At 46.1% G+C, this 272,694-nt stretch overlaps 4 protein-coding genes and 4 long non-coding RNA genes across 9 annotated transcripts; 3 read left to right on the forward strand and 5 right to left on the reverse strand.

The window, feature by feature from the left end:
- Window positions 1–27,091: 27,091 nt before the first annotated feature.
- LOC135395365 (uncharacterized) lies at window positions 27,092–27,380 on the reverse strand. Its single transcript, XR_010423040.1, has 3 exons — window positions 27,333–27,380; window positions 27,206–27,265; window positions 27,092–27,135 (listed from the first exon to the last, which is right to left on the reverse strand). It is a non-coding gene; the product is annotated as an uncharacterized LOC135395365 (long non-coding RNA).
- Window positions 27,381–40,837: 13,457 nt separating this feature from the next.
- Window positions 40,838–43,924, forward strand: LOC135395627 (uncharacterized). The gene has a single exon (XM_064626725.1). It carries the CDS (start codon window positions 40,838–40,840, stop codon window positions 43,922–43,924), a length of 3,087 nt encoding a protein of 1,028 aa, XP_064482795.1.
- Window positions 43,925–50,625: 6,701 nt separating this feature from the next.
- On the reverse strand, window positions 50,626–53,067 carry LOC135395628 (uncharacterized). Its single transcript, XM_064626726.1, has 2 exons — window positions 52,394–53,067; window positions 50,626–50,629 (listed from the first exon to the last, which is right to left on the reverse strand). The coding sequence occupies exons 1-2, from the start codon at window positions 53,065–53,067 to the stop codon at window positions 50,626–50,628; spliced, it is 678 nt and encodes a 225-aa protein (XP_064482796.1).
- Window positions 53,068–55,043: 1,976 nt separating this feature from the next.
- LOC135395367 (helicostatins-like) lies at window positions 55,044–184,467 on the forward strand. 2 transcript variants are annotated; one of them, XM_064626607.1, is made up of 2 exons: window positions 55,044–55,205; window positions 183,562–184,467. In XM_064626607.1, exons 1-2 carry the CDS (start codon window positions 55,201–55,203, stop codon window positions 184,001–184,003), a joined length of 447 nt encoding a protein of 148 aa, XP_064482677.1. In that variant the 5' UTR covers window positions 55,044–55,200; the 3' UTR covers window positions 184,004–184,467. The 2 variants fall into 2 exon arrangements, with proteins under 2 accessions (XP_064482677.1, XP_064482676.1); XM_064626606.1 differs by lacking the exon at window positions 55,044–55,205 and adding an exon at window positions 165,867–166,001.
- On the reverse strand, window positions 56,550–170,355 carry LOC135395368 (uncharacterized). Its single transcript, XR_010423042.1, has 4 exons — window positions 170,292–170,355; window positions 146,899–147,021; window positions 58,246–58,362; window positions 56,550–56,691 (listed from the first exon to the last, which is right to left on the reverse strand). It is a non-coding gene; the product is annotated as an uncharacterized LOC135395368 (long non-coding RNA).
- LOC135395366 (uncharacterized) lies at window positions 77,980–79,096 on the reverse strand. The gene is made up of 4 exons (XR_010423041.1): window positions 79,055–79,096; window positions 78,297–78,433; window positions 78,157–78,230; window positions 77,980–78,096 (listed from the first exon to the last, which is right to left on the reverse strand). It is a non-coding gene; the product is annotated as an uncharacterized LOC135395366 (long non-coding RNA).
- A 47,772-nt stretch (window positions 184,468–232,239) lies between the features above and the next one.
- Window positions 232,240–234,703, forward strand: LOC135395369 (uncharacterized). Its single transcript, XR_010423043.1, has 4 exons — window positions 232,240–232,675; window positions 232,813–232,907; window positions 233,031–233,148; window positions 234,146–234,703. It is a non-coding gene; the product is annotated as an uncharacterized LOC135395369 (long non-coding RNA).
- A 6,687-nt stretch (window positions 234,704–241,390) lies between these two features.
- Window positions 241,391–243,767, reverse strand: LOC135395370 (phosphate-regulating neutral endopeptidase PHEX-like). Its single transcript, XM_064626608.1, has 2 exons — window positions 243,175–243,767; window positions 241,391–242,898 (listed from the first exon to the last, which is right to left on the reverse strand). The coding sequence occupies exons 1-2, from the start codon at window positions 243,717–243,719 to the stop codon at window positions 241,500–241,502; spliced, it is 1,944 nt and encodes a 647-aa protein (XP_064482678.1). The 5' UTR covers window positions 243,720–243,767; the 3' UTR covers window positions 241,391–241,499.
- Between the last annotated feature and the right edge of the window lie 28,927 nt (window positions 243,768–272,694).

The following is a 272,694-nucleotide window of genomic DNA, read 5'->3' on the forward strand; positions in this document are numbered from 1 at the left end:
AGAGACATGTCCTGTGTCTCAAGGAGGTGTTACCACTCTCTAAGTAACTTAATTAATTAAGCTTACATCACTACCTGATTAACTGTCCTAACGAGTGTGATCTAATTGCGTGAAGTAATTATTTGGGATGCTTCGGTGTGTCCATATTTGCGAGGCGAAGCACCGCTGTCGTTTACTAAAGGACTCTGTCTAAGGCGATGCTTGATATAAATCATACTAAACGCATACACGGCTAAAACAACGGCTGTGATTCTACAGAACGATCTCTTTCTGCCATGCGAGTATATCTTTTCCCGGACCGTTCTTTATGGAACAAATTTTGTCCAGAACGCAGTACGCGATATTATATACATGGTTGTTGTTAACCTCAAGTCGTTTCTTACTGAAATATTGGCTGGGAAACGTGCTGCAGTACAATCCCCAGCGCTGCACTGTAGTGACGGTCTAGTTTCGGAATGCAAAACATAACGTAATTCAGAATCGAACGGCAGGATACCTGTGAAACACTGTTAGGATACATCAGTATACTGGCACCTTACAATATTGTGTGACCACGAACAACGATCAATGCTAGCACCGCAATAAATACTCACGATCTCTGTTGCCTCCCATTGTTTTCTATGGGCACACACAGCACTTTAGGGCCCACCAACATGGCGTCCCGAAGGCACGCCTCTCCCCCACGAGCCCCTCTCCCATGCGCGATCCAGCCTTTATACATAGAGATCAGTGGTCTCAACACTCGCTGCCAATTTCCAAATCGTCTTATAAAAAAAACTTATTCTACCTGTAATGGTGTACATAGTGATGCCACAATTAAGAGATGCCACCATTAAATTTCTAAAGTAATAATATGATCCACTGAAGATTTCAGAACACACAGGTTTCATTCACAATGTAGCCAAACCAGGATTACGTAGCCGATATAATGAAGCTGCCACGACCGAGCACTGTGGGTAACCTCGAAACTTCGTCTCAAATCCTTCGTGTATTTGCGACAACCGCAAATCGGAAGTATTTATACGAGGAGCGTGCTGTTTAAACCACACTTTAGACGGGTCCCGCCTCACCCGCGGCTAATCCGTGATAATTCCGCTCGAACCGCGAGTCTAATAAAGCAGGGATCTGATTTTGGAACCATGGATCAATATCCCTTCCGTACCCGCGTTCACAGCTGTCAGAATCATTCTCGGTCCGAGTAGAGTACGTAAGCTAGTTGCACGCGCAGTGCTGCGAGCTAATATTTCGCTGGAAGAAGCTTTCGTTATAATGCCAGCCCGCATCTCGTGTTTCTCGCACGTTGGAAGTTGTTAAGTGGCAAGTTATTCGACCCGCGTGTCCTTTAAACACTTTTCTCCGTGTTCATGTTGTCAGAAAGCGGCGTTTAACCGACTGTTGTACATTTTTCGTTTCATGCGCAGGAATCCTTCCTCAAAGCACATAATATAATATACACATACACATAATATAGTTTCATCGTCTTCCGCAAGATAGTAGTGATACATCCACCTTTGACGGTGGCAATTCCAAACGGCAGGCCCAAGTGGCAAGTTCAAGCGGTGGTTTCCAAGTCACTTGTGGCATAAGAATAAAATTGCAGAGTCATTTATGATTTATATTTATAGATTAAGAAGAGTTTCTTTGAACTACTTGTAGGGTACGTAGGCTACGTGGTCTAAGCTATACCAACCGGTGGAAATGGAAAAGCAGCCCCTCTGATCAGAGTTCATTGTAGAACTGAGTTGCCTCACAAAAAAAAAAAATGAAAAAAAAGGAAGCAAGAAAGAACCAGAAACTTTACCGCTGAACACGGCTGCGACATCAACACTCACAAACGCTTAAAATATACATTAGCCAACTGCACTATACCACGTACAAGCATTGCGATCGAGCAGTCGTCGGGCAAGACTTATGAGTCAAGCTCTACACACTGCCGCCCACACGGACAGAAAGCGCCGATGGCGAGACGATCTCAAGTAAACGTTACGACCTACCGGGTACTGGGTGGTATTCGAGCACTATGACGACGATGGACAATATATCAGGTGGCTGGGTTGGATATCTTATTCGGTACTTGGTGCTAGGCCGAAGGTCAGCAAGCTCAAGACAGCCATAATTCACCGGTTTTCCCTGATGGACTTTCTGTCAGTTCCCCCTGAAGTCAGCCCAAGACGCACACTGCCACTGCTTTTAGACACTTATCACCCGCTCGTAGTGACAGTTGCGGTGATAACGCGAAATAAAGCAACTAAGCTAATATAAACTCGAACGAGAGAAAGATGCGAATGAACGCCTCCACGAACTGTGTCATTCGCTACTGCTCATTAATAACGGTCTCTTTAGTCGGAGAATATTCCAAATGCATTTTCTCTCGCGACTCTGAAATATGTTCCTAGAATAAAGGGACATTTTTCAACTTCGCATATAGGGAGCATGAACAGAGCCCAATCGTAAGTAATAATAATAGCAAAATCAACTCGAAACTGCTTGAAAAGAAGCGACGAGCTCGACGAGACTCCCATCCCGTACAACGGAAAAATGAACATTAACGAAGGGGAAAAAATATAAGTGTGAAGAAATGTCTGGATGATGCACCGACGCAAAAAGTGATGACTATGAGTCAAATTAAGTCACAGATGGGTGGCCTTCCGAAATGTCGCGCCAAACAGATGGGCCTGCGCTGAATTTCACACAATGGAACAGAGTAGAATGGTTCCGTAAGAATGCATTTCATGGCCTCGCTCGGCACTGCGCCTCTGAAGTGCGACAGCATCCAAACGAATATGGTAGGACAAACGAATATGGTATAGTGGTCAATATGGAGGAAAATGGGACCACGTTAGAACGATAATAGGCCTCTACCCGAGAAACGTCATCATAACGTTGGTAGACATAGTGAAACCAAAACAAATCGGAAGAGGAGGACTGGATTCCACGAATGGGCATTTGTTCGCTGCCTCCTATTGAAAGAAAAGTAGGACCGAAGGTCGCATCCCTTTCAGGGACCATAGTAATCCCCTCAAGACCGTGGCTTTCGGGCGCAACCTTGTTCGCCCCCTAGCTTCGAGTGTAGTTCAACTCTACCAAATTGGTGGCGCTGTCGAACACTATGACGTCATTTGTTTACAAACAGGGAGAGGTCTATAGAGGAGATGTTTTTCACGCTAAATGCATTGTGCAAAATCAACTGTCCCAAGTTATAGACGGTTAATTACGTCTATGTGGACCATGTTTTACGTCTGTGGGCAGTACGGTGGGCTTACGAGAACCAATGCGTCTCTGACGTCATACTATGAGAATGATCTTCTGCTGCTGGAGAAACTGCATAGCGAGAATCCTCAGCGTGACATAGACAGGAAGGATATTAGTGAGTTTTAGTGCATCACACGCTATCGCCTTTGCGTACGTAAGAAATAGCGTTGGTGGTGTTGCACACGTCCATAAGAGAAAGAGAGCTTCGCGCACTGCGCAGAACCGCCAACGCTATGCCTTACGTACGTAAACGCGACAGCGTACGATGTACTAAAACTCTGTATTGTCGTTTGTTTGCGAATCAACGTTCTTTGTCATTCCTCCATGTGTCCCAAATAACAAAACGCCAGAAAACGCAATCTTACGTACCCGAGCGCTACGCGTTTCTGCCTGGTACTTCTTATCGCTGTGAGCACTTCGTAGAGTTTTACTTCTTCGAAGGGAAACCACCCTGACTGCGACGCGGGTGTGCTCATAGTTAAGACGTCAGTATACCCATTTCTTTTCTCTCTTTTTTTTTTACACTGGCTTACAAAACAATTTCATGCTGATGAGGACGCCTGTATAGTCGTTGAAACGTCCTATTGTTTTTGTTATGTTTCTCTGTTTTGTGATATACTGAAGACTTTTGGTCTGTTTTCAATATAGTTAAGACGTGCGTGCACTGTATGTGTTTCCATCCTCGCTCATGCTCGTATACATTAGGTAACCATGTAGACTGCATTTTGTGCGCACTCTCTTCCGCAGATTGATTGTCAGCGCAAGAAACCCGCAATCTAAATGAGCGTCTGCCGTCAGGTAATAGTAATATCTAACGCGGCCCCTGCTGCAATAGAGGGTGTTAGGTGGACATGGAAGAACGAACGAAGTGTTCAAATTACCCTCTATACTTCGGATACAGGGGCATCCCCAGGATTTGCATCTCCGGGGGAACAGGTGGTCTCCCGTACGGGAGGTGACGAGATCCCCATACTTGCTGTCTTTTTTCCCCTTTCTGACAGGAAGTTTTTTCTTTGGAAAGGGGGTGGGGGGGGGGCGTTGCCACATCTGTGAGGACATTACGGTAGTGTGCGGGGGTACCGGGAAAATCCCTGGCGGACGCCACTCACTGATAACTGTCACCGCAATCGCGTGTCCCACACGATGATACCGTGACGGATAGGCCGGGGGGGTATATATTTAGTACGAAAAAAAAGAAAGGAAAGTTTAGCCAGGCAAAGAGCCGGCTTGCAATTCCGAAAAAAAAGGGGGGCGAAACGAAAAAGAAAAGGGAGAAAAAAGAAAAAAGGGGGAATCGAAAAAAAATGAAGGCAAGAAAAAAGAAAAAACGGGAAAAACAAAAAGAACGAAAAATGAAAAAGGAAAAAGAAGAAAAAATAAGGAAAGAAAGAAAGGAGAAAATAAACGCTAGTACAACGTTACATGCGGTTCACGAGTGCTGAGACTCGGAGAAAACCGAGGAGAGCGGCCGAGGAGATAGGCCGGATGTCGCTATATAGTACACCACGTGGTTCTGTAGTGCACGCTAGTTTCCAGAGACTATAAAGGGAGGTCCAGCCATGGACCTCATTCTACATATACTACCTAGAGTCAGTTGAAGCCCTATGTCATGATAGAGATTCAGAGGGGGGCAGGACATCCAGACCTTCTCCCCACTCTAGATCCACGCCTGATCTACACGCAGATAGGGAGTTAGCTAAAGATGTTGCTATAGGGCCTACAAGGGCACTTTGACCTACCACTGTAGAGCGTGGTTAGCGAAACGGTGACACGCCACTTCAGTTTCCGTCTCACTCTTGTTTCAGAAGCGTTGCGTGAATCTAGCTGCCGTTATCAGGAGAAACACAGAAAAGGAAATTGAAGGGTACTGATTGATTTGCAACACAAAAAAATAAAAAAATGGAGATGTTGGTCTCGAGCCACTGGGAACTGGCTACTCCAGGCCGCGTTATTCAGAAAAGAAAGGGAAACTACACAAATCTATACACTTTGAAACGGAATGGTATAATTTCGTGTCCTTCCTCCGTTGCGTGTTGCATTAACTTGACGGAGAACTTACAGCGGCGTCTCGGAACGACGGCTTTCGCACTTTCCCAGCTGTTACCGTGGTACAACGGGATAGAGTAAAGCCGACGTGCGCACTCTCCCTCTGGCAATAAATAAATAAATAAATAAATGGAATTTACATTCACTTTGCGAATTTCGGAGTTAAGTTCGGAGACTTCCAGTTGTTGCGATAGAAAATTGATCCAAGTGGCCGTAAGTCGTGACAAAACTTCGCCGAAGATAAAGCGAAGGTAAATATACCGTTTATGATAGTGAGAGTCTGGGCTTGTTCGTGACGGCTCATGATTAAAAGCGTCAAATATATTTACCGCTTTTAATCACCGTTGACCTCATAATTGCTGGACAAGTAGATTGCTCACATAATTTTTAGCGCGTTAGGTGGAACACCCTTTAAGTATACGCATAGCCGCAGTTGGCTCGCGGTGACAGCACGGTAGAAATCTATCTATCTATCTATCTGTCTATCTATCTATCTATCTATCTCTCTCTCTCTCTCTCTCTCTCTCTCTCTATTATCTCTATATCTGTGTAGCTTTGCAGATGTAACCAGAGACCCCACTCTGAGCCGAGACTTTCCTTTTTAGCTGGAACTTCCCATACAAGGTGTCCGACTGAGTTTATATACAACCTTGGGTCGTTCACGATTGACCGAGACTTCTGCTCGAGACTTCTTGGGTCAGCGAGACGTGCAGCAGCGTCAGCTATCATTGCGGCGAACAATGCGTCTGTAGCTGTGGACAGCGATGCATAATCAAGTTCCTCGTGAAGGAGAACGTCAAACCAGCCGGGGGTTTTGCAAACGTTACAGGCACAAGTGGGGTGCGGAACAAGCGATGTCAAGGGGAAGCGAAGGACGGGACATGATGGCGTTCGTCCGCTGCAGTCACGGCAGTGAACATCCTAGGCGTTGAGCGAGCCATGCTCGAGAACCGGCGAGTAACACTTCGGGACATTGCCGCCCAGCGTAATATTAGTGTCGGCAGTGTAGAGACAATCATTCACGAGCACTTACTGTTCCGCGAAACCTGCGCAAGGTGGGTTCCCCGACACCTCACTTGTGACAAGAAGGGAGCGCGCATGGCAGTGTGTGAGCAGCTGCTGAACCGGTTTCAATCCGAGCGGGACGAATTTGTACAATCAATCATCACAAGCGATGAAACCTGGATGCATCATTTCACCCCAGAGACAAAAAGCAGCAGCATGGAATAGCGACGTACGGCTTCACCGCCGCCAATGAAACGCAAGATGCAGCCAACTGCTGTGGAGTTCATGGGAACCGTTTTCTGGGACATGCGGGGCGTCAACGATGTAAACCTCTCGGCGCAAGGGGTCCCGATTAATGCCCAGTACTACTCCAAGTCGACAAAGGACGCCGTGTAAAACGTAAATGGCAAGAAAAGGTTTGGAATGTTGTCCCGAACGGTCATTCTTCTCCATGACAATGCCCGGCCCCACCCGGCCAATTTGTCGGTAGCGGGCCCTGGCCGAATTGCGCTGGGATGTGTTGCCACATGCCCTTTACAGCCCAGATTTAGCCAAGGCGGATGGAAAACTGCAATAGTTGTTCCTCTTCTGAAACCAGGCAGGTCGCCACATAATATTGATTCCTTTCGCCCGATTGCCCTCACAAGCTGCGTTGCGAAGACAATGGAGCGCATGGTTTTCCGCCGCTTGAACTGGTACCTGGAAAGCAAGAGTTCAAGAGTTTTACTTGCACATAACTTCATTTTCATATTTCACATCTCATGCTTCTCGTGTAATGGGGTAGTGTACTGCTCTCAAGCGGTGAATCACCCCAGGCCATAGTCATGATTTAGTTGTTGTTGTTGTTGTTGGAAAGCACGCGCTTTTTTCGTGAGGTGATGGCAGGCTTTCGTCAGGAACGTTCAGCAATTCACAACGTACTCGATCGCGTCGCTGAAGTTCAACAAGCAAAGGCTGAAGGCAACCTCACCGGTGCAGTTTTTGTCGACGTAGAGAAAGCTTATGACAACGTGTTGCACAGCGCCGTCGTCGCGACGCTACAAGAGGCGGAAATAGGAGGTTGCGCCGTCTCATGGATCCAGGACTTTCTAGCTGACCGACGCATCTTCGTGCGCACAACGGAAGGTGACACCGCTTTCCATCCCGTCCGTCGTGGTGTCCCACAGGGAAGTGTATTGAGCCCTCTCCTCTTTAATGTTATAATGGCTTCGCTTCCCGCCCAGCTTCGTGATCATACCCGCATCACTTTGTACGCAGACGACATCTGCATATGGACCTCTGCCACCCGTCGAGACACCGTCCAACGCCGGTTACAATGCGCCTTGGATTCTATTGTAGAATACCTTGCCGACCGAGGCTTATCGGTCTTTCCTGCTAAGACCGTTGCCATGGCTTTCACCCGACGCTCATTCCAAAGGTATCCATTGTTCGTCAGTGGGACACCGCTGGACTTTGTGCCTCATTGCAAGTACCTTGGCGTGACATTAGACAGAGGCATGACGTGGTCCCGGCATGCGAAAACAATAGCCACCAAGACCAGAGGTTTTGTAAATGCTCTATGTTGCATTGCTGGATCGTCATGGGGCCCTTCATGCGCTGACCTCCGTCACGTGCACACAGCGTTGATTCTGGGCACATTGCGGTACAGCCTGCCTATTCTACACGCCCTCAGCATATCCGGAGAGCGTGAGCTTCTCAATATTCAGGCCCGAAGCCTCCGCGTCTGTTTGCGAGTTCCTAGAACGACAGAGACCTATTCTGTCCTGGCAGAGGCACGCGAGACACCAGCAGGCGTACTACGAGACGTGGAAACACTCCGGATATATGCGCGGTACCTCACACAGCATCCTTACCATCATCTTCCGCTCATTGATATTTACTGTCCGGACTCTAGCATTGGTATTGCTGTTGACCACCTGAGTGAACCTCCCCACCACACCATCAGTGCTTTCCTATGCCCCGCCAATGTGGACTCTTCGCAGGCCTCCTGTATGTGACCACATTCCTGGTCTTCTGAAGAAAAGCTCTGTACCTCCCGTTGTTGCTCACCAACTTACACTGGCGCACCTTAACTCTGCGTACTCTCAACCACTCCCTGTGTACACTGATGGATCAGTGTCTCAAGGCGGATCCACTGCAGCCTTTTATATGCCACATGAAAACCTTGAAGTGGCGCACAAGCTCCCCTACGAAACGTCACCTACTGAGTCCGAGCTCTTCGTCATACTGACCGCGTTGAACCACATAGCGGTATCACCGCCAGGCGCTTGGGTTGTGTCCACGGACAGTAAGGTGGCGCTAGAAGGTCTAGCAAATTATTGTTCCAGAACAATCGGCGGCCTAGACACCATGATAGTCGCAATATACAACAGACTTCTATCCTTTGGCCATAGGCTGTGTTTCCAATGGGTACCCAGTCTCACCGGCCTGCACGAAAACACCCGCGCAGACGCCTGAGCACGTCGGGCACATGGGGACGGCACCTCCAATAACTGTCTCCTACCACTTTCAGCCCCATCGTGTCGGTTACAGACACAGCGACTCCGTCGTAACGGCACTCGACAGTTTCAAGAGGACGCCGTCCGACTGAACGACCATCTCCGGTTTATCGACCCGTCGATGGATTTCGTTGCCACACACCACTGCTCGCGTCAAGAAGCGTCCATTCTACACCGACTACGCCTTAATGCCGCCAGGACACCTCTACTTCTCTGTAAAATGGGTCTTCTCCAGTTGCCCAAATGCCCCACTTGCGCTGTTGAAGCTGATGTTCCACACCTTCTCCTCGACTGTCACAGATTCGACACCCCTCGAGCCATGCTGAGACGACGCCTACTCGAGCTGCGGTGCACGGACTTTTCTCTGGCCACTCTGCTCGGCCCAGTACGAGATCACACACAACGGTCTGTGACCAAAGCAGTCCTGAGTTTCTTGAAAGATTCAGATCTTATGAACAGCTTGTGAACTCAGTCGTGCAGTCTCCATTCTTCTGTGCCCCACTCTCACCCTCAATGCATTAACCTCCCCACATGCTTTCCTTTTAAAGTCATCTTCTGTGATTCATCTCATCATTCTTTCACCGTTTGTTTGTCATCTTTGTCTTTAATCTACCTCATCCTTCTTCCATCATTTGTTAGTTTATCCTTTATTTCCTAATTCCTTTTCTTTTTATTTATTTCTTATTCCTTAGTTTTCTTAATTTATTTATTTCTTATTCCTTCCTATTTCTTTCTTTCTGTAATTCTTTTCTTTTCTTTTTATTTATTTCTTATTTCTTAATTTTCTTTATTTATTTATTTATTTCTGGAATAGCAAGCCGACGTCCCGTTTGGCTGACCTTTCCTCCCTTTTTTATTTCTTTTTTGTCTAATAAATATATCCCCCCCCCCCCCCAGATTTAGCCCCAAGCGATTATCATTTGCTTGAGCCCTTGAAGGAGCACCTTGGTAGAAAGACGTTCCACACAGGTGAAGCCCTCCAGAAAGATATCCTGCAGTGGCTACGACAGCAGCCCACTCCCTTTTACGCCAAAGGCGTCAAAGAGTTACCACAGCGATAGCAGAGGCTTCTAGGTGCGCACGGTGAATACTGTGAAAAACTGACGCAGTTTCGTACCTTCCGAATTTTCCACTGTATTCCTCGGTACCGGTACCTGTGCACCGTACGCCTGCAACGAGTCAAATATACCAGGTAAGTACCTAATATCCTTCCCTATCAAATACTGTGTTCGTAACTCAGGTTATCGTCGATCTATAATATATCATTTTTAATATTTTATAGGGTCGTGTATAATGTAATTACTTGCTGAGTGAAACCGGCATAATTTTCCTCTCACGAAATAAAACACAATTTTGAACACCATATTCTCCGTTAAAATTGGGTATAAAAAGTTGTATTGGACACCTCATCTCTTTCACACCTCTTTCAACGCCTCACTTTACACCCTTAATGATCGACATTCAGTAAAATGTGGTGCATGCCGAAAAAACACCTTTAGTAATGCTTTTGCACCATTGGCTTCAATCTACGGGATAGAAAAGGGTGCCAAGAATACATCTGTTTCGAACGAATAAAGGCGTAAAATGATTTACTGTGTAGCTATGGGGTAGCGTTCCACTCCTAGAGTGGAAGACCTCCCTACTTCATCGTCAAAATATAATTGTTGTTGTTGTTAAACCACGCCTTAAAAACAAATATGTGAAAAACAATGTAATTTTGGCATCTTACACACACACACACACATACACACATAAATGGGATGATGATGGTGGACATCTTACAGTCATCGCTGCCCGAATTCCATGCATGATTCCTGCGTAACATATGAGCCTGTACATTGCCCACATTGCTTGCTCCAAAACCCACATAGACAACACACAGAAAACCTCCGTCTGAGTACCTTCCTTCGGTTAAATATTTCTCATAGCCAGACACGCGTTCGATTAAGTCCGTTGAAACCCATGTCGCCGGCCCATTAAAATGAGCCACTTCACGTAAAGCGCGCTATAAAAATCGCCAGCCGTCAAGGAAGCCATCTAGCACAAATATACTGAATAAAAAAGGAAATGCATGGTATTCGAGAAGCGGGCCATTGAGTCCGAAATGTCCTTATCGTGGCATTACAGGGCCATGACGTCACGGAGCCTCTTCAATTGCTCATCGTATGAGCCTTTAGGTGATGCTACTTGGGCTCAGCATTTTCATGTACTCCAAAGATGAGGGATAATATTTATCTTTCGCCTCCCACTATCTTACACATATTATTATGAAATGGGCTCTTGGCACGTTGCTTTCCCTAGTAACAGGACGAGAAAGCTACACAGGTGGCGAACTGATTTTTGTTCTAACTGTATTAGGGATAACGGAGGGCAAGAAAACATTTGTTATAGACTATGGACAGAACAACATGAACAACAACAATGAATGGAGAGGTGATGATGACATGGACAGAACACACACACATACATTGGATGATGATGGGGTGGGCGATTAACTGCGGCTGAGGCTGAGGAGGTGAGGCAGTGACATGGACATAAGATGACTGGCATAGTACGGCATTTCCGCGTGTTCTGCTTTTTGTTTTAACTCCACGCAAAAAGGGAAACAAATTGACAATACCAAAGATGTGGCACTGAGCGGTACACGGACACATGTAGTCCGTATTCACCAACTTACTTAAACCATTGTTTTAGTGACGTCGCGTTTAAATCGATCACGGGAGACTTTCGTTCGCCAATCCTTTTTTTTTTTTCGCTAAGAACCTCATAATCAAAAAACAAACGGGAGAGTTTCCTCTTCGCAGTTCTGTCGTCTGCTACTTTCTCCCTCCCCTCAACCATCTCATGACAATGTCAGTAGTGCACATGCGTTGTCGTCAACCCTTTGGTCAACCGCTCTTCATAGCCGGAGAGATCACGTGATCGATTTAAACCCGACGTCACTAAACCAATGGTTCAAGTCGGCTGGTGAATACGGACTATGTAGGTTGCCTGGTGGCGTTGCTCGTATGATATCATGGGTAACTGGTCTTTCGGAAAACCGGGGAAACCTCACACAGCACAGCCGATGGCAGCATTACACCTTCCATCGACGGGGCCGGCAACGGAGTGTATGCCGTACCAATGGCACGTCACAAAACATTTGACATGGCTTTAAAGCTAGACTATAAGATATTCAAATTATCAATCTGGCAGGGATAAGATAAATACGCTTTGGAAGGTATCCTCCAACTTTATAATGCTCCTATGCTCCTAATTCTTCCCAGTCTCAGCGCAGAAGCAAACTCTTCTTCCAAAGGTAGTCGCTCATTGCCCCCAGTGGATTGGCTCACTGATGTCGGCATAGTACTCTCTAAAGTCAGCCCATTCGCCCTGGCCCTCTTCTTAGATGTGAGAGAAAGCGGAGAATTCTGTAAAGCGCTCAGCCCGTTTATCAGCGCCCACTGAAGCCAGGATCATTGGGTGTCTCCTGAGATTCACTGTAGACTTTTTGTCAGACGGAGAGTTCGACGTGTCGGTTAGCGGCCGCATGAGTTCCACACAATCTTTCCAGCGAGGGGTCCCGCAAGGAAGTGTAGTGTCCCCCACGCTTTTTTTTTTCAATAAACATATCCCCCCCACGCAGTTCAACTTAAAGGGCAGCTCCGGAGAAAATTCATTGTCACAGATCACAACGAAAACGAGCAGGCACAAAGGTTTGCGCCTACTGAGCGTACTTCTAAAATAGTTTATCCGAATACCCTGTATTTGCGGAGAAATCTGTTTTTTGTGTGTGTATTTTTTTGTGTTTTTTTGCCGTCCGATTGTCCGCTTAAACAGCTGACGTAACGGTCAGCTTTCGCTTTGGCTCTTTTGGCTTGTTTACTTGCTCGCAGTTTCACAATCGCCAGCAATTGTCACTCGTCAGGTTGAAAGCGAAAACCAGTCGCCTGTATGTTCGGGCACCATTCTCTTCGTCTTAATTTGATCTTTTTTCTCGGGCTGGTCAGTACACACAACTCAGTGATTTATTCAGACCCCTCTACACCCCCCGAACGCCCCCTAAATGTTCAGTGACACCCCCCTAACTTTTTCGCCTGTGTACCCTCTACAAAGGGTGCCCTTGTGATTTCAGCTTTAGACACATGTCGGTAACGATATGTTAAGCTGTAATGACGTAACTATAATGATGACCCCCCCCCTTCCCAATTTTTTCCAATTCTGGATAAGCCATTGACACAACTTGTCTAAGTTATCACTTTGTGAGGGATACAGTATGAGAGAATTGTGTGAATGCCATTCTTCTCGCCGTACGAGCAGGTGCGCTATTAACAAAGATGTATCGTACCAAGTTGCCAGTTGATTTCGTGCGTCATTGAATGGTACGAAACCACTGGTTCTGTGCTGTGAACTTACCAATGCAAGATGCGTGTATGCTCGACGCATTTTGCGTCAGAAGGTCATGAGGTCGTTCACCAGACGGCCGATTAGGACTTGAAAAGTCGCTGAAAAGGGATGCGGCATCTGCCTGTTCGACTACGACAGCACTGAAGGGAGAGCACAGAGGATAGCACTGAAGTTGCACGTAAGTGTCCACACGAACTTGCACACAATATGAACATGTGAACGACAAATGCGGAGATGCCGAGCCCTATACCTTTCTTATTTATTTTATTCTTCTCTCTTCATCTCCATTCTTGTTCTTTTATTCCTTCTTCATTCTTTTCTTTTCTTTATTTTCTTCTTCTTTTTTTATTTATTTTATTCTTCATCTTCATTCTTCTTCTTTTCATTTTTGTTTATTTCATTCTTCTTTCTTCATCTTCATTAATTTTCTTTTTGTTGCGGAATAGCAAGCCAACGTCCCGTTTGGCTGACCTTTTCCCCGTTTTTCTTTTCCTTTTGTGTAATAAATATATTCCCCTTTTATCCTTCCTTTCGCTTTTTTTTTTTTCTGCCAATAAATTCCCACCCCCCTCCCAAGCCCTATAGGCCGCAGTTGCATGTGACACTACTAACACTACGCAGTTTCTCAGAGAAGTAGGTTGCGAAATTACATGAGTTTGGAGAAGCCTGAGCTTGGGCACAGAAAGACAAAACAGTCACAGCAGCTGAAATCAACAACAACTTGGGGGTTCCTGTTTTGAGATACTCTGTGTCTGTCCGGACTTCTGTGTGATCACACTCAGCCCGTTCCCAACCATGGAACTATCCCATATCCCACATACATGGCAGCATATTGTTGTTATTCTTTAAAAGCCGGGCTGTGTCTGTGAGTGCTATGTATTCAAGTTGTAATGTAAGGTTATTACGTGCCACAAATTCCATTGTGTTCTTCTATAGTACTGAAGTTGACTCCAGCAACCACAGGCGTGCAAAAGCTGCTCGAGTACCTTGACCAGCAAGGGATGACGGTCAGCATGCTCATCACCGACTGATTTATCTGTGGATCATCGTTTTGACATATGGCATATTGCAAGAGGGCTACATTTCCTTTGTAGCGCACACCGTCATAACACATGTATGCAGTTCAGCCTGTATATGTTGGTTCGCAACATACTTCCTAATAGAAGGGGCACAGTTGGGGGCAAGCTATGCTGTAAGCATTGTTGATCACATTTGTAGCCTAAATATGTAGATGTTTTTTGCGCATTTCCTAGCATGTTAGCCTTACTAGGTATAATTATATTATAGGTATTAGGTATAGGTATATTAGGTATTTTTCTTTTCAAATCAATCAATCAATCAATCACGTATAATTATAACCTCTGCTTCTCCTTGTTCAGGCCCTAGGAAAAGGTGCGTGCAGCAGCACTGGTGAAGCAACATCCCATGCTACAATAATGGTGCCACAGCATCGTAAACATGCACATGTGTGTGCTCATGGACAAGCAATGTTAATGAGAATTTGGTTCTGGTAAAATGGCTCACGATACTATGACGCATCATGGATATTTGAATCAGGGCGTTGCTACACATATTCATGAGCATCAAGGTCTCCATGCAAGATGTGCGCATCAAGACACTGGGCACACACCTTTGGCACCACGAAGGTGATTTACAGTATTTCAAGCTAGCAGCGATTGCTAAGCAATTGTCCTGCATTCCTCACTTACAGGGACTGGAACATTCGAATTGTTGTAGGGGATAGTGGATGTACCTCCCCTTCTAAAAGACATCCCGCCGTTGTGTGCACTGAACAACAACAACAACAATAAATGATGGGATGGGGTGTTTCCTTACCTCAATGCTGTTTCTCGGTCATGTCTCTAAGATATCAGAGCACCATCTCTACCTTATCTGTGTGCCACATATTGTATCTACACATGAGGAATGAATGCGAGAAAACTACTGAAACATAGAATTGCATTGTTACTTTACTGCACAAGCCGGTTCTGTCTCTTTCAGGCTAATTTTCATGTCAGGGTATGTCCAGGAGGTTACTGGCGCTCTACTCGATCTCCGTGGACGGTGGCTGTTCATGAGACCCTGAACAGAAGGAAGAGACTACACAAGCTCACCGTAACAGATACAGTGAATGAGTCACTACAACCCTTACAACTCTGCAAGACATTAAATGCAAGTAGACAACAGAGGGGCTTCAGTGAATGTGTACAAGCAGTCTCATACCTAATGAAAAAATGGCTAGGAAGCAAGCGAGCTGGTGAAGATGAGGCATCGTTCTTGTATGGGAAGTAAAATTTTCAGCTGTGTTTGAGACTTCGTGTTGTGTCTGTCCTTTCACGTTCCCTAGTCTCGGGGTTTTGCATCATGCCTAATATTTTTGGTTTTTGGCATTTCATTCGCCATTAATCGGTGGCTTGTGTAGTAGCGTAGGGATGGCGAAACAAACGCAAGTTTTCTGTGCACACGGTAAATGGTACTCCAGGTTCCTTATCCACTTGAACTACATGAAGTGACAGGGAAAAATTAAAGGGGTTCGGACGCTTTCACAGATGTGGTTCCTGACATCATGCGTGCATCATGCATTCCGCACGATAATATCGATATTACAAAGAAACCAAATCTCCTAGACCAAGTCCCCCGACCCTCTTTCGTTCTTTCTGCCGTCTCTCTGTTATCATTTCAGGTTTATCAGACGACCAAGGAGAACTCTCCTGGAAGACAGCCAACGCTCCTGCAAGTGCTCAATGGACCATTAGCAACAATGCTCCTGCAACATCACCAACTCCGCTCCACGTGCACTGTTCCCCTCTCATTTTCCCCTTTCCCTTGTATATAAGCCCTTGTCACCTATTTCCAAGTTTAGTTCTGTTGAAGGCAGCGCTGACTGCCGAAACGTCGACCCCTAACTGTAAATCTATTCCTAGCGCCCCCTTAATTATTAATGTAATAAAAGTAGCAAGTGTTTTTAACCCTTATACGGCCTGCCAAGTCTCTTCATTACTTGTAGTCCATTTGTTTTCGCGTCCATCTGTACTCAGTTATACATTCATATATATATATATATTTAGTGGTTGGTTAATGTGTTGCCACATGGCTGCATTGAACTAGTGAAGTAAGGTGCGAAGATATCCCTGATAACTACACTTGCAAGGTGTACTCGTACTGTGCAATGTATTTTTTATCCTTTATTTTTTCCTTTTCTTTCTTTTTGTACTACTCTCGAGCTCTCACAAGCCACGTAAGCCCTCATGTAAGTACCTTGCTTGTTCTTGCATCTGGTGCTTGCTGATAAAAACCGGTTAAAAGCGCTGAAGGAACAAGGACAAAGAGTGAGACGAACAAGACGCTACTTCTTTTAACCCTTTAACCCGCTTTTAACCCGTTTTTATCATGCTCAACCAACACGGCCAAAGATTCGCTCTTCTGGTGCTTGCTTTCTCGACAGTGTAAAATTTCGGCAAATACGTTCATCGCGAATCAGCACTGAAGCTGTCATTCATGGTCGCACGCCAATTGCCCCCCTACAGTACGCCGAATATAACCCACGACCTGCTGCTCCATAGCGTGAGATAATGGCCAATATCTCGTTGCACATTCCAGGGCTAAGAAAGAAGGGCGAATCCAGCTCACTCTGGTGTGCGCAGACGTCTCCGTTGACACCGAGTGTAGGAGCACATACGATCATTAAATGTGGCATGGCAAGGAAAGTCAGTTCGGCTCCCAATATGCTCTACGACGGCTGAGCTTCTGGCACGCAGCAGGTGCGGCGCAGGTCAAGGAAATCACCAAGGCTGTCATCCTCCAGACTCGCGTATAGCGCTCTCCAAACGGTGATCAACTCCACATGCAAAAGCATTCTGGCCCGGCGCATCAGAACATCATGTGCCCAACACAAGTCAATCGGTGGAGACATCTCCGTGCAATGGGTCCCCTCCAGCGTCGGCATTAGTGGCAACGAGAAAACGGACCAACTAGCATCTGCTGCACATCACAGCACTTGCCCCAGTTTGCCAACCGCGGGAGACAGCGACAGGAAATTGGTTATCAATGAGATACTTCTAGCACAGCACCCTGGGATCAGCATCCTGGGATCGAACTGGCTACCCCAGTATTGGCTCTCTGGACAACGCAAATTGCACACATTGTCAGAAAAATCGAAGCTATCGAACACATCCTGCTTCATTGTTGTGCATAGGGTGCGGTGCGGGAGAAATACCTTGGCAATTGCAGGAATTGTACGGTGGATCATGTCTTACATCCTAGAGGTTCTTTCACGAAAAGACACTCCAAAATACGCAGCCTCATCTGCTTTCTCCAGGAATCTAGCCTCGCTCAAAGGCTATGAGTACTGCTCGGACTTCCACCAATTCTGGCAGTAACTGCTTAACTTAACGTTCTTTAATTTGACTTATCTTAACTTTCGGCAATCATCATTCCTTCATCTGTTATAACATCATCTTACCTCATCCTGGCTACAGTCGTGACGTTGTCCACATAAGTGAGGCCAACAACGGTAAGCTGGTTTTCGTCACCACCACCATCGCCTCAAGCAGGGATGGGCATAAATACATTGTCTGAGTATTTAAATATAAATACAAAATACTTTGTTGAAAGGGGTGTTTAAATACTTTTCCTAAATACTTTTCAATATGAGTATTTAAATACAAAAATATAAGTAGAGTATTTAGATACCGTAGCTATTACCATAAATACTGCGAGAAGGATGTCATCTAGAATTACAGAAATAACGATGACCATAACAACAAATCAGCAAGGGACAATAGCATTTAGTTATTAGACTATCACGGCAGCTTTAATATTAGAAGTTTCTCGAAGACTGCATGTTTCAGGCGTCTTGTGTTCTGCTGTATCAGATTTGCAAAGGAGAACAGCATCTCCACAGGTGCCGACGAACAAAGGCTTGTATTAAATTTGAAGACTACGCTTCGTACAACAAGGTAATCAGCTGCGACCATTGTCCGCAACAACAGCGAAAAACTCGCCGTCTAAAATGGTTTGTCGCATGCATGCTAGCTCAAACACTGCGCCCCAAACTCTTCTTCCCGAAAGGTCTAACGCACGGCAACTTTAAAAGATGAGTCAGTATATTCGGTATTTAGAAGTATTTATAAAGTATTTACAAGAATAAATACACAAAAATTGGTATTTAAATATAGTTATAAATATATTTTTCGTGCCCGTATTTAAATACAAAATATAAATGCATGTATTCATATTTTAAATAGTATTTTAAGTACAATGTGTTTAAATACAGCCCATCCCTGACCTCAAGTCAGCCCGGGACGCACACTAACTCCCTTGAAATGAAACCTTCCTATGAGCGTGTTCAACAGTGAACGAAACCGATGAGACACGCGAGACAGTCATCATTTACTGTAATGTCTGTGAAATGGAAGCTGACATCCCGCACCAACTCCTGTATTGCCAGCAGCACCTTCAACATAGGAACACCCTTCGCTGCCGTCTGCTCCAGATTGGCTGTAACGACTATTCGTTGGCCGCTCTTCTTGGCCCCGTCTTGCACCCCAACCAGTGGGCTGTCACTGCCGCTCCCCTCGGTTTTCTCCGAGTCTCAGGACTCGTGAACTGCATGTAACGTTGTGCTAGTGTTTATTCTCTTCTTTCTTTCTTTCCTTTTCCTTTCGTTTTGTTTCTTTTTGTTTCTCTTTCCTTTTCCTTTCCATCCTTTTTTTTTTATTCCCCCGTGTTTCTTTTTCTTTCCTTCCTTTGTTTCGATTCCCCTTTTTTTCTTTATTCTTCCTTTTCTTTTTGATTCCTCTTTTTGTTTTTTTCTTTCTCCATCCTTTTCTTTTTCGTGTTCCCCTTCCCCCTTTTTTCCCTTTCTTTCGGAATAGCAAGCCGGCTCTTTGCCTGGCTAACCTTTCCTTTCTTTTTTTCTTAATAAACATATCCTCCCCCCCCCCCTCATCATTTACCCGGAATTTCCTGTACGGAGTTCAAATACCAGGTACTACTTCTTACGCATCACCCGAGACGGCAAGAAAGAAATTTATTATTTGCTTTATTTAATAACGCATATAGATATCTTACACAAATAGCGTATGCTAATCAACACTGTTGGAGCCCGTATAATTGACGACTTCACGGCTTTAATTTATCATCTCAAATGCAAGTAAACGTTTGACATTTCGGTTCCACTATATGTATCTTCTAACCCTCTGCAGTAGTAATCAACACAACAGACGCCCCAATTCATCACTTGAAAGCCCTGGACCAATTGAGAACGAAATTCTCCCTGACGTGACGAAACTATTAATTAAGACGCTCGCAGCTTGTTTCTCAAACCCATTTCATCTTCTACAGAACTGCTAAGAAGCCCGTACCGGAAGAAATACCTCTTTCTAGGTTAATATCCTTCTTTACTGGCTTACACGACAGGGGATGAATATTTCTATTCTAAAAATAGGACCGGCTCCTTCAGACTTGTCTTCATAATTGCGGAGCTCTTCCAAAATTTTCTGTTGCGAATATGGACTGATTGATTAACTGAATATAAAAAATATCGAGATGTGAGACCCGACAAAGTCGGATCAGGCTACTCGACGAATATATTTTATGCGATACACATAGAAGGTCACGTTCTTGACCTTCGTGTCCTGTCTGCAACATGATGATGGTGCGAATATACCGGATAGGGTTTTGCACCGTGCCAGTTGCAACAGGTAAGAACGGAACTTGCAGTGTGTATCTACGTATACGGGGTGTTTATTATTATTATTATTATTATTATTATTATTCGACAGAGATCTTTAATAAAACGCTGGGAGAGCTCGCTGATGTCATCCGTAATTGGCAGGCGGCTAATTAATTCGAGTTGCAGAATTGGCGCCAGCCATTACTCAAATCCATTGTCCTTATTAAACACCCTGGGAAGAGAACGTACACTGAGATGTAAATAGACGACTTCAGAAAATCCCAGTGCTCTTTGCGCACGCATTGCATCCTGGGCGCTTGCTCAGCGGGGGAACGAAGAATAATCCTTCACCTTTCGCTTTCGTTGACCTTGACACGTCGTGGACAATGGACCAGCAAGGGAGAAATCGGAACAGTTTGGAGGCCCCACCCGTTTCTTTCGTCTTAGTAAACTCCCACAGTTCAAAGCTGCGCTAAGCACTCTGGGATTTTCTGAATTCGTCAATTCCCGAATCTCGCTATGCAAATAAGCCGAAACCAGAACTACGCACTACTCGAGAGCAGAAAAAGCGACAGCCAATGCACGTGAGAGGACCACGTGCTTTGCAGTGACGCTGATTGGAGTAGCCGCTAATCTGTTGGCCAGATAGACCGCTCTCCGACCTAGACGGCAAGCCCTTCCACCACCGACCTAGATAAGGTGGAGGTCGCGTCGTTTCTGCGCTGGAAAAGTGCGTACTTCTAGTTTCGGCACACTTTGCATAGAGAAATTTGGCCATGTATATCTCAAGGTATGTTTTTGTGTGTGTTAACGCCGCGAAGCAACTGCGGCTATGAGCGACGTACACACGTGGACTGATGGAGAGAGTACAGCAGGAAGGAGTGGGGGACAGCGGGATTAGTATGCGTCCTGGGCCGAATTCAGGGGGAACTGTGCCGACATTCGCCTGGAGGGTCTTCGGAAAAGCCAGGGAAAACCTCAGACAGTACAGCCGGAGACAGGATTCGAACCCGTGTCATGTCCCGGTCTCGGCGTGGAAAGCGATCATTCTAACCACTATGCCACGGGAGCTGGTGTCTCAAGGTATGTACGTTCTCTTCTCAGGGTGTTTATTTTCTTTTTTTTTAATGTCGTGTTAGCGCCGCGAGGCAACTGTGGCTACGAGTGGCTGATGGACGTGGACAGATGGAGAAAGGACATCAGGAAGGAGTGGGGGACGGGAGGGGGGTTACTATGCGTCTTGGGCCGACTTCAGTGGAAAGCCTGCCGAAAACCCCAGGGAAAACCCCAGACAGCACAGAGCCGGTGCGGTGATTCGAACCCGCGCTTCACCTCCTAGTCTCGGCGTGGAACGCAGTAATGCTAACCACTATGCTACGGGAGCTGATGGGTGTTTAATAAGGACGGTGGACTTGAACAATGACTGGCTTCAATCCTGCTATGTCGCATTTCCCAGAAAACATTTAATTAATGAGTTAATTAATTAATGTTAGCTAATTAGTCATTCAGTAGTTGCATATGCTGTCCTGCAGGACTTCCGCCTGGTCGCATAACCCACCTGCGGACACGAAATTTATGCAGCCTTAATAGCTTTTTACTAATAAAAAGTTTGTGTCGAATAAAAAAAAACACCCTGTATAACTGCACCGTATCTGTGATAACGGATCGATCACACGACGTTTCTTTTTTTTTTTTTCGTCCGTAAATTAGGACACTCCGCGGCTTCGCTCCTGGGTCCATGTTAGATGTTGGCGTGAAAGAGATGGCGTCGCAGTTCCTGGGAAAATCTACGACAGCTCTATGAATCGATTTCGATTCATTTCGTGTGATTCAAGAATTGAAGAGCGTGCCTCAACGATGGTGATGGTGATAGAGAGAAAAAAATGGGGGGGGGGGGAGGTGAGTCATGACTAAATGGGACTGGCTACCCCAATACACCTAAACGTAGAGCAAAAAAGAAAACGGCCACGAGCAACATTTACTGCGTTTTTGCTTTCTAGCATGAGCTGCTCATCTGCTATAGAAAGACAAAAATAATAAGACGATGCTCAGTTTTATTTTACATTTGAAATACCAAAATCAATCTTGTGCGAATTGAACTGTCCAACTTTTGTTCCTCATCTTTAAATATTGTTCAAGATGGAGCGATTCTTGGACAGGTTCCGGAAAAGCTAAAGTATGACGTGACATCTTCGGGACATTGTTCATGTATCGCCGTGAGCAATGTGAGTCAACCATGTACAGTCAACCCCGCTGACAGTGTTTTTTTTTTTATTCCGTTCTGTGAGCGCATGCACATTACGTAACAGGACGTTCAACGCGTCCCTCAAGGGTCATTTCACAGAGCACTGTGTGCACAGAAGGTCATTTATCCTAATTAGTCGCGGTTAATGATCTACAAACAGCGTTCCGGGCTCGGAATAGGCTCTCATTGCCTTCTCATCTAAGAGGCAATTGTCGCACATAGGATAATGTACAGGTTGTCGGTGATACGTTATGGCAGGGGTATCTCGATTACAAATTAGTTCCATAAGAACTAATGTTTTCTTCTTCTTTTGGACAAACCGGAATTATCGGACACGGAACTCTAGACAAAATTCTGGAGAATATATCCGAAGCAATTTCCTGTACATTAAAGTACAACCACAAGACAAATTATTTTTCCAACTAACAGAGGGCCATATCACTTTCTCTCCTTTCAGGGTTTTATGGGCTTCACATTTTCGCTTTCACCTACATCTACGTAATTTCCTTTTATCCCTCTCGAGTGTACAGGAGATAGAATTATGCCTGTTCGTCTCAACTGTCTCATCCCGATATCATCGTCATCATGTATTTCTCTCGCTCTCGCTCTCTTGTGGGACCCGCAGCCCTCAAGTATGGCTTCTATCACCCTCTGTGGCTTTCCCACTGCTGCCGATGTGTAACCTTAATTGTGAGAGCGCATGATCTTTTAAGTTACGAAGAAATCCCGCGCCTACGCTTGTACGTTGTTGTTCTTTCCACGCCGAGGCTGGGAGGTGACACGGGTTCGAATCCTGTCACCGGCTGTGCTGTCAGAGGTTTTCCCTGGGTTTTCCGAAGACCTTCCGGACGAATGTCGGAACAGCTCCCCCTCAGGTCGGTCCAGAACGCATGCTAATCCCCCCACTCCTTCTTGCTGTCCTCTCTCCATCTGTCCACGTCTTTACGCCGCTCATAGCCACAGTTGCTTCGCGGCGCTAAAACTGAATTAACTCTACTGCCGAAGTAGAGGTGGGACTGGATGTCAAACGGAAAGAACATGGCGGCTCCAACTCGCCCTTTTGCCTCAGTGTCGATACTCTGACGTGACATCCCGTAACGCGCGTTAAATGCTTCACTTCCGCCCGTGATTCGCCACGCGCTCTTCCGCGAGCCTGCCAAAGCGGCTTTTGAGCGCGCGAACTTTAAATACAGTTTACAGAAGCCCCCAAGTCGGCCCTATGCGAACTTTCCTTCCCACTGTCCATCTGTGCACATATACACTACTCATGGGCACAGTTGCTTCGCAGTGCTAAAGGCCGGCCCGCATGGTGCGTGTTTCTGTGAATATTGCGCTGCGTAAAGCTCTGCATGGCCACGCACCATGAAAAAATACGCCTGTCAAACCGCATGGGGCGCAAATCCCGCTGCTGCGTGCACAGCGGATTCAAATCCGCGTACTAATCTTTCGCGGTGGAGGGAGGCGAAACTGAGCCGATCCTTCATATTTGGAGAAGGGCCCCTTGATAACGCCGTCCGCCCCTGGGTGGGCCGTGTCTTTTAATGGTACGGCCGATAACAAAGTCCTCGGGGCAGTATCCCTTGCGGTAGTGTTTCCGGGAAAGAATTTTTCTTTCGCTTCTCCTTTCCTGTTCCGTCCTGAAATAGTTGTTTCTGTGTGCATTCCTTTGTAATTGATTTGCATTTGGTAAAATGGACCCTCACGAGCGAAAGTAGTTGTACTAGTTGTACTTGGAGATGTTGCTCTTGCAGCTTTTTCGTAAGAGCTGCCATTGCTAAAAAGGAAGTAGGATGAGGGACCGGAACCAGAAGTGACCTGGTGCGCCGTGATTGGTTGCTATGGACGCCTGTGAACTGACTGCTGCGTGAAATATCAAACCTGCTTTGACGCAGTGAATCACGCGCTATGAGCAGCTCCGTCGTACAAAATTTTGCGCTGGACGTGAAAACTCACCTTTTACGCAAGAAAAAAGCGCCATGCGGGCCGGCCTTAAGGCGCAATAAAAATTATACAAGTTGCTGTGAATGGCACTAGCTTTTATTTTGGCCCACTACCGTCCAACTTTGTCTCCACCTCGTACTGTACGCTGCGAAATGCAAAAAGACTATTTTTAATAAACCTTCTTCGTCATGAGGGACAGAGATGTTGTCATCCCCTCCGGCTACTCGCAATTCGGTGCAAACTAAAAAATAAACGTAACTCCCCCACCTATGAATATAACGATAACGATCGCAACGTGAAAGTTGAGGATTAGGGCCAAGGGACCATAGTACAATCCCGCTAACTGCGCTGTCGAACTATAAGATGTCATGCCTAGCCCCAGGCGTCTAGATCAGCTTGCGCTTCATGCGCATTACACGTGCGCTTCATGTGCATTACAGAGCCTGCGGACACGTGCTAATATGCAACACACTTTGTCTGCGGTAGAGCAGAACATTATCAGCATACGCTAAAACCATGACTGTAACAGCCACGGAGATGAAGGCTCAAGGTACACAGAAGGAGAATGCTTCACTGAACACACAACTTTCACTGGGTTCGAGCTCACTCGGTTGACGAGTAGCCGAGCGCTCAAATTCTTACAGCACATATTTGTCCGCTTATGTATGGTCTCCTCTACTGTGTCAACATGGACCAAGATTCGAAACAAAAAGTTAGGATTGATTCGATGCATGGAACGCCCTTTCGAGGTTCATTTCAATCAATCAATCAATCAATCAATCATTTCAATCAATCCGGACAGTACGAATATTTCTGAATATCGCATGCCCTTTCGTGCCATACGTTTGGTGCTCACACACAATATCTGTAATAACGGTCTGTACGCGCTCTTTATTAGTTATTATTATTACTTATTAAATAATCCATGGCTGAGTACACTCTAAATCCGGTGGCGGATAAATAACCGCTTTTTTTTTTCTAAATAGCGTTTACTCTGAGGCCGGATATATCCGCCACAGGGTTGTCCACCACGGCTTCTATGCGCCTCCACGTTACACGCCACGTGCTCTATGCGCCGCGGCTCCTATACGCCCCCTTTGTTATGCGTTGCGCGCTTTATTCGCTTCAACCGGTATGCACTACTTGAACTATATGTTTCCAATCACCACAATTCACACCTCTGTGTGGAAAGCAAATTCTGTACATCTTTATTGGCATACATCACACAAAGATCATGTACAGAACCAATACTTCAGGTATCTATAAGGCATGCGGGTGTATTTCTGACAAGACAGTTGTTTTAAGTTACTGGATTTCTACAACATAACTATATTAGAGCAATGCGAGTGCGGTTCTTGCAGGTGATCTTGTTGACCACATGTGCAATGCAGAAGATCATTATTCCTTTTTTTTCTATGCTTGAAGCAAAATGCATTGCCCTGACGGCAAATTAGATACAACAGCAACAGACATTAAGATGAACAATTTCGTGCCTCAACATGCTGTTCCCTTGCTAATACAACAAATCAGTCTTAGATCAGGTAAGGGTACTGTACCAGGAGCACCAATGTCTGATGAACTTGAAGGGCACTGTAGTGGATGAGGCACTTCAACACACAAGGACGTCTTCAATTGAGCTTGAGGGACCAGGGTCACTATGATAAAAGTAATCTGAGTACGATGCCTGTCCATTTTCACTTTGGTAGGATGCAGTGAATATGATATCTCTCAGTACATTATAATCAAAAGAATTAAAATAAGAGCGGAGGTTATGTACGCTGCTACACACTTGGGATGGCAAGGGATTAAAGGGACCATGAAATGATTTTCGCTAATTCCGAGTACTCTGAAGAAACCGGTTCTTATGAACCCTCACTATCATACACACATCGACTTTTAATCACCGGGAGCGCAGTTACCACGCAAAAATAGCGGGCCGTGACCTGCGGGTACATCCCTTCGAAGCGGGCTTACGTCTTCAACGTCCAGTCCAGTCAGACAATATTGTGGACGACCGGCAGCACACACCCCGCAGGAACACGTGGGTGCATGGTTTCGGTTTGGACAACAACGACATCGCATAGCTGCCGTCGAAATCAGTAGAAATATGGTGTAACGCAAATTATCAACGATAGAGGAAGATATTATGATAAGCAACACAGCGTCTAGGAATCGTTCCTTACGCAACAGCTCCCAAAAGGCCACCGACAGAGACATTTTCTGACGAAGAAGCTCAGAGAGGAAAACGTGGTCCGGTAACCATGCTGACGATCAACGGCTACACACTTTTGGTAGGATTCTGTGTCAACGATTGGATACGATCTTAGCTCAAGGTCAAATTAAAACATATTTCGCGGCGAAGTTTGCAAGCTTGCTTGCAAATTTTGCAGTTCGCTCGCGAAAGACCGTTCGCGAATCGCCAACATCCCCTGTGTATGATGTCACGACAAGTTCGCATGGCAGGCGGGTCGTAGCAGCCGCCGTTCACGACCGTGGTTAATATAGAATATTTTCGCTATTTGAACAATTTTCAACTTCATATTTCACGGGGTGAATGCTTTAGTACAGAGGAACAAATTGAAAATGACCGTAGGCTTGTCAAATATCCTTTTAATGGTAGGCGTCCGTGAAGTCGCCAGAATATGAAGGCAAGACAAAACTGTTTGTCCTGCATTACAATGCAAGTTCGCCGGTGAATCCACATCGATCGCGATCCCAATAAGAGGCATGTATGTTCTGCGTAGGAGCCTCTCTGCACACAGGTTTGTGAAAAAAATCAGCGCAGACATTTCTACAATTAACAGAATAATTTGTGACAGACATTCACATGCTCACACTCTTCTACATTCAAGTGTCGTGTTTTTATGGTGTTTATGTGCCTCTCTTTCTAATTTATTATTGAGAATTAAATAGTGCGTCATATAGGCACAAGCTGATAAGATTTTACCTTCAAGCGGTAACAATAAACCAACTCCAGCTGCTACGAATAATTCGAAATTTCCTTACCCGAAATATTCAGGTCACAGTGTTCCCTCAGTGTGGGTGGAGGAGGGAGTGTCACCTGTTAAGTCTGCAAGAAAGAAGAGCTTCACACGGAAGAAAACTAATCGCAAGTGCAACATGACGTAGAAACGCAATCAAGGAAAGGTGAATTACCGGTATGGACGCGCAGAAGATCATTTTCTTCGTCTGAGGCATCTACGAGAGCTGGTTGTGCTGGAAGCATAGTCAATATTTCGTAAACGTGCTTGGAAAGGTATACAATGTGCAGCCTGTTGCTTACCATTTACATGACTGATCGGCAGATGCAAACTGTGCACGGATGTCCCGACTGACAAGTTTTGCGAGAGTTCTACGACGTCAACGGTGCGTTCACACTGCCCATCAGTCTATAGACACCGGCCTATACGGCCATCGATGTCACAATGTGTCACGGCCAAGGAGACAAACCGACAAACTTCATCGAAAATAAGCGGCGTCCGCCTAACTAACCACCACCAAGACGCCGACCGTTGCACGACGTGATGCAGCCTGCAGCAATGACACAGCTGCGAACTTGGGAACGCTGGTAAGCGCCACACTTCTACACGCCACACCATTTCGCGAGGCACTCAACAAACAAAACAAAGAAATACGTCCACTTCTCTTTCAGTGCACACGTGCGGGGAGCTTGTTTTCTTTGTCTTGTCATTGCGTTCTTTCTGATGTTGTTAACGTGTCGGTGGTGTGGCGGATAAACCTTCCAAACAATTAACAACAGCAGCAAAATATGCACCTTTTATCCGCCCATTATCCGCCACCGGTCTTAGAGTGTACCTGGACGCCCCGCGTCCTCCCACGACATACCTCCAAGTTAGAGAAGAAACAGTACTTGACCCACGTGAAAGAAAACGAAGAGAACTCTACTCTGTCAATACTTTTGTCCGATGCAGGCGTAAGGATAACAATAAAAATCGCAAAGTTGACAAAATCTCCAGTGACTCGAATCCATAGAAAAGCTGGGATCCATCTAGGGAATTGGCTAGACCCGGTGTGGACGAAAAATAAGATTTACGAAGAGTGGATAAGATCCCACGAGAGCTGAAACACAATGGTCGCACCGAATTGCGAGTAGCCGGAGGGGATGACAATATCTCTGTCCCTCATGAGGAAGAATGCTTATTAAAAAAAGTCTTTTCGCATTTCACAGCGTATAGTACGAGGCGGAGACGAAGTTCGACGGAAGTGGGCCAAAATAAAAACTAAGGCCATTCATAGCAACTTGTATAATTTTTATTACGCCTTAAGGCCGGCCCGCATGGCGTCTTTTTCTTGCCTAAAAGCTGAGTTTTCACGCCCAGCGCGAAATTGTGCACGTCGGAGCTGCTCGTAGCGCGTGATTCACTGCATAAGAGCAGGTTTGATATTTCACGCAGCAGTCAGTTCACAGGCGTCCATAGCAACCAATCACAGCGCAGCAGGTCACTTCTGATTCCGGTCCAGCACCCTACTTCCTTTGTAGCAATGGCCACTCTTACGAAGCTGCGACAGCAACATCTCCTAGTACAACTACTTTCGCTCGTGAGGGTCCCTTTTACCAAATGCAAATCAATTAAGAGGGAACGCACACACACACACACACACACACACACACAAACATTTCAGGACGGAACAGGAAGCAGAGGAGAATGTTACCAACACTTCGTATTTTTTCAAGTACATGCGTATTTCGTCACGGCGCGTGGCCATGCACAGCTATACGCAGCGCGAGATTCACAGAAAAACACGCACCATGCGGGCCGGCCACTGCTCATGTGCATAGCTAATCTCGCGGGCGGGCCGCGAGATTAGCTATGCCCATGAACAGTGTATGCGCACAGATGGACAGTGGGAAGGAAAGTTCGTATACATGACATTCTCGGGTAAACATAAACAAGCCCCCGTCACAGTTTCCGTTGCCACGAAGACTTCCGGTCCTTCCGCGACTAAAGACCGTCGGAACTATAGTCACCATGCAGAACGATACCTTTCACTTTCCTGAGTTGTTAAAACTGGGAGGCGTACGCCTCTTTGTGGCAATTTGAATTGCCACAAAAAGGCGTATACGGCCCTCTCTCTCTTCAAATCAGAAGCGATAACTGCATCAATCGGCATAGTGGTTGGCGCAGAGCGTGTTCGCTGCCAAACCGGATGTCGTTTTGGTAACAAACCGCAAGAGGTGCAGAAGGGCATGTACACGGCCGACTTGGGAGCATCTGTAAAGCCTACCGGAAAAACGAGGGAAAAACTCTAGATAGCCGGTGCACCGTAGTCGTCTTCAGCATGACCTTTGAAGCACTTCAAAGGAACGGCACCCAGCAAAGTCGCTTGTTATAGAAACATCTACAAAAAATCTCTTTTTCTTCTTCTTCCCCGTAGACGCATTTCGCATGCAACCCATTTGGATACGGGTTCTCTCAAACGAAAGCAGAAACATAACATCAAAGTGAAAAAACCGGGCGTGTTGGTGTTGATCTTGCATGACGAACTAGCACCTGTCCTGTCGTCTCTTCTCTCTGTCCCGTTCCCAGTGCTAGTTCGTCATGCAGAAACATAACGAACGTAGTGACGGAATCGTTGCGTACAGGCAACACAAAGTCAACAGTAAAACCTGTAAAATGTGTTCCAAGCGTTTCTTACGCTCGAAGATCGCTTTCTGCAAAATGATATTTTAGAATTCCATATACAGTCGACCCCCGTTTATCCGGACTTCATTTATCCGGATCCCGCGGTATCCGGACAAAAGGCACGGGAACAGATTTTCCTCCATGTGTTTTGTTCTCGTTTATCCGGACTTCAGCTTCCGGACTCGGACAAGAATTCCAGGGAACGAAAGTCGAAAATTCTTGTAATCCAGCTTCAGTTATCCGGACTCGGTGAGTAAGAGGAGACGCTGACCCCGCTTCGTCACCCTTTTCGCTGTGTTGGGGTTATTCCCGTCACACGTCAGGGATCTACATTCTTCCCTAGGGGAGACAACCGTGCACGATGACCCCCTTTTCTATTTGTGTGCGTTAGGTCACGTTGACCAGTCCAGGCATCTGGAAATATCTCGAGCAACTGTCCGGTTCTAGAGGGAAAAACTCCAACCCGAGGGCCTGCTGCTTACAGCCCGTTGGCCGATGAAGACATTCCCCTAGCTGAGCTGCGATCCCTGATGCAGAGGCTCACTGCGACTGCCGTAGTTGATGCTGCGGTTTCTGACCACGTTGACGTTGATAAGGATGATGTGTGTGCAGCTATGACTGATGACGGTGTGATTCCTGCTGTTGCCTGCGATGATTAGCAGCAAGACGGTGCCGATGACGTCAGTGAGAAACAAGGTTCCGACATTGACACTTTGCGTGAGCACTGACATTCTTCGAGCAGCGCAACAGCGTGGCTCAACTCTATGCAATTAGCAAAAGTTTGCAGGAATCGAGTGCCTACACTACTATATAACTGCTGTCATTGACGAGATTTCTGTGTTTTAATTAAACCTTGCTCTGTGGGATGTTTCTATTCGGTCGTTTCATTTATCCGGATGCCCCGGTATCCGGATGATTTCGCCGGGAACGGCACCGTCCGGATAAACGGGGGTCGACTGTACTATAGTCAGAAATTCCGAGCAAAGTGTTTCTGCACACGCTCAGTCTTTCTCGCTATCTATATTTTAGAATGACCGCTACGTCATACATATTGGTAACAAACATGCTGAAAGTGACCAGGTCCAATTGAGAAGTATTCTTCCCAAGCAGCACAATATATTGGCCCAATATTGGACCAGTATTTGGCGATATTGGCCAAATCTTGGACCAATATTGGACCGGCATTGCCAATATTGGTGCAATATTGGGCCAAGATGTTGTGCCGCTTGGGCTTCATCAGCCCGGTTCTTATGTTTTACTTTATGTGTACACTCTTAAAAATGAACTTCACCGCATAGCACGCTCCTAGCCAACCATCATCTCGAATGATATCGTTATCTGCCCTGATTTGTTGAAAACGGGAGGCGTACGCCTTTTTTGTGACACTTATATCATATGTGGGGAAGCCGTAAGCGCGATGGCAAGGGGTCTCTGTGGTGCGACGTCATTGAAGATCTTGACCTCTGTGTCTTGAATGATGGGTCTCCAACATTCTTGCGTCGAGACTTCTCGACGGACGCACTAGACGTTTCGCTCTGTTCCAGGGATCTTTTTCCACATGTCACTTGGAGTACGGATTTGGACGGCAGAGGCAGCGATCATCTCCCCATATTCCTCTCGTATTCCAAGTACGCGCCCGGAGCAGGCCACAGGATTGCTCGGTTGACCAATTGGCAGTCCTTTCGCAACCTGAGCAAGAAAGATGTGCAGGCGGGAATGACAGCAGAGGAAATTACCGATCTCATTGTGCGGTGCATAACGTCGTCCACTACGACTGCTAAGGTCGCTGCTGGTCATGCAGGTACAGATCCAGTAGTGGAGCGTTTGCGTGCTTATAGGAGACGGGCGGAGCGAAAGGCTCGGCGATCTGGCCAACTCACGGATGTTCAGGATGCCCGTCGTGCAAACGTAATGGTACAAAAGGCCCTGAAGGCCGTGGACATACGAAGATGGCGGCAGTTCTGTGCGTCTCTGACCCCTTTTACCAGTACTGCGAAGGTATGGCGCGTTGCTCGAAGTCTCCGGGAAGCTCCTCCGGCGAAGAACCCTCTGCGATCTCTGTCTCTCTCGATTTCCAAGCCCGAGAAGGAAGTTGCATACGAATTTTGCAAGACCATAGCAGCGAGCTCCGAGGCGGCGAAATGTTCAGGCTTTCAGGAACATGTTGTGCAGCTACAGCGCGCTATTAGCCAAGCTCCTCTATCATCGGACCCCGACATGGATGCAGACTTCACGGTTGCAGAACTCAAGGCGGCCCTGGCGTTTTCTCGGAAAAAGTCGTCACCTGGTCCGGACTTGGTCACCTATGCTGCGCTCCGTAACCTGAATGACACCTGCCTTCTGGTCCTCTTAGAGATCTACAATAAATCATGGAGGGATGGACAAGTCCCTGCTCAGTGGAAGGAGGCCCTAGTGGTTCCCATACTGAAACCTGGAAAACACCCCTTGGACCTGGCGTCTTTTCGGCCTGTCAGCCTTACCAGCTGCCTGGGGAAAGTTCTGGAGCGCATGGTGCTGCACAGGCTCGAGTGGTGGCTTGAGAGGAGATGTGTTTTCCCCCAGGAAATGTCAGGCTTCCGTAGGCATCGTAGTTCAATGGATTCGGTGATGGATTTGGTCTCTACTGTTGAGGAAGCGAAAGCCCGGAGGCAAATCGTGATGGCTGTCTTCCTGGACGTCAAGCGGGCGTATGACACCGTAAGTCACCCCGGTGTTCTGCATGCGTTACTTCGGTCGCAAGTGCCTGGGAAAGCGCTTGCATGGCTTTCCGACTTCCTGAGCCAAAGGCAAATTTTTGTCAGAACAGGCGAGGGTGACACAGAAAAGACTGCTGTTCCGCAGGGTGTCCCGCAAGGAAGTCTCCTAAGCCCGTTGCTATTCAATATCGTCATGGTTGATCTCAAAGAATGTCTACCGAGGAGAGTAAATCTCTCCCTATATGCGGACGATGTGTGTATCTGGACTGTTGGAAAATCCCGGCCGGCAATTCAACATCGGTTGCAAAGAGCACTGGATGCCATCAACAACTTCTTCTTGAACGCGGGGATGGATATCTCCACCGAAAAAAGCGCTGTCCTTCCGTTTACTCGAAGAGAGATGCGGAGGTTCCAACTGCGGATTGGGGATTGCCCCCTCATACAAGTCAAGTTTCACAGGTTCCTGGGTGTTATCCTGGACCGCAACCTGTCGTGGCGAAGGCACATTGACTTCATCATCTCAAAGGCTCAGCGCTGGGGGAACGTGATTCGCCACTTTGCCGGCGTGCGCTGGGGCTGCACTGAGCGGGATCTTCTTGTGCTCCACAAAACTCTGGTTCGCGGCTCCCTGCTATACAGCTTGCCCGTATTGCACGGTATATCAGCCACGTCTGAGCACAAGCTTCGGTGTACACTGGCACGCAGCCTGCGGACGTGCCTTGGTGTCCCGCGCAGCGCTGAGACACGGATGGTGATCGCCGACGCCGGGGAAATACCCATCGATGTCCTCCGCCGAAGAGAAACCATCCGACACTACCTACGGTTGCTCGCTCACCACCGGCGTCATCCTCTGGTTCAAAAGCTACGTAGGCGGAAGAACAGTAAACTCTCGCTATGTGTTACAGCAACATCTGGAAACATCCCTGACTTCACTGTTGCCCCGACCGCCCCTTCAGTGGCACCATGGACACTGCCGAGCCCATCCCTCTCGACACACATCCCTGGCCTCCTGGGGCCGAAGAGCCAGATCCCCGTTTCGGTTCTCAAGCAGTCTACTTTGGAAATGATGGATACAAACTACAGAGGCCGCACGGCTGTGTTCACAGATGGTTCGTCTACGTCGGATGGCTCCTCCGCTGCCTTTGTCATACCGGAGGAGTCACTATCATGTGGGTTCCGCCTGTCACATCGCACTTCGTCGACCTCTGCGGAGCTGTATGCCATCTTGTTATCTCTAAAGTCTGTCTCAAAGTACCCTCCCCGTTCCTGGGTGATATACACCGACTCAAAATCAGCCCTGCAATGTGTAGGAACCATGGGCATCCGCGGCTCGTTGGCCCCGGTGGTTGTTAGTATCCTGACGGCGCTCAGGATTCTCGGCGAACAGGGACACCGGGTGACCCTACAGTGGGTCCCCGGCCCCACCGGCATTCAGGGCAACGAAGAGGCAGATTTGGCGGTTGCTGCGGCCCACCGTATCTCCAGAGCCCTGCCCATTATCCTCTCCAACGGGGATAGGCGCTCCTACTTGTCTGCGTTGGTGTCACCCTTGGCCCGCCAGCAATGGCTGCATGACATCACTCAATGGTCGCTCCTCCATGCAGTGGACCCGTCATTATCATTTAGGATGCCAGGTGGCTTCCCTCGCATCTTTACGACACTCCTGCGGCGTCTACGACTCAACGTCGCCTTCACCCCTGCGTTCCGTGCTAAGCTGGGTTACAGTAACACGGCGCTGTGCCTAGCTTGCCGCACCCCAGCTACGATCCCCCATATCATCGAGGACTGTGAGCGGTACACGTGTGAACGCCGGGTACTTCGACGCCAACTTGAACTCCTCGACCATAGACCACTCAGCTTGTCCAAAGTACTTGCCCCATGGAGCTCCCCTGAACATCAGTGCCGGGCTCTTCGCTCCCTTTTCGTTTTCATGCAGACCACTGGACTCCTTGAAGAGCTCTAAACAGAACTCCGACCTGTCGTTGCTTCATTCTCACCATAATTCATCCTCTCATATTAACCACTGTGAAATGGGATAGTGTCCTGTGGCTACCACGGGGAAACATCCCATGTCATCATCACTTCTTCATTTATTGTTGTTGTTGTTGTGACACTTATGTTGTTCATAATTGCCACAAAAATGGCGTACTCCTCCCGTTTTCAACAAATCAGGGGATATTACGATATCATTCGCGATTATGGTTGGCTAGGAGCGTGCTATGCGGTGAAGTTCATTTCTAAGAGTGTATCTACACGCATATCTTTAAAAATTCACCGGTTTCCCGCTAAGTAAATATAATAATAGTAAACAAGTGTGAGCGGTCTAAAAGCAGGACACCCCGGACACAGTCGGGCATTCGTGTTGTAGGCTCTACAAAGTCAACAGGCTCTAATAGTTGCTTACGCACGGGTAATTGCTCATGTTGTACAACCACTGCGCAGTTACGCCGGCGGAGCTACAACCGAGAAATGATAATGAAGGCGGGGAACGATGGCTGAATGAAGATGCCACGACACCGAAGAGGTGGAGCTCAGATGCGTAGAATGAAAAGGAACAACTGTGTCCTCTGGTTGCTCCTTTAACATAGATTCTGAAACAGAGAGATTGTGTCGCCCACAAATAGATTATATCGGACGCATAGGCGCTCACCCACCTGCAACGGGGTAATAGACGCCTAGAAAGCGAACTCCATCGGCGCTAGCTTTCTTATATTCCGTGTTAGTACGGCGAAGCAACCGTGGTGGTACAGAAGTCGGCTGGGTTGATGAAGGAAGGAGTACTCGTGTCCGTCTCCAGGGACTTAGACGAGCATTTGTGACGAACGCATAAAGATTTATGTCAGAAAATTTTAGGAGGACCCTAAGATGGGCGGGACTCCTAGGTAGTCCACCGCCAACAAATGGATCATCTCGCTGCTGCTTCTTATCCCTACACTCTTAAAAATGAACTTCACCACATAGCACGCTCCTAGCCAACCATCATCCCGAATGACAACGTTCTCGCCCTAGATTTGTTGAAAACGGGAGGAGGAGCCTATTTTGTGCCGTGCATAATGGGCACAAAATAGGCTCCTCCCACCGTTTTCAACAAATCTACGATGCCCACTTGAGTGCGGCCAACAACGGCAAGCTACCTCGACACCCCCCCCCCCCCTCATTTTTAAGAGTGTAGTTCTTCAATGACGTATGCTACTTGAAAAGATACTCCAGGTTGTGCAACACATTCGTACCTATGCCAATAATGATGCCAAATAACACCAGCGCCGAAGAAAGGCATGTTACGAGGACCAAATTCTTGTTACTTTCCATATGAAAAGAACCACAATGTTGCGAGCCACCAGTCATGAAGCTCCAAATGAGAAATGGCTTTCATCATGATCGTTGTGCAACCAATAGATAATACAATATAACGACACTTGAAACCTCTGATATGCAGCGGATCTGGCGGGTGAGGCTCAGATTATTATGGCGACATCTGAGTATAAATCATGACAGCCTGCGTGTGAAGATGGAAATTTCCACAAGTGACCTTGGAGCTCCGTGGGAGGGAGGGGGGTCAACAGACCCTCTGCCCCCTCCCCCTCTGGGTACGCCCATGAATTTTGTTTATGGACGCGATTTGATGGACATGGTTTGTGGAATGAAGGTGTCGCGGTGCCATCTGAGGCCTTAGCTAGACGGTGAACTTAGCTAGACGGTGAATCCTTGAACCCTAGGCAGGGATTCGAGATTCGCGAATCCAAATCCCTGTGCCCAAAACGGCGAATCGAATCTTTCGAATCCACCAACCACGTTCGTTTGTTTCTTTTTAAAACTGGAGCCTCCGGAGTCTGCCGAAAGCCTGATTGGCATGATCCGCATCCCAGTGCCAAAACGGCGAATTGAATCTTTTGAATCCATGAACCACGTTTGTCTGTTTCTTTTTAAAATTGGCGCCTCCGGAGTCCGCAGCAAGCCGGACTAGCATGATCCTGGCTGCGCAAGAAGCACAGCATAAAGCTCCGACATTACAGGTTTAAAAGTAACATGGTTTTGCTTTTGATTGTTTCTTAGTTCTACACTCTTAGAAATGAACTTCACCGCATAGCACGCTCCTAGCCAACCATAGCCTCGAATGATATCGTTATCTGGCCTGATTTGTTGAAAACGGGAGGCGTGCGCCTTTTTTTGTGACAATTATGAACCGCATAAGTGTCACAGAAAAGGCGTACGCTTCCCGTTTTCAACAAATCAGGGCCGATCACGATATCATTCGAGACTACGGTTGGCTAGGAGCGTGCTATGCGGTGAAGTTCATTTTTAAGAGTGTGTGGCTAGAATTCAGACACGAGAGTTTATGTATTCCCTGTAGTCGACGAACAAGTTAAATAAATTAAATTTAAGAAGTAGTATAGGGTGCGTTTTCTCATGAAAGTGAACTGCTATTGAATTTGTATTTCACTAAACAGATATATCAAATTCTCTTTCAAAACACTTTTCAGTAGAAGTGTTTTTGGCCCCTGGCTCATTAAACTTTCTTTAACGAAAGGACTCGAAAGATTCGAGATTCGTAAGATACGAGGATTCTCAGAACCTTCCTTGGATTCGGGTTCGGATTCGGGAAATTCTGGATTCGTCCCATCTCTACTATAAATCTGTCTATTTACGTTCTGCCTCATCGAGGCGCCCTATGGGTGTCCTCCAATTTTCTGTGAATATGGAACAGAAGTGCCGGTCGAGAGGTAATTTCTTTTAAGAAATTCCCATTCACGCACAAAACGCAACTCTTCCGAAATCATTACTATTATTATACCTTTATGTGGTTAATTATAGGAAACGCGTAGCCCGACGAGTCCCAGACCCAGCTCACGAAATGAAAAAAAAAAGAAAAAAAAAGAATGAGGTACGCATGTTACAAAGTCATCTCGCTATATATATCTCAATAAAACTAGTACGTGTTTTACGGAGCCCTTCCGGCAAGCGTGGCATATATATACCGCTTCAAGCGCCAACACGAAGTACAAAAAACAATGAGCCTCAAAACGATCCACATAAAAACGAGTCTCTAGACCAAATCGCGCTCTTTTTTTTTTCGATTAGTTAATTTTATTAGCGTCTGCGGCTAGATCAATTTCGCCGTTTAATTAACTCAACGGCGCAAGGTACACCGCTTTATAAATGAAGAGTGTTAGACGAACGGACGATTAAATGAAAAAGAACTTTAGGTTCATTCTGTTTGTTATTCCAAGATCATCTCGCTCCTTCTGGCTCTAGAGTGGGGCCATAAAAAGGATATATCGAGGCATCCCTGATCGTGGTGTTGTAGACATCGTAAATTCTGGGAAGGTCCCATTTTGCATCATCGTATTTTTCTTTCTTTTTTTTTTGTAATCTGTGCGTGCACCGAGAGTCTACTTTAGTTATTAGCGGATATAAGCGTGAAAATATAGATCCAGTACGGTATCTTATTTTTATCAGAATTTCGTCTTTTCTCTTTTGTGGGCACTGAACCGACGTCCTAACTCATGCGACTCCGCAGGATTTAAACTGGGACTCCGCAACAAATGCACCACAAAGATCGTGGTATATCCGTAATCTTTGGGATGTCGGGAACATGTGTACGAAATATCTCCGTCCAAAACTGCGCAGATTTTGCTCAAACGCATTATTACGAATGCGAGCGCTTCGCCTCTGTGAAGCGAGAGGGCGCGGGAAGCAACACACTGCTGACATCATTCAGCACCCGGCAAGGGAGAAAGAATGCAGGCTTGGAAGCAGACGACAATGCTGGGTGACGTCACAGAATCCTCCTCCGGACGAACCGCCGTAGTATGGAGCTCTGTTTTCTGCTCTTCGCATTTCGGTTTGCTAATTATTTCGGTTACGAATTTGCGTTACGGATTAATTACTCGCGCAAAATGAATGCGAATGTTGTATTCGGTATCGAGGGGGTGGTTCATGTTCGGTATGATGCTCACCTAATTCTTTCGAACCCTTGCGAAGTCTCCCTTTAAAGGGCATCCGTCCAGGTCTACACCTCGTTTATCACCGACAAGAGAATTAGTGGAGTAGTTTCTGCGCAGTTTGATGTAATGCATGGCAAAACAGACGCCGAATATTGAGAGTATGCCGGAATTCCCTCTCTGCAAATCGCCGAAAGCGCCATGCGGACAAGTCCAATCAGAGAGCGCCCTTTGGGGCTTCCTTAGGCACTGCGAATTTGAAGGTGTAAGCTGTTTTCGGAAGAGAATAGAATTTGTCCAAATAGACTGTGAAGCGGACATAGACGTTGCCACATTGGTCTCACACACATGATTACCTTTAATGACCAGAAAGCAGTATTGTGCCCTTTCAGCAACGGCGTTCCACTAGAAAATAGCGCAATACTATAGCGTTCGCTGCAAATGTAAAAAAAGTAAGGCGATGCTTTGTCGCTATTTTTACGCCTCTATATGTCGTTCAGGCACGTCGTTGCCGACCGCCCGGGAAGCGCCCTGTTTTCCATGGCGCACGAAATGTGCGAAATTTATTTTGACAATTTGTCTTCGCAATTTTATTTAGTCAAAACTGGCACAATAAAATGCTGGGTAGTAAATAAAGTGCGTAGCGTGCAAGGCACACATTGAGTAATCAATGAAAACTATAATGTAAATATTATTAGTGAATGTTGCGGTAGTAATTACGGTGTTGATCCGATGATAACTCGAGGATCGCAAGGTGATGACAAACAAACCCCCCTACAATGAGATCCACTAAGGTCTCCTTGCATCCGCATTAACGAGAACTTGGGTGTTAGAGTATCACCACAGACCGTACTCTCTCTCTCTCTCTGGCCCACGGATCTGCATTAATGGCATCTCTCAGTCACTAGAAAACAACACATCGTGGAAACTAGTGATAGGATTCATTTCCTCGAAAATGAGAACAATCACATGAGACTATGTAATCGCCCTCATTCTCATGAATTCTATGTTCAGGTTACACCAGCTGGCTTGCCTTATTCTTGTGTACCATAACTATACGACGTCTCAGATTTCCCATTTCTCACACTCCCATTTCATGCCTCATTCCTAATTAAATGTCGTTTATCAAAATATAATTAAAATAAACTGAACTGCTCGAATAGAACTGAGAAATGTGCCAAGGTAAGGCTATATTTTCTTGCCTGAATGAGGAAGCGCACGGTGGATTTACCTAAACCTACCACAAAATGCGCTACTTATTTGGTAGCAGCCGGAAATTGCACTCAATTCAACGTTCAAGTAAGGATATGAGCTCGTTTGCACGAACGAAATTCATCAGCGCCGTCCTTAGTGGATTTGCCAGAGCTCTAAGAACGAGCAGCCTTGAGAACAGCACCGTGTACTGTGGAATTTCGTCAGCGTTTCGACGGCGGTTGCTTTTTCGATGCAGCAGTCATCCCAGCCTTCAAAGGTTATTGAAACTAATAGCCACTGAATATGCGCTCCACAGCTCCGTCAAGCGTGTGTTAAACCCCTGACACGATTGACCAGGGATCGGAACCGGAACTGAACCCGAACCGAAAACCGGAAAAAAACGTTATTTTCTGACGAACCCGAACCGAACCGAACCCGAACAATTTTTTTGCTTGTCCTGAACCGAACCGGAACTGAACCGAAAAAAATGCATACGGTTACCGGTTCGGGAATCGGTTCAGGGGTGAAATAATTGTACTACTGATCGACCTTTTTTTGACTCACCTGAAACGGTTATCTCACACCTTTCTCTTACAGCTGTGTACGGTGAGCGTAAGCTCGCTTTCATGTAGCAAAATAGCAAAATTACTGCCCATGAACCGGTTAAACCGGGACCGAAAAAGTAAGGGTTCCAATCCCTGTAATGTCCCGACCCGACCCCTGACAGATTTTTTTTTGTCTGCGTGCGTGCGGGAGGGGGGTGTTCTCCCTGAGCTGAGTCCGAACCGAACCGATATACCTGAACCGGTTCAAGCTGATAATTTCGGTTCAGCGGAGCTAAACCCGAACCGAACCAATATGCCTGAACCTGAACCCGAACCGGACCGAAAACAATACCGGTTCCGATCCCTGCGATTGACGGGACGGAAAGGTGTTGCGTGAATCTTCTTTTATACGAAGCGAAACCTTCTCACTGTTCTGACACCATTGCAGACGGTGAGAGAAGACTGGCTTCAGGATACAGCTGCCATGTCTCTTCCTAGGAGTGGACACGCTTGGTGTTCAATGGCCATTATTTTCAATTATCATTGAAGACTGTCCTCCCCCCCTGTTGCGGATTAAAGGAGGTCGAGGCGGGTCTCGTGGTCACGGGCCTAGGTTCGCCATTGTGCTTTTCGGTTTTTGGTTCATTAAACCTTTTTCCTCTCGGAAGCAGAGCGGGCGCCTCGTTCTTCCCTCACACATTTCTGGTGCCGAAACCCGGGACCTTTAGATAGGAAACCCGGGACCGAAGGTCATGCTGAGAAGGTAATGGGGATCACCAGCCGCCAAGAAAACGTTTATTACATGCCCCATCACGCGGTTGTGCGACAAGAGGCGATCACCACGAAACTCCGCGTTGTATTTGATGCGTCGTCCCACTTGCCAGGTCAGCAATCGTTGAACACTCTCCTGATGAAAGGGCCGAAGCTAAACGCAGATCTGCTCCATCTTCTGTTGCAGTTCCGCTGCAGCTCCACGGTTTTAACCGCCGACATCAGGAAGGCATACCTGCAAATCATCATTCGCCCCGAAGACAGAGATTTTCTTCGCTTTCTGTGGGTAAAGGATGTACGGCAGGCATCCAACGACAGCAATCTCGAACTTGTCGAGTGGCGGATGACTAGAGTCCCTTTCGGAGCTACTTCGAGTCCATTTCTGCTAGCAGCAACGCTACAACACCACTTTGAGGTAGTTTGCTCGGATTATTCCAACACCGTATCCCGCATCCGGACGGGGTTTTATGTCGACGATCTGGTCGTCGGCTGCACGTCAGACGGTGATGCGTTGCAGGTATACCAAGAAACGGTAGAAATACTGAAATCCGCTGGAATGGATATTCGCAAGTGGACCTCAAACTCTCCGGTTCTGCGGGAGAGATTTCTCATGGACGGCACGTCCTATGACAATGCCTCCGACGGCGACCCCATCGTCAAGGTTCTCGGCCTATATTGGGATCGCAGCACGGACGGTCTTCTTCTCAACACGACTCGAGCAGCAGACTTCGCCGTCGCACACCCTGCCACGAAGCGCACCGTCTTGAAAGCATTTTCACTTGTGTATGACCCCTTGGGGTACATCGCACCTGTCATTATATCTGCGAGAATTCTGTTTCAAGACCTGTGGCGCAATGGCCTATCGTGGGACCAACCAGTTAGCGAATCAGACAACGCAATCTGGGAGAAGTGGAAGGTCAGCCTGGGAGAATTGAACCTGCTCAGACTCCCGCGCTGCGCTCTCCCTGAAGATAACTCACCCGTCGATGTGCACTGTTTCGCAGATGCCAGTCCGAAAGCCTATGGCACTGCCATACACTTGCGGAGTCTTTCTCCCAACGGCTCTCTTCTGGTCCATTTGCTCATAGCACGGGCTCGTCTGGCACCATTAAAACAGGTGTCGTTGCCTCGTCTCGAGCTCCTCGCCTGCCTCTTGGCTACACGTCTCTACCGTCACGTTTCCGCGCTGAAGACTCTCAGTCAAGTGCCAGTACATTTTTGGACAGATTCCACCATCGCTCTTCAGTGGATTCATGGATCTGGCAGCAAAACCCAGCAATTTGTTCAGTCTCGAACAACCGAAATCTTGTCTTCATCGCGCGCTGATCAATGGTTCCACTGCAGCGCTAGTGACAACCCCGCGGATTTGCTCACTCGGGGCGTATCCGCTACCACTCTGAAGTGCTGCAGGTTGTGGTGGACAGGTCCCGGCTGGCTCTCATCGTCGTTTGGCACCTTCGTGAGTACAGAAAACCAGCTTTGCCAACCAGGGATTCGATTAACCGATGACAGAGCCTCTCCAGCAAGTGAATGTCCAGCTGTGGTCAAACATGCCTCCGTTTTGGCAGTCGTCGCAATTGAAGAATGGATGGAGATCACGGACTACGGGACGTTATCCAGGCTCCTTCGGGTCACCGCATGGATGCTGAGATTTGCGAACAACGCTAGATCTGCGAGACCATCCGTGTCTGGTCCACTCACACTTGAGGAAATCACGCATGTTGAGAACCTTTGGATCCGTCGCGTGCAGGCTGAGGCTTTCCCCCATGAGGTTGCCGCTCTCAGCAAAGGAAACGTCGTCAAACCATCATCGTCCCTACATGCGTTCCAACCGTTTTTGGACGCCAACGGCATCATGCGCGTCGGCGGCCGTCTTCATCAACTGAACGTGGTCGACGCCATAAAGCACCCCATTCTTCTGCCATCGAAGCATCACTTTACGCATCTCGTAATACTCGACGCTCACCGACAAGCCCTGCACGCCGGAGTACAAGATACTGTCACCCAAATCAGGAACCGATTTTGGGTCCTCCGGGCACGCCAGACGGTTCGTCGCGTCCTACACTCCTGCCTCAGCTGCCGCCGGCAGCGCGCCGAACTCGCTAGCGTTCCAACGGCCCCCCTCCCCCGCGAGAGAATCACAGAGGCCAACCCCTTCTCGGTAGTTGGTCTGGATTTCGCAGGACCGCTGTTCATCACGAACGCCGCATCAGGAGAAGCATACATCGTCCTTTTCTCGTGTGGCGTCACCCGAGCCATCCACCTAGAGCTCGCATCTTCTATGAACGCTGTAGACTTTCTACTGGCCTTCCGTCGCTTCGTTTCAAGACGTGGTGTGCCCACCCTGGTCTATTCAGACAACGCCCGAACGTTTCACAAGTGCGCAGCCATCTTGTCTGCGCCCACCACAGCTGAAGTACAAGATTTTGCAACTCAGCACCGTATACAGTGGCGGTTCATCGTCGAGCGAGCACCTTGGTGGGGCGGATGGTGGGAACGCCTCATCGGCACCGTGAAGGCTGCTCTAAGGCGATGTCTCGGTAGAAGCCGCCTTACTTTCGAGCAACTAACTACAGCCCTATGCGAGGTGGAAGCTCTCGTAAATTCCCGCCCATTAACCCACGTCGCATCTGATGTCGAGGAACTCGTACCCCTTACGCCAAGCCACTTTCTGATAGGCAAACGAGCCATCTCTCTACCGGGCGAACACGCTGCCATCTCACAGCCTGACGCGGAGGACCTCCGGCACAACTTCAGAGAAATGCTGAAGGCGAAGGAACTCTTCTGGAAGCGCTGGAGATACGAGTACCTTCTGCAGCTGAGGTCTGCCCACGTGACTGCGTCTCCTACCCAAAGTCGTTTCAAGAAAGGGGATGTGGTGGTGCTTCAGGAAGATAATGTTCGTCCCCCTTTTTGGAAGCTCGGACGCATAGCGAAGTTGATACGAGGGAGAGATGGGTTAGTGCGGGCATGCTCAGTACGTCTCGCAAGCGGCACTACCATAACCCGTCCAGTTCAAAGGCTTTGCCGTTTGGAAGCAGACGTCTCGTCACCCGCGGCCGGGGATGATGTTGCGGATTAAAGGAGGTCGAGGCGGGTCTCGTGGTCACGGGCCTAGGTTCGCCATTGTGCTTTTCGGTTTTTGGTTCATTAAACCTTTTTCCTCTCGGAAGCAGAGCGGGCGCCTCGTTCTTCCCTCACACCCCCCTCTCCCAATGTAACATTCTGGGCATCTAACGACACAATTTTCTTGATATGAATACGTTTACCCCGGACGTTTACGACACCTCGGCACAGCAAAAATTTTTTTTTACTGTTCATAGAGGGCGCTTTGATTCAAAACAAAAAGCCGCTTATAAGAGAGGAGGGGTGGGAGAGAGTATTTGAGGGAGGTACGGTATGCTCTAGCTGGCAAAACCCCACTCTGCACGTTAAAGTAAAATTTTGCTCCCGAGGTGTCACGGCTAGGAATGTAACGGACATAATGGGTTAAAATCCCGGCTCACAGCGCTCATGCGAGGAGGAGGAGGAGGAGAGTCGTTGGGAGGGACCCGAGAGGTCTGCCTGCCTGATTAGGCGGCATGTTTCTCGGGAAGGGAAAGGTGGTGGAGAGGAGGAGAGGAAAGGGTGAAGTGGAAGACCGAGCGGAATCCGCTCGGGGGGAGGATAGCTGCGTCCATGGGCCGACTTCAGGGGAACTGTGCCGGCATACTCCTATTACACATCTGAGGGAAGCCCAGGAAAAACCCCAGACGGCACAGCCGGCCCGCGGATTCGAACCGCGGACCTCCCAGTCTCCAAGCGCATGCGTTACCGCTGCGCCACCGGAGCTGGTAGCTCTCATGCGCCCCACCGGAGAACAAGCATTCTAGCGACTTCTGCCCCGGCGCTGCGAAGCGTCTGTGGCTATGTGTGCGACCTGTTATTCCGCTTTGCTCAGTTCAGTCTTACAGTACCTCGGTCGGCGCATTCTCTGTTCCCCTTGTGGGCGATTTCATTCAGATCCATGCGGGGCCCTAACCTTTGGGTCTCCGATTTTTTTCGTTACTTTTTTAGGAGGTAGCCCCACCTGTGGCATGAACACTGGCGTTGATCCCAGGTTCCGAGACGACGTGGTAGGCGAGATATAAAATCAAGAGCGTATAGGGGGTGAAAACAGCGGCTTCGCTCTGAAACGATTTCTGCCCAGTTTGAAGCGCTTTATTCCGGCGTCTGTAACGACCACAACCTCCAGTCTTCCGCTACGTATTCACCATGCAATAGGCTCTGAGGCTGATTAAGAATTCTTGTCTCCGACGAGCGAAACATTTTATAAAAAATCCGCGAAAAGCCATCCCTACTGAATTTTATGCACTTTTTGTACCCATATGTGTGCCGTCGTGATTTTAGCAAAACAATGAGCTACAAGTTGAACGAAAACCTAATTTTCGCTCTGTTCAACGATGTGCAACACAATTCTCTATCCTGTTTCGTTTCGATAACATTTGCGCCGCAGCTGTCACAGGTACGAACATTTTGTCAAAGTTCGCGAGGCGCGTGCATAAAAAGGCCATGATGGATTTGTAAAAAAAAAAACAAAAAACATTAGGTTCACGACAAATGCCATAGCTTTCTTTGACATACAATTCAAGGTTGCTAAAAGCTTCGTGACTGTGTTACAGCGCTCACAAACTGCCATATTTCGCCACGCCCGACGGACCGGCGTACTTCGCCGTCACTTGCTGTTTTCAAGCATGTGTATTCACCACAAGTTTATAAAAGCTGGTGCATGAGCCACAATACAGGTACGAGTTCATAACGAACATATAATCACTTAAGAAGCATTCCACTTTGCAGAAAACTGAAAGAAAAGCGGTAAAGAGAGGATCAAGGGATGACAATGAAATCAACAGCGCTTAATTTCCCACCTTTTATTCAAAGAGAACAGTGCCTAAAGAAGATGCATTAGCGCGTGGTCGTCACTTCATGCATAGTTCTCGCAAGGAAAACACCCTCGTGTGAACTTCTGTCAGCTTTGTACCAAACATGACATGAACGAAGGCCAGATACTGGCCGCACCGACGACCATTCGGTCTGTTTCGATTTCCTGAATGCTGCCACTTCATCTGTAGGGAAGTGCAAGGTATGCGTTGCGTGTCCTCGTTCTGTCAGCACAGAAACGAAGTCCTGAGCCCGACCGAATTACGTCTGTTGTTTGAGACCGCATGTTGTATAAACTTGCTGCGTAAGCGAGCCCCCTACTTCATCAGAGGCGTTTTTCCCATGTCCACTCTTGGCCCATACTGTCCATGTCCACTATTGGCAGAGAAGTCAAGTATCTCTCTTCACGCGCGTTGCAACGGCAAAATCTGACACCTAAGCCTGGCAACGGCAAGCGACGACCTGCGCCATGATAGAGCGCACGCGCTTTTTGCATTGAAGAGAATATTGGACACTCTTGATGACATACTGCCGGTATGTCGTCGCACGTGCGCATGTCGTCTATGTGTCGGAACAGGCAGGGTGTCGGTGCGAGCCGAAAACCAGAACCGAAAACCGAAAAAAAAACGTTATTTTGGAGCGAACCGGAACGGAATCGAATACGGAATACGTTCTTTTCGCTCAGGAGGGAAACCGAAAAATTTATTTAACGGTTTTCGGTCCAAGCAAAAACTCCGCCGGTTGGACTACGAGTAGGCGAATTAAACTGACGTCATGCGCTCTGAAGTCATGTCATGGATACTTTTCGAGGGTTACGGTTACGGTGCAATGTATGTCGATATACTATGGCCCTTGGGCTCCCTTTGTAACGTTTTATCGTTCGCGCACATATACTTACAGGTACATGTGACCGGTTGTGGCTCTCTACCAAAGTGCCGTAGTGTTCGTTTTAATTTCATTCGCCCAAACTCTCCTCAACTAAACAGCGACCCCAGGGGGGTGCATAACGGCTTCTCTATCGGTAATGTTGCGCAACGCGTCAATTGTCTGAGAGCAGCGAAGTTGAATACATTTACGTATCCGCGAGGCAAGCGCGTGCGAAGTGGTGCCTCTTTTGTGGACAGGACACCAAGAAAAGAAAACGGAGCCGTCGAGCGCGTTTGTGAGTGAAGATGTTCCTCGATTTGCGTCGTACTAGTGCGGTAGTGCTTGCTGGCTAGGAAGCACCAACAGACATTGGGATGGGATGCGATCGCACCAATCCAGCAAGAGTAATTTACGTATGACATCACAACAAACAAGTCCGTCTGTATCATGCGCTTCAAGAAAGGAGAAAGCCTATTTGAAGAGACAGTCACCTACAGGAACCAGGAGCTACCAATTTCACAGCTGCCTATTAATATCAAATATCACGTATGCGGAATAAACGGGTTTACATTTTGCAACATCGATTTTTTTTCTGAGAATCAATATGCCCACCAGAAGCGGAACCGGTTAAAACCGGTATGAACCGTTATTTTTGCGCTCCGGAGCAGAATCGGTACCGAACAGTTTATGGTAGAACCGGAACGAAAACCGGAACGAAAAACGTTTCGGTTCGACACCCTGGGAACAGGTATCAGTTACACAAGATCCGGCGTAACACTCTGCTGATACTCTGGATATTTTCAACGAGTGGACATGGGAAGAATGCCTGTGATGAAGTACGGGGCTCGCTTAAACGAGCAGCAAGTTTGTAAGACATGCGGTCTCAAACAACGGACGCAATTCGGTCGGGCTCAGAACTTCGTTTCGGTGCTGACAGAACGAGGACACGCAACGCATATCTTGCACTTCCCTTCAGATGAAGTGGCAGCATTCAGGGAATCGAAACAGACCGAATGGTCGTCGGTGTGGCCAGTACCCCGCCTTCGTTCATGTTACGTTTGGTACAAAGCTGACAGAAGTGCATACGAGGATGTTTTCCTTGCGAGAACAATGCGTGAAGTGACGATCACGCGTTAATGCATTTTTTAAAGGCACTGTTCTCTTTGAATAAAAGGTGGGAAATTACGCGCTGTTGATTTCATTGCCATTCCTTGTTCCTTTCATTACCGCTTTTCCTTCATTTTTCTGCAAAGTGCAATCCTTCTTAAGTGAATATATATTCGTTATGAACTGGTACCTGTATTGTGGCTTATGCACCGGCTTTTATAATCTTGTGGTGAATGCACATGCTTGAAAACAGCAAGTGACGGCGAAGTACGCCGGTCCGTCGGGCGTGGCGAAATATGGCAGTTTGTGAGCGCGCTGTAACACGGTCACGAAGTTTTTAGCAACTATGAATTGTTTGTCAAAAGAAAGTTAAGGCATCCGTCGTGAACCTAAATTTTTTTTTTTTACAAATCCATCATGGTCTTTTTATGCACGCGCCTCGCGAACTTTGACAAAATTTTCGTACCTGTGACAGCTGCGGCGCACATTTTATCGAAACGAAACAGGGTAGGGAATTGTGCTGCACATCGTTGAATAGAGCGAAAATTAGGCTTTCGTTCAACTTGTAGCTCATTGTTTTGCTAAAATCACGACGGCAGACATATGTATACAAAAAGTGCGTAAAAGCCAGTAGGGATGTCTTTTCGCGGATTTTTTATAAAAGGTTTCGTTCGTCGGAGACAAGAATTATTAATCAGACCCAGAGCATATGGCATGGTGAATAGGTAGCGGAAGACTGGAGGTTGTGGTCGTTACAGACGCCGGAATAGAGCCTTTCAAAGTGGGCAGAAATGGCTTCGGAGCGCAGCCGTTGTTTTCAACCCTGACGCTGTTGATTTTATATCTCGCCTAGCACGTCGTCTCGGAATCAGGGATCAACGCCAGTGTTCATCTAGGGGCTATCTCATAAAAAAATAACTGAAAAAATCGGAGATACAAAGGTTAGGGCCCTGCCTGAAACTGAATGTAATCGCCCATGTTCAACTATTGTTCGCGTTTTTCGTGTTCTCCAACCACCAGCTCCCGTGTCTTAATATTTTTTTTTACCAGTTACCATGCAATGTGTTGCCTATTACTTGTTCGGATGTAGCACACACAAGATGTTCCTCTCCAAACCTGAAGCTAGTTGGCTACGATGATGGGATGCATTCCATGCCGAGGCTGAGAGGTGACCCGGGTGCCGGCAGTGCTGTGTGAGTGTTTTTACCGGGTTTTCGTCAGACGCTTTCAGACAAATGTCGGCACAGTTACCTGTGAAGTCGGCCCAGGAACAACGTTCCAGCAGGCGGATCGCTCGGAAATAACCCGCCGCCCCCACCAACGCACTTTAGCTTACCGCGTCCATTCATTTGGCACGATCTCAATCTCTAGTGTGTTCAATATCTCTTTTTACAGAAGCGGAATTATTACTGCATTACTCAAAAAACACCCAGCTAAACTCGAAGCTCCACATGGCTTCCACGGCAGTTCCCATAAATACGAGGCTGAACAATAGTTCCATTATTAAAGCAACGATTCCGTCTGCTTTTACTCGTCTCTTTGAAAAGCAGCCGTAATATTAGAGGGAAAAAGAAAACAACGCCCAATAATGATGTGTCTGGCTAGAGTTGCTCAACGCATTTCGGTCGCTAATCTCATGTTTGCGGAGGATTCTTTCCTTTGGAGGCTTTTCTTTGTTTTTAGAAAGCAAGAAAGAAAAAAGAAAATAAAAGTTAATGGATTCAATCGGAAAGCAAAGCAAGCGCTTTCATGTTTGTCGTCTAGAAAGGACCGTTAGGCGATCGACAACAACAACTGAAACACGGTGGTGACTTTTAAGGCCACCTTGCTCCCGGCTTAGTAAGTCAATTACATTTTGCGCTCTCCTAGGAAAGATCCAATGCCTGTCGTTCTTAGATGGAATTAGAGACGCACCATTAAGGGAAACAAAATGAAGGACGATACGAGAAGCTCGGATGCTTGTTTGTTGTTTCAACGTTTTACTCAGACTCCTCGGAAAGCAAGAAACGGAACTCTGACCTGTCATCGCTTCGCGTTCACCGTCATACATCCTCTCACATTAACCGCTGTGAAGTGGGGGAGGGTCCCGTGGCTACCACGGGGAAACATCCCACGTCATCATCACTTCTCCTTCATTTATTGTTGTTGTTGTTGTCGTTGTCAACGTTTTACGTTGCTTATTGCTTACTCCAGCAAATACCTCACTTTTATACATAATAATACCTTCTTTTTTTTTTATGGAATGTACTCCCACCCGATATGTGTCCACCCGCATGACAGAGTACTTGTAGCCGTCTGGCGACACGCAGTGTAGTTTTGAAAGCTTTGTTTCGGATTGTGTCTAACTTGAAGTATATTTATGGTTTGTAGCGACTGTTTTACAGGGTACGCCCGCATAGTCCAGCTCTGAACTTTGCTTTGTACATGGACGAAAATAAAAATCCTTGGAATCCTTTCACTACAGTGCATCGCACTGAATCTCCGCCAGTTTGCCTGGCAAGGGAAAAGCTGTACTACACGTACAGGATGTAAAATGGACATCTCCGTGTTTCTCTTCCTACACCGACCCAAACCATGCTCTGAGCGGCAAGGCTGCCTGCCGTATATACTTATTACTAATCTGATCTATCCCTATAACTCGTAAGTACACCAAAGGAATAAAAACCACTTTATCTGAGAGTCTGAGGATGAACCTTTGCAGCCTAATGACCTCCGCGCAGGGCGCATCTCACTGGGAGGTTTTCCACGAAATACACGGATCGACAAACCACTTGGAGTAACACTTTTTCACTGCAGGGGCAGCTGGTCTATACTAAATCTCCCAAAAGTTAAAACTAATTCATGGAAAACTCATATATGGTTCCCAACGTGTCAGAATGGAACCAATTGCTACCTGAAATAAGTAACAGTAAACTTTTCAAGTCATTTCAGAGGCAAATGAAATATTGTTTTTGATTCAGCGTAAGGGTTATTGGCTCTGCATATTTCGTTGTTAAACGGCATGAAGTTTTCCTTATTTTTTGCCTGTATGACCTGTACTCATTTTGCATATGCACGACTTTTACGATTACGTATTTCTCGCTTTAGTAAGCATATATCGTGGCATTTTTCACTGTGATGATGATCAAGAAAATAAAAAGATGGTTGGCGTAAGTCATAAGTCGGACTGGCTACCCCCAGCACAGATTTGGATAAAAAAGAAAAGACACGCACACGAGGAGGAAAAGGGGAGAGAAAAATACAGAGGAGGAGTTGGAGTTGCACGGACTAAAAATAATACGGAGAGGTTGAACACAAATAAAGAGGGTTAGGGTAGGTAGAGGTTAGTAGTGGGGTAAGGCACAGCTCAGCCGATGGGATCACTTGTCGCGTGTCGAGAAAGTCATAAAAGTTACAAAATATCTCCTAGCCGGGGGGGGGGGGGATATAGGTTTATTGCAAAACAAAACAAACAAAAAACAGGAAAGAGGGGAAAGGTTAGCCTGGCTCCAGAAGCCGACTTGCTATTCCCGCTTACAAAAAAAGAAAAATAAAAAGAAGAAAAAGAAAGACAAAACGAAAAGAGCGAAAGAAGAGGCGCAGCCACAGGCTCAGCGCGAGCCTTGTAAGGAAGCGTACGAGTTCCCTTCCGACGCGCCACTGTATGGGGCGTTGCAGAGGGCCCAGTAGCGTTGCCAGCGAGACCTCCCTCAGCCCTAGGGCAGCTAGCCGCTCCATCAGAGTGGCACGGGGAGCAGCGAACAGGCGACAGTGGAGGAGTAGGTGGGAAGTGTAGCCCTCGGTAGAGCAGCCTGCACATGGGGTGTCAAGCGTGCTGAGTTGGAAGAGCCGTGCTGGCGTTCGAGCCACGCATAACCGCAGACGGTGGATAACGGACGCCTCCCTCCTTGTGATGTTTGGGGGAGGGACGTATTGCATTTTTGGGTCGATGGAGTGCAGAAATGTGTTGGGCGAGATGGCACGTTCTATGAAATCTTGGAGACAGCGAGAGCGCAAGCGACGTATTTGGAGCAGGCAGGCAAACATTGAAAGCGGGATGCTGAGACTCAAGGCAGCCGTGGTATGGGCACGTTTCGCAGCAATGTCGGCACGGGTATTTCCTGGCAACCCGACGTGACTGGGTACCCACTGGAGCCGTACGCTGTGGCCGGAAGCCAGGAGTTCGTTGTATCTGGCGATTACAAGCGTGCGGAGATCGCAAATAGCACTGCACCGGTACGACGCCAAGGTCTCCAATGCTGACTTGCTGTCCGTGAAGATGGACCACGAGTCGGCCTGTGAACCGGATATGGCGTTGAGCGCTTCATAGGTGGCTGTCAGTTCTGCTTCGGTGGATGAAGTTTCATGCGGCAGCTTGAAAGTCTGCGTAGTGTTGCTGTGAGGTATGTAGAAAGCTGCAGACGACGCGCCGTACACAACCGAGCCATCTGTGAAAATTGCTTTACGCTGACCGTGGACCGAGTTCAAATGGTCAAGAGCAAACTGGCGCGCAGCGAGGACAGGAGTGTCGTTTTTGCGGGACATGTCGGGAATATGCAGGTCCGTCGGAGGCAGCTCGAGGGTCCACAAAGGTGGAGCGTATAGCAGGCGCGACGGAGGGGGCGGAAGAGACTGTGCCAGTCTGCAAACAGCAGCCCCGAAAGCTGAGCTTTCATACAGTAGGTGAATGTCCCGTAGGTAGTGGGCAGCATGTCGTGTGCGGTACCGCGCACAAGAGCACAGGGTCTCCATGTCGCGTAGGACGTGGGCTGGCGTCTCCTTCGCCTCAGCCAAGAGGAAGGTGTCGGTCGCTTTGGGGACACCAAGGCAAACTCGAAGGCTTCGCGCCTGGATGTTCAAAAGTTCGCGCTCTGTTGTTGAACTTAGACCGTGCAATACCGGTAAGCTGTAACGCAGGAGCCCTAGGACGAGTGAGGCATGTACCTGGCGAAGGTCAGGGTATGATGGGCCCCAGGACGAACCAGAGATGCGGCGGAGGACGTTCACGATGGTAGTCGCCGCGGTAGACAGGGCCTTGACCTGCTTGGACCAAGTCAGCTCCCTGTCAATGGTTATGCCCAGGTACTTGTGATGACGCACGAAGGCGAGCTGTTGGCCGTCAACGCGGAGGGGGAATTTGCGGAAGGATCGGCGGGTGAATGCCATGGCAACAGTCTTGCTAGGTGAGATAGAAAGACCACGGTCGGAGAGGTAGGACACGATAGTGTCTAAAGCACCTTGCAAGCGACGCTGGATTACATCCCGACGGGTGGAGGAGGCCCAGATGCAGAGGTCGTCGGCGTATATTGTGATTTTGACATGTTCACTTAATTGAGCAGGTAAAGCGGCCATGTTGCAGTTCGTAGCCGGGTTCCTTCAAGGAACCGTCGCGGTTTTGAAAGCGCTCCAACATTTTTCACTGTGTGATGGGATGTGATAGAAAAAGAAAAAAAAAAGAGGGGGATTTAAGTCGCGACAAAGTAAGACTGGCTACCCCTAGACCACTTAGCCGCAGTTATTTTTCACTGTAGTCAATACTAATTCTATCGCTCACTAATATCCTTGTGTATTCATTATGGGCGAGCCTTCGACTGCCACTTATTCCCACCGGCTCCTTCACCTGTATTTATGTCCATGTTTTGTTTACGCTTGCGTTTGTGAAGTCACAGTGACCACAACTTTCTCGAGGTCTTTGTTCTTGAGATATCATATCCTCTTCATATTTCCAATAGTTCAGAACCATATTTAAAGGGGCTAAGAGCTCTACCAAGCTAGCCCGCCGACTGTGTCGGCCCCAAACGGCAATTTTAACTTGTTGGCTGTGATACCTTTTATATAGATGAATCTGATATGTCCGTATATTCACCACATATAGCACGCTGCTAGCCAACCATCACCTCCAATGACAACGTTCTCGCTCCTGATTTGGTGATAACGGGAGGCGGAGCCTATTATGTAATCATTATGTACAGCGTTATGGCTACAAAAAAGGCTCCGCCTCCCGTTTTCAACAAATCAGAGTCGAGGACGTTGTCATTCGGGATGATGGTTGTCTAGGAGCGTGCTATGTTGTGAAGTTCATTTTTAAGAGTGGACACACTCTAAAAACAGAACTTCACCGCATGGCATGCTGAGCGCCAACCATTACCCCGAACGATAGGGTTATCGCTTTTGATTCGAGCACAGAGGGAGGTGCGCGCCTTTTTGTGGCAATTACCATATATCCAAATTGTCACAACAAGGCGTGCGCACCCTCTCTCTTCGAATCAGAAGCGATTACCCTATCATTCGTGGCAATGGTTGGCGCACAGCATGCCATGCGGTGAAGCTCTGTTTTTAGAGTGCACTCTTAGAAATGAACTTCACCGTATAGCACGCTCCTAGCCAACCATTATCTCGAGCGATATTGTTGTCTGCCCTGATTTGTTTAAAACGGGAGGCGTACGCCTTTTTGTGACAATTATGGACAGCATAATTGTCGCAAAAACGGTTTACGCCTCCCGTTTTCACCAAATCAGGGCAGATAACGATATCATTCGAGAGGGTGGTTGGCTAGGAGCGTGCTATGCGGTGAAGTTCATTTTTAAGAGTGTAGAACGTTATGTGTACCTCCGCATTGGCGTCTGATTGGGTGCTACAATTCTTCAAATGCCGTAACAATGGATAGAGGTATCTGGATGGCGGAACGTCTACTCGCCCGTATCCGAAAAAACAAGTGCGTTTTGTATTAACGCTGCACACGTTATGAAGGAGAAGTATTGAACAATAAATTGCAAATAGAATTATGAAGCGTAGAAGAACAATATTACACCTATTGCACCCGTAACTAAATACCTCCAGATAGGAGTTCTTACCCCCTTTAACGCCCTTTGAACGAAGACGCTGCTTTTCCTCTATTTGCTTTTCACTTTGTCGATATATTTTAACTAGGTGCCGCTATTTAACGAAATCTTTCTTCTTCCCGGTTATTTTCCAGTTCCTTCTGAGCTAGTCCTCCCACATGCATGACGCAGTCACTACTCTCTAAACTCCTTCTGCGCCCATCGTAGGCGCCATCCCATCAGAAGTGCGTCGCCACAATCCTTCATTTTTTCCCCAATTGATATTGGCGCTCCCTAGACAGGACGACAACGATCCCTCGAGTACCCTTTCGAGGAAAGCAAAAACTCTACTCCAAAAAACAAATAAAAAAAAACATCACAAGCTCCGTCCGTTCCACAGAGGGCGCGAAGACGCCACGTGACTCTCCCTCAGAAGCGAATTGGTCCGGTCAGCGCGTGACGTCACAAAGCGCGCGCTCATAAAGCCCTGAGTTGTGGGCCGAACTTGGCGAATACTGTTGCACGCGAGCCACGAAAACAGTGAGGCCGCTTCGAGAGTGTTGAGCGCCTCCGAGCCGGACGTTGTAGGACTTGACTGGTGCAAAAGTTGGCTCAAGGAAGATTCTGATTTTCGGACCGTTTTCGGCGATACAGCTTTGCGGAAATGAGGTGCGTGCCTTCCCACGTTTTTTTCGTTAACAAAGTTCCATTTACAGTGACAGTCGAGATTATAGACAGTACTACTACAAGCTTCGAAATCATGTTTTAAACTTGACTAGTTCTTCGTCGGCAAGAGCTAAACGGCAAAGGATACCAAGAGTCTTTCTTTCGGGATTCAACTGCGGCCACAGCTCAGAATGCAAATTATGGGACTACAAATTTTAAACTGCGAAGACATCGAGTCTTTAATATTGCAAAGTATTAAGTGCTCTAAGTAGTGAGACGTGACTGGAATTACACATTCTGCTCGCATTTTAGTACAAGCCGAGTAATCGAGGAATGTAGAAGCTTTGTCAAGTGCGGTCAACGCAAGTGGTAAAAAGATAAAAACACTCAAGTTACTGTAAGAGAGCTTGTACGTTAATAAACGGTAGTTTCAGTCTTTTTATCGTTTATCACTTAAGCCGAGTAACTAGAACTTACAAAGAAAATTCTTACTCAGAAAAAGGTGACAAAGACATTCGACATTTGGTTGCTAAACATTGGCCGGGTGTCATAGTATTTAGAACTCGGAAGGGAGTCGGTTATTGAGAATAAATCGCGCCAAATAATGTTAGAAATCTTATTTCTACTAAGACATAGCTCGTTTAATATTTGCGGAGCTACCGCTATCATTGCAACAACCATGTGTGTCGAAGCAAAAGAGCGCCGTCCGTCTACCCGGGTACTAATACGCGTGTGACTATTCGCAGACTCTTGACTATTGGAGCTCTTTCACTTTTCAAACGAAAGTATCTGATGTAGTTCTGCGATATATTGAATTATGTAGTCCGACAGCGTGCTGGGACAGACTGCAATCCGGAATGTTCATATAGAATTTACCCTACAGCCGTGCTGCCTCGAATGGGAGCTCAATATTTCATTTGTATTATTTAGGAGTCTGAATAGCGCGGAATGAACGGATCCTTCGCGAGCTTGCTTCACATGTGCTACCTTGAGAACTATCGTTACAACGCTTCTCCCAGCTCCCCAATGCTTTTGAAATGATAGGAAATTATTTAATGAACACGGTCCCGTAGCCACGGTCAATGAACAGTGTAAAATGCTGCGTGAATATTGCACATAGAAGCTATCTCACCAAGTCAATGAGAATGAAAGCTACGCAAGCTATGGTATTTTTCTTGCTCATTTTTGTCCGATACAGTACAGAAGATTGAGCTACGTCACGTCTCGGTTGAGGGACTTTCCCTCGCTGAAGGTCACCAAGTATGAAAGCTTCGCCATCAACAAAAACACACACACACAAAAAAAAAAAACAAGAAAAAGAACATAAATATAGGAGGTGCGGAGAATTGGAACCGAATTTATCGTTTTATTTACGCTACTGTAGAAGCCTTCGAGGTAGATAAGCTTGGATGACAGAAAGTCTTAGTCCTGTAGCGGACATGCCGAATAGGGAAAATAAGGCGTTGCTCTCCCCAGTCAACTCATCGATCTAGAAAAGAAATTGGTGTGAAAAAGAAATGTCACTTCTATCGGTTGTATTTTATTTATTCCTGCGATATGTACCAAGTAGCAGATATAGAGCAGGACGACTATGAGCTAAGCTAATAAACGTTATCGCGGACGTTCGTTGCACAGATCGTAATTCTGTATCCTTCTTTAAAACGTTATCAGAACACGAAATGACAAAGCCCCAAATTACAGGCAATGACGTGTGCTTTCATGCGTTTTCTACTGCATTACTGTCGTTTCAAGTAATTCTGCGTGTAGGAACCGCATAGTTTTCGAATCTGTTTGAAACTTGCATGTCAGACTGCTGATAGCTGATAAAATATCACTACAAAATATCGTTACAGTATGTCAGCCTACGCTCTGAGACGTCTTCTAGGATGTGAAACTATCGAAGACAGCGAAATCGATGAGACCCACAGAACGAAGCTTAACGGATCGAAACATACGGGCCCACTGCATTTTAAGTTTCGTGAACGTTTCGAGGAAATACGAGTGAGTGACACCAACCACAGGATGACGTTTGAAAGCGGCGTATTCCTCACGCACGGGAACTCATTCTACCGAGCCTTTCACGCACCGTTACTATAGTTCCACCTACTGATTCCAAAGTTGCCAGTAATTTGGTGGTAGAGCACACGTCGCCTTTTGTGTTAAATTAATTCGTTCGCGGATCGAAAGAGATCGCTGCCGATCCACCGAGACCGGAAATTACAGTTTTCAGGCTTTCCTAGGCCTCTAAGTAGTAGCTCTGACATTAAATGAAACGGCTATTTCACAGAAATGACTCTTGGAAATGACTCTTCAACTTCCCCTTGTTATTTAACCAACCAACAACCAACTCTTGGAAATGAACTTCACCGCATAGCACGCTCCTAGCCCGCCATCATATAGAATGATATCGTTATCTGCCCTGATTTGTTGAAAACAGTAGGTGTACGCCTTTCTTGTAACAATTATGAACAGCATAAGTGTCACAGAAAAGGCGTACACCGCCCGTTTTGAACAAATCAGGGCAGATAACGATATCATTCGAGATAATGGTTGGCTAGGAGCGTGCTATGCGGTGAAGTTCATTTTTAAGAGTGTGGATGAGCTCAGAAAACAAAAAGAAAAAGACATCCGAGAGCAGGCTGATAATACAATATGATGTAATCCTCCCACGAGGCATTGGTTATTGTATATTGCACTTCAGAGGCGCGCTTTGACATTCAGCGTGATCAGAGTAGTATTTCCCAATGATGAGCCGATATGCGAGCTCGTCCCTCTTCGCTCAACAACCAAGAGCAGAGTTTACAACAGCTGAGCCTGAAGGTTGAGAGAATGACGTTTGCACTTATTAGCAGTGAGACTCTAACATCAAAGCTGTGTTATAAACTCCTCTCTCCATTAATGATCCATTGGTGTTGGAGATTTCCGGCGCACGTCAAAAGAACCCCAGGTGGTCCAAATTATCCGCAGTCCTACCTTGCGGCACGTGCAACATGTCGCCACACTGGCAAGACAAACCTTACGTGTCCAATCACAGAACCATTACCATTATTCCATTGGTGACCGAAAGGCGATGTGGTCGAGGATCTTCCAGTCTTCAATAACATCCAACCCCACTAATAGAAGGCACATCGTTGCTGACGTCATAGGGTCCCGAGAATTGCTGAAACGCAACGAATATCTTATTACTAGAATATGTGGCTCCGAAGCTGCACGAAGCAAAGAAAAAAAAAACGGAAGCCACAAATGGTGTCAGCACAGAAACTCCGCCGGCAACAAAATAGAGAACCGAAACGAAATTCCTAACAAATAAGCGACATTCGCTGGAAGGGACGACTCCATTTTTATTTCATTTCGTTTTTATTTTCAGTGCATCTACAAAAGGTAGAAAAAGACTTCCTATTTTTTTAGGATAGGTCTTCTATTGAAGATAAGGGGGAAACTAAAAACAGAAGTTGACCACGTAACACGCTCAACGCCAAGCATTGCACAGAATGCCACTCCTGACTTGCGCTGGCCTTTCTGTGACCATCTATGTAGCTGTCACAAAAAGACCTCCCGTTCTCAACAAATCAGGCTGACAGCGATGGCATTCGGGGCGGTGGTTGGCGAGGAGTGTGCATTGCGGTCAAGGAGTGTTGCAACATTACGTAGTACAACTGGCTACAGAGTTTGTAACCCCGTCTGCGCCTTTGTGCTGGTCCGGCATTCTTTCGAGTTATGACATAAAAGGAGTTACGCGTCTGGGAGCCCCTGAGATGTTTGTACTTGGCCGGCTTGGGAGAACAGTTATGTCGTATAAAAGAGTTTCCAAGAAAGAGTAAATCAACACAAAAAGTGCACTTTCCAACTCGTGCGAACATCGAGGATCAAGTATGCGCGATTACAAGATGTCTTGCCATAATCTGTTCAGGACACCTACTTGAAAAGGCATTTGTCTCTTAATATGGTCGACGGAATTTTGCTCCTGAAAAGTTGCGGTGCGTATGACGAACACCGTGGTATTTTCAATAAAAGCAGCATGTAAGAATCTGATGGAAGGTAACTGTCGCGAGGACGAAATGCACAAAGAGACGAACAAGCCTCAAGGTGTATGGGATCGTTCGCGTAAGGATTGACGCTGACAACATAAATTTCTTACGAGCGTCGGCGCGCTCGACTTGTGATGTCTTGCGAGATGTCCTAAATCATGAGATCAGTACAGATGTCTAGGTTCTTCGAGAGCGGTTGGGTCTTACTTTTTAGGATGGTCGACCTTCCAATGTTCGTCGCGCCTTGCTAGACGCTTTACGCTAGCTTTACATCGGAAGGTGTTTCACGCATGTTTGGCAGAGCGTTTTCTATTTCCTTTTTTTTTTCTCTTTTTAGAAAGCGAGCTCGAACTATATATGCCGTTTTCACCGCTTCCGGTTAGGTGCCAAAACGGCATCCGGTTTCACAGCAAACACGATATGCACCAACCACTGTGCCGACTGATACAGTTGTCGCTTCTGATGTGAAGAGATAGGGTCGTATACGCTTTCATGTGGCAGTTCAAATTGTCACAAACAGGCCTACGCCTCCCGTTTTCAACAAATCAAGAAAGCGTCCGAGCGTCCTAAGTCCCGAGAACGTCATGTATAGTAAACTGTGAATAATGAAAGTGTCTTTTCCGCCGACCACAAACCGCGTGAGACATCTCACAGAGTGTGTGCGTTTTCTTTTTCTTGTATGTTCCCTTCTAATACAGCACCTTTAATTCATGCCCATGATATCTATTGTTATCTTTTTCAGTATAGTGTAAGAAATAACAGCCAACTCCTCTAAAATCCGTATGTCCCTACCCATCCTCACTCACACTCGTAACTCACACACTCTTAAAATTGAACACAGTCTTAAAAATACACTCTTAAAAATGAGGGGGAGGGGGTGATGCCGAAATAGCTTGCTGTTGTTGGCCGCATGGCTCTAGTAAGAGAAAAAAAAAAGAGAAAGGAAGAAGGAATGTGAAGGGTTCAAGGTGGAGGTATGGGCAGGATGAAAGACTCTGACGAGACTGAAGTGCTCTTAAAAATGAACTTCACCACATTGCACGGCCCTAGCCAACCATCATCCCGAGTGATACAGTTCTTCCCCCATTTGCTGAAACCGAGAGGCGTACGCCATTTTTGTGGCATTATACAGTCCATAATTGCCACAAAAATGGCGTACGCCCCCGTTTACATGAAATCGATGGAGAGACCGCTGTCATACACTCTTAAAAATGAACTTCACCACATAGCACGCTCCTAGCCAACCACCATCCCGAATGACAACGTTCTCGCCCCTGATTTGTTGAAAACGGGAGGAGGAGCCTATTTTGTGCCATTATGCACGGCACAAAATAGGCTCCTCCTCCCGTTTTCAACAAATCTAGGGCGAGAACGTTGTCATTCGGGGTGATGGTTGGCTAGGAGCGTGCTATGTGGTGAAGTTCATTTTTAAGAGTGTACGGGATGGCGGTTGGCTAGGAGCGTGCTATGCGGTGAAGCTCTGTTTTTAGAGGGCACTCTAGGAACTGAACTTCGCCGCATGGCACGCTCCTAGAGTGGGGGGCGTACGCGTTTTTGTTTCAATTGTCATATACCCGAATTAACACAAAATGGCGTACGCCCGTTCTCTCGTGGAGTCAGAAGCGATTACCCTATAATTCGTGGCAAAGCGTGCTATGCAGTGGGTAAAGGTCATTGGGGACAAACGGGTCCGAACACTTGGTAAGCAAACATGACCTAAAATTGGGACGAGCTGTTGATCTCTACACGTGCCAAGGCGTGGGTGCCTCCATTAAGGGAGAAAATGGCTGCGTCTGTTCTGTTCTCAGGGTGTGCTCTTCTGACAAGACGACGAAATATATGTCAGCTCATTACCATTGTGCAGTTCAGTAGGTGATAAGTACTCCACGAAAACGATGCGAGCAACGCGATGTCAGTCACTTGAAAGGAATAAGGGCTTATCACGTTTATTATCGACACCTTTTCATTTGTTGTATCATATCTGGTGTTTTTAGCGCTCTTATTTATAATTGAGTAGAAACTGAATTTGCTGAGCTTTGAACCTTAAAGCAGTTCTTCTTTTGCAATCGTGCGTTGGCGACTGCTCGAATCTGCCACAAAATACGCAACGATGATCATCGGAAAAACTTTACTTGCGACTGTTAGAAGAGGCAACACTTGTTATAGGTGCATCGCGAGAGTATTTGAGAACCAGTTCTAATTGTGCCGATACATCTCGGAGGAACCTGTGTTTGAACGTCCCTCGTACCAATGTCAATAAGCGGTCTCTCTTGCCTTCCAAATGGTCTTACTCCAACTTATGTGTACTCCTACACTCTTAAAAATGAACTTCACCGCATAGCACGCTCCTAGCCAACCATTATCTCGAATGATATCGTTATCTGCCCTGATTTGTTGACATCACAGGGCGTACGCCTTTTCTGTGACAATTATGAACAGCATAAGTGTCACAGAAATGGCGTACGCCCCCCGTTTTCAACAAATCAGGGCAGATAACGATATCATTCGAGATAATGGTTGGCTAGGAGCGTGCTATGAGGTGAAGTTCGTTTTTAAGAGTGTATGTGATGCTGCAACGAAGATAATGCACGAATAATGACGATTTCTTCATCTGTCACATGACATCACATCTGACGAATACACAAGCCTGCATGACTGGAAGCCGACGCATCATTTTCGTTTTCCGGTCTCTGCGAATTCAATTTCTCGTAAACGCAACCCAGAAATAAGGACAGTTGTAAACTCAATAAGATCTTTGCCTCAGTTTTTTTTTTTTTTTTTTTTTTTTTTGCCATATTTCGAAGTACACTCGCCTTACTCGAGAGCTTCTGGAGGGTGATGCTGCTGCGCGTTCTTGTGTAGAGGGAGCCGGCGCTGTCGTCGAGCTGTCCCCTCGACGCGGATCCCTGAATTTGGAGCGAGATTAGGGCAGTTATTGCTTCATCTCTCTCTGTCGGTTGTACAGTATTGACTGTCTTCTGTTAGCCTATAGTCACGCGCCTCCCACAAACACAGTCGTGCGCTCTGTTATAAGCTCACTCGGTATACACTCGAGTTATTCTGGAAAGTGGCGTCCTTGAGTGGAGGGAACGTCAAGGAAAGGCGATGCGGTAGAAAATCAAAGAGAGCACTCCCTCGAAGGTGCTGCTCGAGGGTGGAGCCAGAATATGGCCAAAAGAGAGAAAGGGCGGCTGCCCTGAGAATTGGAACGGCAGTACTCTCTTAGAAATGAACTTCACCACATAGCACTCTCCTAGCAAACCGTCATCCCGAATGACAACGTTCTCGCCCCTGATTTGTTGAAAACGGGAGGAGGAGCCTATTTTGTGCCGTGCATAATGGCACAAAATAGGCTCCTCCTCCCGTTTTCAGCGAATCAGGGGCGAGAACGTTGTCATTCGGGATGACGGTTTGCTAGGAGAGTGCTATGTGGTGAAGTTCATTTCTAAGAGTGTAAGAGCACTTCATAGGACGCACGTGTGCTTAGTTATCGACGCATCTGTGCCATACGATGTGTTTTTACCGTCGCCCAGTATTTTCCAACGTACGTATACGATTTGCATTTCTCCTGGGAAATGACGTCCATGGTTCTTCGACGGTGCAACCAAAGCTTTCGTCTTCCACATTCTCATCATTATCCTATACCCTCACTTTTGTAAGGAAATACAGTCGCATTTGTCCATTCTACGAGTCCCTGCGTCTTGAAACCTGGCATTCGAAATGTTCTTACTCTGGCCCACTGGTACGTGCATCGACATGTCGCGGAATTGTGAATTTTGTCAGAATGTTTAATGTGATGGCGAGACGGCTCGAGTGCTCTCGTAAAGCGAATCCGCCAGCTCTGACGGATGCGCGCATATTTTTTCCCCTTCTATGGCATCATTTCGGTGTTTCTTACGCATACTGCAGGGTGTTTTCTGAAATGCGATTATACAGAGCACTACCGGTATATCAACTTGGAAATGATAGTATGCATGCAGTAAAGATGATATTGATGCATAGTCTGATAGAGCTCTCGATGAACTAGAATAGAATAGAAATAGAAAGAAAAAAAAATGGAAACGTAGGTCGGCGCTGGTGCGACCAGCTGTTCCAGGACGCTTGACGTGTGGAAGCACTGAATGAATTAAAAGATTATATCAGCACGTATGTCCTTGAGGTAGGTCGTGAGTGCACACAGCGCAGGTTACTGGTGCTGCCTTGGCCAGCTCCCCATTACATTTTCAACACTACATGGTCGATTGTCAAGTTTCACGATGGCGTTCTTCAGTATTCGCCGACTAGAGTCGAAGCGTCGGCAGGTGACCAACACGTACTCGATGAACTATTCCAGTCAATCCCACTGTGACAATGTAAAACAGGAAGAGATGCGGCTCAACTCACGACTATACTATCCATAACATCTCTAACGGCGTCTTAAAAATGGATCCCAGCTAAGCATCCGGGGGCATAATATCCGGGATCAGCTCCCTTTACACAATTCCATTGTCACTTAGAGATGGGCACAACATCCGGCAGTGAGCCTTAATATCCGCACTATTCGATTCGCTCGTCAGCCAATTTCTAAATGAATTCGGATCATAACCTTCACTCGGAAACTGAGAAGACAGCATTGCGACGTCACGGGAAAACGTAGTCACATATTTCGAGGGAAGGGAGGAGAAGTGTCTCCAATGAAATATTTAAGCCGCCGACAATTTTTTTATTAAGTTACCTGCTGACACCACGAAGCATCTGTGACCATTCGAGGACACAGGGAACTCTGTCGGCATCTGAGTGGAAGGACAGCCAGTGGTCAGGATTCGTCGTGTTAGAAGCGTGTACTCTGTGTGTGAATCGACTCAATGGTGAGTGCAGCGCGTAGCACGAACCTACGAACCTATAGCCAACCGTCATCCCGAATGACATCGTGGGCTTAATCGCTTCCACCGCTCGCGAGCTAACGAGGGGCGGGGCCCTCGTTAACACGGACACGTGACACGTTTCACGTGACGAGCTTCATTCGATGAAAGATGAAAGTCACTGAAAAGGCTGTTTGTCCCTTCTATGTTGTCCCAGCCTCAGAACAACAGTTCTCTCATGAGCTTTATTCGTTAACGGGGCAAAAGCGCAATCTCTCGCTCGCGTAACGACAAGCGGTCTCGTCTGCCTAACGAGTGTGTTCACGTGCACACAGGCTTCATCGCCTACATGGCTCATGACCTAACGAAGCGCGAGGCACTCGTGAACTCGAGCTTGTGCTGTGTGGCGCGCTCTTTTCGTTAACGAGGCGTAACCTCTAGGTCCAGTAACGATCGAACGAGATCGTTTGCCTTACGAGTGGGTCTACCCACTCGTTAGAACGTTAAATATCTTCGTCTGGAGACTTGCAGAATCGGAATTTCTGCAGAAGCGAACACGTATTGCTCCACGACTGTGTACAAAATGACATCCTTTCCCTTTCATCATATTTACACCAGTGGATACATGAGGGCTGCGAGATATTCTCGAGAATGTGCAGATAAAGAGGAGAAAGGAGAAGAAGTGACAACGACAAGCCATATAGACAAGCCATGCCAGCTATCCTTTCTTAATAAACATTTCCCCCGTATCCAGGCCAAATTAAACAACCCCATTGGTCGAAAACATTGCGGCCTCGTTGGTAGCTGTAGTTCGTTCAGGGCCGTGACATCGCAACATGTAAGGGCTCGTAACGAGCACGATAGCTTCAACGAGGAAGCTAAACGTGGCGCAGAGATTGTGACCACAGCAAAGCGTCGATCCCCGTTTCGTTATTCGTAACGAGTCACTGACGTTAAAGCTGCCAAAGAAAGATGACGGAAGGATTATTCGATTGGGCGACCACACAAGCTTCTAACCGTGCCCTATGGACTCAATAGCGTCAGGATCACTTTCAACTGGACGAGACAGATTTTGTAAAGTTGTTCCGTCCGCCAAAAAAACGCTGTCCGCACCGTTTATCAAGACTCGCGACCGTAACTCACACCGTCTTGATAACTCATAGGTGTTGTGATAACAACTAAGGCGAATTGGATGTCTATATTAGTTTTCTAATTCTTCTCTATTAGAGTACATTGCGGACATAGTGTCGATGTTGTAATGAAGGTGAAGAGCAAGGCATTCTGTACATTTCCTGAGGTAGATTCTCTTGAATAGTTCCATAACATTGTCTTGCCTCGCGGTGCTAACACGGAATTAAAGAAAAAAAAAGTTCACTAATGTTCTGTACAAGCTCACTAGAAAAACGTTTAAGTCTGCTGTTTATGGAGCCTGAGAGTATCGCTGCGTGTTGTACTTGCATGCTCGAAGGAAAAATTTACGTAGAGGTAATCAAATAAGTGTTTACGCTGAGGAGAGAGGGCAGCCTCTCCTCTTTTTTTTTTTTTTTTCCGATACTAGTGATACCACTACGTCTTCCCTTTCTGGCCTCGGACTCAGCACGCACCATCATCAGGGCAGGAATATGATTTACACTTTTTGCGTATTGCTCGACGATTATACTTACAGTAACATACTTTTTTGTTCATCATTTTTACATGACTAGCGAGCCATATAATGGGACGGGAAGAAGAATAAGATGATGAACGAGCATGGAAACGAACATTGGAATGGAACTAGCATGTATGAGAGCACGAGAATGCGAGCCATCGGAACAGTTAAAACAGTCCTGTTAATCGGAGAAAATGCAGCCTAGCTGGCAGCCTGCTGTTCGCACAGGCTGATGACATCACAACGCGTGAGCGCTCGTAACGTGCACAGTAGCCACAAAGAAGAAGTTTCACGAGAAGCACAGATCGTGACCACAGCAAATCATCGATAAAGTTGCTCGTTTCGTTAGCCTGAACGACGCGTTCAGCTGAAACGAGAGGTATTTTTCTGGCACTTACGCAGTTATGCATTATCACAAAAAGGCGTACGCCTCGCGCTTTCCACAAATGAGGAGTGACTCATAATGGTATCATTCTGCGCAATGCGAGTTGGCCTTCAGCGTGCCATGTGGTCAGGAGTAAGGGTCGATTCACACGATGCAACTCTAGTTGCGCGCAACTAGGTTGCGCCACCAAGTTGCACCGTATGAACGCGAAGCTTTGGTTGCGCAACTCGAGTTGCAGGAGTTGGACAGCCGATCGCTTCATGAGCGATTTCTCCTGGAACTCTAGCTGCAACCTGTCAATCATACGGCTCCGCCTTGCAAGCGCGACCAATCAGGAAGACTTTCATGTGTCAGTTATTGCAGCGGCAGTACGCGAGACGATGAAATTATCACTGACCAGTGGAAATTATGCAAGATTATCAAACCCGCAACGGATGAAGTCGTAACGAGCGGAAGTCGCAGTGGGATTGGACGAAAATAATGACAATGACGTTTTTTCGCGCCATCTGGCGAGCTCAGTGACAACTACGGCATTCAGAGTTGCTCGCCGTATGAAAGGGACCTTTTTGGTGCAACTTCGGTTGCGCGCAACTGTAGTGGGAACAGAGTTGCAGCAAAAAGTTGCATCGTATGAATCGACCCTAAGAGTACACCGGATAAGACCAGTCGCACTCGATTCTCGTTGCATCAGCAAAATCATCTCTGACACACAAAAAACTCGCCGAAAACCTGCATTTTTACGCACACTCATCAACGCGGCATGAAATGAACGCGAAAACAACGCTCACCTGCCAACCCTGTACTTATACCGGGTGTTTCAGTTAAATCTCCAGGCTAAATAATTCGTGAACGGGTGCACCAATCGAAGAACTTTCTTTTTTACAAGTATCTATCTGATACCGCCTACAAGCTGCGCATCGTGTGAATGAGTGGGAGGCGCTCATTATTTAAATAAAAATTCAAATAAGTTTCGTAAAAAAAAATTTAAAGCAGGGCACTGTCGGCATTAAAATGGGTACTATACCCCTTTTGGGACCTTCAATAGACACCTTTTAGAGAAAAACCTGCCACCGAAGCGGTCGTTTGTTGCAGTAATTAGTTGGTTTCGGTTTACATATTTTGTCGCGGTTGGTCGCGGTGAAGCGCAAAAGGACGCTCTTTCACTCCCTTATCCACCAATGAATTACGTCCTTACACCAATGAATTGCGTCCTTTTGCGCTTCGCCGCGACCAGCCGCGACAAAAATATGTAAACCGAAACCAACTAATTACTGCAACAAATGACCCGCTTCGGTGGCAGATTTTTCTCTGAAAGGTGTCCACTGAAGGTCCCAAAAGGGGTAGTCGTAGTACCCATTTTAATGTCGATAGCGCCCTGCTTTAGAAGTTACGTTTTTAGGGGAGCTTATATTCCTCGCCAAGTTCAACCCTTTGCTCTACATCATCGAGAGAAAGACAACAACAACAAACAAACAAAAACAGGATTTATATGAAAATCCGGACCTCGTTTCTAAAACAGATTAGACACTGTCGAGAGACTGAATCTCAGATAGAAAGAATAGGCATCTCAAAGTATGACCGAGGCACGTGAATCCTCTGGAATCCAATTTAAAAAGCAAATAAAAGTAGATGAGGTTGATCTGTTTCCCAAAATCGGTCGGTCCGGCAGTATTGGTGAACGATCGTCATTCTTTGTTGGCCGTGAAGCCTATTACGTGTCGCACGGGCATATGACCTTCGCGGATGTCAAAATCGTCTCATATTTGGATGTCACGTCAACACCGCCATACTCTTCATACGTCAAGTGGTATAAACAGCCTCGAAACAGACTTTTCACATTTTTATTTAAAAATACAACCGGACAAACAAGAACGCCTGAGCAGCTTTTTGTTTGTTCCCAAAAACTTAACGGCTGATGTGCAGCAGGAAGTGGCGTTCCCCCTCCCATGTCATAGTGACGATATATTTGTTGTTGTTGCCTTTCTCCACGGAGCATCTACATGTATTAAGATTTATGAGCAAATTAGATGTACGAACGACGCAGTTTTATTTCTCGAATACAAGACGTCATAAACAGCCATTCGAATATTTGAAGAACACTTTGTAACGTTGTACTGTACAGTTGTAACCTGCGATGTTTTCCGTATGGCAATATTTGCCGCGAATCAGTATATTACCATGGCCGTTTCATAGAAAGGCCGCAATGGAATGACCCACCACATCATCATCCCATTTATATATATATGTGTGTGTGTGTGTAATAGAAAGGCATTTATTTCCTAGTATGTACCTCTGCTAGTAAAAATAAAAACGCTAGTAGTTAGCAAATTACTAAAAGCTCGTGAAATCGTGATTTGTTTAGCACGTACATTCGTTAAAATTTCTCGTTAGCGAACACGTTACTGACTTAATTAATCTCTGTTGGAATCAATCTACTTCCGCTCCATCTTGAACTTTTCGACATAGTATGTTAGCTGCTGGACACTTATCCTGAGATACAAATAGATACCCATACTTTCCGAACAACAACAATAAATGAAGGAGAAGTGATGCTGAGATGGGATGTTTCCCAGTGGTAGCCACAGGACCCTATCCCACTTCACAGAGGTTAATATGAGATTATGAATAATGGTGAACGCGAAGCGACGACAGGTCGGAGTTCTGTTTAGAGCTGTTCGAGGTGGCCGTGGCTTGCATGAAAGCAAGAAGGGAGCAAAGAGTCCGGCACTGATGCGTAAGGGAGCTCCATGGGCCAAGTACTTGGACAAGCTGAATGGTCTATGGTCAAGGAGGTCAACTTGGCGTCGAAACACCCGGAATTCACACCTAGCTCAATTCTCGTTATGTCTCCACGAACACGTAACTCCTGTTGGACATTTTCTCTGACACTGTTACCACAACCATAACATGAGACTTCGTCTCGGCGTGCGTGTCTTCACCACCAGCGTTATTCTTTAGAAAAAATCTTCCCGGAAACAACACCGCAAGCGATGTTGCCCCGACGACCGTTTTACGGGCCGCGCATTTCACCAGCGTTATTTCACACACGTTAGACATATTGGACCAACCAGTCCGAATTGTCACCGTCATGCAATCCACCCTACTATTCTCACTCGTTTCGTTTTCTTTTTTTTTTTTATAAAAGTAAATTATCCTTGATCCCATTTATGTAATCATGGTACTACAAACGCATATCATTCTACCGCTCTAAAACACTCCGTCAGCGTCAAGAAGCCTCTTGGTCAGACAGAGCAAAAAGTATATAAAGCACAGGGGCAGAACGATGTGATTCGTGATGACGGTTGGCTGAGAGCGTGTTCTGCGGTGAATTTCTGCTTTAGGAGACGTAGGTCTCCTAAAGCAGAAATTCCACCTTGAATACAGAGTGCTCCTCGGTATCATCTAGGGAGTGGACAGAACAGGCATAAAACTGACGTTTTTCAAAATACAGGGAGGTGGGAGTTCATTTTTATCTGATACAGGTGGTATATAAAAAAACTATAAAAGCGACACAGACGCCATTTCTTCAGGTGGTTTCTACGGCTATGTGGCCATCCTTTCGAACAGAGTATGCAACTACAAGATTACTAATTACTCAAACTGATTACTTAACGCTTTAACTATGGAATTTCTGGCAAGAGTGAGATAGCTAACTGGAAGGCAATCCTTGTAGAATGCCATTCTATCTTTTAAAAATCCTGAAACCTGAGTGTACCGTGAAATATCCATCGCTGAATATCGTTATGCAAATGAGCCGAAACCAAAACAGCGCGCCTCAGATGCGATTGACCTTCGCTAACAGAGGCTTAACTGAGCTTCCCAAAAGGCAGTTGATCTGGACAGCGGATCAGCTCCTAATCCCATTATCTCCATCACTCCAAAGCACGTGACATGGAATGTCCTCCCTACGCTCCCGATCGGCACGGTTTCGGCTCATTTACATATCAGAATTCGGAGATTAGAGTGGGGGTATGTTTATTCAAAAAAGAAAGGGAGGAAAGGCTTGTCAGGCGTAAGCAGACTTACTGTTCCTTGCGACGGATATTTCAATGCACGTGTGCTTTTCAGGATTTTGAAACAAAAACGATGGAGTGGCTTTTAACAGGGACTGTCTTTCACTCTAGCATCGCGCTTTTGCTCAAAATCCCCTAAGTAAAGAGCGAGTTAATGAATTTTAGGTAATTAGTAATCTATAGTAATAGTTACATACTCTCTTCGAGAGGATGTCCGGTTGGCCGTATAACTCAACTGCAAAAACGATGGATGGACGAATTAGACTCACTTCAGTGCGTGACGTCATAGCGACGCGGCGGCGCTGCTGTCCTGTTAGTTGGGCAAAAATTGCGCGATCATCGAGTGTTTTCGGTCGTTATTAAAGACATGCCGCAAAGTGGTGCCCTATTACATGTGCTACGCGAAAAAAAAAAAAAGGGCTAATACGCCGTACAGACCATGTGGTTTCCTACTCCCTTTTGCCCACCAGCGACGTCTGCTACATGCGCATGCGCAGGTGCACCCTCTTGTTTACAAACTGAAGTGGGTCATGCACTCAATTCCCAAAGATAGGTTTTACTTCAAAAAATTATGAAACTACCGTACTTGGAATACACTCACACAAATGTTTCCAATAACTGGGGCCGTTTGCATTCGCGTCACGCATTAATTAAGCTAATTTGCGTAATTGAACCAAGAAAAATTTCTGAACAAAGGCAGCGTTTTTCTTCCTGAATTTGGAAGCCTATGGCCATAACATATCATTGCAATCAAAATCTTTTTTCAAAGCATTTCTCTGCATTCAAAGGCTTTTCACGAGATTTCGACAAACATTTGACAGCCGAAAATACGCAAGTTATCCTACACTCTTAAAAATTAGTTTCACCACATAGCACGCTTCTAGACAACCAACACTCCGAATGACAACGTTCTCGTCCCTGATTTGTTGAAAACGTGGGGAGGAGCCCATTTTGTGACATTTATGCTGTTCATAATTGTCACACAAAAAAAAAGGCGTGCGCCTCCAGTTTTCAGCAAATCATGGAAGATAACGCTATCATTCGAGATGGTGGTTGGCTAGGAGCGTGCTATGCGGTGAAGTTCATTCTTAAAAGTGTGTAGTTGAGAGAGGCCACAGTCAGTTTCAGCCGGCAAGAACGTGGTTGAGCGACTCTGGGCAGCGATCGATGTCCTTCGTGTCATGACCTCAAGTCTCTTCAGTGACTAATCACGTGTTTATTGTATCCCTGCTTTGCGGAGTCATAAGAGGAACGAGAGTGAAGCACGAATGTATCTGCGGCATCTCCTGTCAAGCGTGTTTTCTCCGCACTGCTCCAGAGTAAGCAGGAGAAGCAATCAAGTGTCACTCCCCCGATCTCTCCGCGAACAGACGCAATGTTATTGGGATGATAGTGGCCCTTCGCGGGTGTGGATTTCGATTTTAAATGAAGGAGGTCAAAGCGGAGTGGATGAAGTGATCAAGCGTACTTTAAGACGTACATTCTCTTTTTGACCTGTTCACCGCAAAACACGTTACTCAGTACAATACGTTACCAGTACAATATACAGACAGTCCTGCTGTATGGGGAACAGTCAGTGCCAGATGTTTATATTAACGTGTACGATACCACAAGATCGTGGCGAAGCCATCATTTTCATTTTTCTTTTTGTCCTTGCGCAAGCATCTGTACAGTGCCTAGTACAATATCGCCCCGACTGGAGTACTTCGTAATAAAGAATAATGTTTAATTTATCGAAATATATTCATAGATCAATAATGTCCCAGACTCAGGCAATTCATATTATGGAGTTTGTCCACCAGCTTCCCTACATCTATGGCGCATGTTCTCAGTTGCCCCAGAGCGTAACCAACAAAAGCGGCAAAAGAAGCGAATGGGCTCAACCGGCGGCGAGCACATCGCTGGCAGAGAGGAGCCAAAATGAATGTTGTGGCCCGTTAGCACGTAATAGTCGAGGGAAAATGTCGTTACACAAAATGACCAACTCATTAACATAGCGCGTTGGGGTAACGGTGGTTGTCCAATGTGCAGAGCCGGGACGACCTCAGACGGTGTCTTTTTAAAGAAAGCGCTCTTCCAAGGGTGAACTATGTGCCATTTCTACTGCCCTCACACCACATTTGCTTCGGAGTGCTAACACAGAGTCGGAGGACAGATGTGTCGATAAATCACTCACGCTTCACTATACTAAGAGTCGAAGATGGCTTCATCGGTGCCTAATACGGCGTTTACTATGTACAGCTTAATATAGACATTGAAAAAAATTCGGTCTCATTTCCGAGCGCGATAACAGCCACCCTGGGGGCACTGCGGGATGTTAAGTGAACAAAATCCTCGCGTTAAACAAACGGAATAATTTTGTTCAATTAAGATTTCCTAATGACCCCAATGGTTGCTGTAATCGCGCTCGGGCACGAGATCATATTTTTATTTTATTTTATTTTTTCAGTGTTGCTATTAAGGTTGACGGGAGCTGTAGTACCTTCATTATACAGACACTGTACGTGATTTGGCGCCGCAAGAACCAGCAGTAACAGCTAGCTTGTGAAATAGTAACTGAGTTACAATTACTTTCTTTTTTTTAAATGCCAACTACAGTCACCTAGTTAAAGTAACCTGGATAATTTACAGTTACCTTTTACCTAAAAGAAATCAAAGTGAATGCAACTTAAAAGCTTTATCTTAGCATAGTGCAAGAAAACGTTGAGCTTGAGGAAAGTAAAAGACGACACATACACGAAGGTCTTCGTGTGTGCATCGTCTTTTACGTTCCTCAAGCTCAATGTTTTCTTGCACTATGCATCTTCACCAACTAGCCGGCATCACGCTCAGTTATCACAAATTTAGTTTAGCACTTGTACCGCAATTCCACACTTAAAGGAGCACATAGGACCATCCAAAAAATTTTCAGATTAAGATGTCTGATGAAAGTGTGTGTGTCAATTTACCGAATAGCTGGAAAGGTTTTGATGTATGCAATTTGTTTCCCAGAAAAAAGAAAACAAAAATAAACACACAAACATAGCTCCGGATATAACGAGGAGGAGAAGCATGATGCCTCGTCACCGATGACGTTACAGGGTCCACGGGTTCTAGTTCGCTGGTCAGTGGGGGTTATCGCCCTGTCCCTTTGCCGCCGTAAACACGTTTTGCCAGTTCCCCGGGAGAATTGGGGATAGAAGGAGGGGCCGCATCATGACCGAGCCAGGAGCAATGCTTCTTCAGAACGAACAGCCGAGTAGCTGACGACAGCTAAGTAGCAGACAACATTTCTCTGAACTGATCAGAGAGCGCGCACACTGTATAGCGTCAGCGCGAGGTCACAGGCAGATCTCAGGCTGGTACTGCTCTCCACCACCGTTGCGCACGGTCGCTTTTCGCGGAGTACTTTAAATTCAATTTCTGCGGTAATCATTACTTTGTGGTGTGAACTACTTCTCGTGGTGTGTCTTACTGGTCTACTTAACAGTTTTACAGGAAGAAAACAGGGTGTTAAAAATGACTTCTGGGCTACTTTAAAGCATCCGGGAACGTATCTATGAGGCCGATACGGCAATGTACCTCACCGCTTTACCAGTCAACTTGGCAAAGTTTCTCTTCCGAAAACAGCTTACATATTAAATAAACGAGTTTTAAAGATTCGCACGCTCTCTGCAGCTAACACCATGATGACGTAAGCCAGATACACCAATGGGAGCGCAGCGTAGGCGATTGTCTCCGAGGTCGTCTGCTTTGCGTTCGCATCGCAATATACTAAGTGAAAAGTCCTCCGTAAATACGGCCAACTTTCGCTTACCAGTGTGAGTTCTTACGTGACCATGTTGCGTGGAACACGGTATTACGCCCAGAAACAATATTCTGCAAGCCGATCGCAGAGCAGATACCGTGCCCCAGTACTCCGGATCGTCCTCCCGGCTGTCGGTCGGTCGCCAAGGCTACCGAGGTCCCTCCAGCCGCTCCCTGATTGGTGTCGTCAACGTAAAAGAGCGCTCGCTGATTGGACTTATCCGGGTGACGTTTCCAGAAAAGGAATCTCGGGGTACTCTCACTATGCGTCGTTTGCTCTTGCTATACGTGTTACATCAAACTGCACAGGAACAACGCCGCCAGTTCGCGTCGGATTTTCGGCGTTATTATCAGTGATGAACGCGGAGTAAAGCGGCACAATAGTATCGGAATCGACTGGGACAGATGATTGTCCCTTTAACTGAAGCGCGAGGTCGTTACCCTTACACGTTATTTTCCCACACGCCAACCAGTTACAATTACCATACCTCAGTTACTACACGGAACAGAACGAGACACGTCTCAAGTCCACGACATAACAGACATCAGTTGGCCACTGCTTGGATCCCCACCAAGCAGCCACCGCTCAGTAACTTCCTTTCTATATCGAACTGAATTAACCGCGCGTTAATTCGGGCGCGAAGAAACCTTTTTGTATCGACGTTTAGATGTGTTCAGTTTACAAACGTTGCTTTTGGTGGAGCGCCTCGGAGTACATGCTATGCTGCGCGAGATAAGCGTAAGCGTGCTGGTAGTCGCTGTATAGCGACTTTCTCTCGATGTCGCCTTTCGGAGATAAATAGATGGACGAAAAGACGATCAACGCAACGGGAGAAGTATGGGAGTGCAAGAATATGTAGAATGCATTGGTTAAGATTTACCATGATGACAACGCACCTGCCTTGAACATTCCATTCCTCTACAGGATGTACGCGTTAAAAACGACGCCCACTGTAAACTATTACATTGCCGCACCTTCACCATTGCTCCAACACAGCCGTCACTTTTTTTCGTTTTTGTTCGCAATCCAACAAACCTGATGTCTCCGGTTCAGACGTCCCGCTCCTCGTCTTTGTACGAGCAATGAACATCCAAATGAATAGATGAAAACCGACACGAAACGCGTAAACGTACACTCCTAGCGGTCGTTAGAAAAATACTCATCATCAGGACACATCTCATCCCGTTCATTGTGCCTTGGGGAAGTGCGCCGCACCTAATGTGGCAAATTTCCCCATTCATTATTACTAATTTATCTGTTGTTGTTGTTGTTGTGAGAAAAATACTGGTACGGCACGCTAGAACGTTACCCTGTATCCGTGCTACATCACAAACTATGCGTACGATAGAAATGAGAATAATAATTGGGCCCATCTGGAGAACCTGAGAGAACGCCTGTTCAGTGAACGCATTTTAACGCTTCGAATGTTTCCATTCGTGCCTTTGTCAACACAGGGCACCATCTGACACAACGAGCCAATATTCTGAATATTCTGTAACCATAGGCATGGTTTTTCTGAAGGAGGGGGCATAACCTTGGACAGCATGCTACATACAATACAGAAGGTCAGTTCAAGTGCTGTGTGACGACAGATATTGAGGATTAGGGCATCCGGACCCCGCTAAGGTCCGTACATCATCATAGATAAGAGGTGTCATACGTGAAGCAGAAGAGGCACGTTGAACGGCAAAAGGGAATGCTACTATTATGGAACAAAAGGAGCCCGATTTCCAATGAAGGATTGCCTAAATGGTGTAAGAGGTGTAGACTTGTTGGAAGTGGCTCTTCGCCTGTCCATAGTCACCGTTGCTCATATTAAGTCCCTTCTACTTCACCCACCCCTCATAGCCACAATTGATTCAGGGTGCTCAGAAAATAAGAAGAAAACTTCATCCACCTTAGATATTGTCCATGACTGTGTGCGAACTATCCTCTTTAGGGAATAAGGTTAGATTAGACAGAAATACAAGACTTTTCATTTTTCTCTCTCTGGTTGTCTAGTTGAGCAACATGAACGAAAGCGGTGTTGTGAATAGAGAAACGATGAGGGAGCGGGTTTTGGGACTTTAGCGCGTATAAGGCTTGCTCAGGTGAATTCTTTCGCTCGGATTAAAGGCAATTGATCGGTTGCTCTGGCTCTTTTCTTTTTCAAGCGATATCCATAGTGGAGTCACAATGCCCGTAAAGAACGAGGCTCAAGAGCTGTTCTATGACGTTCAACGCAAACGGGATGAATCAACAAGATCAGGTTGAAGAAAGATAATTTAACTTGACAACCTTCTGGCAGCCTTCAAGAGAGACCACTTTTGCAATCGTACGTTCAACAGCCAATGTAATTAACTGTCAAGCAATAAATCTATCGTTTGAAGACGTTGGTGTATCGCGTTCAATATAGGAATGACGATGGTATCTTTTCCTTGAGCTGGAGGAGCAACATCGTTACACCAGCTTGCTTGCGTTTTAATGCTTTGTTTATATGAATGACGTCTCAACGTTAATGCATTAGCATTAGAAGGCTCACGTTAAAGGAGAAACGGCGGTGTCCATCTGCGGACACGAGAACGAAACGAGAAGAAAGGATGGAGTAGCTTGAACGAAAACAGACAGCGGGAAACGATACGCGAGTTTTAATGCGTTAGCACTAGAAGCGTCATGAAGAAGAAGAAGTGTACAAGGTGGTGGTGGTGGTGGTGGTGATAGGGCTTGCCGTTGTCGGCCTCACGTATGTGGGCAACGTCACGTGCGTACAAGGTGGTGGTGGTGGTGGTGATAGGGCTTGCCGTTGCCGGCCTCACGTATGTGGGCAACGTCACGACTCACGCCCTGGGGGAATGTGCGTCCTGGGCCGACTTCTAAGGGAACTGTGCCGACATATGTCTGAAAGCGTCTGAGGAAAACCCAGGAAAAACCCCAGACACACGTGCGTACAATGAAGTGCGAACGAAGTACGAGTGCCGGGCCAATAGGCGACAAAGGAAAACGGAATGCGATCGACGGCGACGGGCTGCCGAGACTGTACAGCAACGTAAGCAACGCCTGTCTGCGGACGTCACGGCTCAATGCCGGAAGCGCGCAAAGGAGATCGAGGAAAAAGGAAAGCAGCGGCTTGCACCATAAGAGAGAAAACCAGGACCGCTGCCTCTCAGACGAGTTCCACCGCTTCCAGTCACACAAGCTCGACACGGTCAGGGCAGAAGCAAACCAAATCATGTGACGACAAGACTCGTTTGTGATAGCCGCAATAAACGTACTTTCCCTTAAGGCGCACTGCGCTGACGTAGCTAAGGGCCCCTACCTTCGAAACACCTCCCTCCTCTGCCTCTCAGAGACTGCGATGTATCCTGATGTGCCCATCCAAATCAAGGGCTTCTCCTATATCACTGTCAGCCAAATTTATACCTTTAAAGGTATAAATGGCTTGTCCTGTGGCGCATCCCACAAAAGGGATAAAAATTATACCACCAGGTGAGGTATAATAATTCATCCCTCCAGCAAGGTATGACAATTCAGACCTTGGGGTGCAAAGTATACACCATACATGCGGTATAACTTCAATACTGCAGGGTATAAATTTAATCCCAGTAACAGGGTATAGCAAAGGTATCAAAATGTAGACCTGTGGGTGCAAAAAGAATACCATTCACAAGGCATAACTTAAATACCTCAAGGTATAAACTGAATCCCAGGAACAGGGTATAGCAAAGGTATAACAAAGTAACCCTTGGGGAGTAAAATATGTACCATTGAGAGGTTCAAATTATATACCCCGAGGTATCTATTTAGTCAGTAGAACAGGGTATAGTAACGGTATAGAAATCCACGCCTTTGGGTGCAGAATAAATACCGTTTAGAAGGTTTCTATCAGGTAATTTGAAGGTATAAATTTAATATAAGCAGCAAGGTACTACAAAGGTACAAAAATCTAGACCACTGGGTGCAGAACAGTATCTTTCTTTGCACCAAAAGCACGCAAGGAATAAAGTGCGTCATGTCTGTACCTAAAATAACTTCAAAGACAATGCGAAGTTTTGTGAACCAAACGCAAAAATATTTATTTACAGTACTACATAAATAAATTTACAAAATCAATGCACTTCTCCCGAGCCTTTGTCTCTTCGAGCTTTAAAATTGCCCTTTGGATGATGTTTATATCGATGAGCTTGATTATGGGGCAGAGAGGCAGCTCTTGTTCCTGAAAAGACTTTTTTTTAAAATAATGCCTACATGCAAAGCAAGCGTATTTTGTTCTCACCTCTATGATAAGTGACGAAGACTACTCATTTTATCTCCGTGAAATTAATTTCAGGGCAAGGACGCACAGGTCACCTGAAATAGCACATATTGAATATTTAGTGTCCCCAAAATGGGAAAAAGCAAAAAAGAAAAACTTACCGTCGCTATCTGCAATGAGGAGTAGTTCAGCCTCCGTGCCGTTTTCCTGTACGATCATCAAAAGATCTTCAAATCCCTGCTGCGCTTGTGCGACGAGTTCTCGTTGGACGGAACAATATTCTGAACTCAAGCAGCAGCTATACACAAAAAGATGAGAAGCTGTCAGTTTCGTTAAACGGCAAAAAGAACGACAAGAAATAAGTAATGATGTAGTTAAAGGGCAGCTTATGATACACTACATCAAAATACGTGCATACACAGTCATATTTATCAAAACGAACACAACTATCTATCTTTTACTTGGAATTTGGCGGTTTCAAATTGTATTCTGCATTTTCCCGCACAGAACGTCGCTGCCAATATTCCGCCAACGAAATCCGATATTATATCGATATATCATCTTCTAATCCATCCACATACACGCTAAATGCAAACAGTAAACGCAAAACGGGCTCGTATGTCATATAATAACAAACGTAAAAGCAAAAAATTACATACGCACGAAGGAAGAAGGTACAGGCGACAGGATTATGTTCGCTTGTCTTCTCGCAAGGCGCAATCTTGTCGTCTGTTCCTTTGTGCGTATGAGTCACTTGCTGCGTTTATGTTTGAAATTACTCTAACACACTCTAAAACACTCTTACATGCGGGTCGATTGAACGATAATTGGGGCGAAAGAAATAGAAGGTCGATGAGAACGGCAAAAGAACTTATGTCAGGTTCGTCTAGTACTGCACAAACACATGAGCACATCATACCTTTGTGAGAACAGACTCCGGCCTCTACATTATGAAGTTTATCCACCAGCAAACCTGCACCTACGCCATTTTGTCAGGTCACAGCTGTTACACAAACTATCAATACTATTAATCTAGAGGCGTTCAGCTCTCCTTAACCAAAAATAAATAAGGCAAGTTCTCTTACCAAGATGTTGCAAGCATTGCAGTCTAAAAAAGTCAACAAACTTTCGATGAGGTTTCCATGCGTTGGCCCTTGGAGGCGAAGAATCACCATGCAAAACATCCGCATAACTTGGTTGTATGCTTGACCTGCACAGTCTGCACTGGCGCTCGCTCGTGGAAGGCCAGCTCTGGCAGACTCTGGCACGAATACCCCATTGATAACAAGAAGACCCATGAGAAGCGAGGCCCATTCTCCTCTCTTACTTTTCTGGGTCGGTATTCAAGAACTCTAAAACGGCACAACAGTTAAGATAGCCGTTATTGTGTGTGGGCAGAGGGAGATCTCGTATCCGACTTCGAGTCGTGTTTGTGACGTTGTGTGCCCCGTGTGTGCCCTTCATCGCTCCCTGTCTCGGGGTTTTGCCATTATGATCCTCCCAGAAAATGTTTCAATGTTGCAAGGTTGACGTTAATAGAGGCCATCACGTTGTTCACCTTTAAAACGCGACGCTTGTTTGCCCTTCTGACATTTATATAAATTAAATAATACGCCAAGACTCAAAACCCCGTGTAGCATGCTTTTCATACATCCGCCCTTCTTTCTCCAACATGCATAGAACAGAGGAAAGGGTAATAAAACCACATGACCACAACAGTAATAGTACCCGCAATCTCTTTCGATACGATTGATACCAACACGCGTATAGCTCTGAAGCTGGAAGTATAATGTCGAGGACAGCGAAAAAAAAAAAAAAGGCACACACACGAATGGAGTGCTACTGGAAATTCAAAATCAGCCCCACTAAGGTTCATTTTCAAATTACCTTCCTTTATTTCATTTTTTCATTTGTTACCATTGTCCCCTTAATTGACAACAACTACATGAATGACGATGGGATGAGGTGATTCACGGCAACAAGTGCGGTAATTAAAAAAATTACTCCCCATTATTTATTCCATAGACACCTCTGGGGTTGCTGTCATTTCGGGTATCCAAAAATGAGAAGAAAAAAAAGTCATAGATAGGTCAGTATTTCTTGCAGCCGACCACAGCAAACAATTCCATCATCACCACCCTCATAGTTCATAACAACAAATGCCACACGGTAACGAGTAGGGAGATTGCCCATAAGAGAAATATACCAAAGCCGAGGATAATTCAGGTTGATTTTATAAGTTTGATTTTAAATTAAGATGATGTGTACAAGTACATAGAAGGCTGTGCTACTGCAACAATAATATTTTACGTTAACGGAAAGGTAATATGGATAGTAATAAACGAAAGCAGAATCATATGAAATAGTGTTGCACATAAAACCGAAAGGAGAAATGTAACATGAAATTCACGAGTGCTTTCCTACACGCGAACTGCAAATTCCTGGATACGTAAATGCGCATTTTTTCTCTTTCTTACTTTTATTTTGCGTGCTAATTTCGTATTAATTTTACGTGCCATAAAGTTTGCCACCCACGCTGTTTATCCTTCAGATGGACAAACGCGTTTAACGATATGTTTGTAACGTTAACGTACTCGTGACCAGTGACTTTGCTCAGAATCGTGCACCCTTTGTTATCTCAACGTCAAGTTAGGTTAGGCCAGGTAACTTTTTGCTAGGTTAGGTTACGGTAGGTCAGTGTAGATTGCGAGTAATTATCCGCCTTTGGCATTTCTGTGGTGAACAATTGTACGAGTGGCCGGAAGGGACAGCACCACAACAAGTATGACGCGAAAGTAAACTACTGTAAATAAATGTTATCCGACTATAAAATGCACAGTTGCGTGTGTCAAACTAATACCCCTGTCACACGACAAATCGAATGACATTCCCATCGAATGACAATCGCACCGAATCTCATTCGTTTGTCTTACATCGAGCTAAACGAAGAAACAATGTCATTCGCAAATGATGTCACGATAGCGGTTCCGAAGGCGCTTGCCAATAATGATAAGCCTTTGGGCCAGTTTCTTCGAAGCGAAGGGGAATCACATTACTAGGCTTGAATTTGATAACTTCCTTTGTCGTGTCATTTTCGTAGAGTTCATCCAATGTACTTAAACTCGCTATTTTTATGTGTCGGGTACCGTGTATCGTATCGTGCAGCATCTCGCATATGACTGACACTCAATGGGAACAGAGTATAGCTTCGAAATGTTAAAAACAGGAAGAGATGAAACGTCTAGTATTTATTATTTCCTATGATACAAGCTTTCGCCCAGAGCCCTTCTTGAGAATAAAGACTAGTGGGACGGGGAAAAGGGGGAACAAAAAGGTAAATGGTCGAAGAATGTTCCAAGCGCTCACCGTATTTGGGTCAGGTAGCTATGGAGGTTGAGTTCGAAAACCGGTTAAGTGTATATGCCTGTCTGTCTTGCATGGGAAGACCTTGAATTTTGGGAAACAATGCTGACCAGTGGTTGTTAGTGGAATTTTGCGATTTGGAATGGTTCCTGATTTTCGTCTTTTGTTGCTATCCGTAAAGTTTGACTGCCTGATGACAATTTTATGTGTGTCGTAAAATCATGTTCCAGCAGTAGAAATTTGCAGTACGAACATGTGTGGAAGCCTGAAGTTTTTTTGAAGGCTGTAAATTACTTATAGTATTATTTTCTCTATCATTCTACACATCCCATGCATACTGTGCAAAGTCAACAAATGCCAGTGCATTTGTTGATGATGATCTTTCTTTCAATCGATCATCATCAACAAATGCACTTAGAACATTTATTCTGTGTCTGTGAAACTGCGAAGGGGTTTACGCCGAAACATTCAAAAATGCACTCTTAAAAAAACACCCGTGAAAAATCCGCGCCGCAAATAAACACTGCGAAAATAAATCGTAGTTAGGCTTAAAGAGGGAATGTCCCGAATGCTAATTCGAAGCGATACATATGTTTGCCATGCAACGCACAATTCGAACGTTTCTTAATGACATTTCTAGCGTTATTAATGCTGTGTCATCTAAGAGGAGCTGGAAAAATTGAACTATCCAGCTTCACATTGCAGGAGACGACGCTCATATGAATACAGGAATAACAATGAATTCGAACACCAACATGCTGTTCCGACACGTCCACCCTGCTAAGCATAACGGCCGCTAAAATGTGAATTGCATTCGCTAAAAGGACATACATTTTATAGTGCACTAGAAATAAATATCTCGTTTTATGTAGGAAAATTCCAACAACAACTCATGGTGTTTGGACATCGTAGTTCACAGCAACACTTCTACGACAACACTGCCGCATTTTGTATTAAAACGGCGCAGATGGCAAACCAACTCCAACTTGTGAATATAGCCGCTAATGCACGAAGACGCATGATATATTCCACTTATAACTTGCATCCGCCACATGGCATCACTGAAGCACATCACTAAATCACAGTATTCTTGTGTTTTATCGACGCAAAGCTACAGCAAAACAGCGCAAGCGGCCATCTTAGGCAACCACAAACAAGTTATACCATTATAATGTAGTATACCTTCCCTGGCGGAGCAGGTTGCCAACGAGGTCGAGCGGAATGCAGAGGTATAAAAAATAACCCTGAAGGTATAAACGTGGAACATAATACTGCTTTTATACCTACTGACAGCGCGCAAGGTATATCGTTGCAACATGACACTTATTTATACCATTTGAAAGGTATACATATAGCCCTTATGGTCTAAACGACGTGACAAGATTCTCCTTTGCACCCCGTTTATCCCTTTTTAGCACCATTTTGGCTGACAGTGACATGACTGGAGGCAAACGCCCTGGAAACCGAAAGGCCGGTTTCCAGTTCGCAGATTCGCAGTAACGTTCACGAATACGGTGAGTCCTGTGCCGTACCCCTTTCCACAGATCTCAACGTCGTTACGGTGTACCTCCAGCCAGGGATTACACACAAGCAAGCGGCAACCGCTGTAAACGACATGATGGACTGCGTTATGCTTACTCAGGAATGGGTCGTCATGGTGGGAGATTTCAACCAAGACGATCTGAAAGACTTCCAGTTCGCCTAGATACGCGTTCTCTGTGCTTTGTCGGTCCTGCCGTCCCCAAAGGTTCCATCTCCACTGACCGAGGAACGTGTGCGGACCATGTCTACCTCTCTCAACACTTAAAAACAACAACAACATGTCTACCAAACTCTACCAACTGTCTACGCGCTGCTGTACATGGCGCGCCAGTTCACCGATCACAAGGTCCTTCTGGTGCCTCTCCATCAGGACCTTCCCCCAAAAGAAGTTGTAGACAGCATTTGGACTCCAGAAATGCAAGAAATGCTCCAGTAAACCGAAAAGAGGAAGCAGAAGGAATCGAAGGCTTATGCTAACGTATTTCCAAAGAATCCATCAATGGATCTCCCTAATTTTTTTAAACGCTATAATCCCACATTATCAGCACGATGCAACTGCGATTAGGAACAGTTTGGAGGCATGTACAGGTGGAGTTCGCGTAGAAATTGCGTCTGTCTGAAAACAGCCACCATTCGACTCTGCACTCTAGAAACAGAGCTTGACCACATAGCACGCACTTAGCCAATCACCACCCCGAATGACATCGCTCTGCCCCCTAATTGGTTAAAAATGGCAGGCGTATGCCTTTTTGGAAACTGGCCTTTGTGCAAAGACTCCTCTAGTGCACCTCTCATCCACAGTTCACGTCAGTCTCATCAGTGTCGTTCATCCTGCCCATACCTCACGTTGAACCCTTCAACTCTCTTCTTCCTCTGGCTATAGTTGTGACGGTATCCGCTCGTGTGCGGTCAACAACGGCGCACTCTTAAAAATGAACTTCACCGCATAGCACGCTCCTAGCCAACCATCATCTCAAATGATATCGTTATCTACCCTGATTTGTTGAAAACGGGAGGCGTACGCCTTTTTGTGACACTTATGCTGTTCATAATTGTCACAAAAAAGGCGTGCGCCTCCCGTTTTCAACAAATCAGGACAGATAACGAAATCATTTGAGATGATGGTTGACTAGGAGCGTGCTATGTGGTGAAGTTCATTTTTAAGAGTGCAGGCTATTTCGGCGTCACCCAGCCCCCTTTTTATGCAGTCCCAAAAAAGGCGTACGCATCGCGCTTTCCACGAATCGGAAGGGATAAAGGTATGCAATGCTTGGCCTTCACCGCGCTATGTGGTAAAGTTCTGTTTTTAGAGTGTGCCTGATTTTTTTTACCTGAAATTCAGTAGAGAAATCATACGACATTTCGTTTCTGTTCTCACCACCGCGAAGCAACTGTGTCCATATGAGCGGACATCCTGCCTTCTTAAAACAGAACTATGACCGCAAAGCACGCTCCTACACTCCTAGAAATGAACTTCACCACATAGCGCGCTCCTAGCCAACCATCATCCCGAATGACAACGTTCTCGCCCTAGATTCGTTGAAAACGGGAGGCGGAGCCTACTTTGTGTCATTATGCACGGCACAGGATAGGCTCCGCCTCCCGTTTTCAACAAATCAGGGGCGAGAACGTTATCATTCGGGATGATGGTTGGCTAGGAGCGTGCTATGTGGTGTAGTTCATTTTTGAGAGTGTTGCCAACCATCGTCCCGAATGACAACGTTCTCTCCCTTGGTCTTGTGAAAACGGGGGGCGTACGCCATTTTTATGGCAATTATAAACTGCATAATACCACAAAAATGACGTAAGCCTCCCTTTTTTAGTAAATCAGTGGGAAGAACAATGTCACGATGTCACATCACCATCACTATCACTCGGGATGACGGTTCTCTACACAGAGGAGCGTGCTATGCGGTCAAGTTGTGTTTTAAGAGTGTAAAAGGAACGATATCTGAAACAAACACATTCCTTCAACAGCTTCCAGAAGCATTGCTCTTCGAAAATCCGTGCACAATTAACCCGAAACTTCGGAGCTTAAACTTTTCGATAGATCTTTATCGGAGCTTTGAAAGGAGCGTTAAAAGGGCGTGCGGTATATCAACTCCCCACGGATTATTTCATCAAACAACCTGCTGAACTTAGTCACGGGACAATGTTCCGGTGCATTAACTCTGCTGACATTCTATCTTTATTAATCACCAACCGAGCGTCGGCGACTTTCATGGACCCCAGAGATAGCGACCTATATTTGCTAGATTAGTGGTTAGAATACGGCCACACCCGACGGACGAGATTGAATGGCCGGATAATCGTTTAGGATTAAAGAGCTTACGGAGCGCGACAAAGGTAGCTTCATGTAGTGGCCGTGCAAGACTAACATGATCATAGATAGAGACGGAGAGAAGTCGTGTTTCAACCGGTAATGACCTGAAAAGTGTCCAAAAAGAGTTCTCGTTTGCAGCCGTATTTTCCGAGAACTATTGAGGGGGAGTATGTTTGTTAAAAAAAGAAAAAGTGAAAAAGGAAAAGTTAGCCAGGTAAAGGTGTTCCTTAGGAACGTAAAAGTAAACAGATTGAAGCATGTGGCTGAATCGCAAATTACATATCTATATTTGCAATCATTCCATTCTTCCATGTCATGCAATGTCGCACAAGGAAATGTAGAGTGTGTACAGTTCTCTATCGGTGCTGAAATGCATCTAACAAAAAACAGAAAAGTTGCAGCAGACGACGTTGCCCCAGGAAAGCTTGCACCGCTCTATAAAGCAACACCGTAGTATAGAAGGTGTGGTTAACGTTCCCGTACAAAGAGGCTTAAACGCGCTTTTTCTAACCCCCCCCCCCAAATAAGTTTTACATTTTCCCGTTGTTTCCCCTATGTATACAGCCAGTGGGAAATGAATATGATGCGCCTCACACAAAGGCATACATACCAGTGTAGCTGAAAAGAGTCTTTCTGGAAAGTATTTACTTGGCATTCTGAATACACGCTTACTAGAACGTAGCTTGCCATTATGTACGTAGCACGTGTTGCAAGTTGGAAATTAAGTTTAGCGATGCCTGATTGGGCACTTGTTGGTTGAGGTACAGTACGAGGACAGATTCGTTAAGTCAACATGCACACGACAGGTAAAATAAAGAAAATCAAGACCGCGAAAGTTGAATGGAAGGTACCGCACAATTCCATACTTCCGAGCGGACGCTCCAAAAGAAAGTTATTGATCCGAGTTTTCTGTAAAGGGTGCTTCACTGCAACGTACGAATCACTGTGGCAAAGCCTGCGTTACAAATGATTCCCATCTCGCATGGTGTTCATCTGAGACCATCATCGCCAGTTCCACTGATACGTTTTATTATTCGACGACACCGTTACTCGATCTTTCATTAGGATGCGCGTAAGGCAGAAGATGGCTTCCGCGAGATGCAATGCTTGGTGTTGCTGTACGACGGTGTACGTGCTGTACGTCGGACGAAAACCTTTGAGTGTTATAACTTGAAAGGACCACATTCGAAACACTCTCGATTTCCTCTGCAAATTGGCAACAGTGATACACATGATTCGAACAGTGGCGCATACCTGGTGGCCGAAACGTAAATATGGTTTCTTCCCAGCATGCAATACGCAGAAAAGAGCAAAACAGAGGTCGGGCATTCCAATTATTGACGAAATGTATGGAAACTTTAGCACGGTGATGCGTGTCTGTCACTACACTGTTAAAAGAGAACTTCACCACATAGCACGCTCCTAGCCAACTGTCATTCCGAATGATATCATTCTGTGTCCTTATTTGCTGAAAATGGGAGGAAGCGGCTATCTGGGACACATTATGCTTGTCCCAGATAGGCTCCTCCGCCTGTTTTGAACAAATCATGACACAGAATGATATCATTCGGTATGGTGGTCGGCTAAGAACGTGCTATGTGGTGAAGTTTTGTTTTAACAGTGTACAGTAAGCAAGCGTACGAAGCGATCAGATTCGTTTCGACTACGTATATACGTTTTCAACAAATGAGCGACGAGAACGTCGTCATTAGTGATGATCGTTGGCTAGGAGCCTGGGATATGGTGAAACTCATTTGGCCACATTGGCCTCGGCGGGAACGATCGAGCAGATGCTGCGGCCAGGCGCGCACACGAACAACCCGACGCCGCGGCGCGCATACCGCTCACCCCTTCGGCTTGCCGCATCCAGATCCGCCGCTGGGCCGCCCAAGAGGCGCAGAGATTCATTCGAGAATCCGCCCGTTCCAATGACTTCCTTCGCTCCATCGACCCGGCGGTGGAGTTCTCCCCACCACGACGTCTCCAAAGACCACAAGAGACACTCCTCCACCGACTGCGCCTCAACTTGGCATACACGCCACCGGTCCAGCGCATGATGGGGAGGCAGATCTCGGCCCTCTGCGATGCTTGCGAAGTGGTTGCGGACACATCACACCTCCTGCTGACCTGCCCCAAGTACACCAACCATCGCGATACCCTTTTCCGCTGCCTCGAACGTTTCGGGCACAACCAGCTCACGCTGGCCGCACTTCTTGGCCCTGTGCCTCAGCACCAACAGTGGGCCGTCACAACTGCCTTACTGCACTTTCTGAAGTGCACTGGCCTGGCCTCTAAGCTCTGAGCTGCGCGCTCCAGGAGCCTCACCTTCGTTTTCTTTCTTCTTCTTTTTTTTTCTTCTCTTTCTTCTTTCTTCGTTGCTATTTTTTTTCCTTCCCTTCTTTCTTTTCGTTTTTGTTTTTCCTCCTTTTTACGGAGACTCACCTTTTCCTCTTCGTCCTTTCCTTTCTATTTATTCTTCGTTTTCTTTTTCTTTTTTTTAACGGAATAGCATGCCGACCTTGGTCTGGCAGACCTTTCCTTTCAATAAATATATATTCCCCCCCCCCTCATTTTTAAGAGTGCACAAGAGCCTTTTCGATGTACGCTGCAAGCGATCTTTGCAGGACTGAGCAATGCTCTTCAGTATCGCCGTTGCCAAGTTACTCTAGAATGGAGCATTTTAGTTGCAGTTTTAAGTATTTTTATTCGACTCATTAAAGCGATTCATTCAGGAGAGAAACACCGACGAGGATTCCTATTGGTTACAGTAAGCACGTAACCGCTCTCTTTTCTGTCAACACCTACACAATGCTTCCTTCCACGACGCGCAGTCCACAACGAAACGTTTAAGGACCTTTCTGTCGGGCACCTGGAATGCCAAACAACAGTTACGAGAATGGGTAGCACACGAAACATCCTCGTCAAGTGCTTTCGATATGAATTCCAGGCTCAAGTTATGTGGGCGACACTCTATGTGTTGGCGGGATTTGTGCAAAGTTATTCCGAGTCACGCTGGCTTCTGGAATGTTCTCCCTTTCTATGTTGTGCTTTTAAAGGGAGCGCTGATGGTCGTTCGCGGGGATGGCCGTTTAGCCTTCTTTGCGGACAGCACCAGGAAAAAAGTCGTTAGTATAGTCGATACGTACATTACAGGTAAACACAGGGACAATCTACAGCGCACATGGCGAAGGGAGTTTACTAGATCTACTCGAGCTATACTTTCAAGCGCCATACGCAGGACAGCTCGGCACCGATACATTTTTTTTTTTTTTTTTTTTGAAGCGCGCTTCATTGCTATGCGGCCGTTAGCTCATAATGAACTGCAGCTCTTTTATTATTCTACATTTATTTATCATTTATCCCGGTTTTGTCCTAGTCGTGCAATCTCATTCTTTATAGTGCCCCACTCTCACCGTCAACGCATTAACCCCCTCATGCTTTTCTTTTAAAGTCATCTTCTGTAATCTATCTCATTCTCCATTCATCGTTTGTTAGTCATCTCCTTTGTCACCTTTATCTTTAATCTATCTCATCCTTCTTTCACCGTTTGTTAGTTTATCCTTTATTTCCTAATTATTTTCTTTGCTTTTTATTTATTTTATTCTACTTTCATTTCTTTATCTTTGCGGGATGGTAACCCCCCCCCCCCCGGTTTTGTACGCGTGGCCTTCAACCAACGATATTTGCCGTATTATTTATTTATTTATTTTTGGTTCCTGCATATTCTCCAAGAAGACGAGTATTGGAGTAACCAGAGCTGATCATGTCGCGTCTTCGTGGCTATCTTTTTAAATTGAATCTGACAGTGTAGAGACCCCTTTCTTTCTAAAGAGCCATGTTACTTCCTTTAAAGTATAAGCAGAAGCTAGAGACCTATGCAAGACATAACCCCGATATTGCAAAGAGACTTCGTTTCTATGCGCCGCAAGGCTTCCTTAAACTTAGATCAAGAACTGTCAGATGAGGAACACAGATGATGTTTACACGTGGGATCCAATGCTGTCACCCTTCATATGTTTCTTCTTCTTCTTTTTTTTTTTTTTTGCCGTCTCCAGTCCGATATTTCCCCCAGAATTATTATCCGACTTGACCACCTTTCGTAGAGTACGCCTAGTTGAGCTGGAAGTTGTGCCATCGATGTAGAACGTCCCTGTTTTCAATTTCAAGTTGTGCCATCGCTGTAGAACATCGCTGTTTTATGTGTTGACGAAACGCTTTAATTGAACACGGCAAGTGCAGTCTTGTTTGACTGCGGAACAAATTTCCCCGTTAGGAGGGTGCGAAGGGACTAGAAGAACGGCAAAGTGTTGGCAAAGTTTCATCAAGAGTTGGAGGGTATCTCTGAATGGTACAAACAGCTCGCTCATTTTCTTGTTATTATCCTTTCGTCACTGGCCCTTCCCGTACTGCCTAATGCATTTTTATTCCCACCAAAGAAGGACATCTTTAATTATTCGACCAAGTAAATATCGTTCCACAACATATCGTGACGTGACACTGATTTCCCACACAGAATGCCGCGTTTTCCAGGCCCAACATGTTTAATGACGAATGCAAGCGCAGCATTCACTTCTTAAGCGACTCTTCCTAGCCGGAGTGACCATCCAGGACATAAATATTGAACGGCAGAGTGCGCGGCTGAATTTTGGACGTCCAAGAGCATAATATGTGTATAAACCTCGACGCGCGGGCTCTATAGACTTCCCAGCAATGCTGAAATCATGCATGATATATTCGACAACCGTCGGCTGAGAGCACTAAATATTGAGGATCATTTTGTAGGGTCGAAAAATGTTGCACCGTTAAGTATGTGCTGGAAAGTATGAACTTTTGTGACGTTGCGTTGAGTTACTTGTTGGTGGCGGCACCGTACGATAGGCACTATTTCTTTTTGCGAAGACAATCAGCAATTCGGCGGTGAAGGATTTCCTGGAATGGCGGAAATATAATGTCATACATTATACGGGTGTTTCCTGCAGGTATACAGCTAGTGTTGGGGACCCTCCGTTTTTTTTTTCTCAGTCCTGGGACTCCGGGATTGATATAAAACCAAGACACCCAGCGTCTGCTCTTTCCTGTGTGCGTCTCCTCGGCGCTCTGTCTCAATCAAAAACGTTCGTCACCGAATGCTTCTTTATGCTGTCCTCAAATAAGAGTTTCGTTCGCGGCTGTCACGTATTTGTGTCCCATCGATTTATTTGCCCAAGGTCGAAGCTATAAGCTACGACTTACAAACCTGATCACTCAAGTATCAAAACCTGGCAAGCAACACGGAGGGGTGCGTGCTGAAATAAACACTTAAAAATAAAACGTTAAAAAACCCACGCTAAAAATTCCACCCGTCGAAATTAATCTACTGAAATAAACGATTTAAGAATCCACGCTCTTAAAATTCACACTGTCAGAATAAATCATAGTTGGCCCTAGCGGGGAACTCTGCCGTACGTACGTCTATGGGCGACACGATGTTCTATTCGACGAAATTCACAATATTGGCGTTCTCTACTCACATCTGTTCCATAATTAACTACGTGTCTACCAATGAGTTGAGGAAATCCAAATATTCATTGCAGAGTGAGACGACGACGCGTATGAATACATCAATAATACACACATTCCTGAGTTGAGCTGGTGGAACAATGCCATTCTTATATACGAAGCACGTAGTCACGCAGAATGTGCACACAACCCGTTCCCGGTAGAGCGAAATTGTCATTCTCAGATGAATGCTCGTTACAAGAGTGCGTACCAAGAGTACCATTTTCCAACGTGGACGTCGAAAGCTTCGGCTGTCCACCAATTAGAGAGGATGAATTTTGAAAGATTTATTTGGATGCGTTGATTTTGCGAAGTTCAGAGTTTATATTGATCACGTTGTCTTTACAGAGTTCATTTTTAAAAGTTTATTTTGGAAGTTGAGGTTTTAAGAGATTTATTTTTCAACGACTTATTTCTAAATGGTTTATATCAGCGTCACCCCACACGGGGTGAATACCCCGGGCTGCTTAATGTTGAAGAAAAGGCTTGCATTCTAAACTCCAGATGGTTTATTTGCCAAGCGAGAGGTTCACTTTGTTTTCGGAGACCTTTCGTATTTTTCCACACCCACTACGCTTAGCGTCCTGTTCCATCTTTTGCACGTAAGAAGTAAAGCCACACGCTGGTTAAATATTCTACGGGAAGTCGCTCTACTTCATTCGTCACCGCCTTAATATAAATTTAACAAACACGTCCGATCACCAGTCATTTTCTTTCGTTTTTGCTGTTCTTCTCGGGGCTACACAGTTGATAGGACGCCGCCAACACCCATCGAGAGCAACGATTGGCTCCGGCGCGTGTGCCACAGGCGTCAACAACAGGAGCCGGACAACCGGCACCACGCAAGGATTGCAATATGTGTGCGCTATGGGGGAGCTCGAGAGGACAAAGGACAGAGAATTGCAGGACAAAAAATTGTAGATAATTCACACAAGTGCCAGAAACCGAAAAAAAGAAAAAACGTAATTATTCCACAGTTCTGCGGCGCCACTGCACCTACAAACAGTTTGCAATACGCCCCCCTACCCCCACCCCAAGTCCCGAAATCCGGGGATTTCGGGACCTGAAAAACAACCGGCAGTTCTGGATTCGGGATATCCCGGATTCCAACACTAGGCGCAGCACGTACGCCGCAGTTCAAAAGTCTGGGACAGTGTTGTACATAGCGGCGCTACTAGTTAGCGCCGCTACCGTATTCGCTACTTTTTTTCAGTAGCGGAGTAGCGATAGCGCTATATTTTAAACTGCTAACGAAAAAGGTATTTCCGCTACAAATACGAGTAGCGGCGGACTCCTCCTTCGCTACCGCTACCACTACTTTTCATCATATGGAAGACGCGGAACACTCAGAGAAAAAGTCAGATAACGATGAAGCAGAATTTCGCCTTCCTATTCCTTTTAGTTACTTGTTAATCAGGCAGACTGATGTGGCGATCTTCCTCAATTTCACTAACTTTTAAAAGTGATAAAAACACTGAAACAACTCTGTATTAACGTACGAGCTCTCTTGCGTTGCAGTAGTCTGTATTTCGCCAGGTACAAAAGTGATAAAGAGCTCATATTTCTATATAACATACGAAGTGGTCACGTGAAAACAGAGAGGCGGCAACAATAAAAAGAAAGAAAGAAAGAGAGAGAGAGAGAAAAGTTTCGATTGCTAACTTTTATAAGCAAAGCGCAAATGAATAGTAAGCAATATAAGTTGTGTTATTCTTTGCATTTTCTAACTTTTTAGCTCGCATTTGCGAAACACACAGACACAGGTACATGCTGCATAATATTGGCTACGCAGCAGCTAGTTTCCGTCATACAATCAGTTGCAAAACTAGCGTAAGCGTGTTGATATCACATTTCAAACTGTGCTTTGCAGCTTTATTGTTCGGAGCAGATACTAATCAAAGCGCCGTGTCTTTTGGAACAGGAATACGAAAATATATAATGTGGTGGTGGTGGTGATGGCGAGAGGGCTTGCCGTTGTCGGCCTCAGAGAGGTGGGCAACGTCACGACTGACGCCCTGGGGAATGTGCGTCCTGGGCCGACTTCTTAAGGAACTGTGCCTACGAAAATATATAAGAAACACAATAAGATATCGCTATAGCCAGTCATTGCACTCCAAACGTACAGCCGACTTTGCTTTAAGATGTTGTGCCTTAGGTGAATAATTTCTGTCGAGATCGAATTACCCAAGCTTACACAGGTTGCCGGACGCGGTCTAGTTATTTTTCTCACATTACATACGTTACGCTGTGGGCATGCGAGCTACACAAAATGAATAAATATTAATATTATCCGGGAGCCAGTGTACGCAAACCTGCTTATTAATGCTCTTTGCTCACCTGCTTTGTGGGGGTACAGTTGATTACCCTTAAAACAATTGATTGTTGACAGCGTTTGACATGTTCAGGGAAACGCTACATGATGTGATGTGATGTGATAAAGCAAAAATGGGGATGTGAGTTCCGAAGAAGTCGAACTGGCTACCCCAGTACGCTTACACACAGAAGGTAGAAACAGATGATGAGATGATGACCAGAGAAGAACAGAGATGATAATGGAGTTCAACATGTACACTCTTAAAAATGAACTTCACCGCATAGCACGCCACGGCGTTAGCCCTGGCGAGAGCAAACATTATGCAATTCGTTCGATGTTTTCACCTCATGGTAGCCATTGATGACTCGATGTGTGGTCGCTTATCATGGCAGTGGCGCCGCTTGATCACGCTGATCAATCCGTCGACAGGAAGCAGACGGAAGAGTTTGAGGTTGCGATCGGCGGATATCTCGAACAAAATACTATCACTGCAGAGAAATCATCTTGTGCTTCTAACATTCTGACGGCAACATTATTAAATGCGCACATGCGCTATGTGCATTAAATTACGTGCGCATCATCTCAAGGTCAATGTGAAATAATATATATTGGCTGTAGGTAGTGATATACTGGATGTCATCTATGTGAAGGAACTTACATATTGCACCGTCGTTAGATACATACGACAACGAGATGCCTACGGTAAGGTGTTGCACAGAGAAGGGTACGGAAGCTGATAAGTAGCGGCATAGTATTTACGTTACTTTTATTTTGTACCGGTATTTCGTTACTTTGTCTAATTTGTAGCGACGCTAGTATTGCGCTACTTTTCTGAGGAGTAGCAGGTACCGGTATTTCGTTACTTAGTTTTGGTAGCGGGTACAACACTGGTCTGGGCAATTGTCAGCACGTAGGATAGACAGAATAAGATAGGCAGCGTGATAGACAATTAAAAACAAAAACGAAAATAGAAAAAATTCCCGTTGCCACAGTTCTGTTGCATTCGGTTGACCTTGTCAATTTTAAATCACGGCACCCGTGACCTCAACGACTTTCTTGTGGTCCTCTATGAACCTTATTGTGAACCTTATGATGATAGGGGTGTTAAAGATTGAGAACGAAGAGGAGAATGGGGGCGCGGGGGTCTCGAGCTTTGGTCTTTCGCTTCTATGCTGAGCTACGGTTCAGTTCACTTCGAGTAAAGTCAGCTGCTGGTATCGGGTCTGGTCTCCTTTGTCAACTTAAGGAAGATTAAATGCTCACGAGGAAAGATAATCTTCGCAGCAGCATTACAGCTGTATCTTCCGGTGAAAATTTTCAGGCGGACACACAGGCTTTTTCTTTCCTCGATCAACGCCGTTGTTAACACCTTCGCTGCGTCTCTAAGACAGAACCCAAACCAAATGACATGAAGCTGCAGGCGCCTGCAGTGGCAGCCACCCTGCTCAGACTATTTTCTTTCCTTTTTTTTTCTTCAGATAATACTTACTTTCCGCAAGGAAAGTGAATTCAACTGGTCGTAGTAGACCACAGCTCAAGGCAATTTACACTGATCCGGCCAGCGTAACATGCGAGATGGTGCAGACCAAAACGTGGAAACCGAACAAGTCCATCAGGCAGGTAATGACAACACAAAAATTATTCACTCAGACTAGGATAGCTCTACACTGCTTGGGTAACACGAATCCTACGATGAAATTTTCGCCTGCCTTGCATAAGGTCAACCGAAGAGAATAGCGAGAATTAAAGGATCTTCCATGTAGCGATCCAATAAAAATCCCCTCTCCAAGAGCCCCATTTATCCCGCTGTCAGTTTATTCCGAGGAGCGATGCCGCACTGATTAAAAGGCCCTCTGTTCACCCCAGCGCGTTTCCTTTAGTTCTTTTCTGCAGGTATTGTGTGGAGGATGAAGCCTTCGAGGGATTTTATTCAGACATGTAGGGATCCGTAATTCACACGTAAAAAAAGAAAAAGAAAAAAGAAAACGATTTAAGAGAAAATCAGTTGCGGTTTCAATTGTTCTTCTTCTTTATCCTGTTATCTGTCTTGTTTGTTTCACCTTCATTACGTCCTGTACACAGTACATATTTATTGCTGAGAAATAAACTCCCAGAGAACGTCAGCTGTCAAAAATCCCTCAAAATAAATAAACAGGTATCTTGCCTCGCGTATGTTTTACTTCTTTTTCATTATCCACACTTTCAGGTCAGTTCCGTCGTATTCAATGTGCGTCACTCTCTTTAATGCGGGTCCCATTTTTATGTCTGTATCATTTCCCTTTTTTTTTCATACGTCATTGTAGCAAACGCTCTCGTAATACCACTTAATACCTCCCATGTGCTACAAAACTACAAATTCCAGGTAATTCTGCCTCACATTGTGCCAATAACTGATGCACACTATTCTGTGTCGCTCAATCATGAACGTGAACAGAGCTCGAACTAACGCGTCATATCGGCCCCTGAAATAAACTATTGGTCTCTTGACCCTGCTCGATACAATTTTCATCTTTGCGCAAATCTCGACAAGGCCCATTACATGGTATGCAGTGCACTTACTTTTCCTAAAGCGAAGACAAATGATTGTCTCACACATTGAGGCCCTTGACCTCGGAGTTGACTCCCGGGTGAATTACCATTTATGTAGGCACATAGTTCTTTTTTTATTTCATTTATTTTTAGTTTTTTTTTTAAATTCCGTTTTAGCGCCGCGAAGCAACTGTGGCTGTGAGCCGCGTACAGGCGTGGACAGATGGAGAGAGGACAGGACGGAGGAGTGGGGGGTTAGTATGCGTCTTGGGCCGACTTCAGGGGGAACTGTGCCGACATTACTCTGGAAGGTTTGCCGGAAAACCCAGGGAAAACCCCAGACAGCACAGTCGGTGCGGGGATTCGAACCCGCGTCACCCCCTGTCTCGGCATAGAAGGCGGTCATCCTAACCACTATACCACGGGAGCTGGCACATATTTCTCGAGACAATGTGATGGCTGTGGCGCCACTGTGATTACAGGAAGCACCATACAGGGTGTCCCACCGAAAAAGGGCCAGGGTCTAAAGAAAAAACGGAGTGCTCTACACAAATGAAACCAACTGTACGTGCTTGGCAGTTGTGTGGTCAATCCATATTTTTTCGTCGCCCCTTGTCAATTAATTAGCGATAATTAATTTTCGAACTTTTTAATTATCGGGTTTAGCTCTCAGTTGTGAATGAGGAAGTTGTAGTACTGAGCAATGAAGCAATGAAGTGGTTCGAGGTCGGTATGGCTTGTGGGTTCGTTTTTTTCCCGGGTTTAAAAGTTGGTTTCAGATGCCGGGCCGACCGCAGATCGCTGCCCACAATCCGGCACCCGCGCACGACGATTCCAGTGCCCTCCGGCGTACACTGACCTTGAGATTAGCGTTTGGAGACCATCCTTGGGCCACGTCACACAAGAGGAAGATATTTCACCTGTTTCACGGCACACCTATCAGAGTGCACTGCAATCGTCGCGCGGGCGCCGAATTATGGGGAGCGCTCTGTGGTGAGCGCGGCTTCTGGAACCAATTTTTAAACCCGGGAAAAAACGAAACCATAAGCCATAACAACCTCGAACCACTTCAGTAGCGTCTTTTTCGACGTGTACTACAACTTCCTCGTTGACATCTGAGAGCTAAAACCGATCATTAAAAAGTTAGAAAATTAATTACCGCTAATTAATTGACAAGGGGGCGATAAAAAATATTTTTGGATAGACCACACAAGTGCCAAACACGTACAGTTGGTTCCATTTGTGTAGAGCACCCTGTATAAGTGTATCGCACACATAAAACAAAGGTTGTGGGTTCGAACCTGACGGATGTAGCCAACCACTTGGGTAGAAGATCAGCGTGGGCAAAACTAAACTATGGACGGTCGGTCCCATAGTTTCTCGCCAAGCAGAGTTACCTTGTACGACGAACGCGGCGCTCGACTAAAGAACTGTCTTTAATACGAAACACATTTTGTCAGGGCAGGAGGCAGTGTATGAGCGGCGTTGCTTCATTCCTGAACGTGGCACAACTCGCCACATGCGTTTGGTACGCAACAATGATTTTGTAACGCAAATCTAGGAAGGCGTAAATAAGGGAGATAAGAGGCACGACTACGTTATCTATGAAAGAACTGATGTTCTGTTCATCTTTCACCGTTAATTTCTTAGGTTATCTACGTTGAAAGAGATGTGTGTTGGCGTTCGTCGTGGTAGGACCGCTAATAATTGATATTTAACGGTGTTGTAGGAAGGCGGTGAATATTACAGTACGGCGGTTGATGGAGGAGGCAACGTGCACACCGGAAAGCAGCTCCGACGGAGACGTAAAGGCGATGAATTCGGTTTGCGGGCTGTAGGATTCCAATAATTTCCTTCTTAAGCATGTCTGTCCATTTGTCTAGTATGGTTCATCAACTCGACGAAAAGAAGCACAACTAGCATTCTTTGCCGTTCGATTCATGCTTATCGATGCGGTATTTGGGGGGGGGGTATATTTATTAGAACAAATAAGAAAAAAAAGGGAGGAAATGTATTGGTGTTTGCGCGAAATGATATGTATTAGCAAACACAATGTTTGGAACCAGACGGTTTTACTCAAACGAGTGGGTTGCTTCTGTCTCCTCACTCTCGTAAAGTAGGTTCCTTCCGTAAAACTCGTGCGATGGGTCAACGCATGATACTTCCGTTCCGTTCTCCTTGATTAGGAAGTTATTAAATGGAACCGTGGGGGTATTGCCAACAGATAAGGGAATGTAGTGCATACTGTGTTTCATCCTCGTCATAATAAAGCTTGTTTACCGAACCCAACAATGCTCTATTCAAAAGCAAGGGAATGCAGTGTGTACGTCCTCCAATTAAAAAAGGACACTCCACTCCTACGCCGATGCAGTACCCCTCGATGTACTCTCAGGTTGTCAAGTCTTGCTGTGTCATCTCATTCATGAGTGCCCCCCCCTCATGCCTCTCACATATTATTCTCTTCTTGTTTTATATCTTACTTTTCCTTTCCTTTTTTTCCTTTGGCCTCTCTCTCTCGTCCTACTCTTCTCTTTCGTTAATTTGTTAGTTTCTTTCCAGTTTATTTTATGTAGTTAGTTTTGGTTGCTTTTCTACTTATATTCTTGCGGAATAGCAACTCGTCACAACACCGTCTGGCTGACCTTTCCGTTTTTTTTTTCTTCACTTCTTTTTTTTTTTTTGTTCTAGTCAATATATTCCCCTTCTCCTATGTCCTCGCGCAGATTCTTCCCACCCTCCCTATTTACTATTATATCCCATCGTAAAATGACAAAATTTAAACTTACGTCTCTCTCTCTCAGATGGCCAGCGTTTGCGAGGCACACATTCTTTACGCCAGCACAGCACTAAACAACCCGAAGGAAGGGTACTGTAAAGCTAACTAACTGAGAACTTGAAACCTTGGACATAAAAAGTGTGTACTGTGCAAGAGGAATGTAAAATAATGCGCATCGTACTACGGTTTTGGCATGAAATTGGCGACAACACGAAGAAAAAGGACGCTTGCGTCACAAAGTCTTTGTTGTGACCCAAGGCTATTGCGTGGTAAATATAGAGCACGGTTTTACAGCAAATTGCCTTTAGGGTAAATAAATTAAATGGAAATGGGCTCCGCAAATAACCCGCCATGACATCACGGCAACAGATCACAAGAACTCATCTGACGTAGAAAAAAAAAAACATCATTTCTTGCGCGATACTCTACCGTGTGCAAGTACGTAGAATATGTAATCAAGTTCCACACAATTCCCGTGTTCGCCGATAATACGGTCAGTGTGACTCACAGTGTGTGCGAGTTACTGACTGAGTGCTGTCTTTGTCACTCACTGTTTCATTGTTTTTATTGTAGTTAGCCACACAGCTCGGCATTTCGGGCCTTTGAAACTCACAATGACAATCGATTGTACCTCATTACGGCCGAAGTCTCATTACGGCCGAAGTCTCATTACGGCCGAAAGTCTCAATACGGCCGATAATCCTTTAATCCCCAAGTGTCTCATTACGGGCAAAGTCTCAATACGGCCGAAGGCAGTCTCATTACGGCCGAAGATGTCTCATAACGGCCAAAAGTCAAAATGTGTATTGTAACGTGCATTGACATGCAATGTTGCAGCCACGTATGGATATACATTCCAGAGGGTATAAGTCATGCAGTGTGCCCTTAGGGCCCTTATCATATATATAAACATATTGTGAGACAATCAGTATGTTATCATACCACAGCACAATGCAGCATATTGTGTAATGTGTACATAATGATGGCATAATGGCGTAATGTGGCATAAGCTCTAATGTAGTGCCCCACGAAAATGAACGAGGGGCAGTGGTTTATCTAGAATCCCAAGCACGAGGGGGGTGTTGGAAAAAATTGTGGGGGGAGGTCATCATTATAGTTACGTCATTACAGCTTAACATATCATTACAGACGTGTCTGAAGCTGAAATCGCAAGGGCACCCCATGTAGGTGGTGCACAGGCAAAAAAGTTAGGGGGGTGTAGGGGGATCTGGACAAAGCACTGACGAGGGGGACTCCTCCACCCCATGTAAAGCCTCATCGAACACCTCCTGAAATATCTTCCTGGCTATGCAGCTGCATCATTATGACGTAATTGTCATTGTTGTCCATAATTCTTGAATATGTTTAGAATATATGAAAAATAAAGTCTGCTTGACAGCATATGTCTTATGGTCATCGCCAAACAAGAGCATATGTCATTTTGTTCAGCGCCTTATGTACTTTTTTTAAATTTCAGGTGGACGTAAATTGTAGAAGGCAGCTAGTGGGGGAGAAGAGCATGTGTGATGTGTCCTGTGTGTGCCCCCGGTGATTCCGCCACTTTACTCTAACTTGGGCGCAGCTCTTGAACTTTTGACCTACATGTTGAACTCAATTATCATCTCTGTTCGTCTCTGGACATCATCCTTTTGCGTTTTCATCATCTCATCATCAGATTGAACTTTCTGTATTAAGTGTACTGGGGTAGCCAGTTTGACTTCGTCGAAACTTACATCCCCACTTTTTTCTTTATTCACATCACATCACATCACATCGCATGGTCATAGGTCATGTAGCTCCTGGAGCTCCCAGTGGGCTCCCTTGTGTAGTAACTTTTCAGAACACACACACACAGTTTGCTCACAGAATGAATGAGTAGGATGTTGCTTGAATACTGAGAGAAAGTGGCGTAACACATACAAATATCGTGTGACACATATGACAATAAAAACATTTTTCGCGAGGGATGCATGACGCACTGTTGCAATATTGTGTGCATGACCCATTGTGTGTGACACAAGCCGTGACAATTATCTTTCTTTATTTTGTTGTTATTCCTTCCTATTTCTTTCTTTCTTTAATTCTTATCTTTTCTTTTTATTTATTTATTATTATTTCTTATTTCTAGAATAGCAAGCCGACGTCCCGTTTGGCTGACCTTTCCCCGTTTTTTGTTTTTTTCTTTTCGTCTAATAAATATATCCCCCCCCCCCCCCCGTGGGGGCACACCGCCTCGGACACACTTTGGGAAGCATAAAACACAGCGATTGCTAATATGGTGGATGCTTCTTTTTTCTTTTTGGCCGTGATGAAACATCTTCGGCCGAAATGAGATTTGGCCGTAACGAGACACTTGGGGATTAAAGGATTTTCGATCGTAATGAGATGTTACATCACAATCATCTGATAAGGGGTGAGTTACATTCCTTACCACATTCCTTACACAACCGATAAATTCTCAGTTTTACAGTAAAATGGGAAGAATAATAACGGATTGGCACACGAACCTGTGCTCCCCCTCAACGTTGTATTTGGTTTATAGATAATGCTATTTATCTATATCACCTTATCGACCTTTATCTCCTTACCGCGTGTTGTCGTCAAAATTCAAGGATCAGTGCAACGTCAACGGTAGCGGGGTAAGGACAAGGGATAGCTGGTACATGGTGAATTAGAAAATAAAAACCCGAGACGGGGGAACTAAAGACGAAACACAGACGTCTTTCGTTCCCTTCCTTCGCCATCACTGAGTCCGCTAACTGTCTGCCACTCACTTCAGCGTCGTTCATCGTGTCATCATCACGTCACATCTCGTTCGGTCAATTGTGCCTTGGGGTAGCGGTACGCACCTCATGTTTTATCACCGCATCATCATCAATTTATCTGTTGTTGTTGTTGTTGTTCGCCATCGGTGCAACGTGTCTCATTTCGTTTCATGTGAGGTGTGAAAGGCGCTTGCTTACAATTGACCACCGATGCAGATTGCCTGCCATGCAACAGTTCACACAGCGACAATTTTCAACTGCACAACATAACAGGTGCACTTGAACATCATCGAGGACACGCTATGGCACGCAAAATCTTTTAACGATGAGTTGCAACACAAATTTATCTTTGAGAATTCACATTCATTTGGCGTACGTACAGCTGCCAACTATCGCATGGATCTTCCATATTCCTTACACTGAATTTTACCGAGTCATCTACGTCATGCGAAGATATTCAAAGGCAATACCCATCCACATCCGCTATCGTCGACCGCCTGCGTATAGCAACACGCCGTCACTGTTCAGTGCGCAACGCATTCGCTGTTGAGTCACAAGCAACACTTGGTCTGGCGATTTTCATGCGTGTCATTATGCAAACACCGATACGGTAATCGACCTTCCGTTGAAATGACACAAAGGTACGACAAGGACGTCGCTCCTCGAATGTGTAAGGAATGTAAGTGATGTAAGGAAAGTAAGGTGATGAATGTGAGTTAGGGCCCTGCTACGCACTCACGTGAAAGCCGACATGGCGTATCAACACAAAAGTTGTCGACACGCGACACTGTCGACATTGCGACACAAAAGTTTTCGCAAGTGGCGTTGGAGGATGAGTCTTTGTGAGACGTACCGGTTGCAGGATAATAGGATAATAGGTTAAGAAAGGGTTAGCAACAGTGTTGTACCTGTTACCGAAATATGGTATCGTAATACCAATATTCATTACGCGAGTAAAAAGTATCGATATACCGATATCGATACTTCTTTTTTTAAAGTAACGGAGAATCGCTATCGTTACTAAAAAATGTAATGCGATCCTTTGCAAGATACCTCTGTTGGAAATACGAAGATGATGCAACATAGAAATCCTCCTTAATTGAACACTAGCAAATTTGGAGGAGACAGCTTTGCAGTAAAAAGACAGCATATTTATTGTGTAGCCCGGACACTTTGCTTGACTTTTATCAATAGCTGGTTCTCAAAGTTTTCGTCTGCCATCCTAGCAGGCGGTGGTCTCTCCGGCAGCTGAAAGAGGCCAATATGACAATTACGTTAGTGTCAGCCCCACATATATCGTGGAGTTGAATGTGCAAGAAAACCTATTCGAAGTTAACAATACTACACTATACGTGTGACCGTGACTAAGTGTGACACGGCAGTGGAATTCAGAGTGCACTGTTGGTTGGCCTCAAACTTTTGTTGAGCCCAGCGTGGTTATTTCCTCCAGGTTCTAAGAAAAAGTGAACATTCGTTCGGTATAATCCCCGTTACGGAGCACGTAGGCGTGTCCACAGGCTTGTAGTGGAACGCTAGGCGGACAATGAACAAGAGTAAGAAATATGGTCGTGAATAAAGGGTGGGGCACTAAAAAAGTATCGGTATCGGTAAAGATACGGAGGATCGCGTTACCACAAATTTGTAACGGAAATGCTTTTCCGATACCGATTTAAAAAAGCATCGCCATCCACGCTTCGATACCGAAAAAATGTATTGATTTCGGTATCAGCGGTACAACACTGGTTCCACTGGAATCCACGGCGTTGTAGCATCACATGTGGTCGTTCACGACTATAATTGTCCCGCGATATAAAGCCTCGGTCGGTATACCAATTAGCGGTAAATTATCGGTATACCATCTCTTCTAGTTTCACTTCGGAAAGGAAAACACGGAAATGCCTCGAAAAGTGGGTGCTAGCTACGGCGCCGTTTTCGGACCATGGGACAAACGAAAGCAGATGTCCGTCTTGCGATCCTTTATCAAATTCCTTGAAACTACCGGCCTGATCGACTCCCTCTAAGACCCCGTCAGCGTCGTCAGCATCATCCTCATCACCATCCTATCATTTTCCCCCAATAGCAATGGGGTAGCATTCTGCTCAAGGAGCTGAAGTCATCCCAATATCATCGTCATCATGTATCTCTCTCTCTCTCTTTAGGAGCTGCCGACTCAGGTAGAGAAGCTCTTTGTTTCAGCTGTTTGACTTCACTCTCACGCGTACTTTAACATACTTTTCGGTCTCCCCCGCACTGTTGCCTTGGAGATCGAGTTGATCCGGTATCGCAAAGCATCCTCTATTGTGCACACCTCTGGAGACCTACGCAAAACACGACAATGCACCTGCCAGATTGAATAGAACTCGGAGTAAGCATATTTCCTGCTGGCGCCTCGGGCGAGTCAAGCTATATTCGACTTTGCAAAGAGGCCTTTGTGTGGCATCTTCCTTTGTGTTAACGCATCTTCCTCTCGGATTCACTTTCCTGTACGGTAAAACTTTCATATTTATTTATTTTTATTTTTTTATTTAAATACCCTCAGGGCCTTGGCGTTACAGAGGGGAGTGGGGGTTAAAATAAACGGGTTACACAAGGTAAAAAAAAAAAAGCTGAATACAAAGTATAAGAATAGCAATGTTGATTACAATATTACATCATCACTAATGACACTTTTGAACTGAGCGATGAGCGAAATTGATGTCAGTGAACCGGGGAGGTGGTTCCAGTCGATGGCGGCGCGGTAGAAAAAAGAGTCGGCATGGGATTTGGTTGAACAAGATGGAATGTGTACTTTTTGACGATGGTCAGCGCGATTTGATTTTGATATGTATGTAGGTGGAAATATAACGCGAGATCGCAAGCTATCGTTATGAGAATATAATTTGTGGATCAGGCACAGGCGGAAAATTTTTCGTCGCAAAGCTAGGTTAGCAAGTTGCAAGTTATGTTTCATAGAGGTTACACTGGCTGTGCGTTGGTAGTTGCCGAAGATGAAGCGGGCAGTCCTGTTCTGAATGGTTTCAATGGCATGAACAAGAACTGCTGAACTCGGGTCCCAGACCGAAACTGCATACTGAAGCTTCGGGCGAACAATGGACGTGTACAGAATTAATTTAAGATGCTGAGGTGCCTGGTGAAAGGTGCGTCTAATATATCCCAGGGCACGGTTAGCGTTGGCGGTAATATGCTCAATACGAGTTTTCCCAAGACAACCCTGATGAGATAAAAACTCCTTGGTATTTATAAAAAAAGAACCGAATTTAGCGTCGTATTATCAAGAGTGTATGGCTGGCAGTATCCACGGGTTCGTGTTATTCTCATGTGTTTACATTTGTCAATATTGAGCTCCATGCCCCGGGTGTGGCACCATGTTAGTACGTTATTAAGATCAGACTGAAGAAGCTGGGCATCAGATTCCTGTAAGATTTCTTTGTATACAACACAATCATCAGCAAATAAGCAAATAGACGATGAAGAAATACATTGCGGCAAGTCGCTAATGTAGATTAAGAAAAGGAGAGGACCAAGCACGGAGCCCTGAGGCACACCTGATAAAACCGGGGCAAGACCAGAATCAATGTCATTAACAGTTACGTACTGACTACGATCAGAAAGGAAACAATGCAGCCATAATAGTACGTTAGTATCAATATTAAGTGCACTGAGTTTATGGAGGAGGAGACGATGAGATATCTTATCAAATGCCTTCGAGAAGTCAAGAAATATGCAGTCGGTCTGGGACCTCTTGTCAAGAGCAAGGCTCAAGTCATGTATGAAAGATACCAGTTGAGTTTCGCAGGAGAATGATTTCCGAAATCCGTGCTGACTGTAATGAAAAAAAGAATTAGATTCAAGGAACAGCACCAAGTGGGAATATATGACGTGCTCAAAAACCTTGCATGAGATGCTGGTGAGAGATATTGGACGATAGTTAGCTGGAGAATGTTTGTCGCCGGATTTGTGAAGAGGAACCACCTTTCCGGTTTTCCAATCACTCGGTAGACAACCCTCTTCTAATGACTGTTTGAAGATCATAGACAAAATTAATGAAGAGTAACAAGAAGTATTTTTAGAAACTTTGAATTGATACCGTCTGCACCGGAACTTGATAATAGTTTTATTAACGACTCTATGACTTTTTTAACCCCGAAGGGGTCAATGGTAATGGGATCCATAACAACGTAATTCGATGCAGGAACGTCGGGTATGTTGGCTATTGCAGTGCGAGAAAATACCTCGGAAAACACATTATTAAACACCTCGGCACATTCATGAGGAGGAATATTCTCCTCAGATGAGTCGGTTAGTGCTATGTAGGAGTTCTGATGGCTACTCACTGTATTCCAGAACTGTTTCTGATTATTTTTAAGCATGTCTGGAAGTGAAACGTCAAAAAAATGGGTCTTAGCTTCCTTGATGGCATCTTTGTACTGGGAGGCAGCTTCATGGTATTTACTCCATTTGATTGCATATTGGGACGATTTAGCCGCTCTGAAAAGTCGCTTCTTCTTGTTACATAGTCGTTGAATATGTCTGCTGCACCACGGAAGCTTTGAATTAGAATGTATGTATACCAGGGGAATGTATTTGTCGATCAGTTCCAGCACTTTGGCTTTGAATCGGGTGAGACGGATGCATCACCAATGAAGGTGGAGACGGATGTGTCACCAACGGATGTATCACGGATGTGAGACGGAATATCGGGTGAGACGGAACAGAGCGTGTTACCATGTGATCTTATACGGTTGAGCTTGGGAACTCTTGGGAGCTCCTTTTTTAGAACACAGCAAACTGTTGCTATGGGTATGCTTCTCAAAACTATGTTCTCACATACAGCGCTTTGCTCCACAGCGCTGAAAAACAGCGCTACTTTTTCCTCGTCGCCGTGCTATGAACCCTGGAAAATAGCGCTTGTCATAGTTGAGCTCCAGGCAACTTTTTCAGCGCTCGTTTCAAGCGCTGGTTTGTGATGGCCAATCAAGAGACTGTTTTACCCATGACGTTGCGGAAGCTGTGGGATTGTCTTGTGTCCTGGTTTTTCCATGAAGTCCAATCAAGCTGTTCGGACATGTTTTTTCGAGGCTCTTAGTATAAAGCACGTACCCAAGTGTTTATTAAGCTTCAGGTATCCACATTACGGTACCCTTTAGAAGAGATGCGGATCAACTTGGAGAAATAGAGCAGTTCTGTTGGCAACGAACAACAATAAATGATGACGATGAGATGGGGTGTTTCACCGCGGTGCTGCGGTACCCTACCTCATTGCACGGGAACATTATGTGAAGATGATGAAGGAAGGATCAAAACACAAGAAAGAACTAAAGCGTCTGAAGCAATCCAGTGGACGACAGGAGGTCCATGAACAGGTGAAGAACCCGACGATGGAGCAGGATCTTCATAGGGGCCAATGAGTGCAGCTAAGGTGAGCGGCCTCTTGCTGATGCGGGCAAAGCTCCCCACACAATGTCCGCCTTTGCGGGCAGTAGAGTGAACATTCCATAAGAATGTGCTGGGCGGTCGCCACGACACCGCAGGTGGAACAGAGGCCCGTGTCACAGCATCGGATCGTACACTTGAATTGCGGGGTGAAAGCAACACTGAGCCGGAGTCTACGCAGGAGGGAGGTAAAACGGCGTAGGAGACGGGCAGGGAAAGAAAACGACAGATTGGGGTCTACCGAATGCATTAGAGATCGAGCCGTGATGTCCCGGCGCCATTGCTGCAGAGCCAGGTGTTGAAACCATGCAGTTAGTAAGGCCCTTCTGTCGCCTCTCGAAAGCACAATGGGCACGGCTGTCGGGGACTCGTGGGCAGCCGTTGCTGCTCTGTCAGCCTCCTCAATGCCTTTTAGACTGCAGTGACGTGGAATTCACTGCAGGGATATATGATGACCTTCATCATGTAGACGCCGAACTTGGTGGAGAATAACAACGATGAAAGTCACTGAAAAGGTTAGCCAGCTGTAGGGATCGAACCCACATCTTCTGGATTACCGATCCAGGGCTCTACCAATTGAGCTAAACTAACACGCCTCTCCAGCGACTTTCGGGGTGCGTCATCTGAAGGGACGACAAACCAGCCACTCACTCTCACTCACCCTCCTTTCACTCTTACATTTTTGCTCACTCATACGCACATTCATACGACGGAAATCGACGCAAGCGGCACCTGTTGAACAAGAGAGAAACTGGTAATCCAGAAGATGTGGGTTCGATCCCTACAGCTCGCTAACCTTTTCAGTGACTTTCATCGTGGTTTTCTTAGGCAATTTGAGGCTTTGTTTGTATCTGTCCCTTCTATGTGTTCCAGCCTCAGAACATCAGTTTCTCTCTTGGTGGAGAATGTCTACCACGATGGAGGCTAGAGACCCACGAAGGCCCATGGTTGTCACTGTTGGCAACGAAGCCAACTTTGTATCGTTACATGTTTACTTATCTGAAACAAGTTTCAACGCGCCATTTTTCATTTTTGCAACGAAACATTTCTCAGAGAGTGCTGTCAGTACAAAGACATATCGTGGTGCTATCCATTACCTCAGAAACAGACAGGGCGCCTGAGATGTCATTTGTCGTTCGTTTCGTATATATATGGTGCTCCCTTTATGGCTCCTATGTAGAAAACACTTGTTGAGAAATTTCGGAGAACAACCGGGGCGTTTGAGAATTTTCTTCATATACAGGCAGCGTGGCCAATAATAACTCACTAGTGAATACTAACCTGCGTAATAATAGTTTCTCCGCGATACTTCGGAATATTTATACACCCCAGTTTTATTATTACGCATTATATTATCCATTTTCGTCTCGTAATACCAATTTGTATTAGAAATCAAAAAAGGAGTTTTATTGCCTGCCCAATGGTCACGCGAACGCAAGGTTTGGTCCAGTTGTGACATTTTTGTCCGAGCAAATACAAATGTGTATGACACCTCGACAGAAAAAGACGAAAATGATTTTCTTTTTCATCTGCCTTGTAGAGAAACCTAACCTGTAATAAACAGAAACTTGAAAGTCACTGTGACACCTCGGCCTAAGCCAGTTGAGCGCGGTTGGCATCCGAAAGGCCTTCTTCAATATCTTGATAAGTAACTTTCCCCACTTTCCTACAGGTACCCTAACAGTGACGTTCATTAATGCCCAGGTTGTTACTCTTCAATGGTCGTTGAAACCAATAGCCATTGAAGGATGATCCCCTTGACACGTTTTGTGGCGCTAAGTGCATTTTAATTGACCATTCAGGTTTTACCTCAATGGTCAATGAAACCTCAATGGAAAACCTCAATGGAAAGCCTCAATGGAAAGCCGTGAAAACGGGAGGCGTACGCCTTTTGTGTGACAATTATGAACAGCATAAGTGTCACAAAAAGGCGTACGCCTCCCGTTTTCAACAAATCAGGACAGATAACGATATCATTCGAGATGATGGTTGGCTAGGAGCGTGCTATGAGGTGAAGTTCATTTTTAAGAGTGTACACCGTCGCTAACCTTTCCCTTCCCTTTTTTGTTACTTTGCATTAAACATATCCCTCCCCCCTCCCCCCTCCCGTTCAGCAGAGGCTCCGGAGCGAGCTCTGCAGAGCGGCTACCCAATGAAGAAAGAAGGGCCCGACATCTCTATGCTCTTAGGAATGAACGTCGACGCATAGCACGCTCCCAGCCAACCATCATCTCGAATGATATCGTTATCTGCCTCGATTTGTTGAAAACGGGAGGCGTACGCCTTTTTTGGTGACACTTATGCCGTTCATAACCGTCACCACCAAAGGCGTACTCCTCCCGTCTTCAACAAATAACGACAGCAGATAACGACATATTTCGAAATGATGGTTGGCTAGGAGCGTGGTATGCGGTGCAGTTCATTTTTAAGAACTTTGAACTACACTTTTTCTCCCCCCCTTTTTTTTCGCTTCTTCTTCTTCTTTTCTTTTTCCTTTTTTTTTTCGTGCTATAGTCGTGACGATGCCCACTTGTGCGCGGCCAACAGCGGAAAGCTACTTCGACCCCCCCCCCTTTAAGAATGTACTGCAAAGAGGATTGGTTAGAGATACGATACACACCCTCCAACGCCATGTTGTCTTGGGAAATCAAGTCCCTCTGTATACACTGTTAAAACTGAACTTCACCACATAGCACGGTCATAGCCAACCATCATGATATCATTCTGTGTATTGATTTGTTGAAAATGGGAGGAGGCGCCTATCTGGGACACATTATCTTGTCCCAGATAGGCGCCTCCCCCCTGTTTTGAACAAATCAGGACGCAGAATGATATTATTCGGAATGATGGTTGGCTAGGAGCGTGCTCTGTGGTGAAGTTCTGTTTTAACAGTGTAGGGACAGAAAATTAGGGACAGTGGATTATTTTAGTGGGAAGGCGATATGGGTGGGATGAAGGAAGATGTGTGCCTCCTGTCCTCTGTACCACCCGAAGATGTGGGGGACCTCGATTCCGCTCAACCATGTTCTTCCAAATATCGTTTGATCTATTTAGACGCTTCATTAGCATACTTCCGAACCGGGGATGATTTTTTTTTCTTTTTCATTTATCGTAAAAATAGAAAGGAATTTTGTTTTCCTCACCGGTGGGCGGGGGAAGAAAGACGTTTTTCACCCTTAATCGTCGCAGCTCAAATCGCTATTTCCTAGCAAAGCGTTTCCCTGTGCCGCCGTGGTTAATACACAGAAAATTAATGGTACCCTGAGCTCATGAGGCTCCATTATGAAGTACCGGTGAGTGAGAAATATAATACGAGAAATGCCTAGCAAGCGGGGGGTGTTTTTGCGATGAGAGATTTAGGAACAGCTCGTGCATTACCTCCATCAGTGTTACTCCGACTTTAGATTAAAATGTAATTTGCGCTACGAACAGACAACGCGAGCCTGTTTACAAGGGCAGGGGGCAGTAATAGCAAGCGGCAAACACGTACTTTAAATACAGCCGCAGAGCTCCGGCTTAAGGCTTCTGATATTAACTTTCTATTAACGAAAATCTGACCCAATTACTTTTATTAGGTGGCAAAAATTCCCTAGAGGTAAACATCATTGAGCCCAAATAATTTTCAGACAAGTGGATTGAGGGAAACTAGAGAAATGCCCCTTTTATCAATTACAATCAATAGAGAGTCAAGCGGGACACGACATGGTGCTTCTCGTGATTTTTTTTTTTTTTTTTTAGGAAAAGGAAATGGCCCCCGCAGATTTGGATGCCGGATTTTCGTCTCTCCGCGAGAATGCGCTTCTTCCTTGAGCTGAAATGCGAGGGAAAACAGGAAGTGCACTACTTTCGTCTACACTATTGCCAAATGAAACGCCAAAACAAAACAGACAAAACTTCCTGGGCGTACGAGGTGGTGGTGCTGGCGATGGAACTGCTTACCATAGTTCGGGCGGGCAGTGTCGCGAATGTCGGAGGGGTGGGGGAGCGTCCTGAGCCGTCTTCACAAGGAACTGTCTTCAAGCATCGCAGGAAAGTCCAGGGAAAACACCAGGACAGCCCAGCTGGCGCACGGATTCGAACCCGAGTCACCTCCCAGTCTGGGCGACAAGTGCCACCATCGTATAGCCACGCGAGCTCGTCTGACCGTACAAAGCCTCATAGGTCACGCCCTCAGGGAAGACCAATGACTATCCCGTGCATCCATAGGGTTTCACACAACATAAAAACAAGTGGCGGCTCCAGGCAAGCTTCCTTCACTCTACACCAGGGTCAACAAGCCGGAGACGACGTAGAAAGCAGTTTTGTTGAGCGTGAAAATGCAGTTGTATTGTATATGCCATCCCCCTTACGTGTGGTGGTCGGTTGTATATCGGTCAAACAGGTTAGGAAAACATGCCCTAGCCGTGAGAAACACAACCTTATTAGGACCCCTTGAGGTGTACACCGCTATTTGTGGTTGCTCCCCAGAATTTGAGCACGCACATGTTAAAGGCTCACATAAAACTCAACTGATAAGGGGAAGTCTATGAGGCGTTCCTTATTGCGGAATGTAGGGCACACGTTTCCATTAGCAAGCCTCGAGTTACCCCCGGTCCAGATAGGATATCTGCGCTAGGATCCAGGGCATCCATTCTCACAAACCCTTTTCCTGTCCTTTTCCCTTTTCTAGATATAAACCCGGTGATAAAGATAAACTGCATTTCGTTGAGAGTTAGCAGTGCGTCGGGGGGTACTTGTTCTCGTCCGCGTCTCTGGTTGCTTCTACGTTCAGATAGGCATCGATATGCGTGGTTTTCGTCTGAGGATCGATTCAAGGCTTTTTACCCAACCAGACACACTTGTGTGGAAGACGTTCACGTTGAAAACGTTACGGTTGCACGCCATTGCAGTTGCAGAGAGTAGGATCTTTTCACACAGTGAGCAACTCGCCGCATCGTAGTGTTGAACGAACTCGTGCGATAGCGCGAGAACATGTCATCATCATCACCTTTGTCCAATCGCACGAGAATGTCAACTGAAAATACGGTTTACAGCTTGCAAGAACGTATTAAAGGAGACATTCTCGCGAAATATTTTACATGAACCGCCGGTGGGAGCTTCCACGCTGCTAGCGCCGCCGTCGCATCCCGAGCCGGCTGGGCTGCGGAATTTACGCCACGGAAGTGACGCCACGACAGACAATCATTGCGATTGGATGTCTTCGGAGGAGGAGCCAAGTGATGGACAGATTGCGAGAAGAATCGCTCGCCGGGCGATCCGTGCTGCAACCTACCTTCAACTACACTCTAAGAAAAAAGGGTGCGAAAAGGTGCTAACTTCTATAGTTACTATCTAGGTCAACATAGCGTCTGATAAAGGGTCCACCCTTTTTTTAAGAGTGTAGTCGCATCCGAGCGCTCTAGAGGGCTCTAGCAAGACGCTCCGTGTTCGTCTGCCAGAAACGGAGAGCTCTGATTACATTCATTTCGAGCGCTTGAAGCACAGCGCTTGAGTTTCACGGTCCGATACCGGTCGTGGTACGCTGCTGTCGACCGCACCACAATCATCGCCTACGCTAGCGGTCCACAAACACAGTGCACTATGTCTTCGTACTTAGCCTTCCCCATTGCCCTCATCCTCGGCAAGCCAACTGCCAACCTCCCACTGTCAGACAAGGGGCACCGGGACTGTATTGCTCCGCCGGATACTCGTAGGGAGATCACAGTGAGCTCCGTTTCCTGCGTCCACCTGCTTCGCGATGGACCTCCCTGGCGACAACTCTTAGAGCACACCGCCCACGTACCAGTTGCGGTACTGTTGCCCTCTCTCCCTGGAGCACACACCACTCCAGCTCCTCACTTGTCCACCCCATACCGTTGCTGCTGCATCCGCTGCGATACCAAGCAGTGTGCCGCACCTCGCTCTCATTCTCCAGCTCGCGGCATCGCCGCGGACCTCAACCGCACCGCTCCGCGTCTGAGGAGGGGTGTGATGTTGCGTCCCGTGGACGACGACGCTCTGCTATCACCGCGCGCGGCACAAGACAGTCAGTTCTATCGGCAACATCCTGGATTGAATCCATGTGAAGCACATCCGGACATTCCTTCATCGTCGATTAGGTCTCATGGAGAGGAACAAGCTCTTCAGAGCAAACTGTTGGGATGGTAGACACATTCGAAAGCATAAAACTAAACAAAATTACATGGCAAAAGCCCATTCCACTTACAACTATCTTGAGTGTCATATCAATTTTGTCATCGTTTTATTTATTCTTTTCACATTACCACCAGCATTTGGGTAGTGTATCGCCCCCTGACGGTGAAACTCTCCAATCATAATCATAAAACAAAGTTGTTGTTTTTTTTCTTTTCATTGTTTGATTTCATCATTGTTCTTGTTTCATCTTTTAACAAATGTCTAACTGGCAAGGAGGAGACTCTTGACAATGTGATGTTGACCATTAGAGAAGAGACTTAAAATGGAATTCGTAATGACGTCACCAGTGAATGACTTAAACAAATTACCAATAGCCGCTACCTTTTTGCGTTCAAAAACTAATTTCGATTCAACTGCAACCTGCCGTGCTTACCATGTACCTTCAAATTGGCTGATATATTTTCCTGTCTGTTCTAATTTCACAGATCTTGCAATGGCAAGATAGTTGTTGTGGCCAGCAGCGACTCCGTGCCGGAGAATGTGAGATACACACTGTTCGATGAATGATGATTTTTTAGAAGGGTCGGTTATAATATCGGTAATCTTGTGCACGCCTGTTCCAACATCCAAATTAGGAAGACTTGACTTGCAGCAAGAACTTCGGAGCATGTAAGAATAGCGACAATGTCGTTTGCGTAATATCGACACTCTTCTTCTTCGTACACTCCTTCTTCGTACACAACCCCAACGCTGCAGTATAGCCAGCACACGTTCAGAAAGAGGAAACACTCAACAGCAGACCAAGCGGCACCGATCCCCAAACTCTGTTTCTGTTAGCCGCTAGGGCGGCGCCTATCTTCGTGCTCGGCGCACGAAATCTTCGGCTTCGTGCAGTGGCAGTCGCAAATGCAGACGAAGCCCGCACTACAAATATGCAGGGAGAGGAAGAAAAATATTGCGAAAGAGGGACTTTTCGATAATTCACGAAGGGAGCGCGGTGCTTTTCGAGGCGAGAACATATATGCTGCGGACAATAGGAGTCATTATGCAGAATTTCAGCAAGGCTTTAACACAGAATGCAACTGGTGTCAGGGGGAAGAGGAGACATGTGATACTGGAATGCTAAACACTCCGAAACGAAAAGAGGGCGCTGGGAGTTAAAAGTGGAGGGGGAGAGACAGGTGACGAAGTAGTTGGGAAAACGAAGCCGAAACTTAGTGGTCAGTGGAATAAGAAGGCACAAAATTAGTGAGGAGGGGGAGGGGGGGGGGCTAATTCTAAATACGACTACAATCTAAGAGCTAAATTCTCTCTCGAAAGCTAGGTGGCGCTATACCACTGCCCGATACAAAGGGAAAGCCACTAGCCATCCACCCATCCGCCGTCAATAGGGCTGTAGCGAATAGTAAATTTACAATTGAATCTAATGCGAAGCGTATAGTTAGGTACGCGAAGCCAAAGGTTATTTAACGGAACCGAACGCAGAGATACGAGATATACGTGATACGTATATGCATGGGGGTCTCGAATGAAACAGAACTCACTTTGATTTATATCCTTTCTTCTGGAGCTTTGGGGGTTCCAAATATACAGAGTGTTCTTCTTTCTCTTCTTTTTTTAATCAGATATCTTTTTTAAAAGCTGTGAGAGCGGTACTGATGCCATTTTTGCAGGCGGGATACGCAGTTAAGCTTGCGTGCTGTGGGAAAGCGCATGTAACTACTGAACGACTAATTACCTAAAACCTTTTAAAATAAATTACCTAAATTAAGAATTAGCGCATGTATCTATTGAACGACTAATTACCTAAAACATTATAAAGAAATTACCTAAAAAAGAAATTACCTGTCAATTAAATGTTTTCGGGAAAATGCGAAACAGCAGGAGTAGAGACAATCATTGTTTGAACCCAGCCTCCGTTATTTATTTCTTAATTTTTTTTTTCTAAGAAGGTCCTGAACCGAACATGTTCTTCGATGTACAAATCGGCTAATATTGATATGCAAATGAGCCGACACCAGAACTACGAAACGACGAGCGCAGAAACGACGTGACCTCCGGCTTACCTGGGCCGAAAAATGGTCCATCTGGCCATGAGATCAGCTTCATCTGAATAACGCGTCCTGGAGTAGCCAGCCCCGAGTGGCTCGGGACTAACATCTCTATTTTTCTTTTACAAATCAATCAATCAATCAGCTTCATTGCCACAAAACGCGAACACCCGTCGCTCCTTTTGCGCTCGAGAAGAGCGTGGTTTCGGTTCATTCGCATAGCAAAGGTGTTCGTTTCAGCATACTTAAAGGAGCTATGAACTGCACCAAGCGAGCCCGCCGACTGTGTCGGCTCCAAACGGCGATTTCAACGTGTTGTCTGTGACACCTTTTGTATAGGTGAATTTGATAGGTGCGTATCTTCAGCGCATAGCACGCTCCTATAGCCAACCATCTTCCCGCATGAGAACGTTCTCGCCCATGATTTGTTGATAAGGAGAGGCGGAGTCTATTCTGTATCTATTATGCACGGCTACAAAATGGGCTACGCCTCCCGTTTTCAACAAATCAGAGACGAGAACGTTGTCATTTGGGATGATGGTTTGCTAGGAGCGTGCCATGTAGTGAAGTTCATCTTCACTGCTGGGACTTCTCGGCAATTCTGCAGTGACAGCCCTAAATCTTAAATTTAGGGCGTCATCATTCCTTCATCTGTTATCACACCATATCATCTCATCCTGGCTACAGTCGTGACGCAGTCCACATACGTGAGGCCAACAACGGCAAGCCGGTTCGTCACCACCACCACCACAACCTCATCTTGAAAAGGGTACGACCAGCTGTTCCAGGACGCTTGACGTGTGGAAGCACTGAATGGATTAAAAGATTATATCAGCACGTATTTCCTTGGGGTAGGTCGTGAGTGCACGCAGCGCAGGTGCGACCAGTGCGACCTACGTTTCCATTTTTTTCTTTCTATTTCTATTCTATCTTGGAGAGGGTAAAGCAGAACGTTATGTGTACCTCCGCGTTGGCATCTGATTGGGTGCTACAATTCTTCAGATGACGTAACGATGGAGAGAGGTATCTGGACGGCGGTGCGTCTACTCGCACGAATACGAAAGAGAGTGCGTTTTTGTATTAACGCTGCACAAGTTATGAAGGAGAAGAATTGAACAATAAATGTTAATAGAATTACGAAGCGTAGAAGAACAATATTACATGTATTAAACTCGTAACTAAATACATGCAGATAGGAGTTCTTACCTCCCTTAAAAAAGAGGATGGATTTAAATAATGTCTGGCTCCATTCTGCTATTCGCATTTCCCAGAAAGCATCTAATTAAAAGTTCATTAATGAATTTTAGGTAATTAATCGTCCCGTTGTTATATACGCTTTCCGAAAGGATGTCTGCCTGGACCGTGAAAATCGCATCTGGATCGCTCTCACAGGTTTATTATATAGATTCTTTAAAGGATAAAGAAAAAAAAAAGCCCGGTATATTGGGTTTGGAAGAGACGTCGCCTCGATTCGGAATCCGGATCGAATATTCTAGTAGTGCACCCACAGTATTCCCAGTATTCGCACAGCCCTGCTTTGCTAAAGTCACAAATACAGGCGAACCGAATGCAAAGTTTCGGATTTGACTCGTTCCTTGCCTTGTACAGTAAACTGGCATTTCTCACGTCAATACAAGTAGGAAACAAGGATTGCTCGAAATATGAGCGGAGTTCCCCTGTAAACTGGACACTAATTATTTAAGAGCCCTAATAAATACGCGAGAAAAAGAAAAAGTATCGGCTCAAATTCAATAAAGAGCGCAGCTTTACTTCCTTCCCCGTCACGCTTCAAATACGCTGCTTGTTTACCGTCATCGGATGTTCTTAGAGCAACTCCGCTGAACTCGTCGCAGAAAGCAATGTTCCAACACAGACATCATTGTTCTCTGATATAGAGGCGTGAAGGCATCCATCGAAAAGGCTGTTTGCAGACGAACGACCCGAGAACAACATCCATTCAGACTCGTCAATGGGGGCGCCACATGTAAGTGAAAAAGGCGATCATCGCCGAGTTTTATCTCCCCACGACAGTTCGGTATTGCTCTTGAGCCAATCGCCGAGCAGGTCGCAACTGTATTTCGTACGTTGCAAAAAGATAGTGATGGCAGCACTTCGACCGCATCCATCCCGCATTAAAGTATCCGCGTCAAATAAAGTGTGCATTGCGTATTGTCGTACTTGTGGAGCAGTCAATTATGTGTTGCAGAAAGGTAGATGTTCGTAGAAACGCGTACAGTGAGTGATACAGATACTCATAAAATCTACAATGAAGTTACTAACGGAGGAGCGTCATTCGATGCTTCCTCTCGGACGTACACGTAAGAAACACTAATTTCCTTAAAATTCATCAGGTCCTTATAGGGGAACCTCGAGGTGCATTCAAAAACCGTTAAAACCCCCAGCGCTGAGACGATCAAAGTAGGCACGCAAACGGATACTCCACTGACAGCACTCTTTTGGGAGTATGTCGTAAGCAGTAAGAATAAGCAGTTGACGAACACTTTAACGTTTTGACAACATTAAACTATACGCACAGGAAACGGGGTTCAGAGAAACGTTCGCCTAGGATTTGGCCGGGTGACAGCAGCGCCGCATTTCTCCCTGGTGGTACGCAAAGGAAAAGTTTCCAAGTATAGATTCTTCAGGCGAAGAACCCGATTCCATGTGATCTGTCGTAGTTCTGTGCTGTGCACGACCTTCCGCGGTTCCGGTGCAATGTCTGAGTATGTGCGGTCCCCACTCTTAGAAATTAACTTCACCGCATAGCACGCTCCTATAGCCAACCATAATCTCGAATGATGTCGGTATCTTCCCTGAATTGTTGAAAACGGGAGGCGTACACCTTTTTTGTGGCACTTATGCTGTTAATAATTGTCACAAAAAAGGCGTACGCCTCCCGTTTTCAACAAATCAGGGCAGATAACGATATCGTTCGAGATTATGGTTGGCTAGGAGCGTGCTATGCGATGAAGTTCATTTTTAAGAGTGCGGGGAATGAATAAAACGAAAGCCAGAGCAGCTTTAATGTTAGCACACAAAAAAAGAAAAACCGGAGCATAGCTGTGTACTTCTGCAAGCTTTTAGACGTACACGCTTAGAAATGAACTTCACCGCACAGCACGCTCCTGATCAACCATCATCTCGAATGATATCGTTGTCTGCCCTGCTTTATTGAAAACGGGAGGCGTACGCCTTTTTTGTGACACTTATGCTGTTAATAATTGTCACAAAAAAGGCGTACGCCTCCCGTTTTCATCAAATCACGGCAGATAACGATATCATTCGAGATGACAGTTGGCCACGAGCGTGCTATGCGGTGAAGTTCATTTTTAAGAGTGTAGAACACTGTTAAAAATGAACTTCACCGCATAGCACGCTCCTAGCCAACCATCATCTCGAATGGTATCGTTATCTGCCCTGATTTGTTGAAAACGGGAGGCGTACGCCTTTTTTGTGACACTTATGCTGTTCATAATTGTCACAGAAAAGGCGTACGCCTCCCATTTTCAACAAATCAGGGCAGATAACGATATCATTCGCGATGATGGTTGGCTAGGAGCTTGCTATGCGGTGAAGTTCATTTTTAAGAGTGAACCATCTGGTTCTGCATAGTAAACGAAAGCAATGAGTATTGCAGCTTATACATTTATTTTGTTTCGTTATTTCGAGTTACTGAATACAGATATGGATGGAATGAGAGTAATGTAATGGGCAGTGAGAGGAGAAGTATGAGATGTGCATCTGAATCCTTCCAAATGTCTCACAAACATGTATGTATGCATAATTCGCCCTGGATGGTTTGTTCCTCGGATGAATGATGCGAGTTGTAACCCTACACTCTTACAAATAAACTTCACCTCATAGCACGCTCCTAGCCAACCATAATCTCGAATGATATCGTAATCTGACCTGATTTGTTGAAAACGGGAGGCGTACGCCTTTTCTGTGACAATTATGAGCAGCATAAGTGTCACAAAAAAGGGCGTACGACTCCCGCTTCCATCAAATCAGAGCAGATAACAATATCATTCGAGATGATGGTAGGCTAAGAGCGTGCTATGCGGTGAAGTTCAGTTTTAAGAGTGTAGTACATCTCTTACGAAGTTTAGAAATTGAAAGTTCCCACAAATCGTCAAGTCCAAGTTGAAATCGTCCATGAGTATATGATAGGCATGTCGTGTTATCTCTCATCGGCTAGGTTGGGATTAAACTGGCCTATGTGCGGACCATGCAGGGTGTTTCACGAAAATCACCCGGCTGAATAATTCGAAAACGGCGCCACCTATCGGGAAACTTTTTTTTTTTTTCGGTTCGCATCCTTGATGCGCCGGCCATAAACTGGTCGCTCAGTTTCTCATTTGCATGCGCTCGTTAATTAAATAAACATCCTGACTTTTTTGCTTTACTTCGCCGGGCTTTGGTTCCTGTGCCGTAGCAATGGTCACTCCGAGACAGTGCCAAGCCAGTAAAAAGATAGGTTCGACTTTTAGTGATTTTTTCGAGTAGTTAACTGGTTTCGGTTTACAAATTTCTTGCGCGGAGCACTGCAGGAATGCGCTGTGTCACTCAACTATCCTGCGCTCAAATTCATGTTCATCCGCTTGCATTGATGGCGGGGGAGCCGCAAGATAAGGAACAGCCGCGAGCGAAGGTTCGATATGGCTTCTGGTTTTCCTCGAAACTCGTAAACAGGATTGCGGTCGTGTCATTGGATGGGCCAGACAGTGCGCCTTTATCGCCATAATGACAATAGAGAGTTTTAGTCCACCGTACCCTATCGCCTTTGCGTACGTAAGGGATAGCGTTGATGGTTCTGCGCACGCCCATAACAGAAAGAGAGCTTGGCGCAGTGCGCAGAAACCCCAACGCTATCTGTGATGTACGCTATCGCCTTTGCGTACACTCTTAAAAGTGAACTTCACCGCTTATCACGCTCCTAGCAAATCATTATCTTGAATGATATCGTTACCTGCCTTGATTTGTTCAAAAGGCGTACACCTTTCTTGCGACAATTATGAACAGCATAAGTGTCACAAAAAAGGCGTTTACGCCCCCATTTTCCACAAATCAGGGGGCTTAATCATTTCACACGTTCAACTTAACGGCACGAGACAGCTGAACGAGTCGTTCAGGCTAACGAAACGAACAACTTCATCGACGCTTTGCGTGGTCGCAATCTGTGCTCCTCGTGAAGCTTCTTCTTTGTGGTTATTTTGCACGTTGCGAGCGCTCAGGTGTTGTGATGTTCGCCATAGTGATGTCACCGCCCTGCGCGAAGAGTAGGTGGTGGTGGTGGTGATGTTGAAAGGGCTTGCCGTTGTCGGCCTCACGTATGTGGGCAACGTCACGACTGACGCCCTGGGGAAATGTGCGTCCTGGGCCGACTTCTAGGGGGACTGAAAGCGTCTGGCGCGAAGAGTAGGCTGGCAGCGAGGCTGCATCTTCTCTGACCAATAGGACTGTTTCATTTGTTCCGATAGCTCGCATTCTCGTGCTCTCATACATGCTCATTGCGTTCCAATGTTCGTTCCCAGGCTCGTTCGTCATCTTTTTTCTTCCCGTCTCAATATATGGCTCGCTAGTCGTGTGAAAATAAGTAACAATCATGTACATCACTGTAAGGATAATCGTCGAGCTATACGCAAAAAATTGTAAATCATTTTCCTACCCTGACGACGGTGTCGGGTGAGAATTGTTTTAAGTATGATACGAGAACTAGTGTGTGCTGAGTTCTAGTTCACGTGGGAGTCCGAGACCAGAAAGGAAAGACGTAGTGGTATCAGAAGTATCAAAAGAAGTGTAGCAGACGACACAGATGGCGTGCGCCGTGCGCAGGCCAGCGCCCGGCGGCCGGGCGTCGGGTCTGACTCAACAGAAGAAAGACGAGGAGGCTGCCCGTTCTCCTTAGAGTCACTAAATAAGCTACAAGCTATAAGCTTATTTAGTGACTCTAGTTCTCCTCAACGTATACACTTATTTCATTAACTTTATGTAACTTTTTCTTCACGCATGCAAGTACAACGCGCAGCCTTACAGTCAGGCTTCATAAACAGTGCGAACAGCATTTCTTCCCGGACGGAACAACTTTACAAAATCTATCTGGTCCAGTCGAAAGGCATCCTGACGTCTAAAATAAAATAAATTCGCAGTGCAACAGTTTTCTAGTGAGCTTGAACAGAACGTCAGTGAACTGTTTTAATTCCATGTTAGCAGCGCGAAGCAAGAGTGCATCCATTTCGCCTTTGTTGTTCATCACAACACTCGTAGCTATTAAGACGGAGTGATGTACACGGTCACAAGTCCTCACAAACGGTGCGGAGAGCGTTTCTTGGTGGACGGAAGAACTTTACAGAATCTGTCTCGTCCAGTTGAAAGGCATCCTGACGCCATCACGTCCATGGGGCACAGTTAGCTGCTTGTGTGATCGCCCAACCGAATAATCACTCCGCCATCTTTCTTGGGCAGCTTCAACGTCAGCGTGTCGTTACGAATAACGAAACGAAGAAACTTATCGACGCCGGCACAATCCCTGCTCCTCGTTTAGCTTCTTCGTTGAGGCTATCGTGCTCGTAACGAGCCGTTACGTGTTGTGATGTCACCGCCCTGAACGAACTACAGCTGCCAACGAGGCTGTAATCTTGTCGACCAATGAGGTTGTTTATTTTGTTTGGATAGCTCGCATGGTTTGTCTGTGGTTTGTCTATGGCTTGTCGTTGTCACTTCTTCGTCTTCCTTCTCGTCTTCATCTGCATCTTCTCGAGAATATCTCACAGCCCTCATGTAACCACTGGTGTAAATACGATGAAAGGGGGAGCATGTCATTTTGTACACAGTCGTGGAGGAATACATGTTCGTTTCTGCAGAAATTTCGTTTCTGCAAATCTCCAAATGAAGATGTTTCACATTCTAACGAGTGGGTAGACCCACACGAAAGGCAAACGATCTAATTTGATCGTAACTGGATCGAGAGATTACGCCCCTGTCACTTTAACGAAAAGAGCGCGTCATACACCACGTGCTCGAGCTCCCGAGTGCCTCGCGCCTCGTTAGATCATGAGCCATGTAGGCGATGAAGCCTGTGAGCACGTGAACACATTCGTTAGGCAGACGACACCGTCGGTCGTTACGCGAGCAAGAGATTACGCCTTTGTCCCGTTAAGGAAAAAAGCGCGTCACGTGAAACGCGTCACGTGTTCGTGTTAACGAGAGCTCCGCCCCTCGTTGGCTCGCGAACGATGGAAGTGATTAAGCCCCCAGGACAGATAAAGCTATCATTCGAGATGATGGTTGGCTACCCAAGCAGCACAATGCACTGAAAGTCGGGTGCAATAGGGGTGGTCGGTATGTGTCTTATCAGCGCTGTTTAGCTTCACGAGTCTGTTCAAGGCCTTCCACCTACCCATCCACCCCTATTGCACTCGACTTTCAGTACATTGTGCTGCTTGGGTAAGAGCGTGCTATGCGGTGAGCACCCCCCCCCCCTCATTTTTAAGAGTGTACGATGTACAAAAACTCTTTAATCACTTGCCAATGGCGATAAAGCTATTTCACGTGAGACGAAAGTGGGCGGCTGTTAACGTGTACCATTGCCAATGGATGAGGCATTTGTAGCGAAATGCGCGATCCGTAATCGTTGCATTGCAGTGTGCTATCTCCAGAAGGATGACTAGGTAGAAATAATTCATTTTTATAAAACCACGAATAGCTTTATCGCCATTGGCAAGTGATTGTCACTATGGCGATAAAGGCGCACTGTATGACCCATCCAATGCCACGACCGCAATCCTGTTTACCAGTTTAGCAGAAAACGAGAAGTCATATCAAAGCCTCGCTCGCGGCAGTTCCTTATCTTGCGGCTCCCCCGCCACCAATGCACGCGGACGAACACGAATTTGAGCGCAGGATAGTTGAGCGAAATAGCCCATTCCTGCACTGCTCCGCGCAAGAAATTTGTAAACCGAGACCAGTTAATTACTAAAAAAAATCACTAACAGTCGAATCTATTTTTTTTTACTGGTTTGGCAGTGTCTTACAGTAAGCCCTGCGAAGTAAAACAAAAAGGCCAGTGAAGAAATCTAGGCTTGTTGGTACACGAACATGACGAAAAGGCGCTGCGAGACGAAACACGTTAGAGGCACACCGATGCGCTAACTTCCAACACTTCATTTTGAAAAAGGTAGCCCTCTCCCTTAAATATACGACACCTTACCGGTTGTTTCCTTCACTAGTACACATGTTGAGGTACTACGGACAGTGGAGTCTACACAGGGTGTTCAAAATTAAGCTTTCACTAGCACTTTATAAATAGGCGAACAAAACAAAAACTGGTGCTATTTTTCTGTTCCTTGAGTAAGAAACAGGTGCTACATAACTTTAGCAGCACCTGTTTCTTACACAAGTAGCGTAAAGTTATCATCCGGTTTCCTGTCATCGTTGTGTTTGCGTAGCGCTTGTGAAAGCTTAATTTTGAATACCTTGTATTATCAACCGTACGGAACGTCCTGGAACCACTCGAGATCACGCATGAAATGCCGGCGGAGAGAACTATCAGGTTTGCTGGATCTGCAGCTGGTTTTCGGAGACGGTCACACCTGTTGGATGTACCAATCTAGAGGCAAAAAGCCTCTCTTACCGTATCAGTCAGCCCATTCAAAATTAGTGAAGAGAGCTATAGTCAATACGTGCTTTCGCAACGCTGTGAGTAAGTCGTGCTCCCACTCTATGAGGCACAGTATCCAACAACAGGCAGTTCGGCTGAGCGAGTCAGGCTACCCGATTATACTACAAGCCGCGGTTGCTGAGAGTCTGCTCAGGAGGATCGTTGGTCGGAAACAGCCGGGCCTACAGCCAGAAGGTGAAAGAGGGGCGGCTAGAACGGCTGTAACTCCGTATCTTCATGAAGTGTCTCACCGGCTGAAAAAGATGGCTGGTCGCGCTCAGGTCCGTGTTGCTTTCTCAGCCTCTGAGAAGCGCATAAAGCTTTGTAGAACGGTGAATGGCACAGACCAAGAGTAGAATCAGTGCATGAAACAGCACAGGCCCCCGTATGTAGAATGCAACTTGTGACTTACAGGATTCCCCTATCATGCGGGAAAGCTTATGTCGGTCAGACCGGACGCTGCATAAATGACTGACTGCGTGAACATCGCTTAAACGTTAAGGACAACCGAGGTGGCTGGCTAGCAGTCCACTGCAGGGAATGTGGCTGTCAGCCAATGTTGGATCAGTGTCCGTGTATCGGGGGAAATCGTGATAGAACGGCTAGAGAGATTATAGAGACCCATGAGATAAGAGAAATTAGGAGAAGAATGTGTTAGTGTTCCTTCCATAGCACTGTCAGATAAGGAGCTGGCGTACCTCGACATGTGTAGTAGTGAAGGAAACAACTGGTAGGGTGTCGTGTATTTAAGGGGGAGGGTTACCTTTTTCAAAAAAAGTATTGGAAGGTAGCGCATCGGTGTGTCTCTAACGTCTCTTGTGTTTCGTCTGGCAGCGCTCGTTTCATCACGTTCAAAGAGGCCAGGATGTTTATTTAATTAACGAGCGCATGTAAATGAGAAACTGAGCGGCCAGTTTGTGGCCGGCGCATCAAGGATGCTAATCGAAAAAAAAAAGTTTCCCGATAGGTGGCACCGTTTTTTAATTATTCAGCAGGGGGATTTTCGTGAAACACCTTGTATAATACAGTGAATAATATGAGAGAAAGTACTGTATCTTTCAGAGTGCTGTAGACAGCAATAAGACACCTCTTGAAGCCAATGGTGCCACACAGATATCCCCAAATTTCTGTTCTGACGCATTAACATCTTTTGGGAGTATGTTTGCCCGTAGGGTGAGCAGCCTGTACTTGTATGGCGACGCCTGGGTAGACCAAGTCGGATCGTAAAGATAAACAAAATCGATAAAACCTCGTTTGGAGTTTGGAGTTTTCTGGCGCAAGGATATCGAAGATCGAGCTGCGCCGTATAATGGTATGTAGGTGTATCGTAGTCACTGTGATGTCTTGTGGTTTTACTAAAATATGATATTGTTGGGTTTTCCTGCAATATTTAATAATGTATACACGTACTAATGTCAGATAACAAGTCACGTCACACGTCATTGTCCGTAACATTGAACCACAGGGATGTGATCCCTTATAGGTATATATGGTGGCCAATGTATAGACAAGTAGTTCTACGTGATGCATTCAAGGCAGATAGTCAAACTTAGTATATTAAGGGTACTGAGCTGCGGAACTTTGGAGAAACACCAGGCAAGGGAGTTGCCAATATTCCTCTGCTTCGCGTACGAAACTTCGGCGGTTCTCCTGGCGAGGGGATCACCCAGCCCTCTACCCCGAAGGGATTCCAAGGGTGCTCCAGGCGAGGGAGTCACCAATATTCCTCTGTTCTGATGAACTTCGGAGCACACTCAGGCGAGGGCCTACGTCCCTGTTCCTGCGGGTGATAAAACCCCGTGCCGAGGAGACAAAAAAGGACTGGACGAGACAGAGCACTGACTGACAAACAAGTTTTATTCCAGAATAAATTAAGGATTTATAAATATTTTATTCCAGTTATGAAGAAGCAAACAGTCCAGTTTTTAACCCTTTTATTGTAAATATACATTGAGACGCCTCACATACGTATTATCTTATGGCACTTTCCTTCCGGATTTCGCAACCGCTCTAATCGAACACAATTATATACCGTCAAATTGAGGAACTTGTAAACAGTGCGAAAATCTGACATATACAGGGTGTTTCAAAAAACGTGTCATTCGGACTCGATAAAACAACGGGGCGACGAAAAAATACGGGGTAAACGGCATTTGTGGGGCAACTGAATTTGCCACCTTGCAAAAATATTTTCACTTGATTTTAATTAAAAGAAATTGAATTTCTTTAATTGAACCCCAAAATTTCCCAAGTCAACCTAACGTTTTTTTTTTTTACAGAATTAGAGAGCCCGTAGCGAACTTAGTCAGATCCGCCAAGAAATCCGCTCGATATCGCTAATGGAACTGCTAAACAAAATGTCCCGAAATTGAGGCTTCAAAGTTTCGGGTATTCAACGGCGCACCAAATCAGTCACAAAGATGCGTGGAGAGGAGGACATGGTCCTGCCCCCATGAAAGATAGAAGGTCGAAAAAAAAAAGAGGGCGGGGAAAAAGAGGCGGAATCCTTTTTTTTTTTGCCGCTTATCAACGTATGGTGGAATGCCACTCGTCTTGTTATCGGCGCGTCTCGTGCTGCACGCCGGTCCGGCGATAAATTGTTCTAGCTTCATGGGGGCAGGAGCATGTCCTCCTCTACGCGCATTCTTCGGGCTGGTTTGGTGCGCCGTTGAACACCCGAAACTTTGAAGCCTCAATTTCGGGACTTTTTTGGGGCAGTTCGATTTGCAATATGGAGCGGATTTCTTGGTGGATCTGACTAAGTTCGCCACGGGCTCTCTAATTCTGTAAAAAGAAACGTTAGGTTGACTTGGTAAATTTTTGAGTTCAATTAAAGAAATTCAATTTCTTTTAATTAAAAACAAATGAAAATACTTTTGCAAGATGGTAAATTCAGTTCACAGATGCCGTTTACCCCGTATTTTTCTGTCACCCCGTCTTTTTATAAAGTACGAATGACACGTTTTTTGAAACACCCTGTATACAGGGTGTCTCAGTTAAATCCCCGGGCAAAATAATTCGCGAACGGGTGCACCAATCGAAGAACTTTCTTTTTTACAAGTATCTGTCCGATACCGCCTACAGGCTACGCACCGTGTGAATGACTGGGAGGCGCGCATTATTTAAATAAAAATTCAAATGAGTTTCGTGAAAAACAAATTCTAAAGCAGGGTGCCGTCGGCATTAAAATGGGTACTACCCATTTTGGGACCTTTAGTGGACACCTTTTCGATAAAAATCTGCCACCGAAGCGGGTCATTTGTTGCAGCAGTTAATTGGTTTCGGTTTACATATTTTCGTCGCGGCTGGTCGGGGTGAAGAGCAAAAGGACGCTCTTCCACTGCCTTATCCACCAATGAATTACGTGTTCTTGAGCTCACTTCCCAACGGGGAGTGCAGAAGAAAAAGTACAGCGTCATAAAGGCTTCGCCAGTCCACCATCCCGCGTATCTGAGTGATATGCGCCCTTTCTCTGTTATGATCGCACGGACGAAACACACTGTAAAATTTTTCACACCTTTAAAGGTGTGCGCTATGAACATTCAACCTGGTTGCGCAACATTGCCTCTCCAGGATGATATTTTACAAAATTTGGAAAGCATTACTAAAGATCAAGTGTCAGTGCAAATCTTGCTTTCATTATGTCTTGGATATCGTAGGTACGAGCTAATGCATATATGCATCGCTATCGATAATCGAGCACGCGCAAGTGTCTACAATACTGTTGAACAATGTTGAGATGTTGCAAGACTGAATTTTTGGAGGACAGACAACACTCGAGTAAAGAAAATTTGTGCGAAACCGTGCTCCATTATGATGTTACCAAAATTACACCTAAAAAGGCGTGCGCCATGCACGTTGTTACACCTTTAAAGGTGTGAAAAGATTTAGAGTGCACAGGTTATCGCATAGTACCTTGATATCACATGCTTTCCACTAACACAGCACTGGCCCAAACTTTTTCTTCAGCACTCCCCGTTGCGAAGTAAGCTCAAGAACACGGAATTCATTGGTGGATAAGGGAGTGATGTGATGTGATGTGATGCGAATAAAGAAAAAATGGGGATGTAAGTTTCGACGAAGTCAAACTGGCGCGCTTCACCGCTACCAGCCACGACAAAAATATGTAAACCGAAACCAATTAATTACTGCAACAAATGACCAGCTTGGGTGGCACATTTTTATCGAAAAGGTGTCCACTGAAGGTCCCAAAAAGGGGTAGTACCTATTTTAATGCCGACGGCGCCCTGATTTAGAAGTTATGTTTTTCACGAAACACATTTGAATTTTTATTTGAATAATGAGCGCCTGCCACTCATTCACACGGTGCGCAGCTTGTAGGTAGTATCGGACAGATACTTGTAAAAAAGAAAGTTCTTCGATTGGTGCACCTGTTCGCGAATTATTTAGCCCGGGGATTTAGCTGAGACACCCTGTATACAGGGTGTCCCAGAAAACGTGTAATTGAATTATAATTAAAAAAACTACGCCACCTAGAATCATGCGGTCAACAGCATTTGTTCTTATTAGGTTTTTGCCACCTCATAATGTAAATGCCATGTACTCCAAGTTTAATTATGTAAATATTTGCGAACTGAACTCGGAAATTTGCGAAGTAAAGGTAACTTTTTTACCCCACCAATATGAAGTGCGTGCCGAATTACTCAAATTCATGATAATTCACAGTGATACTCACGAGCTATTCCATCGTAAAAATAGCCGAATATCTTGCTTTTCGGAGCACCGGACCATAGCGCGCGATGACTTTATCAGCGCAATCGCTGTCAGTGCGACGAAAGGAGGTTCCGAAGCCAGCCCACAGAGTGATAGTAGAAAAAGTAACAGTTCCTAAAATTGGGAGAGGGAACGCATTATCCCAGCGAAAGTCGGACGTGATAAGCCGTGCCTGTTTGATCTCTTTCTGCGATGTCGGGGAGGGCTGGGTTTTCAACCTCCTTTCGTCGGACTGACAAAGATTGCGCTGAAAAATTCATCGTGCGCTATTCTGTGCGACCTCCGTAGAGCATGATGTTCGGCTATTTTTTCCGATGGGATAGCTTCTGAATATCCCTGTCAATTAACATTAATTTGACTAAATTAGACACGCTCTTCGCATTGGTGGGGTAAAAAAGTGACCTTTACTAGGCAAATTTCCGACTTAAGCTCGCAAAAATTTACATCATTAAACTTACGTTACACGACATTCACACGAGGAGGTGGCAAAAACCCAGTAAGAACAAATGCCATTGACCGCATGACTCTAGGCGGTGTAATTTTTTTTATTATAATTCAATGACACGTTTTCTGGGACACCCTGTAGACCAGACTTGGACGTATCTTGAGTACGTACTCAAAATACAGTATTTTAAATACTTTTTCCAGTATTTTAGTACTCTACTCAATACTTTTTTTACTCAATACAAGTATTTTTAATGTATTTAAAATACTTTTTTCGGTATTTGCTACTCAGTACTCAAAATACTTTCCTTCCTCGTCAAGCCATATCCAGTTCCATATCGAATTTGACCCCCTTTTTCTTCTTTTTCCTTTTTCGGGAATTCGCGAATCTGTCATTTATCCTCTTGCACAATAGGCTGGTCCCAAGCCTGGCCTTGCTTGCCAGCTTAGTCAGAAAACCGTTCCTATTCATATTGCCAGGTGAATCACCAGGGGATTAGGTACAAGATAATCCCGGCATTTATTTCCTTGGTCATCAAAGCAATGAACATGTGCCAGAGGTTGAAAGACCCGAACCGACATACAGGAGGGATTACGAAGTTTTGGGTCAGAACATATCAACAAAGTTTACTTGGGTTCACCAAAGTTCACCAAAACATTACTGGACACCAAGACGTTGCAAATGAAAGATATGCATGGCTGATGAAGTTTATTCCCTTCATTTGTAAGGCCACGTTCAGAATACGCGTTTCACTTACTGCTAATACTAAAGTACTTTAAAGAGTATCTTAAATACTTCTTAGAGTATTTAGTACTCTACTCAAATTACTTTCAGTTTTGGGTATTTTGTACTCTATTTTAAATACTTTTTCCGTAGAGTATTTAGTATCTTATTTTAAATACTTTTGCGCAGTATTTTGTACAAGTCTGCTGTAGACATAGCCTCAAAATTCACTCCTCACAATAGCCTACATTAGAGCCCCAAACGGGGACTAGATATGCCCCACATAATTAGTGCACGAATCATCACAACAAGAGATATGTAGCAGACTACACTTATAAAGTGTCAACCTCCATGTAGCAGAATACACTTATAAAGTGTCAACCTCCTGTCTAACAGCGTACTCTTCAGCACATCAGAAGCGCTCGGCGATTAACCACGAGCTTCGTCTGCATTACATACTACGACCGCCCACATGTTTCCCGAGAGAGCTCGGCGCTGTTTGCCGGAGACGAGATAAAACTGCTCCCCCGCCTTCTCCTATCTGTTCCTCGGCTTTGCGCTCTCACCTACGCGGGGCAACACCTATAATAAACACGCACGCGTTATCCTTCTTCTTAACACGATCAAGTTTAAGGCGTCTTTCTCGAGTTCAAGTCGTAATTTAGCGCAACTCCATTTCATGGACATTGCCCAATTTCCGGCGGATCTGCTTCCAATCCAACTTAATTTGAATGGAAGAACTGTAATCCCCCAAGTACAGTAATCCTGGAAGGTTGCGGACACAGATTACTGGTTGAAGCTCGTGTCACGGCGGTATATACTTTAGAGAGACTTTACTAAAATTCCTTACTTGGACAGCGCTTCGTTGGAAAGGAAGTCTCTCTTCTTCCACTTTCTTTCAGTGGAACGGACCAAATCCAAGGCCCGTATAAAGTGCAAGCTGGATTTGCTGTCTCATAACGCAACAAGAAAAGCTGGAGAAAAGCCTTATTGAGATTTTCATGCAAATTGAACTTAATTTTCAAGAGTTGATCAAAGCGATCCGTAATCGTACCCTATATAATGGAGGTTTTTCTTTTCCCATTCCTTTCTTTTCACGTGTGGTGCACCTATAGGGCCTGTCGACACAGCCGGGTTGTGCGCCACTGTCATTCACCAGCTATGAACTGCAATCATTTAACTCTAAAACAGACCTGTTCTAGGAATCATTTTTCGCGCAACGCTTACTTTTGAGTCTAAATAATTGTAGCACGCAGACTTGGTCTTTGTGACTGTGACTTGCTGTAAAATTTGTATTTGTATTCGCTCACTGCTTGGGATGAGAACGTGCAGTATCAATCAATAACAACAACAATAAATGATGACGATGAGACAAACAAATAAAATAAATAAATAAAATATTCCCCCGTCAAAATATTTTACACTGTGGTGACAGTGAGCATAATAAAAACCGTTTGGTTCCGCACTGAGCCTTTAAACGTGCTAGGTTTGCAAGCAAATGCAAATTATATTTTGCGAATGTCGTCAGCGTATTGCGAGGCGAAAAACATTAGGACGAGGTGGTGGTGGTGGTGGTGGTGATAGGGCTTGCCGTTGTCGACCTCACGTACGGCAACGTCACGACTGACGTTGGGGGAATGGGCAACGTCACGACTCACGCCCTGGGGGAATGTGCGTCCTGGGCCGACTTCTAAGGGAACTGTGCCGACATATGTCTGAAAGCGTCTGGACACATTAGGACGAGACAGTGCAGGACAATGTCACCACGCGATTGACTCTCATCGAACCCATGTAGTATTGCATCGGTTCTTTAAACCGACAACACCTGTGAACTTTCAAACAGCGAGGTCTAAGCAGCTCATTTCAGTGTTGGAGAAGAGCCGTTCAATATACTGTATTTGCATTTCGATAACGCGATACCCGGCGTAGTAACGGAGGAACGAATAGTAAAATGTGATTTTGTGTCGAGCATTCGCTGTCAAATGATGCTGTTAAGATGCATCATAGCTGTACTCCCAATGCATCCGTACCATAAAGGCACCCACATGCGAAATGAAGGTTGACGTACCATCAATGCATACTCCTTCATACATCCTGACGGACTGACCTGTTCTTGTAAAAGATAATTTAAGCGGCGGAACATCCCCGTTTTCCAGCTGGTTCGACAGCTGCGCATTCTCGTGACTAATAGCTTGCAACAACAACTCTTTGCTCTCGGCGGCGACGAGTTTCTGCAGCGGTGGCGGTTCCACCCTTCGCTTTTGGTGCAGGGGGGCTCCGTATCTGTCCAAGGTGTCCCTCCGTGAACAGTACCCCTCCCATCACTCATCACTCCCAACACTCGTCTCATGCTCCATCGAGTGTAAATAGTGCATATCCCTCTTGTATCATGAAGCGTAGCAATGTATATATCACTCCTCATAGCCTCATAGCTCATAGGTTGTAAATATTGTTCTCGAGGCGCTGTCCATGTACTGACCGTTCCACGTCGTATTAAATCTTCCTACAACAAACAATTTAAGCCGACAATGACGATGATAAAGAAGAACAAGTAGGCACGTGGACTTGCTACTCTAGTACACATATTCTGGATTTAGGAAAAGAAGAAATACATGAAAGAAAGATTCCAGTTTGCGGAGCATCTGATGTCATCCAAGAACTGAGTCCTACAATTTCCGTGAATCGAGGTCACTCGTTGCATCGAGTATCCTCAGATATGCCTTGTCCTTTAACTTGATAACACCATGCGCAGAACAAATATTATCGATTTGTATGGATAGTCCTCGGATGACGCACAAAGTTTCCTCGGGCTATTTCCAGTAAATCTTTCTTTTTTGAGGACATACTGTTCAATATTTGTTCAACAAATTACTTGTAAACGGCCGTAGGTCCAAATAGCACAGACTGTACGTGAGTTCAGTGCAATTAATAGAACCGGACTCGTAAGTTTATTGTGCATGCGAATATGAAATGGACAATGAAGTCAGAACTCAGGAGACGTATGTATACGGGGGAAAGCAAATGATTTGGAAGCAATCTCACATCACCAATTTAGGAAGTCGCGATTATTGACACAGTCAGCTGACTTCCGTAAAAGAACAGTAACATTTGACATTCGTAAACAAGCCGTGTTGTCAATGTACGAGGTCGGGTTTGATTCCTTTTTTTAAATGGCCTGCGTTACTATTACATTCTTCACTTTGAAGGAAAATGATTTGCACGGTGCAAGCCTTTCACATTTTGGAGACTGCGTGAGACGTTCACTGAGAGAAGCATACACCGCGAAAAAAAAAAAATAATATAATAATACGGTGGCGTCACAACTCCTTTAGGGGGGGGGGGATTTATTGGCAGAAAAAAATAAGAAAAAAAAAGAAAGGGGAAAGGTCAGCCATGCAGCACGTCGGCTTGCTATTCCCTAAAAAAAGAAAAAGAAAGGAAAAATATAAACAAGAGAAAAGGAAATAACAAAAAGGTAAATAAACGAAAACAAGAAAAATTGAAAAAGACACTCGGCCCACAGGAAGCCCAGGAGTCCCGTGTCACGCAGAAAGCGGAGCACCGCTTTTGTGACTCTCCACTGGTTAGCTCGCTGCACAGGGCCAAGGAGTGTTGCGAGAGAAACGTGTGTCCGTCCGTCCGTGCACCCAAGCTCTGGGAGGTGTTGCCAGAGCACGGCTCGCTGATGGTGGTGACGCTGACAGTGCAGGAGCTGATGAGAGATATCGTTTTCTACGGCGACGCAGGGGCGAGTGGGAGATGAGACGCGGCCCATTTTCAACAGGAGTGAACGGGTGAGGGCAACGTTCATCCGAAGACGATGTAGTAAGGGACTCCTCCTCGCGGGTACAGCGGGAATATGGAGCTTGTCCCTTAGAACGGTCTCTTGGGGTGAAAAATGTATACCCTCCAAATGGAGTTCCTCTTTACTCCGTTCTGAAGGAGTAACTATAACACCAGTTGCAGGTGTTACGCTGACACCATGCCAAACTGGTTCATGCCGAAACTTCTTCACATGCTCTCCATGGTATTTCTTCAGTTTTTCGTTTTGCTTTTTTGCGTGCGTGTATACGCACAAATAGCAGCGCTATCCGTTGGCTCCACTGTATTCGCTCGATGCGACGTGAAAGGGAAAGGGAAGCGTCATGGTGGTACAAGTGGGGGGGGGGGGGGGGGGGTAGTCATGCACTGCCACTTGGAGGATGGAAATTTGGGTAGTCCCAAAGAACTACTTACGAAAGGAAATATGCGAGCTGCCCGCAGTGGCCTTCTTCGTTGGGCAGTTCCCTCGAACGCGGTAAACGGGGGAATAAATAATTAAACAAATTACCTTGTCAGAAGGTCAAATGCCACGCAATGTCCTCCCGTAAGTGTGAAGCAACTGAGAACTTAGCTCAAAAGTAATAATTAAATAACCAAGTCCGGACTGTGGTACACGGGTTTATAAGTCGAAAATCTCTACACGAGAAGCAGGCCGCTGTCACTCGCAACTTGTTGACTAAAATTTGGACAGGAATGGGGAGTAACTATTTACAGTGAGGGAGTTCATGAGAGAAAAGGAAGTAACGAGGGAGTAACTTTCCACATTAGTCCATTTTCACTCCTTTGCCAGTGAGTTACTCCCTCTTGCTCTCTACAAATGCAGAGAGCAAGAGGGAGTAACTCACTGACAGGGGAGTGAAAATGGGAAGTCACTCCCTCGTTACTCTCTTTTTTCTCAGAATGCAGGAGCCATATGTAGGAGACATAACCACGCATAACGGGTCCGTCTTTTTGGCATCGCTTAAGTAGCACCCGATTTCACCCAGTACATGTGATTTTTTTCACCCGGGTGCACTGGGAAAACTCGCGGCTATATATGCGTCCGGATAACACAGCGCTAAAGTGGAAAGCAGCTTTCCTTCAACATTGCACAAGGTCAAAACGATGAGTGTTCAGTGTTGCAGAGCGGTAACACGGTTTGTTTTGGCTCACGTGCTGCCTAGTAAATTGTTTCTTCGTGTCACCCTGGCCAACACAAACAAAATATCGGGGATCGGGTGATATTCGATAGACTCCATTCTGAGGGTACTGGAACATATAGGATTCCACCATGGAATAAGAAATATCGTGCTCTAGGAGGTGTCGAAACGACAACAAAGAAATGAGCACCTTAAAACAATCTATAGTCACTGACCGGAGCAAATGATGATCGATGAGCAAGTTCATTAAATACTATGTCTAAACCCCAAGAGGTTTTTATCCCGTGCTTGCATCACGAAGCAACTGACAGCAGTGAAACCCCAGGGAAAGTGTGAAACTCTGTGCGTCCCCAGCCAGAGGTGATAAGACGCTAAATATTGACGCCCACACAAAGGAGGAAGAGAGACAAGTGGAGCATGCACTTTGATTTATGATAGCTTAAGCTCGGATATCGTAGACTGTAGAGGTCACTGCACTGCACTTACGTCCAATCCACGGAGAATTATGAATACGGGGTCGTCGTCTTGTAAGTTCCTGTCGTTGGCCATTAGACTGGATATAGAAAGACACTGAACCGGCGTTCCATGGACATAGTTGATCGGTTTCTACGTCCGTGAAAGCCGCACAGGAAAAAAGTCTCAACTCGTGCATGTATCTCACAGAGTTCTCGATTAGTTTGATCTTGTTCGAAATGATCCCGAGAAAGTCAATGAGGGGGGCCTTAAACTGTGAACCCACGACCATCTATGTACATCTTCCCTCTGGCGGTCATCATGAAACTAAAGTTGTTGACCGGAGAACTTGTGGTGATTTCACTGTTCTCATTCGTTAAGAAGATCCTGTGCTCCATCGTCGGGTTCTTCACCTGTTCATGGACTTGCCCTCGTCCACTGGATTGCTCCAGACGGTTTAGTTCTTTCTTGTGTTTTCATCCTTCCTTCATCATCTTCACATAATGTTCCAATTGCAATGGGGTAGGGTACCGCACCATCACGGTGAAACACCCCATCTCATCGTCATCATTTATTGTTGTTGTTGTTGTCATTCGTTAACTATCAGCGAAAACAGTTATGCGCAACGGAAAACACGTTTAAAGGATACAGTGGAGGCACAATGTCGGAAAATGTACATATTTTTATTTTAAATTTATCTAAGATTTATTTAAAATTATATGTTCGATAGCCCGGAGCCTTCTGTACTCTTACATTCCAATTTCCGTCACAATCACATTTCAAGTTTTCAGAAAATTTAAATTGAAAATTAGGGGCGACGCTGCGCCCAAGTAGTCACCAACTGCGCAGTGCTGGTCAAGCACGCGCGGCGGCAAAACTACATTGCATGCTGGCGACACTGTGTTCTAAACGAAATAAGTTAGCTATGTAGCCATCAAGAGCGACAAATCAGTCGCGGATCACTGTTGCTTCACGAACTGGGTATTATTTTCCACCACAGTTTTCTTAGGAAATTAAAAATATTGCTGTCCACATAAACTTCGCGGTACCTTTAACGTGGCCACACGCAAAAATTATACTTGCCAATACCGCAGACAACGAAGGCCCGCGTCCCGAGAAAGTTCTTTGCGTTATTGAATTTCCGACCACTCGTGCGACATACAATTCCATTGCGTCCACGTATAGGCATCATAACGAAAGCCACGTACGTATGGTACGTGAACACGTTAGGTGAAATGGTCACTTTCCGTCGTTAATATTTTCTTGTCATCGATTTACATTATATGCGATAATATTACTACGAACGAGTAAAAATAAAAATGTTTATTCTTCTCCTATGAATCGCCTGCAGAAGATTTTCCTGCGTTCTTGTTTGGTCCCCGCCAAACGCATAAAGGGTAGTCCAAATACGCCCATAAAGAATCGCTGAAACTCCCTCTGTTCATAACATGTCCAGTTTGTCGGTTTTTTGTCCCCTAGTCTCGGGTTTTTAAGTTATGGATCTATACCACCAGCTCGCTTGCTACCTCTCTATCCTCTCGATGTCCATATAGGATTGAAAAGCAGCAGGACGTGTCGATTATTTTTTTTATTATTTCGTGTTAGCGCCGCGAAGCAACTGTGGCCATGAGCGGCGTACAGATGTGGACAGATGGAGAGAGGACAGCAAGAAGGAGTGGGGGACAGGGGGTTTAGTATGCGTCCTGGGCCGACTTCAGGGGGAACTGTGCGGACATTCGTCTGGAAAGTCTTCGGAAAAGCCAGGGAAAACCTCAGACAACACAGCCGGTGATAGGATTCGAACCCGACTCACCTTTCTTTCTTTCTTCTCTTTTTATTTCACCATATTACAATTGCCAAAAACTGTGTGGAATCGCCGTGGAAAGCGATCATCCTAACCACTATGCCACGGGAGCAGGTGGTCCCCATTTGGTGTTTGGGAGTGCCAAAGACAACCGAAACCTTCTCTGTTTTGGCGGAGGCACGCGAGCCATCGGTGCTTATTATTCGCGATAGTGTCGCCTTACACGCGTACACACGTTATCTTGTCCGCCATCCAGCCCATTACCTCTGTGACATTGCGCAACGTTATCCCGCATCTGCATTCGGTCAAGCTATTTGCCGTTTACGAAGCAACATCCCCTCAACTCCCGCCCGGACTTCCTTTGCGCCACCCATGTGGACACTTCACTACCCCACTGTACAAACGTCAATTCCGGGCCTTAGGAAAAAGAAGGTTGTGCCAACAGTTGTGGCCTGCCAACTGACCTTGTTCCACATCTACAGTCACCACCGGCATCGCACCCAGATATACACCGATGCTTCAGTCTCTCTAGTTGGGTCGTCTGCTGCCTTCTGCATCCCAGAGGATGGAGCTGAGCACGGCTTCAAGCTCCCTCTTATGTCATCTGCTGAGGCCGAGGCATTCGCACTACTGGCCGCTTTGAGACATGTCTCCTCGTGTGCGCCCAGGGCCTGGTCGGTCCTCACTGACAGTAAAGTGGCTCTGGAGGCGCTGGCCTCTTACTCTGCCGCAGTCATCAGTGACACATATACCACGATCATCGCCCTGCACTCTGAACTTGTATCACTGGGACACGAAGTGGTGTTCCAATGGATCCCGAGCCATGTCGGAATTTCAGGCAATGATCGTGCTGACGCTCTTGCTCGGCAAGCCCACGACGCTGAGCAACCAACTGTCTTTCCCCCTGCGCACTCTATGTGCCAGCTGAAAATCCGCCGCTTCACTGCCAACCGCACACAGCTCTTTCAGCAAGAAGCTATACGCACCAATGCCTTCCTCAAATCCATTGACCCTTTGATGACATATGCTGTGCCTGGACGCATCCCGCGCATCGAAGAATCGCTGATTCATCGGCTGCGGCTGAATGTGGCCCGAACTCCTCTCCTCCTATTTAAGATGAATCAGCACCCATCACCTCTTTGCCCAACGTGCAACGTAGAAGCCGATGTGCCACACATTCTCATTGCCTGCCAGCGGTACGAAGTCCACCGATCGAGTCTCCGGCGCCGCCTTGCTCATCTAGGCTACCGAGAGCTTTCCCTCGCGGTGCTACTTGGCCCTACCCAGCACGCTGAAGTCACGTCTGCGCTGACACGATTCCTTCGGGAATCTAAACTCCTGGGCATTCTCTGATGCGCAACGATTAGTGAAGGAGCTGTTACTTCTGTATTTTTTGATAATTTTCTGTACCCCAGCTGTTTTCTTCTGTTTGCTTGAAAGCATTAGGGAATAGCAAGCCCACACCGTGGCTAACCTTTCCCTTTCCTTCTTACTTTGCATTAAACATATTCCCCCCCATTTAGTGACTCTACTCTTCTCCGTCAAGTGAGTGCAAGAAAGTGTTGTCATTGTAACCTTGCTGCTATTATCAGCAGAATCACCTAAGAGGACAAGTGACCGGGCAGGTCCATGTCTTCGCGCGCTTCTTGACGGAGACCTGAGCGCGATCGACAAATTGCGCGCCTCGAAACAACGGTTTTCGCAAGCTATATTTCAGCAAATGTTTTTAGCTGTGACCATTGTAGTACCGAATGTATTTTGTAACGGAATGGGGGAAATCCGACATATGTTTTCTGAATTTCAAAATAAATCCGGAAAGAGGCTTATGTGTTTGTGTCGTCCACGTTTGTAGCCGGCCTCGATTAATTCTCGATGTTTCTGACGAAAAAGCGACAGAGTTTTCTACGCGCTGACTGGGCAAATTTCGCGGTTCAACTGAGAAAATTCAGTTTAAAATTGATAGAAGTGCTCGGGAGCCATGGCAAATCGTCATCCGAGATGAGTGTATACAATTAACCATAATTTCCAGGACCTTTTCAGCGTAATTTTTTAACGCGTAAAGTGAAACACCCTGAATGTATCTGTTCCGTATCTTGCTTTAACTGTTGAGTGTTAGTTCGGGATATTTCAACCCACCAAACCACATTGAGCTCTGTCTGCTCTTTTCGACCTCTTATAATAACGCATGAGCAAATTACAGCGAGAGACAACGGCAAGTGAAGGACTCCACTTTGAAATGAACGGAGGAAGAACACAAGGAATTTGGAACGGATGGCCATTCGGTCAATTGGACAGCGATTTTGAAGTCAAATTACTGAGGCTCGCAGATTGGGAAGATATGTACACTGGAGTGGCATGAATCTCTTTGTCGTTTTTGTTGTTGTTGTTGTTTGGCTAATCTAATGTAACTTGCTTCGATAGAGATGGCTTCTACGTGGGGATTGCGAGTAAACTTTACTGCACCCTTTAAATTGGGGAAATATAAGCTCTGGGATGACACTCACATTTTTGCCCTTGCGTACACTCTTAAAAATGAACTTCACCGCATAGCACGCTCCTAGCCAACTATCATCCCGAATGACAACGTTCTCCCCATTGATTTGATAAAAACGGGGGCGTACGCCATTTTGTGGCAATTATGAACGGCATAGTGGCACAAGGGAGGGGGGGGGGTAATAGCAGTATAGGCTCACCGTTGTTGGCCACACAGAAGTGGGCGATGTGGCATAATGCCACAAAAATGGCGTACGCCCCCGTTTTCACCAAATCAGGGGAAGGGACGATGTCACACGAGATTATGGTTGGCTACACTCTTAGAAATGGAGGGGTGGGGTGGGGTGGGGTGGGGTGGGGTGGGGGTGGGGGTAATGGCAGGATAGGCTCGCCGTTGTTCGCCACACAGAAGTGGGCGTCGTCACGACTATAGAAAAAAAGAAAAAGAACGCAAAGCAAAACAAAACACAAAGGAAGGACGGACGGATGGAGGATAGAAGAGGTTGAAGGATGGGGATGCGGGGAGGTGCACGAGTGCATCGGGGAGAGTATAGAGTATTAGATGGGTCGATGAGCAAGGCCTGTCTTCAGCAGGAATGAATTTCACCGCATAGCATGCTCCGAGCCAACTATAATCTCGAATGATATCGTTATCTTCCATGATTTGCGGGAAACGGGAGGCGTATGCCTTTTTTGTGACAATTATGAACAGCATAAGTGTCACAAAATGGCTCCGCCCCATTTTTCCAACAAATCAGGGACGATAACGTTGTCATCCGGTACGCACTTCGTCTGATAGGCAGGGATGGGCAGTATTTAAATACACTGTATATAAAATAGTATTCAAAATATAAATACATGTATTTAAAATACGTATTTAAATACAGGCAAGAAAAATGTATTGATATTTATATTTAAATACCATTTTAGGCGTATTTATATTTTTCGCTTAAATACACATATCTCATCCTTCCGTATTTGTGGGCTTCTCTGGAGTTCCACATTGTTAGCCTCCAGCAATGAAGGGTATCTTGGTTAGAGGCTACAGGTCACTCATCCCGTGTGTTCGGGGATTTCCGTCCTTCTACAAAATAGCAGAATGTGCGAATGAGGGCATCGCCACCCCAGTTGCTTCAGTCTTGGAAGCGGGGAGAGAAAGGAGAACACCAATTTGGGAAAGATGTGATTCGTAACCCTCTTGCGTCACTTGGTAAAGCCTGGTGTCTAAACCGTTAGCGGTAATTCTACTCAGCCATTTACTTGGAACTCAGGACAATGGCTGCAGCGCACCAGACAGTTTTTGACAGGCAGTTTTTCACTGTCGTTGCTGAAGATGGAAAGCCGAAGGAGGCAGGCAAGCTGGTGTATACGATTGAACGGAAACATCTGCTTGAGCCCTTGGAGCAGTCGGGGGGGGGGGGGGGGGGACTGGACAGGACAGACTGGGGACACGAACCGACGACGACTCAAAACCAGCAAATGAACAAATTAACACTTCATTCAACATAGAGAAAGTGGAAGAAGCGATAACGAGTTCATTAGCTGGTTTTGAGTCGTCGTCGGTTCTTGTCCCATTACCGTCTTGTCTAGTACCCCCCTCGCTGCTCCTGAGACTCAAGGAGACGTTTCCGTTCAATTTAAAGTCGTTCGCGCGCAAGATGCTGAAATCATCACACTGCATAACGGAAAAATAAATAAATATGTGGGCATTGTGTGCAGCAGAGATGCTTCCACAGGCGGCTTCATTTATTATATAAGTTAAAAGAATAATGTGCCTGAACGGCTCAAAGTATTTACAGCAGTAGTTACAGTATTTAAATACTGTCTTAATGTATTTATATTTTGTATTTAATTAATTTCACCGTAAAGTATTTATAGGCAGTATTTAAATACATGAAAACATGCAGTATTTTGTGTTTATATTTAAATACCCGAAAAGTGTATTTATGCCCATGCCTGCTGATAGGTACGTACTTCACCACATATAGCACGCTGCCAGCCAACCATCATCCCCAATGACGACGTTCTAGCTCCTGATTTGTTGATAACGGGAGGCGGAGCCTATTATGTAGCCATTATATGTACGGCATTATGGCTACAAGATAGGCTCCGTCTCCCGTTTTCAACAAATCAGGGACGATAGCGTTGTCATTCGGTATGATGTGGTTGGCTAGGGGCGTGTTATGTGGTGAAGTTTATTTTTAAGACAACGTCATGCTACCTCGACCCTCCCCCCCCCCCTTACTTTTAAGAGTGCAGAGCAGAACTTTATGTGTACCTCGGCGTTGGCGTCTGATTGGGTGCTACAATTCTTCAGGTGACGTAACAATGGATAGAGGTATCTGGATGGCGCAACGTCTACTCGCCCGTATCCGAAAAAAAAGTGCGTTTTTGTATTAACGCTGCTCACGTTATGAAGGAGAAGTCATGAACAATAAATTGTAAATATAATTACGAAGCGTAGGCGAACAATATTACACCTATTACACCCGTAACTAAATACCTGCAGATAGGAGTTCTTACCTCATTTAAAAGCAGCTACGCTTTATACTAAAGTGAAAATATTTCTTGGAGCCCAAAGCGCGGCTCGAAGAGTCAGCTGCCAGCCAACACTATCATACACTTTTTTACTTTTTATTTGTTTAAGTTAATATACTAGAATGCATTTCCTTCAATGTGCCTTCAGTGTTTTACATACGAAATTATCTTGCCAGCTCTTAACCGAACTTGCACTTACACTTCGGCGTTATCATCAATGGCGCGGATAATTAAAGATATCAGAGTTTTATTCAATTGCGAGTTACCCGTACACTCTCAAAAATGAACTTCACCGCATAGCACGCTCCTAGCCAACCATCATATCGAATGATATCGTTTTATGCCCTGATATGTTGAAAACGGCAGGCGTACGCCTTTTTTGTGACAATTACTACGGGGAAACATTACCACATGTCATCATCACCTCTTCATTTATTGTTGTTGTTGTTGTTGTGACAATTATGAACAGCATAAGTGTCCCAAAAAAGGCGTACGCCTCCCGTTTTCAACAAATCAGTGCAGATAACGATATCATTTTAGACGATTTTTTTTGTTGATTGCATGTTAGCGCCGCGAAGCAACTGTGGCTATGAGCGGCGTACAGATGTGGATGGTGCGCTAGGAGCGTGGTATGCGGTGAAGTTCATTTTTTATACTGTAGACGCCACACGCAAAATTCTTTTGTTTCGCAAGGACGAAAAACGTCCAGTTACGGACTACATGAGGGCGTACACCGAGATAAAACCGCATGAGGGCTGCTATGGCATGATCTAGTCACCAGCTCTTGTCCAGTGTTGGTGACTTCGAAACCCTTAAAATAGAGCTACAGGGTGTCCCAGAAAACGTGTCATCAATATGAAGAGCGATAATTCATGATAATTGACAGTGATATTCACGAGCTATCCAATCGGAAAAAACAGCCGAATATCATGCTTTTCGGAGCACCAGACCATAACGCGCGATGACTGTTTGAGTACAATCGCTCTCAGTCCGACGAAAGGAGGTTCCGAAGCCAGCCCACAGAGTCATAGGCGCCGACTGCAGGGGGGCACGGGGGCCCTTGCCCCCCCCCCCCAGAATATGAACTAGGGGGGGGGAGCCGCCTTCCCCGGGAAGTCCCGCTAAGAGGCTGACACCAACCGTTTGGGGCTCGGCGCGCCCGGGTCAAAAGAGCGAAGAGGCACAAACCCAAAAATGCATCTTGCAATTTGTAAAATATGTATCCGCCCACCATACTCATTATCACAGTAGAAGGTGAGGCGAAGAAACACAGAGGATGACACAACACATAGCCTGAATTTTACCCAAAGCAATCAGATCAATGAAACGAAGCAGTCGAAAAGGTACCAGCAGCTGCCAGTGAGGTGTAACGGTATAGGATCTTTGGAACGCATATACGTTGGGAGCGGGTTCAACTCCCGCTGCTCCATTTCATTGACCATATTCATTATATTGCGCGCATTTCGGGTCAAACACCGAGGATTCAATACATTTTGTTCCTTTTGCACTCAGTTTTCAAAGGCGTAATGCCTTCATGATGAAGGAACGAATAACCGAGAGACATGGGACACGAAGACAAGCACAAGATTATTCGTTTATTCTCGGTTATTTACACTCGGTTATTCGTTCCTTCATCATCACGCACCAGTTAGTCTGCGCCCTATCTCTTTTATCGGTAATGCCTTCAGTTGTGCACATGTTCACTGTTTACGTTCTCTGTTTTTTCTTTTGTTTGTTTTTTCTGTTCTTCCTTCCTCTTATTTCTATACCAGTTCTGCATACATCATAGGATCCCACCAGAGTGTGTGATTCTTCAGCTTTAGTTTTGCGTTCTTCATTTTTCTTTTCCTTTACTTTCCTTCTTTCGTTTCCTTATTTTCTTTGCCTCTTTTGACTTCCCATCCTCCCCGCCAGGATACTTACTTCGCGGTGCGCCCTTGCCCCCTCCGGGAAAATGAAAACTCTCCGCCTCTGCACAGAGTGGTGATGGTAGAAAAAGTAATAGTTCCTAAAATATGGAGAGGGAAAGCATTATCCCAGCGAAAGTCGGACGTGATAAGCCGTGCCTGTGTTATCTCTGTCTGCGATGCCGGGGTGGACCGGGTTTCCAACCTCCTTTCGTCGGACTGACAAAGATTGCGCTGAAAAATTAATCGTGCGCTATTCCGTGCGACCTCTGTAGAGCATGATGTTCGGCTATTTTTTCCGATGGGATAGCTCCTGAATATCCCTCTCAATTATAATTGATTTGAGTAAATTAGACACGCTCTTCACATTGGTGGGGTAAAAAAGTGACCTTTACTAGCAAATTTCCGACTTAAGCTCGCAAAAATTTACATAATTAAACTTACGTTGCACGACATTGACATCAGAAGGCGGCAAAAACCCAGTAAGAACAAATGTCATTGACCGCATGACTCAAGGTGGTGTAGTTTTTGTATTATAATTCAATTACACGTTTTCTGGGACACCCTGTACAGGGTGTTTCAAAAAACGTGTCATTCGGACTTTATAAAAAAAAACGGGGCGACGGAAAAAATACGGGGTAAACGGCACTTGTGTGGCAACTGAATTTGCCATCTTGCAAAAATATTTTCATTTGGTTTTAATTAAAATAAATTGAATTTCTTTAATTGAACTCCAAAATTTCCCAAGTCAACCTAACTTTTTTTTACAGAATTTGAGAGCCCGTAGTAAACTTAGTCAGATCCACCAAGAAATCCGCTCGATATTGCAAATGGAACTGCCCAAAAAAAAAATTCCGAAATTGACGCTTCAAAGTTTCGGGTATTCAACGGCGCACCAAATCAGTCGCAAAGACGCGCAGAGAGCAGCACATACTCCGGCCCCCTTAAAGAGAGAAGGTCGAAAAAAAAGAGGGCGGGAAAAAGAGGCGGAATCATTTTTGTTTGCCGTTTATCAACGTATTGTGCTATGTCAACCGCCTTGTTATCGGCACGTCTTGTGCTGCACGCCGGTTCGGCGATAAATTCTACTAGCTTCGTGGGGGCAGGAGCATGTCAGGCTCTCCGCGCGTCTTTGCGACTGATTTTGTGCGCCATTGAATACCCGAAACTCTGAAGCCTGAATTTCGGGAATTTTTTGGGCCAGTTCTATTTGCAATATCGAGCGAATTTCTTGGTGGATCTGACTAAGTTCGCTACGGGCTCTCTAATTCAGTAAAAAAAAAATGTTAGGTTGACTTAGGAAATTTTAGAGTTCAATTAAAGAAATCCAATCATTTCTTGTAATTAAAATCAAATGAAAATATTTTTGAAAGATGGCAAATTCAGTTGCCACACAAACGCCGTTTAACCCGTATTTCTTCGTCGCCCCGTTTTTTTATAAAGTCCGAATGATACGTTTTTTGAAACACCCTGTATATGTGCTGCAGGAATTCAACGATTGCACAGAATTATACTGTTATCACTCCTGATTTGTGGTAGACGTACGCCTTTTTGTGACAGTTATCAGAACTGCACTGGTATCACAAAAAGACATCCTGACTTGTGCCAGTCGTGCCTGTGCTGCACTAACTGTTCTTTCTTTTTTTCCTTAGTTGTTCTTTTCTTTTTTCTTTTTGTGTATTTTGAGTTTCTTTCTTTTTTTTTTGAATAACAAGCCGGCATTAGCCTGGCTGACATTACTATTTTTTACTTTCTTTTCATCCTATATTAAACATATCCCCCCTCCCGTTTTGAACAAATCATCATTCATTGCAACAAATCATCAACAAATAAGGAGAGATCATCCAGGATGATGGTTGGCTAGGATTGTGCTATGCGGTCAAGTTCTGTTTTGAGAGTGCGTGCCCCGCAGTAACAAGAACCGGAAGAGAGTGACGTCACCACAGCCAAAGCTGTAAAATTCAATCGTAAATAATCGGATGCGAATTTAGTTGGCACATTTCGCGCGCTGTCTGCAACATCGCCAGAGAGCGCGTGGCTGTGTTTCCCTCTGAGGCAGCTTCATGAATACAACGTTTCGTTTCGACGTATTGTTTCGACATAGTCACAACACGGGGATGATTCGTTCGGCAACAATTCGAGTAGGAAATGTTCTAGCCTGGAGAAGGAACTTTGTTGCATCTTTTTACCATTCGGGGGAAGAGGTGGAAGGGGGGACGTAGGGGCTGCAGGAGTGTACCGCTTAAGTCGGGACAAGGGGAGCGCGTTGGATGAGAGAGCTGATCATTATGGATGAACGCAGAGACACAGAAAAGGACGAGGTACACACACGAGTGTAAGTAAGTAAGTGTAATCTAACGCTTGTGCCTGTGCGCTCATCCATAGTAAATCGGGGACGTCTGGTCAGTTTACTCTAGACTGGAAGCAAATTCCTACATTTTTTTTAATCCTTTGTTGTTGTTGTTGTTTTTTGTTGTTTGTTTTTGTGTTGTTGTTTTTTTTTTTTTTTCAATAGAATTCTGGAGACAGGTAAATGTACGTGGGTGTCATTCTTCAATCTATACGCAGCTATCCTCGCACACGGAAACTTGGCTTGAAGCGGACTTGAGAGATATGTCGTTCGCTTTCTCTCTTTCTTCTTCATTCCGTGTTGGCGCCGCGAAGCAACTGTGGCTATATGAGCGGCGTACAGACGTGAACAGAAGGAGTGGGAGGTTAGTTTGCGTCCTGGGCCCACTGCGGAGGAAACTGTGCCGACATTTGGTCTGCCGGAAAACACAGGGAAAAGCTCAAATAGCACAGGACTCGAACCCACTACCTTGGGGTTACTACCAACGAGAGGATGAGTTTATCCCCTCGATCTCTACACGTAAAAAAAGTATATGACTGGTTTTCACATACACTGATTAAAAAAAAGGCTTCAATTATAGGTGAACTGAGAAGGTGCACAAAGAAACATCTTCGGAAGTTGCTTTTTTTTTCGTTCACAAACAACGCTTGGTACGTCACGGTTGCAGTCCCGCAGTCCCGACGCAAATTGCTGCCATGTGCGCTAAACATCCTCGTCTTCCTGTTTGCGTTCATTTGGATCTGCGTTAATTCTTTATCCACGGAGCGTCCACGGTGTCTTGTTGCATATTAAAAACCATAATGCAGCACAAATACGGCACTTACCATGGCACCTTGTTACGCATAACAGTCCATTGTCTTCTGCCTGGTAGTCCCACGAGACCCTCTCTGAACAACCGCTTTTGTAGCCAACACAATGGAAGCTTACCTTAAGGCACTTCGAGGCTTTTGTTGTTGCGTCCTACGTTTCAAAGCGCCCTTTCGGTTACTTGCAGGGCTCTTGAACGACTCCAAAATGCGACTATGGTCGTCTTCAACGGCATCTCGGGCGCTGAAAGAGAACGTTCATGTATTCCCGTTACACTCAACTATGAAAATAATTTGCCAGGAAATACAGCATTTCAAACACTCTGTTGCCTTCTGGTAATGAAATACAGGAAGAAAACGTCTTAGGTTTACTATGGGAAGAAATTGCATTATAATAACTCAAAATGTTTCCTTTTAGTTTTTCTAAAACAACATTATTTGACAGCGATTAAACTCTAGTTCTTTTCCTCCCTCTCGAAACCACCAATTTTTACTGCAGCATTTCTGCAACAATATTATAGCGTTATACGTGTTACGTACAATGTAATTCAAGCGCTCGAATGTTCAAAGCCGTCGTTTGAAACCCACTTCGTTTATTCATCCAACTGAACCTTCTGCACCGTGATGCCCTCTGTCGTCGTCTATCCCAACTTGGCTACGGCACTATGACACTGGCTACCTTACTGGGTCCCGTTCGTCAGTCGACCAAGTGGGCAGTCACCACTGCGCTTCTCTGCTTCCTCCACGCTTCGAACCTTGTCAACGCCTTGTGATTGTGTGACCGTGTGTGTGGCTTCTCAGTTTTAGTTTTCTGTTCTTCCTTTCCTTTTCTTTTCTTCTTTGTCTTCCCCTTTTCTTCTCTTCTTTGTCTTCCCTTTTCTTTTCTTCTCCCATTTTCCGTCCTTTTTTCTTTTTTTTAATAGCAAGCCGACCTCCGTTTCGCTGATCTTTCCTTTCTTCTTGCTTAATAAACATATTCCCCCGTCATCCAACTGAAATTCATTTGTCCCGCGATGTCGCAAAAAATAAGTCACATCTACCGCACTAAGTAACAGGAACAGACTCGCCTAATATTCTTTGAATGCTTTTCAGGAAACAATTTTAGAACGTGGATAGGACACCGACTTCCATATCACATTCGGAGCATGTCTTAGAAAGATCGCAAGAAAGATGCGTTTCTATTGCAAGCGGGATCCTTTGTGAAACTCCCATCTGCGGCGGAACACAAAGATTTAGTGCCACTCTGTAGGTATTGTAAACGGCGGATAGAGAGTCGTAACTAGGGTTGTCAATCCCGAGCGATTTTTGCTGTCCCGGGATTTCGGGATATTTTGCTGTCAATTCCGGGATCCCGGGACGGGATTTCGGGATTTGACGAGTTTAGATGGTGCTTCTAAGTATAGTCATGCGCGGGTCGGGATTATCTGACCCGCATCCGAGCCGTGAGCGCAGGTTCAAATCCGCACCCGATACGCAACCCGAGTCCCGTTACAAACTGAGACCCGCATCCGCCCGCAGCCCGCATATTTTTTCAAAAAGCTCACTCGCACCCGACCCGCTACCCGCAGCGCGATGAACGCGCAGTAAACTGAGAGTACTCCCTGGTCTATGCCTGATGACTACATGTGTCTGTGCGCATGATTTCTTGTACGACATCAGCGCTGGGGGCAAAAAGGTGCGTGTTGGTTTGTGACTCGAGGCATGATGATACGAAGCGTGACGTGGACAAAGAAGAACACACGGGCGCTGTTGCACCCAAACGGTGTGAGCGTTTGTTCCGCCCTTGTAAGCGACGTTTTACGTCATAATTCGAGCGATTGGAGCGCAGACGCGTAAAATATTGAGCAACTCCGTGTACTTTCTAATAGTGTTTTGGTAAAATGCATCGACCGCACCGGACCCGCTACCCCGCAGGTCCCGCGTGCCGTGCAGGACTCTACTTCCAAGTCCATTCACCTCAAGTGACCCTATCGCAGTACATGTGCGCTTTGTCAATTCTACCTTTCCCCGAAGGAAAGCACTCAAACATTCGCAGTGTAATTACATTGGTAAAATAGTGACGGCGAAATGGTCACATTTTATTAATTTATTTATTTTTGCTATGACAATGATATATGATAAGCAGTGACTCTGTGCCTGATGGTTTTTTGCCTCCAAGTTGATTTTGCAGCATTTTGAACGTTCTATAGTGACACTTTCCTTGAGCGGCTTGTTACAGTTCATGAAACATGGTTGTATCACTATGATCGTGACACAAAGCAACAGGACCATTTGCGTGAGATGTGGCGCCCTCTCGAATGTCGTCTGCTACTGGCTGAGAACAAATGCACGTGAGGAGGCGCCGCGGTTTCGTTTTCGTGTCTTTCATTCCAGCGTACTGCGTGCGTTCACTGTTTGAGTATCCATCTTAGGTTTCGAACCCTGTTCCTGCTCCTTCTCTCTGTACGAAGTTTGAGTGTCCGCCTGATGTATGCAACATGACCATGGAGCCCGCCGTGTCATTCCATGCCAGACCAATAAGCTGTGCACAACTGCTTTGAAGAAGATGAAGCTGAAGATTTTTGCACTTGTAATGCTGTTCGTTATCGTTACTGTGTCCTTTCCCTACATCTTTGGTGCCGAAACCCAGGAATCGTAGCCTCACTCATTTCCGGAAGGATTCCAGACACGGGGAAATGCGTTATAATGGTTCCGGCTGTTTTCAGCCAGAACGGGAGCCGGACTTGCGTTGTGCATTCTCGTGCAAATGGTGACCACTCGGCACTCGTGTTCTCTCAGGGAAAGGGGGGGGGGGGAGAGAGAGTTTCATTTACACAAAGAAAAGGGCGCTCTGCTTGAGACTCGATTCGAGGCACCACGATCAGCGGGAAAGGCGGTCGCCTTGGTTTTCTGGGGCGAAGAAGGTGTTTCGATGGCTGACTAGCTCCAGAACGGTAGAACGTGCCGGTTGAAGGTGCACAGAGGTGAATCTTCGCTGCAGCGTGTTCTGCAACGAATAAAATGCGAAGGTACGACGAGTGCAGGTGACCTACAGAGCGAGGCCCCTATTCCACACACCTTCAAAAAAATCCTCCACTCGGAATAATGGTAATGGTACGGTGATGTTACACGTAAGGTCTGTCTGCGCAGTGTTGCTCGTGCCGCAGGGTAGGACTGCGGATAATTTGGAGCACCTAGGCTTCTTTTGACGTGCGCCGGAAACCTCAGACACACGGTGCTGGATGCGATGTTTACCTCCCCCCCCCCCCCCCCATTGCTACCGCCCTCTGCCGGGATCGAACCCGCGATCTTTACCTCAGCAAGCTACCGACCGTTACCGACCGAGCTACCGAGGACGGAACTGTGAACACACTCGCGAAAACAGCATATTAGAGAATGCGGGAACGTCGTGACGTAACGTGGCCGCCGGGCACGTGACTCGTGAGCTCAGTAGAAAGACATAAAGGAAGGGACACGGAGACTTCCCTATACATATATGTGAGGATCGTGTTGGCCGTCCGCGGTTGTTTTCTCCGACTGTTTTTTTTTTTTTTTTGTAAATTTGATTGGGCAGTTATAATGCACCGTAGAACGAAAATAGTTTGCACGGGGGCCGCTGATGGACAGCTTGACCAATGAGACAGGCTTTGGAGCCACGCTAAATGTCACCTCATTGATCCTTTAAAGGAGGATTTGAAAGAACAACGGCGCGCGAAGCTAGGAAGAGGCGTTCTTCTTTTGCGGGACAATGCACCAGCTCACAAAAGCAGGCGAGACAATGCAGCTTCTGAAGGACTTGAATGCGATTGAATGCATTTGAATGCACTGGAACATCCGCCGTACTCTCCGGCTCTTGCCCGATCGGACTATTTTTTTGTTTCGAAACCTGGGGAAACAAAAAATACTGGGGAACTCCTACGTGGAAGGGACAGCCGAAGCATATTTCGGACAGCAGACGTCGGATTTCTTTTTCTATGATTATAAAGAAGCCTCAGGCACCAAGTGCCTTGATCGTAGAGACGAATAAGTGGGATTGTAATAAATGTTTATGGCTCTAGGCCGCGTTCTTTCTTGTCGGGCAGATAACATTTCAACACCCTCTCATAAGTATGTTTGTTCCAATAACATCAGAGGAAGTTAACCGACCGGAGTTAAAATATCCAGTTTGAAAGTGCTCAGGACGACGCGTATGAATAACGGAATAACGGGCACGCTCCTGCGCTGATATGTGAACAAGGCTGTTCCTATAAGCCGGAAATACTTTCTCAGAACGTAGAGATGGCAATGGCGATGGCTACTGCGTAGCAGAAGTAGAAGTGGTGGATGCGTAGACCACTACGTGGAGTCAAGATAGCTGGCCCATTGAATCCGTATCCGTCCACTTCTTCACTTTCCTTTCTGATTTCTGTTTAGAGTAGAAATATAAGCATACAAAGAACGCAGTCACAGGGAATGTACGGACAACCTACTTCCTGTATTGCGAAATCCTCGTTCTCAGATGAATGAGAAGAGCGTACTATTTTCTGACGCTGGACGTAGAAAGCTTCAGCTGTCCACAAACCAAAGAGGATGGATTTTGAAAGATTTATTTCGAATCATTGATTTTGCCAAGGTAATTTTTCCCAGCTTATTTTGAAAGTTGTATTTTTAAGAGTTGCATTTTCAACGTTTTATTTTAACACTTTTTATATCAGCATCACCACACTTCAAGTCCTGCTGCTCCTGTCAGTGTGGACTATCCTCTCCAAATCCTATCCTACCCGCATCCAAAGCGGAGCGTGGCTTGGAACTCCTTGCACCTGTAGTCGCCATTTTGTGACCTGACTGACACTATAGCAGATGATGCAACTAACCCGCCTTCCCATAATCATCTATTCTTCCCTCGATGCGCATCTTCTGTTTACATTCACTATCTTAATGTGCGTCAACCGTCTCGAGCCACCTTTGTCTAACGGACTGAATAGGATAGGCTCTCCCAGCAAATCGACCCGTTTTCGTACGCATGTAAACCCCAGTATGGGCATGCGATGCGTAACAGAGAATCAGCTGAACATGCGCATACGTTAAGGTTAGCCGATTTGATTCCAGTACATAGCATACGTGAATCGGGTCAGCTTTTCCTCCCCTACGGTTCAAGGTACATTACACCGGGATCGTGACAGATCCCTGTACGTTCACTTTCAGGGGCACCAGCCCGGTTTATCGCCATTTTATGTCAGTTTTCCATCACCGGGACAATAACCAAGCTATGCCCTCCCTTATTGGGGCTTCTAAAACGCATCGCTGCACAACACAAACTCAATTGTGAGTGTTTTATTGCATGTTCTAAAGCATGTCATACACAATTGCATCACTAGCCAATTTTTCTCCATTTACGTAACACAATTCAATTCTAAAGTGCATATACGGAGCGGGAAAGAATGTCTGTGATTTCTATTGTTTTATGTTGAGCGCAACAAGACAGCTGATTTGCTAACAAATTATTTAATAATGTTATCTGGCTCCAGGTACCTCCATCGTTGCCAATTTGTCATCGAAGTAACGAATCAATCACTTGAGCAGTCGTGGTGCTGGCGGAACTGCTTGCCGTAAGCCCGGTTCACACTATTGCATTCCAATGCGTGCGTGCATTTGCGTTGCAATGCGTTGGGCTGTTCACATAGTCGCGGGCACCGCAAGCAGCCGCAAGCCCTGACCAATGAAGTCTTCCGTCACATCGCGAGGAAGAAGAGGAAGCAGCAGCAAAAATGGCGGGCATCTTCGAGACAGTGTTCTTCCAATGCAATGTTGAAGAAATTTTCTGAAAAAGTTGCCGTATCAAGTGAACTACGCACCTCTCATTCCCCACTGTCCACGGCAGCCATGTTGAGAACAGAGAAGGGCAGCAAACATTCTTCTTCTTCTTCTTCTACCTGGAGAACGGCCTACGATTGGATCTCCTTGGGTTCTGTTCACGTGGTTCTGTTCCGCGAGGCGACACACGACGAGCCGATCCTGCCATTACTCCCTGCGACGCACAAGTTGGTTAAGCCTGGCCCGCACTATGGTACCCGCACTATACGTTTCAACGCGTCCTTCAGCTTTGCGACCGTCTGCGAACCGACGCAAGCCCCTTCGAAAGGGACGGACGAATAAGTTCGCAGAGTTAAATTTTTAGACGGAGCGACGCAGGAAACGCCGGTCGTTGCCCCGGTAACCGTGTCGACGCACGCCCTTATCTTGGATTGGATTGGATTGGAAAAAGAAAACTTCTTTTACTTCACTTCGTGTATTCTACTGTAAGCCGTTTCTCCTAAATCTGCGTTGCAAAAGTGCGGACGTGACCTTGAAACCCATGTGTCCGTCACACAGAGACGCTGACGGACGGACGTACTGAAACGCAACAGTGCGAACCAGGCTTTACAACGGCAACCCGCACGAATTCGCGCGCATTGGAACGCAATAGGGTGAACCGGGCTGTAGCCGGCCACGCTCAGGCAGTCAACGTCACGACTATAGTGCGGGGATCGTGCGCCCTGGGTCGACTACTAGCAACATTCAGCCACGAACATCCTACATAATTACACGTAGATGCATCACAGAAAGCATTTGGAGCTGTTTTACTTCAGAGAAAGGATAGCAACACGAGGATAGTCGAATATAGATGCACCAAAGAAAGCATTTGGAGCTGTTTTACTTCAGGGAAAGGGTAGCGACGTAGGGTTCGGATCCCGAAGTTCCGGGATTTCGGGACAATGAATTTCGACTTTCTGGACCACGAATATGCTGTCGTACGAGTGAAAAGGAAAGAACGATGTCTTACCGACTTTTGGTTTCCAGCTGCCCTCCCCTAAAAATATTACTGTAAAAGTGTTTTTGTTTTCCTCTTTTTTTTTTTTTTTTCGCGCGGAACGATTTTTCGCGTTTTCCGCGAGCGCCAAACATTCGCGAATTTAAGTACTCGTGAAGTAGATACACTGACGTCACCGAGAAACATGAACTTGCATTTTTCGAGAATTTAAGTTCCCGCGTCAACAATGGCCTCCACCAAAACGCAAAAATATGTTCCACGCGAAATCAACGACTTTTACAGTATTTGTAATTCGAAACCGAACCAACCTCATCGTCCACGACATATGAGAAATACGTTACCTACTGACTTATGTGAACAACGCAAGCTATAGCCAAGAACAGCCCTCAACTTGCATTAGAACTCCTACGAAATCGTGAGCCTTCCGATTCATGCCACACAAGATACTGCAGAATCTCTCTCTCTCTCTCTCTCTCCGCAGAATTTCTTTTGTTTGTTCTCTTAAACTTCGCGAACACGTATGTTCGAAAGTGAGAAGAAAAACTGACAGAGCCTTTTGAGAAAACTATAGATTGGAATGTTCCAGACCAGAACACAACAATTACTGTGGATGAGTAAAAAGGGAGAAGAGCGAAACGCACCACTCCTCAGAATACTCCAGCGGAATATGCGAAAAAAGTTATTGCTTTTAGCAGCCGCTTTAGTATATGTAAGTGCTGAACGTCATGTCTTCTCGTGCACTGCTAACCGCGGGAAATATGCTGCAGCGCAGCCACGAGATATTCCGTAGCGGACGAGAACAGACGCAGTCCAACGCGAAGTCGACATTTCTTCACTGTGCGAAAGCTCAAAATAATACGCGGCGAAATTTGTGCCCGGTGAGCAGTGTTCGTGTTTGTGTGTGCGCGCGCGTTTTCTTCCACTAGAATATTCCGCGGGAATGACAGGAAACGCGTACTGTATCGCATCGATGTGCGGCTGGATACATTTCTATACGGCATCCTGAGCATAGCTGAAAAGACAAAAAATATCCCGATCTTGTCCCGGGATTCACATTTAGAAATCTCGAAATCCCAGGACTGTAAAATAGGCCCGGGATTCCGAACCCTATCTAAGCGACGCAAGGATAGTCGAGTACGCGAGCAAAAAGGTCCCTGTCTTGGACGAAAGCAAGCACTTCATGGAGCTGGAGGCAATCTGAGGAATAGTCCGAATAGGCGGGAGGATTAGTTGTGAGGTAGTAGTAGTAGTAGTAGTTGTGAGTAGTGCGGTGGATGATGCTGTAAATGACCATCAAGTAGTTGGCCGCACAACAGTCAATGATGTTATGAAAACCCTGTGAACGATAATCGCGTAGACTGCTTCTTTTTTTCATTCATTCATTTGTTTCAATCGTTCATTTGCTTCCTTCGGAAATGACAGGTTTCAGAACTTAGGTGCTATTACCAATGGATGCCCAAATAGAAGGAACTCGGGCCAACGGTGATCTAACGGTTTTCTCAACATACACAGTCATGTTCTCCATGCTATTTCATATGGCCATCCCAAGCTTCCATAACTCAACAGCTGGAGTAGCGCAGGCAGGCGTCCTTGCTTTGTTACTCCGAGGTGTGTACATCAGTCGTTGTGCAGACGACATATGCATATGGTCCTCAGGGATCAGTGGAATGCTGCGAAACAGCGTCGCTTTCAGAGTACCCAGGAGTCTGTTGGATCCTTCCCGGAGAAGCATGGACGTGTCTTCCGGAAAACATGTGATGCTGCCGCTGTGGAATCGAACGAAATTCCAACTACCGCACCGATGCTTCCTCGGGGTTACCCTGAATCGAAGCTTGTCGTGGGGGTGCGCTAGCAAGAGGAGAAGGTCGACTCAGCGTACTGCGATATTTATGTGGCTCTCGGTGAAGTATCTATCAACGAAAGCAATGCTCAGTGTGCACCGCTTACTAATAATCCAGGTGCTATAGCGTACCAGATACCAGTGCTTCACAGTCTCACATTCACAACAGAACAAGTCCTGGAGACCATACTGACAAAAAAAAAAAGTTAGCATCTGTCCTAGCGTTCCTCGAGTCAAATGTAATGGCAGAGGCTAAGAGAACCACGTGTACCAGTTCTTAGGATGCAAGAATTGTTAAGTCCCTGTGGGCGACTGGCAACTCGTCACCGTCGCCATCCCCCACTTAGAGTCCGACGCTGCAGGGACTTCATGCGATCCAAGCACTGCGATCCAAGTGTTGCCTTATTCCCATACGCAGCACGCATACCCAGCTGTTCCAAGTGGGCCCTGCAGCCTCCTCAAGTCCCAGGACGACGGGGAAGGAAGGATAGCCGTCCAAATGCTCAGTCTAGATTTATCAGAGAGGTAACTGAGCAGGGTAGTACTCTCCACCGATTCATCAACAACAACATCTGGCACGCCAAGTGCGTTCGTGATTCCCGAGATGGATATCGAAAGATCGGCACATCTGTCACAAATCATCTCGACTTCAGCAGCTCAGCTTCGCGGGATAATCATCGACCTACGAGCTCACAATAGTCTGTCTACAGTGACTCAAGATGTGGCACTGGACTCTATTTTTATAACGGGGTCCCTGGCATTGTCGGTGTAAGATGTGCCGCATACGTGATGCTGCAATCTCAAACGGACATATCAGGTATTGATGAGTCCCTTGTCGCTGCAGCATTGCTGGAAACGAGGCTGCGGATGGTGTTGTACGCCGGGCACCCCAACATAGGCAGTCCAACTAAGTTCCATTTACTTCCGGAAAAGCGACGGAAAGAGGACGATTATCGAACTCCGTCAAAAGAACGTGCCACGCTGCTCTGCTAACAGGGTCTGCTTGGTTTCGCTGCTGTAAAGGGTTCACCTGAGTTACGGTTCCGAGTACCTTCGTGCTTCCGCCGACATACTGCGTTTCTCCTGCATTTCTTTCTCCGTTTCTTTCTGCGTTTCTTCTGCATGGGCTCCGACTGAATGTACCGTACAGCGGTCGATCGCTGTACAAACTGGCCGAGTCTCTATGGTAGTGACAAAAGACGATGACCGCCGGTACTTGGACTGTGACTGGGAGCCGTCGAGACTGGGAGGTACGCGGTTTCGAATCCCTGTGCCGGCTGTGCTGTCTGGGGTTTCTCCTGGGTTTTTCTCAGACGCATTCAGACATATGTCGGCCCTGGACGTACATTCCCCCAGAGCGTCAGTCGTGACGTTGCCCACCTCTGTGAGGCCGACAACGGCGAGCCTTTTGACAACCACCACCACCACCACCCAATGACCGCCGGACCATGACAAAGACAATGAAGTTCCTGACTGTGTTTTGTTTTTGCTCGTTCGACGGCTGCTACGAACGATGTCTGATGAAGCCTGTTTTCCATGTGTTTTACAAGTCCTTGCAATCTCACCACGGAGAAACATCCCATGTCATCATCACTTCTCCATCATTTATTGTTGTTGTTGCTATCTCAGTCTCCTCCCACTAAAGCGAGTGTGAAGTCATAGAGAACACAGAACACCTACTCCTCAGGTGCTCCAAGTACACCAACAGTTTGGCTTTTTTTCTGGTTGAATTCACTCGATGATATATGGGAACCCAATCAAAACAAACGTACAACTGTTGTAATAGACGACCTGCACCCCTACGTCATCGATTACGTTTCGCCGCCGCGTAAAGCATGCTGGTGAGCACTTATCAACCTTCTCAGTAGGGCTTGGATTTTTCAGCATTTGCCTATAAATGCCTATAAACGCCTTAATGCGGCATTTTCGGGGTTGCCTGCCTTTTTTATTGACTCTGTTGGAGTGAGGCCTTCTTTAACGTTTTTAGATGTCATAACAGCCCTTTTTAGATGTGCAAGTGTGAGTGACCTTTGAGGCTAATGCTGAGCGCATCGATTTGCTCTCCGTTTTCTGCGTGTTTGCGTCTTTCCTTTCCCCCTTTTTGCGTTTCGTTTCCTTCAGCGCCTTGGTTTGCTAGAAGCAGTTCGTACATATTGCATCAAAAGATTTGGCCTAGGTCAGATAACTCATAATATTACTCAATATAGAGTGATTCTTGACCGAGTCAGCATTCTTGTTCCAGAAGTCAAGGCTTGTACAGTATCGTAGCCATTAGACAAGCAAAGAGACCGGAAGAAGCATTATGAAACACTCACAGAACAAAAGAGCATCCCAAATTAACGTGCCTATTTTGTGTTTTATTGTCTATTTGAGTGCTTTTGAGGGCTTAAATGCTTGCCTATTTCCGTCGGTTTTCGTGTCTAAATTTCCTGACCCTACACTCTTAAAAATGAACTTCACCGCATAGCACACTCCTAGCCAACCATCATTTCGACTGATATCGTTATCTGCCCTGATTTATTGAAAACGGGAGGCCGTACACCTTTTTTGTGACAATTATGAACAGCATAAGTGTCACAAAAAAGACGTACGCCTCCCGTTTCCAACAAATCAGGGCAGATAACGATATCAGTCGAGATGATGGTTGGCTAGGATCGTGCTATGCGGTGAAGTTCATTTTTAAGAGTGTACTTATCAGTCTTTTCGGCCTACCAGCCGACGCGTTTTTCCCGCTTCTTGCGCACCACAGCAAAATATAACCTCGAACCTGTCTTCTAGTGACGTCACATGTTTGTAAACAGAGGGTCGTCTATAGACCACCCGCCGCGGCAAGTCACATCAAGATATCATGAGATTGGGAAAAAATGGATCGCTGGCAAAACACGCAGCGCGCGTGGTTGTTGCCGACGTGTAACTTCGTGGTTTTCGCGTTTTGTGAGCTGAGGTCAGGGTAGTATCTGCCTCGCACATGAAGTTTTCCTTCGCATCTGCTTTGCGCAATGGCATCCACCATCGGAAACAACCATCAAAACAACGCATTTGATCGGTGGCTGCCAACGCACGTACACTCTTAAAAATGAACTTCACCTCATAGCACGCTCCTAGCCAACCATTATCTCGAATGATATCGTTATCTGCCCTTATTTGTTGAAAACGGGGGGCGTACGCCATTTCTGTGACACTTATGCTGTTCATAATTGTCACAGAAAAGGCGTACGCCCCGTGTTTTCAACAAATCAGGGCAGATAACGATATCATTCGAGATAATGGTTGGCTAGGAGCGTGCTATGCGGTGAAGTTCATTTTTAAGAGTGTAGCTTTGTTTGCCAACGACGGGTCGCGACAACTGGCGTTGTGACGGAAATTGTTTGCAAAGAGGCATTGTTTGCATCTTAAAGAGGCACACTAACTTGTCTTGTTGCACGTTGCAAACGACTCTATTCTGATTACCTGTTATTTTTTGTTTACATTTTCCCAGTTCAAATATTGCGCGGTTCTCAGTTTCGAATATAAAAACGCGTCGAAATGCGACGTTGTACATACGAACGTGAAATAGGTATCGCAAGTTGTCTCAGCCACTGTCGTAATTTTCACAGATTGCGGCCGTTATTGTATAGATATTTCTTCACATTCATGAGATATTTGTCGTAAGTTTAATATTCCGTCTTGGAACTGCAAATCAACTGTGCTACCACATTAGCCTCTAAACTGCCAGCGAGAAAACATCCCAGTGGTGTTAGAAATGGCGGTATCCTATGAGGCGTGGCATTTTCCGAACAGTCACATCCCAGTGATTTATCCAGGACCCCCCCCCCCCGCCCCTGCACCCCCTAACCCCCCACCCTCCTCAAAGTCTGGGAGACACCCCCTAAAGCTTTGTGAGGCAGGAAGAACTCGCAATATTTCGTCAAAGAGAAATACATGGGAGTAGCCTCCATGTTGCGACTTCACTTCCTCATGACGCACACTCCATCGACGAAGTTCTGCCACATCCTATTAGAATATGCGTCCGCTAATCCAGCTGTAGGCCGACGCTCAATGCAAATAACCAATGAGAGCGTCGTTAACCTTTCTTCCATAGAAAGAGAGGCGGAAATCATTAGAAAATTACGGCCGGAGTTCCTCATACAATTTGTACTTTGGGAGCATGTTTTTCAAACCTTAATATCGAAGATTGTAAGATATTTTACTTTACTTTACTTTACTTTCGCTTTATTATCCCAGTAGGCAGTACAATTAGGAAGGGGGGCCCTGTAGCATCGGTAATGGCCTTTCAATGTCCGTATGATCAGGTGAAACATCATCGTCCCATTATATTATGTATGCGTGTGTGTAAAACACGTGCAATGCGAATAAGGACAGCCTTAATAGGATATGTTTCTATTGAATTTCGTCCTTGTTGAACGGCGTAACGTAAGCGTTGCTTTAATATGGGTTCACGTATAGAACATTTTTTGAAAGTTCAAAGGCGGGCAAAAAAAAAAAGCTTAAATGTACGCTAATGGCAACACATTTTCAGCACATTTTTCTATTATAAACTTCAAAATTTTGCTTGCCGCATTCACACTATACTCGTGTTCAACTTAAAAAGGAAAACAAATGTAGTCCGTCAGCTCTCAAAATATTACTGCGCCGAAGGTACGATGGCTGGGATCAAAGACGTCACTCTCCCTCATCCGCCAGAATGTAATCCATCACACTCACTCGGCTTCCGTATTGGCTCTTAAGACTGGCCGCATGACACTACGCGAGCCCTCCCCCATGGCGGGGCTGCACTATCTTTCCCGGCGGGCTATTGTGTCTCGTTATTTCAAACGGCGTATGTAGATGACGGACTAGATTTTTTACCTTCTTAAGCTGGACACGAGTACAGTTGTGATTATTTCATAACTGAGACCCCTAGGTCACGAACTATCTTTCTTCCCCATAAGGAGAGAGGCTCGAAGGAAGGGCGGGGAAGAGGATCGGAGGAGAGCAAAGGACTTGAGCGGGGTTCTTCCCTCTCTCAATGTATGCGCCCGGAGGCAGCCATATTGAATCAGCCGAGCCAGCCGAGCGAACGTCGCGTATTTTGAACCCGTGAAAACAGGCGCAATTCCGAAAACTGTTGGCAACGCTTGCACCGCCGCTTCTGTTGGCTACGGATTTTGTCATAGTCCGCTCCTGCCCCACGACCTACGTAGAGAGCTGGACATCCGCAAAGTTCCCAGCACCGGGGTAGTAGTTCAGGCTATCGCCGCTTCGCTATGTGATTTGGCGCTAGCTAGCACTATTCGTTACCACGTGGTTTGCCGAAACCGCGTCACGGTATGGTGGGCTGTGTTGACAACGATGAAGAGGTACTGAAGAGGGTAGCGCTTGCTTAGCAACAGCCTGTTAACAAAAATTACTATTACGAGCAGTTGTCCGTTAAAACTGACGGACGCTCGACGGCTTCGTACAAGCGGTGCATAACGTCCGTCTCCACTGGAACAGTGTGAAAAGCAGTTTTTGACGGTGTAATTATCTGTATCTTTATAGCACGTTCGTCCGTATGCTTCAGACACGGGTAGAACGTTCGTATTCGCCCAACGCTCTTTGCGTGACAGAGAGGGTATTATCTTCGAAATCCTCCCACTAGAGGACACCACGGCTGTGCCGTTGACCGTTGACCTGTTTTCCTTTTCAAATTTCCAATGGCGGTGACAGCGACAGACGCGTATCGGTCTTTTGTTTTTCTTTTTTCTGCCAGGGCCTGGTACTTGGGCCCTTGAACTTCTTCAGTGCTTGCACCACCGAAGGTAAGTAACTGACCCTGTACTCATTGTTACCTAAATAGCACAATGCTCATGAATGTGTATCGCAAAAACATATGCCGGCTAAAATCAACATAAGCACAGACTTCTTATTCCCCAGGCTGTGGTTCGTCGCATGCGCGTTCTTATATCCTGCACTCACAACCCGCTGCAGTGTAGGTATATTCAAAAGTTTGTGTATTTTCCTAATTGACAAAAAACGAAAGACCGATTGTAATAACAATTACGCCATACACAACTCGGCAGCATTAGTCAGCGCCTGATTTGCATGTCATTCATGTAGTGCAGCAAAGTTTTATCTTTGCCTAAATGATTGTTACCGTCTGATTGACGTGATTTTTTCTTCTTTTTGCAGACTTGGATAGAGGTTCCAGATTTTAAGTAGAACTCCTTTTCTATTTCATATTACTTGAGTCCTGGGAATGTGCTGCCGCAGCCATTAAGCTCAGGTTCATACATTGTCGTTTCAGGTGGAGACATTCTCAGTCAGAGCACTTTTTCCTTGACGTGAAACGAGCGATACCCTTTGAAGCTGTTCTGATGTTCCTTGATGCTACGATGCTTATGTTCTCTGCATACTTTGTCCTGAACATGGAACACCCATGATGCGTGCGAGCTTTACTGGAATTCATGATTGAAAGGTACGTTCAAGGACAAATGAATGTAATACTTGTCCACTGATTCTTCACCAACTAAGCGGCATGGTTTGTGACAATGTCCTACAAAGCCAGCGTGTGTATTCCACTACTTATACGCATGATACACTATTTCATTAACGATAACGAAAAGCAACATGTGCAGGCCATGACTAGCTGATACCTGTCAACAGAATTCTGCACTGCGAGTGTAGTGAGAGTTTAAATCCTGCCACGATTTAAATCTGAATGAAATGGAATCCCACTTTAAACCACATCTATCATATCCATCGCCAAATCCAGAAGGCTGGCAACATTTAAAAAAAAAAAAACAATTCCTGGAAGAACAAGTTCAGCTAGCCAATCTAAATCCTGATACTTGCACAGAAGTATAATCCAATCAAATTTCGAATCCTTTATTAGATGCACTATCCGTTCTGAAGTTAAATTTGCTTGCAAAATGAAGTTTATATCTAAATTAATTGGAATTTTTCCCATAATTTATTTTGATTTGGTTTGCTGCATCCTTTCAAATAACCTCCGATTTATTTGGTCAAATTCACATCCCTCATGAAGACTGGTATACATATTATACTGTGAAGCCAATGTACATCTCATTGCTTAGTCGGCCACTGAAACTGCAATTCACTAACGGACGAACGCTTATCAGCCTTACATACGACATTTGTATTTTACTTAAATGCTTCGTGTTTCTTCCTTTAGACCTATCATGAACCAGCCAGAGGAGCGGGGCACAAAACAAGACAGGAAGACACATTCAGGAAAGGCACTTAAGGTGATGGAGCTGTTGCGTCAAACGAAGTGAACCTTCCAACAATACCAAGTTGTTAAATAAACATTTTTATAAAGCACAGTTCCTGCACCTGTTGTGTTGGTGACAAGTAATCTGAACAGCAAATGTTACATTGTGGATGTATTCAAGTAGGTTTTCCAGCTTAGAAGAGACGTATCACCACTCCAGAGCACAAGTACATCGTACCGCATATCGGTCAAAGGCTGCAATTCCCTTGTTCTATTTGTCTACACATCTTTGTTCCTGTGAAGCATTTCTGTGCGGTCTCCGTTAGTACAATTGGGTATGGGTTGAATAGCAGTATCTCGTCATAAGTACCACTCGTGTATAATGAATGTGCGTCGTACAGGAGCTAGTGCAAACGCGTGGAGTTGTAGAAAAAAGCTGGTACACTTCATTGTAAAGGAACAATCACGGCGTAAAAAGCGCATAGTAAAAGCGCATAGTAAAAAAACGGCGCACCTTAACATTTTATAACGGAACATGTGCGGTAAAGAAACAGTTCGCCGTACACCGTAGAACGGACAATTCTCTGCAAATACGGCATCGGTAAAAAATGTCCGTTTTTCTACTGCGCTTTCGTAACGTCTTGCAACGGAGCATTTGTCTGTAAAGGAACTATGCTCCGTTGATCAGAAAACGGACAAATGTATGGCAATGTCATATCGAACAAAATTCCCGTTTTTCTACGGATTTATTTTTAACAGTGTGTGTAGCCCTGTGTAGCAGACGAACGACGGTGGCAATGATGATAGTAGTGCACATGTCATTTCCTCTCTCCAATAATGCTATGTGGCGCTTGCAGCGGCCACTATAGCGTAAATAACCCATGACTCGGCTCTCCCATAGGCGATTGCCATTTGTCCAGGTCTCTAGTACAGAGTAGGCCGCGTCCTACCCAGGCTCGTAGTGTCCTACCGAGGCAGCGGCGGTGGCAGTGTGGGGTGGACGCTTGGTGTGTGTACCGTTTACGTCTTTCGTCTTTGAGCACAGGCCTTGTTTTCTAACTAGCGTGCTGTGTATATACGCTATGCTCTCCGCTAAGCTTAGAAGCGGAGCAGAGCGCTGCTGGGGGGAGCTTGCTGACTCAATATGCCACTCCCCTCGCCCGTACGTCCCAGTTTCGGAGGTTTCCTTCTAGCATACTCCATAAGCTTTCTAGGCTTCTTCCAAAGCAACGTCATGAACCGCCAAACTCTGAAATATTGTCCTTCCGTATCAAAACGCGTTGATTGCGAGCAATTCCCAGACACCATACGCATAAATTACACGGTACATGATGAGCCAAACTCTACAACATCCTTTGCGAACAAAAGATATGTGAAACAAGAACAGCTACATGCATGACGATGGGATGAGGTGTTTCACCGCAGGGATTCCCAAGCAGCACAACGTACTGAAAGTCGAGTGCAATAGGGGTGGACGGTATGTGTCTTATCAACGTTCCTTAGTTTCAAGAGTCTGTTCAAGGTCTTCCACCTACCCGTCCACCCCTATTGCACTCGACTTTCAGTACATTGTGCTGCTTGGGTTGCGATACCCTACCTCACTACGTGTGCAGAAATGGGAGATTTGTACCCTTCGAAGAACACGTTCATTAACTCCAAAGAACAGCGAGGCGGTTGGACGACTCAAGTTGCACACGTATACAGGGCTCTTCGAGGAATCACCGGGAATATTTTCAGTAACGAGCCCACTTGTAACCATAATTGGAATGTCACGTCCTACCTCAAACCCGTTCCACCAAGTTAACCTCAAACTCACTGGTCATTGTTTTTTGCAATTTTTAATGACCCGTTCCGTCTGACACATTAGCCGCCCTGATGTAAAAAGAAACCTTTCCGGGGTGCGAGATAGCTTACATGGTTCCGGGGTTTAAACCGAAGACAGCCGATCGGCATACACGGATAAATTCCTCCACTGTTCGGTTCTGAGGGAAAAACGTCGAGTGAACGTGCGCAATATACAGGGTGTCCCAGCTAAATGCGAACATATTTAAAATATATATATATATATCACTTTTTTCCGAGATGAAATCAATTGCAATATAGCATATGCTGAAGGGCACTCCTTAGGAGGGCATTAGCAAACTCCTAAGGCAATGTCTTAATTAACTTTCAATAATTAAAATAACTTCAATAATTCAATAAATAACATAATTCAATAACTTTTTAATTATAAAAGCTACGAAGTTGTCCCAATGAGAACATCTGCTCCCTTGGGTCAACTGAAACCGGAGCCGTTTTCAGAACAAAAATCCGTGCAATAGGTCGTCCGCAAAAAATTCGTGAAGGAACACCTTTTTTTTCTTTGTTTTATTCATTGCGCATCTCTAGAGACACGTCTTTCCTTCACCCCTAATGTGAGAGGGGGAAAGAGCACACTATCGCGTCTTGCGTCGTGGAAAAAGACTAAAATAATAATTGGGTGTTTACATCGCGAGACAACTGAGATCGGAAAAAGATTAAAAGAAAACAGAAAAGGCAACCCAAATTACCGGATACATTTATTTTTGTTTCGTTTCCGAAAGTTAAAGCTCATCTTCGACGCATGAGGCGGCACTGTGCTCCTTCACCCTCTCTCATTGGGGGTGAAGGAAAGACGCGTAGAGATGCGCAATGAACAAAATAAAGAAAAAATCATCGTGTTCCTTCACGAATTTTTTGCGGACGATCTATCAAAAGGCTTTTTGTTCTGTAAACAGCTCCGGTATCAGGTGACCGAAGAGATCAGATGTTCTCATTGGAACAACTTCGTAGCTTTTATAATTAAAAAGCTAATTATTGAAATTTATTTAAGACATTGCCTTAGGAGTCTGCTAATGCCCTCCTAGGGAGTGCCCTTCAGCATATGCTATACTGCAAATGATTTCATCTCGGAAAAAGTGAAATATATATATATATATATATATATATATATATATATATTAAAAAAATATGTTCGCATTTAGCTGGGACACCCTGTATAGTAATGTACAAGAGATATGATTCTCGTCGTCATGCAGCCCCCAAATAACATTTCCATCACATTATAACACATTTGACTGAGCTGTTAGTGGGCACTCTTTAATACAGAATTCAATAGGTAAATAAATAAATAACCGTAAATCAATTTCGTGCTGGCTCCCTAATGACGCCGATCATGTTGATTTTGTTCGCTCTGCTTACGTTGTGCCGGCTACAGACTGGCAACCCTCCAGCTGTGTGATTGCATGCGCCCCCTATGCGGCATTGAAATGTCGCGATCCCGAAGTGGCTGCACACGATACTTTTCACAGTCTGCGACGCTGTTATATGCCCGATGAACGTGGAGCGGAAGACGTTTATCGCTTCCGAACGACTAGGCTGTGTTGCGGCAGTTTTCCACTCTCGGTATGATATTTCATAGCTTTGTCATTGACGTGTACGCCAACAATTTACGGGGATAATATATGTCGCAAATCCTAAATGCGAAACAAAATGAACATTCTGAATTTCAGATTACGGGTCTATCATGCATGACAAGCATGTTGGTAGCGTTAATGAACGAGGATATAGAGTGGCGTAGTAACGAAGGTTCTTTTAAACGTGCCTCGTCCTCCCGAAGCCATTTACGTAAAGGACACCTCGCTTTATCTAATCCTCCTACATATCGTTAAATGTCTGCTTCAATGAAATTCGACGCAAAATCGGTCACAGGAAACGGTCGCTCATGATGCAAGCCAAAAAATGTTTAATTCGAAAGGACGGCCAGAATGGAAACAGCGGATCTCGCGCTCTGTGGAGGTGCCAATGAGAAGCTGGTCTTATCATTAATGGCACGTTTTAGTGGATTAGACAAGATAAGCAGGGACCTGAGGGTAGTAATGTGGGGGAGGTAAACACTGCTTCCAGCACCGTGTGTCGCAGATTTCCGGCGCACGTCAAAAGAGCCCCAGGTGGTCGAAATGATATCCGTAGTCCTACCCTGCTGCACGTGCAGCATGACGCAACGCAAACAGGTGACCGATACTTTCTAAGAATCATGGGAAAGGGTGCGACTTCCGTGTCTACGCTAGCAGACGGGGCACGCTCTGAGTACAGGAGGTGGATGTGCCTGGCTCCAGAAACACCTTTAGAAAGCGGTACAGCGCAACTGTCAGAACCTGACTAATAGACTGCGTTTTTCTGTGTGCGAAAAAAAAAAAAAAGAAAGAAAAACAAATTTACCGACGGTAGGCACGCACGTAATGTAACATTGAGTGTAACGGCTACAACAAGCAAACTTCAAGCGTGCGTCACGTGTGTAAGCAGCGGTTTTCAGTTGCAGCTGAAAGTAAAAAAAAAAGTGTGAAAATCAAAATGTCAAAATTTCGTTTTTGATGTTGTGGGTTTCATATTCTTCCATACATTCTTACGTAGACGAAGTACGCAGCATTACCGTCTCTGTGCCAATGCCTGTCATTGTAGTCCTGAACGGAATAGTCAGCTCTTCGCAACAGCGCAACAACCACCCATACTGCTTCAGAAGCGACTGCGGGAAACCAATTTTAGACACGCAGCGATCACAAAGCACCTTGCCTGTCGGAACCTGTGAGACGCTGGACGCGGAAGCGAGAACACTGACGTGATTTCCGCACGAAATTACCGGTGACCTATAGGCTAACACAGCTTACGCGTAAATCTACTCCAGTTACTACTACCGTTACTCCAGTGCTCAAATATCTGATGGTTACTGTGCTGAAGAGACGCTAATCCGCTATTCCTTTCAGCTGGCAAACATCACACTGCTTACCTTCGATACGGCTCTTTTTTGCTCTATTAAAGTTATCGCTAAACATACGGCCAGACAAACCCCGTTTCTACTTGACAAAATTTATAATCCAGGCTATGGACCCACTTCAGTTTGTAAAGAAGCAGGTGCGCATGCGCATGTAGCAGACGTCGCTGGTGGGCAAAAGAGAGTAGGAAACCGCGCCATGTGTACGGCGTATTTGGCCTTTCTGTATACAGCGTAGCACGTACAATAGCTACACCACTTTGCGTCATGCGTTTAATAACGAGCGCAAAACACACTGACTCGGTGATCGCACAATTTCTGGCCACCAAACAGGACAGCAGCGCCGACGCATCCCTATGACATCACGCACTGAAGTGAGTCTACAGGCTTAGTCTGTTTCAACTGCAAGAAAGAAACGTTCACGCCGACCGGGAATGCAGAACACGTCCCAAAATGAGCTCGCATATTTTGCGTGTATCCGAGCGAGTGGAAGTTGCTCGGGATGCAACAATGGCTCCATAGAATGTTTCATCAAAAACGGAGCTACGGTGAAGGCTGACCCAGTTAATAATTTCCCACAGTGAAAAACATAGTAAAACGAATTTTCACGACGTTGTTTTTTTCTTTACGCCTTCACATTTTTTCGAGATGACCATCGTTCTTTCCAGTAACATTGCGTAGTCATGGGTGGGCGGTACTACTCATATTTTGTATTATATACTACAAGTACATAATACTTCCCCGAACTCAGTAATAATCTAGTACGTAAGGCTTTGATTCTGATGTATTACACGATACATAATACTTGGGTGTATTACATGAGTCATACTACTACACTCTAATAAAATGGAGTACTTTTACTCCTTTTGGGGACTAAATGCATTGTAGAGGACGGTGGTCTTCCTCTACATGAGCCCCGACCGGCGATGATGGTATGCCACGGAGAGGCGGTGACGGTGGCCTGTCTCCATGGCCGCCCCGGTGGAACTGAGAGCGAGAGGTGCTCCACGCGCGTGGCCATCGTTGTCGTCGTTGTCGTCGTCCGCTACAGGGGTCCCCCGGCCGTCAGATGCGTTGCGGACGCATCGCAAGAACAGGGAACAGCGGGAACAGGGGCACGGCACACGTTGGCGGCGTTTCAGAGGGGATGAAGACGGGAACAGCATCCGTGTGTAGGTAGTCATCCTTGCGGTAGGTGTGGACGGGAACAGCGATCCGTCGCAGATAGAGTGAGGCGCTCGGTGTCGTGGTCCTGGGGTGCCGCGACCGGCACGGGAGCCGAAGCTCGATAGTCCCAGGTGGGGTGAGTGAGGTGCCGAGACGGGCTTACGTGTGCCGAGGCGTCGGCTGCCGTGACTGCCGCAACCGGCAGGTGAGCGCAAGGCTGGAGTGTCGCGGCCGGCAGTGAGAAGCGTGAGAAGACTTGAGCGAAGAGAGAAGCGTAGGTGAGAGAGAGCGAAGAGTGCGGTAGGAGTGAAGGTGGGCCGTGTGTGCCGGAGGTAGTGCTGTTCGATGGCGTGGTCGGAAATTTGGGATGGTGAAGGGCCGAATTGCTCCGGACGTGATGTTCTTTGTCCGGGTCACCAAATGTAGAGGACGGTGGTCTTCCTCTACATGAGCCCCGACCGGCGATGATGGTATGCCACGGAGAGGCGGTGACGGTGGCCTGTCTCCATGGCCGCGCCGGTGGAACTGAGAGCGGGTGCTCCACGCGCGTGGCCATCGTTGTCGTCGTTGTCGTCGTCCGCTTCATGCATTGCCAGAAAAAATAGTCCCTTTCGGGAGTAAATGCACGGGAGTGAATGAATGTCACACGGTGGAGACTATTTCACGCGCTGTTGTAAGAGTCCCAGGTATACATAATTCGTGTGCATGCATGAAAATACTTTGAAACAAGCTGTCAACCGTGTTATATCGAGTCATATAAAATATTGCGCCATACATAGGGCACAATTTGCGAAGAAAGATGCGCTAACCGTTTCTTACTTTGTGTGGCTGGAAAATTGCTAGGGTGGCTGAGTTATACAGCCTTATGCCATCAAATTGACCAAGTGCACATATTTACGTAGACTGTTGCATTCAGGAGAACATTCGCGAAGTTCAGTGACAATTTGCAGTCCTGGGGAGTAAATGTGGGGACTAAATGTCAGGTTAGGGGACTAAAATGGGGAGTAATTGGCAGTCTAGGGGAATAGAAGCTGCAACGCGTTGCTGGAAGTTACTCGGTTCGGGTTTTCTTTTTTTCTTTCTTTCTTTTTTGCTCACTGTCACCATCCACGACCGCCAGTTCTGGTTTTTACGGCGCACATGGCGGCATTCCACGAGGCTAAAGCACGCGGGAAACTCCCCAGCGAAGAGGGGAGGATACCAGAGAGCAATGCCTTTCTCATTGCTGTAGTGTCCACTGTGTTTCAGGACACTCAATGTGTCCTCTGTGGTCCCCCTTTCAAGGATTCACTGCGCTCAGGGCGTTTAGTGCTTTGTCTCAATTCATGTTAGGCAGCTTTGAGCTGTTGTACCAGTACCAGTTGTTACTGCAATTCATGTGCATTCATTCAAGTGCAATTCATCATGGATGAGCTGAAAGAAATAAAGTGGGCGATGCTTTCGTATTTCTGCTGTCCGATATGCAAATGTAACGTATGGAAGTAACTCGTTACTTCCAAGTAACGAGAACGCGTACTTTTTATTTGTTAGTAACGGGTAACGTACGTAGTTACTATTTTCTCGTAGCAACGAGTAACATATTTTGTTCTTTTTTTGAGTAACATGTAGAGCTGTGATTAAATTCCAGTCTCAACCTAACAAACGGAAGAAGTTGATTGATTGATTTGTAAAAGAAAAAAAAGTTCGTACTGTAAGGACTCTGACTTTGCTTTCTAACACAAACGGGACAAGGCGGGGTAATTGGTAATAATCCATACCTGCGAAATATAGCAGCCGAACAGACCAGACAAAACTAATTACGAACAAACTACTGACACGAACAGCTTCATACTCTCAACTGAAGTTTTTTTTTTTTTCCGACAGGTTTCGTAGTAGCCACCACAAGGAATGAACCGAAAGGAAAATCCCCATTTTTTTCTTTCAATCATCATCAGCAGCAGAAAAATAACCACCTGTGCGCTCAATATTCCTTGGTTCTGTTATCGAAACATTTATCTTGGTACTCTATCGCTTCCTGACGCACCATGTTGTGCACCCTGCCCGGCCGCTGTCATTGCGTAAAAGGTTTATTCCAGCTTGTTCGAGTGTCACCGACGATGCGTTGATACATCCCTCACCGTGCGTGGCAATAAAGAAGGCTTCCACGATTTATCGGACCACTTGGTCTCTGTTTCTAAACAAAACAGATGTTTTGTTTAAAAGAGGTGTGCCTGCACACTCACGACAATGCGTGGCTAAATGGCCCGAGTGGCTCTTTTAGCCGGACGTTCAGACATATACCGGACTGTCCAATATACGGGACTGATGCGATATATGGACCCTAATACGCAGTTCACAAACGGTTCTTTATGTCGCACTCTGCATTCAACTTTCTCTTTACAATGGTTGATTCTCGGGCAGAGAGATTGTATTTTTAGCGGGGCAAAAAAAAAAAAAAAAAAAAAAAAGAAAACACCAAGAAAGAACATCTAGATGCCGTTTTCTTTAGATTGTCGGAAAATTTAAGGGGGTCTGGTATGCAGACTGGCCCACCAGTAATATGCGTGGTGTGCTGGAACTCAACTCCCTCATCAGGCCTTCTGCCGCATTTGTAAGCAGTTGGACAGGGAAACACGCATCCAGTAGCCTCGTGATCTTACCATGCCACGCATCTTACAGGAACGTCAGTCTGCATACCATATATCTCCATAAAATTTCCCACAATCTAAATAAAGTGGCATCTAGACATGATATTGGTGTGGGTTCTTCCTTGGGGGGATACTACGCTTCTGATACGTGAGCATCACGTGCCAGGCAACGTTTAAAGGAGCCCAGAAAGCCATCCAAAAGATTTGCTGTTTCTGGCGAATTACGAAAGGATGTAACTTGACGTGACAACTAACACAAAAAATTCTCTGTAAGCAGTATTTTTCTTGGAATAAAACGCCCTCGAACATCGACGCTCGCGTTCCCGCTCGACTCGCTCTGCAGGCCGAAACGAGGAGGGGGAGGAGGATTGTGGTGTCATCAGGGTTAAGAGAGACCGCGCTCCAATCGGAGCCGGCGCTTTTCGCACTTTTTTTTCTTTATTTTTCGTTTCTGTGTCATAGCCTTGCGTGTGAAAGGGAGCTTGACGCACTTTTCGGGCGAAAGGTCCATCTGAAGTTGCGTGAGGTACTGCTCGCGACACGGTTGTCTGAAATCTCCAGCCTGTGGCCGAGCGGTGCCCTATGGGCGGTGTCGCACACGAAGGAACTGTACCAATACAGCATCCTAGGGGAGGCCGCTATCCCTCTCTCTCACTCTCTTGCTATCAGACGCCACCCGGGTATCCGAGGGTTACTTCTCCCGACAGGTGGCGACTGCGTACGGCCTTCCCTCATAGTCGGTATTGGTATAGTTCCCTAGAGCGCGACACCGCCGGTAGGGGACCGCTCCGCCATAGGCTAGAGATTTCAGACAACCTTGTAGCGAGCAGTACGTATGTACACCAGTTGAAGCCAGCTGCAAGTGGCGCTGAATGGCTTGTCGTGGTTTTCATACTGTCCAAAGGGCAACGTCATCTGCATACAGAGGGAACGCCACTTTGCGAGGAATTATCCAATTTAGGCCCGCCAACACAACATTCGGGAGTGTCAGACTCAGAATGCTTCCTTGGGGAACTCCTTGATGAACATGCTGCTTAGAGCTCTGGCCTTGGGATGTACGGACAACGACAGTTCGGACTTACGGACCCCTGTATAGGCTTTGCCTTAGACGTACCCTTCTCCTTTGCTGAGCTTGATTCTTTTCTGAGGAATCCCCTCAGCACACTTCGCCTGGAGCAGACTATGTCACTCACAATGCTCTTCAAAATGGTCCCTTATGTGAGCGTCGGTTACTCTTGCAGTCCTTTAACTAAACCTGGCGTACAGGTATAGTTTTACGCGCATGAAAAACTGCAGTGGTGGTTCCTCGTTTCAAACCAGGCAGGTCGCCGCATAATATTGACTCCTTCCACCTAATCGCTCACACAAGTTGCGTCGCGAAGAGAATGGAACGCACGGCTTTCTGTCGCTTGAAAAGACGTTCAGCAAGGGCTCAAGAGAAACTCACCATTGCCGTTTTTCTCGACGTAGAGAAAGCGTACGACAACGTGTTGCACAGCGCCATCGTCTGGACGCTACAAGATGCTGAAGTAATAGGAGGCTGCACACTCTGATGGATCCAAGACTTTCTCTCTGGCCGAGGCATCTTCGTGTGCGCCACGGAAGGTGACATCGCTTTCTATGCTGTCCGCCGTGGTGTTCCACAAGGAAGGGTCCTCTTCTGTTTAACTTTATAATGGCTTCCTTTCGTGCCCAGCTTCGTAATCATACCCGCTCACATTGAACGCAGACGACATCTGCGTAGTGACCGCTGCCACCCGTCGAGCCAACGGCGGTTACAATGCGCCTTGGATTCTATAGGGAAAGGTCTTACGGTAATACACAGTAACACTATTACTGCTCACCCCTGCTAGTAGTGCGTTTAGTCAAAATCAGAGGCAGTGAAATGGTACCTGGTAACAACTGAGAATCCGATTAAACTGACGCTATTCACAACAGCTTGGTCAACTTGAGCACTCTGCAACTAACTGATGTTACGTTGCTGTACTCACAAATTCAGCAGGTATTTTTTCCCGACTGAGGGTTGTGAACTGAAACCTTAACTTTCTTCGTGAAGGACCTCTGAGCAACCAAGTTGCTTACGTCATAGGCCGACGGTCTCCAACCCCATCGAGGAAGGCTCTAAATATTATGGAAATACGCAATTGATTAATTAATTAAAGAGCCACAACTCTCGTGTCTTCAGAATCTTACCGAATATATGCCATAACACAGTATTCTCCCAAAAATATTGTTTCCCTATGTGTGTATCAGATAATTATTTCCAAGTTTTAAGAAGTATGACGTTGTGTGGTGTCCAGTCTAACGAACGCGTCTGGCAACAGTGCTCCCCGAAAGTCTACCTTACCACAGCTGTTGACAGACCTCCAACGTTCGGTGAAGAGCAAAGACCGCTCCCCCTGGGAGAAAGACGCCAACTCTCGATGACGTCACCTACTATTTCGAGAATCCGAAACTATGCAGATTTGCAGCTTCTTTCGAAAATTCGTGGAAGTCCGTAATATTTTGCGTCTTTGAGCGACGTTCATTTATAATACGAAATAAATTTCATTTTTCAGTCCGTATGTGGCACCTTATAGCGAACCCTTTTGCAGCAAAGATTTTGGCCTTTGTGAAGTGTCCCATCCGCCTTCTTCAGTGCCTTGACAGTTGTGACAGCATTCAAACATTTTATTCCGGGGACGTTGGAGCAATCTGTGTCTCGGCGGGCGTCGACCAAAACGGAAACACCGTGAAATAAACAGAGAAACGCTTCGAATGCTTAAAGCGATATCTGTTCTTTTAGGATTCATATCCTTATGTATGGAATTCGAAATACGTACATGACGAAATATGTACAAGCGGAAAGCACGAATGGGAGATTCTTGGCACGCAAATATTTCGCCCATTCTTTACACTACCGGCGTATTATAACTGCGTCTCAGAATGCATAATTTAGTTTCTACACCTACTGGAGGCTCTAAGAATGTTCGCACATAATCGAAAAGTAATGTCTTCAAAAAAATAAAAATACCTGGGCACTGTGAAAAACAAGGCGGTTGTTTCTACACAACATTCCTTTAATTTTCGTACAACAGTTCGGTGCGAGAATACTTTTGTGTCCCTCGCAGAAATATTCTTAACGTTCACGAAGAACACGAAGGAATTTTATGGCGGAACAATAAAGCGAGACGGCCTCTTTTTTTTTTTGTCAGAGCACAAAATATGCACACATAGCGATGTAGTTAGGCCCTTGTGTTTATGAGTTGTGAATTTAGAGCATTTAGGGCGACGAAAATAACAGTCTGGTGCCCACTCGCATAATAGATTTTTTTTTTTTCAGCTTCCCATAGCGTTATATGGCACACGTAAATTGCTGTTGTGGGAAGCTGTATTGAAGTTCGCTCGCGAGTTCATAACGCGCCAGTGGATAAAGAGTGTTATCAGCGGGTTTGCGAACTCTGCGCTAAAGACACTGAGTAGGATAGTGAAGTAGTGCACGAAAGTGCCCCTAGAGTTTAGACATGTACAACCAACTTTTTTTAATACTGCAGCTTCTACAGATATCTAAGTACTGCGCAGTGCCAGAGCCGTATATTAAAAGGGAGTCTGGCATTTATTGGCTCATGCCTATACTTGAAGCTCCACCCACTTTTTCAGCTTTCTGACTAATGACGGCTTGAAATATGGGGCGCTATTAATCAACCTATCCTCACTATTTGTCCCCCTATCCAGCATGGGCAGCGCTATTTTGGGTGGCAAGCAGAGTGTCGAAGCGAACGGAAAACCGGAACCCAAAACCGGAAAAACCGCTATTTTGGTGCGAACCGGAACGGAACCGAAACCGTATACGTTTGTAGCGGGCCGTGGACAACGACGAAGATGGCCACGCGCCTGGAGCACCTGCCTCAGTTCCACCGGCGCGGCCATGGAGATAGGCCACCGTCATCGCCTCTCCGTGGCATACCATCATCGCCGGTCGGGGCTCATGTAGAGGAAGACCACCGTCCTCTACATTGGTGACCCGAACAACGAACACCATGTTCGGAGCAATTCGGCTCTTTACTATCCCAAATTCCTGACGACGCCTTCGACGAGCACTACCACAGCGCTCTATACATGGACCCACCGCTAGCAAACCTCGCCGTTAACGTACCCGGCGCCTTTCCACCTGCGGCCTCACAGTCCAGCACGGCCCGCGCACCTCTGCAGCCGTGCAGCATTTCACCGTCTGAGGGGGGAGCCCTGTAGCGGGCCGTGGACAACGACGACGATGGCCACGCGCCTGAAGCACCTGCCTCAGTTCCACCGGCGCGGCCATGGAGATAGGCCACCGTCATCGCCTCTCCGTGGCATACCATCATCGCCGGTCGGGGCTCATGTAGAGGAAGACCACCGTCCTCTACACGTTTTTTTCGCTCAGGAGGGAAACCGAAAAATTTATTTAACGGTTTTCGGTCCAAGAAAAACCTTCGCCGGTTTGGACTACGAATAGGCGAATGAAACTGGCGTCGTGTGTTCTGAAGTCATGTCATGGATACTTTACGAAGGTTACGGTTACGGTGGAATGTGTGTCGGTATATATAACCCTTACGCTCCCTTTGTAACGTTTTATCGTTCGCGCACATAGACTTTGAGGTACACGTGACCGGTTGTGACTCTCTACCAGTGTGCCGTAGCGTTCGTTTTAATTTTTTTTCATCCGCCCAAACTCTCCTCAATTAAGCAACGACCCAAGGGGGCTGAATTACGGCTTCTCTATCGGTATGTCGCGCAACGCGTCCCTTGTTTGAGAGCAGCGAAGGTGGATACATTTACGTATCCGCGAGGGCAAGCGCATGCGTGCGAAGTGGCGCCTCTTTTGTGGACAGGACACGAAGAAAAGAAAATGGAGCCGTCGAGCGCCTTTGTGAGTGAAGGTATTCCTCGATTTGCGTCTTACTCGTGCGGTGGTGCTTGCTGGCTATAGGCAGCAGCAACAGACACTCAGGTGGGACGCGAAGAAAGCACTTTACGTATGACACCACGACAAACAAGTCCGTCTGTATCATGCGCTTCAAGAAAGGAAAAAGCCTATTTGAACAGATAGTCACCTACAGGAACCAGGATCTACCAATTACACAGCTGCCTATTAATATTAAATATCACGTATGCGGAATAGACGGGTTTACATTTAGCAACATTGATTTTTTTGGGGGGGGGGGGAATGAATATGCCTACGAGAAGTGGAACCGGTTAAAACCGGTATGACCCGTTATTTTTTTGCTCCGGAGCAGATCCGGTACCGGACCGTTTATGATAGAACCGGAACAAAAACCGGAACGAAAAACGTTTCGGTTCGACACCCTGTGCAAGTGGATTGGATGGGATTGAAATGGACACCTTTCACGATCTGCAATATAGTGGATGTTTTGTGAAAATTGGATGAACGCCACATAGTCTGCGCAGAGTACGTCGGGAATTGTCGTCGCTTCCATCGTTGTACCGCTGCCGGCAGAAGCACCTGATGGTACACACCCTGTCGTTGGTACGGTTTCTTAGCTGCTCTACATCAATAGTTGGAATAAAAAAGGCACGAATGTTTATACCCATAAAATTCAGTTAACTAATTCAAAATTGTACAACACAGTGCCGTTTTAACTATGTCTTCGTTGTGATCGTCGTGTTCACTAGGCATAACACCGGCCACAAAACGTATTATTTTCAGTGAGATATCGATAGCGGCGAATCAGTTGAAACTGATTTCCGAGAAACGTATATGAGAATGTACATGTGCAGCGTAAAATCAGAGTAGTCTGTGAAATTTTTTTTGCCACGAAATCCCCGTTTCACCGTTTTTGTTTTCGTCGCCATTTTGGGTGACAGTCAGGTTTCATGGCGATACCCGAGGTAAACAGCAAACCAATCAGTGCACCGGAACTGTGATTGACTGGTCGAGCCTGTTTTTGAGACTCCTCCCGATGGCCAGACTCCCTTTTAATATACGGCCGGATTTGATTTTACTGCCCTCTATTAATTGAAGAATATATTTGTAGTACATACACATACTGTCAAGTATGAAATGGTGATTAAGTATGACAACAGGAGAGATGCAGCGGAAGGTATTGTTTATGATACAAGCAGGTTGGAATGCCCAGGGCTCGAATGCTCGCGCCCCGAAGCGGTCGTGATGATAAGGGTGCTGATTCTGTCTCACAGTCTACATACTCTACTTGACTTGGACATCAAAAGGAAATGTTGGCCTTACAACCGCTGAGCTCTCGAACCGGGCTGTTTCAGGCAACTTGATTTAGGTACGTGGCTCGAATCCCAACTTGAGAACGTCAAGTAGGACGATACACATTCAGACACTGCTTATTGTAGCAGGGGCACTACGTGTACGCCCTCAACTCGAATGTGAACCAGAATAAACATAGCGCCCTTTAGAAAGGTTTTATCTGTCCATGAGCTATGGAGCAACGTAGACCTGCTTGGACTAACTGGCGTCAACCGTCACCAGAAGGAACTTCCGGCTTCCCGAGCCAAAAGAACTCATCCTTACTTCCGGCCCAAACTCAAGCCGACGTGACAAACAACAATAATAGTTCCGGAAGCGTCACAAAAGGGATGACGTCATACCTGGTGGCTTCCTAGACGGAGATAATGAGTGTCCCGTTAAAGGAGGAAAAATGTCAGGAAGAGCCGTTTTCTACGATACGATTTTTAGCTAGTACAATTTAGCAAAAATAGCAGCACAGTTTTACGGCTCAATTTGTAAAAAGCCTTTAACCCGGAAACTGAGACAGACGTAAAAAATGTAAGGACACCTGATGCCTTAACGTCGCTACTTTGTGCGTGAGTCCCTTAGCCATTACGTACACACGCAACAAAAGAAACAAGGATGAAACTAGCAAAAGAAAATTTTGCAAATAGTAAGGTATGGAAACCTAGAACGATCTGGAAAATTTACTACGGTATCTAGACGATCGAGTCTTGTTTACGGTAGACCCTTACATGTGAAGTACTTGGTCTACGTGCAAAGGTTTACGCCGAACGTCGTAAACCAGTTTTTTACGATACGTGCTCGTAGTAGGAAACGTTATCGACACGACCTCAACTTGCTCGCTCCCACGAGGCCGTTTAAGGACGCGTAAAGATGTTTGGTCTAGGAAGGAACGAGATTAGATCGTGTTCACCCTAGAAAGTTCCACATACATCACGTGAGAGCAGTTTCTAATTTCTTGACTGGATAATTGCTACGTTTGTATCAACTTTATAGTTCTGGAGCCGTTATGTCAGGTCAGTTACGGCTAATTTACCTCAAAATTGCACTTAAAGTGAAGCACCATTGGTATCACGAGCACAGTACAGAGTACCGTAGTTCATATGTACTTCAAGTAAATAAGTACAATGTACTAACAACAACCAGGGGCGGATCTAGAGGGGGGGGGGGTCCGGATGTCGTGACCCCCTCCTCAATTTCTGTCTCCACATAGTGTTTAATTGACCCTAGATCGCGTGCCTAGCATGTTGTCCATGGCTGGACCCCCACCTCAGCAAAATCCTGGATCCGGCCCTGACAACACCAACATCTATGACGATGGGATGAAGTATTTCACCGCAGAAATTGCCATACCCTGCCTCAGTGCGTGTGGGTAGGATGGCGATGAAGGATATGAGACACACGCAAGCACGCACGCACGCACGCACACATGACAGAACTGACACATAACAAGTGAGATGCTGCACGTGCATAGTTGCCGTAACTGTCGGGGTTTGCTTTAGTCGACCACACGTGACGTAGTACCATCCAGTCCTATAGATCACATTTCCGCACTCATACAAAAGTCACTGAGGCTGAAGGTGCTCAAGCAGACTGGTGGACGCCAAGCACTGGTGAAATGAGTGCAGGCTTTGATGGTGCTGCCAGCCCCCCACAGCTCTCGCAAAATCTGTATCAAAATGCGTGTCACTGCGCACGAAGCAATCCGTGCCTCTCTATTGGTCGGACGCCACAAGCGTGTCCGGATTGGTTGCAAGAATTTGAAAACGGCACTTTGCGCTTCCTCGCCTGCGTGCTGCGTTCTCCTCCGGCGGTTTCATTTGAAATGTGAACGGTGGGCGCGCGTTGGCGGTGTCTTTCGTTGGGAGGCAAGTGCGTTCGCCGATTGCCGTTTTATCCGTGTATTATGGTGCCTTTGATCGTGTTGTACTGTTTCTCGCCACAAGCATCGGTCTACGAAGAGCCAATCGGATTTCAAACTGAAGTGTTGTCGTGAATTCTGGCTCGATGAACATGTTCGAGCGCCGTCAGATCTGCATAGCGGTGACAAGAAAATACGATTCATGAAGCAGCATTTTATGTTTGACGTGTAGCAGGCAAGGACATGATGATCAAGCGATTGTGCGCAAGTATGTGACAGTTGTTCGTTGCTGGGAATGAGCTGTGTCGATATGCGTATTTTGCAAGTTTGAACTTTGTTCCAGTGTGCTAGGAAGCGCTACGCAATAGACTCAGTACGCTCAGTGCATGTATATGTGTCAACCTGCCGATTGTGTCAGTGTAAATAATTTTTTTCATTACGACACTTTTCACAGTTGTTTGGGAATCACGGAATAACTTTACGACGTGCATGAAAGCTAGTAGACTTAGAGGTGAGGGGTAGCCGGTACAGGTCAGTATGAAAAGCAGAAGTCAGCAACAGCCAGAACCGGTCGGGCTGCGAGCCGGACGGAAAGACTTCTGATTGGAGGATTGAGGAAGCAATCGCTGCACTCTCATTTGTCGTGTGCTCAGTGTTGTGTGAATTTAGCTATACTATGGGCTCTATGGGGAGTTGTGGAGAGCTGGTGCTGCCCAGGGTTACAGTAAGGGCCTAAGATTGCGTACGGCAAGCCAGAGCGGATTGATGCGAGTCAATTGGGACTGCAATATAGCTCTCTACGAATTGCGCAGGTGGCAGTCGATGAGGATGCGTTGAAGGTTTGCCACCAGCTGCAGTTGGATCAGGGGCTTGTACAGGTGTACAGTGCTGGGCAAAAGTTTACGGAGCACACTCCGGCGCATTCCTCCCTCAGAGTGACACGCAAGCGCGGTGAATGTTACCGTACGAACTTACAAGCAGGTGACTGGGTTACCTAGGCACATGTCTAATTCCGTAGAGTCCCATTTGCCGCTAGCGTGTCACTGTGAGGAAGGAATGCGTCGTAAACTTTTGTCCAGCACTGTACCTTAACATGTACCTGTACCTGGAAGCCGCATTTAGACGAAGTCTGTACATAAGGAAGGAAAGACAGCGGCGCAAACGGCCTATGTGTACTAGGCAAAGCACTTCACTGCAACTGATCGTGTCTTGGACGCACCGATCCTCCGAGTCGGGTGATCACGGCTCTTGCTGCAAATCCGAGCAGCGAAGCAACGGGTACCCAACTGGACGTAGCTCAGGGTTTTCCAGCACAGCAAAACAACATGGAGGTGCCAAAGAAAGCTTCTCAGTCATGTGACCGGACACATACTCAATACGGGCCTGTTGGTGGATCATTTTCATAGATTCTGGAGTCATAGGCGAAGACGACAAGGACAGGAGCGTTCTTGTCGTCGTCGTCTGGGGCTCCAGAATAAATGGAAACGTGACCGCTCCGATAGTGGTGGTCAGACAAGCAATCGAAAAGATCCAGTCGAATGTAATCCAGCAGCCACTCTCGAGACTTTCAAGATAGCATTATACTCGACCGCTGGCAAATGATAGTTATGAAGCCCTACCAATTTAATACCCCTGTCAATGAGCATTGGATATAATGCAGGTTGACACATTACCCGCTTGGTGGCTCAATGGCCGTTGGCTTCAATCCTCATTAAAGACTGTCCATGTGGCAGGGGTACAACTGAACTCATTCACATGCGCGATCATGCAGCTATATTGTTTAGTACTCTCCCATCTCGTAATATCAAACCCCATAATTCTAGTGAGCCACGCAAACGTTGTTCTCCCATGTTTGGGCAAATGGAGAAAACTCAATTCATTAGTAGTTAATACGGACAAAACAAAAGCCGCTCTTTTCTCCCTAACGCAATTAGTACCGCAAATTACTGCGGCATGGGATACGCAAGTAAAGGAAGTATAGCTACTCAAGTAAGAAATTTCATTACTTTCGACAGTCTATAAAATCATACTGCAGATATATAATGCATTATTTCTTTCAAAAGTCAACTATTGCAAACTTAAACAAGTTACATATTCTTTAAAATATGCAGTTTGCCATGCAGCAGGATAACATTATGACGCGCATTCTACACTTCAACTAATAACGGTGCATACCCTTTACTCCTATAATCTAGCAATCCGATACAAGCAATATTGTGTACAATACAACAACAACAATAGACGGTGATGATGAGATGGGGTGTTTCACCGCGGCGGTGCGGTACCCTACCCCATTGCACGTGGAACATTATATGAAGATGATGAAGGGAGGATGAAAACATGAGAACAAACTAAAGCGTCTGGAGCAACCTAGTGGACGACAGGAAGTTCATGAACAGGTGAAGAACCCGACGATGGAACGCAGGATGGAACGCAGGAACGCAGGACCGCAAGAAGATGGAACGCAGGCGAATGAGTGCAACTAAATTGAGTGGTCTCTTGCTAAAACGAGCAAGCTCATCACACAGTATTCGCCTTTGTGGGCCGTAGAGTGCTGGGTGAATGTGCTGGGTGTTCGCCATGACACCGCAGGTGGAGCAGAGGCTTGTGTCACAGCACCTGATCACACATTCAAATTGTGGGGTGAAAGCCACATTGAGGCGAGCCTACGCAGGAGGGAGGTAAAATGGCGTAATAAACGGGCACGGAAAGATGATGATGTTGATGATTAGATTTTTCTGGTGCAAAAGCAACCTACCGAATACATGAGAGATTGTTAAACCGCGGTGACCAGGAATCCCGATTGGGAAAAACTTGCACACTATTGCCTTAATCAGGAATCTACTGCAGGGATAGATGACCCACCTTCACCATGCAGGCGCTGAACTTGTTGGAGAATGTCTACTACGATGGGGGCTAACGACCCACGAAGCCCCATGGTTGCCACGCACTGCGGAGCAGCCCAATACAAAGAAAAGTGTACAATACAGTACAAAGTGCTCAATATGAAATGTACTCAAAGTAAAGTACCTCTAATTACTTCCAGTACTTGGTACTCGAGATGCTCCCCATCACTGGGTTCGGTTAGTGGTTAGATTCGCAGAGCGAACATGAGAGGCGGACTGTACTCACGACTATCAACGGGTCGTGCACAAGCTCAGGTACGGGTTTATTTTCGTTATCCCCAGAGGGAAAAACACATTCTTTTTGTTTTCGTGTTGGTGCATGGGAGAATTCTATCCCCACACAGGAGTTTCGATTTAACAGTAGCCCTGCCATATATATAAAGTATTTCGCTCCAGTCTAAAGGGACAGAGTCCGACCACTCTGGGATCTAGCTGTAGAGCTCCATTGGATTGACCAAGATCATGTCCTCATCTCTCAGGGCGGATATTTATACAGTTATGTTGACATTATATTTGAAATAAAATATGTGCACATATCCAGAATAGATTTTATCGTGGTACCGTACAGCTATCTTTTTAGAACAACAACGAGTGACATCCTTATTCCCATTTATCGCCAATTTCCCTTATCGAAGAAAAAAAAAATTCATGTCCACGGTTCACAGAACTTTTATTTCAACAACATAGTATCCACAAGCTAATAAGCGAAGCATACATGCGGGCGCCTTTTTGTGTGTGTTCTGAGCAAACAAATCCTGTACGTAGCGACTGCTGAGTCAACAATTTCTTGCCCACTAAGAGCCAATCGAGAAAGCCACGCATGATGTAAGGTTTGCTTGAGCCGGACTTGTTCATGGGATTAATAAAATGAAGTCAAACTGCGATCAAATATCTTTCCCAGTGTTTGCAATCCTAACCGCATTTCTTGAAAACGTCGAGCGTGGCAGGGCACGCAGAACCTGTACAAGAGCGTGCGTTTCAACAGGGTTATGCATTTTTTTCTGCCTTTCCGCCTTGCGTTTACAGATAGACGCAGATTGATGAAAAATCCAGACCGATGGTCTTCGATACGACATTGGGATTACCACCAAAGAGCGTCACACCACGCAAAGGGTAAAATGAAACGGAAACGGTGAAAAGTAACTGTTCTGAGGCTGGAGCAGGACTGTAAAAAATGGTGTTCGACTGTAAAATGAAAATCCGCACTCAAAGTAATAGGACACGAATCAATGCAGTGTGTTGCAAATGTAAACGTTTTATTCTTTGTGTAAATACCTTACGTAAATGTGCGTGACATGTAATTTGTTGATAAATTCATGTTTCCCGCCAGATCTGTTAGTGTAAGGAAACACTGCGATGATGTTCTAATCGTGTATCTGCATCTCCTTCCAGACGTCTATCGTGGCTGATCCCCAGTGCAGCTTCCAGCTGTGTCCTGGCGCTGCTCTTCTTCTTCTTTGTGATCCAGACATCGAGCTGTGAAGAACAATCCGCACTGCAAGACGCCCTCGTTGAAAAACGTGCACCCCTCTACAGCTTCGGGCTGGGAAAACGGGACGATGAAATGGTTCAAGACGATGTCTCCGACTACGATTCCGTGGAGAAACGGGACCGAGGCCGCTACAACTTCGGCCTTGGCAAACGAGACAACCGGGAACGTACCTTATACTCGTTCGGTCTCGGCAAGCGGGACCGCCATCGTTTCAACTTCGGAATCGGCAAGCGAGCGTTCGACTTTGAAGACTTCATGAAACGGCGCTATAACTTTGGGCTTGGCAAACGAAGCGTTCCTTTCGACAACGTCCGCAGGCGGCGCAGCAGTGATTACCAGTAGGACGACGACTATCGGTCGGGGCTTAAAACACGTTGTTTTCAAAATCAGTTCTGCCTATCTGTTGCGTTCTTTCTCGACGTTTGGATTGACGGATGAAGCGTTCAGCCTCGTGGCTTACTGCTAAGCCCACAGTTATATAGGCCTAGCGGTGAAGCGTCGGCACGACGAGAACGAGTGTCGATTCTCCAGATATTTTCTTTCTAAAGCTTTTTCTTTTCTTTTTCTAATACCTATGTACTTGGCTTTGACCGGGGAAGAACTCTTTGTTCATATGTCAATTCAACTGTAAATATGGAAGAATGTTTATTGTTGTAGATTAGAACATTAGTGTCGTATACAGGAATCTGTTTTCACCTATATTTTCTCTTTTCAACTACAGAAATGGTGAAAATAAAATGTTTTGAAACGCACCAAGTGTACAGGAAGTGAACGGTGAATAAAATGAATACTGAAGATAATATTGATTGTCCGAAAAATGTAATGGAACCACCATCTCCACATCCCATGTCCGATTGCTTTGGGGACTTTTGTCTTACATTACAACTTTTTCAAGTATGCCTTATTGGAAAGAATTGCCACATGGTTTAATATCCTGATTTATTTATTTAACATACTAAGAGGGTTTCTACCTCTGGTTGTAGTGCTGCATCCATGAGCTGCGGTAAGAAACCCTCAGTTACGACGGTATCTCACCCACGTTCAATCTGGGTAAAAATGACCCATTCATGGCAGTTCAATTCGTGGAAAATGCGTATTACGTTGTCAGCACATGTATTAGCACGCTAACCTTTCATTCATCCATGCATTTCGCAGCATTTCGCATCAATTTTCGCATCAAGCATTTTCGCAGCAATTCTAGCATTTCCCATCCCTTTACTACTCAAGAAATAAACGAACGGTGTTCTTTGAGGCGTCTTCTCAGTGGGGCGACCATCCTTGCACTGCTGCTCTGCGGTCACGCCTTGCACACTCCGAGAAGAGAAAATACAGTATATCCAACTGTGTTGCCAGTGTAAAATCTTTGTCACTGAGAACACTCTTGTGTAGCGTAACGTTTCCCCCCCCCTTTTTTTAAGAGCGTAAATTGTACACTGCGGTCCAGGAGAGTAACTTCATTCTCTAAGGGAGTAAAAATTACTCTGCGGGGATACGAGGTAAATTTATATTACCGTATTTTCACGCGTATTAGCCGCGGCTTATGCGAGATTTTTTGTTTTCGCGGACGCTCTGCGGCTTATGCGCAGGTGCGGCTTATCTGATGACTATCTTTCCCTGGTATTTTCCCAATACCCTGGATGAAACGAAAGGGAAAACAGTGCGTCATGTTTTTCGGAACAGGACCGCCCTGCCATTGCACGAACAATACGGAACAGGGACGAGTCCATATTCGAGTGGTCTGACCTTCCGGATACATTCCCCCACGCAGCTTTAACAAAAGGGGCGACAGTGAATCATGTCTTCTGGAACATGTCTTAGTGAGCCGCTCTGTAATATTTCTGATGTTAGCCTTTATCCTGTCGAATAAATGATACCCGTTTTCATAGCGATAAAGTCTCTATTGATTTTGTATGTGCATCACTGGTTTAGCGCACACAGCAGTCGCGTCGTATTACCCGCGGCTTATCTGCGAGTGCGGCTTATCTGCAAAAAAATTTTCAAAATGTATCTAAAATTGAGTCCTGCGGCTTATCTGCGGTGCGGCTAATACGCGTGAAAATACGGTACTGTCTTTCGCTGACGTCACTGTGTGTTATTGCTTTGTGCAATGGCAATAGCAGCAATAGCTTTGTGCAAAAAACAGTTTTAGTATATCGTACGCTATCGCCTCTGTGTACGTAAGGGATAGCGTTGGTGGTTCTGCGCACGCGCAAGACATAAACAGACCCTTGCGCATTGCGCGGAACCACCACGCTATTCTTTACGTACCAACGTATGGTATATTAAAACTTACTAGTGTCGTCTGCGAACATAGAGGTAGTAATCTCCGGATCAGGAGGGAGGGAGCTCATTAAAACGTTGAATATGGGAGAGAGCACCGATCCTTGAGGGATTCCCCTACTCTGGGGGTATGATGAAGAAGCTAAGGGACCAGCAGGACAGCAGAACGAACGATCAGAGAGGATGGCCACGACCCACGCAATCAGGTAAGGGGTGCGTTAGTACTCACCAATCTGTGCAGGGTCACAGAGTGCTCCACGATGTCATAAGCTTTAGCAACCTCTAGAGCCACAGGCCCAGAGAGAAACCCCTTTCGCGGGCGAGATGGGTCTGGCTCTCGAGGCTTGTGTGGGCCAACCAAATAGAGCAGTGCGAGCGAAAACCAATTTGGGTAACGTCAACAACAGCAGAGGATTCTACGAAAGCTGAGAGCCAGCGCGGCTCTACACTCTTACAAAGAACTGAGGTCAGTGCGATGGGCCTAACGTTGTCGACAGAGAGGCCTTTTAGAGGGCACCTTCTGAACGACAACAATTCGAGACCGCTTCCATTCCTGGGGGATCCATGCGTGCTCCAGGGACGAATTCACACTATTCAGCAATGCAGGTCGATGGTTCCTGCAAAGGTGCTTCACCGCATCGCTGCAGTAACCCCTTCGGAACCGGGAACAGTGTTAGAAAGAGCTCGCACAGCACATTCGAGCTCCGTGAAGGAGGCAGCGTAAAACCTAGAGGAAGGGGCTGGAAGAACAGGTAGCACGACGGCTACTACATTCAAGAAACGCGGGCCGAGCCCTCTCATGGCTCCTTCAAGGCGCGAGCTAAAGTCCACGTCGGAGAGGACGGTTAGAGCGGGGAGTGCCGTGGAAAATGATCCGCGGATAAAAGCAATGTGTCTGTGTAGCGTTTTTCTGAAGTTCGGAGCTGAGAGAAATGAGTTGCGACCACTATAAAAGGCACGTTTGGCGGCTGCGATGGTGTGCTTGTAAAAAGCGAGTTTTCTTCTTCCTTCGCTTTGGGCCTTCCTAGTCGTTGTCATTGCCACTAGGGGTCAGGTCCGGCTGGGTGCCCCCAGAGCCATATATTAAAAGGGAGTCTGGCCATTAATGGGCCATGCCTATACCTGAAGCTCCACCCAGTTTTTCAGCTTTCCGACCAATGGAGTCTTGAAAGATGAGGCGCTATCAATCAACCCATCCTCACTATTTGCCCCCTTATCCAGCATGGGCTGCGCCATTTTGGGTGGCAAGTGGATTGGATGGGATTGAAATGGATACCTGTCGCAATCTGCAGAACTAGTGGATTTTTGGTGCAAGTTTGATGAACGTCACCTAGGGAGCGTAAGGCACGACGGGAGTTGTCTGCTTCCGTCGTTGCACCGGTGCCGGCAGAACCACCTGCTGGGACACATTCTGTCGTCGGTATGATTTTTAAACAAATCTACACGAATAATTGGAATATAAAAGGCAATAATGTTTATATCCATGAAATCCATCAATTAAATATAAGATTGTACAGCACAGTGCCGTTTTGGTTACGATTTCACTGTGATCGCCGTGTTCACTAGGCCTAACATCGGCGACAAAACGTATTATTTTCGGTTAGATATCGATGGATGAGCGTGAAACTGATTTCCGAGAAACGTATATGAGAATGTACATTTGTAGCGTAAAATCAGAGTAGTCCGTGTTTTCTTTTTTTTTTTTTTTTTTTGTCACGAAATCCCCGCTTCACCACTGTTTGTTTTCGTCGCCATTTTGGGCGGCAGTAAGTGTCATGGCGACCCCTTCGGTAAAAAGCAACCCAATCAGAGGAGCGAAACTGTGATTGACAGGTCGAGCCTCTTTTTGTGACTCCTCCCAATGGCTAGACTCCCTTTTAACATACGGCTCTGGGTGCCCCACCTCTTGGTTTGATTGGCATTTCGAGTGACGAAAGTGACAGTTTTCGTGTCGCTCGCCAGCTTTCCAGGATGCCACCGTATTGCCGATTTTAGACGTATTCAAGTCGAAAGAGTAGTAAAGAGTAGAAAAAGAGAGTAGAAAAGAGAGTCAAAAGAGTAGTAAATACATTCCATTTACTCTTTTTTCGTTTTAGAGTGCTGGATGAATGGATGGAGAACTACAATTTACCCCTACTCCTTCGTCTACTAATCATTTTCGTCTCCCGAATGCTGCCGTATATGTTTCCGGGTTAGTCGTCCTGCCACGAGTAGCATCACTGCAAACAAACTAGCAGCATTTAAAATGTCTCATGTTTTCCCTCTCGTAAATTGGAATTCCCTTTTCAGAGCGGCAACTCTTCTGTGTAGACCGCGATGGTGCAGACCTATTAGATGGTGGTAGTTCCGTGGTCCGCGCAGCTCCGCACGAAACCGCTCTGAAACCGGAGAGGGTGGGAACAGGGAAGCGGGGAGAGGATGCGGGGCGTGGACGATTGTGCAGAGTGGCAGAGTTTCGGCAACGCAAGAGACGGTGCCAGATCGTTCAAGTCGGCGTAGCAGATAGAATGCATTCGTGGTGGGCGCAGCCGATGATTGCGGAGTTATCGCACAGAAAGTGCCAACCGACAATTACGGCGTAAGAACAAGTACGACGAACTATAGGAGCTCAGTTGGGTAACAGACGTCTTCAATTGTGTCGGGCTGTGCGTACTGCGACAGGTAAAATCGGTTCGCTGGCTGCACTACTCATTGGGGGTCGGTGAAAGGAGTAATCACTTTGTGTAACTGCTTGCACCAATCAAGGGATAGAGCAAAGAGAGCAGCACCAGTGTCGACAAAAGCAAGAATGGGACGTCCGTCGAAATCTAGGCATTAACCGCACAATGTTATGACTTCATAACATTGTGGGGTGAATGCGGAGACGTTTTAGTCTGTGACAACATCGTACCATTTTAACGACCACAAAGCGATAGTCATCTCACTGAAATAAACATTTTGTGTACAAACTTTAATGCGTCCTCACTCAACCACACACAGCTGACGCTGGAATTCGCGTTACAGGAGCCAACTGTCCTTGAATTTTCTTTCACCCTCCCTACATTAATCCGCTTTATGAGACAACGACAGCTTTATTTTGGTGATGATTATTGAGGGCGTACTCTCTAAATATGATGAAAACTTGCATAGGCGACTCAACTGTGTTACAAAGATTGTATCTCACTACGGCCGAAGTCTGATTACGGCCGATGTCTCAATACGGCCGAAAGTCTCAATACGGCCGATAATCCTTTAATTCCCAAGTGTCTCATTACGGCCAAAGTCTCAATACGGCCGAAGATGTCTCATAACGGCCAAAAGTCAAAATGTGTATTGTAATGCGCATTGACATGCAATGTTGCAGCCAGGTATGGATATACATTCCAGAGGGTATAAGCCATGCAGTGCGCCCTTAGGGCCATTATCATATATATACACAACAACAACAACATATATATTGTGATGATGAAGTGGGGAGGTTTTCCACTCTAGGAGTGGAACGCTACCCCATAGCTAGGGGTCTAATATGAGTGGTGACAATGATCAGTGATGACGATGAGATACACACATATTGTGAGACAATCAGTATATTATCATACCACAGCACAATGCCGCATATTGTGTAATGTGTACACGCCAAAGGTAGTGTTGTTGTTGCTGCGAAGCAGCAGGTAACTATGTGGAGTTAGCTACTTGTGGAGAGCTAGATGAACATCGGCTTTGTTGTGACGTTTTTTAGAATCATCCTACAGTCACTGGCCAAGAAGGAACACCTATCTCAGTAGACGTCAGTTTATTTCCATTCGCTTTACAATGGTACAGTTCTTGCTTGTGGAATGAGTATACCTGCAAGAAGCAAAGAGCAACCGTGAATAGGCTAGAATATTTAAAAAAAAAACAAGAATTTGACTCTACATGGCTGGTTTTAATGTGCACAAGCTGCATACATGTTGATATGTGTCCGTTATTTCATTAAAGACTAACATAAATCTTCATCTAGACAAAAAAATTACAAGCCTTAAAAATGTGACTTCCAGGTAAACACAATGCATGACCATGAGATGAATTTAGTTGCATTAGTTCATTCACTTAATGGAAACATGTGAATATGAAACAGTGATTCATGACATGAATGCATGCATGACTTTTCTTTTCTCGTTTCTTCTTATAAAAGTACACGATTTAACACTCGTGCACCACTACACAATTTTTCACTTCACAACAGAACCGTATGATACATTGATAATCTTAACAGCTCACCTCTTCAGCAAAACTCCCTGTGCAGCAGCATCCTATTAGCCATGTTGTTGTTGTTTTTCTTTTTCGGAATCCTTCGCATAGCCATATAACATGACTGGAATGGAAAATAGCTATAAATAACAATGTACTTAAATGACTTCCTCTTGAAATATTTATTCTAATCAGATATGCTTTTGCGCTTAGTACGGTGTAAAAGTCTGCGCAACATTTGCAGACGTTCGCGGTAAGCCGTTCGAGGAGACCAATTCAAGTATGCCGACTTGTGCTTTTATTTTTGAACAAATATGACGACAAATTTTAACAAATGAAATATGGCTCACAATGATAAATGCTGCTGTACCGTGCGACATTATCGGTGTCTTAACTTCGAATGAATTTGTTGTTCCTAAACGCGCAACGAACTGCAAACGGTGCAAATCTAACACATACCGAACTACATCTATTACAGGCATGGTCAACACTGCTCGGCCATGGTCAACACTGCGCGATATACGTTGGGACTGTGACGATTCATTCAACTCAATTTTCACCGGAACAACACGCGCTGCTCGAAAGACAACGACGGAAAATAAAGAGCCGCTTAAATCCGCTAATTTGCACGTTACAGCACTACAAATCGATAGATATAAACATGTCGTAAACTACAACTGCTCTCTAACACATGGATGGATGGATGGATTGTTGGTGCATCCCCGGTGGACCTCTTTGAAACGAGGGTCCAGCAAAAAACAGCGAACTGTGCGGACATGCTAAAAAAATTTCTTCGCCAGGCTTTGTTCCGGTTTAAAGTTATTTCTCTTTACCGACGGGGTGTGCAATGTGCCCCGATTTTCCTTTTGAGCCGAATTTGAAGGCGCTGCTTCTTCCACAGATGGCGTTGTCTTGGTCCTGTTTCAGATTCAGCTGCTATGTTCTCGATGTCAAATTGTTTGTTCGTTTTCGGGATTTTTCCTGGCTCCTCTGCATCTGTCTATTTTGTGTAGTCCATTGTTTTAGTCCCCGCTTCGTCTCCATCAGCGTCAAGTCTTGTCCGCCGGCGGTGCAGAAACCGAGTGCCTCTTGTATGGAGCGACTATTCTCTAGAGAGCTGGCATGAGATTTTCCCTCTCCCTCGCGCGCTCCGCCCACCCGGAGCGCGCGGGCGTCGTCGGCTGAGTGCCATCTGGGGGCAGAGGTTCGAACGTAGACGGGGACGTGCTTTTGGCGATGCTACATCCACTGGGTCGTTCCATCCACCACGGCCCTGAGTTGGCCCGTGAGATGGCGCTGCTCGATCTGTGAATGTGAACCTAGGGACGCGCGTTCCTTGAGACCGCGCAAATGGTCGGCGATAAGTACTGAGTCATGATCCCATTTCTGTCTCTCTTTTTTTTTTTCTTCTTTTTTCTGTTTTCGTGGAATGAATTGAAGGAATTTGACGGCTCTTGTGTTCGCTTGTTTTTGCTTTTAATAAACGTTTCCTGATCGGCGTCCTTGAGCGATGCCCGCGTGTTTGTTTGTTTGTTTGTTTTTGCTTTTAATGAACGCTTTATGATGGCTTGTTTTTGCTTTTAAACGTTTTATGATAGGCGTCCTTGAGCGATGCCCGCGTTTGTTTGTTTGTTTTTGCTTTTAATGAACGTTTTATGATGGCTTGATTTATTGCCTGTTAGGCGCAGACTTCGAATGGCGCGTTTGCGGCGTCCTTGGGCGATGCCCGCGTTTGTTTGTTTTGTTAAATATATGGAACACGCATTGTTAGAGTGATCTTGATATAAGACGTCCGCGGAATCGTTGCACCCGTGTTTGGGTGATAGTAGGGCGTTCTTTTGCGTGTGTGTGTGTGTGCCTTCCCTTTTATTGAGCATGTCATGCAATTCGTGTGCGATGTCGTTTCGCAGGACAATGCGTCATTATGGCCTGTTTCCCTCTGCGTTTTTTTTTTTCTCTGTTCCATATCCCCCTTTTTGTCTTCACTGCGTCATGCGACACGTGTTGTTACGAAAGGAATTTGATGAGATGCCATGCCCGTGCCGTTTTTGTGCGTATGTTCAGATAATGCCGACAGAAGACTCTGGTTCTTTTTCCCCTTTTACTGAACATGATGCCACACATGTTGTTACAGAAGGACTTTGACGAGACGCCGATGCCGTTTTTGTGCGTATGTTTGGTAATGCTGGCTAATGACGAAAGAATACGCCGTTTGATCGAAACGGCAGCGGTTGTTTGATCGATTTTTTTATTGGTTCGCTTGTAGCGTTGATGTAACAAATAACAAGAAGAAAAACAAAAGAAAGCGTCAGTCCTAGATGCTGTTATCCTAAGGAATATTTAACTCTGTGTAATACGCTACCTAATGGCCTGATATTCCTTTCTTTCGACTGTGTGGGACGGAATGTTCAAGAACATTGCGGGCATATACGCCATTGCAAGTCACCAGTTCAGACCGGAAACGATGGACTACAATTCGCTACGCTGCCAAGGTCTAGAAGCTGAAGAGAAACTGAAACAAAGAAAGCGCCGGTTCCGTGTAAACCACCCACCATTTTCGGCGTTTTGACCCCTCTTTTCTCCTGGAGGAGGAGGAGGAGGAGGAGTGTCGTTGGGAGGAACCCGAGAGGTCTGCCTGCCTGATTAGGCGGCATGTTTCTCGGGAAGGGAAAGGTGGTGGAGAGGAGGAGAGGAAAGGGTGAAATGGAAGACCGAGCGGAATCCGCTCGGGGGGAGGATAGCTGCGTCCATGGGCCGACTTCAGGGGAACTGTGCCGGCATACGCCTATTACACATCTGAGGGAAACCCAGGAAAAACCCCAGACGGCACAGCCGGCCCGCGGATACGAACCGCGGACCTCCCAGTCTCCAAGCGCACGCGTTACCGCTGCGCCACCGGAGCTGGTTCTTTTCTCCTTGTAGGAGAATAATCCGCATTCACTGAGCGACCCAAAGACGGAACTTCACAACACAAAGTCCAGTGACAAAAAGTTCGTTTTGCAAAGATAAGAGGTCAGAACGGCTTAAGAGGAAAGAGGAGAACGATTTCTTGATTCCATTGTATGCTCAAGTATAGCACGTGCCTAGTTGTGTTGTTTCTGAGCTCGTCCTATCTCAAACTTTATAACTCCCTCCGATGTCCTGTTGCCGTGAGTTCCTGTAGTACACTTGATGTACTACTGGACCGTAAGGACACTGGACTGATGTCTGTTATGATTTCGTTAGTTTGGGATCCGCCTATTTGCCTCTTGCGCACCACGGCGCACTGAGAAAAGCAATGCAAGCATATCGGGTGTTCGCCCATTTCATCGAACGCCGGTTCGTCGAACGACGTTTCATGGGCGCCATTTTATCGAATGCCGTTTCATGGAACGCCACCGGACAGTTGCTCACCAGACAATTGCCCGTCGGACAACTGCTCACCGTTAGGATCAATTTGCCACCATTTTACATGTTTACTGTTGTAGGAAAATTTAATACGACGTGGAACTGTCAGTACGTGGACAGCGCCTCTATTTACAATCTATGAGCTATGAGGCTATGAGGAGTGATATATACATTGCTACGCTTCATGATACAAGAGGGATATGCACTATTATACTATACTATTACTATATACTTACTATATTATTATTACTACTATTTTTATTACTATTACTATACTATACTATTACACTATATACTAGATGTTAAGTCAGATTAGAATTAGTCTGCTGGCATTTTAGACGTTATAGGTCATGTTAGAATTATAGGGTGGGTATTATAGACGTTAGAATTGGCGTATTAGCATTTTAGACGTTATTATTGTTGTTGTTGTGTTAGAATCAGTTTATCGGCACTTTAGGTTCTTGGCGAAGGCGTGTTCTGCAGTTCTTCGCAATCGCAACAATGCAAATATTCGCAACAATCGCGCAATCATATCCTGAATGTATTAAAGCACATGCGTTAGCAGTGTGCCAACCTATATATAGCTGTGGCTGATGCTGATACATGATCTCAAAGCTGTTTGCGCGCGGGGAAGTTAAATGAATTAAATTTCACGTTTTATCCCTGATGCTTCGTCCTCTGTCACTCACTTATCCGCCGACAAAGCACTGATTTCCAACATCGTGATATCGGCGCTAAGCCGGTGGTTAAAACGGTTGGGGGGTTCGGCTTACGGGATATCGGCATGCGATGCGTGATCCATATCGGGCCATTCCTATAACCACTCCGGTGTCCGCCCATTTGTTCGAACGCCGTTTGGTCGAACGCCGTTTGATCGAACGCCGCTTGGTCGAAAGCCGTTTGACCGAAAGACATTTGTTCGAAGGGAGTTCAAAGCTCGGAGCGTGTCCTTAGCACCTCTTTTTCGTAACTTTTGACTCGAGCATACGGAAGCAGGCAGTCAGTGTACCCTGCTTCTTCTTTTCTTTCTTCCTTTTTTTTCTTAACTAAACAGGGGAGACCTCTGGTTATTTGCAGACCTTTGTCATTCACGGACAGCACAGCTGAATAGAACAATGCGGAAGAATCCGGCAAACCGTAGGAGACATATTGAAGCAAATGGCCTCAGGTAGCGAGCAGCCGATAGTCGGTGCCTCTTCTGGGCACCCTTTTCATTGCTGGCGACAAAGGGAACCACCTGAAATGGGATAGCCATATGTGCGCGAAAGCCACTCGAAGTCTGTGGATGCTAAGAAGGAAGTTTCGTCATGGTACAAAATAATGATATTAAATTAAAACCTTAGTTCAACATTGGTTAGAGTATGCACCTGCAGTCTGGGATCCCTACACATGCACGCAATAAAAAAAAAAGAAAAAGAAGAAGGAGGAAAAAGTAGACAAAGTACAAAGATCAGCTCCCCGTCTTATATTGTCTGGGTTTCGAGGGACTTCTTCGGTTCCATGTATGTTGCAAGAACCAAATTTAGATTCACTTGCACATAGGCGCAAAGTAAATAAACTAAAACTTCTTCCTCCTATACAATGTCAGTTATTGACTACAAACATTATTAATACATTGTTAAAATTTGTCCACGTTCGATGCGAATAAACTATTAATGTCATTTATTTATTTATTTGTCAAAGTTGTTTATTATTTGACAATTGACATCAATTACTATTTGACAAAGTGTTGCGGGACTAGGGGTGAAAGGCATGTATGGGGGCCATTTTTAGTCACTATCTGTCAGAGAGGAAAAACCTATCAAGTTGTCGAACGGGAGAGGGTGAACAACCCAGGCCTTTGGACCGCTTCCTGAATGCGAAGAAGTGGGTTAGGATGAGGAATGTGTTTATGGGCAAGCGTATTACACAGAGTTAAATATTCCTTAGGATAACAACATCTAGGACTGACGCTTTCTTTTGTTTTTCTTCTTGTTTTTTGTTACATCAACGCTACAAGCGAACCAATAAAAAAAAAAAATCTATCAAACGACCGCTGCCGTTTCGATCAAACGGCGTTCGATCAAATGGCTTTCGACCAAACGACGTTCGATGAAATGTCCCGGAACCATTAATCCTATAAAATGACAGTCGGATGTCATTTTGCATGAGCACGCATCATGATATGCTACAGCATATAAAAACAACAGTGTACTCCACTACCGAGGCATTACGGCACGGGTTTAAGAGGACCGCCCTCGACCACATGTACTGTTGTCATCGCCAACAAAAGCCTGTCCATGCAGTTCCTTGCAATAAATGTCATGTGCATTAATTTCGCAGCCTGCTGTGGTCAGTTGCATGCGTTTCCTGGTTTCACATAGAAAGATGATGCGCGCCCAGTCGATTGACAGCGGTACGGTGCCACCAAAAGTTTAATGAAAGAAACCATAAAAAAGTAGTCTTCTTTCGTCATTAGCCAGCATTACCAAACATACGCACAAAAACGGCCTGGGCGACTCGTCAAAGTCCTTCTGTAACAACCTGTGTGGCATCATGTTCAGTAAAAGGGGGAAAAGAACCAGAGTCTTCTGTCGGCATTATCTAAACATACGCACAAAAACGGCACGGGCATATGGCATCTCATCAAATTCCTTTCGTAACAACACGTGTCGCATGACGCAGTGAAGACAAAAAAGGGGTATGAAACAGAGAGAAAAAAAAACGCGGAAGGAAACAGTACATAATGACGCATTGTCCTGCGAAACGACAAAGAAACAAAAACGGGGTACACCTCTCCGGCAGTGTCTCGGTCCACAGCGCATCGCACACGAATCGCATGACATGCTCAATAAAAGGGAAGGCACACACACACACACGCCAAAGAACGCCCTACTATCACCCAAACACGGGCGCAACGATTCCGCGGACGCCTTATCAAGATCACTCTAACAATGCGTGTTCCATATATTTAACAAAACAAACAAACGCGGGCATCGCCCAAGGACGCCGCAAACGCGCCATTCGAAGTCCGCGCCTAACAGGCAATGAATCAAGCCATCATAAAACGTTCATTAAAAGCAAAAACAAACGCGGGCATCGCTCAAGGACGCCTATCATAAAACGTTTAAAAGCAAAAACAAGCCATCGTAAAGCGTTCATTAAAAGCAAAAACAAACAAACAAGCATGGGCATCGCTCAAGGACGCCGATCATGAAACGTTTATTAAAAGCAAAAACAAGCGAACACAAGAGCCGTCAAAATCCGTAAATTCATTCAACGAAAACAGAAAAAGAAGAAGAAAAAAAAAAGAGAGAGACAGAAATGGCATCATGACTCAGTACTTATCGCCGACCATTTTCGCGGTCTCAAGGAACGCGCGTCCCTAGGTTCACATGGTTCACATTCACACAGAGCCGTATATTAAAAGGGAGTCTGGCCATTAATGGGCCATGCCTATACCTGAAGCTCCACCCACTTTTTCAGCTTTCCGACCAATGAAGTCTTGAAATATGGGGCGCTATCAATCAGCCTATCCTCACTATTTGCCCCCCTATCCAACATGGGCAGCGCCATTTTGGGTGGCAAGTGGATTGGATGGGATTGAAATGGATACCTCTCGCAATCTGCAAAAGTAGTGGATTGTTGGTGCAAATTTGATAAGCGCCACCTAGGGAGCGTAAGGCACGTCGGGAATTGTCGTCTGCTTTCGTCATTGTACCGCTGCCGGCAGAACCACCTGCTGGGACACATTCTGTTGTCGGTATGATTTTTAAACAAATCTACATGAATAGTTGGAATATAAGAGGCAAGAATGTTTATATCCATGAAATCCAGCTGTTAAGTACAAGATTGTACAGCACAGCGCCGTTTTTGTTATGATTTCGTTGTGATCGCCGTGTTCACTAGGCCTAACACCGGCGACAAAACGTATTATTTTCAGTTAGATATCGATGGATGAGCATAAGTTGAAACTGATTTCCGAAAAATGTATATTAGGATGTACATTTGCAGCATAAAATCAGGTTAGTCTGTGAAAACTTTTTGTCACGAAATCCTCGCTTCACAGTGTTTGTTTTCGTCGCCATTTTGGGTGGCTGTATGGTGTCATGGCGACCCCCTTGGTAAAAAGCAAACCAATCAGAGGAGCGAAACTGTGATTGACAGGTCGAGCCTCTTTTTGTGACTCCTCCCAATGGCCAGACTCCCTTTTAATATACGGCTCTGCATTCACAGATCGAGCAGCGCCATCTCACGGGCCAACTCAGGGCCGTGGTGGATGGAGCATCGCAAAAGCACGTCCCCGTCTACGTTCGAACCTCTGCTCCCAGATGGCACTCAGCCGACACCGCCCACGCGTCCTCCCATTGGCGCGCTCCGGGAGGGCGGGGCGCGCGAGGAAGAGGGAAAATCTCAGTTTCTTTGTCCGATAGACCTGTTGAAGTACTGTCCATGAGCATCACCGGAATTTTGTATTTGTCTTGGAACCTTCGAGTCCTGAGGTTCCACCGGGTCGTTATACCCATAAATAAAATCATTTTGTACACTATCCTTGCCCAGCGTTGCTCTTCCATGTGAATCAACCTGTTCTCACACGTGGCTTTGCTAACCGCCTCTCTTGCCTCGAAAGAAGAGAGGCCGAGGTCTCCTATCACTGCCTCATTTGGCGTTGACCTGTGGCTCCGTAGGGCCATTCTGCCGATCTCTCTCTCTCTGCTTTCTTTCTAGAAATTCCCGTGTACCTGAAGATATGCACCGGACAGAGTTAGCATATGTTATTGTGGGTACTATCACGGTTTTCCATACCTCACGGACCACCACTGCATAGCTGAACTCCACTGGGCCAACTTATTCAAATATCCAGCTGCCCTTTGAGCTTTTCCTCGCAATCTTTGTTCATAGCCCTGGAGGCCATTTTGTGTGAGTTCTATTTCCACGCCAAGGTAGGTATATGTTTCCTGGTATGGAATGCATGAGTCTTGGATTGTGAGCTCTAGGTTATTCTCTTGTCCTGCTAAACACATAACCGCAGATTTCGTGGTGTTGAAATGTAGACCTTGCCCTTCTGCCCATTCCCCACACTGATTAAGCATTTCCTGCACTTCCGGTTTGCTTTGGCGATCAGTACTAAGTCATCCGCGTATAGTAAGCCTGGAATTCTAACTACACTTTGGGTTCCAGCCTCCCAATAGTTCAATTTGACCCCCATGCCTGACTTTGTAAGTTTATCTTCCAGCTCTGCCATGTACAAGTTCAAGAGCACTGGGGACAACGGGCAGCCTTGTCTTAGCCCCTTCTTAATTGCAACTGTTCCTGTCAATCGTCCCTTCCACTTTGCTGCTGCAGTGGCGTCATCATAAATTGTCTGGATGATGCTTGTCATCTCCTCTGTAATGTTGTATCTCTTGAGTGCTTGCCAAAGCATGTCGTGTAAGACCGAGTCATATGCTTTCTTTATGTCAAGAAAGGCTAGGTATATGTTTTCCTTGTACTTCTTCTTTTTATCCAATATCTGTGTAAGTATATAGATGTTATCTTCCAGTCTTCGTTCTTTCCTGAAGCCATTTTGCATTTCACCTGGAATTGCTTTGTCTTCTATTTCTTCTTCTAGCCTGCCTGCTATTATTCTTGCAAAAATTCTGTAGATGGCAGATGTTACTGCTATTGGGCGATAATTGTTGACATCGCTCTCTGGGCCTTTACCTTTATAAATCATTGTGATGTGAGCTTGCTTCCATTCTGCTGGTATTTGCCTCATTGTATAGACATCATTATACAGCTTCCTCAGGTGCTCAATTGCCTTCGGGCCTAAATCCTTCAGGATCTTCGATGAGACCCCATCTGGGCCGCAACTAGTGGAGGCGTCCAATCTGCGTAATGCACCTTTCAATTCCTGTTCAGTGATGATATGTACGTTAGGGTTTGCTCCATTGCCACTGGCTCGTCTCATGCATGCTTCTTCTGTGATGGGTTGGGTTTTTGTTGACATTTGTTGCGCCAGCCATTCTTGTAATTGTTCCAGTTCTCTCCGGGAGGATGTGTCTGAGTGGGGATCGTTCCTATATGTTTGCTTTTTAGTGGATAGGGACTTGATATATTTCCAGAATTTTGTGGGTGCCTTTTTCCCTGACGTCCTCAAGGTGTGAATAAAATCGAAGTCCACTTGTCTGATCTTCTGCTGTACTAACTCAGCTGTTTCTCGTTTACACTTTCTGTACTCCTGCGATGTCGTCTCTATTTTGCTGTCCTCGTGTTTTCGAACTGCATCTCTATGCTTAGCCAGTGCTTCTTTTTGTTTCTTTATGTTCAACTTGACTTCCCTGTCCCACCATTTCTTCAGTCTTCTGTTATTTGGGGGGGGGGGTGTCACATCCTTTCCTGTTACTTGCTTGGAGAGTCGCGCTGTCCATTCCTGGTAAGTCATGTCGGTCATATCCAGTTCCTCCAGTTGTAGTGCGGATCTTGTTCTTTCAACTGTGGTTTATCCGTTTTCTGATGAAACTGTGGTTTCTGTTGTGTGCCACGAAAGGTTACTGAGATTCTGTTATGATCATTTCCCAGGCTCCATAGACCTTCTTCGTCTATGTGTATACTATACTGCTTACTTTTTTTGCTAGCTGTGGGGTAAGTATGCAATAATCAATGCAGGTCCTGTGTCCCGTGGCGCTCCATGTATGTTTCCCTTCGCAGAGGTTCATTTGATTTCCTAGGACCAGGTTGTGCCTGTCTATGAATTCTTTTAGTTCCCTTCCCTGCATGTCTGTTTGACCATCTAGTTCTTGTATGTGAGCATTAAAGTCACCTAGTATTAGTATTTCACCTATGCCCTTTACTTTAGAAATGTCTTGGTTCATGCATTTAAGTAGTTCAGTGTTTTGATCATGGGAATTTTGTCCTGTCCATAAGTAGATCACTGCCAGGTATACTGTGCATTTTCCAATCGCTCCTTTCATCCATATATGTTCCTTGCATTCTGGTGTCACACGGTTCCATTTCATGCCATTTCGGCTGATAATACCCAAACCTCCACCTTGTCGATCCCCCTCTTTCCTGTTGCAACCTTCCCATCCTAAACTGCCTAGTAGGGGGGGGGGATTTCTTCATTTCTGAAGTGTGTCTCTGCAATGCCATATATGTCTATTGCTCCTGTGGTTATGGTATCCTGTATTTCTGCCCATTTTTGGATCCTACGTCCTCCTTGAATATTTAGGAAAGCTACTGTAAACTTGCGTCTTGATCTTCTGCGTCTGTGGCTGCCCCCTTTTCTCCTCTTTGTTTTTGTTTGGGCTACGGTCTGTGTTCCTGCCACCTCCGATGAAAGGTACCCCCCTTGCACCTTTTCAGTGCATTTATGAGAACGTCCACCAAATCCAGGTTGTTCCGCTGGTGGGACCTCTGGTGTACTGGTCTTCCTCTGTTGCCAGGGGCAGGTATAAAGACTGCCGGGAGACCTAAAAAACCTGCTACCTTGTTTTCCAGGTTGAAGGCAATCTGAGCTCCTGCTTCCTCATTAAAGTGTATACCATCACCATCCATCGCTTCCTGCCACCACGGGGTTTTCAGTACTTTTACCCTTGAGTTGTTGTTGTCCACTTGGCTCATCCTACACATAGCCTTGTTCAGGGCGGCTGCTGCCGCTTGTAATTCTGGACCTGGTTGGTATATACCAGGGATTGTGCAAATGAAAAAGGTTGCATTTGTGTATTCTGCCGTTGCCCATGTCAACCACTCTTCCAGTTGCTGCGCAACAATATCTGCTGGGGAGCCCGATAGGAGGTCATTCGTTCCTGCTTGCATTATCATCAAAATTTCCTTTCCTTCACCTGTTTGAAGTTGCATTGTTGCCTGCTGGACAATCTGATCCATCCTCACGCCCCCTTTCGCACATATTTTTACCTCCTCTGCGTTCTGTGTTTTCCGGCGGATGGTATTCGATATGCGCTGCATATTTGAGTCCCCGACTAGTATTGCTAGCCTCGTCCTCGCTGTGTTGTTCGTTCTCACATCGTGGGAGATGTCACATTCTTGCTCCTCGTGGTTGCCCTTGAGACTAGTGCTGTGTTGTGTGTTTGCTACTTCTTCCCTGTCCATCCTGTTCATTCCAGCCACACTGTCTCGATCTCCCGTCATGTTTTCGATAACTTTTGTGTTCGTCTGAATCTGGTTTTCGTACCCTGGAATGTGCTCCCGATGTGCGCCTTCGGCGTTGAGGTCGCCTGGCATATATTCCGTCACCCAAGGTTGCTTCTCGCGTTCTTCCATGCTTCTTACTTTTGCTTCAAGTTCCTCAATCTTTCTTTGTAGGTGAGATATCCTATCTTTATAGCGCTCCTCCTCATCCTCCATAGCAGTCAGCAATCTACATTTTTGGTTTTCTGCCTCTGTCTGTTGGGCAGATATCTCTTCCTGCAGTTTCTTTTCCATGATGTCCCTAATCAGGCTCATTTGTGTGCAGATATTGCAGTTGAAGGTTACTTTCTCAGCTTCACTCAGGTCGTTGAAAGGTGTTTCATCCAAGTAACACCAACGCCTGCACATGCTGCACTGTACCAGTTCGTCCATTTATTTTTCCATGTTGTCCTCGCTCAAAACCGCTGTCAGGGTTGCGATATGTGACCCCTTGCACAGGCTCTTCGGCCCACTTGCTTTCCAAAAACAGGAAAACTTTCCACTTACGAAAACACTTTCACTTTCACCACACTTTCAAAACCACCGCCATGTCCCAACGTTGCTAGACACCATCCGAAGTGAGACCGTGAGAGTAGCAACGTAGCAATATAAGATATCAAAACACGAAAGGAAGTGTATTGATCCCCCCTCCTTCTAAAACGTGATTAGCGCTGAGATGAACATGCATGTCCATGACGCGAGTTATTTTCACTGATCAAAAAGAGGTCACGTGGGATTGCGTGACGCTTGCGAAACGTGCAGCAACGTGCAGTGAGCATATGGCGAAACGAAACTTTTAAATCGTGCATTGCACTTCATGGTAGCCGCCAGAAACGAAGCAAACTTATGAGACACTGGTTTTCAGGTATGTTGGCATCTTTTTCATTCCTGCATATCATTTCACATTACACTGTACGTGAATACATGGGTGTCGTGTCTCACGATGCTGGGGAAGTAGCTGCATGGGGAAGTGTGCATGGTTCTAGACTTTTAATTTTTGATCGTGTAATCGGAATACCGGCACCTCTCGCGTTGTGGCTTGCATGTGACCAACCAAGTGCTGTTCCCTTACTAGCGCTTCTTACAAACGACAAAACGAAACATGTGGGAAGGTATATTTTTGATTGCTCATATACAGGGTGTCCCAGAAAACGTGTTATTGAATTATAATAAAAAAAACTATACCACCTAGAGTCATGCGGTCAATTGCATTTGTTCTTACTGGGTTTTTGCCACCTCCTCATGTGAATGTCGTGTAACGTAAATTTAATTATGTAAATTTTTGCGAGCTGAAGTCGGAAATTTGCCTAGTAAAGGTCACTTTTTCACCCCACCAATGTGAAGAGCGTGTCTAATTTAGTCAAATTAATGATAATTGACAGGGATATCCAGGAGCTATCCCATCGGAAAAAATAGCCGAACATCATGCTCTACGGAGGTCGCACAGAATAGCGCACGATGAATTTTTCAGCGCAATCTTTGTCAGTCCGACGAAAGGAGGTTGGAAACCCAGCCCTCCCCGACATCGCAGAAAGAGATAAAACAGACACGGCTTATCACGTCCGACTTTCTCTGGGGTAATGCTTTCCCTCTCCCAATTTTAGGAACTGTTACTTTTTCTACTATCACTCTGTGGGCTGGCTTCGGAACCTCCTTTCGTCGCACTGATAGCGATTGCGCTCAAAAAGTCATCGCGCGCTATGGTCCGGTGCTCCGAAAAGCATGATATTCGGCTATTTTTTTCGATGGGATAGCTCGTGAATATCACTGCGAAATATCATGAATTTGAGTGAATTCGGCACGCTCTTCATATTGGTGGGGTAAAAAAGTGACCTTTACTTGGCAAATTTCCGAGTTGAGTTCGCAAATATTTACATAATTAAACTTGGAGTAGATGACATTCACATTAGGAGGTGGCAAAAACCTAATAAGAACAAATGCTCTTGACCGCATGATTCTAGGTGGCGTAGTTTTTTTATTATAATTCAATGACACGTTTTCTGGGACACCCTGTATAACGAGAAAATGTATCGTTTTCAGGTTGCTGCCACTACTCCATGTGTCCGCAATTGTCCTGCGTGTATGATTACACTAACGACGTCGCCCACCACGGCGAAGTATTTTGCGCACACGCGTTTCAGCATGAAGCCTGCAGGTAACATCTGATGATTACCCTTCGGATATACTGATTCTGAATTTACATATTGTGGCTTAGAGGGATTCCGGATGCCCAGAGTGACACACGCTTATAACATTGTGACATCAGTGCAGTGGCATAAGCACTAATGTAGTGCCCCACGAAAATGAACGAGGGGCAGTGGTTTATCCAGAATCCCAAGCACGAGAGGGGTTTGATTTGATTTTGATTTGATTTGACTTTACTGGCGCAAGGATATCAAAGATCATGCTGCGCCGTATAATTTTGTTGAGTTACTCTACATTAGGTCCAGTTCAGTCAGGTATTTGCATTATCAGAGACTATGAATTTCCTATGCCCATTGTCAGATCTGAGACAGTGTATGTTCTCATCATGCTGCAGAGCCCACATCATTGTGACACTGGGTAAGGACAACCCAGCTCGCTACCGGCCGAATGGTGCCAAACGTGTGGGCAGGTCGCAGCAAAGTTAGTATGGGGTGATGTGTAATGTACATAGAAGATGATCTGTGGTTTAATAAAGTATATGGTTGTGTGTGAATATAACATTTGCAACGAAAAGCCACCGAGCTTTGATGTACCACCAGGCGAGGGAGTCACCAATATTCCTCTGTTTCATTATGAAACTTCGGAGGTACATCTGGCGAGGGGCTCACCGAACCCCCTACCCAGAGGGATTCCGAGGGTGCCCCCGGCGAGGGAGTCACCTATATTCCTCTGTCCTTCTGGACTTCGGGGCACACTCGGGCGAGGGTTTACAGCCCTGCTCCAGCAACCTATGTTGCTAAATAAACTGCAGGAGCTTAATGTCTTTCAAAAAAGCCAACACCGCATTAAAAGCGACCAGTGGTTCATCTCCCACAAGTAACCTCGAGTGGAGCGGAATGCACAAATCGTACAACTTTTTGAAGTGTCTTCGTCTAAGCTGCTGATATGCAGGACATACCAACAGAAGGTGAAGAACTGTGACGGCCTCACCGCAGAACTCACAAATGGGTGGGTCTTCTCCCATAAGCAAGTGTGCATGGGTGAGGTGCGTACAGGAATGGGCAGTATTTAAATACATTGTAATTAAAATACTATTTAAAATATAAATACATGTATTTATATTTTGTATTTAAATACAGACTCGAAAAATGTATTTATAATTATATTTAAATACCAATTTTCGGGTATTTATTCTTGTAAATACTTTATAAATACTCTTAAATACAGAATATACTGACACATATCTTAAAGTTGCCCTGCATTTGACCTTTCGGGAAGAAGGGCGAGTTTGGGGCGCAATTATGCCTGGTTTGCGCTAGCATGCGCATGCGACAAACCATTTTAGACGGCGAGTTTTTCACTGTTGCTGCGGACAACGGTCGTGGCTACCCGATTACATTGTTCTACGAAGCATCTTCGTCAAATTTAATACAAGCATTTGTTCATCGGCACCTGTGGAGATGCTGTTCCCCTTTGCGAATCTGATTGTACAGCCGAACAGAAGATGCCTAAAAGAAGCAGTCTTCGAGAAATTTCTAATATTAAAATCGCCATGATAATCTAACAAATAAATGCTGTTCTTTCTTGCTGATTTGTCCTTATGATCATAATTCTTTCTGTAATTCCAGATGACATCTTCCTCACAGTATTTATGGTAGTAGTTACGGTATTTAAATACAGTATTTATATTTTGTATTTAAATACTCATGTTGAAAACTATTTATGAAGAGTATTTAAATACCCTCGTCAACAAAGTATTTTGTATTTATATTTAAATACTCAAAAAATGTATTTATGCCCATCCCTGGGTGCGTATGACCAATGCGCAGTCTACAGTGGACCACTGTTTCTCTGCGGTCCGCGCTTATGCCGCTATTTCTGTTTATGAGCTCAGGCTTTATCATATGGAGCTTGTTTCCGCTCTGTTCATTCCATCTAGCTTGCCAATCGGAATGTATAACCCTACGTACTACTGGTCGGAAGTCATGCAACAAAATCCTCCGTTCAGTTGGTTCACTATGCAGTGCTCGTGCAGCTTCACGATCTGCAAGTTCATTTCCTTCTATCCCACAATGGCTTGGGATCCACATGAGTTGGACAGTGTGTCCGGTCGTTGAAAGCGCGGATATCGCGTTTTGGATGTGTCGCGCTAGATAATTGTTTTTTTTTTTTTTTTGTTCATCAGATGCTATAGCCAGGAGTGAGCTCAACGAGTCTGAGTATATAACTGAGTTTTGGATTCCATGCTCTTGAATGTGATCAACAACCATTTTTTTGCGTATAACTCCGCAGTAAGGATACTAGAATGCATATTTAATTTTTGCCGTTTCCTAATTGTATTTCCAACAAAAGCACATGCAACTCCACACATGCCTTTTGTGCCGTCAGTATAGAACTCCTCATTATTGTCAAACCTCTCTTTGATCTTCAGAAATTCTTGTGTTATTATCAGTGGGTTAATCACCTTCTTGTCGAACTTTCTCAGCATGAGATTACACTGAACCTTTTTCTTCTCCCACGGTGGGGAACTATCCACTACACCGAATAGCGGATTCTGAAAATCACTGAAATTCAATCTGTGGGCTTCCTGTTCTAGACGCATGCTTATTGGTGGGACTGCACTGGCTTTGTTTTCAAAGAGTCGTTTGTGCCTGGTCTCTGTAATACAGCTGTACGCAGGGTTATTTGTTTGGCACCTTATTTTTGCTGCGTATGTGAAGGAGAGAAATAGCCTTCTTTTGCTTAGGCTGCAAATGCCTGTCTCCACACACAGGCTTTCCACTGGCGAAGTGCGGTATGCTCCTGTTGCCAGGCGCAGTGACTCGTTTTGTATGGGATCGAGAATTTTCAACGCACTAGTGCTACACTCTTAAACCCGTACCTTTTATTGTAACTTTTAGAAACATGTAACTTCTGTATAGACGTAGATTTCGAGATTTCTTATAGGTTACACCACTGTAACGTATATTTAGAGGTTAAAAGCGACCAAGGTCATGTCTTTACAACACGAATAGAAGTTACATCTCGGAAAAAACAAAAACAGCTTGTTGTAACTTATAAATGCACCCTCTACTCCGACACTGTAACTTCTAAGCGAAATCTCCAACGATAATCTCTTTGTTAGTTTCTTATCGTTTGTTTTCCTTTTGTTTTTCAGCATAATGCCGCGTTTCAGCCTCCCATTCGAGACGACAGTTGCGAATCTACGCTGTTATTTTTTATCTGTTTCAGCGTCACCTATACATCAACTACATGTTATCAATGCTGTATGAACACAGATTATAAGTTCGCAGTCTGAAATACAGATAGTATGTTTCTTTTTAAAGGGTGGAAAACAATTGTCAATGCCGCAACAACCACGATTTCCGATTTCGCTGCGTAGCCGAGCCTGGTCTAGGTCTATCCACACTGAGAGCGGTTTCCTTGAAACGCTTAACGCTTGTCGTCCGTCCGTTAACAAGTGTAATCTGTTTTAATCAGTGGTTTTCCTCGTGTTTATCATAGTATCGTCAGGAACACCGGAAAAGCTAGATGTCGCTAGCAAACAAGTATATTTTCGGTGTTCTGGGGGGAAAGTGTAGTGAGTGCGAAGATTGCAAAGAATATATAACCGAAAACGAACGTCAGCACCGCAGCCCTAATTCACACACTTCATACACTGGGTAAGTGTACATTTTGTGCTAGGTACGTGCGTTATTTTGATAGCAAGAGCTCTTAGCGCATGTTTGTTGTGATTATGGCAAGCGTTTTGCGGCCCTGCATATGAACGCCACTTACGCTTGCTACTTTTCTGCTCTTACTTGGTCGCCAAGTCAATACACCGGCGTGCATTTTGCGAGCTGCGGATATATGCATCGAGATATATAATTCGCAGCTTCCTACTTGTTGTATTCTTACGATATTCTAAGACTCAATCGCGGAGTGAACGCCTTCCCGCATTTATGCTGATTTGTACCTTGTGCTTTGTACGGATTTGAATGGTTCCGTAAATGTTACTCTCATTGCCCAAACTTTTGTTCCCAGGATCCCACATGCAGGTTCACATACCGTCACCAGCGCAATGCAGTACCTCACAAACTCGTCCCAGAGCGCCTCCAACGCTGATAACGCAGTAATGTAGTGTCTCCTGCGTTACTGTACACTCATATTCCTCAAGGTTGTGTGCGTTTTATGTAATACTGTATTGCCATTTGCGCTCGCCTCTGCAACACGAATGTGGAATAAATTTTTTTCTGCTGCAATTCTCCATTTCGTTGGGTGTGTTCAGCTTAGCAAACATAGGTCAGTTGTTTTGACTCGCTAGCTTCCTCGCACTTTTATGCATTGCTTCTCACTGAGAAGATAGTTCTTTTTTCCACATACATGGTAAAGCGACCATGGTTCCTCCTCACATCAGAATCGCACTTGTGCACAATGTGTCACCTCTCGACAGACTTCTGTTTTTGTCATATACATATGTTCAAGATCTCCTTTTCTGCTGGTTCATTTTGGTACCTTGGTCTGTTCTGTAAATGTCTGTCGATATCCCACGCACAGGGTGTTTGTTTTTATTCGCATCACACCAGCGCTCATTTGACAGATGGGTTATGTTAATTTTCGCAAATTAACCCATCCGTAGTTACAAACATTTCCGACATTTCCTGACGCATGTGTTTGTAACTACGGATCGACTAATTAGCAAAAATCACGTACCCCACCTGCCAAATGAGCGCTAATCTGTTGCGAATAAAAATGAACATCCTGTATAAAAAGCCGCACGTTGGCGTAACCTTTACGGGCAGGTGCTGGATTGAAGGCCGTAACCTCTAATTAGTGGGTTTCCTTGTAACTTTTATAAAAGGGGTCGCTCAGAGGGTACCTGGTAGCTTCTGAAATAGAGGGTAAAATATTGCGATTTTTTACCCTTTACTAAAGGGTACGGAGTTAAGAGTGTAGCTGACCCATAAACAGCAGCTGCGTAGTCAAGAGTGGATCGTACAGTACACTCGTATATTCTTATGAGAGTTTCTCTGTCGGCGCCCCATGACTTATGAGATAATACTTTCATGAGATTGAGGGCCTTGCTGCATTTCTGTTTGAGGTGTTTAATATGTGGAATAAACGTGAGCTTTTGATCAAAAATCAACCCAAGAAATTTGTGTTCCTTTCGAACTGGTAGGTCATGCCCATTCAGCTTAAGTTCGGGGTTTGAAAAGAGCCCGCGTTTTCGGTAGAAAACGACACATGTGGTTTTTTCAGCAGAAAAGTGAAAGCCGTTTTGGTCCGCCCAACCACAAAGTTTATTTATTGCGACTTGTAATTGTCTCTGTGCCATTCGAAGAATGACCGAGCTATATGATAGTTGGATATCATCCACATATAATGAATACGGAATGCTGTGGGGAATGACCTCAGATATAGAGTTCAGCTTCATTATGAAAAGGATGACACTAAGGATACACCCTTGCGGAACTCCGTTCTCTTGGATAAAGTGACGAGAGTAAACATCTCCTAATCGGACTCTAAATACCCGATCCCGCAAAAAGCTTTGTATGAACCTGATTATGCGCCCACGAAATCCGTACCGCTCGAGATCCCGTATTATGCCATATTTCCAGACAGTGTCATAAGCTCTTTTCAAGTCAAAGAATACAGAGATACAGTATTGTTTCTGTAAAAACGCCTCCCGAATTTGCGTTTCCAAGCGGGTTAAGTGGTCTGTTGTAGAACGGCATTTCCGAAAGTCACACTGATATTTGTCGAGAACACCTTTGCTTTCTAGTATGTATGTCAAACGGTTATTAACCATTCGCTCCATGATCTTCGCGATACAGCTGGTCAGCGCAATTGGTCTGTAACTGCTAGGTGATGACCGTTCTTTCCCTGGTTTAAGAATAGGAACAATGATAGCTTCCTTCCATCCTGCTGGGAGCTCTCCCTTTCTCCACACCCGATTAAAGAAGTTTAATAGTGATCTCTGTGATTCAGCTGAGAGATGTTTTATCATTTCAGTATGTATTAAGTCTGGTCCTGGTGCCGTTTTTCTATCTGCACGCAAGGCTTGCTGAAGTTCTTCCCAGGTGTAGTCTGTGTTGTATGGTTCATAACCAGAAAATGTAGTAGTAATTCTTTTCCGTTCTTCAGTATTTTTGTATTTTACAAAGTTAGGGCTGTAATGTGCCGAGCTGGGTACGTGCTCGAAATGTTCTCCTAAGACATTGGCCTGTTCATGAAGACTTTTACAGGGGGCCCCATTGACATGTATCAGGGGTATCGTGAAACCTCGATATTCACCCTGTATCTTTTTTAGTCTGTCCCATACCACTTTGGAAGATGTGTTACAGTTAACGGACGTGAGAAATTCGCGCCAAGATCTCCTTTTTGCCTGTCGTTGAATCCGTCTTGCAGCCGCACGCTTCCTCTTAAAATCTATTAGATTGTCTTGCGTGGGACATCTACGGAATTTTCCCCAAGCTTTCCTCTGCGCTCTAAATGACATCTTGCATTCATCTGTCCACCATGGTTTGGGTCGCTTGGGCAAGGATGTCGACGTCTTTGGGATGCTTTTCTCAGCAGCATTTAATATTGATGCTACTATATTTTGGTTTACTTTGTCGATTGACACGTCGTTGGACGATAGTGTTTCTAGTTTGCATGCATCCTGAAATGCTGCCCAATCTGCTTGGGACAGTTTCCATCGTCGTGGTCGTCTGGGGAGTGAGCTATTGGTAGACATATATTTCAGGTTGGTTGGAAAATGGTCACTTCCATATGGATAATCCTCCACTGACCACTCGAGATATTGGTACACTGACGCTGAGCACAGCGACACATCTAGACAAGAGGAACTACGGTGTGTTACGTTATAGTATGTGGGTGTTCCAGAGTTTAGGACACATAGGGAGTGGTTATGCATCATGCTTTCAATAATCTTGCCACGCGTATCAGCTCGGTCGCTGCCCCAAAGAGGATTATTTGCATTGAGGTCACCCAGTATTATAAACGGACGTGGCAGCTGCGACACAAGGCGCTCCAAATCCTCAGGTTCGAAGGCAAAGTTTGGAGGTATGTATAATGAACAGAGGGTCAGAACTCTGTCCACGCATATCTGCACCGCTACTGCTTCAAAATCTGTCACCAAAGGAATTTCCACAGCTGGCAAAACCTTTTTTGTCAGTATTGCAACCCCTCCTGCTGGTCGCATTGAATTCATCCTCGTTTTTGAAAAAAAGTTAAAATACTTGAAAGGGTTTTTACTCTGCCCACTAAGGAAGGTTTCCTGAAGACACATGGCAACGGTATTATTCTTTTCAGTTATTTTATATACATCCTCCAGATTACTCCGCATGCCTCGACAATTCCATTGTGTAAATGAGATGACCATAATTGAATGTATAATTTTACAACAAAAAGGTTGCCACTCCTTTTAACTACATGGAGGGTTCACCTGTTTTTGCTCTGCCTCTGCCTTTAGAGACCTTGCCTTTTGGAGCGTCGGATCGGAGAGGTACGCTAGACACGTCTCGTGCCACTTTAAGCGACTCTCGCTCATCGGCATCCGACAGCTCCATAGGTTGCTGGTTTATTCCCTCTGTGACTGTGCTACCACCGTCAGAGGAGGGAACGTCTACAGTTATCGGAGATAGTCCCCCGAGACTACCGAAATCTGTTTGGCACGCAACGGCCACCAGCTTTGGTGTCCGTGCAGCTCGTCTTGTGTTTTGGGGGATGGTAGGTTGGGACGCAGACCCGATCGAGGTCTGATTTCCAACGGACGTCGAGGGCAGTGCCATCCCCCTGAGCACTCCTGAGCCTCCGAGTAAGTACCTGTTCTCCCGAAGTCGAACTGAGCCTTTGCGGCTTTGTATGATATGTTCTGGACTGTTTTCAGCTTAATGATCTGCTTCTCTTCTTGCCACTGAGGGCACGATCGCGAGTATACAGGGTGGTCCCCTGAACAGTTCATGCACTTTACTGCGTAGCCTCACCTCGGCAAGTTTGCGAGCCATGTCCGAACCGTTGACATTTAAAACACCGACGAGGGTTTGGAATGTATGGCCTAACGCGACATTCTATGTATCCTGCTTTTATGGTCGTTGGTAGAGTATGAAGACAAAAAGACAATATGATATGTTTGGTCAAGATTTCATTGCCATCCCTGCGAATTTTTATTCGCTGCGCAGCTACCACTCCTTGTGTTGACAGACCTTCCACGATTTCGCTTTCAGAACTGGTCAGGAGGTCATCTTCTGAGATTACGCCCTTTATAGTGTTCAACTGACGGTGGGGCGTAACACATACTGGCGTTCCGGCAATGTCTTTCATAGCAAGTAGCACATCACTCTGTCTTTTTGTTTCGATCTTTACTTGCAAATCACCCGAGGTCAGCTTTTTTGCTGAGTACGATTTTCCTAATGCAGCGTCAATAGACTTTGCAATCAAGAATGGCGATATTTTGCTCAAGGGTTTTTCGTCATTTGTTGAGTGAACAACTAGATACCTCGGGAAGGACAGCTCTGTCAGGGAACGTTCTATGTGTTTTAAGTCGATTTTCACTATCTCCTCGGTGCGGCTCCTTTTCGGGGGCCGATCATGTTTTTTGTTTTGATTTTGGGTACCCATAAGAGTGTAAAGAAATATTCAGAACCCGCATTGTACCACCCACCATCGAGTCCAACCAAGGGGACGTGTTCGACACGTCAGTACTTAGGCGAGAACTATACCCAAGTGCAGTGAAGTCTCAAGGATGGAAGACACTGCCCGAGGTTGATCCTTGCCGCCACCGGGAGAATAAAGAAAAAGAGTAGAGGAAGTAGATGAGAGAGAAAAAAAGGGGGAGAATAGGCTGAAAAAAAAAACGGGGTGGCAACTGAACTGAATGACCCTGGACGGACCTTCCAGGGCCGCCCGTCTAGGAGAGGCTGGGGCCAAAGGGGTGTGTTGTCTTCCCTGAGGGGCCCCAAGGGGTCCACACAACCTCAGCGTTGACTCAACCACCAGGTCTCCCTTTTCCTCCGACACGGGAATGCCGCGCAGAGTTCTACGCGGGGGTCTCAACTCTCACGGTGACCCAGCGAAGGGTGAGAGCGGGCTATTGCGACAGGTTTCACCCGTCGGGCGCACGAGAGGGGTGTCGGAAAAAATTGGGGGGGGGGGGGTCATCATTATAGTTACGTCTTTACAGCTTAACATATCATTACAGGCCCAATTACACGTTTTGCATATCATTACAGACGTGTCTGATGCTGAAATCGCAAGGGCACCCCCTGTAGTGGGTGGGGCAAAAAAGTTAGGGGGGTGTCACTGAACATTTGGGGGGGGGGGGGTCTGGATAAAGCACTGCCGAGGGGAACTCCTCCACCCCATGTAAAGCCTCATAAAACACCTCCTGAAATATTTCCCTTGATATGCAGCTGCATCATTATGATGTAATTGTCATTGTTGTCCACTATTCTTGAGTATGTTTTTAATATATGACAAAAAAAAAGGCTGCTTGACAACATAAGATGTATGCTCACAGAACCAACGAGTAGGATGTTGCTCGAATACTGAGAGAAAATGGCATAACACATATAAATATCGTGTGACACAGTATGACAATAAAAACATTTTTCACGAGGGATGCATGAAACACTGTTGCAACATTGTGTGCGTGAACCATTGTGTGTGCCACAAGCCGTGGGGGCTCACCGCCTCGGACGCACTTTGGGTAGCATAAAACACAGCGATTGCTAATATGGTGGATGCTTCATTTTTCTTTTTGGCCGTGATGAGACTACCTTCGGCCGTAATGAGATTTGGCCGTAACGAGACACTTGGGGATTAAAGGATTTTCGGCCGTAATGAGACTTTCAGCCGTAATGAGACTTCGGCCGTAATGAGATGTTACCGTTACAAACGTCCGACATTGTTCCACACATTTGTCATCCTCCCGTTATAGGTAAACGATATTATGACTATGAACTGTCATCTAGCTACAGCGTGTATGGGGCTTACTCTCTAGGCTTGCTGCATATCATTACTACACGTATTACACCAAAACAGAAACAGAGCTCGCTGCACGGGTCTGTTTCACGACATTTGGGGGCGCTCCGAACCGTCTTCTGCAGCGCCATTTGTGGTCGTGTAGCCGGAGGTTTTTCCGTACACAGGCATGTATCGCTTACATTGCGGCTCTGAAAAATCGTGGCACAAGGATTTCCACAAAAGAGATGACGTTCCCCGTACGGTGGAAAAGCAGGGGACCCGCCGGACACGACCGTCTAGTAAGGGCGCTCTACGCTGGAGGAGGACAGTTGGCGCTGCGGTCGCCGGACGAAACTTTAGTGTAACACGCCCTTGGTCCAGAATTGATGACATAATGTAATAACAGTTTATGACGCGCACACTTGCAATACCACGGACACGCATATTCGATCCTAGCAATAAGTCCAACATATGTTCCAACATATCTCGGTTCAAACAATTGCGGAGACCTTCGTCATATCCAAGAACGCATTGGGTTTGTAATTGAGGAGTTGGGGATGCAGAAGCTGTACAGTCAAGTGGGTGCCAAAATATCTGAATGCCGATGAGAAACAACGAACGTCGAATGGATGCTTCCAATTTGATTTTGCACCATTTTGAGCGTTGTAGTTACACTTTTCTTGAGGGACTTGTTACAGTTGATGAAACATGACTGCATCACTACGAACCTCAGACAAAACAATAGTTCATGGAATGGCGGTAGTCGGGTTCTCCGAGGCCGAAGAAATTCAAGACTCATCGATCAGCGGGAAAGGTCATGGCCACGGTTTTCTGGCACAAGGAAGGTGTTTTGATGACTGACTGTCTTCACAAGGGTGAAACAGTTAATACCGCGCATTATACTGTGGCTTGCTCTGCCGGTTAAAGGATGCTTTGAAAAAGAAAAAAACGTGCTAGAAGCTAGGGAAAGTCGTTGTCCTATTGCAGGACAATACCGGCTTGCGATTCCAGCGAAGCCGTGGCCACCTGGCTGCGATTTCGAAAAGCTGCAAGTGGAGGTCCGCGAGCCTGTCCTGACGGAGAAGCAGTACGGCGGTACACGTTTCCCTTGCTTATGGACGCAATGCCGGCAACAAAGATTGTATCGAAATCGAAAACAGGAATGTCGCACTACTAATTTCTTCTCAGCCTGTTGGAAATACCCCATGCTTTCTTTTAATAGTTTCCTAATCAAGAATAACGGAACGGAAGTCCTATATGTCGACCCATCGCACGAGTTTCTTGATCAACTCTCTCACCACGATTTTATCTTAATATTAATCTTAGTAATACAGAACAAGGAACCGGTGTTTCTTTGTCGTGTTGACATTTATGCATTTTCAGGCCTTAGGCAAAGTAAACCCGCACTAATGCGGCGTAGACAAGCATGAAATGATCCACTATGGATGGTCTCCGGGAAGAAAGCTTCTGCCTAGTGCCGCACACCTATCAACGAATGACTAGTAAGGATAAAAACCAATACTTTACTTTGCCAGAGCATCTCCTCCACCGCTCAGATGTTCTCCGCACAGCATATGGCATGTTAAATAGCTGCACATGTATGGTGTTAAGTCAAGACAATGTGTCAGATGTACGCGTGTGTGCCAAGGATTCCCAAACTATGTATTGTTCACGTATACCTTTGACATACAGTCACAGAGTTCTGCAAACATCAGATCAGAGGGGGGGGGGGGATTTATTGGCAGAAAAAAGAAAAGTAAAAAATGAAAGGGAAAGGTATCAGATCAGAGGTAACGTCATATGAGAACGTTTTGTCATCACCACACCAAACAAAGAAGTGTTCGCTTGTCCTCTTGAAAGTACCCATGCGAACCTTTCCTCCCTTTTTTTTTCTTTGTCCTAATAAATATACCCCCCCCTTCCCCATTACATTGCCTACATTACTTGTGTCTGAATTTTTCGACAAAAAGTATCGAATTCCTAGAGACGCTACACTTCCAACGGAGCTGTTGTTCCCTTGCAACACTCACATGTAAATACTACGGTACTATCGGAGGAGAAACTCCAACATGGTATTGCTTGCAGACTACTAATCCACATTCCAAAACACATGCTATGTCGTTCTTCCTAGCAACTAATCCCTGCTTTGCCTTCTTAGATTCTAAAATGCCTCCTTTGTTCGCTCGACTTCCGACGTATGTAAACAAACTCCGGCAACGGAAACTTTTGGCCCACTTCTCTGAGTTGAACTGCACAGTATGAGGTGACCAGCAGACAAAATTAATTAAGTTTTCATGAAACATGTCAATTCGTGGGCATTAAAAACTAAAACAGATGAATATAATTCGGTCAACACAAACGCCATTCCCTATACACTCGCTTTGCTCGGAGACCTCCATACGTCCGCCATCTTGGAAGTTCGGGACGCCATCTGTTGTTTATTGGAACCGCGAATAGCATGCAAGGCTATGCAGTGTGGAAAACTTTAGTTTTGATGAAGGATGAATTCGGATGAAGAGCGACGTCTCTTGTGCTCAGTATGTTCGGTTCCCGAAATCAACCGGAAAACGCATCGCCGAGGACCTCTTCATCGCACAAAGTCAGAGGCTGCAAGAGCCGTATCGTCGGTCGGCACGGACGTCAACGCAGCGCTTCAGGTCCTCCAACGTCTTCGACCCGACCTGCTCAAGGACGCCAGGCGTCCGTCAGTGCCTCAGGACCGTGCTGCCCCATCAGCATCTGATGATGTTATCCTGGACATGATGGACTTTTGAATTTCGTTATGTTGGACAGTTTGGGGACGGGGGAATGTGGAAAACTTTAGTTTTGTTTTGTGGCAAGAGATAGCGCTAGATGCGCTATCCCGGAAGTGATGTGATGTAGCCGCAGATAAGGACGTCTACAAAAGCGCGGCGACTGAGGTGAAGAAGGGGTGTGTACGGTTAGGAACCCGGCTGGCATGAGCTCTTTTTGTAAGCGAGGTAGGGAATAAATCTTCGTTGTTGCTGATTACATTTTGTCGATGCTGTGCTTTCCTGGCGGGTGCGGTGGACGGACGGACGTCCCGAGGTTGTGGAAACACGGGTTTCCACAGCAGGTTCCGATGAACTTGCGGTTTGAATGCATTGAGCATCCGCCGTTCCATGGTAGAGTACGGTCCTTGTGGTCTCTTACTCTACAATGTGGCGACCCGAACTGTGGTATCGTATATTTGGATCGTTTTGGGCCCTAGGCTTCGACAGGCATGAATGGTAAAAGACGACTAGCGCGTGTCTCTAACGTGCTGCGTTCTGGACAAGTGTCCTGCATACGTCCACCTGTTCTTCTCGTGGCAGCTGGCTTCCTGCTTCTCTCGTTGACGCGCGCCCGTTGCCTAGCCCTGCCTCTCAACTTGTACGTTCACCGAGCCTGCCGGTCTTCATCCCCTGCGTGCATCCACAGTGGCCAGGACGAGACGGTCGAACACTTCCTAATGCACTGTAGCCTTTACGCTAGTCTTCGAGAAGCCTATATCAGTATCCCTCTCTGCCTGCTGGGAGTACCCGTGTCCCTGTCAGGGCTCCTTTCGTTTGGAGCATCTCACACTTCCATTTGGGATACATCTGTGGCAGCGGGTCTTTCGTGTTTCCTTTACCGCTCGCGCAGCTTCAAGCCCATCCTGCATCATCCCCCAGCCACGCACGATCACCCCTGCACCATCATCCATTAGTATTATCGCGCGCACACTTAAGTAGCCCTCATTCAGCTCCATCATCCCATTCTCAGTCCAGTTTGTCGTAGTCACAGTCCGGTGGTGGTCGTGCTGATGAAAGAGCTCGCCATTGTCCACAGCACAGAGGTGGGCAACGTCACGACTAACGCTCTGGGGGAATGTGCGTCTTGGACCGACTTCAAGGGAATTGTGCCGACATGTGTCTAACAGCGTCTAAGGAGAACCCAGGAAAACCCCAGACTGCACAGCCGGCACCGGGATTCGAACCCGGGTACCTCTCAGCCTTGACGTGGCATGACCAGAACGTTAACCACTCAGGTCAGCCACGCGAGCTGGTAGTCAGTCTAGATGGTCAGTTCTATAGCCCTGGCCTATCTCCCTTGTGGCTAATGGCCATTCCCCGTGGGACGAAGAAGAAGAAGAAGAAGAATGGTCTGAGGAGGTTCCGCGCCTTGAAGGGTTTTCTCTGATGGCTATGGCATACATGAACGTCTGACCCGATGGCACGAGCCGGAGAGAACACCAAGAATTTCCATTCCTAGAAGCTCCACTCACCTGGCTGCGCTTGCCACCTCCCTCTGCGTCAAGCTGAAGTGCTGTTTTCGGGGCAGCGCATCACCTCCCAGCTTTCTAAATTTGGGTACGTCATTGCCCAACCTTCTGCCCGAGGCAGCTGCCAGGAAGTCCGCGACTATTATTCACACCCTGAAACCCCGTATGACACGTTGCGGGACGAGCTTACTCGATGAACATCCATTCCCGAACAGCGTCATCTGAGCAACTATAAGAGCTCGGTGACCGAAGCAGCTGTTGCGTGAACTTGTGGAACCTCCGCCGCTGACCATTCGATTCTTCGCGAACTGGTATGAACTGGCGCGAACTGGAACTTCGTGAACGTCACATGGCATACCGCATCGCTGCAGTCACCTCCGATGCGGTGCAGACAATACGTCGGTAGCAGCCCTCTCCACTTCCTTTCGACAACTGCAAGGCGTCGTTGTTGGCTTAGCGGATATAGGGTCGCGGCTATTCCTGTTCGTCAATCTTGGAGTTCCCAGTATCTCTCTCAACGGCGACGGACACCATCCCACCATCGCGCTCGCTCTCCGTCGCCAACCTATCATCCCCCACTGCTGGAATCACCGAACTTTGGGGGATGCCGCTCGCGACTGTCTACCAACCTGCTCCTGGACGGGAAACTCCGTCCCCAACGATTAGCGGCCGGAATGGCTGGGGATACTCGTGGTCGGCTATTTTACATCAGCGACCGTACATTCGGTTGTCGTTTTCCCGTCGACAACGGTGCAGGTGTCAGCATTCGAGCATCCACCCTTGCTGAAAAGCGTCACCGAAGACCAGAAGATATCCTGCAAGCGCGGTGAACACCTCGAAAATTGCGATATATGGGCAGCATTCGGCCTACGCAGAATCTTCCGATGGGTTTTCACTGTTCCAGACTTGCCCTACGCCATCGTGGAGCAGACTTTCCATAGTTAAGAATGCACATGTTCAAAACCTCAGACGTCACAAATCGGCACATAATGCCGGCGCCTACTAGAACACGTGTGGGGACAACAAACTTGGACTACCCTCGGTCTCACTACAATCACTGTATAGGTCTCACCGAACCATAAACTAACCAACGTCGCTCCAGCGCGTCCGCCCTGCTAAGCCTAACCGTCGCTGTGGTGTACATTTCATTCGCTAAAATGACTTTTGACGGACATCGACAGCATGCAAAGCTGACAAGTTACTCAGTGATATCCTATGTTGAAACACGGTCATTGTCAGACCTCGCAGGTATATGCATTGACTTTGCAAGTTGTGAGTTTGGTATTGCGGTTTTGGTGATCTATAGGATTTTGAACGCTGGGATATAGTAGCACAGCCAACGGGTGCTGTGCGCTGTACGTTAGTTGTTCTACACCGGAAAGCTCCATTAGCAGAATGCATGCCATCCCAACGATTTATAGGCAACAAGAGACGAGCCTGCAGCTGCTTGCAGACAATAAACTACCGTAGTAGACTTACGACCTGTTCAGCAAATAACATGAAAAATGTCGCTATAAGGCGGATGTGTTGTGGGCTTAATGAGTTGAGTAATTACGTCGTTTCTCTCATGCGACGAAAATATTTACATAATGACCATTCCAATAATTTCAACCTGACGACGGTGGTTGGTGTTCGCGTAAATGCGACGCACTTTTGTATAAACTTCTCGTTAGCGCCGCGAAGCAACCGTGGCTATCAACAGGCAGACGGACAAAGGCAGTTACATAATAAAACACGTGACAAGAATCTGAAAGTGTGTTTCTGAGGTGACCTCGTTTCTCTTCCAGACTTCTTCCGAGACATATTTCCATTAGTTAGCATTCTGTGACGCCTATAAAGTCTACGCCGGGCATTGGCCCTCCGTAGGTTTGTACTTGAAGAGAATGCTTCAAAGGACGAGCACAATTTCATTTTCGGTGGCTCCACAGCGACACAAAATTAATTTTATGACCAACACATCGCGACGTGGGTTTACACAGGTTGACAGGACGGACAAAAGCTACGTTCCCTTTTCGAGAGGCCTGCCTCTTTACGCTGGCATTTCTCTTAGAGCAGCTGAGTCAGGGGCGAATCCCGCCCCATCTTGACCACATTTCTCGAATGTTTTATATATGATTTATATAAAAATGCAAGTTATCTCGCTGCCGCCGCTTTTCTCGGGAAGAAAAGAGGTCTGAAAATTGACTGTGCATGGTGTCCGTATTATAAGGAGAACTTGATCAGCCAGCCAACGCATTCTTGGTTTGTGCCAAAGCCTAGGGAAACATTTCAAATTCATTGTAAAAGAAAGCACAAAGTGTAATCTGCTAAGAAACTGCCGCATTAATTAGTTTATCATACACACTATACAAGCGTACTAATCTGCACACCACACATGTAGGTATCGGTCAAGGAGAGCTAATTAACGTTCTTATCCACGGTTGGGGACGAACCGGCCCGGCAAATTTCATTGTTTGCGTGGGAAATCACGTTTCGGGGCCGTATTTTTTCCTTAAACGCAGAAAGACGTGCGTTTCTATGGTAATTGTTTCTGGCGGCGAGAAGGATATTGGGGGAGAGTTGAGTCGAAAGACGAAAACACCACGTATGCAGAACGTCAGTGCCATGGACAGATAAACCTGAGCGATGGGCAGAGTTACATACAGGACAAACACAAAACGAAAAGCGCATATACTTCTATATACGTAGTTTCGGCTCATTTGCATAGCGAAATTTGACAGTTTATATCTCAACTCACGTTCGCTCCTGGTGTTTAATAAGGACGGTAGATCTGAATAATCACTGGCTCCACATTCTACTATCTCGCATTTCCCAGAAAACATCTAATTAATAAGTTAATAATTAATGTTAGCTAATTAGTCGTGCAGTAGTTGCATACGCCGTCCTACAGGATGTTGGCCTGGCAGTATAAGTAACCTACCTGCAAAAACGAAATTCACGTTGCTCTAATAGCCTTTTTGTTAAAAATCTGTCCCGATTGAAAAAAACAAAAACAAAAAAAAATGTATATAGAGATCACACATGCACCTTTCAGATGATCAGGATAAACTGCTGCCGAGCACTCAAGATTGAAAATGTGGTGCAGTGGTACAGCCAAGATATCTATACAAGATATGATAAGACAAACAGAGATACGATCAGAACCGATAGCCACATTATTCCTCATAATTCGTGTCTTTATAATAATACCTGAAATAAAGATTGGAGCCATGAAGGAGGACTCTGGTATGCTAATCGCAATAAAACTTGACGGACTGCGAGGATAATCGTCCACAAGACCAGGAGCAAGATTTGGGCCTACTGATCTGAAATAAGGAGTAGATAAAAGCTCTTACACAACTCATTTGTTGACACTAGTCGCCTTAGGTAGAACACATCTTCGTACGGCATCCTATCATCCTGCGCCCATCGGCCTCGTACAGCGACTCCGCCAACACCAGAAGACCGCTCCCATACTCCCAATATTGCATTGATCTTTCATTGATCAGCTATAGCTTGTTACCTTCTCTCTAATTAGTCCTGTTTCACACTCCCCACTAATGCACAAAGTTCGCTTACAAAAAGTTCATTATTCATCATGTAATTCCTTCATATTAGTTTAGTGTAGTTGAAAAAGAACAATTAAAATTCCTCGTACCATAGAGAACAGGACTCCCTAATTGAACCACCTATAGATTCCATATCTTCAACGACTGATACTGTTAACCTATGAAAAACCTTAATGCAGCATTACTTATCTTTATGTAAGGTAACTGTTCTGCACCTACATGCACGTGCTGGTTACTTGAATCTATTTATTAGCGCCCCATCGCGGATATGTTTTCACTTGGAACGCGGTAACGATGCGTGGAGGCCGAAGTGGCTACTGTACTGCGCGCAAAGCATCGGCAGCACTTTTTCTTTCATCGTGCTTTCAGTTATGCTTTCTGATTAATTGTGTGCTTGAAAGACCCCATTCATATCAGAATATTTCTTTTTTCTTACTTTTGTTCGTCATAGATACTGTTTTGGCGCTCCCTTTTGTAAAAAAATTGAAATTAATGAATCGATTCATTAGGTAACTCCCGTTATGTAATACCCTTCGGAACAGAACGTTCAGGGAACGTAAATAAACCTATTTATTAAACCTGAATGCTTAGTCTAGCAGACTGGAGCCTGCGTTGGCCGCACAACACGTCACGGTACACTCTTAGAAAAAAGGGTGGAGCAGATACACCTTTTAGGAGGTAATAGTTGTCGCATGTGTTTTGCCTAAAATGTTGCAAAGTTGTACCTGCTACCAACTAATTATAGGGTTACCGCTTCTGATTCGGTGAGCGACGCCTTTTTGTAGCAATTTGGATATATGATGATTGCTTTTACCACCCTTTTACACCCTTTATCAAACGCTATGTTGACCTAGGTGGTAAGTAGAAAAGTTACCACTTTTTCACACCCTTTTTTCTTTAGAGTCTCCATGGTAATATTACATAATATACTGTTTTAACAAAGTTCAAACTCAAACAAGCTCAATTTTTCGAACCCAACAGAAGTGGGCGAAACTCCCCTCGCCGACAGTCGAGATCTTAGGAAGCGGGAGAGCACACGATGCATCGCAACATTAAATAACTCGCCACCGTCGCACGTCGTCAACATATTCAACATGTTCAATGTCAGAATAAGAAATATTCCGACACATACTGCCAAGTAGTTTCGTACCTTTATGTATGGAAATACTGACACCCTTCTCGTGTAACAGTGTGACTACGTCAACGGAAAACGTAAGCAAAAAGAACGGCGTCTGCACACATCATCCGATGCGGCAAAATGACATTCAAAACACTTCCAACGCGATTTGTCTCTCCCCTGCAGACAGCGGAGTTCCTGATGCGCAAAGATTTTTTGTAGAAATTGCATACATAATGTGGCCGATAACATGACGTGTATGAAAGCTTCATACTAACAAAAGCCCAAATGAAAGTGACTTGTGTCGGCGTAGGTAGAGTTGTTAATCTCAGGGCTGCTTTCGTTTGATGTCAGCACCGTAACAGTTGCTATGACAGGAAGGACGACCCAGCGCAACCAGATGCTTACCTCTTACGCCGTTTCATTAACACATCTGACATATAAAGATGGCTAAGAAGCACGCGAGCTGGTGAAGTTCATGCGTAATATAAAAATTGCATCATTGCATAATTCGTGTTGTGTCTGTCACTTCATCGTCAGAATATAACTGTTGTTGTTGTTGTTGTTCTCCCTTCGTGTTCGCTAGTCTCGGGGTTTTGTATTATATACACTGACGTCTTTTAATCGAAGCAGACCGAAAAACACCCGCTCTGACAAAACGAGGACGCCACTATTCTTTAGCTTGAAATGCGCTACCCCTTAATTCTTTTTCCCATGTTGAGCCCACACTATCCCTCAATTCACATTCGGTAGTACCTAAGCCCAGTATCCCTATTATTCCGGGCTACATACACACCCGTATATTTTTGCACCATGTTCTCAAAATCACTACACTATCTACATTTTCTTGAACGCACTGCGAAACGATGAGGGAATAGTTTCCAAAGGGTTTCGTCACAATGGAAACCAACTGAAATGGAGTGCATGGCGAACGCTTCGATTGCACAAGTAACTCCGAAAAAAAAAATAATAACGCTCAATTTAAACGGCAGTCTCATATGAATACTTTCGGAAAGGCAATTAACTTCAACCTTTGAAGTGGGACTACGGAACAAAATCACCAGAAAGGTTGTGGTATATCCGTAATCTTTGGGATGTCAGGAACATGTGTACGAAATATATCGGTCTAAAACTGTGCATATTTTACTCAAACGAATTATTACGAAGCCAGGGCTTCGCCTCTATGAAGCGAGAAGGCGCTGAAAGCAACACACTGCTAGGGAGCCTCCATGTGCACACTGCTACACTGCACACTCCCTGCACACTGCTGACATCATCAGGCATCCGGCAAGGGAGAAAGAATGAGGCCTGGAAGCAGACGACAATGCTGGGTGACGTCACGGAATCCTCCACCGGACGAACCGCCGTAATAGAGCATGGAGCTCTGTTTTCTGCTCTTCGCAATTCGGTTTCGGTTTGCTATTGTCATCAGTTACGAATTAATTACTCGCGCAAAATGAATGCGAATGTTGTATTCGGTATCGAGGGGGTGGTTCGTGTTCGGTATGATGCTCACCTAATTTTTTTCGAATCGTTGGGAAGTCTCCCTTTAAAGTGACAGTCCGGTCGAAAACATAGGTCTAGGAAACACCGCCTTATGATTTCTAATACTCCTCACAACAACTGTGCAAAATATTTCAGAAGAAATCGTATCGCACGATTTATAATAGACTTTTTTCTATGCCGCAGTTGGTCCCGAGTAAAGGCCGCAGCGAGCTCTCGCGTGACGTGCATAACAGCAATGCCGCACGTGACTTGCGCATGCCTGCTTGCGCGACAGTTGATTGTTGCGTGCTAGAATTTGTCCATTATGATGTTTTTGAGTAGCAATCACGCGTTATGTAGACTAAAATGCAGAGTAGCGTCAATGTAAACACAGGTATCACGACGTAGCCTTCTGAACAAGAGATAAACTGATGCTCTGAGGCTGGAACAACATAGAAGGGACAGATACAAACAAAGCCTCAAATTGCCTAAGAAATCAACGATGAAAGATGAAAGTCACTGAAAAGACTTCAGATGACGCACCCCGAAAGTCGCTGCAGAGGCGTGTTAGCGTAGCTCAATTGGTAGAGCCCTGGACCGGCAATCCAGAAGATGTGGGTTCGATCCCTACAGCTGGCTAACCTTTTCAGTGACTTTCATCTTTCATCGTAGCCTTCTGTTCAGTACACTCATAGACAAAAACACCTCTCTGCATTCCCAGCAACGGCGCAGTCCTCCGCTCCACTTTGTCCATTGGGGACGTCATGCTCACGTGGCGGCTGACGTACATAGAGGATCCTTGGGGCAAGGAGTATGCGAGGGAGAAAAACGAAACCGGATGTCTTCAGAGGAGTATTTTTTATTCGATATCTCGAAAACCACGCCATTTTGTGAGCTGAAACTTTCCACCCAGCATATAAGCTTCCGTGGCAGTTGGAAAAAAATCAACTTCCGGTTTTCCCGGACTGTCCCTTTAATCCGTTTGCGTTCAACCGGTTCCTGCTCTTTCGTCTTCGAAACAAAAGCGATTTTTATTCCCTCTCATCACACGCAAAGGTCATAAGAGGTTAGCTTCGTTCAGGGTTACTGACAGGACATGCAATTCCACCCGACCACTCGAGTATCGTCTGAATTTCCGTTTCAATCTTTCTTTGCAAACTTTTTCGACACATTTTTCTCACATGCCCATTCTGGGCGTGGCCTGGTGTGATGTTTATCAAAAGCTCGCGAGCCTTCAACCTGATAACGAACACATACATTCTGTTACATTCTGAGACCGTCTCCGAACAAAAAAAAATCTCTCAGGGACACCAGCGCAGTTGAACATAGTTGATTGATTTGTAAAAAAAAAAAGAAAAAAAATGAAGATGTTAGCTGAACATGCTGGTTCCCACTACCATGCATGCAGGGACACAGGGAGAGCACAGGAACAGAATTATCAGAATCCGTTTGCTTTATCTCTTCTGATTACAGAAGGACTGTTTCAGTTAATGATTTGTTGTGTTAGTTACTAACGTAGCACGAAGGTACACAGTAAACTTTTTCACACTTTTTTTGGTGTAAATGGCTTGCCCCATGGCGCACACCTTTCTGGTGTTGCCTTTACACCCGAATCAAGGGTGTTGTGTAAAACACAATTTAATTAGGTGCATTCCTCATAAAACTCATCATCATCATCCATTCATCTATGTTGTTGTTGTCCTCATAAAACACTCTTAAAATGGGTGTTTAAAAACAAAAACACCGTTAAAAGGGGAGTATTCTATTGAAAACACCTTTCAGGATGGAGTTGTTTTGTGGCAAATACTTCCTCTCAAATGGCTGTAGTGTAATACAAGCTCCCGCGGTAGCACACCGGGGCGTGCAGTTGGACGTTCCTGCGTCTATGGCATGCACCACCCTGACCACGGCAGACTTCCAGCCGAGGTTCCATCGTACAACCTATCCCGGAGCGCAACGCGTCACAGGCGCGCCTCGTTAGGTACCGTGAGTGTCGAGGCTTGAAGATCTTTAGAAAAAATCTTCCCGGAAACAACACCGCAAGCGATGTTGCCCCGACGACCGTTTTACGGGCCGCGCATTCCAAGACACGGCCCACCCGGGGGCGGACCGCGTTATCAAGGGGCCCTTCTCGAAATATGAAGGACCGGCTCCCTTTCGCCTCCCTCCACCGCGATAGATCGAAAGATCAATACGCGGATTTGAAGGGAGACCAGGCTTGAAGAGACCTGGAGGCACCCTCGGTAGCCTAAATTTGCTTATCGTATGGATCATATACTGAAATACAATTTGTTGGGGGCATGTTCGTTAAGTGTAGTAGCGCGGAACACGTCTGTAACGGTGACGGGAATCCGTCTTTGCAATTAAAACGTACGCCTGCAACGAGTCAAGGATACCATCTAAATTCCTGACATCCCTCCCTGTCAAATACTGTGTTTTTAACTCAAGTTATCGTTTCTAATGTGATTAATGCTGAGTGGAATTGTGAAACCAGTATAATTTTTCTTTCACGAATTAAAACACGATTTTCAACACCACTTTCCCAGTTCAGATGGGGTGTAAAAAAGGTGTATAGGACGTAAACACCTTTTTCAATACCTCACTTTACACACTAAATAATCGACATAGGCTAAAATTTGGTGTACGTCGATATTGCACCTTCAGTAATGCTCTTTTTACACCATTTGCTACAGTTTGCGGGACAGAAAAGGGTGTTTTTATAAGAATACGCCTGTTTTGGGCGAACATCGGTGCAAAATAATTTACTGTGTAGCGCCCGATTTTGCCCAATTGTCTAAAGACTAAAACCACAATTTGTGAAAGGCAGCCCTAATTAACCAGGCCGTACGCATCATATTGTCCTTGTAACAATACCCGCAACAAAATACCCAGATATATTGAATGGCAGTGCGACACACAGATAAAAACGGCATTTGTGCTGCTGTCCCTAGCTTTTTATTCAAAATCTGTAACGAATGAAAGACACCCTTGATATCCCTGCATTATTCCCCGAAAAATTTGCATAGGCGAAGTTCATTAAAGGACAAATATCAACGTTGATCAACTATCAGATGTCGGACGCTAAAGGTAATCAAATTTCAAATGCAATATATCGGAAGTGATTCGATACGAATTGTCGAACGGCAAACTTGGTCAAACACGAAATGTGAAAGATGACCTAACAGAAAATGCGCAGCAGTTATGGTATACAGGAGTACAAGCAGTCTTCGTCAGAACTCACATGCAAAGTTCCGTCTCGGAACAAAAAAAAAAAAAAAAAAATCTCACAGGGACACCAGCACAGTTGAACATAGTTGATTGATTTGTAAAAAAAGGAAAAAAAATGAAGATGTTAGCTGAACATGCTGGTTCCCACTACCATGCATGCAGGGAGACAGGGAGAGCACAGGAACAGAATGATCAGAATCCGTTTGCTTTATCTCTTCTGATTACAGAAGGACTGTTTCTGTTAATGATTTGTTGTGTAAGTGTGAGCTTGAGACCCTCGCTGTCCGTCGTGGAAGGGCAAGGCTAAAATTTTTGCATTTGCTTCTTCATCACAAACTTGAATGTGACATTGTAAATTTTTTTAACTCGACGAATTACAGGATCCAGGAGCCTAAATCATGCGATGTCTCTACAAGTACAGTTAAGAAAAGTCGACGCTCACAATTTTTCATTTTTGCAACGCACAGCGGGGGATTGGAACAAGGTTGCCTGAGGGAGCTGTCGTCAGTCAAGATTATAATGCTTTTTGTTCATGGATTAATAAGAATGTCCACACCTGCTAGGACCCACAACTGGGTGTGCAGTATGAATGAATAAATAAATAAATAAATAAATAAAATGACACAAACCCCATGAGGAATTTAATCATTAGGCAAGTTGGAGTCCACAGACGAATAAAAGAGCGCATAAAACAAAAACGGATAAAATAGCGTCCTTCCGCTTTAGGACGCCTTCAGCAGCTGAGGCAAGGATAATCGGCAACGAAATGAAAATGCTCCGTAAGCCTTACCTCCCCAGGTATGACCAGCCCGCATTTCTCACCTTCTCTCATACTCCCGTCCTGCAGTAAAAGATAATAACGACAATAAAAGCGCTATATGGACTCCACCTTGTATTGCCTCAGAAGAGCCCGCATGTTGAGTCACTTTTCGTAAACACTGGAGACAGATAAACTGACTGTCCCTACACTCTTAGAAATGAACTTCACCGCATAGCACGCTCCTAGCCAACCATCATCTCGAATGATATCGTTATCTGCCCTCATTTGTTGAAAACGGGAGGCGTACGCCTTTTTTGTGACACTTATGCTGTTCATAATTGTCACAAAAACGCGTACGCCAACCGTTTTCAACAAATCAGGGCAGATAACGATATCATGCGAGATGATGGTTGGCTAGGAGCGTGCTATGCGGTGAAGTTCATTTTTAAGAGTGTACTGCCACACTCTTTTTGTTCTCATTTGTGCTACAGCAAGATCTGAAACACGTTTAAATGTACAACCTCATTCTTTAATGTCTCCACTTTTGTTGAATACGGGAATACGAATCTTTGTGGAAAACACGATATTGGAAGCGGAAGCTTGTACTTGCACCCTTGGACTGATATCAAAGGAGACGTCACCTGTCGAAATTGCCGTGAACTTTTTCGCGATGTACTTAGAGCGCTTCTCCGAAGGTGGCAGCAGCTCCATGTGCCCAACAGAACAGAGCCGTTTATGGTGCCCAACATTTTCCTTTCTGTCAGAAAATCCAGGTGGCGCTGGAAACGACAAACAGAATACGCTGGGAAAGTGTCAAGGTGATGCCTCATAGTCAGAGCGCTCATATATACGCGGCGCCACCAGTTAGAAAGAAAATGCCATCACTTCTAATATTACATATCCAGGCAAGAAGGAATTATGGGCAAAGAAAAAATAAAGCACCGGTGGAGAAATCATTGGAAAGTGTTCCCATCGAAGGGGTTCGCTACTTGACAGCCAGTATCATGTGAAGACCGTATGCTGAAAAACAGCAACTGTTCGTGTGCAGCAAACCACACCATGAAGCTTTCGGTCGATCATTCAAAAGAAATCCCCATTTCGGAGAAGTGGAGGCGCAACTGGCATTTCTCTACACTGATTACATAAGTGATCATAAGGTGTCTTTTCCAGTGGAAAAAGAAATTGAACCTGCTCTATTTGTCAAAAAAAAAAGGCCGCGAACGGTGCTGGCGTAGTGCGCACAATGTTGTAGTAGTCTACTACAGAGTTCCCTATATCCAACGAGGGGAGGCTCACCCAACCCCAATCCTGACATCACTCACAAAATCGTTCCACGTGTAACACGTGTTCGCCTGAAAACTAAAATTTGCAAGTGGCATGACTCACCGAAAAGAAGAAGCTCGTCGAAACTCACCAAGCTCATCGGTATCGCAAGTTAGTCCACAGCAAAGACACATTTTACATTAAACGTTTCTGTTCCTGATGACATCATGGAACAGTGTCGCTGGTTCTGTTTCTTCAGTTGGCGGTCACTGGATCCTTGCATAGAAATTCTACAATCGAGCAGGGTTGTTTCCATCACAGTCGTGCCCTTCCAGAGTTCGCTTTGCTACGTTCATCTCCAAACTGTTCTTCTGTATACACACACACACACACAAAAAAAAGTTTCCGATGTGTTTCAACGTGATACGTTGGATACTGTCCGGTTTTCCAATTTCGAAAGTCCCGCATGTCATTCGTCACGTAATGTGTTTGCTCTGTGTCCACGTAATGTGTATTCTCGTCGCTCCTTTCAGGAAACTGTGGTGTCGTAGTATTATAAGTGTCGCTGTTCCCTCACTGCTCACTGAAGCCATATCCTGCCAAGAAGTTTAGTTTCCCTGAGGAACTTGAGTAGCGCTGCTGTCACGACACTGTGTTGGGTAGGCCCAAGGAAATATCGATAGTGACAGTCCATGATACCCCAGGTGAATGAGGTGGTGCCCGAGTGTGGTGTCTCTCATGACGTTGGCAGTTGGCAAGAAGGTGAAGCGTATATCCGCTTATATGTTGCAAGTCGAACATATTGACGTATCCAGGTGGCCCACTTTGAACACAAGCAGCGGGGTCCAAGCACAGCCGGTGGAGTACAGAATTCTTCCCTCCGCGATGTACGTCCACGCAGAACATGAGCCATCAACGGGTCAATGGATACAAAGAATGTGTTAGTTCTGTCAGCATCCTGCAGAAAGAGTTGTGTGCTAGCGGTACATGTACAGTTTGCAAACAGCCCAAGCAGCACACAATATTGGGCCCATATTGGCCGGTCATTGGCGGTACGGGTCCAATATGGGGCCCGTTTCGCCAAGGTTTCCCCTATATTGGCTGAAACTGGGCAATATGATCCCCATATTGTCCGTGTACACCCCATATTGACTGCAAATACAGAAAATGGTACGTACCCGTGTTGCACAAATGCCCAAGCAACACGGCAAGAGTGGACGTTGAATAGTGTGAAATGCCCAATTCAATGGGTCGTTACATCCAACAACTTCCCGCAGATGATACGCATTGTTCGAAACAGTCAACGTACGTGGCAATCCCATTGTAACATTCACTAGAACTCGACAACTCAACTTTCCACTTTCTGGAAGCAGCCGCCATCTTGCTTCGCGATGCCAATGCCAATCGGTCGAACCGACTGAGAGCGAGCGTGGTCGTTTGAGAGAAATCACGCGTCCTACAACTAATGCGCATGCGCGACAGTCGGATCGGACGTTTCATACGGGCTAAAATGCCGCTGGTTCCTCTAATGATAACGGAATTCCGGCAGGTCAAGGAAAAAACACAATGTTTCATAGAAAGGGATGGCTCTTCTGTTAAGTTAGGCGCCGATGTCGGTTGACCACAACGATCAAAGAGCAAGTGTATTCGCGGGTTGGTTCGTGAGTTATAGTGATTCTGGCCATGTACTGTTCCCGGATAAAGTATCAACCTACGAACATTCTAGCCGGTTTGGAACTGGAATACTGTGGTGAGCTGACGCCTGAGGAACACTTTCGAGCGCTGTCGCATTTTCAAATACAGTGACTAAGAAGACAGGATTCGGAACGAAACGAGTATTTCCCGTGACTGTGTGACCTTCGGTGCACCGCCAGCATGAGAAGAAGAACTCATTTGTGAAATCGCATGCACTCGTGGCTCTCGCTCGCTTCCAGAAATAGACTGTGTATGTGTTTTGCAACTTCGAACTTGGTTTGGTTGCAGTCTATTCAACGAACGAAACGTCCTGTACGCACGGTGAATATATGAGTCACACATTTGAGTCTATACGTTGCATCAATAAATGTGTATTTAGCCTGTCAAAAATGTCTTACCGCCGTATTCTTGAACAAGCCTCGACTCGACGCTCCGCCTCGACTCCAACGAGTGGAGGAAAGTGGCGCTGCTCCACTCGAAGAGCCCATGCGTTTCATGAACCCGCGGCTTCGGGGATTCCTTCGCCAAGGCGCTCCTCGAGAAACCGTCCTCGAATAAAGCTGTAGTCTCGTCCCCAGCCGTCTTTCGGGACCACTCGAAAATGTTAATTATCGTACTTAAAACACACTTATGGCATTAAAAATAAATGTAATTCTTTACTTTATTTCGACCAACGTGCATTACAAATACAAACACAAAGGTATGCAAGTGTTTGAAGAAGGGTGCAGGTGTTTCGAACATGGAAACAGACTGATAGGTTTCCTAGTTTTCTGGTCTGGTAATTACAACCACAACGGCAGCAGCTAGCTTAAAGGTCAGATATGCCGATTTTGAAGTGCCGCAGAACTGAGCGATACTCGCGCTGTGTGTTCATTACCGAACACTGAATATGTGTGCGAAATATCTTGCTCCAACTGTTCGTAGTTTTTTAGAAAACAGTTTTTTTAGTTCCCACGCCCGGTCGTCAGACCGTCGGCAAACCCTGCGCACGGGCGCACCGACGTCACTGCTCTCGGTTTATCTGTCTTTGGCTTGGCATGGACTCTTGGCTTGGCTGCTTTGCTTCTTTCGTTTCCTCCTCTGTGGATCGTACATAAGCGAACAGCTGTTATGTTGTTGCTAAGCCGGAAACAAAGCATGTGAATGTTTTTTTTTTGGCACAGCGTCGTTGGGAAAGTGCACTTCCTTGTTCTGACCTTGCCTTTTATGGGCTGGAGCGATATGAATCGTAAATATGCCACGGCGAAGTTGTCGAAGATGCGAGAGTGCTACGCTGTTAGAACAATTCATCGGTGCATTCAAGTGTTACCTATTATAAGCTGCCAAAAGACCAAGCAGTGCGAAGCTCTTGGCTGACAGTGGTGCCTGCTAATTTCCACTGCAAGGATTTCGTCCACGAATGTTATCATAGGTTACGCGCGACTCCAGAGGCAATTTGGAATCTCGGCACGAAATCGTCTGATGAAAATCTGAGGTGCCCGACGCATAACATTTTGAACGTGCCACGGAGGATCAAGGCAAAAAACGAGAGCAAAAAATGGTAAGTCGAGGTTCATATATAAGAAATAGCAAGCGTAATGAATCGATTGTGCAGCTGTCCTACTGCGCTTACTCTGATATAACCACGATTAACAACACAATAGTACTATTGATAATCTAACTTCTGAATTATCACAGGTGCACGCTGAAGGCGGAAATGAAGCATGATCTGGCTTGCATCTGGTCATGAAGAAATTGCTGACACGTTAGTTGCAGTCCACCTCCACCAACAGGTATGACAATGTGATGTTATAATTTGAGTATTCATCTATGTTCAACTTTTCATGTGCACTCGCATGCAGACATTTTGACACCACTTTTAAATCTGCCCTCAAAGTTACAACCTGTGCTTCCAGGGTGGAAAACAAAGATCGCCATTCCGATTAGCTGCTATCTCCCAGTTCAAGCACTTTTGTGTCTGGACACTGGTTCCTGTGGATGGGGTGTTACAAGCTTTACTGTCTGATATAGAAGGTACGTTACATTAGTTCAGTTAATTTGTCTTTTGCACATTTTTGTTACTGTTAGTTGGATTACTGTTGGACATACAATCCTTTGACACACCGAAGCTGATGTCGCCTCTGATAACATTTTAGAATTTTCAGTGTCATGAACGTCCATTGAGGAAGGTGCCTTTACTATCTGTGAATCTTCAACTGAAGAATAGCCCAGAATTCATGTTAACATTGTCTACTCTTATTAATTCACTGTCTGTTTTCTGAGAGCTAAGAAAAATGGAAGCTATTTATTTGTCACAACTTCACACTGGATACTGGTGTGGTACTGGCTTGACATGTAAGCTAAAATACCTGGATTCTACAATAATTATGTTCAACTTGGTGCATTACCGTGGGCAATGCCACATTCACTACATTTTTAGTGGGTCCGGTGCACAAATACTGTGTGCATACTGAATACATACATACTGTTCGATAGGCAAAAATACCTGAGCAGTGCTGTGTAGTCTTTTTACCCAAAGTCCATACTCTTACTGCAAAGTCACAGTACGTAGAACAGCAATGTGCAGGTATGCTGCGATAGAGATTCACAACAGAAAGAAGACTGTTGAGAGCATCTAAATTTTAATGAGACGAGACTTTCGTGCACAAGGCTGCTCTTGTCAATGTCTGACATGAAGTTACAAAATCCCAGAATACATAAAACATGTTGTAATGTAGAGAGCGAGGGGTGGTACAGACATAAAGATAATTATATAATCATATATAATAAAATAAAAAGGGGGTACGACTGCCCCCTCAACTCAACTCGACAACTCAATAACTCTACTTATTCTCTACCTTACAACATGTCATATATTCTGGAATTTTGTAACTTGATGTTAGACATCAAGAAGTACAGCCTTCTGTGCAAAAGTATTCTTTCTGTTGTGCATAATCATTATGCAGTAAATGCGACTATCCATTTCTTGTCATTAAATGCTTTTCCTTTCTTTCTTTCTTTTTTTCTGCAGTGATGAGCATCCATAAGGACACATGCCAGAAAGGGAGTCTCTTTGGGATGACAAACCCTCATCACCTCATGAGGATACAATGGTTGACGAATGGTTCTCAAGCACATCGAAACTTCCAACAAATAATTCATGAAAAAGCCAGTCAGTGCTAGCACCAGGAATTGAACGTGGGCCATCCTGCTAGCAGTCAGAGATGTTCAGTGGTGTAGCCACGAGGGGGCTAGGGGGTCTCGAGCCCCCCCTACCTGCCACGGACCGACCCACACAAATCGTGCAAATCCGAGAACATAATATATGGGGGGGGACCAGTGTGACTATCGCGAAAGTTCTTGCAGTTCATGGCGTCTATCTAAGAAGCATTCTTGAATGGTTTTCAAAGTATGAGCTTTTCAAAATACTTCCAATCTCGTGACACCACTTCATTGGTCATGACAGCCTATACATGTAATCGTACTGTGAACGTCTAAATCAACTATTTTCGTTCCCTTTTTTAATCCTCAGTTTGAAGTGTGCACAAGTATGTGTGTGTTGTCGACACAGGATCAGCGGGGGGGGGGGGGGGGGAGTTTTCGTATCGAGCCCCCCCCCCCCCCCCCCTACCTTTGAGGTCGGGCTACGCCACCGGCGATGTTACATTTCAGGCGCTCATTGACTTTTGGTGAATTACTTGTTGACTTTGTCCCAAGGTGGAGCTCGCTACAGCTCATTTGCTATCTGTTAATGTTGTGGCGTGTGTTGCGTTTTTTTCTTTGTGTGTTCCAGACTCAGAACGGTTAATTTGGATCAGGTCAGGTACGTTTCATTTAGACATGGCAAACATAAAGTGGTGTTTCTCAACACAACTTAGCAGTGGTCTTCATGCATTACTGATACAGGCGTGAATAGAAACCTAGCCAGAGCAGCTGATACACAGAGAGAACATAGCCCGTGTGTGTTTGTCTTTTCCACCGCAGCCCTTGGGTTTCCTCCCTGATGGCTACACATGTCAGGGATAGGTTTCAGAACCGGTAGTTCCCGCCAAGTGTGAATTGCTTTTCAGGGGATCATCACACTGGCAGATGAAACATATGGTTTAAATTATTTGCAGGACAGGAATTGCGCAGCTTCACACAAATACTACTACTATGACGTAAGAGTGGTTTAAAATCTATATTTTTTGTGTTCCTGACATTATCGCACAAGATGTAGTATCCACTATGATCCTTTATGTGGGGGGTATGTACAGTGCAATCAACAGATGCTATTTACAAATCTGTGTTTTCTACTGTGTTGAAATGGGGTAGTTTGTATCTGAGAGCCATAGTGAAACACAGGCCCTCGAGAAACATGGCAACACATTGCAGGGACTCTGGATGCTGCCTAAATTTCCAGAACACACAGCTCAAGGCAGCGGTTAAATAACAAGTGGTTAGAGAAATCAAAGATAGTTGCATCCGTAAGCAGTCCACTGTTGGATTTGCTTCTGTCAGAGATACGTTATCTCAAAGGGAACGCACGGACACACTCAGAATGATACTAGGGCTGCCTGTGAAATAGAATGAGGAGAGGGGAAGATATATAACCTTTTTCTTGTCTGTTATTCTATTGGTTAAATTGTCATTTTCTTAGCAGCGTATGTGTGTATATTCCAGAGTCTGCTAATAAATATATCAGTTTAGAGCTAGCAGTCGCATTGTAGATGTCTCATCCTGTCCTTGGTTGCTTGTGATTCACTATGGCCATGCTTGCTAATGCAAAAACAGAAAACAAAAAAAGACAATAGAAAAACACGGAAAGAGCGACCTAAAAAGCTGCCTGTTCTAGTGCTCACATGGAGGCAATGCAATGAGGTAACATGTTCCATTCATGAATTGTGCATAGTAGTACATATCACAACGGCAACCGATTAATCAGATTTTTCTTAAGCACTTTGTTTTTTTTTTAGCTTTGTTTGCACAGTCTATTATTGGAGCTTTATGTGATTCCCCTCTTCAGATACTTTAAGATTGCTGATGCTGTGCAGTTTGTTAATTTTGAAACTGTACTGTGCTGAGGTACAAAAACAGAATTGTCATATCTGCATTTGAGCACATTGGAATAATTTGTAAGTACTTTACTTGTTGACATTAATATTTGCACCAGGTCACAACATTGTTGATTTATGGAAAATGTAAATAAATATATTTATTTGCTTGCCAAACAATGCACAAATGTCTTCTTTTCTAGTGAGATATTCCCTGTTCACCAGACATAAATGTGGAAAAGTTAAAGGGGCACAATGATGGTAGAGTCTAGCGTTGCTTTTTGCCACTTCACATATATGCACTGTTATTCGTGTGCACATGTAGGAATAGGAAGGTAGAGGATGCGCATAAAACATTTTGTATGCAGCCACATATATGGTTCAGAAGATTAATTAGATGATGTCCAAGCATATATAATTGTGCTTCATGTGCAATGGGTATGCTAACGGATTGCTTCCATGAAGCCTTTTTATTTATTTTTTATAAATTCTTTCTATAAATGTTATTTTTGATTTTATATAAATTTCATATTACATATTGTATACTTATATTTTTATAAATTTTATACTAAAAACTCAAGTTACACGGCCCCTGTAAGAGTGCCCTTTGCAAATGGTTTGATAACGTGTCTCGAACTGTAAAGGTAAGAGGCAATCGAGAATGCTGCAGACAAGGTTGCAACTTACATATTGCTTATCACGTCCTACATACAAAGTGCTTTGTACAATAATTCCTGAGCACGGAATTAATCCCGAGGCTGGCCAGTGATGTCACCCACGACGACAAGTCACATAACTGCCTTTAATACTTTTACACCCCATGGGCTGAGTTGTGAATTGAAAGAGCACTCTACAGAAGGATACGGTGCACCTGATTTCTAGGATCTATGCTATGCCCTAACTCTTCAGACACCACATTTCTAAGTGGCAATATGTGCTCTGGTACTTCTTTTGCGTCTGCATAGTGTGCAACGACATGGCTACTGGAGGTTCCGTGTGCATGTTTTTGTGCGACGGTGTTCATTACAAACAATATCCAGATGTTAGACATAAAATGCAGTAGCTTGTAGCGTACAACACAACGCAGCGTGACATGGGAGTGCGTGATTCAAAGAAAGCTTCTGGAAAATACACAGAATCTCACAAAAAGTTTAAAATGTGATTTGTATTTCGTTTTACGTCTTTCGTCGTTACATACCATCGTCGACGCTGTTGCACATTGATAAATCGTACGTAAAACTTGTCCCATAGCAGTATGCGGTTTCTCAAATACATAGCAAAATTTTCCTGCAGTAATAAAACGCTGTCGGCACGTTCTTCGGCTGTTCTTGCTGACACGGCTGTCGAAACGTCAGCCTCTACAATGGGCAAGTGCTGTAAAGGGGCTAACGCAGACGCGACTTGATACAAATTGTACGTGCTCACAAAACACAAACGACGAATTCCAGTCACAACATCGCACAGAGGTTGGTTCGCGAATGAGTTCGCAGCTGCTGCACTGTTTACTTATCGCGGAACGGTGGAACCCGGCTGTCCGCCATCTTCAAGCACAGATACGTGAAGCCGCGAGAAGCCGTAGCTGAAATCCACTGACAAGTACGAAGGCGCGTACACGTCACAATGCCCGTTCGGGCGCATTTACGTCATAAAAATGGCTGCGCCCATGTGTGTTTCGGAATGAATTACCTATTTTTTTGACATGGTACTGTACCGAACTGAGAGAATGAAGGTGTATTTTGGGGAGAGCTGGATGTGGGCTTTCAGAATATCACAACCGTTTCGACTATTTGGGATATCGGCATAGCTGACCTTTAATGGCATGGTCACCTCGTATCAAATAATATGAAAGATGATGTCACTGCTTGTCACTCTTCTATTATGTTACAATATGTGGCGTGAATGACTGTTTGTTAGCGGATGGGTACGTTTACCCAACGCCTTGAGGGTAGCTATAAACAATTAAACAAACAAAACAGATTTTACAACAACATCCCGAGCAAAGAATCGGGGAGACCATTCTTGGGGTGTCACCGCGAGCATGTCGTACGAACTTTGGCCCTCAATCGCGCTCTGCCTAAACGGTGGAGCCGTGTGAAAAATGTCCGTTCGAAAAGCGAATGGGAAGCGAACTACAGGCACTTTTAGCAAATCGGAAGAATCGTTCGTCCCCAAATGCATTCCAGATGGATTTGAGCGGCAACTGGATCGTGGGGGATTATTCACATGTTTTCTCGTAGTATATATGACATACTCGTATGAATACCACAGTGTACTTCAGGACTTTTTGTCCTCAGCGGAAAGCTGTAGTTGAGACGAACTAGGTCGGTCACCGTGTTGTCAACGTGCTGTCAAGCAGACGCCGGCACAGTTGGGAGACTCCATCTCATGTTGATGAATCAGGATTATGTAGGATGCAGTTTTGCTTTGAAAATGGTTAATGGCCCGTGTGTGGGCCTCTCTCCATAGTTAACCAAAGAGGAAACGGCACAGAGATGGGCACTTTGCATATGCGCCTTGCATATATGCCTTGCGCCCTGCAGTGGAACTGCGCCTTGCGCAGTTCCACTAGATCCACTGCGGGCTCCGCTGTCGTAAACAGCCGCATCTTGCTTCGCGATGTCAATCGGTCATGTTCGCCGAATAAAACGAGACGACTCAGCGCGAGTGGGTCCTCCGTACGAAACCATGCTCCTCACGACTAGCTCACCGATTCTTAATGCGCATGCGCGGCACTCGAATCGGTCATTTCGTTCATGCGAAAACGACTCGCTAAAACTCCCTATTATAAGGAATTGTGTTATCCGCCGGAAGAACGACTCTATAAGCACATGGTTCAACATGTCACCATGCGCCATCCTCCCTAAGTCATCGGAGTTGATTTCGCCGGACCGCTCACACTGAAACAAAAGACGAGGAATTATCGCAAAGGATATGTTGTTTTATTCACCTGTGCGGTTTCAAGAGGCGTACACCTCGAATTGTACGAAAGCATGTCGACCGACAACTTTCTACAGGTCTTTCGCAGGTCCATTTCCCGCAGAGGCATTTATCGGTCGGTATATAGCGATAATGTTAAGACGTTCCAGGTAGCTACCAAAGAATTCCGTGAAACACCGAACATAATGAAACCCCCACTGATCCAGGACTATTCTTCCACCAGAGGTATCCACATGCACCTCATCTCAGAACGGGCTCGGTGCTGGGGTGGCCGCCTAGTACGGTCTGTAGAACCGGCAATCAGGAAAACCCTATCCAGATCTATAGTTGATATCATGGACATGCAAACCTTGCTGACTGAGGTGGAGGTCATGATAAACTCCAGGCCGATAACGTACGTGTACGATGAAGAAACAGAACCCGTCCCATTGTCACCGACAGCCATTATAACGGGAAAACGACTGACGGTTCACCCTTCCTGTTAGCCCTCTCCCGAACTGAACGCCTCGTTAGATGCCACGCAATCATCAGAACTAGTTATATGTACCTGGAGGGAACACCAAGAACATCTCACGCAGGTATGGGATAGGTGAAAAAAAAAAAAAGAATGTTTCAAGGAGCTGCGCTCAGCACACCACTCATCCATTGTCCAATGTGAGCGTTAGGGACGTTATCCTCATTGAAGAGCCAAATAGAATAACACTACAGTGGAAAATGGGAATTGTTCAGAATATTTTGCCCGGTCCTGACGGAAATGTCAGAGCATGCTTCTTGAAGACTTCCAATCTACATTCAGACCATCGGCGCAACATCTTCACAAGATCGAATCGTAAGAATCACAGCAGCTGGATCCTGCTGGTTCGCGGGCGCCAAGCTGTTAAATGTATTGGCTGGATATAAAAAAAAACTACAAGATCTCCTCCCACACGATCTACGTCACGTTCACTTGTCCCCACCATCACGTGACCAACATCTAGTTCATTCATTCCTGTTCCTTAGCGGCAATAAACATCATCATTCCTCGCTCTGTGCTGTTCTGTCTCCCACAGTCATCAATACGTTCACCGGGTTGTGGCCGGAAAAACTGGTGTCGTTCGGTGATGTGAATCTAGATTTTGAAGAGCAACCTCAATAACATCCTCATTCTTAAAATGAGCTGTCGTCGCAGCAGACCGAGGCAACAAATCCATCATCATCCAGCAGGGACTGTGCACTAACGTTTCGGAGAGAACGTTAGCGGAGAAAGAAGGCGCTAAGCGGTCTGGCCATGTTTTGTTCGCAAGAATCGTCCACATTTCGTTTGTTTTCCTTATCTGTTTTTCTGCGTGGTAGTGAAGTCGGTAGTTATGAAATGGCGAAGTAGGGAGCGACCGGAGCGACTCTCCCACTCTGGCGCTGTCGCAAAAGTGTCCGACGCGTCACCTGGAGAAGTGCACGTCCCTGTGACTCCGTTTGAAGGGAGTCTGCACTGAATCAAAAGGGATTAGGTACAACTCACTCACGCACGCACTCACTCACCCTCCCTGGCCTCCCACCCTAGGCCCGTTCACACTATTGCGTTCCAATGCGTGCGGTTTGCCGTTGTAACAATATGTCGGCAGCCCTGCGTACGATAGGCCATCATAGGCCGGCTCCAGGTGAATAATAATGTCAACGCATACGCACGCAGCCACAGGCACGCATTTTAGCGCAATAGTGTGAACCGGCCTTTGCTCCACGATACCCCATAGCTCGGCGTTTCGGGCCTTCGAAACTCGCGGTCACAATCAACTGCTAAGGAGTGAGTTCGGGCCCTGTTACAAACTCACGTGAAGGTCGACATGGCGTATCGGTGAGCTCGATCATGCCGCATATTAGTGCACTCACCGGATAACATCACACTTGTAAAGACAGCAGGTGTGATGTTATCTTGTGAGTGGGCTAACATCCGGCATGATCGAGCTCACCGATACGCCATGTCCACCTTCACGTGAGTGCGTAGCAGGGCCCGAACTCACGCCCTATCAGATGATTGTGATCGTGAGTTTCGAAGGCCCGAAGCGCCGGCGTATGCGATACCCACCATGTTGCAGGCATGTTTTGACAAGTCGACGGGCTGTAACCGTAGAAAGGTGCCTAGCAGAATTGCTGTTTTTCGCTAGTCGCTAAATTGTTTTCCTTCTCCTTCCACCACGGACCATCAGTTGCCGCCGCTCGTGCATGGTTACATAGGTCACGGTACAGTAAACTATGATCCCTAACAGTATAACGACGATGTCCAGTTATAATTTTATTGAAAGTATAGGGACGATCGCAATGAGTAGTCTTCTCCTTATGCCACTCAATTAAAAGCAAATTACAATCTTTCACACATAGCTGGCCTATATCCATATCCTACCAAGGTGTAACGCATGAAATATCCGACAAGGGGAGCATTTAGCTCGAGTTATTCGTTAAGTCTAGGTACATCGGTTGTCCTGGTGCACATCCGAAGGCCGTGGCAAAGCCTGGAACTTGAGGCACCACCGTATTGCATATCGCACTTTGCAGTACACTGGGCGCCTCCTTTCCGCACACCAAGAAGCACCTGACCAGGTAAAACAAACGATTGGAAGGAAACCCATACACCTGCTCCGTCGAATTCGTAAGCCTCGCCACTTGTCTGTGAGCAAAATTGGTACCCATCGCGTGAAAAACCACATATGTTTGTTCAACCTCGTCTTCTAGGACATGCCCTTTTAAGAGATGTTCGCGCATGGCTCTTGAAAAATGGCGATACCTCTCGTACACCTTCCTCGGGACCGTTCGGTCTCCGGGGTGTTTCGGCTGAAAGTCGTCGTTGCTGAAGTATACGAAATGCATGAGCTGGAAAATATCGTACGCCAGGTGCGAACCTAGTGCTGCCATTTTGACGTGCAGTGGCGTTGTTTCTACCAGAAGAGGCACGGCCACCAAGGTCAGGGGAAGACGCAGCTCCCTGGCGACGAGGAGGCGGTAGATAGATACCGTGGACACCAGGGGCAAATGAACGATATCTTGGCGCGGATGTTTCATTGACTCCTTGAACCGACGAGAATTGGCGTGAGCTATATCTATGTACATGTCGAAGAAATCGCCTGTGAGTTGCGGCACGTAATCATATCTCCTGTCTAGTAAGGACCACGTGCCGGTCATGTTAAACGAGCCGAGGGAAAGAGAGTTGAGCATGGTAGTCATGTCCTCGTTGTCAGCAGCCATCGCCTCGTTGAATACTTGGCGCATGAGGTCATAAATATCAAAAACGGCCTTCTTGTCCCGAACGGCGTGACTCCTAGCCGTCCACATAAGCAAGGGCAGGAGACTGGACACTGTATCGACGCAACGGTGGGTGACGTAGCTTACGGCGTCCTTTTCCTTTTTCAGGTCTTTCATGAGGGAATTGGTCAGATGACTAGAAGTAAATGGCGCCAAGTACCAGACTAAGTACACGCCGATGTATTGCTTAAGTTGCGAGGCGACCTCTTGGGTGGCCAGATACGTTCGGTCGAAGGTCTCGAAGGCTGTGCGTTGAAGACAAAGGATCTGATCATCCGGCCATTGCTGCGAGCTATCTGGTAGATGACGGTTAACAGCGAGGCGAAGCTGAACGTCACTGAGGTTCATGTACTCGGGTTGGTAGACGTCCAAGTGGGACGCCATGGATGATTGTACTCGCGCGTGTATGGAAAGCACGTCCTCGATCATTCGTCCGTACGATCGCCCGGTTCCTCCGATTCGCTCAGCGCAGAGTCGAATGTAGCTTTCCGCTGTCCCGGACTTGTTGAGGGCACTCAAATGGGAGATCCATTCCAGTACCCTGGAGTAACCAATTTCTGTGTTAATCAAGCTCAACTCCCAAAACATGATCGGGTGAATGCTTCAGCACTGACAGATATCTCCACGTAAATATGACTGCGATAAAGCACACATTGCAGAGTTTTCCAGGCTATGTATTACACTTTTCAGGTTATGTATTCGTGCCTTATAAAACAAGAGAGTGTGCAGTCGCCCTATGCATAACAAGGAACCGCAATAAGGACAAAACGAGGTACCAACTTTCTTTGTAAACCTACGACAGCATCGAATGACTCACCTGTAATCCAGTGATAAGTAAATAATGGTCATCCGAGGAACCTTGGGGTGACGTCCAATCATGAACGACCATATCGCTGGTACTCCATAATCGAGAGAGGAGCTCACGAGAATGTCCAAGATGTCAAGCCGTGTGGCAACGCTCTTGTCAGGCCACGTTAATTTCTGACTCCGCAGGAAATCAATCAACGAATCTTCGCTATCGGCGTACTTGCTGCACTCCGTCATCAATAAGGAGGCTTTCTCCAATACACTCTGCCGTTTATCACTCTTCTTTCCGCCGTGCAGCACCAAAGTCTTGATAACGTCTTCCATGTGGAACCTGTTGTACTTTTGAAGCGGAGTGCCGTAGCGCTTGCCGCTGTATTCCCACCAACCAGCGCAAACATACGAGTAGAAGTTGTGGCAAGGATCCGCTGATAGGTTTACAGAGTGGTTCATATCGCGCTTCAGGGAGAGGCATTGGGCTCCCTTGCACTGGCTGCGGAAACTGTTGAATCCCCGAAATGGGACGAATATGACGATGGCTGATGTCTGCACTGTCATAAACACTACGAAGGCTATACGAGAGAAGCGGGAGTGCACCTTCGGGCGCTCTTCGGAGGACATGTTCTTCTTCTCTTCTCCTTCTAACTGCTGTAATATGTTCTGCTTCTTCTTCTCCCCAGGAAAATGGCCGCTATCCGCAAAGGAGATTGGCCAGGGCTAATTCATTATGATATGACTGTGACAGTGACACTAGGGGCTAGAACCGGTTGGAGCCGGCAACGAATGAAATGAGATTATCTGCGATGACGGGATTCCATTTTCCGGTATGGGACGCACCGAACGAGAGTAATGCGCATAATGAGCACGCTGAACCTTAGCAGTGTAAGGGTGAGGGACGGTAGGCGAAGGCGGCGGTAGGTACTACAGTCGAGAACAAAATGTTGGATGGTTTCGTCGTGACCGCATTCAGGACACCCTGGGGAAGGTTGCACCCCACTGCGATGGAGGTAAAAGTTAAGCGGGAGGGCAAGACACCGAAGACGCGTCAGACAGACTTCTGCACGTCGAGAGCGGCAATAGCTCGGGTTCCAAGCGAAAGAGAGGTGTTCATAGCCGAGGCAGGGAGGAGGCCGAGCAAGGGATAGATAGCGTCTGTAACGGGCACGAACAACGGCAGCAACCGGCGGGAGGACAGGAAGCACGGGGCCGGACAGGGCCATCTTCGCCAGGGTGTCAGCAGCCTCGTTGAGCGGGAGCCCACAATGGCCTGGAACCCAGGTTACAATGAGGTATGATATGTGAGAGGGGGCGAGCGAGGTCAGGACTGGGAACAACGAGCTATCGCGACATTCCAAGGCCGATACCACAGATGAGGAGTCGGATATGAGAAGTGCCTTACAGAAAAGCGGGGGCACTTTGAGTAGTGCGAGGGCCATTGCCAGGAACTCGCTCTTGTAAACAGGTGTATAGTCGGGCAAGCGGATAGGAAAACGGGCGTCAAGTTGTGGGATGACAATGCCCCACACCGGCCCGCTCGTCCGAGAAGATGCATCAGTTGCGATGATGAGGTGATCAAAGAACCGAGAAAAATGGCAATTCAACACAGTCTGGGATGATTCAAGGAGGTGTGCTTCGCGCCGGGACGAAATATATCGAGAACCTGGACGGAAATTGGCGCTGGCGGGGGCATAGGTGGGGCAATGCGTACAAGCGAGACGTCCAACGGAGTCAGCAGAAGCTGAGCAAAGAGGAGTTGAGGGATGTTTGATTTCCGCCATCGTCTACACATCCAGGATCGCATATATTTAAGAGAGTCATTATATAGTAAAGCAAGGGGATTCTGCAACAATGAGAGCAGAGTGTTCACGGTTAGCAGGCGGAAGCGATCCTTCAGCGGCAGGACATGGGACTCCAGATACAGAGCATCGTTGGCAGTGAACCTAGGAAGGCCCAAGCATAAGCGTATCGCCTTCCTCTCTAAGATAAACAATTTCCTCAGCCGGTAGTCGGGAAGATGGGATAAGATGACATATCCATACTCCAGTATAGGGCGAACGCAACATTTGTATACATAAAGCAACGCATTCCGACGCATACCCACACGGACGCTAGCGCACCGTTGAAGACAGCCTAAGGCAACAGAGGCCCTCTTACTGATGTAATCAACGTGGTGTCCCCAGGTCAAACTGTCGTCGTACACCTAAGTACTTCAGTGTGGTAGTCTGGTCGATGCTCTGGTTGCCGATCATCAGCTCAATGTGGGGCGTCGCGCCGCGATAGCCAGGAGGAGGGATCAGGAGCACCGCACACTTTGGGATTTTGAGAGAGAGGTGGACTTCACGAGTCCACGCGAGTATGCGATCAACATGTCCCTGGAGCTTAGTGTAGAGCGTGTGCAAGGAGAGTGCCGAGGCAAAAAAAGGCGACATCATCGGCGTAGGTGATAGTCAAGATGCCCGGGTCCAGAGGGAGGGGGCTCATGAGGATATTAAAGAGCAATGGGGACAGAACAGCCCCCTGAGGCACGCCCCTGTGCAGGGCTTGGGACGATGAGACAAGGTGCCGGTCTGAGCACTGAAATGACCTCCCACAGAGAAAGTTCCTGACCCATGAGAAGATATACATCGGGGAACCAACAGACGCCAACTTTTGCAGCAGTACACAATGCTCAACGCTGTCGTATGCCTGGGCTATGTCCAATGTGACAAGGGCTGAGAACTCACCCATCTCTTGGGCACGGCGAAGCTGACTCTCAAGGTTGAGATGGGCCATCCAGACGGAGCACCGCGACCGGAAACCTATTTGGCTGCAGTTGTAGACGCCTGCAGACTCCACAAAGTTGGATAGTCTGCGATGTATGACCCGCTCTACAGTTTTGCACAGGACAGACGTCAGTGCTATAGGCCGTGTGTTGTCGAGAGCCAAACCCTTCGAGGCCACCTTTTTAAGCGGGACAACTCTGGCCGCCTTCCATGCAGGAGGGATCCAGGAGGACTTAATCACGCAGCTGATACACCGTCCGGACCACGAGCCGTTGCGGGAAGTGCGCGCACTATGCAGTCCAACTCAGCCGATGTAACCGCGACGAAGTCAGGGTGCGACGACCCAGGTGAAGGCGGGGTAGGAGGGAGAGGTACTGCGTTTTGAAATCGTGAGGCTAAACCTATGGCCACGTCTTCAAGCCGCTGATGCGGATCCGCGTCGGACATAACAGCAAGATCGCTGGGAGAGCAGGAGCGTTGGGCACGAATAAACGCGATATGGCGATGGAGGGCGTTCCGGTGCCTCGGGTGCGACAGAAAGGAGTTGTGACCGTTATGAAATGCTTGTTTTGCAGCAGAAATCGTTCGTTCCAATGAGGCTTTAACGATGTGGTACTTCTTCCAGTTAGCGTAGCAGGTGCAACTGCCTCCAAGCGGCTTTGCGCCGCCGATAATGCCTTGTGCATGCGTCGTTCCACCATGGTGCGCAACTGGATGGCGACCGCTTCGTAATCTGAAAGGAGGACTGCTCGATCGCCTGGGATATTGCCGACACCGAAGCCACAGCGCGGTCAACTACACAGAGGCTGGTAGCCGCCTGCAGCAACGTAGCCAGTTTTTTCTCACGGAGAACACGGTTGTTATGGGGCACAAACGAAAGGTGCGATGATCACTAGACGTACCAGAAGTCACCGTCATCCACGGTGACGGGCGTACATGTGACGAACACAACGTGAGGTCGAGTACAGATCGGGTGGTTCCTCGTACGAACGTTGCCGAACCGTCATTGGCTATGGACATGTTGTGGCTGCAAATCCAGCCCCAGAGTTCGCACCCATGGGAATCAGTTTTGTGACCCCACATGACGTGATGAGAATTGAGGTCGCCCGCCACTACACAAGAGCCAGATGATTTAGAGACAATCGTGTCAAAGGTTGAGGCTGATTGAAAGTCAGCCGGGCAATAAACGTTTATGAAGCACAAGGGCCGGTTCCCCGGCATAGTAACTTGCACCATTAAGGCTTCACAAGCCGGTGACATGACCTGATGGATAATGCGGGATGAGTGCACTAGTCTGGAGGAAATGAGAGTCAGCAAGCCACCACCTTTACCAGCGGATCTGTCCAGACGATATGCGTGAAAATTGGGAAAAGAGAAGGTTCGGTAAGACGCGAGCCATGTTTCTTGCAGCAAAATAATATCCGGGGTCAAAGAGGAAACAAGGGTATGCAGGTCAGGGACAGCAGAGAGTATCGAGTAGCAATTCCACTGCAGGATTCGGAGGTTACCCATCACTAAGAATGGATTCCGCAACCGCTGCAGCGAGGACATCAGTGACAGTATCAGACTTGTTCATGTTCTTATTGCCCTTCCTGTTGCGTTTTCCACCGGGAGTGCCGTGACCAGGTGATGACGGTGAGGCCCCACGCTTGGAGATGGCAGAAACGGAATCCATTTCAAGATCAGCAGACTCGGCGTCGGTGAGCTGAGGTTGGGGTTGGCTGGGTGCCGGAAGACGAGATGGAGGTGCGTGAGCAGACATATCCGCAATAGGTTCAGCCGAGGGGACGCTTATATTATTAGAGGCATGAGGTGCCACGGCCTCTTGCAAAGGAGGGAAGAGGGACGCAAGCATTGTAATCATCGGACTGATTTCTTCCCTGAGCTTGGCTACAGCAGCTTCCACGGCAGCAGAGATAATCTTCTCCAGGTCACCATCGACAGGCCACTGGGCCTTTCGGGCAAAGCTGGAACCACGACCCCTTAGAGCAGATAGAGCATCATAACGCGAGCAGTTCCGAGAGTCCATAATTTCCAAAAGTAACACCTCTCGGTCACGGGAGCTACAGGTCTCGCAGTCAGCATAGTGAGGATCCCCACATAGGCGGCATTTCAGCTGGGCACCGTCAGGGCACGCTAGCTCTTCATGCTTGTCACCACAACGCCTACAACATACATCCGATTTACAATTCTTGGCCACATGCCCGAAGCGGAAACAGTGTCTGCACTGTACGACCCTGCGATGGAATGGATCAACACGGAAAATGAGAGGCCACGACTTCAACTCAGAAGGGCAAGTATGACCGGCGAACGTGACGATTACCGACTCGGTGGGGACGCGTTTATCATTGTCCACTACGGCGCATGAAGGCTCGAGCGCAGAGTCATCCTTCTCGGATGCTGTACCACAGCGGTTTTTTCGATGACGATATAGGACAGCTGATGCTATTCTGCACCTGAAAGCTAAGGGGTGTTGTAGCGAAACATTGTCACCATATAATACTTTCGACGGAATTCAACCGAGACACAAAAGCGAATATTGGAGGCGTTGTGGCGAACGAAACTTCCTTTTAACAGCGACGGAAACGTTGACTTTTTACACGTGGAAGACCCCATGAGTGCGTTCAGTTGCGCGTTAGTGTCTTAGTGAGCATCCTGCTAAGCGAAAACCGTCCTTGTCGCCATTCATACAGTCTTCGTGACGACAGCAAAGGTGTAAAGCCGCTCCTGCGTACAGTTCAGCTAAATGGCGTCTTATGTGACCAGCCGTCGAATAATCTCACATGTAGGTATCCAGGCGGAGTTTCAAGTGCACTCCAAATTGAACCTCGAAAACTGCTCTCAGGCGCTCGGGTGCGATAAAAGCACTATGTAGGTAATTTATGCACTTGAGCGTCTGCTTCTGTGACAAGCAGTCTGTGAAACGGGAGAACTCACGAGAACAGAAACAAAGGAGGGAAAGGACAACAAGCACTCTTGAATGTTCTTCTATTGATCCTTAGGAAATATGAAACAAATGCATTCCTGGAGGGGTCAACTTGACCATAACAATATGTAAACAACGCGATTCCTTTTGTAACGTCTTTTCATCTAGTGACGAGTTTTACTGTTGCAGTAAAACACGTAAATGCCAATGAAAAGATTGAAGCAAGCGAGCTGGTGAAGTTTATGCATATGTAAGACCCCGAGACTAGGGAACACGGAGGAACAGAGACATCACGAAGTCTCAATAGGCGTCTTGAAACTTCGTGTTGTGTCTGTCCCTTCGTGTTCCCTATAGTATCGGGGTTTTACATTATGCATATGTAAATGCCGCTTGGTCCGTGTGACTCTGGAGGAAGAAATAGTTTCTTATTCGCACCAGCAAAATAAGTTGGTCATTATTTTAGCCAGGAGTGGAAACATAAAGGGGGGGATGTGACCTCAAAATGATTTTGCCTGTGGTCAGGATTAGAGGGCACGACCGCTTTAGTGTGGTTACAAAAATGACGGCACCTTCGTGTCCAGAATTCATAAATTATTTCAGTGACGGCCTCACTTTCATTGAAATTTCACCTCATAGGTCCCGAGATGGAACTTAGTTGGAGCTGCGGTCTCAGTGCGGATACCCACGGCCGTTTTTCGCAGCGGTCACTTATTCCGCGCTGTCTTAAAAAAATGCTCACAAGGAGTGCTGCGAAATTGTTGAAATCGAAATAAACGGTTGGCTTTCTTACAACAGGTCTGGCTGCCGTAATGGCAGGATGTTGGCCGAGGGGTATCGTACTTGATGACGAAGCGACATTTGTGTTACGGCCAAAAGCCGGGATCGGGATTCCAACTCGGGTCACGTGTCGGGTTAGCCCATTCGGCAGAAAGCAAAGAAGGAAGGAGAAAGAACATTGTCGCAAACCTGTTCTTCTTCGCATAATCACGGTAGACGTAGATATTTAACAGTATGAAAACTGCGATACAACTGGTGGTGGTGAAAGGTCTCGCCGTTATCGGCCTCATTGATGTGGGCAACGTCACGACTGATGCCCTGGGGGACTGTGTCTTCTAGCTTATAAGCAGCCTTTGCTGTCGCCGCATAGGTGGTCAAGGGAACAGGGAGGACACCTGTGATCTCTAGCACTCAAGTATAGAAATAGAAATTGGAGTAAAAGCAATAGAGAAATGCAGCACAAATTGTTCATGAACGATATAATGTGGCTCCGATCAGTTACAGGTACCAAAGAGGAAAAAAGTGAAGAAACCACAAGAACGAAATGTCCGTCTCCATTGATGGCGCATTCCATTGGCAGAGCTGGGTCAAAGCTTGGCCCAGAGAAGGGGGCAAAAACTGCTCTATTGGCAGAATCGGGGCACGCGTTGAATGTTCCGGTGGCGGAGCACGGGCAAAAAATTTGCTCCAAGGAGCAATAGTTTTTGACCCAGCGATTGCCTCAGCGGAAGACGAGCGAGAAGAGGAAGCATGCGCGCGAGAAGTGAGGCCGTGATGTTCGAGATTTCTTTTCTGTTTCTTTTTACTCGTGTGTCGCGCAGGTAGTCGTGCATCTCGTGAACAGTGTAAGCACTGCGCGTCCCGCTGTGTGTAATTATACTGTGCGATTCCGAAGCAGTTTGCTGAATTCTACGAGGCCAAAGCGAAGCCGAGAAAGCACGCGGGTCACGCGCTATGTACAGAGCGTGCATCGTACCTTGAATGTCAGTATTGCATTGACAAAGTAAACACGTGCGATCCCCCCGGGAGATCCAACGGTAAACAGCGTGGCTCATGCAGCATGCTCGTGCCAGAGCACGCTGATTGACTCTCCACGTTCTCTGCTGCTCCAGTATAAGCACTCCGACTGCAGTCATCCGACGAGGATGTTCTTACATAAAAACAATGACGGACGACCTCTAAAAACTCCTCCTAGGAAGTGCCCGCAAGTGGTCATGGCAACTGGATGAGAGTGACGGTATTAATTAGGACAATACGTGGTCAATGAAGGCTGAGTAGATGCCTCCTTTATGGTGTCTTTCTATAGAACTGTTTAGATTGTTGGGATCCTGCAACATGTTCTTTTCTTCCTCTACGTCCTCAGAATTGCGTTTTCAATTTTCATTCTTATTAACAAGCAAATGCTTTTAGAGCTGCCACAATAGTGGGAGCTGTCGTCCTATTATTTCGTCCAATTCCTAAGAGAAATGACCTTGTGCGCCCCCCTTTTTTTTCTTCTTCTTAGCGTTGATCATGCATAAATTAACAGCTTCGGACTGTGTGTCTCATTGCCGATTGCGTGCGTCGAATTGCCGGACGTGTTATTCGTGACAGGATCTGGGGGCTTAATTGCTTCATCATCGTTACGGTCGTGGCGAGCTAACGAGTGGCGGGAAATTTAAAAAGGCGGGTTGTAAATTCAAAAATGGGGCACGTGACTCATTGCGCGTGACGTATACCACGCCCCTCTCGTATCGCGCGAAGGGCGCCGTGCACGTGTTTTGTCACGTGCCCTTCTCGACGAGTGCCCCGCACCTCGTTAGCTTGTAACGCATGTAAGCGATTAAACCCTCAGATAATTTTCTGACTTCCGACTTCATTCCGACTTCCATCAGCACTCCTTTAAATGGTATTCCTTCCGTAAATATTTATCTCCTAGAACGTCCAACTGGGCATGTTGGTAGATCGCGAACGTCCGTGGAACGTCCGTGGAACATCCTTGAACGTCCAATTGGGCCTGTTGGGCCACTTGGCACATCGTGAAATTAAAAGCGCTAAATCCGCACGAAGACACACACAAATAGGGCACTAACGACAACTTTATTGCTAAAGCACAGATAAATATGAAAAAAAAAAAAAAAGAGCTCCCGAAATATGGATCCAACCATACATTGAAAGTCTTCGAACTACACAGTAAAAACCCTCGGTATATGCAATGTTTTTCACAGTTAATGGTACGAAAGCAATGCACCGAGTACATATCTAAAAAAGTGAACATTTTATTAGGGAACATACGGTGACATAAAGCCACCTTCGTTCTGCAGCACACAGCAAAGAATACTTGTGCCACAGCTGAAGGCTTTGCGTCCGTGATTGATAAAATATCGTAACCCCACGCTAGCTGCATGGTGGACGAAACCCTATGACGAACCAAGCCTGAGCATGGGCAACACGGCAAAACACGTACGCTAAAAAATAGATAGAACGATGCTCAACTTTGAGCTTCGTTGCGTTCATAGGTTATCGATGAAACTTCAGACTCATCATCATTTAAATAAAGTTGTCGTTGCTGTTCGCTGTGTATGTTCGTGTTTTTCGCGTTGCCCACGCTCGAGCTTGTTTCGTCATGGCTCGGCGTTCGGCGCCGCATGATGTCGACTAAAATGCGAACGCTAGCGTTAAGGTGGTGAAGGTGAAGTACGACCCATCAGCCATGCACGCAGTGAAGGGAAGAGTAGCTACGGTACGGACTGAACACCACACCTCACACCACCGAAACATGGAAAATATTCCATTCTGACCTGAATTTTTGCGAAAGACGACCCAGCGCTCTACCAAAACCAGCAAAACGATTCATGAAAAGAGAAGGAATAAGCTCTCATCGCACCTGAAAATACGGCAAAATATGCACTATACGTGCACTTCATGTGAACTACCCTCCCGCTTTCAGCAACTCAAGGGTGAGAACGTTTTCATTCCGGATTACGGTTGGCTAGGAGCGTGTTATGCAGTGAAGTTAACTTTTAACAGCAGGGCACGGCAGGGGAAATCAGTTCAATTCTCTGCGGCGCAGGACAAGAGAAAGAAAGGCTGTCATCCTCACGGACTCGTGTAGCGCTCTCCAAATGGTGATGAACCCCACATGCAATAGCATTCTACATCAGGACATCATGTGCCCAACACAAGTCATTCGGTGGCTCATTCACGGATCAAGTGGGTTATTATCTCGGATTCCCAGGCTGCTCTGCAGTCCCTTGTTTCTGCAGGAACTACCAGTGCTGGCAACCCTGTAGTTGCTAAAACTACACGCAGAGGAGGTGGCTGCTGGACACGACATGTTCTTTCGATGTATTCCAGGACACTGTGGCATACCTGGGCATGATGCGGCTGATGCTGCGGCACGCAGATCACATCAGAAGAGTGCGTCACGACTCATATATATGTAATTCCGACGCTATAGGGCCATGTTGACTGCTTTGTGTCGCCAACCGGCTGGGGCACAGTGGCTCTCGAGGATCGCGCCTCGCTGCTACACCACGTTGACCCGGGGCTTGCCTCTACTTTCCCGACATCGTTCCCTAGGCCGTTTGCGTCACTTTACCACCGGCTCAACGTGCCCTACAGCCGACGTCTTCTTCACAAACTTGGAAAGGCGGATTCACCCAACTGTGGCACCTGTGGGACTGTTGAGGACACTGAACATATCTTATTATCCTGTCCACGGTATCAGCAGCACAGACAATCTCTAGAAGCTTCCTTAGCTCGGATGGATGGCAGACCATTTGATGTCGTTAAGGTTCTGGGCCCTTGGACACCCGATCGTCAGTTTCACGCCATGCAGGTGTTTTTGCGATGTTGCGCAGACTCCAAGTTGGTGGACACAGTGTGACTGACAGTGTGTGTGAGTGACTGACTGGGAGTCTTTTGTCACTTATTGGCTTTATTGTAGATAGCCATTTGTGTTTTCCTAAGTGATCTGGAGTAGCCGGCTGTCGTAATGAGTGCCTATTTCTCCATTTTTTATTTCTTTTCTTATCAACTCAACTCAACTCAATCGGTGGACACATCTCCCAGCAATGAATCCCCTCCCACAACAACAACAACAACAACAGACGGCAGTGGCAATGCAGTACGTAGTAGCACAACAGACACCTGCCGAGTGGGTGGTATACAGCGATTCAAAAGCCGGACTTCAAGCCATGCTTTCATTCTTGGGAAATGGCTGTATGACACCAACAGTTCACCAAATACTCCATGAATACAACAAATGTAGAGTCGCCGGCCACAAAGTAACTCTGCAGTGGATTCCTGGACATGCGGGTATAGGAGGGAATCAAGCAGCAGACGAACTAGCGGACATAGCACACCTATCTTCAACACTACATCCGGTGACATACTCAAAGTCAGATGTTACATCTTCATTAAGGTCATTGTCGCAGGAAATGTGCAGACAGCGATGGGTGCAATTGCAGAGCGATTCGTCGCTGCTACATCGCATAGATCCGGAGCTGAAGTTCTGTGTTCCGTCTACGTTACCGCGCTCTGTTCAGACGTTCTTACACCGGTGTTGCTTGAATGTGCCTTATGGCCGTCATTTTCTTCATAAAGTTGGAAGAGCCGACTCATCGAATTGTTCAGTTTGTGCAACAGTGGAGGATAGTGAGCATATTATAATGCACTGCACTAGGTATGCATCTCAAAGAGCTACACTGAAAGATACACTTGATCGGCTAGACAGCAGGGTCTTCGATATAGTGAAGGTGTTGGGACTTTGGGCACCGAACACGAGGGATGCTGCCTTGGCGGCACTTGTGAAATTTGTCCAGAGCTGTGGGATGGATACAACCTTCTAGCATCATGTGTGCATGATCTTGGGATAATTGTGAATAGTGTTTAATTGTGGACTTCTAGTGAACATGTGGATAGTGGACTTCTGAACAGTGAATAGCGAGCTTGAGAGTAGAGGACCTGGGAAGTAGTTTTGGGGGGTGGGGTGGAGTGATAATTTTTGTTAGGAGTAGCAGAACAAGTCGGGAGACGAGTTCAATTTCTCCTTGTTTTTTTTCCTTCTTACAAACAAACAACAACAGATATATTCTGGATCCCCTCCCACGTCGACGGCAACGAAAAACCGGACCAACTATAGCACCCAGCGCTAGCTCTAGTTTGCCAACCCCGGGAGACAGCGACAGAAAATTTGTTCTCAGTGAGATAGTACTTACAGAGCACCCTGAGATCCGGGACATCCTGCAAACTCATTGACTTGATCTCCCGTTGTAAAAAAAAGTAAAAGTAAAAAAATAAACGGACTGGGGAGAGCAAAAAGTAACACTGGCTATCAAGTTCAATTATAAATGCTGCGATTTTAAGCGAAATGTGACTGCGAACATCATAGGAAAGCGTTCTTTTAGCTCTCATGGGCCAAGGCTATCGCTATAAACACTGCAAAATTGTTCCAAGTAAACCTGAAAATACGGCAAAATATGCACTATACGTGCACTTCATGTGAACTACCCTCCCGCTTTCACCAACCCAAGGGTGAGAACGTTGCCATTCCGGATTATGGTTGGCTAGGAGCGTGTTATGCGGTGAAGTTAACTCTTAACAGCAGGGCATGGCAGGGGAAATCAGTTCAATTCCCTGCGGTGCAGGAAAAGAGAAAGAAAGGCTGTCATCCTCACGGACTCGTGTAGCGCTCTCCAAATGGTGATGAACCCCACATGCAATAGCATTCTACATCAGGACATCATGTGCCCAACACAAGTCATTCGGTGGCTCATTCACGGATCAAGTGGGTTATTATCGGATGATTTCACTTGACATGCGAAAAGTTTTTATCCAACATACCGGGAAGAATTGGTTTAATGAGTCTCGTTATGTTCTGAGTAATTTGCTTCGGATATAAGGAAAAGGAAAAAGCAAAAAGGACAAAAAAATACCGCGAGTGATCGATCCCAGGCCGCTCCTTTTTCCTCGCTTTATGCCTCGTCCGCCTCCGGTAACTCAAAGCGAGTGGTTCAAAGCAGATTATGCAACGGATAACCTCGTTAACAGGATCCGTATGGCGCCCCCTTGCGGTGCACACAAATCCCGAACGCGACGCCTTTCGCTGTTCGCCGCTAGGTGTTTGCAGAGCGCGCGCTGACTGACGACGATGACGTCTGTTAGATCTTGCCAGTCCCTTATCTGTTTCCTCAGCTAGTTATCTGTTATCGATCAGGAAACGAGAAAGAGTGCAGCCCATGCGTCTGGCATTCGTTTACGGTTCCCAGGCTATGGAATGGGCTCTCACGAAGAGGGAGTAAAACGCCGCAAAAAAGGACGCGTTTTTAGTTCCGGCGTGGATACTTTTTAGGGCGATGCCTGTGTATACATCTCGTTTGAAAATTGCCGCTTGCCAGTATCTAGTCACAGCGATGTGGGATTTATTGTGAGGGTTGAGCGTTCAAGACTCTAAAAGCGATAAAAAAACCTAGTGCCGGAGAACAAATAAAAGGACGACACAACACACAGCACAGTAGAGAGCAGCGGATTTTTATCGCTTTTAAAGTATGAAATACCGAACAGCCAAATTTTTAACCATGTTCAAGACTCACCACAAAGAGTGCGATGTGCGGAGTGCGATGCGGACGACGACGTGCTCCGTGGCGTTGACAACGCGAAGCAATTGCGGCTACGAGTGGTGTATAGCTGGAAGGCATGATGCGGTCAGCTTGAGGAGGCAAAAGCCTGCAGAATAACAGCGGGAAGGTTTCAGAACAGGCTCGATTCCCGCTGTTGTATAGCTTTTTCAATGACAGCCACAACGAACTAGCGCGGCCGCTCGATTTGCGAGAAGCCTCGCAGAGACTGTCGCTCAGCCCTGAGGGATCCCTGCGCTTCCAGGGACCTTTCCAGTAGCTTTGGCAGTGCATTGGGCGCGCACTGCCCGTGCACAATGCGTTGCCAAAGGTACTGGAAGGGTCCCTCAAAGCGCTGGGATCCCTCCGGGCTGAGTGAGGATACGGCGGTAAGGGTAATCTGAGTGGCAGTTTTCATTCTTTTCTTTTTCAGCTCGGCAACCAGCAGGCATCTGCCTTCGTTTTCTTACTTCGAATGGTACTTCCCATCAGTGGCCCGGCTCGTGGACTGGGGACCAAAGCTGTCAGGCCCGTATCTATCCCTAGAGTGTACCCCGTCGTAACACGACGTAAAACAAGTTTGCACCATTCGCGAGGAGAAACTATCTAACCGCCACCACCCGGCGTTTAGCGGAAACCGTCAACAGCGTGGATCGGCGCGGGCAATTCGCATAGCACGCTCTAGGTTCGTTGCGTTCCTTCTGCTTTGTGGTCTTTGGTACCAACATGGTAACAGAAGATACACACTCTGTGAAGGGTAAGACGCAGTGGACATACGAAAATTACTAATTACTATCTTGTGGTGACCAGGATCAACGCATACTTTCGACGGTACGAAGTTGTAACATATAGTGCCGGTTGTTTGCTAGGTACTTTGCGTGCGTGATGAAACGGTGACCGTGGTTATTCCCATTCCGTTTATTACCTGTCAATGCGTTCCTCGAAGCCTTTATTGTGCATTAATCCGGTACATGAGGTCTGAACGAGTAAGCAAAAGAACGCGCCTACAGCCTAGTCCTGGGTGCCTCGCAAAATTAATCGAGTAATCATGTCAGGAATTCGTTGAACGTTTGACGCTGTCAAAGAATCTAAACACTTGTTGTTCGCTTTGCTGTTTACTTTCATTGCCCCTTTCAGTGCTCACTGTAATGGAGTACGTTGGGAGCAGCAGCTTCTGGCAGCAGGTCATATTATCGATTGTAGCGTGCAGTGTTCTGCCTATGTTATCCAAACATCCGAGCTCCTCGGTGCCCCTTATTTAGTTAGCCTCCACTTGACTAGTACCAGTGAAACACGTATCGAAGCTGGTGTGCACCTGACCCGAATGGAATGATCCTCCCCCCAAACAGTGCAGACTGATTACATTTAGTAACTGAACGAGAGGTTCCATACCACACGGCTACCTCGCTATCAGGAATTTATAAAAGGAGGTAATGTGAGAAAATATATCATTCGTTTTCTTTTTTCTTTTCCTGTTCTTCATTTCCTTTTCTTCGTTTCTTTTCCTTTTGTTTCTTGCTTTTTTTTTTTAGTAGCAAGCTGACCTTTGTCTGGCTGACCTTTTCTTTCTTTTTTTCTTAATAAACAGTTATGCCAGTGATTTATTCGGACCCCGTACACCCATTGACACCCTCATGTTGTCGTCAACATCCCCTACCTGTGTACGCCCCTGCAGGGGGTGGCCTCACTGTTTCAGCATTAGACACATGTCGGCGCTGTTATGACGTAACTAGGAATAGTGACCCCCCTCCCCTCCCCTAGTTTTTGCAACGCCCCTCCCAGCCTGGGGGAGAGGGTATATGTTTATTAAGAAAAAAGAAAGGAAAGGTTAGCCAGGAAAACAGCCGGCTTGCTATTCCAAAAAAAGAGAAAAAACGAAAATGGGGGAAACATCCACAGGGTTGCACGTATAGGGATTGCTTGTGTCACGAGCATCCGTCGAATGTATGATGGCAGTCGTCGAAAAAGCCGGACAACGGCGGGATTTAAAATACGCATCTATCGATTGCCGACCTCTCCTTGATGCTTGAGGCTTGTGTTGTGTTAGCCTATTTGTGTGTTCCAGCCTCAGAGCAGTCACTTTCCATCGTGCTAACAGTAACAAGTGTGAGTAACGTCAGATGATCTCAGAAGTTGTACGAGCCGTATCTGCAACTGTCTCCCTTCACTGTGCATTCACACGAATGACATCCTCACGGAAGACTCTAGTGGAAGGAAAAGCAAAACCACTGCTCACAAAGACGAAGTTCCGTCCCGTGTTATGTGAGCATTCACATGGTGCGAAATTTCGGGAGTGGCGATACTGTGCACTTAGCAGACGACACTTCGCAGACGACACCGTCAGCGTCTTTCCTGTCGTCTGCTACAGAATTTCTTGTGGCAGTGTTGCAGGATATTCCCCACGGTTAGCAGTGTATGGAACACTGGACGTTGAGCGCTCGCGCTCAGAAAGCTATGACATTTTTCGAGTCTTCCGCTTCTGCTGGGAATGTCGTGAAAGTGAATACACGGATACTGTCCTGAAATGTTCCTTGGTGAAGTGTTTGTTACAAATCATCGCATGAGCTGTCTTCCAACCCTGAGTTTGACACACCGAACTTATCGTTGTTTCATGTCCTTCGGGAAGGCATGGAAACTAATTTCGGGTTCAGTGCAATATATGTATCGCACTAAGCAGCGTCCCGTCGCTACGAGTGGCTTTTTCGACGCCTTCCATCTTTCTATATTTCATATTTTGAGGTAACTTGATGGCTTCGTTGTATCCGTCCTTTCATGTTCCAGCCTTTGAACGGCTTTCCATCATGTAGAACACAGCAACAGAGTATATCGCTTCGAACGCTATGCGGATCTAACGAGCAGTCCACACTATTCGAAGCGCCCGCAGCGCAACCCAGAGGCCGTTATCGTCGTCAATATCAGCATGCACTAAAATTTTAGCTTCAGTGAACCGGTTTCAACCGGTTCAAGTCTGTATTTATTCGGCTCTTGACCCGAACCCGAACTGAACCGATATGCTTGAACCCGAACCAAAGCCCCCAAAATAACGGTTTCAATATCCCAGATAAAATAACACCAATGCACGTGAACAGTGCGTGGACCCTCTTCTCTTCATTGGCGGTAGTTGTCCTACTAAAAGCTGTTGGCTCCATTCCCAGTCTTGGGTTTCCCTGCAAACTTTCCAGGCTGGTCCCGATTAAGTCGCCCCTCACTTATTTATTAAATCAACTCATTTATTAACTTGTTATTAATATTATCATTATTATTAATATTAACTTATTAACAAACTCTCTCCTTTATTCCTTCCGCCCTGTCTCGCACCGATCAAGTTCCGTGGTTCTCAATAGCACAAAAAAAGTAAACAGAGAAAGAACTCAGTGTGAAATGACCTCTCTTCAGCGCTCGTAACGGCGAACGACCTGTATAATTGTAACGTTGTAGTACACTCTAAATACGGAGCTTCACCACATTGCACACTCCTAGTCAACCATCATCCCCAGTAACGTCGTTCTCTCCCTTCATCTGAAGAAAACGAACCCCCCCGGGGGGGGGGGGGGGCGTACGCCATTCTAGTGGCGATTATGAACTGCATATTGTCACAAAAATGGCGTACGGCCACCGTTTTCAGCAAATCAGGGGAAAGAACGATCTCACTCGGGACGATGGTTGGCTAGGAACGTACTATGTGGTGAAGCTCTATTTTAAGTGAAAGATGAGGCAGTTAAACGAACACACTCTAAGAAAAAATGGAGTAAAATGGGGAGTAATTGCAGCTTCTACCCCGCTCGCCTGCAATTACTCCCCATTTTACTCCACTAACCCCGACATTCACTCCCTAGGACTGCACACTGTCACTGAGTTGCGCGAATGGTCTTCCGAATGCAACAACCTACGTAAATATGTGCTCGTGGTCATTTGATGACACGAGTAACAGTAAGTAATAAGTAATAAGAAACAGTTCGCGCTTCTTTCTTCGCAAATTGTGCCCTGTATTCGCAAGATTTTATATCACTCGATATATCACGGTTGACGGTTTGGTTCAAAGTATTTTCATACATGCACACGAATTATGTACTCGAGCTCTTAGAACAGAGCGTGAAATGCGTTCCCGCTCTGTGACATGCATTTACTCCCGTGCGGTTACTCCCGAAAAGGACTATTTTTTGTGGCAATGCATTTAGTCCATAAAAGGACTAAAATCACTCCTTTTTTCTTAGCGCGCACTCTTAAAACAGATCTTCACCGCATAACACGCTCCTAGCCAACCGCCATCACGAATGACACCGTTCTCTCCCCTAATTTGTTGAAAACTGGAGGCGTACGCCTTTTTGTGACAATTATGTACTCCATAAGGCTCTGCGTGCGCCTATCACTGTAAGAAAAGAAGAAAAAAAGAGGAGTCAAAGGGATTCCTTTCATCTCCCCCTTTTCGCTGTCGACTCCCTCGCTCCGTCCTCTCCTCTCTATGTCTCCCATCTATTTTTGCCGTTGACCGTTCGGAGGAGAAACGTTCGTGCTTTTTTGTCGCCGGAAGCAGAAAATCTCTGACGCATTACCTTATTCCATTGCTACTGTTCCAGCGAAGAGTTTCAAAGTAGCCGTAACTGTCGTACCTACGTCGCTGGGGTGGACAAAGCCTCCGATACCTTGGAGAAATGCTCTAATTCCGTACGTGAGCAGCACTAACGCCCTCGGCTCTTGTCGAGAGAGGACGTGTTTTGGGACTCCCCTAACTTCAGTTAGCGCCTCCCAGCTTTTAACAGCCCTTTTCAGGGCTAAGTGTCTCGTTCACCCACTTTCTGTTTTTCTTCTTTTCTTTTCCAGGAATGAGCCTCGAGCCTGATCCCGCCATGCTGCTACAGCCGGCGACCCCGTCGCGGGACCACGTGGCAGCGAAGGGTTTCCCGTCTACGCCAGTGAAACATCCAAGGAAAGACTCTCCTGACGATGTTTCACTACTTTCCAGGTCCCGCAGCCCGAGCTCTACCAGCCACGCGCAAGACGGAGGCAACGACGACGACGGCTTCGTCACAGTCGTGTACAAGAAAACAAGAAAGGCAGGCATTCCAGTGGTTCTAACGCCCGTGGATCCTAAGGTAAGCCTTCTTAACGTTGACCCAAATCTTATTGCTGCCCAGGTCCTAAAATCAACCCTGGAACGAGTAAGGAACCACCGTTTGTCGCGGAACGGCAGCCTGACTGTGACGGTCGCCTCCCTGCAAGCTGCAAAGGCCCTCCTTGACGTCACGTGCCTTGGAAACACCGCCGATCCTGATCCTGAGACAGAACCGATCCTGATGGAAAAAACGCCACTGGAACAAGTAAGTTCGCAACTTTGGATCGCAGGTCTTCCTAGGCGCCGTTTGTGAAGGACCTCCAGACCAGATGTCAGACAACGCTGAACGTGACAAAGCGACTCAGCGGACTGCACTCCGGCTGCCCCTAGAGGACCCTCCTGACAATCCACAACGCAACCACGGCCGCACGGATCCTGTTTGGACTCCCCTACGCGAAGCCCAGCGGAACAGCCCTGGAATCCCTGGAACTGCTCCACCGTCGCGGAATGAAGCTGGCTCTCAAACTACCACCTGGGGCACGGAACGTTGCTGTGTACGCCGAGGCTTCCGCCCTCCCTCTCCAACTTCCGGCCACCCAACACCTGCTGAACCAGCTCACCAGACTGAACAGGACTACAACTGGAAGGGCGCTGCTGCAGCGTCTAAGGGACCGACAACGGAGCCGTTTTTCATGGAATCTTTTCACGCAGGACCAGCTGTTCCAGCCCATCCCACCAGTTCCCAGCCCGGATGCTCCATGGAGGCTCCTCAAGACCGCCATCTACGCAACACTGCCAGGCCTGCCACGGAAAAAGGACGTACCGGACGCGGTGGCACAGTTCCTGGCCGCCGAGCGCCTTCATGAGAGCTACCAGGACTACCTGCAAGCGTACACGGACGCCTCAGTCGACCCTGGACGACGCGCCTGCGCCCTGGCCTGCCACATCCCAGCAACGCAGTTCTCCTGGGCCGAAGAATTGTCGAGATCCCTCTCCTCCACGGAAGCTGAACTCTTGGCGATCACGGAAGCCCTCGACATCATCACCAAGACAAGCGCCACCAAAACGGTTATCCTCATGTACTCCCGCGGGGCACTGTCGAGGCTCAAGAACAGTTAAGAACGCTGCCCTCTCTCTTTCAGTGCACACCAGCAGCTGCAGCTCCTCCTGGCGTCGGGCCACCGCATCGCGCTACAGTGGATACCATCCCACAAAGGCATACCCGGCAACGAGATGGCAGACACCCTGAGCATGCAGGCCACCACCAAGACCCTGGTCCACCAGGCACCTCCCACCTCCAGCCAAACTAAGAAGACCATCGCCCTCCACGTCTGCAGTTTCCACCCGGACAAGCCCACGGCGGCAGGGACAGCACCATCACCCTGCATCACAGCCGGCCTATCCAGGGACGAGGCATCACTGCCGCTGAGGCTGCGAACGTCGTGTGCCCGCACACGAGCGCACGCCTTCACCATCGGCCAAGTCGACGACCCACGCTGCGGAACCTGCGGAGTCCAGGAGAGTGTTGCTCACCTAATCACCCGCTGAAGAGAGACTGCTTCTCAGAGGGAACTTCTTTTTCAGAACCTGTCCAGCGCCGGCATCACCCACCACAGCCTGGTGAACATCATCCCCCGCATGGGACCCCGACACCAGCGCCGAGTTATACAGAGAGAGCTGCTGCAGTTCCAGAAGTCTACCGGCGTGGACACTTACCTGTAGCTGCCTTCGCCACCGTCCAGCCCCTACAGCCTAACGCTGCCTAGACCAGCGTATGACCCCCCAGGACTTGCCAGGATCAGGAGAGCCACCCCTGACCCACCCAGACGTCCAGGACCACTTCAGCAACCTTGAACCCTTGCCACCCCGACCACCCCCGGACTGTTTCCTTTCCTTTCTTCCCCTTTCTCTTTCCCTCCCCCTCTCCCACCTCTTTCCCTGCGTGTGAAACTTGCCGTCGGTTTTTACAGGCAGGTGTTCCTCTATACGCCACTCCGCTCCACTCCAGCGCACTAATATAGCTTCAAGTTTGTGGAGCATTCAATGAGTATGCCTCTTACGTAATTAATATACCACCGGCGTCCACAGTTTATCAGGTGTAAACGGGCCGTGGAGCTTCGTTTGATAGCGTTTGTTTTAGCCTGTATCTTAAAAGCGATAAAACCCCCGTGCCTGGAAACATGCAAAAAGACGACGCCACACGGAGCACAATTTTTAACCCTTTTAGCCTGTATTGTTTTTCCAGTCGTTTCAGCCCACTTAGTCGATGAAAATGAAAACGATCCTGGCTATGCTTGTTTTTAAATTGTGGTAGACTCACTGTGAGTTTCATAATCATGTTTTTTTTCGGCCTATAGGGCTATCTTTCTAAGCCATGCGCTAAGCGTTTCTCGGAAAGTGTCGGAGGTTTTCTCTTTCAGCAAGCTTGGAATTATTTACCCTCTAATGCGTTACAGGTAAGAATGTTTCATGAATGGGTAGATAGAACAGTCTAATGTATGTATATTTGCCAGACTGATGCCGGCATCATTTCTGTATCATTTTTATGAAGTGTGCCTCGATGGCAGAACTTGGACATGTCTAATTAGTGCAGGATATTAGCACACACCCGAAGGAACAGAAAAATCGTTGGCCATTCACAAGATGAAAGTGACGGTAACCTCAGTAACAGTTCCGTTGTGAATACTGACTGATAATACTGGTGAGTAATATATCCTTTATTTTTTCTCCCATTTACAATGAACATTAACGTGGTGATATTGTGATCGCGATTCTGTACAATCAGGCGCTGTGCGGTTTAGAAACATAGGGAGACATAAACTTTCAAGATTATCTCACCAAAAAGTTGGAAGGCGTACAGAACCGTGCAACCAGGTTCATCTGTTCTGATTATCCACCTCATACTAGTGTATCTGGGCTCAAGCACCGGCTAGGACTACACAATTTGTCGACAAGACGAAATGCATCCAGAATATGTCTCCTGCACAAACTGTATTATCGCCTGTCAAATCTTCCCCGTTTGCTACACCCCGCATCTCATACCTCTCCCCGTTTAGATCACCTACTACAGATTAAACGCCCTCATTGCCGCTCATAATCTTTTTCTGGATCAGGATAATTTTCTTCCTGTACAATATCAGAGTGGAATAACCTTCCTGAAAATGTTGTCCGCACACGCGAGGAAGAATATTTCAGAGCATCTCCCATACATCTATTATCTTGAATCATCATTTATTGTACTGTTCAATGTGTAGTTATTTCTTGTATTTCGTTTTTATCGTTTTGTATTTAATCTTGTGTTGTATGAATTGTGTATGAAAAGTTAATTTTGACCCCTCCGATGGGTCCTTGACGTAAAACAAATAAATAAATAAATCGACCACAAATCACCTTCTTACAATGATCAGTAGCTCACTAGCCGATATACTTCTCGATCTTTTACAGAATATACTCCTGCTAGAGCACTGCACGGGCCTAATTTTCAGGCCCGTGCCCGGCCGCTACGGCCAGCACCCGGCCCGGGCCCGGCCCGTACCCGACTGTTTCCATGCTGAGGCCGAGTCCTAGCCCGCCTCTGCTCTACACTCTAAAAATGAACTTCACCGCATAGCTCGCTCCTAGCCAACCATAACCGGGAGGCGTACGCCTTTTTTGTGACACTTATGCTGTTCATAATTGTCACAAAAAAGGCGTACGCCTCCCGTTTTCAACAAATCAGGGAAGATAACGATATCATTCGAGATGATGGTAGGTTAGGAGCGAGCTGTGCGGTGAAGTTCATTTTTAAGAGTGTATGTGTTCTCGAGCCCCGGAGGTGTATTTAGATTTACTAAAGAGCACAGCGCAGCGAGGAAAAGGGGGTGGAGGCAGTGACGTAGGGATTTCGAGCGGTCTGCCTACCTAGATTGGCGGCACGTTGCTCGGGGGAAGGATGAAAGGAGGTGGGGGAGGGGGGAGGCTAAGAGCAGGGCTCACACGTCTGGTTCTACGGGTGGTGTCAGCCTTTGACACACCACTTGCCGCCGCCCACCATCTTGTTCCCCATTGCTTACACGGCGTGGTATAGTGAACATACACTCTGAGAAACGAACTTCACCGCATAGCACGCTTATATCCAACCATCATCTCGAATGATATCGTTATCTGCCCTGATTTGTTGAAACCGGGAGGCGTACGCCTTTTTTGTGACACTTATGCTGTTCATAATTGTCACAAAAAAGGCGTACGCCTCCCGTTTTCAACAAATCAGAGCAGATAATCTTATCACTCGAGGTGATGGCTGGCTACACTCTAAAAACTGAACTTCACCCCATAGCACGCTCTGCGCCAACCATTGCCACGAATGATTGGGTTATCGCTTCTGATTCGAGGAGAGAGAGAGGCGTACGCCTTTTTGTGTCGATTATCATATATCCAAATTGACACAAAAAGGCGTACGCCTCCCTCTCTCCTCGAATCAGAAGCGATAACCGTATCATTCGTGGCAATGGTTGGCGCAGAGCGTGCCATGCGGTGAAGTTCAGTTTTTCTGTTCAGTTTTCTGTTCTGTTTGTTGTTTTTTCTGTTTGTTGTTTCTGTTCAAGTTCTGTTTTTCAGTTCTGGGGTTTTTCCTGGGTTTTCCTCAGACGCTTTCAGACATATGTCGGCACAGTTCCCTTAGAAGTCGGCCCAGGACGCACATTCCCCCAGGGCGTGAGTCGTGACGTTGCCCACATACGTGAGGCCGACAACGGCAAGCCCTATCACCACCACCACCACCACCACCACCACCACCACCACCAGTTTTTAGAGTGTAGGAGCGTGCTATGCGGTGAATTTCATTTCTGCAACACCCTTCGTGATTCTGCCAAAGCAGGGGACCAACATGCCGGCCGCATGAGGTACTTCGACTGGAGATGTCACCACCCTAAAGACGGAGTCTCGTATGTAGGCTCCCTAGAATACAGTTCCCTGCACTACAACTGCCTTCAGAAAGTTCAGCAGAGCTTTCTGTACGCAGCGGCGCGTGAGCGATATGTGTGCACCTTGCACTTTAAGAGAGACTGATCTCCGCTCTATTGCGCATGCACTGGTGTTAGTTCCCCTTTCTCGAACTCTCACGCGAACGAAATATGTGAGAACACCTAATCTAACTGACCCTCGTGCCGGACTCTCACGCGAACGAAATATGTCGAAACACCTAACCTAACTGACGCGCATGCCGGACTCTCACGCGAACGAAATATGTCAGAACACCTACGCGGCTGCTACTCTCTTGCTTGCGTGAAGCGAAAGACGCTCCTCCTGTTGCCCAAATTGCCCAACTCCTTTCGTCTTATCGGCAAACATCTCAGCGCGCCCGCCACATCAATCGTCCCCAAATGTGTGTGAGTGCACGTGTGAAATCCAGACCCATTACACGAAATCAGCATGATCACATATAAAAAAACTGGTACTTCTCAGATGAGAATACCATGATATCCCCAAACCCAATGAAACAAAAAGTGACATGAATAATGGCAGCTGTCCAGTCTCGTGAAATATGTTGGCGTACATGCCCGACCATGGCCGGCGTTGTCAAGCCCGTACCCGGCCCGGGCCCGGTGGCTGAAACCCGAGCCCGACCCAGGCCCGCATAAAAAACGCAAAGCAAAGCCCGGCCCGGCCCGCGGGCCGGGCCAGGCTTGGGCTTTCGGGTAAGCCCGGGCCCGTGCAGTGCTCTAACTCCTGCAACATTCAAAAATTCAGGCGCGCTAGTAACAACCGTGAGTTTTAGCATTCGTACGCTATGGTCTTCGCATTAAGGAATAGCGTTGGGATAGCATAAAGAGAGCCCTCCGCTATGCGCGGAACCACCACGCTATCCTAACATAAATTCTCACCCCCCCCCCCCCCCCCACACACACACACTCCCCAAAACTACTTCTCATCTGCTCTACTCGCAAGTTCGCTGTGACTAGTATGCACATGTTCGCTATTCAGAGGTCAACTATTCACATGTTCGCTATTCAGAGGTCCACTATTCACATGTTCGCTATTCAGAGGTCCACTATTCACATGTTCGCTATTCAGAAGTCCACTATTCAGAATTATCCCAAGATCATGCACAGAGAATCCTAAAAGGTTGTGTTCTTCCCACGGCTCTGAACAAATTTCACAAGTACCGCCAAGGCAGCATCCCTCGTGTTCGGTGCCCAAAGTCCCAACACCTTCACTATATTGAGGACACTGCTGTTCAGTCGAGCAAGTGTAGCTTTCAGCGTAGCTCTTTGAGACCCATACCTATAGTGTGGTACGTGCTCCACCGTTGCGCAAACCGAACAATGCGATGAGTCAGGTTTTCTAACTTTATGAAGAAAATGTAATAATGGTAATTGGAGTATATTTATGCGTATCCAGCGCGGTGTGTCAGCCTATTTGTGCGGCGACATGCATACTGCACGTGCCGCAAGGTAGGACTGCGGATAATTTCGATCACCTTGGGTTCTCTTGGCGTGCGCCTGAAATCTCCGACACACGGTACTGGAAGCAACGTTTACCTTCCCCACATTGCTAGAGTCCACGGCCGATAGCGAACACGTCGTCTCACCCGTGATATCACCCGAGATCATAAGCTCAGGTGTAATGATAAGGAGAGGCTTCTGCTCAGCCACCAGCCAACGCTGCAGAAGATAAAGCAGTAGTGCATGTCAGGAAGCCATGCAATAAATAACAACAACTAATGAAAGAGGATGGGATGAGGTGATTCACCGCAACAATTGCGGTACCATACCTCAGTGCATATGGGCTAATATATGAGTGGGGTGATGATGAAAAAGATAAGGCATGTACACACACACACACACACGCGCGCAAATCAGATATCACACACGCGCGTGCGTCGTAACTAATGGGGATAGTAGTACATCCGGTCGGCCACCGGAGATGTAGTGCTGTGAAGAACACAGCTCCGCATTCATGGCAAAAGCTTTGAGGTCAGAGGAGTTCAAGCAGGCTAGCAGACGTCAAGAACAGGTAGAATGAGTGCAGGCATTGACGGTGCTGCACAGGGTTAGAACAAGGACCCAAGATTGCGGCAAGGCTGAGCGGCTTGTTGCTACGGGTCAGTTGGGACTGGAGCATTCCTCACTCCGAACTGCATAGAGGGCAGTCGATGAGGACGTATTGAATGCTTGCTACCATGGCGCAGTTGGAAGACGAGCTGGTTGAAGCATACCCTAGTCTGTGTCTGAACTGCGGGGTGAAAGCCACATTGAGGCGAAGTCGATGCAGAAGGGAAGAGAGACAGGGCCAACGGCCTGGGAGGGAAAACGGCAAAGTTGGATGTACGACGTGCAACAAGGACCTGTCTGTAATGTCCCGGCGATATTGTTGCGCCGCCATTTGTTGTATCATCTCCGGCAAGAATGTCCTCCTGTCGCCACGGTTCAACACATTCGGTATCACAGCCTGGCACTGTCTGGCTGCAGCAGCCACTCTGTCAGCCTCTACATTTCCGCTTAGTCCACAGTGACCAGGGATCTACTGAAAAGTGATGGAGTGACCTACATCGCGCAGGCGCTGAACGTCGCTGAGGATGTCCGTGACAGTTGGATCTAATGTACCTCGCGCACCCAAGGCCATCATTAAACGTTCGCAAGGCAGTACCTACTTGTTTGCTTCAAGTGTGCATGCGCACGTTCTTTTGTGTTACAATGCAGTTGAGCTGCAGTAGTCGTAAAGGGTACTTCCTGTAAAAGGATGATCACCTAAGTTTGAAAGTTATGCTGCTCCGCAAGAACAGGGGTTTGAGTTGACCAATCCGCTGTGAAAAGTGACAAAAAAAAGGTCAATAATTTACCCTAAACACAGAAAAAGTCATACGACTCAACCAAGCGTCAAACAGATCACAGGGGGTAAATCTATCCCCCCCCCCCCCAAAGAAGCGGGTTACTTGACTCCAGAAGGGGGTTATACCGGGTGTCTCAGTTAAATCCTCGAGATAAATAATTCGCGAACCGGTGCACAATCGATGAGACAATTGTTGAGCAAACCTACTGCTGTTCTCAACAGCACTGGCTAAAGCAATTAACTTCGAGTAATTAATCATTTACGCAATTAGCTTCGCAACTTAGGCGTCTCAGCGCATTCACCCTGCGTATGTAGCGTTTAAAAATGCGGGGCCCATATAACGAGTCTTAAGATGCAGACCGGGGCGGCGGCAAATATATGCGCTACAGTATAGGAGCGCGTTATAAAAATAAAGAAATGTAGGCGCTCGTGAAAGGTTTTCCTTGTTTACGAGACTCTTGCAGCGTGTGCCTTTAAGGAAAAAGCTACTGCTATATAATTTTCCACTCTTTTTCACTCCCTGTGTTTTCAATGCAGGTGCGAGCAGAGAAAGGTGCGTACATGGAATTTTTTAACCCGACCTTCCCTGAGCGACAAAGAAACCTCACGCGCGAACTAAGGACGATTTCTGCTCAGTGATGCACGCGCGTTAAAGTGCATGGGACTCCGCTAGTAATTTTATCGTTTCTCGAAATGATGTGTTTTCTCCTTCAGGGTAATTCGCCTGAATGATAATTGAAATGACTATGATCATGAGCCTGTCGATTTTTTTTAGCTGCAACTGAACCGGAACTGAACCGTAATTACTAGAGCCATCTTGGAGCTGAACCGGAACCGAACCGACCTAAAAACTTCGGTTACCGGTTCGGTACGGGTTGATGTGTGGTGGGGAGGATGTGGGGATTCGAGCGGTCTGCCTGCCTAGATTGGCGGCACGTTGCCGGGTTCTGTTGGTCGAAAAAATGAAATAAATGCATAAACAACGTAACTAAGAGACCTTGTATCATTTTTAGTGGCCACCTATAATATTGTAGCTTATTAGAACCTCGAACCGGTTCCGAACCCGTTTACAGCCTCTAAACCGCCTTATCAAACCGATATATGTGAACTCCGGAGCCGAACCGGAACCGAACCTTTATGGCCGAACCCGAACAGGAAAGAAACCGAAAAGCGTTTCGGTTCGACGCTCTGATACCGTGAGCCGTGCCACACAATTCAAGGTCATTCTGAGACGAGGCTAGTTGGAAACATCCTGGAAGGTTCGAGTCCCCCACGGTTGTGGCAGGCTGGCAGCACCTCTCAAAGTCGTCTTCTTATATCTGTACTCCCCATTTAACCACAGTCGCTTCACGGTAATCAAAAGGTTACCTGTCCTTCTGTCCTTCATGTTCTGCTCCACGATTCATTGTCCTATAAATCGGACGCCATCCTACGGAGATTGTAGGCGCGCCTCGATCAAGGTCACACTAGCAAACAAACCAGATTTCAAGCGCATTACAAATTGTCAACCGTAGGCTCATTCGCAAATGTCACAAAGCGTCCGAGGTTGATGACCCCTTCACAGCACGCTTCACTGAAATCACGGAGGTCACTTTACGTGGCATGAAATTGTATGGTAGTGCATGCCCTTTGTGAGCATCTGTCCTTTTCAGTCTGATGGGCGGGGGCTGAAAAGTCAAGTTGGGCCCTTTCCAAACAATGAATGCTGAATGTTAGATTCCGGGTAACGGAAATTAATTAACGTAAAATTTGAAAAACGTTCTCAATTACGGTTTCAAGTATCCCCTCATGTGTGGCGACAATTAAGAGTTTTGAGATAACAAATTTTCTTCCACTGAATCACACAGGTGAACACCTGACGCTGCCACCATCAAAAGGGATCTAAAATTTCATTCTGAAACACATCCGAGTCACTCTGGATCAAGAAAAAAAAAAAAAAAGAGAGCATAATGTGAATATAAAAGCAAGCTCATCTCGTAAACATATTACGGCATTACCTTCTCATACAGTCTCGCATAAAGAATTTTTAGAGGAAGCGGAAAACAAAGACAAAACGTAGGCAAAAGTTTAAACGATTAAATAAAATATGCTAAATTGAGGCGAAACAAAAAGCGAAAAAAAATAGCACTAATATTGTTGAAAAGGCACGTTACAAGAAAATACTTGAATAAGGGCCTGCGGCTGCCTCGGTTAATGCGTTGGAAACAAACGCCTTATAGCTGGCTAATTTCAGCGAATTTCGAACAAGCGAGGAACCTGACCATCTCCATTTTTTTTTTTTTTCAAAAAATATATTCTTCAGGGGACGGGAAATGATGAAAAATGCGCCTATATTTAAGCCCGAATCTTCAGCCATTTCCGAAAGAAGAAACTGGCCGAAATGAAACCCAGTCATTTCGAGCTACTTTGAGGGCTTCTCAAGTGAGAAGTATGTGGTTCTAAGAGCCACAATATTTTTCACCTGCTCACTGCTACATGGACAACACGCTGTCGTCTTCCTAGCCATTTATAACTGAAACTTTTTTTGTAAAAAATGACAAAGTCGCAAGAAAACGCGGAAACCCGCGTTTTTCGGAGTCTTTTTGTACTCACGCCGTTTATTAGAGAATAATGAACCCTGCACCATTCGTTTCGGCATTGCATGCCCTATCTGGTGATACCATTTTCATTGTTCTAGAGTTAATCTGCTAGAAGCAGATTGTAACAATCCCACAGGCGGTATCGCGATTTAGCTGTATTTCGGCCGGTGCTAGCAAAAAATGGCCACCAAAAAGTTGCCTCGATATTTTTATATGTGGCGCAGAAAATCTTTCCTAACACACAGAAAAAAAATTGAGATTTGTATTTGATTTTCAATGACGCTACGATTTTTTAAAGTGACAGTGTGCACGCGCGCTGAGCACTGCTCCTGTACTCCGGTACTCTCCCGCAGCTGGTCGGCGTTACGGTCGCCAAGGGCGAAGGCGATTCAGAGAAATCACGTTAAAAACGCGATTATGGCTCATATCCGAGTCCCTGACACCATCGATACACCATCGATACAACCCGGTACATGATTAAGAAGTCACAGAAGTTGGTCGCGGAAAAAGATGTGTGGGCATTACCTGATCCGTACCAGCGCAGTGCTCTGAAGGAAGATGATTTGGCGGCAGCAACGAGCTTTTATACGGTGGATGAGCTGAACTGCACGTTCAGAGCCCATCGAGAGACGTCGTGCACCTTAAAGGAGGAGGCCAGAAACTCACAAAAGCTAAGGGGTACATGACTTGTTCAATCCGCGAAGCCTACAGAAAAATTAGGAACAAGTATCCAGACATAACGCTTAGCTTGAACAAATTTTACTCCATCCGCCCCAAGTGGGTTAGTATTAACCCATGGAGAGAGGAATGCATATCCACGTACTGTGCAAGCTTCGAGCTCAACGCAAAGGATCATGGGCATGTGCATCTGTGATGGAAACTGCCAAGAATGTCTCTCTGTGGATTGCGAACAGTGTCCATGTACAGAAGCACTTACTGAAGAAAGTCTGGGCATTCAAGATGACCAAGAAATTTATTTCGCAATATGGGAGGGAAGAGGCCTGCTGAGGAGGACATTACCTGCGCGC

This window comes from Ornithodoros turicata, chromosome 5, assembly GCF_037126465.1.
Source record: "Ornithodoros turicata isolate Travis chromosome 5, ASM3712646v1, whole genome shotgun sequence".
NCBI lineage: Eukaryota > Metazoa > Arthropoda > Arachnida > Ixodida > Argasidae > Ornithodoros > Ornithodoros turicata.

Excerpts from the sequence above, each read along its gene's own strand:
- LOC135395627 (XM_064626725.1), top strand. The coding sequence starts at position 40,838 with ATGGGGATCACCAGCCGCCAAGAAAACGTTTATTACATGCCCCATCAC.
- LOC135395628 (XM_064626726.1), bottom strand. The coding sequence starts at position 53,067 with ATGGCCGCTTTACCTGCTCAATTAAGTGAACATGTCAAAATCACAATA.
- LOC135395367 (XM_064626606.1), top strand. The coding sequence starts at position 165,931 with ATGAACGTGGAGCGGAAGACGTTTATCGCTTCCGAACGACTAGGCTGT. Across the intron at positions 166,002-183,561 it reads GCGGCAGTTTTCCACTCTCG|ACGTCTATCGTGGCTGATCC; the intron begins GTATGATATTTC and ends ATCTCCTTCCAG.
- LOC135395370 (XM_064626608.1), bottom strand. The coding sequence starts at position 243,719 with ATGACAGTGCAGACATCAGCCATCGTCATATTCGTCCCATTTCGGGGA. Across the intron at positions 242,899-243,174 it reads TACTTATCACTGGATTACAG|GGTACTGGAATGGATCTCCC; the intron begins GTGAGTCATTCG and ends TGGTTACTCCAG.